We start from the raw sequence: 275,079 nt of genomic DNA, 5'->3' as shown, positions 1-275,079 counted from the left end.
CTCTCTGACAACAACTTCCTCCTCACATCCAGCCCAGACCTCTCCTGCCACAACTTGAGACTCTGTCCCCTTGTTCTGTTGCTGCTTGCCTGGCAGCAGAGCCCAACCCCACCTGGCTACAGCCTCCCTTCAGGCAGCTGCAGGCAGCAATGAGCTCTGCCCTGAGCCTCCTCTGCTGCAGGCTGCACCCCCCCAGCTCCCTCAGCCTCTCCTCACAGGGCTCTGCTCCAGGCCCCTCCCCAGCCTTGCTGCCCTTCTCCAAACACCTTCCAGCACCTCAACATCTCTCTTGAATTGAGGAGCCCACAACTGGAAACAGCACTGCAGGGGTGGCCTGAGCAGTGCTGAGCACAGGGGCAGAAGAACCTCCTTTGCCCTGCTGCCCACACTGCTCCTGAGCCAGCCCAGGATGCCACTGGCTCTCAGATACCTGGGCACACTGGCTGCAAAAGAGATCAGAAGCATCCAGCACATCTGAGGTTCAACATCTCCAGAAAGGTTTGGAGCTACATGTCAAGACTGCAGGTTGTTTACCCTTAGATCAGGTTTTGTGGCAACATGACTTCCAACACAGCACTTGATGGCTTTGCTGTGAATATTTAAGAGCAAAGTGCTCACTAAAGTTGTTTGGCGATACAAGAACACACATCTCACATGGCAGTTATTTTGCTCTCAGCCTGTACAACACTAAAGAGAAAGAGCAGTCCCATGGAAATGGCCATTCTCTGGGTACAAAGAGATAACAGCCAAAGACTGGCAGCTTTTAATCTCAAGCTTTGTGTTTTCATATTCTGGGATGTGTCTTCCTGCTGATGCTGGCAGACTGGTGATGAGAACTGCAGAAGCTGCTGCTGCTCCTGGAGCACCCAGCCACATCCTGCTGCTCATGCCAAGCACAAACCAAACCTTACACCCCCAAACCTCTTACAATCCCTGCAGATGGAACAGGAGAACTTTTGACAGATGGAGGAGCTAATTCCACTGTAATGGTATCAGGGCAGCTGATGTTAAACACTCTTCCACTTTCAGAGTGTGAGGGGTTGGAAGGCACCTACAGAGACTGACTCCAACCCTACCATCACCCATGTGGACTCACACAGAATTAACCAAGTTGGAAGAGACCTGCCAGAGCACCAGGAAGAGACCTGCCAGAGCACCAGGAAGAGACCTACTACCCAGCACCATCTAATCAAATAGACCATGGCACTGAGCACCACATCCAGCCTTTTATTAAACACACCCCCCCAGAGCAGCATCACCTAGGGCAGGCCACACAGGAGCAGATCCAGGCAGGCTTTGAATGTCTCCAGAGAAGGTATAATTCAGCATTTGAATGCAACAAGCACTCAAACGTGCTGCTGGAGTCAGAGCTGCACTAACAAGGACCCAACCACATCAAACAACACCCCATTAAATCAGGGATGAATGTTAAAAGATTCCTGTACAGCACCAGGTCAGGGCAGCACTGGACCAGAATGCAAACAGCTCTCAGCTCTCCTGTGCTGGATCTTTCCATTAACATCCCCTTTTCAACTGTGCAAACAAGATAGTAACAACACTCCACTACACAGCAAATGCTACATTCAGATCCCAGCTCCATGCCTCATAAATTTTCATCCTGGCATCACTTCTTGTTCCTTTTACAGCGTTTTAAAAATGTAGGTTATGCTTTGCATTTTAAGCAGCAGGGCTGGTATCAAATGCCTGAGTTTTACAGCAGCCAAGATACTCCCAAGTTTGATGAACTGATCTCAAGTGAGATAAATTGTGTCAGTTGTCTGCTTTGTCAGTAAATCAAGAGTTGACATTTCCCTCATTTGTAAAGGTATAATGTTAGGGTGAAGAGAAGTATGTTCTTGAAGCTCTGTGTGGCAAGGTGAGATTAATAAGCAATTTAAAGGAAAGTGTCCCAATGTAATGGGCTTGGAACATCCAAACTCAATTCCAGTTCATTTGCTGCTTCTCAGGGCTTCTTTTTCAGGAATTCAAAACCTGCTGTAGGAAAAAAAAAAACCCAGCTGATGGAATATTCCAGCTATCTGCTCTTTTGCTTTACAATAATTGACAACATTTACATATATTTCCATGGCATATTATGCCATAAATTTGCATAGATCCAGGTAAAATGGTTCAGATTTAAACATGCTGCTTCAATGAATTCCAGGAGCTGAAGCACCTCTCACATCTGAATTGCATTGCTCCCTGAAACCCATCTCCTGGGACACCCTGCAGAACACAGCTCAACTTCATAGCCCTGATGGGGCTTCTGCCCTGCACAACACAGCCTCAGCCAACAGCCCTGATGGGGCTTCTGCCCTGCACAACACAGCCCCAGCCAACAGCCCTGGCGGGGCTTCTGCCCTGCACAACACAGCCCCAGCCAACAGCCCTGGTGGGGCTTCTGCCCTGCCCAACACAGCCCCAGCCAACAGCCCTGGTGGGGCTTCTGCCCTGCCCAACACAGCCCCAGCCAACAGCCCTGGTGGGGCTTCTGCCCTGCCCAACACAGCCCCAGCCAACAGCCCTGGCGGGGCTTCTGCCCTGCCCAACACAGCCCCAGCCAACAGCCCTGGCGGGGCTTCTGCCCTGCCCAACACAGCCCCAGCCAACAGCCCTGATGGGGCTTCTGCCCTGCACAACACAGCCCCAGCCAACAGCCCTGATGGGGCTTCTGCCCTGCTCAACACAGCCCCAGCCAACAGCCCCCATGGGGCTTCTGCCCTGCACAACACAGCCCCAGCCAACAGCCCCCATGGGGCTTCTGCCCTGCCCAACACAGCCCCAGCCAACAGCCCTGGTGGGGCTTCTGCCCTGCCCAACACAGCCCCAGCCAACAGCCCTGGCAGGGCTTCTGCCCTGCACAACACAGCCTCAGCCAACAGCCCTGGCAGGGCTTCTGCCCTGCCCTGCACAACACAGCCCCAGCCAACAGCCCTGATGGGGATTCTGCCCTGCACAACACAGCCCCAGCCAACAGCCCTGGTGGGGCTTCTGCCCTGCACAACACAGCCCCAGCCAACAGCCCTGGTGGGGCTTCTGCCCTGCACAACACAGCCCCAGCCAACAGCCCTGAGGGGGCTTCTGCCCTGCACAACACAGCCCCAGCCAACAGCCCTCATGGGGCTTCTGCCCTGCACAACACAGCCCCAGCCAACAGCCCTCATGGGGCTTCTGCCCTGCACAACACAGCCCCAGCCAACAGCCCTGGTGGGGCTTCTGCCCTGCACAACACAGCCCCAGCCAACAGCCCTGGCAGGGCTTCTGCCCTGCAACACAGCCCCAGCCAACAGCCCTGGTGGGGCTTCTGCCCTGCACAACACAGCCCCAGCCAACAGCCCTGGTGGGGCTTCTGCCCTGCACAACACAGCCCCAGCCAACAGCCCTGGTGGGGCTTCTGCCCTGCACAACACAGCCCCAGCCAACAGCCCTGGCGGGGTTTCTGCCCTGCACAACACAGCCCCAGCCAACAGCCCTGGTGGGGCTTCTGCCCTGCCCTCTGAGCTGCACCAGTCGAACCACACCATGTGGCAACAGCCCCACAAAAGGTCTCTTCGGTCCCCTCTCCATGCTCAGAGGGTTTGGGTGGTGACCCAGCTTTGTTCAGGATGGCAACACATTTCCCTGGAAGGCACAATTGAAGAGAGGGATTCAATCTTGTCGCACTGCGAAGCTATTTGAACCCAGGTTAACCCATTCAGCTCCTTCACACAGCTCTCAGGAGCTATTCCTATTGCTCTGCTTAAAGCAGCACAGATGGTTCCTGATATGGACAAAACCAAGCCCCACTTGAGCCCAGACTGGGACCAGTTAAGGTGTCACAGGGGGTGGGGTTTCAAGTCATTTGGGGCTGGGGTTTGTGTTTTAATTTACACTCAAGTGTCCCAGTTAACATCAGAAATGCCATCAGGTTGTATGTGACATTTGGCACATGGGCCAACCATCTGGCCCCTGGAAAGAGTGTGTAGGGCATCACAGCCTCGGGGGGCATTCACTGAGCTACATTTTGATCATTATCAGGAGGTTTTTTTAGGACCAGCCCATGACAAAATTCATTGATTAGAGGCTTTGCATTGGATAGTAAAGCACAGACAGTGAAACACAAGGAGGTGGCACATGCTGTTTCTGATGTTCTTTTGGGAACAACCAAAAGCCTGATGAATCCTCACTTGGGCAATGAGCTCCTTATGCTTTGAATCATAGAATCAAGCAGGTTGGAAGAGAGCTCCAAGCTCAGCCAGCCCAACCTAGCAGCCAGGCCTGCCCAACCAACCAGACCATGGCACTAAGTGCCCCAGCCAGGCTTGGCTTCAACACCTCCAGCCACAGCCACTCCACCACCTCCCTGGGCAGCCCATTCCAATGCCAATCACTCTCTCTGCCAACAACTTCCTCCTAACATCCAGCCTAGACCTGCCCTGGCACAGCTCAAAACACTGTCCCCTTGTTCTGTTGCTGCTTGCCTGGCAGAAGAGCCCAACCCCACCTGGCTACAGCCTCCCTGCAGGCAGCTGCAGACAGCAATGAGCTCTGCCCTCAGCCTCCTCTGCTGCAGGCTGCACACCCCCAGCTCCCTCAGCCTCTCCTCACAGGGCTGTGCTCCAGGCCCCTCCCCAGCCTTGCTGCCCTTCTCTCAACACCTTCCAGCACCTCAACATCTCTCTTCAATTCAGGAGCCCAGAACTGGACACAGCACTCCAGGTGTGGCCTGAGCAGTGCTGAGCACAGGGGCACAAGAACCTCCCTTGTCCTGCTGCCCACACTGCTCCTGAGCCAGCCCAGGATGCCATTGGCTCTCCTGCCCACCTGGGCACTGCTGCCTCCTCTTCAGCTCCTCTCTCCCAGAACCCCCAGGTCCCTTTCTTCCTGCCTGCTCTCAACCACTCTGTCCCCAGCCTGTAGCACTGCTTGGGGCTGTTGTGACCAAAGGGCAGAACCCTGCCTTCTAGAGATAAAGGCAAACTCTGGCTACAACACCCAGACCCCACTACAGATGGGCACAGTAAAGCAACCCTTACACCAAACTAAGTGAAATCATCCCCTCTGAGAAGCTTCCTGATACCTTGGAGCAGGTCACTAAGAAGTAGCAGACAGTCCCCAGCACCTACTTCTTCCCATTCAACAGATCAGTCTCCAAAGGTCTCAAATTCTCAGTGACCTGAAGGCAAGAGAAGCACAGAGGCAGCACTTGGGACAGCAGAGGCTTTGCCCAATGTGGGGCTGCCCAGGTTCATTCTAGGAGCTCTGCTCTGAGCAGGTTATCTTCAGCTGAAGGCAATAAACCAGGAGGATAAAATGAGCTGAAAGGATCGACTGAAGAGCCTGCACCCCTTAGCTAACTCCAGCACCCTGAACTAACACCATAAAGCCATGAAACCTTCACATTGAAAACCAAATTGTGTCTCCCCCACACTCAGGAACAACCCAAACCCTCCATCAGACGGTGCAAACCATTTCACCTCTGCAACTACCCACCCGAAATTGGGAAGTGATAAACTCACAGCACAGCCTTGCAAGATTGTCTTGTGGGAACAAACCGCACCTAAGCTGCTGGATGGTGCCAACAGCTCCTTACCTGAGCTGCCTTTGTCAGCAGCATTTGCATCACAATAGCAGCGAGAGGATGCCACAAAAGGCAGCACAGCATTGTGCATCCTACAAGCACCAGAAATAGACGATTCCTGTCCTGAGAGCCTCCAAGTTCACACTCACAATAAAGGGGAAGATAATTAACTTCTTTTTTTAACCAGAGAAACATTTCAGCTGCGTTTGGAGACTGGGCTCAAATCGATGCCCACCTCAGTGCTGGCATCGGACCTCCTCTCCAGCCTGCAAAGCTGTGTGTCCTCTCCTGTCCTCCTAAAGGTAAAGCCTCAGGCTGCAAGGAAGCAAAGAAGGCAGGCAGGGGGGGCCACACAACGAGTCTCACTGTCGGTACTGTTGCTGCAAGGTTTTGCTTTCGTTTCAGCGACTGCAAAGCAAGAACCCAAACTGCATTTCACCTTGCAGCCTGGCTGGGTCACACGGAGCAAGACGAGTCCAGTGGCAAGAGGCAGGAAGAATCTTGCCCCACTTGCACCTCAGGGCTTGAGCACAGGGGCTGCCACGAACCTCAGATGATGCTTGGCCTCTCCTCACCTGGGAATGAGGCAGCACTGAGACCCCAGTCACAGCTGCTACCAGTGCCCTTAGCTCAACAATGCTTAAGAGGGACAGGAATCTGCTGGAGAGAGTCCAGCTGAGGGTTATGAGGATGATGAGGGGACTGGAGCACTGCCTGAGGAGGAGAGGCTGAGGTACCTGGGGCTGCTTAGTCTGCAGAAGAGAAGACTCAGAGGGGATTTGATAAATGGCTATAACTATCTGAGGGTCAGGCTCTGCTCCCTGGGATAGGACAAGGAGCAATGGATGGAAGCTGCAGGAGGTTGCAGCTCAACACAAGGGGCAACCTCTTGCCTGGAAGGGTCTCAGAGCACTGGCACAGGCTGCCCAGAGAGGTTGTGGAGTCTCCTTCTCTGGAGCCTTTCCAGGTCTGTCTGGATGTGTTCCTGTGTGCCCTGATATAGACTGTGCGGTCCTGCTGTGGCAAGGGGGGTGGACTCCATCTCTTTGGGTCCCTTCCAACCCCTAACACCCTGTGATCCAGCCAAATAAGTATTTAGCACCAGCTAGATCAGTAAGAGGAGTGGATGACAGCAGGGAGTCCCAGAGCCCAGGGCAGTGGCTATGACAGTAGGACAGGCAGCTCCATTTATTTGCTGTTTAGTTTCTGTGCAGCCCAGCTGCCAGCCAGGGGCTCTGGGTACACTGGAGGCCCAGCTGGATGGCCAACACATGGCATCAACATGCCCAGAGAAGAAGTGAGGACCCTTTGTGCATTAGCTGCTTTCAAAGTAACAGAGAACATCACTGCTCTTCTCTTGGACTAGATTTGAGACCGAGCTGAACTCTGCTGGCTTAATTAGCTAACCATAAATAAACATCATTTACAAGACCTAAACATTTAAAACACCCTGTTAAGCATCTGAAACATAAATGCTTTAATTATAGACTAGCTCAAGATTTAAGTAACACTGGGAAAAATGCTCTGGAGCAGCTGCCTGTGAATATTTTACAATGAGAATGTTCTCTCTGTTCTCCATGTCCAAAGATACCACCCTGGTGGGAAGGGCACACCCATCCTTTCCAGGCCTGCTGTCCTCTCCATGCGAGATGCAGCAGCTCAGCTGTCACCACCAGCTCTGCAGGTTTGCCTGAAAGCTTTGTTCTCAGTGAGGTGCCCACAGGGAGCTCAGATATTTGAGGCTTCTCTGCTGCTGTGCTGGATTCTGTTCTGTTGCTCTGCAGACTGCTCCAGGTAATAGAATCAAGCAGGTTGGAAGAGACTTCCAAGCTCAGCCAACCCAACATAGCAGCCAGCCCTACCCAACCAACCAGACCATGGCACTAAGTGCCCCAGCCAGGCTTGGTTTCAACACCTCCAGCCACAGCCACTCCACCACCTCCCTGGGCAGCCCATTCCAATGCCAATCACTCTCTCTGCCAACAACTTCCTCCTAACAGCCAGCCTCAACCTGCCCTGGTACAACTTGAGGCTGTGTCCCCTCGTTCTGTTGCTGCTTGCCTGGCAGTAGAGTCCAACCCCACCTGGATACAGCCTCCCTTCAGGTAGACAGCAGTGAGATCATCTCTGAGCCTCCTCTTCTGCAGGCTGCACAGCCCCAGCTCCCTCAGCTTCATAGAATCATTATAGAATGTTCTAGGTTGGAAGGGACCTCAAGGATCATCCATTTCCAACCTCCCACCACAGGCAGGGACACCTCCCACTAGAGCAGGTTGCTCAAGGCCTCATCCATCATGCCTTGAACACCTCCAGGGAGGGAGCAGCCACAACCTCCCTGGGCAACCTGTGCCAGTGTCTCACCACCCTCACTGTAAAGAGCTTCCTCCTAACATCCAGTCTAAATCTCCCCTCTGCCAGTTCAAACCCATTACCCTTTGTTCTGTCATTCCCAGACCTTGTCAGTAGTCCCTCCCCAGCCCTTCCTGCAGCCCCCTTCAGATACTGGAAGGCCACTCCAAGGTCTCCTCAAATCCTTTTCTTCTTCAGACTGAAAACCCCAACTATCTCAGCCTGTCCTCACAGCAGAGCTGCTGCAGCCCTCTGAGCACCTTCGTGGACCTATGATGATACAAGTGCCTGAGGGGTGGGGGTCAAGTGGAGGGGGACAATCTCTTTTGGGGGGTCAGCAGCAATAAAGACAGGAGTAGTGAAGACAAACTGGAACATAGAAGGTTTCATCTCAACATGACCATCAAGCCTCTTCCTACCTAGCTGGGGGGCCACCAGGCCCCCCAGCCTTTAGGTCCCCTCCACCATTCACCCAGTGCACACCATGGGGACTCACCAGTGATGCCAGGAGGAGGATCCCTCTGCCCATTTGGGCACAGCTTAGGGCTCCTGCCTTACTTGGGGCTGATTAAAAAGGGGAGTGGGCAGGGAAGGCAAAGTGGTCACACCTGGGGTGGGAGGAGACTCCAACAGCACCCAGGTGTTCTGAGTTTGGTGGGGTGGAGAAAACGTGGGGTGAGGTGGGAAAGGGACAGAGTGGGAAAGGGGAGGTGGTGCTGAAAGTACAGAGATGGAGAGGGAAAAAAAGGAGGACGGCTGGGGGAAAATAGGCGATGGAGAGGAAAGGAAAGGAGGAGGATGGAGAGGAAAGAAGGGAAATGGAAAGAGAAGGAGGGGGGAAATAGGAGATGGAGAGGAAGGGAAAGGAGGAAGATGGGCAAAGAGGAAGATGGAGAGGAAAGAGAGGAAATGGAAAGAAAAGGAGGAAGATGGGGGGAAATTGGAGATAGAGAGGAAAGGAGGGAGCTGAAGGGGAAGGGGGATTAAAAAGTAATAAAAATCAAAACTGGACTCTTAAAAAACAAGTGACCCTGCTCTGGCTGGGGTGGGGGAATAAATGATCTTTGGAGGACCCACCCAGCCCCTAACATTCTGTGATTCTTTACAGTGAGGGTGGCAGAGCCCTGGAGCAGGCTGCCCAGAGAGGCTGTGGAGTTTCCCTTCTCCAGAGACTTTCAATACCCACCTGGATGCATTCCTGTGTGAACTACCCTAGGGGATCCTGCCTGGGCAGGGAGAATGGACTCGATGATCCCTGGAGGTCCCTTCCAACCTCTGAAGTTCTGTGATTGTAGAATCATAGAATCAAGCAGGTTGGAAGAGATCTCCAAGATCATCCAGTCCAACCTAGCACCCAGTCCTGTCCAATCAACCAGACTAAGGCACTAAGTGTCTTTTCTTGAACACCTCCAGGGACAGTGACTCCACCACCTCCCTGGGCAGCCCATTCCAATGTGTGTGATGCTGCACCAACACGATACAAAAAGTAGCTCCAAACAGATGCCACAGAACAGCTTTTGGTGCTTGGTCCACGATCGAGTACCTCCTGAGTTTCAGCCTGATGCTGGATCTCAGACTCTGGTAGCTGGCAAACGGCAGAAGGGACCTGCAGTGCTGGCGTTGCTTTTTCATCAGGACTCTCAGCACTTCTCCAGTTCGAGTCAGTTTAATCGCTCTAAAGATAAAAGCCCCTCAAGGGCTTTTGTCCTGAGCATTAACATGATGCTCACAGGTCTTTCATTTCATGTAAAATAGGAACAAACAGCCAAACGCAACCAGCCTTCAAAGAGCAGAAGCAAAAGGGCCAACTTCACCTTCAAGCCAAGGCAGCTCCATCCCTGGATCTGTGAACACCTGCAGCCTATCGACTGCTCTTCACCAGCTACCTTTGGCATGCTAATTCCAGCCCTGCCTCCAGGACCCAGCACTCACTCGGAAGCTTTTCTGCTCTAAGAAATAAACGGAGCAAGTGATTTTATTTTTCAACTACAGGCTGGTAACTTCATTGGTATTACACTGACAGTAATCTATTAGTTAAGGAAATCAAGTTTTTACTCGCTACAGGAGGGGAAAGAGATACTTAAGCTTTTATGTCAGTTCATTCTCTATTAATGATAAACACTGGAAGCCTGGCAGGGATAGATCATCTTGCATTTATTGCCATGAGGACATTAAAATTAAACATCAGGCTGAGCAGTAATTAAACACCAAATGCCTTTACACTCTCTGTTGCCAGAGCGTCTCACTGTGCAACTGGGCTGAGCAGAACCACAGCGTCATAGAATGGGTTGGGTTGGGAGGGAGCTCAAAGCTCAGCCAGTTCCAACCCCCTGCTACAAACAGGGACACCTCCCACTAGAACAGGTTGCTCAAAGTCTCATCTAACCTGGTCTTGAACACCTCCAGGGAGGTTGTGGAGCACAGAAGCACCCAATGTGATCTTTGATCCCATTGGGTGCTTCTGTGCTCCACAACCTCCCTGGGCAACCTGTGCCAGTGTCTCACCACCCTCAACCTGTGCCAGTCTCTCACCACCCTCACTACAAACAACTTCTTCCTAACATCCACTTTCAATCTCCCCTCTGCCACTTCAATCCCATTCTCCTCCTCCTGTCATTCCCAGACCTTGTCAATAGTCCCTCCCCAGCCTTCCTGCAGCCCCCTTCAGATCCTGGAAGGCTACTCCAAGTCTCCTCCAAGCCTTCCCTTCTGCAGGCTGCAGAGCCCCAACTCCTATAGCCTGTCCTCATAGCAGAGCTGCTGTAGCCCTTTGAGCATCTTGATGGCCTCCTCTGGACTGGCTCCAACACTTCCATGTCCTTTACAGAAGGTCTTTCCAGTGAGGGTGGTGAGACACTGACACAGGTTGCCCAGGGATGTTGTGGATGCTCCTTCCCTCGAGGTGTTCAAGGCCAGGTTGGATGAAGCCTTGAGTGACCTGTTCTAGTGAGAGGTGTCCCTGCCTATGGCATTGAGTTGGAACTGGATGATCCTTGAGGTCCCTTCCAACCTAAACCATTCTTTGATTCTATGATTCTTGTGGGGGCTGCAGAACTGCACAGAGGACTCCAGGTGGGGTCTGAGGAGAGCAGAGCCAAGGGCAGAATCCCCTCTCTTGCCCTGCTGCCCACACTGCTCTTGCTGCAGCCCAGCACAGGGTTGCTGTCTGGGCTGCCCATTCTCTTGCAGTGGCCATTGCTGGAGCACTTGGAGGCACTCCTGGTGCTCACTGCTCCAGGTCATAGAGGGGGAAGTGAAGAAGGATTGAAGGGCTGTGAGTCCTCACACTGCAGGCTCATGTTGAGCTTTTCATCAAGTCAGCCCCCCCTCAGGTCCTTTTCCTCAGGGCTGCTCTCCAGCCTGGAGTTGTGGTTGGGATTGCACCCACCCAGGTGCAGGACCTTACACTTGTCCTTGTTGCTTTTCATGCAGCTTGGCCTGGGCACACCTCTCCAACCTGTCCAGCTCCCTCTGGGTGGCATCTTGGAGAGCAAAAAGGAGCAGAGGAATTTTCCTCTGGCTCCCACTCTCCAATATGAATCCTTGAAAATCCCAGCCTAATCTTCACATTATTTGCTTTATAAACCAACCTGAAAGCAAGCAGAACTTTGGAAGGACTTCTATCAAATCCCATATATTAGCAATATTTTTTTTTTGCCTCTCTTCTTTCTTTCTATGTTTTTTTCCTTTCTTTGCTATGACCTATTTCTCAGCCATTCTCATGGAAAAAGTATTTATAGCAGTTCGGCAGAAAAGGCCTGAAATTAGAAAGGAGAGGGAAAAAAAAACCCACCCATGAATAGAGCAGCACACACAGTGTGGCTCATTTTATTATTTAAATGTGTCCCTTTCATTCTAAACAGCAAAATTAAATCAAAGGGGAAGAGGAGAGGAGGGGGGGAAGGAGGGAGGGGAAAGAAATATTGCAGCCTTCAGAGCCTATTGCCAGTGACTTGCATTCATATCTCTGTCTACATCTCTATATGCATGCACAGAGGGGATGGGAATGCATCAATTCTATCTAGCAAATGGAGTTAAACTCTGGTACAGTAAATGTGCCATTTAAATTCCAGATGGGATAATGAACAGCACAGGAGAAAAGACTACAAGGGGGGGGGGGGGGGGGGGGGGGAAAGAGGGGGAGGGAAAAACCCACCCCAGATGATAAGCAATTGAAATTTGCTTTCAATGACTACAATGTCTCTTTTTTATATATTGTTATTATATTTTTCTTCTTCTTCTTCTTCCTAAATCTGCTGCGTGGGAGCTCAGCTCTGGCCACTTGCCCAGTTTGCTGGGGTAGGTAAGTCAGTGGAACCTAGCAGCCATCTGCTCCAGTTGGCCACCCAGCCCCAAAGAAGCATCATCAACGTGCAATGAACTGCAGTAAGAAGCCTGATGAAAGAAATTGGCTAACAATAGCTTTAATTTTTCATTTGTTTATTTGATTGGCTGGAATGGATGAGCTGCTGGAGCAGCTGAAGGAAGTGGAACCAGACAAATGGAACTTGAAGCATAGAATGGTTTAGGTTGGAAGGGAGCTCAAAGCTCAGCCAGTTCCAATCCCCTGCTACAAACAGGGACACCTCCCACTAGAACAGGTCACTCAAAGCCTCATCTAACCTGGCCTTGAACACCTCCAGGGAGGTTGTGGAGCACAGAAGCACCCAATGTGATCTTTGATCACATTGGGTGCTTCTGTGCTCCACAACCTCCCTGGGCAACCTGTGTGTGACCACTCTTGACCTGTGCCAGTGTCTCAGCACCCTCAACCTATGCCAGTCTCTCACCACCCTCACTGCAAACAACTTCTTCCTAACATCCACTTTCAATCTCCCCTCTGCCACTTCAAACCCATTCTCCTCCTCCTGTCTTTACCAGACCTTGTCAATAGTCCCTCTCCAGCCTTCCTGCAGCCCCCTTCAGATCCTGGAAGGCCACTCCAAGGTCTCCTGGAAGCCTTCTCTTCTCCAGGCTGCAGAGCCCCAACTCTCTCAGCCTGTCCTCATAGCAGAGCTGCTGCAGCCCTCTGAGCATCCTCATGGCCTCCTCTGGACTCATTCTAACTGTTTGATGTCCTTCTTGTGTTGGGGGCTCCAGAACTGTACACAAGACTCCAGGTGGGGGCAAAAGGAAATCTGTTAGGAGCAAATCTGCACACTTCTGGTTCTGCTGCTGGTTTGGGTTGGTGCTCTGTGCTCAGTCATCTGCACCACTTAGTGGTGAAGAGGTGGAGGTGGATCCTGGGTCTGTTTATGTTTTAACTGCTGGCTCTGAGGGACTCTGGTTAATCTGGCAAACAAGATGTTTTCATGGCTCTGTCACTCACAATCAAAACATCTGATTTAATGCTTGGAGCAAGCCAGAGGAGTCACAGCCCCAAACACACTGAGTGATCTATCACAGTTTGCTACCAAAGATGTTGAGAGCATTTTCCCTGGATCTTTCAGGGAACAGCACCAACAGCATCAAAAGACATAATTGCAACTGCAGGGCAGGGGTGGGTGGACTAATGCAAAATCACCTGAACTAAACCCCTCATAATGATAACTGACAGGAAGCTCGAGGTAGCCTGCAAACCTACCCTGCTGCTTTGTCACAGAGAGGGGAACCAACAGCTGAACAAGGGCTCCAGAATGACTGCACAGACTTAAATGGCATGACAGAAACCTGGGGCAGCAAAGAGCCACCAGCACCTGACACCTAGGTGATAGGTTGGACTGGGTAGGTTTGATAGGTTGGACTGGATAGGCTGATAGGCTGATAGGTTGGCTGGGTGATAGGTTGGTCTGGATGGGTTAATAGGTTGGACTGGTTAGGCTGATAGGTTGGACTGGATAGATTGATGGGCTGATAGGTTGGCTGGGTGATAGGTTGGATTGGATAGGTTGATAGGCTGACATGTTGGCTGGGTGATAGGTTGGATTGGATAGGTTGGCTGGGTGATAGGTTGGTCTGAATAGGTTGATAGATTGGGCTGGATAGGTTGAGAAGTTGATAGGTTGGCTGGGTGATAGGTTGGATTGGATAGGTTGATAGGTTGGCTGGGTGCTAGGTTGGAATGGATAGGCTGATAGGTTGGCTAGGTGATAGGTTGGAATGCATAGGCTGATAGGTTGGCTGGGTGATAGGTTGGTCTGGATGGGTTGATAAGCTGATAGGTTGTCTGGGTGATAGGTTGGAATGGATAGGCTGATAGGTTGGCTAGGTGATAGGTTGGTCTGGATAGGTTGATAGGTTGGCTGGGTGCTAGGTTGGTCTGAATAGGTTGATAGATTGGACTGGATAGGTTGATAGGTTGGCTAGGTGATAGGTTGGTCTGGATAGGTTGATAGGCTGGCTGGGTGATAGGTTGGTCTGGATGGGTTGATAGGCTGGCTGGGTGCTAGGTTGGAATGGATGATCTTGGAGATCTCTTCCAACCTGGTTGGTTCTATGATTCTATGAACTGCAGACAAGCCACAAGCACTAAGTGCAGGCATTTGCCCCAAATCTTTCTTTTCCTACACATGCAGCAGGCCACAGCAGTCTCCTGGCAAGGCCAAACCCAGCAAGATACAAGGCAAAGAAAGCAAAGGACACCCAGGACCAATGTCCTTGGGCCTTGCAGTGCTTGACCCCAGGGGCTGGGTGATCCTTCTAGATCCTGGCTGCCACACACCACAGCTGGATGTGACTTATGTTTTAATTGTGCCTGGATTTTGGCTTTTGGAAGCTGCCTTTGAAGAACAGAGCAGTGAGAGGAGCTTCATGCTGGAAGGAGATGCAAGCTAGTGAGATAGAAAGCACCCCAGAACAACACCCACTCCCAGCACCAGCAATTCAGAAAGAGCTTTCATGCATCTGACTTCAAGCAGCAATTCTGCAGAGGAAATAGCAATCTTCATTAAGGATTAGGTAAACAATTAACTTATTATGTTCAATCTTTTTAATGGGTGTCTGGGTACACAGAAGCGAAAACAAACAGCTTAAGCACGTTGCAACTTACTGTGGTTTGCTCACTTCACATTAACTCCTCCTGAGTTTTGCCTTTGATGTCTCAAACTTGGGACCCCCAAAATCCACTCCTCTGAAAGAGTCTGGTTGTAGGAGACACAAGCCTTGAATCCTGTGCAAGTTGGAAGGGGTCAGAACTCAGTCCTGCATCACTGTTCCTCTGCTCTACACCACCCTCACCATGGAGCCACAGTGGGGGCTGGCACAGCCTTGAACAGATGTCTTCAGTGCTGAGGTTGTTAAGACTTTTGTATTCCACCATAAAACCTCTGGGAGGTTGATCTCCAAAGAGTTGGTACCAGGTTGCAATCATAGAATGGCTGGGAGTGTGCAGCCTGCAGCAGAGGAGGCTCAGGGCAGAGCTCATTGCTGTCTGCAGCTACCTGCAGGGAGGCTGTAGCCAGGTGGGGTTGGGTTCTTCTGCCAGGCAAGCAGCAACAGAACAAGGGGACACAGTTTCAAGTTGTGCCAGGGGAGGTCTAGGATGGATGTTAGGAGGAAGTTGTTGTCAGAGAGAGTGATTGGCATTGGAATGGGCTGCCCAGGGAGGTGGTGGAGTCTCTTTGCCTGGAGGTGTTGCAGCCAAGCCTGGCTGGGGCACTTAGTGCCATGGTCTGGTTGGTTGGGCAGGGCTGGGTGCTAGGTTGGACTGGCTGAGCTTGGAGCTCTCTTCCAACCTGCTTGATTCTATGATGAGACACTGGCACAGGTTGCCCAGGGAGGTGGTGGATGCCTCATCCCTGGAAGTTTTTAAGGCCAGACTGGATGTGACTCTGAGCAACCTGACCTAGTGTGAGGTGTCCCTACCCAATGCAAAGAGTTGTTTCCTAATCTCCAGTCTAAATCTGCCATCCCCAAGGGGTGACACTGAAGCTGCTGGTAGAGCTATAGAATGGAGTGGGTTGGAAGGGATCTTAAAGATCATCTAGTTCCAACCTCATGCCTTGGACATGGGCACCTCCCACCAGCCCAGGTTGCTCAGAGTCACATCCAACCTGATCTTGAACATCTCCAAGGAGGGAGCATCCACAGTATCCCTGGGCCACCTGTTCCAGGGGGGTTGGAACTGGATGATCCTTGAGATCCTTCTCAATTCTGTGAGCTTCATCAGCAAACACAGGAGCCACCCCCCAAGGAACTCATTTCTCCTCATTCATCCCTTCTCCACTGTAAGAAAGGGCCATAGATCAGCAGCACCATGCCTGATGTTTTCAGGGAAACCTTTGTCACATTCTTGCTCTCAGCTGTTTTATTATCACTACTATTATTTCTTTGTCTGATTTACTTTATGGGACTTTAAATGGGAGGTTTCCACAAGCCCATCATTTAAAGAAAAGGAAAGAGAAAAAGGATGAGGAGGGGGGAAGAAAAAGAATAATTAAATTTGTTAAGGTCCTTTCTACAGGAAAATGGTTTTGTATCATTTGAAATGGTTCAAATCTAGCTGACTGCAGCACTTCTGCTGATGACTTCAGCAACTTACAGAGCAATTTAAAGAAATGAAGAGAGCTGGGAAATACAGTCTGGAGTAAAACTACATGGATTATGCCATTTGGGGGGGAAAAAGAGAGCAGAGCAGATGCAGAAACTGCTGCAGATGCTGGGAGCTGGCCCAGGCTCATTCTGCTGCCTTAGAAAAGAGCAACAAAGCATTTTCTGCTCTCAGTCTGAGCTTTGTTATTTGCAGATAGTGCTAATCCTGGGTTTGAACTCGCCACAGAAGGCACAAACAAGCTCAGAAACCCAAATTACAAGCAGGCTCAGTTGGGGAGAGAGGAGATTGGATCTGCTTGGGCTTTTCCCTCCTGATTTTGTTTCAGGTTGCCCTGTTTGCTTTGATGCTGCCTTCACTAGGAGTCCTTTTCTCCTCATGTTCCCAACCTGGTACTGTGCTGCTGACATTTATTTCCCCCAACCCTGCAGAACTGTTGGAGAATGTTCTGGCAAATTTTAACACAACAAAGCAGTTTTCCTTCTTTTTTTTTTTCCTTTTTTGTCCCCTTAATTTCTTTTTCTTTCCTTTTCTTTTTCTTTTCTTAATCTTTTTTCTTTTTATTTATTTTTCTTTGGTTTTTTCCTTTTTCTTTTTCTTTTATTTTTCTTTTTCTTTCTCCTTTTTCTTTTTATTTCTTTTACTTTTCCTTTTCTTTTTCTTTCTTTTTTCTTTATTTTTATTTTCCTTTATTTTCCTTTTTCTTCCTTTTTCCTTTTTCCTTTCTTTTTCTTTTCCTTTTTCTTTCCTTTTCTCTTATTTTTTCTTAATTTTTATTTTTTCTCCTTCTTTTCCTTTTCTTTTTCTTTCATTTTGCTTTTTCTTATTTTTATTTTTCTTTTCTCTTTCTTTCTTGTTATTTTTTCTCTTTCTTTATATTTTCTCTCTTTCTTTTCCTTTTCTTTTTCTTTCATTTTGCTTTTTCTTATTTTTCTTTTTCTTTTCTTTTTCTTTCTTCTTATTTTTTCTCTTTCTTTATATTTTCTCTCTTTCTTTTCCTTTTCTTTTTCTTTCATTTTCCTTTTTCTTATTTTTCTTTCTTTTTATTTTTTATTTCTTTTCCTTTTCTTTTTCTTTCATTTTTCTTTTCCTTTCTTTTTTTTTCCTTTTTCTCTCTTTTTCTTTTTTCTTCTTTCCCTTTTCTTTCATTTTCCTTTTTCTTATTTTTCTTTTTCTTTTTCTTTTTCTTTATTTTTTCTTTCTTTTCCTTTTCTTTTTCTTTCATTTTTCTTTTTCTTTCTTTTTCTTTTCTTTTTCTTTCATTTTCCTTTTCTTTTTCTTTCATTTTCTTTTTTCTTGCCTTTTTTTTCCCTTTCTTTTATATTTCTCTTTCTTTCTTTTCCTTTTTCTTTTTTTTCCTTTTTTTTTTCTTTCTTTTATATTTCTTTTTCTTTCTTCCCCCCTCCCCTCCTTTCTGAGCTTTTAGGCCACTCAACCACACTTCATTGAAGATTCTAAAGGCCAGCAAACGAAAACACTGCCAGTTGCTAGGGATGCAAATGGAGAGCCCCACCTAGGCACAGGACTTCCAGGTGCTCCTAGTAAATACCTAAACAAAGTCAAGAGTCAGGCGCTAAAGCTGAGTGTTGCCACCTGGGCAGCTCTCATTGCCCCTGCCAGAAGAGGAGAGGAAGCAGAGAGGCAGCTCGCTTGGAGCAGAAGAACTGGAAAAGAGAACAGCAATTAGGTTGCACTCGCTTGAAACCCTTGGGTAAGAGCTGAAGCCAAGTGTTGAGGCTGTTTTTTGGGCTCTGATGTTTTTAAACGAACAAAGAAAGCCGAGCCTGGGGGGGGAGAGGAGGGAGGGAGGAGGGAAAAGAAATGTGGAAGCTAATCCCAAGCGCTGTGAAAAGGTCATGTGCTTCGATATGAGTAATTAATTTTCTTAGAGCTATGTTGAAAAGGTTAACCTGATTTATGGGATGCAATTTAATTTAGACTGTGTTGTGTACCTTGTTAAAAGGGTCCAATTATAGCTGCTAATTCTGTGGACTGACACCCGTGCCGTGGTCTGATAACAAGGCAGCGCGAGGGGAACGTGTGCCAGTCAATAATTAGACATGGCCTATTGAAATTGGGAGAGGGGGGGGAAGGAAAAGGGGTAGAAATGCTTCAGGAACAACTGTTCTTTTTGTTATCCCATCATGTCCTCTTTTCAATTACCTGCTCTGCGAGATGCTCAGCGATTCGTTTCCAGTCGGGTCTGCGTGCAGAGTGGTTTGTGGTGATGCTCTGAGACAGGATTCCAAATGCCAGATATTTACAGCTCAGCCCATCTGGCTCCTTGACCTTCATTCTGTTAATTCTTGGAGTAGAAAGTAGAGATCTTCTCCCCCCCACACCCTCTCTCCCTGATTTGATAAGCAGTGGGCAATGGGATGACAAAACCCAATTAGTGCTGCTTGTCTGTACATAGAATCAAGCAGGTTGGAAGAGAGCTCCAAGCTCAGTCAGTCCAACCTAGCACCCAGCCCTGGCCAATCAACCAGACCATGGCACTAAGGGCCTCATCCAGTCCAACCTATCAACCCAGTCCCAGCCAATCAACAAAACCATGGCACTAAGTGTCTCATCCAGTCCAACCTATCACCCAGTCCCAGCCAATCAACCAAACCATGGCACTAAGTGCCTCAGCCAGTCCAACCTATCACCCAGTCCCAGCCAATCAACCAAACCATGGCACTAAGTACCTCATCCAGTCCGACCTAGTACCCAGCCCCAGCCAATCAACCAGACCATGGCACTAAGTGCCTCATCCAGGCTTTTCTTGAACACCTCTTACTAATAATCCAAGTACCCCAAGCTGTGTGGAGTGAGGATCCTCAGCTAGCAGGGCTTGTAGGTTGAGTTTCCAGTCTGGAAGGTTTTGTCCTTATTAACTCCTCACTCATCCTCCTGTCCTCTGCTGTGTCCCCCATCAATTCCCCATCCCTGGGGAGCCTGTGCCTGCTGTCCCCAGGCTCTCTGTTGCTGTGCCTGCTGGAGCTGTTCTGCTCCTCAGCAGTGGGTAGTGCGAACACATCCCGTGATGATGCAGCCCTCCAGCCACTTAACCACCCGAGCTGCAGAGAAATACATTCAGTTGCCTCAAATTGCTTCTCTAAATTCCTCCTTTCTGTCAGCAGCAGCCAGCGCTGCTCCAGCTGCACTTAGTCGCCCCTCCTTTAGCGAGCAATTAATGCAAAGTGACTAATAGCTGTGGGGGCACTGCTGCGTGTGGCACAGAGTGTTCCCCGCAGCGTGTCCCCCTCCTTGCTCTCTCCAACTGTGAGCCTGTGCTTGCTTTGATACGCTGCAGATTGATGGGGGAACAATTGTAACCCAAAGAACTGCTTGACAGGACACAGATTCCTACAAGGAGCAGAATAAATGGATTAATGCAGCTCCAAGCTGCCTCTTGTTCCTGAAGTGTGTTGATAAATTGTGTTGATAAATGGCTGTCAAAACGCTGTGGCTACAAATAATGACTCTGGAGGGAGTAGTCCCAGCTGCAGAGAGCAAGGAGCCCTGTGGCCTTAGCTGGGAGGTTTTGTGTCTCTCCCAAGTGCAGCCCTGTCCTTGCAAGCAGATCTGCAGCTTAAATGTGCTCCTGGTGGCAGTTTATCATGAAAGCAAGAGGGGGAAACAACCCCCAAACAACCCACCCTGTGTTGAAAAAGGAGTTTGCCAGCCAAAGCCACAGGTGTCTGCAGTGTCAAACTCAGTTAGTGAGATGTGAGCAAATGGATCTCCAAATTGCTGCAGACTGTAAGGGCTGAGCAGCCCTTACATGACAGGCTCTGTGTCTGCCTCTTTCCTGGTGCCCTCTCATGCATCATTTGTCGACAGCATTTGAGGCAAATAAGCAGAGATGGACTCAGGAAGGTTGATTTGATGATGAGCACAGCACTCTTATTCCTTTGGTATTACTTCTGCTGAGGAGGAGGAGGAGATGTGTGCATCAGGCTATCCTTGGAAAGCTACTGAAGTGCAGTGCTGGAGAAGTGGAGCATCTTTTCTGTCCCACAGAACTGAGAGGTCAGAGCCAAGAGCAGCCTGTGTTTGTATTAACCTTGCAGATCCATGCTGCTGTGGCACTGAGCGTTGGAACTTTGACATTTGGAGCTATCAAAAGATTAAAAAACAAAAGCTGGCCTGAAAGGGGCAAAAGTGGTGGAGGGAGCTTGGCCACAACAACTCAGGCAATGCCACAGGTTAGGGACAGAGTGGTTGAGAGCAGACAGGCAGAAAAGGAGCTGGGGGTGGTAGAAGAGAGGAGCTGCAGAGGAGGCAGCAGTGCCCAGGTGGGCAGCAGAGCCAATGGCATCCTGGGCTGGCTCAGGAGCAGTGTGGGCAGCAGGACAAGGGAAGTTCTTCTGCCCCTGTGCTCAGCACTGCTCAGGCCACATCTTGAGTGCTGTGTCCAGTTCTGGGCTCCTCAATTCAAGAGAGATGTTGAGGTGCTGGAAGGTGTTGAGAGAAGGGCAGCAAGGCTGGGGAGGGACCTGGAGTACAGCCCTGTGAGGAGAGGCTGAGGGAGCTGGGGGTGTGCAGCCTGCAGCAGAGGAGGCTCAGGGCAGAGCTCATTGCTGCCTGCAGCTGCCTGCAGGGAGGCTGTAGCCAGGTGGGGTTGGGCTCTTCTGCCAGGCAGCCAGGGACAGAACAAGGGGACACAGCCTGAAGCTGTGCTAGGGAAGGTCTAGGCTGGATGTTAGGAGGAAGTTGTTGTCAGAGAGAGTGATTGGCATTGGAATGGGCTGCCCAGGGAGGTGGTGGAGTGGCTGTGGCTGGAGGTGTTGAAGCCAAGCCTGGCTGGGGCACTTAGTGCCATGGTCTGGTTGGTTGGGCAGGGCTGGGTGCTAGGTTGTGCTGGCTGAGCTTGGAGCTCTCTTCCAACCTGCTTGATTCTATGACTGATTCTAATCTGCTGCCTGACCTGAGCTATGCCAGCTGCCCTCATATTCACTGCTGCAAACAGAGCTTCCCAACCTTTCCCCACATTGCCATCACCAAATTAGCTCAGCAAGCTTCAGCTTGTGATAATTTCATTATGTTTTATTGACTTCTCAGGGAGCTGAAAGGAGTATAATGGACACAGTGAATAACTGGATGGGGAAGCCAATGAATGAGCCACTGCTTCCTTCTTGTGGCCTTTCAGTATCTGAAGTGGGCTACAAAAAAGCTGGGGAGGAACTTTTTAGGCTGTCGGGGAGTGGCAGGAGTGGGGGGAATGGAGCAAAGCTGGAGGTGGGGAGGTTCAGACTGGATTTGAGGAGGAAGTTGTTGAGCAGGAGAGTGGTGAGAGGCTGGAATGGGTTGCCCAGGGAGGTGCTTGAGGCCCCATGGCTGGAGGTGTTTGAGGCCAGGCTGGCTGAGGCTGTGTGCAGCCTGCTCTAGGGTAGGGTGTCCCTAGGCATGGCAGGGGGATTGGATCTGTCTGATCCTTGTGGTCCCTTCCAACTGTAACTGATTCTATGATTCCTCTGCCTTCTCCCAGGCAAACCACTACCACACATTTCATTTTCTGGTGTGCATCTTAGTCTCTTATCAAGCTTTTGTTTCCTCCCCCACCCAAAGAGGTTTTCCTCCTCAGAGAAGCACACAGTGATTAGCATCAGATGGAAAAACAAACTGCTGTTGGTATTAGCAGAATATTAAAGGGAGCAATTGTAATTTCTCTGCTTCAAGGAACACTTAAAAGCAAATTACCTCAATTAAGAGAGTAAGAATCAGGGAACTGCTTTAAATTTGTGTCGAAACAAACACCCAGACAGGATGCCTGATAGCTGCTTGTCGTTGGGGGCTTCATATTTACTCCTGCTGCTGAGACTTGGTCATGCTCTATTGCAATTCATAGGCTCTTGTTCCCAAATTTTATGCACCCAAATGCTCTGATTTATGGGATAGAACTTCTGGTTCCCTGTGAATTCCTTTGCTATTGTCATAAATGTGGTCAGTGATGCTAATCTCATGATATTAACGTGCCTCATTTAATTATATTGTCTTGCTCAAGCAGTGCACTGAATTTGAAGGCAACTGCAAACTGTTAACTTTGGGTAAATTAATGTTTCTTGCTGGAGAACCTTCTGTAGACACCTGGGAAGGAGCCTGTGCTGCTGTTGGGTCAGTAACACCTTGGGTCCTCTCAATCTTTGCTTCATGTTGCAGTCCTAGCATCAGACCATAGAATGGTTCAGGTTGGAAGAGAGCTCAAAGCTCAGCCAGTTCCAACCCCTTGCCATAGGCAGGGACACCTCCCACTAGAACAGGTTGCTCAAGGACTCATCCACCCTGGCCTTGAACCCCTCCAGGGAGATTGTGGAGCACAGAAGCAGCCAATGTGATCTTTGACTGGCAACCTGTGTCAGTCTCTCACCACCCTCACTGCAAACAACTTCTTCCTAACATCCACTTTCAATCTCCCCTCTGCCACTTCAAACCCACTCCTCCTCCTCTTGTCATTCCCAGACCTTGTCAATAGTCCCTCCTCAGCCTTTCTGCAGCCCCCTTTCAGATCCTGGAAGGCCACTTCAAGGTCTCCTTCAAGTCTTCTCCAGGCTGCAGAGCCCAAACTCTCATAGCCTGTCCTCATAGAGGAGCCCTCCAGATCTCCTGCCCATCAGTTTCAGTGCTCTTTCCCTGTTCTCTGCTTTCTCCTTCCTATCACAAACAGTCCCTGAAAATCCATCCCAACACCTTGCTCCCAGCACACCTAAGCCAGCAGGTGTCTGCTGTGCACACTGCTGGTGCTGCTCTCCTGCCTGGGGCCCAAGGAACCAAAGGTGTGCTCAGAGGGAAGTTTACTTCTCTTTATTGGAGTTGGGGTGCTGAGATTCCCTATTGATTACTTGATCTGGGCAGTCACAGTCAGAACTGCAGGGATTTCAAGGCTGAATGACTGCAAATTAGAAATCTATTGGCTTGGCTGAGCTCCTAATGAGGAGGATTAGGAGAGAACATGGCTTGGGTCTGCTTTTTCTCTGTAGGCTTCATTTTTGGTAACTGATGCCAGAAGAGGTCTGGAAGGCAGGGACCCATCCACTCCTCAGAGAATCATAAAATCAATCAGGTTGGAAGAGACCTCCAAGATCATCCAGTCCAACCTAGCACCCAGCCCTAGCCAGTCAACCAGATCATGGCACTAAGTGCCTCATCCAGGCTTTTCTTGAACACCTCCAGGGATGGCAACTCCACCACCTCCCTGGGCAGCCCATTCCAATGCCAATCACTCTTTCTGCCAACAACTTCCTCCTAACATCCAGCCTAGACCTCCTCTGGCACAACTTGAGACTGTGTCCCCTTGTTCTGTTGCTGGTTGCCTGAGAGAAGAGGCCAACCCCCACCTGGCTACAATGTCCCTTCAGGTAGGTGATGGAGGTTCTGTTCCTTCATCCCTGCCCACGGTGGCACAGCTGGCATCCTGGTGTGGTGACCTCTCTCTAATGTCTACAGGAGTTAGAGGAACAGGGGCTGGGAGTAACTGCAGAAAGAGCTAAGGACTTAGCTGCCTGAAAGACCTTCTCCCAGCTCCTGTCTCCATTAGAGGGGATTTTGGCATCCATCTTTCTCACTGGACGTGCCCTTACCTAGGGCATGAACTCCTGTGGTCCATGAGCAAGTGAGTGGTTGCTCCAAACCAAAAAGAGTTGAGGGCCTGAAGTTTGTCTGCCTCTCCCCTCAGAAGCTGAGCAAAGAAGCATCAGCAGGCAGGAAAAGGACCTTTTCCATTTTGGTCTGAAATAGGTTTCCATTTAAAAGATGCCAGAGCCAGCAGATTAGTGTCTTGACTATATAGGTTTCCTAAAGATAAGGCAGAGAAATTGATTTCAATTACCAAAGTGGATAGACAGGCTGCTGTGCACTCTCCAGAGGACTGTTAACCCTCGAGAGGCAAGAAGAAGAAACCAGGAGGGGCTTTGCAAACCTCAGGCCAGTTCCTTGGGAGCAGCTGTGCCTCTTGCCCACTGTAAATCCTCACAAAGGGAGAGAGGTAAAGAAAGGAGGTTTATTTGAGGATGTACAATGATCCTTGTGATACTTTGGGATTTCAGTGAGCTTTCAGATCCTTCAGTGAGGCTCAGGAGGCCAAGGGTTAAAGTGGCTGCAGGGATTAAAGGATTTGGTGCCTTTCAAGCACCGGGTTCACCTTTTCCAAGAGCAGCCTGGTTGCTGGGAAGTTTTCCTCAGAGACTCTGGGGTTGGAGTAGCACAAGGATGAGCAGGGCTGGACCCCAGCTGGGCTGGGAGCAGGTTGCCAAGGTGATGATCAGCTCTGCTGGGGTAGCCCTCAGCATGTCCTGCTGCTGGACTTTTCCATCACTTGGGGCACAGCCCCAGCCTGCAGATTGGAATTCTGGACCCAGCTGATCCAGGCACCACATGCAGGGTGTGAGAGTTCAGTTTTTGGTGAGGCTCAGCCTGGAATGAGCTAACCCAGGTGACAGGACCGAGCCTGCTGCCTGCAGGGAGAAACGAGACCCATTTGAGAGTCACACCCAGGACATGATGCTGAGAGGGCTGCAGCAGCTCTGCTCTGAGAACAGGCTGCAAGAGTTGGGGCTGTGCAGCCTGGAGAAGAGAAGGCTCCAAGGAGACCTTGGAGTGGCCTTCCAGGATCTGAAGGGGGCTGCAGGAAGGCTGGAGAGGGACTACTGACAAGGTCTGGGAATGACAGGAGGAGGAGGAGGAGAAATGGGGTTGAAGTGGCAAAGGGGAGATTGAAAGTGGATGTTAGGAAGAAGTTGTTTGCAGTGAGGGTGGTGAGACACTGGCACAGGTTGAGGGTGGGGAGACACTGGCACAGGTTGCCCAGGGAGGTCGTGGAGCACAGAAGCACCCAATGTGATCTTCTGTGCTCCACGACCTCCCTGGAGGTGTTCAAGACCAGCTTGGCTGAGGCCTTGAGCAACCTGTTCTAGTGGGAGGTGTCCCTGCCTATGGCAGGTGGTTGGAACTGGCTGAGCTTTGAGCTCCCTCCCAACCTAACCCATTCTGTGATGCTGTCAGGGGCACAGGGCTGTGCTGCAGGTGTCTCCATCCCTCACTTTCATCTGCAGAGCTTTTCTGGCACACCATGAGGGATGTGGGCTGTGGGAACAAAGGAGCAATTCCACCTGTATGACTGAGAACCAGAGGTGACCCAAGGGGTGAAGGAGGGGTTCAGAGGTTCTCCTTCACCAAGGGTTGAAGGAGAGGTTCAGTAGGGAGAGGAAGAACAGCCACGGGACCCAGAACAGGAGAAAAGGAAGCAGAAAGGAGATGCTTGTGCCAGGTGTTGGGGAGCAGGCACAGCAGCCAGGGTGTGGAGCATGGCAAGTGCAGCAGGGACTGAGCATCTGCTGTCTAGGGGCTGGACAGAAACAGAAGCAGGCAGCTGAGGGGTTTCTTGGCACATGTGGAGAGACCACTCCTACCCTTTCATCCTCAGACCTTTCCCATCAGCTGCTCCTGCACTTACCCAGGCAGCGATTTCAGACCTGTCTCTGTAATTGTGTCCACAGGGTGCCTGCTTCCCTTCCCTCCTCAGATTCAATTCTCTCCTTTTTTTTTTGCAGCTTCACTGCTGCTTGATAATAGGCACCTTGCAATAGATTGTTCCACTCTTCACTGGCTGGCTCTCTTTTGTCCTACCAGAGGGAAATTTGCCCCCGTAGGTCTCCCAGCAGGTTTCTCAGCAGGGTTTCACACAGGCTTTTATTGCCAGCAGCATCTGCTCTCCTCTCCGATTACTCCAAGCACATCTCTTTGCTGTCCTGCCCTGCTGGCTTCACCAGCAGCTCCTGCCTCTTGCTGAACTCCCATGCAGGCTCCCTGCCACTGCCTCCGGGGGGGGGGGGTTGGCTGTGGTAGGGAATCTGCACGTCGGCATTTCTGCACAGGAGGAATTTCGGGGGCTCTGCGCTGTGAAAAGACCAATCCGATAAGCCTGTGTGAGCAATCACAGGGAAACACAGCCTGGAAATGAGCCTTCAGGCTATGGAATACATTTTGTTCCTGGAAGCAGCTCAGCCACTGCAGCTTTTGTGTCCTTTCAAATAGCCTATTTCAGAGAAGCATCCTGTGATCTGTACTTTGCCTAAGCAGCGGTGAGGTCCGGGCTTGTCCTGCCTGCACAGCATCCTTTTTGCCTCTCTTTTGTGTCTCTCCAAGCTGGGCAGGCTCCCAGGACAGAGGTTGCTCCTTCCGTGCCTGTGTGGCTGTTAAGGAAGGATTTGAATCTGGGTTAAGGAGTGAATTGTAATGAGCCCAATGGGAAAAAAAAAACCCAAACAACATTAAATAGTTTATTAATTGTACAAAGGAAACTTCCCCAAAGTTATTTACAATCAATGCAGACAGAGTCTATGATGCAGTTGGTAAAACTGTTTTGCAGAAGGTGTATATACATAAAGTCACATTAAATGATTTAGGACAAGTCTCCAGTTCTGGGCCACTCAATTCAAGAGAGATGTTGAGGTGCTGGAAGGTGTCCAGAGAAGGGTAGCAAGGCTGGGGAGGGGCCTGGAACACAAACCCTGTGAGGAGAGGCTGAGGGAGCTGGGGGGGTGCAGCCTGCAGCAGAGGAGGCTCAGGGCAGAGCTCATTGCTGCCTGCAGCTGCCTGCAGGGAGGCTGTAGCCAGGTGGGGTTGGGCTCTGCTGCCAGACAAGCAGCAACAGAACAAGGGGACACAGTCTCAAGTTGTGCCAGGGGAGGTCTAGGCTGGATGCTAGGAGGAAGTTGTTGGCAGAGAGAGTGATTGGCATTGGAATGGGCTGCCCAGGGAGGTGGTGGAGTCACCATCCATGGAGGTGTTGAAGAAAAACCTGGGTGATGCATTTAGTGCCATGGTCTGGTTGACTGGATAGGGCTGGGTGCTAGATTGGACTGGCTGAGCTTGGAGCTGTCTTCCAACCTGCTTGATTCTGTGATTCAAGGTTTATAACTAGAGAAGCTGGCAGCACAACCTGCCACTGAAAGGTTAAGAATAAACCTTTACAAACTTGAGTGAAGAGAGTTAAGGTACTCTCTGGTCAGAACTCTCAATATTTGTGCTCCAAAAGCATAGGCAGGAAAAAAAAATATATATAGTGGAAGCCAGGTGGTGGACTTCACCTGGTGATGATGCAGTGGGGCTGTGCTGCTTGTTCTGACCTGCAAAATGAACCTCGACACTCAAACAGAGTTCTGCAGTAGGTCTGTTTTATTACAGTGCTGGGTGCAGGCAGGATGGCTCCATCACAGTATCACCAAGGTTGGAAGAGACCTCACAGATCATCAAGTCCAACCCTTTACCACAGAGCTCAAGGCCAGACCATGGCACCAAGTGCCACGTCCAACCCTGCCTTCAACAGCTCCAGGGACGGCGACTCCACCACCTCCCCAGGCAGCCCATTCCAGTGTCCAATGACTCTCTCAGGGAAGAACTTTCTCCTCACCTCCAGCCTAAATCTCCCCTGGCACAGCCTGAGGCTGTGTCCTCTCGTTCTGGTGCTGGCCACCTGAGAGAAGAGAGCAACCTCCTCCTGGCCACAACCTCCCCTCAGGTAGTTGTAGACAGCAATAAGGTCTGCCCTGAGCCTCCTCTTCTCCAGGCTAACCAATCCCAGCTCCCTCAGCCTCTCCTCGTAGGGCTGTGCTCAAGGCCTCTCCCCAGCCTCGTTGCCCTTCTCTGGACACGCTCAAGCATCTCAATGTCCCTCCTAAACTGGGGGGCCCAGAACTGAACACAGTACTCAAGGTGTGGTCTAAGCAGTGCAGAGTACAGGGGCAGAATGACCTCCCTGCTCCTGCTGGCCACACCATTCCTGATGCAGGCCAGGATGCCACTGGCTCTCTTGGCCACCTGGGCACACTGCTGGCTGTCCCAGGAGCAGGCACATTCATAACAGGAGGTAGAGTTATTACAATCATTTTTAGCAGTTCATTAACAGAAGTGTTTTCCCATTCTCCACCCCAGTTCCAACCCTGGTGGTCTGGGATGGTTATCTGTGATGAACATCCCACACAGTCTTCCTTCCAGGGTCTGTCTCACCTCTGGTCAAGCAGACCCTTCTCTGTTGCTGATGTCAGGACATCCCTGCTTCTCCTTTATCTCCTTCCTGCTTTCCTTAGCCACTGCAGGCCTGGGTCTTTACAAGATTGCTTATCAGAGATCTCCAAGGAGTAGCTGCAGACACTCCCACAGTAGCCCTCGTTTAGGTTTGCAGATTATCAACTGATTGCTGTAAACAAACATCTCTACAGACTTCGGTATTTTACAGGCACTTCCCAGCCTGGCCTCTGGCACAGGGACGGTGCAGGTACCAGGGGATGCTGCAAAGCATCAAGGAGTGTGTCTGGGGCTGATTGTTCTCTTCTCTCCCCAGTGAAAGATGTTTTCTGACATCCTGGCAATGCTAGGAGAAGTACATCCAGCTAGAGAAACGGTTGGGGTTTATTGTCTCAAACTCCAGACAATGTTTTCCATTTCCAGCAGTGTTTTCTGCAAGGAAAATCCAATCTTTTCCTCCCCCGCGGCTCAGTTATTTTCCATCTTAACTCTGCGGGCAGTTCCCAGCTTCTCAGCCTAAAGAGCTGCTGGAACGTTGAGGGAGGAGTGGCAAAGGAAGCATGGGTGGCACATGGCACTGCTGGAGAGCAGCCCCGAGGAGAGGGACCTGGGAGTGCTGGTGGATCACATCCGTGGCACAACAATGTGCCCTGGTGGCCAAGAGGGCCAGTGGGATCCTGGGGGGCATTAAGAAGAGTGTGTCCAGCAGATCCAGGGAGGTTCTTCTCCCCCTCTACTCTGCCCTGGGGAGACCTCATCTTGAGCACTGCTTTCAGTTTTGGGCTCCTGTGCTAGTTTGAAGCTAGCTGGAATGTTTTGGTGAGAAGAATTAGGTGCTAGGCTGTGGAAAGGAAACAAAGGTGATGTCTGCTGCACTCATAGGCTTGCTGAGCTGGATTAAAACAAGAACACAAATACAGATCACAGAGTTGTTGCTCTCTGGCTCTGGCTGCCTCCCTTCTCTCCCTAACCTGCTGTCTGTGTAACTAATCCTTCTGCTTCCTAACCCCCCTGGCTGGTTCTCTAAACTGGCCTTGAATGTAAGGCAAAGTCTGGGGTAAGGTAGAGGGGTGGGGGGAAGATGGAAGGGAGGTTGGGAGCCCCCCCTGGTGACTCTGGTTTCTGGGAGGGCTGCTGTGTTTCTGTACTACCTTTTTAACCTGTCTATTTCTGTCTCTAGCTGTATATACTCTAACTGCTTGTCTATTGTGCTGTGCTGTAAACAAAAAGCTTTGTTCTGACTTCCAGCTCAGCTGAGTCTAGTCTGGGTGATTTCATAAGAGTGGGAGGGGCAGAGAACACCCAAACCCTCACAGCTTCCCAGTTGAAGAGGGACAGGGATCTGCTGCAGAGAGTCCAGCTGAGGGCTATGAGGATGATGAGGAGCACTGCCTGATGAGGAGAGGCTGAGGCACCTGGGGCTGCTTAGTCTGCAGAAGAGAAGACTCAGAGGGGATTTAATCAATGTTGATAACTATCTGAGGACTGGGGGTCAGAAAAGGGGGGACAGGCTCTGCTCACTGCTCCCTGGGATAGGACAAGCAGCAGTGGATGGAAGCTGCAGCACAGGAGGCTCCAGCTCAACACAAGGGGGAATTTCTTTCCTGGAAGGGTCCCAGAGCACTGGCACAGGCTGCCCAGAGAGGTTGTGGAGTCTCCTTCTCTGGAGCCTTTCCAGGCCTGTCTGGATGTGTTCCTGTGTGCCCTGAGCTAGTCTGTGTGGTCCTGCTCTGGCAGGGGGTTGGACTGGATGATCTCTTTGAGTCCCTTCCCACCCCTAACATCTGTAAGCCTGTAAACCAGTTTCACCCCCCCTGTCCTGAGCAGGGACACTTCCCACTGGCCTTGAACACCTCCAGGGAGGGGACATCCAAGACCACCATAGACAACCTGTGCCAGTATTGGTGATGTCACCGAGATCATTGCCAGGACCGTGGTGATGTCACCAAGCCAGTGATGCTTTGAGAGGGCTAACTGGGTAAAACTGCCTTTCATTCATAACCCAGGATGTCCAATGGGCTGGGAAATCGACTTTTTCCTTCCCCCCCCTCCCCATCTCCTTTCCTCTTAGCTGCCAGCATCATTAGCGCCTGGCTTGAAGACCACAGAGCTTTAATTGCACAGGACAAAGGTGCCTGGTTCCCTGCTTCCCTCATCAATTCCAGTTCATAAATTGGAGCAGAAACAAAACTCTTTTAGCTTTGCTGACAATTAAGTAACATCCCTGATAAACCTCCCCTTTTGTTTCATTTAAATGGAAGTGCCTTTATTTCCACAGTTGTATCTTGTAACACTAAGATTCACTGTCCCTGAAGCTTGCTTAATTAAACACAGTGTTTGCAATCTACCAAAACCAGGCTGTTTTATGCAAGCTGATAACAGGGTTTCCATTTCATAATGGGAACAATTGGGTTATGCAAATGCCAGGATTTTAAGCCCCTGTGATCTGGGTTTTTTTGTTGCCTTATTATCTGTTTCTGTCTGCGGGCTCCAAATATAGACATCCCAATTAAAGCAGCTAAATGCCATTAAGTCCAACTAAAGAGGGGTTTATCAGTTAAGAAACTTCCCCAGCTTAATTAAAAATATGGTTTGAAACTGGCTTTTGTTGGTCCAAACTCTACTCCCACACTTCCATCTGCTTGGTTTCATTTTCCACATGCTTTCCCCTCCCCACACCAGTCTTGCTCCTTGATGCAGCTCTTGAGGCCTTTGCAGAGATTTGTTACTTGCTGAGTGCAGCCTCAGCAAGTTTGCTGACCACACCAGTGGCTGTCAATGGGTCCACAGCCAAGTGGAGGCCAGTGACAAACAGAGTCCCTCAGGGATCAGTCCTGGGACCAGTCTTGTTCAACATCTTTGTTGGTGCCATACACAACGACATTGAGTGCACCCTTAGCAAGTTTGCTGCCCATACCAAGCTGTGTGGTGTAGCAGCCAGGCTGGAGGGCAGGGATCCATCCAGAGGCACCTGCACAGGCTGCAGAGGTGGGCACAAGCCAACCTCAGGAGGTTCAACAAGACCAAGGGCAAGGTCCTGCATCTCACTTGAGGCAATGCCAAGCACAAATGCAGGGCTGGGCAGTGAGTGGCTGGAGAGCAGCCCTGACGAGAGGGACTTGGGGGTGCTGCTGGACCAGAAGCTCAACAGGAGCCAGCAGTGTGCACTTGCAGCCCAGAAAGCCAAGCAGAGCCTGGGCTGCAGCAGCAGAAGTGTGGCCAGCAGGGCCGGGAGGTGATTCTCCCCCTCTGCTCTGCTCTGCTCTGCTCTGCTCTGCTGAGACCCCACCTGGAGTCCTGCATCCAGTTCTGGAGCCCCTGGGACAAGAGGGCTGTGGAGATGCTGGAGAGTGTCCAGAGCAGGGCCAGGAGGATGCTCAGAGGCTGCAGCAGCTCTGCTGTGAGCACAGACTGAAAGAGTTTGGGCTGTGCAGGCTGGGGAAGAGGAGGCTCCCAAGTGACCTTCTTGTGGCCTCCCAGGATCTGGAGGGGACCTACGGAAAAGCTGGGAAGGAACTTTTGAGGCTGTCAGGGAGTGGCAGGAGTGGGGGGAATGGAGCAAAGGTGGAGGTGGGGAGAGTGAGGCTGGAGGTGAGGAGGAAGTTGTTGAGCAGGAGAGTGGTGAGAGGCTGGAATGGGTTGCCCAGGGAGGTGGTTGAGGCCCCATGGCTGGAGGTGTTTGAGGCCAGGCTGCCTGAGGCTGTGTGCAGCCTGCTCTAGGGTAGGGTGTCCCTGGGCATGGCAGGGGTTTGGAACTGAGTGATCCTTGTGGTCCTTTCCAACTGTAACTGACTCTGTTCTATAAGGTGAGAGACAGTGGCTCTGCCAGGGTTGTGGTCACCTGTTGGCATGGGCACCTACACAGATCTTTCTCCTCCAGCTGATTCAGAGAGCATCACTGGGTGATGTGGTAAAGAATCACAGAATGATCTGGGTTGAAGGCAAGTCCAAAGGTCATCCAGTCCAACCTCCCCCCTGCAGTCAGCAAGGACATCCTCCACTGGGTCAGATTGCCCAGAGCCTTGTTGAGCCTCATCTTGACTATCTCCAGGGATAGAGCCTCAGCTACCTCCCTGGGCAACCTATTCCCATGTTCCACTACCCTCATGGTGCAGAACTTATTCCAAACACCCAATCTAAATCTGCTTTTCTCTAGTTTCAAACCATTGCACCTGATCCTATCACTACAGGGCTGGAATGTGACAGATCAAATAACGTGCCCAGTCTCCTGGAAAGTGATGATCCTCATGGGAATTCATCCTGCAAAGCTGGGCTGGTGTCCACCACAGTGCATGGCAACTTTGCTGTCCCACACCATGTGTTGAGCCCAAATCATAGCTGCAGGCTAGAAACAAGAAGAAAATGTTACAGGGGAATAGAAGGGAATGAACACAGGAGCCACAAAGGTGCTGAAGGGAATGGAACAGCACTGTTAGGAGGAGAGCCTGAGGGAGCTGGGGCTGTGCTGCTGGGAGAGGAGGAGACTGAGAGGTGACCTCAGCAATGGTAAAGGTGAGTGCCAGGAGGCTGGAGCCAGGCTCTGCTGGGTGATGCCAGTGCCAGCACAAGGGACAATGGTGGAAGCTGAGGCAGAGGAAGCTTCATTTAACTTCATTAGCAGAGGAGGATTTTTTGCCTGTGAGGGTGCCAGAGCCCTGGAACAGGCTGCCCAGGGGGGTTGTGGAGTCTCCCTCTCTGGAGATATTCAAGAGCTGCCTGGATGTGTTGCTGTGTGACCTGCTCTGGGTGCTCCTGCTCTGGCAAGGGGGTTGGACTGGCTGAGCTTTGGAGGTCCCTTCCAGCCTCTGACCATCTGTGATTCTGTCTCTTCTCCAGAGGTGTCCTGAGACAGCTCTTGGCTGCTTCTGTGTCCTCAGATACCTCAGGGTATGCACTCTCTGAAGACCCCACAGCTCAGCTTGGTCTGCAGGAGGGAGGTGATGTGTTAGGCTGCCTGGGCACTGCTGTGAGCTCACTGGAGCTGCACTGTGGACACCAAGGCAGAACGTGGGAGTCTTTTTGTTCCTCCATGGACCAACTGTTGCTGAGAAAGGCATCTTCCCCTCTTCAGTCTCTGTCTGCCATGCAATCCCGGGGGGTGGGGGGGAGGCTCCATCTTCTCTGCCTTGTGCCTTTGAGATTCCCAGCTCAGGAGATGAGAAGCCAACGTTTGGTACCAGCCTCACCGGTGCAGGGCTGAGCAGAAAGCTCTCTGAGCACTCTCCTGACGGAACTGGTGGATGCCTCTCAACTCCCAGCCTTTCCCAGGAGGATGCAAGAGATCACTTCAGTCAAAGCTTCCCTCTGCTTCCAAAGTGCAGCAATTTAACTTGCCATCAGCCGTGTTTGCAGCAGCTGTCAGTCACCACGACAACAGCATTCACGCTCCTGGTGCTTCTGTTGTGAGCGGCAGAGGATGTAATAGATCCGTGAGGGAAGGAGCAGCAATTGCTGCCGCAGTTGCTTACAACCCAGGCGACTCTGTTGGGCTGGGAGAGGTTCAAAGTATCTTAAACACCCAAGAAAAGATTTGCTTTTCGAGCATAAAACGACTTGAATTAACTTTAGGCTGACAAGAGGAAGCAAAGGAATAAATGTGAGGCAGGCAGAGACGTTTCGAAACCTCATACAATGCAAATTCACTCTTCAAGGCACTGCCTCTCTCTAAGGGCAGATTTGCACCTCCTTAGGCTTGGGAGGGGAAGGAGGCTGATTGCAAAGGGCTTTGCTGGCCTCCTGGTTCTTGTTTTAGTTAAATATAAACCAGTTCCTGGGAGAACACTAAGGGGAGTTCCTGGTGTGTGTTTGCTCTAAGAAGTAAACCAGAGGGATGAAGTCTCCTGGGTTTCAAACACCAAAGTTTGTCTCTTCTCATCTGGTTCTTTGGGAGGGGAAAAGCAAACAAACATTCTCCCTGTCAATAGTTCCTTTGTTGTTCCCAGCCTCCCTCCTTCCCCTCTAGATAGACCCCTGCATTAAGATAAGGTATTGATTGCCTGCACTGAGAGAATGCATCCCAGTTAATTAGTTCATTATTCCTTCTTTTGCACAAGACTGATGACTTATTAAGCTATGGTTAAGTACAGAGTTTATTACCTTGAAGGTAAAAGTAAAGGAAACTTCTGCACCTGCAGCTGGTGCTGCCCTTGGCTAATCTGGCACTGCCTTGTACCAGAGGGCTGGAGGCTTTTCTTTTGCACCTTGTTCTTCATTGCAACCTGGATTTGGTCTCTGCAGCTTTACATCCCTGTGGTCCCACTGAGAAGACACAGCAGTGAGCTTGGGGTTTTTGCAGGTCCAGAGCTGGAGATCCCCCAAATTTGAGCAGTCTGCCTTAGATGCTGTTTAGTTACAGGGCCTGGGTGAGTACCAAAGCTGGCCAGAGGCACAGGGGAGGCTCCACAGGGAGCTCCAGTCTGATCTGTTAGATGAAGGGGAAGAGATGGAGAGCATCAAGTGCTAACTAAGCTAGCAAAGGCATCTCAGGGTACACATATGGCTCCTTGGTCCCCAAAACACAAACAGCCAGCAGAGGGGCTTGAGCTCTGTGCTCTTCCACAGCACACAGCAGGAGTGAAAAACCAGGCAGGGATTAGCTTGTGGATAGCAGTGGGAAAAACGTCCAACCAGACCAGCACTGAGTGCAGGGGGGTGGTGCTGACCACCACTTCTACAGCACCCACCAGATCTCAGGGCAGAAGCTGTGAGACTGGAACCTGGAAGTGCAGCCGAACACAACACACTTTGGAGGATGTCGATGCCTCATTGCCAGCCCAGCTCACAGCAACAGTTGTCAGCCACATTATCAGCTGTGTTTTCAGCTCTAACACAGGAGGTTCAGATGCTAAAAGTAACACCAGGCAGGCAGAAGTGAAGTGTGAGGTGGATCTTCCAGCTCCAAAATGTGAGAGAACAGAAAGCAGGCTGCTTGGCTGCTGCTGTTTTGCTCTCTGCTCACGCAGCTCCGGTGCTGTGACTTTTGCTCCAGAGCAGTGACAGTTTGGTGGGGAATGTAAAAGTAATTCAACATTGGTACCCCCCCTAGTTTGGATGGAAGAGTTTGCAAAGCACCAGGGCAGCCACAGAAGGAGAGAGGCAGAGAGAAAGGGCAAGATTTGTGATGGCTTCCTCTTCTGATGCAGCATTTCTGGAGCAGTGAGGTCCTCTCCAGGGCTGAGAAAGGATGGGCTGCAAAGTCATCAGTTTAGAATCACAGAATGGTCAGAGCTGGAAGGAATTTCAAGGATCATCCAGCTACAACCTCCCTGCCATGGGCAGGGACACCTCACACTAGATCAGCTTGCTCAGAGCCACATCCACCTTGGCCATAAAACCCTCCAGGGATGAGGCTTCCACCACCTCCCTGGACAACCTGTTCCAGTGTCTCACTGCCCTCATGGTAGAATCATAGAATGGTTTAGGTTGGAAGCGACCTCAAAGCTCATCCAGTTCCAGCCCCCTGCCACAGTCAGAGACATCTGCAACAGGACAAGGGGACACAGTCTCAAGCTGTGCCAGGGCAGGTTCAGGCTGGATGTTAGGAGGAAGTTGTTGGCAGAGAGAGTGATTGGCATTGGAATGGGCTGCCCAGGGAGGTGGTGCAGTGGTCATGGCTGGAGGTGTTGAAGCCAAGCCTGGCTGGGGCACTTAGTGCCATGGTCTGGTTGCTTGGGCAGGGCTGGGTGCTAGGTTGGACTGGTCGAGCTTAGAACTCTCTTCCAACCTGTTTGATTCTATGATTCTCTTGGCCCTTCTCTGGACACTTTCCAACACAGGATCCCAGGCTCACAGAATGTTAGAGGTTGGAAGGGACCCAAGGAGCTCACCAAGTCCAACCCCCCTGCCAGAGCAGGACAATACTATCTAACACAGATCCCAGAAGAACACATCCAGACAGGCCTTGGAAGTCTCCATCACCTCCACATCCTTTCTGTAATGGGATCTCCAAGCAAAGTGTGAAAGGAGCCAAAGAGCCAAAGCTGTAGTGGGTCCACATTGCTCTCAGTGCAAGCATCCCAGGCAGTGAAGAAGCTGGGAAGGAGCTGCCGCAGCCTCCAAAGCTTTCCTTTGGGTCCCCTGCTTTGTCTCACCATCAGGTCCACAATTAGCCCTGACTCCCACTCCTCCTGCCTTGTGAAAATGTCAGCTTCCCTGACACTCCTGAGGCCCCATTGTCAAGAAAAACACAGATGTTAAATCAATTCTTCCTTCTTTCCTCCCTTCCCATTCCTTCAAGCTCCTAACATTGTCCTTTTGGGAGTGTACTTATGAACCACAAACATCTGTCAGCTTGCTGCAAACAATTCCCAGCCTTCAGCTGAATGGCCTCCTCTCTAGTCCTTTATCTTCTCCCAGCAGCCTTTCTGCTTGCACTGGGTGTAGTTCAAGATGCCTGGCACCAGTGCAGGTGCCCACAGGCAGAAGCTGACTGACTTTTTGCCTTGATGCTCCAAGGTTGTTTCCCAACTCCAGAGGCAGCAATTTAAAGAGGGGAGGGGGAGAGAAATGAAGAAAGAAATTAAAAGGCATTGGGAGAGGAGCAGAAATAGCTCCAGCAGCAGCCCATGAGGGCAAAGGAGATGAGACAGAAGGTAGAAATGTCAGGAAGTTTAGCCTGGAAGCCAAAGCTTTAGGGGCTGTTCACTCCCTCTGTTCAAGGCCTCAGCCAATCTGGCACTGAACACCTCCAGGGAAGAGGCATCCACAGCTTCCCCAGGTAGCCTATTCCAAAGTTTCACCACCTTCATATTGAAGAACTTTCTAAGATCCAGTCTTAGTTTGTTCCCCCTCAGCTCCAAACCATTCCCCCTTGTCCCCCCTCTAGACACCTTCATGCAAAGTCCCTCTGCAGCCTTCCTGTAGGATCCCTTCAGCTATTGGAAGGCAGCTCTAAGGTTCCCCTGAAACCCTTTTCTCTCCAGGCTGAACAACTCCATCCCCTCTGGTTTGGAACCACATCAGGCAAAGGAGATCAGGTCCTGGCTCCTAGCTATGAATCCCCTGGGTTGTTTGAGGAGGTTTTTTTTTGGATGCTTTCCAGCTGCCACTGACATAGAATCATAGAATCAGTCAGGGTTGGAAAGGACCACAAGGAGCAGCCAGTTCCAACCCCCCTGCCATGGTCAGCAAACTTGCTGAGGCTGCACTCAATGCATGGGACCAACAAAGATGTTGAACAAGACTGGTCCCAGGTCTGATCCCTGAGGGGCTCTGCTTTTCACTGGCCTCCACTTGGCCATGGACTCATTGACAGCCACTCTTTGGCTGTGGCCACCAAGCCAATTCTTTATCCATCTCATGGTCCACCCATCAAACCCATGTGTCACCAGCTTGGGGACCAGGATGTGGTGTGAGACAGTGCCAAAAGCCTTGCTCAGGGCCAGGTAAGTGACATCAATTTCCCTTCATTGCACATCCTTGGTCCCTGCTGCAAAAAAGAAATCCCTCAGCTGCCCAGCTTTTATTCTTGGTTTTCTGAGGAGTGTTGTTGCTGGTTTGTTTTATTCACATTGAGAGATAAAGTCCCATTCACCCAGGAAGATTTAGCCCCTCTTCATAAAGTCATATATTGCAAGTGAAAGGGGAGCAAGCATGGGCTGGCAGCAGCAAATTGAATTAGCTCCACAGCACACAGCACAAAATAAGATAAATACTGGACAAGAATATAATTGAAGCTGCATTATTTCTCCTCCCTTTTCTTCTTCTTTTGGTGGGGAGAGGGAGGAGGAGGAGGATGTCTGTTTGTCAGAGTGAATTGCAATTTGCAAATTAAACCAGCTATTGATTCTGAAGTTGTTTTAAAGCATTTTTGCTCCCTTCAGAGCCTTTGAAACAATTATCTCCAAGTGGCATCAAGCAGCCAAATCCTTCTGTGTAGCAGGTTTGGGCAGATAATGCATTTCCAGCCTCTCTTCATGCTTTGTGGATGTTCAAATGACACTTTTTTAATAGAGATTTGTTCCTCTGGGAAGCAGCAGGAAGAAAGGAAGGATCAGAAGGGCGGTAGGATGGTGCTGGTGGGTGGCTGATGTGAGCAGCTCAGCGCAGGGAGCACTGGAAGGGGTTGCCTGTGGTGCCTGGTGGTACAGCCCAGCTGGGCTGAGGGCACTGGGGCATGGGCATGGTGCTAGGGTGAGGAGGTAAATGGGAGCTACTGTGCCAGGGTGAGGAAGTAAAGGGGAACTGCTGTGCCAGGGTGAAGGGAGAGAAGGGAGATGCTGAGCCAGGGTGAGGCAGTAAAAGGGAGCTGCTGAGCCAGGGTGAGGCAGTAAAAGGGAGCTGCTGAGCCAAGGTGAAGAGGTAAATGGGAGCTACTGTGCCATGGTGAAGAGATTGAGAGGAACTGCTTTGCCAGGGTGAAGAGGTAGAAGGCAGCTGCTGAGCCAGGGTGAGGCAGTAAAAGGGAGCTGCTGAGCCAGGATGAGGAGGGAGAGGGGAACTGCTTTGCCAGGGTGAAGAGATAGAAGGGAGCTGCTGAGCCAGGGTGAGGAGGTAAATGGGAGCTGCTGAGCCAGGGTGAGGAGGTAAATGGGAGCTGCTGAGCCACAGTGAGAAGGTAGAGGGAAACTGTTGTGCCAGAGTGAAGAGATAGAAGGGAGCTGCTGAGCCAGGGTGAGGAGGTAGAAAGGAGCTGCAGTGCCAAAGTAAGGAGGTGGCCCAGAGCCCCAGGCAGCAGCACTGTGCTTTGTACCCTCCCTGCCTGGGCAAGAGTTGGGCTCCCCACTAAAGTATCTGTGCTGAAGCAGAAGGGAAAAGGCTCCTTCTAGTTCACACTCAGAGGATGTTACAGATCAGAACTCGCTCACATCCCCTTGATTGGCACCCCTCAGCCGGCCTGGGGCTCTCAGTGAGCACAGAGGGCAGGGCAGCAGGGCACGAAGCCACCATTAAGCTTTCACCACCCTGACTCTACCTGCAATTTGCTTGCTGCTGCTCCCCAGTGCTCATGTCCAGCTTCTTATCCTTCAGCACCCCCAAGTCTTTGTCCACAGGGCTGCTTTCTATCACCTCCTCCCTCCAGCCTGCATTGATAGCATTGATTGGCATTGGAATGGGCTGCCCAGGGAGGTGGTGGAGTCGTCGTCCCTGGAGGTGTTCAAGAGAAGCCTGGATGAGGCACTTGGTGCCATGGTCTGGTTGACTGGCTAGGGCTGGGTGCTAGGTTGGACTGGCTGAGCTTGGAGGTCTCTTCCAACCTGCTTGATTCCATGATTCTAAGGACTGCAGAACCCTGCCTTTGCTCTTGTGGATCCTCATGAGGCTCACCTGGGCTGCAGCGTGATGGGACAAGGTTCCTGCCTCACCTGTGCTGGTGGCAGTGGAGGCTGAGGGCCAGTTCGGGTTGAGGGGCACTGCTTTTGTTCTGCAAAAACAAAGAGAAAACAGCCCTTGTGACTGGAGAGGGGAAAGCAAAATGCATTAAAAGCTCCCTGCACTGCAGCAGGCAGGCTGCTCTCCATGGGCCCTGCGAGCCTCTTACTGTTTGAGTTAAGGCTCCTTACATAAAGTTTATGGGTCCCACCGGGGTGTTTTTAGGAGATTACATCCAAAGCAGCTCATGCAAGGAGGCTGTGAAGCAGTCTGTAAATCAGCCAGCTTAGCTCCTAAGCTTGTACATGCCTCTCACAATGGCTCTCAGGGCTGGTGTAATGCCTCTGATTATTAGCTGGCATCTGGTAAACAAGGATCCGGCTCCAGACAGGCATCGTTGGTGCCTTTACAGCCTCTGCCTACGCAGAGGGCTTGGGAAACTGCAGCTGTCACAAGGAGCTGAAGATCAGAGCTGCCCTGTGAGGATGAAGCTGATGAGGGGCCTGGAGCACAGCCCTGTGAGGAGAGGCTGAGGGAGCTGGGGGTGTGCAGCCTGCAGCAGAGGAGGCTCAGGGCAGAGCTTATTGATGTCTACCCCTTCCTAGGGGGGGAGGCTGTAGCCAGGTTTGGTTGGGCACTTCTTTCAGGCACCCAGCAGCAGTGTCAAGTTTGCCAGGGCAGGTCTAGGCTGGATGTGAGGAGGAAGTTGTTGGCAGAGAGAGTGATTGGCATTGGAATGGACTGCCCAGGGAGGTGGTGGAGTCTGTGTGGCTGGAGGTGTTGGAGCCAAGCCTGGCTGGGGCACTTAGTGCCATGGTCTGGTTGGTTGGGCAGGGCTGGGTGCTAGGTTGGGCTGGCTGAGCTTGGAGCTCTCTTCCAACCTGCTTGATCCTACGATTGTATATTTTTGTAATATATAAGTGTGGGATTCAAATTATGGATGCTGCTTCCTCTTGCTGCAAAATAACACAGCCTGGGCAGGACCAAAAAACAATCCCTGTGAGTTGCTCCTCCTTTATTACCCTCAGTTTGACAGGAACTTGACAGACTTGTTGGTAGCAAATTTGTCGAGCAGAGCATTTTAATTAAACATCTTCCTTCTTAGCAGTGTTGAACATCACCTTGGATAAAATTACTTGCCTCAGATTCAGGCTTGGAAAGGTATTATCAGAGGGGAATAGGTCCTTAATTGTGTGGAGTCACTTTGGTGTGAAGGCTGCTCCTGCTCCCCTATCGGAACACTATTGATTTGCAGCCAGAGAGGGCTGCTCTGAGCCCATGATTAGTCTTGCTGCTTTCTACTCAGCACATTACACATCACATCTGCTAGAAAACACCTACATGGAGAAAACTCCTCACCTGTCCTGGAGCTGAACACCCAGAAAACCAACTAAGAGCTGTTTGACTGCAGAGCACTCATGGCCTCCACTCACCCAGTCCTCTGGTCAGTAGAGCTGGGGACACACCAGGGGTAGCACAGCAGAGTGCAAGTGGCCACACCAGGTTAAAGTGTGCATCCAGCACCTTGTCTTGTCCCTCACAGGGGCTATGGTCAGTGCTTTGGGGGTGCAGAGGAGCTTGGTGCCCATCCAGCACCTTGTCTTGTCCCTCAGAGGGGCTATGGTCAGTGTTTTGGGGATGCAGAGGAGCTTGGTGCCCATCCAGCACCTTGTGGCTGTGGTCAGTGCTTTGGGGGTGCAGAGGAGCTTGGTGCCCATCCAGCACCTTGTCTTGTCCCTCACAGGGGCTATGGTCAGTGCTTTGGGGGTGCAGAGGAGCTTGGTGCCCATCCAGCACCTTGTCTTGTCCCTCACAGGGGCTATGGTCAGTGCTTTGGAGGTGCAGAGGATCTTGGTGCCTATCCAGCACCTTGTCTTGTCCCTCAGAGGGGCTATGCTCAGTGCTTTGGGGATGCAGAGGAGCTTGATGTGCTGTAGTGCAGCGCTGGGAGCAGGGCTGGAGCTGGGGTTAGAGCTAGGCATAGAATCACAGAATTAGAGAGTCACAGAATCACAGAATCATAGAGTCACAGAAGTCTAAAATCGGAGGATCATAGAGCTACAGAATCACAGCATCTTAAAATCACAGAATCATAGAGTTACAGCATCACAGGATCAAGGAATTGCAGAATTACACAATCACAGAATTCTAGACTCATAGAATCCTAAAATCACAGAACCAGAGAGTCACAGAATCAGAGTCACAGAATCAGAGAGGCACAGAACCAGAGTCACAGAACCACAGAATCAGAGAGGCACAGAACCAGAGAGTCACAGAACCAGAGAGTCACAGAATCAGTCACAGAGTCACAGAACCAGAGTCACAGAATCAGAGGCACAGAACCACAGTCACAGAACCACAGAATCAGAGAGGCTCAGAACCACAGTCACAGAATCACAGAATTAGAGAGTCACAGAACCTCAGAGTGTCACAGAACCACAGAGTGTCACAGAACCACAGAGTCACAGAGCCTTAGAGAGTCACAGCATCATACAACTGTTTGGATTGGGAAAGACCTCTACAACCATCAGCCCAACCATCAGTTCAGCTCAGCAGGGCTGCAGAGCAAGGCAGGAACTGGTGGGGCCGGCAGGACATCTGCCTTTGGGAGTTCATCAGTGCATTCCTCACTGCCTTTGGAGGGTTAATGAACGAAGGGACCTGCTGCCTGAGCTTTGCATTAGCCTATAAACCACGGCTGAGCTGCTCAGCGCATGCTACCCGAGAAGCCTCCGTGCCCCATTAGAGAGCCCTGGCATTTCATTATTGCACCAGATAAATGTTTTCATGTTCAGCTGTTGTAGACATTTATCCTAGCAACATTAGTCCTTGAAACCCAACTAATCTTTCCTTAGACAACAACCCCCCAATTACCAGCATTACTTAGTGGCTTGGTTGCTCGCTCTATTAAACGGGACACGGTGCCAATCAAATCAGATAATTCAGCCACAACAAAATCAATGGCACCACATTTACTCAATCAAAGCCATTGCTTAGTAAATTATATCCATATGGAATTAAGGAGATGAATGTACTGGCTGCACGCTGCAACTGGGCTCCGTGGCTTTGGCACATGCAGGCTTCCAAAGGAGGCAATCGATGAGCCAGAGGGAATGGATTTGACATCAGTCACTGCTTTTAATACATTAATTTCTTGGCTAGGTTAATCACCTATTGATCACCCTTCTGCTTTTCCCAGAAGCCAGGCACATGTGTGCTCAGCTCTCCCTGTCAAAAATCTCTGGGCACAGAGATTAAATCTCCTGGAGGGTTGAGAGCTGCGAGGACCAAGGATGTGCTTCTGAAGCAGCGCAGGCTAATCTCAGCTGCTCTGTGTCCTGGAGCTGAGCCTGGCTTAAGCCTGGTTTATTTGACCAGGGGTGTGTTTAATCACAGGCTCACAGGATGTTAGGGGTTGGAAAGGAGCCAAAGAGATCATCCAGTCCAACCCCCCTGCCAGAGCAGGACCACACAGTCTAGCTCAGGGCACACAGGAACACATCCAGACAGGCTCCAGAGGAGGAGACTCCACAGCCTCTCTGGGCAGCCTGTGCCAGGGCTCTGGGACCCTTCCAGGCAAGAAGTTGCCCCTTGTGCTGAGCTGAACCTCCTGTGCTGCAGCTTCCATCCATTGCTCCTGGTCCTATCCCAGGGAGCAGTGAGCAGAGCCTGCCCCCCCCCTCCTGACCCCCAGCTCTCAGATATCGATGAACATTGATTAAATCCCCTCTAGGTCTTCTCCAGACTAAGCAGCCCCAGGTCCCTGAGCCTCTCCTCATCGGGCAGTGCTCCAGTCCCCTCCTCATCCTCATAGTCCTCTGCTGGACTCTCTCCAACAGATCCCTGTCCCTCCTCAACTGGGGAGCCCAAAACTGAAGACAGTACTCCAGATGAGGTCTCACCAGGGCAGAGTAGAAGCAGAGGAGAACCTCCCTTGATCTGCTGGACACACTCTGCTTAATACACCCCAGGATCCCATTGGCCTTCTTGGCCACAAGGGCACATTGCTGTGCCATGGATGCTCTCCCCCAGCACTCTCAGGTCCCCCTCCACAGGGCTGCTCTCCAGCAGTCACCTCCCAGCCTGCACTGCTGCAGTTTATTATTCCTTCCCAGATGCAGGACTCTGCACCTATCTTTCTTGAACCTCATTTGGTTCCTCTGTGCCCAGCTCTCAGTCTGTGCCCAGGTCTCACTGCATGGCTGGATGGTGATGAGAGCAGTTGCCTTGCCCTGCCCTGCTGGGTTTCCCATCCCTAGGCTCAGCTCAGCACCCACCTGGAGACTTTTGGTAGCCAACACAGGGCCAAGAGGTAGATTTGCTGCTTGGATCTGCTCCTTGCTTTTGTGATAGCATCACAGGGGGAAGTTCTGCATGATCTGCACATACTGAGAACAGAATCAGATTCAGCCCTTCCACAACACGAGTGGAGACTTGACCCTTGCCTTTTCCACTCCAAAGTGAAGTGCTCAGAAACCATCTGAACAGAAAATTAAAGTGCCTTGAACATATGGGGAGGGCAAGAAATCATCATTTATTTGTAGACAAGTGACAATTTCTAATCTCAGCTTTGTGAAGGATCTTATTTACACCAGAACTGCTTATCTTGGTGCCACAGCTAACCTCTAGCTTCCCTTTCTCAGCACTGTGCCGACAACACAGCTGTTGTTTGTCTCCCATAAAAGCAAAAGGAGGGAGAGGGGGAAAAAAAAACCCACTACAAAAATACACTGCAAGGTACCAAAATAGAACTCGTGCAAGTGCTGTGTCCTACTTTAGAACAGGCTGATGCAAGTAAGCAGAGAGCAAATGCCTCAGCTTTGTAGCTGGAGTAGTCTTCCAGGCAGCACACATCCCTCCTTTGCCCTGAAATCAATTCTGCAAGGCTTAGGATTGCCTGGGTTGGAGGAGAAGATGACAAGGGTGATAAAATTAATTAGCAAAGCAGCAGAGAATCCTCAAGCTGGTCTGGCTGGCCCAGTGTATCACACATCAGCAATGGCTTTATCTGCCCAACAAAGAGGCACAAGCTTCCTGCTGCAGGTTATCGCGGCTGAGGTGACAGCCACAATTGTTTCCACTTCCAGGTCCTGCCTGCCAGAGCCAGACAGGTATGGAACCTGTGGTGTTCCTGCTCACACCAGCCTGCCAGACCAGGAGACCAGTGCACACAGGGTTCTGCTCCCTGCCTGGCTTTGTGTGAAGGTATCACAGAATGTCAGGGGCTGGAAGGGACCTCCAGAGCTCATCCAGTCCAAGCCCTGCCAGAGCAGGAGCACCCAGAGCAGATCACACAGGAACACATGCAGGCAGCTCTTGAATATCTGCAGAGAGGGAGACTCCACAGCCCCCCTGGGCAGCCTGTGCCAGGGCTCTGGCACCCTCACAGGGGAAAAAATCCTCCTCATGTTTAAATGAAACTTCCTCTGCCTCAGCTTCCACCACTGCCCCTTGTGCTGGCACTGGCATCCCCCAGCAGAGCCTGGCTCAGCCTCCTGGCACTCACCTGCACACATTGATAACCATTGCTGAGGTCACCTCCTCCTCTTCCAGCAGCACAGCCCCAGCTCCCTCAGGCTTTCCTCCTAACAGAGCTGTTCCATTCCCTTCAGCATCTCTGTGGCTCTGTGTTGGACTCTCTCAAGCAGTTCTGTGTCCCTCTGGAACTGGGGGCACCAAAACTGGACACAGTACTCCAGATGTGTCCTCAGCAGGGCAGAGCAAAGGGGAAGGAGAACTTCTCTCCACCTACTAACCACAGCACAGTTGTAGCTGATGCTCAGGACCATGCCCTGCTCCTCAGATCTCCATACCTGCCCCCACTTTGCTGTCTCACCATTCCCCACAGTGCCATTTTGTTATTCCAAAGAGGAATGAAGAAAGGCTCCTGCAGATCCACACAGCAGAGAGCAGTGGGACACAGCAGCATGAGCCTGCAGCAGGCTGTGTGTGTGCAGGGGGATTAGCAGGTACATCCTGGCCCAGCCAGGCTCATTGGTAAATCTGAGCAGGGCTTAAGGAGCAAAACTGTGCAGAGAGAACTCCTCAGCTAATTGCCACAGTCTTGTTCAACTGACTCCTTGGCAAAATGCCCTCTGCTTATCAAAACAATTAAAAGCCCAAATACCCTCTGTTGCTATCTTGATTTATTACATGGATTGGAATAAAGTCTGACATGGGAGCAGAAGTCAGCCTCTCTAGATAGTTTTAGTGCCTAGCTAGGCCAAATTTCAGTGTCACTGTTGGAAATCCCAAAGCCTCACCATGCTGATAACCCAAAGCTCCTCCAGGGCCAAAGGAAAGAGGGTGGAACCCCCACAAGGTTTGGTGGAAGCACTCCTGGTGCCACAAGCAATAGGTTGGCATAGGCATAGGTTGTTTTAATGCTTAGCTAGTTTTAGGTATAGGCATAGGTTATTTTAGTGCTTAGCTAGGCCAAATTTTAGTGTCACTGTTGGAAAGCCCAAAGTTTCACCATGCTAATAACCCAAAGTTCCTCCAAAGGGAAGGAGGTGGAATCACCACAAGGTTTGGTGGAATCATTCCTGGTGCCACAGGCAATAGGTTGGCATAGGCATAGGTTGTTTAAATGCTTAGCTAGTTTTAGGTATAGGCATAGGTTGTTTTAGTGCTTAGCTAGGCCAAATTTTAGTGTCACTGTTGGAAATCCCAAAGCTTCACCATGCTAATAACCCAAAGTTCCTCCAAAGCCAAAGACAAAGGGGTGGAAGCACCACAAGGTTTGGTGGAAGCACCACAAGGTTTGGTGGAAGCACTCCTGAGGCCACAGGCAATGCAGAGGTTGTGCTCTGGTTAATACTGAACCATTTACTCAGTGACTGCAAAGGAAGCTTCCCTCTGCAAGTGTGACTAAAGGAAAGTGTCTCAGGTTTCCAGAGTGCAGGGGCACATCAGCTCCAATGAGAGCTGCTCTGCTCATCTTCCATCAGGCAGCTTCACCAGGAGCCTGTTTCTGGATTTAAACCATGTCCTCAGGGGCTGCACAAGATGTGAGTCACTGTCCTCTGGTCTGACTTTACCACTTGCTGTCAACTGAGCACTAGGGAATGAGGAGGAGTGGCAGAACAGAGCCAGGATTGCTGGAAGGGAGAAGAGCTTCTTACATGGAGAACAAAGACTGTTCCCTTAGAGTGCAGCCACTGTCTCATGTGGATATTAGGCTTAGATTACAAAGAGTTTGGTAAAATGCAACTTTCTTGCCTTTATCAGTGCTGGGGGGGGATGCCCTGCTTGGTTCTGCTGCTCTGCTCATCAAGTGTCACACTGCTAAACAAAAGCCAGCCAAGGAGCCATCTGCATTCTGTCCTTTGGGCTGAACACCCCAGGACTGCAGGAGGATTTTAGAGCCACTGCTTGCCCATAGCTTGCAGAAGGTGCAGTCCTGGTCCCAGCTTGCCTTGGGGAGTGTCCTGGTTTTGCTGGGACAGAATCCAGCAGCAGCTCTGAGTCAGCCAGCACAGCTGACACGAGTTGGCTCCAGATGTGTTCAGCCCATGAGCATCACACTTGGTAAAAAGGTTGGAGGAGAGAGGAGCCTCCTGCCTGGGCTGCTCATCTCCCTGCTCCTCTCCCTGCTCCTCTCCCTGCTCCTCTCCCTGCTCCTCTCCCTGCTTCTCGGTGCTGCCTGCCTGGATATTGTGAGCACTGCACCTTAGCTCAGCTTAGTATGACTTTATAGACGTCGTCTTGGTGTTGGTACTGATTTGACTGTATCACAGAGCCTTGGAGTGGAGGGGATTGGAAGAGGCTTCTGGAGAACATCTCTTTCATTAAATCCATTTGCATCTCGACCTTATCTCAACACTCTTTCTCTGCTGGAAAGAGGTCACTGGGTGATGGAGAAGCTGCTGGGGTTTGGCCCCAGATGTGGGCTAAGCACAGGCAGTCACAGAATCAAGCAGGTTGGAAGAGAGCTCCAAGCTCAGCCAGCCCAACCTAGCACCCAGCCCGGGCCAAGCAACCAGACCATGGCACTAAGTGCCCCAGCCAGGCTTGGCTTCAACACCTCCAGCCACGACAACTCCACCACCTCCCTGGGCAGCCCATTCCAATGCCAATCACTCTCTCTGACAACAACTTCCTCCTAACAGCCAGCCTAGACCTGCCCTGGCACAGCTTCAGGCTGTGTCCCCTTCTTCTGTTGCTGCTTGCCTGGCAGCAGAGCCCAACCCCACCTGGCTACAGCCTCCCCTCAGGCAGCTGCAGACAGCAATGAGCTCTGCCCTGAGCCTCCTCTGCTGCAGGCTGCACCCCCCCAGCTCCCTTAGCCTCTCTTCACAGGGCTGTGCTCCAGGCCCCTCCCCAGCTTCATCACCCTTCTCTGGACACCTTCCAGCACCTCAACATCTCTCTTGTTGCTCACAAATGGGGACCTTGGTGCTTATGGTGTGCAGAGCTCCACAGCATCAGTGCTGAGCCTCCCTGGTCCCTGGGGATCCTCCTGCTCTGCCAGTGAAGCAATCCAGCAGCAGGAGGCAATAAGGGGTGATGGATAACCTCCAAGGTGCTTCCCTGGCAGCTTTTACAATGCTTAATGAGGTAAACTAATTGTAAATTGCAGCAAAATGAGAAACTTAATGACACTTCAGCTCTTGAAAGGCATTTAAATACTGAGGAATTCACTAATATTTCTGGGTAGTGGGAAGTAGCAGGCAAGTCCTGGAATTCCCACAGATTGGGCTTCCTGGTCTCTGGGAGCCTTGCCATGCTCCTGCCTCATGTCTGATTGTCTCCCACATCATCTGGAGGCCAGTTGCCAAAAAAAAAACAACCCACCAAACAACATTTGCTCTTTCTTTTGGTGATCCCCCAAAGCTCTGGGGCTGTAGAACAGGAGCCAGCACAGAGGGGAGCAGTTCAGAGGGTAGGGAGCCCTGCCCAGCCCCATTTAGAATCACAGAATGGGTTAGGTTGGAAGGGAGCTCAAAGCTCAGCCAGTTCCACCCCTCTGCCATAGGCAGAGACACCTCCCACTAGAACAGGTCACTCAAGGCCTCATCCAAGCTGGCCTTGAACACCTCCAGAGAGGTTGTGGAGCACAGAAGTACCCAATGTGATCTTTGATCTTTCATCACATTGGATGCTTCTGTGCTCCACAACCTCCTTGGGCAACCTGTGCCAGTGTCTCAGCACCCTCAACCTGTGCCAGTCTCTCACCACCCTCACTGCATACAACTTCTCCCTAACATCCACTTTCAATCTCCCCTCTGCCACTTCAAACCCATTCCTCCTCCTCCTCTCATTACCAGACCTTGTCAGTAGTCCCTCTCCAGCCTTCCTGCAGCCCCCTTCAGATCCTGGAAGGCCACTCCAAGGTCTCCTTGAAGTCTTTTCTTCTCCAGGCTGCAAAGCCTCACCTGTCCTCAGAGCAGAGCTGCTGCAGCCCTCTGAGCATCTTGGTGGCCTCTTTGGTGTCCTTTCTTACATTGGGGGCTGCAGAACTGTACACAGTGCTCCAGGTGGGGTCCTTTGTACCTCTCTGTCTGCTCCTCCTGGCCCAGGGTTCTGCTATGAGACTACTCAAGACGTGTCTTGGCACCTGGCTGACTCCAAGAAGCACTTCCTCTCTTTTATCTCTTCTGTTGAACTGGCTGCCTGTCAAGCTGCTGAGTGAGGATAAAATTACAGCTAAACCCCCCCAAATCCTGGAACAAATTCCTGTGGTGTGCTCCTGCTGAAGCTGCTACCCCTCCGTTACCCATCACCACCCCTCCAACTCGCCGTGGCACAGGCAAACTCCTCGCCTGGTGCTCTATGAAATATTCATGCTGGCTTTGCAGCAGATGTCAGTGCCTGCACCAGCTCCCCTGCTCCAGGTTCGTTTTCCTGCTCCAGGGAAATTTCTTTCTCTTTCCACACAAATCCATGCAAGCTGCAGATGCTCTGATCCTGCAAACAAGCAGTGACATTCCCTGGCTCAGTGCTCCCTTTGCTTTGCTAGCTCCACGTTGCAGGTCTGCAGCTTTGCTAGAAGCAGCTCTGAGGTGTCACCTGGGCAGCACTGGGAAAGGGCTTCCCAGCCTGGTCAGACTGGGAATGTCTCTGTCCTGGTAGGGCATAAATCCTGCCAGGCCTGTTTAACCCTTGCTCTCCTCCTCCTGTTGCAGGTCCAGGAGTGAAGTTAGATGAGCAAACAATTCTCTGTCCTGGTAGGGCATAAGTCCCTTGCTCTCCTCCTATTGTTGTGGGTCCAGCAGCAGATTTACATGAGCAAACAATTCTCTGTCCTGGTAGGGCATAAGTCCCTTGCTCTCCTCCTATTGTTGTGGGTCCAGCAGCAGATTTACATGAGCAAACAATTCTCTGTCCTGGTAGGTCATAAACCCTGCCAGGCCTGTTTAACCCTTGCTCTCCTCCTGTTGTGGGTTCAGGAGCAGAGTTAGATGAGCAAACAATCCTTTGTCCTGGTAAGGTATAAATCCTACCAGGCCTGTTTAACCCTTGCTCTCCTCCTGTTGCAAGTCTAGGAGTGCAGTTAGATGAGCAAACAATAAGGGTTCACCCACAGCAAAGCCTTGAGGGCCCTTAGCACCATGTGTCAGGGGTCTTGTGCTGCCCCTCAAGGTGCCTCCATGCTCAGGGGAGGCATGAAGCTTTGAATCCATTGGCCAGAGAACAATGGTGCCAGTGCCTACTGGCCAGTTTCACTTTCAAAAGGGATGTATTTCATGGGGGGTGATTTAGAAACCTCCTTTCTGCCTTTCTGCACTGAGCTTTTCTGCCTTTCTGCACTGAGCCTCCACCAGGAGCAGCACCCCACTCGTGGCTGGTTAGCTGGGAATCGTGGCAGCCACGTGTATGCAGCTGGCACTAGCTCAGGAGCAGCAGCAGCAGCATCTCAGTTCTTGTCTCTTTCCTTCTGCCTGGAATATTTTGTATTGTGCCTCGGGATCATTATTGCAAGTTTTGGAAGCCTCTTTGTACAGGAAACTTGCTCAGGGACCAAAGCATCATGAATACATCTGCTGGAGTTAATGCTAAGGCTCCAGAAGCACAGTCAGAATCTGTCCTGTTTTCACCTTCCTGTTTTCCAAGTTCTGATTGCTGAAACTGTTCATCCTGTGCTTATGAGCAGCTTCTGTGCAACCTGCTTCCTGTCGACCAAAAAGTCCAAAGAACCTCAGGGAATTTTCCCAAATTGGTGAATATTGATAATAAAAATTAATATTCCTACAGAAAAACAATAATCCATACCCAATGTTTAATGTCCACAACCCTCTTCCTTTCCACTGGGAATGTCCTGGCTCTTCAGAAGGCTGCAGCAGCTCACAGCAGCCCCCAGTAGGAACTTGTCCTCTTGAGCTCTGCACCCTTAGAGAGGGAAGGGGAACTGCAGGGATCACAGGGACACTGAGGGCAGGGCTCTACTTTTGCTCCTTCCTTTCCACACTCAGTCTGACAGTTGGGGATGGACCTTCATGGAGCTGCCTGTGCACAGCTGACCAGAGCCAGTGGAGCCAGGTAGAGTTCTTTCAGCTGCTGTCCTACTTGACTGGGAGTTTGGGCTGACTTTTCAGTGAGCTGATGCAGAATCTCTCCCCAGCCTCTGCCAGACTTAGTAAGTTTTGCACATTCAAATATTGACCTTTCATAAATCCTTCTTAGCCTCCCACTGAGGCTGCTGCTGCTGGGAGTGAAAGCAAGAGTTGGCAGGACATGTGCAAGCTGAATATCATTCTCCTTAAACAGCTCTGAGATGTTCAGGGGCATAAAACCTTTAAGAGCTCCAAATGGCATTTTTCAACATGCAGCCTCCCTCTTGAAAGGTCAGATGGGAGTTAAACTGGAGGCTGCTTCTTCTTCTTCTTCTTCTCTCCATCTTAATCAGCCATTGCGAGAGCTTATCAAATTTCACTCCTGTCTCCCTGCTCTGATGAAATTGATAACCTGAGCTGAATTCTCCCAGAGCTTTGCTGATGGAAGATCAACGGGAGACAGAGCAGGGCGATGCTCATGCAGCTTCCCTGCTGCTGCAGGCAGGGTGAGCCAGAGGCTGCTTCTCCTCCAGCTCGCCCGGAGGTGTCCTTGGGGAGTTCCAGAGGCTCCTACTATGGCAAAGTAGCTGTGAGGAAGAAAGGAGGCAGGAGCAAGCCTTTCCCAGTGAAAGCATGACTTGGGCCTTCCTCTGCTGGCTGGAAGAAGCTGGTTTCAGGGCAAGATCATAGATCATAGATCATAGAATCAACCAGGTTGGAAGAGACCTCCAAGATCATCCAGTCCAACCTAGCACCCAGCCCTATCCAGTCAACTAGACCATGGCAAGGCTGAGGTTGTTCCCAAGGGAAGAATCGTTGCCTTCCTCCTCCCCTGAGTTCTCCCTGCCTCATTTTCATTCACCTCCCCCAGATATTTTGCAGGCATGAAGCTGAACTTGTGTGTTGCATGAGGACATATCACCAGCTCTGCAAGCCTTGCCACCACAGTGCCCACCAACCTGCCCTTTCTCCTCTCCCTACCACCCAGGATGATCCTGGCCCTGTTGGTGCTGCTGGCAGAGCCTGCAAACACCCTGAACCCAGGTCACCTACCCACGTCCCCACCCTCCAGCTGTGGGTGCTGAGGTCCAGCAAGCTTTGGGCAAACCTGGGGCAGGATTCTGAGCAAGGTTGCCCTGGGTTTGGTTTTTTTTTCCTAAAGGCATGTTTAAAACTCTCACATCTGGGGGTCAAAAATCCTGCAAAGCCATGTCCCTAACTGGATCAGCAGCCGTGAACACCCAGAACTCTGGAGCCTGCCTTAGAGCAGCAAAGCATTGCTGAAAAGCTCTGCCTGAACAAAAGCCTCCTTCTCCAGCAAAGCCAGTTTGAGCCAGCCCAGCCCTGAGCCTCTGAGGAAGAGCAGGGGGAAAGTCAGCAGGAGCCAGGCTGGGGTGACCCTTCCCAACCATATGTGCACAGTCATGAAGGATGTGCAGGGAAAGGACAGATCTGTCTGGTTAGCTGCATGCTCCTGCCCTTGCCAGGTGGGGAAAGCATTTGTTCTGCCTCCTGAAGCTGCCACCTTCACAGGAAAGTCCTTCCAACCCACCAGCCTGTTGGGCAGAGGGTGAAAGTCCTGCCTCTATTTCTGGGGCAGGATCTGTCGTGCTGCTACCCCTGGTCGGTGGCAATCTGCTCAGCTCCTCGGGTGCAGCTCCTCTTGCCGAAAGCAGATGCCATGCCCAGATTTCTTCTGCTGTTGAATCTCAGCTGTGGTTTGGCAGCTCCACATTGATGTAGTGTTTTTCTCTCTCTCTCTGTCATTCCATCTCTCCTCTGAGGTGAGCTGGCCACATTTCCCATCAGCTGTTCCTTCACCCTGATGTTTGCATTCCTATCTCCTTCCAAAGCACCACAAATTCTGCTGCTTCTCTCTGGTGCAGTTATCAGCCTCCGGGGGTGGGGGAGAGGAGAGGAGAGGAGAGGAGAGGAGAGGAGAGGAGAGGAGAGGAGAGGAGAGGAGAGGAGAGGAGAGGAGAGGAGAGGAGAGGAGAGGAGAGGAGAGGAGAGGAGAGGAGAGGAGAGGAGAGGAGAGGAGAGGAGAGGAGAGGAGAGGAGAGGAGAGGAGAGGAGAGGAGAGGAGAGGAGAGGAGAGGAGAGGAGAGGAGAGGAGAGGAGAGGAGAGGAGAGGAGAGGAGAGGAGAGGAGAGGAGAGGAGAGGAGAGGAGAGGAGAGGAGAGGAGAGGAGAGAGGAGAGGAGAGGAGAGGAGAGGAGAGGAGAGGAGAGGAGAGGAGAGGAGAGGAGAGGAGAGGAGAGGAGAGGAGAGGAGAGGAGAGGAGAGGAGAGGAGAGGAGAGGAGAGGAGAGGAGAGGAGAGGAGAGGAGAGGAGAGGAGAGGAGAGACTGCAGGGAAGCATCCTGGGAGAGGAGTTTTAGTTCTCTGCCTGCTTCAAGAAGAAATCACTTGAAAATGGGAAAAACCTCTGGTGATGTTAATGAGTTCCTTCAATGTTTGCTGTACCTGAAGCATTCATTTGCCTTGCAGAGTCCAGAGGGCAGGAAATGCCACAAGGATTTTGTCTGAGGGAAGTACAGAAATAGACCCCCACAGATACACACACAGCACACAGCTCCCAACAGGTCCCTGCACTGGTGCTGGCAGTGCTCTGAGCACCCTGTGTGCCTGGGCCTGCAGCCTTCAAAGGGAATTCCTTCCTTTACCCTGTTCCCCTTTTTCCTTTTTTCCCCTTGTTTTCTTTTTCCCCCTTTTTTCCCTCTTGTCTATTTCCTTTCCCCCCTTTCCCTTCCCCCTTTCCATTTCCTCCTTTCCCCCCCTCATTTTAATTTCCATTCCTTTTTCTCTTTTCACTTCCCCTTTTCCCTTTTCCTCTTCCCCTCTCCCTCTCCCTTTCCTCTTTCCCTTTCCCCTTTCCTCTTTTATAGAATCATAGAATCAATCAGGTTGGAAGATATTTCCCCTTTCCCGTCTCCCCTCTCCCCTTTCCCCTTTCCCCTTTCCCCTTTCCCTCTCCCTCTTCCTTTTCCCTCTCCCCTTTCCTTTTCCCTTTCCTTTCCTTTCCACTTGCCCCATTCCCCTCTCCCTCTCCTTTTCTTTCCCTTTTTCTTTCCCCTTTCCCCTTTCCCCTTTCTCTCTTCCCTTTTCCTTTTCCCTGTCCCCTTTCCCTCTTCCCCCTTTCCCCTTTCCCTCTCCCTCTCCATCTCCTTTGTTTTCCATCTCACCTTTCCCTTTCCTTTTCCCTTCCCTTTCCATTTGCAATTCCCCCTTTCCACTCTCCCTCTCCTTTTCTTTCCCTTTTTCTTTCCCTCTCCCCTTTTTCTTTTCCCTTTCCCCTTTCCCCTTCCCCTTTTCTTCTTCCCCCTTTCCCCTCTCCCTCTCCCTCTCCTTTGTTTTCCCTCTTGCCTTTCCCTTTCCTTTTCCCCTCCCTTTGCCTTTCCACTTCCCCCTTTCCACTCTCCCTCCCCTTTTCTTTCCCTTTTTCTTTCCCTTTTCCCTTTTTCTTTTCCCTTTCCCCTTCCCCTTCCCCCTTTCTCCTCTCCCTTTCCCCTTTCCCCTCTCCCTTTCCCCTTTTTCTTTCCCTTTCCCCTTTTTCCTTTCCCTTTCCCCTTTTTCCTTTCCCTTTCATTTTCCCTTTGTTTTCCTTCCCTCCCTGCAATGTTCTAACAGTCAGCAAGCTCCAGTGTGTGGCAGGAGTGGCCAAATCAGGCTAATTTGACCTCTCAACTCCATTTGCTTTCTAATCCCTGGCTTTGGCATCCAGCATGATTTGCATTCCCCTATACTGCCACCCAGCCTAACAAATTACTTTCTTTCCAAACTGCCTTTGAAGTATCTGAACTTAATGGACTATAACATTTATGAACATCTGAGTTCTTCTCTCAGCAGCTGCAGCAGGTTATTGATGATCTAATTGAAATGCTGGCAAATCTACCCCAGCAGCACATGGGGAGCAAGAGACGACTCAGCAAGGCCCAGGAGTCTCAGAAGCCCATCTTTGTCATGCTCTTCATTAGAAGCAGGCACTACATCCTCAGCTGTGGGGAAACAGCAACAAAGAGAAAAGACACCAGAAGGGGAGGGAAAAAAAAACACCAAACAAAAGGCTAAGGTTTGCTGATCTTCTCTGGATCCCTTGGCTCAGAGGATGCCAAGGGATCCAGAGAGGGAACCAGGGGCCAGCTCCATGAGTTGGATGCCTCTGGAATCCTGTGATTTATTTACAATGAGTAGCTCAAGGCAGTTCCTAGAATCATGGAATCAGGCAGGGTTGGAAGGGACCACAAGGAGCAGACAGTTTCAGCATCCTGCCATGGGCAGGGACACCTCACACTAGATCAGGCTGGCCACAGCCTCATCCAGCCTGGCCTTAAACACCTCCAGGGATGAGACTTCCAACACCTCCCTGGGCAACACATTCCAGGCTCTCACCACCCTCATGCTGAACAACTTCTTTCTAATATCCACTCTGAATCTCCCCATTTCCAGCTTTGTTCCATCCTCCCCAGTCCTATCACTACCTGACAACCTAAAAAGCCCCTCCTCAGCTTTCTTGTAGCTCCCTCAAGATACTGGAAGGCCACAATAAGGTCACCTGGGAGTCTTCTCCTCTCCAGACTGCACAGCCCTCAGTCTCTCCTCATAGCAGGGCATCTCCAGCCCTCTGCTCATCTTTGTGGCCCTCCTCTGGACACCTTCCAGCACCTCCATTTCCCTCTTGCAATAGTGGCTCCAAAACTGGACACAGTACTCCAGGTGAGGTCTCATTAGTGAGGAGTAGAGTTCAGGTTACTCAGGGTACATCCAGCTGCCTGCACTGGGTAAAAGCACATGGACAAGCTGAAAACAAGGCAATCAGGTTCCAAAAAGTGGAGTTTCTTATGTCCAAGAATCATCTCCCTTTCTTCTGAGCCCCACAAGAATCATAGAGTCATAGAACCAAGCAGGTTAGAAGAGAGCTCCAAGCTCAGCCAGCACAACCTAGCACCCAGCCCTGGCCAACCAACCAGACCATGGCACTAAGTGCCCCAGCCAGGCTTGGCTAAAACACCTCCAGCCACAGAGACTCCACCACCTCCCTGGGCAGCCCATTCCAATGCCAATCACTCTCTCTGACAACAACTTCCTCCTAATATCCAGCCTGAACCTGCCCTGGCACAACTTGAGAGAGGCTGGAAATGTCCTAATTGGACATGGAAGGCCATAAGCTGCCTCCACTGCTCCACACATTGCCCCCAAGAGCTGAGCAAGGTACATTTAGAGTGGATATCAGGAAGAAATTCTTGCCAGTGAGGGCAGTGAGACACTGGAATAGGTTGCCCAGGGAGGTTGTGGATGTCTCCTCCCTGGAGGTATTGCAGGCCAGGTTGGATGATGCCTTGGGCAAGCTGGCAAAGATTTGAGACAAGATGATCCCTTCCAACCCAAACCATCCTGTGCCTCTATGAACTCAGAGGCTGGAAATGCCCATTCCTTGAGTAACCTCTGCAGTGTCCTTGCACTCAATATTCATCCTGCAACCAGCTGATAGCCTGCTTTGCTCTCCACTGATTGGCACCTCGTTAAGCAGAGGAAAGAAAGTCATAACGTTCAGCAGCAGCACCACTTGAGTGTTCAACAACAACAAAGATGGGAATGATCTGCTGCTAAAAATAAAGAGGGAATGTCCTATTAGGAGGTGGATTTAGTTCCCATGCAGTGAACAGCTCCAGGCAGTCCATTCCCTTCCATCTCATTTCATTTGTTAGTATCCGGTTTACAGCAAGGATAAAAGAGGAAAGGGGAGGGGGGGAAGGGGAAAGGAGGAACATTTTCAATGTGGATATAAAGATGAAGGGAAATCAAATTGGTATCTTAGAGCAGATGGAAGCTGAGCTGCTCCTGGCATCATCTACACAGCTGCATTCACTCCTCTGGTCCAGGCTGGCTAAAACAGGAATGGGGAAAAAATGCAAATGAATTCTCCACACCTTGCTGGACATAGAGAAATGGAAGGTGCCACTCAAAAGGCAATCTCTCCAAAACATTTAAAAAACATGGTGCAATTTATATCTTGTGCTTGACAGAGCATCCAAAAGTAATTTCAGTGCTGTGTAGCTGTGCCACAGCTCTCTGCCGAGGGTGCCAGTCACTGTGCTGAGCCTGCTGCATGATTTCCCTTCCCCTCTTCCAAGCTGCACTGCTTTAAAATGTAATAGGAGTTGGCTGCTGGCCTCTTGTTGCTGCTGGAAAAATCTGGCTGTGCCAGCATGTGTAAGGTCAACAGCACAAAAGCCTGCTTATTAACTGGAAATTTGGGGGATCTGGTGCCAGAAAATAGCTTTCAGCCTTTGTGAAAGTGAATAAAGAGGTTTCGGGGCAGTGGTTTGCAACAGAAGAAAATCAGGTTGGAGCACATTTCACTGCCTGCCCATGGCAGCTATCTGCTGCTCTTCCAGAGAGGCAGGAGCTGTGTCTGATCCCACCAGGGCACTCAATTAGGCCTTTCTCGTCAGAGCATAAAGCTCTTCCCAATCACATTATGCTCCTCATGACGTCGCTGTCACACAGAGCACACAGGGACAGTGCTCCACAACCCCCCCCCAGGCATCCAGAGAGTTGCAGCATTCCCCTTGCTGGGATCTCACTGCTGCTGCCTCCCCTTGCTGGGGTCTCACTGCTGCTGCCTCCCCTTGCTGGGGTCTGACTGCTGCTGCCTCCCCTTGCTGGGGTCTCACTGCTGCTGATTCCCCTTGCTGGGATCTCACTGCTGCTGCCTCCCCTTGCTGGGGTCTCACTGCTGCTGATTCCCCTTGCTGGGGTCTGACTGCTGCTGCCTCCCCTTGCTGGGGTCTCACTGCTGCTGATTTCCCTTGCTGGGGTCTCCCTGCTGCTGCCTCCCCTTGCTGGGGTCTCACTGCTGCTGCCTCCCCTTGCTGGGGTCTCACTGCTGCTGATTCCCCTTGCTGGGGTCTTACTGCTGCTGATTCCCCTTGCTGGGGTCTCACTGCTGCTGATTCCCCTTGCTGGGGTCTCACTGCTGCTGCCTCCCCTTGCTGGGGTCTCACTGCTGCTGATTTCCCTTGCTGGGGTCTCACTGCTGCTGCCTCCCCTTGCTGGGGTCTGACTGCTGCTGATTCCCCTTGCTGGGGTCTCACTGCTGCTGATTCCCCTTGCTGGGGTCTCACTGCTGCTGATTCCCCTTGCTGGGGTCTCACTGCTGCTGCCTCCCCTTGCTGGGGTCTCACTGCTGCTGATTCCCCTTGCTGGGGTCTTACTGCTGCTGATTCCCCTTGCTGGGGTCTCACTGCTGCTGATTCCCCTTGCTGGGGTCTCACTGCTGCTGCCTCCCCTTGCTGGGGTCTCACTGCTGCTGCCTCCCCTTGCTGGGGTCTCACTGCTGCTGATTCCCCTTGCTGGGGTCTTACTGCTGCTGATTCCCCTTGCTGGGGTCTCACTGCTGCTGATTCCCCTTGCTGGGGTCTCACTGCTGCTGCCTCCCCTTGCTGGGGTCTCACTGCTGCTGATTCCCCTTGCTGGGGTCTCACTGCTGCTGCCTCCCCTTGCTGGGGTCTCACTGCTGCTGATTCCCCTTGCTGGGGTCTCCCTGCTACTGCCTCCCCTTGCTGGGGTCTTACTGCTGCTGCTGTAGCTCCAGGGGTTTCTGGGTTTAGGATCAATGTCATCTGGGGCTGAGGAACACAGGACACATCCCTGGCTTCCTTCAGAGAATCAGAGAATGGGTTAGGCTGGAAGGGAGCTCAAAGCTCAGCCAGTTCCAACCCACTGCCATAGGCAGAGACACCTCCCACTAGAACAGGTTGCTCAAGGCCTCATCCAAGCTGGCCTTGAACACCTCCAGGGAGGTTGTGGAGCACAGAAGCACCCAATGTGACCTTTGATCACATTCTGTGCTTCTGTGCTCCACAACCATCCTGGGCAACCTGTGCCAGTGTCTCACCACCCTCACTCTAAAGAACCCTATTCTAACACCTAGTTTGAATCTCCCCTCTGCCACTTTAAACCCATTCCCCCTTGCCCTGTCATCACAAGACCTGGTCAATAGTTCCTCCCCAGCCCTCCTGTAGCCCCCTTCAGATCCTGGAAGGCCACTCCAAGGTCTCCTCCAAGCCTTCTCTTCTCCAGGCTGCAGAGCCCCAACTCTCTCAGTCTGTCCTCAGAGCAGAGCTGCTGCAGCCCTCTCAGCATCTTGGTGGCCTCCTCTGGACTGGCTCCAACACTTCCATGTCACTCTTGTGTTGGGGGCTCCAGAACTGCACACAAGACTCCAGGTGGGGTGTGAGGAGAGCAGAGCCAAGGGGCAGAATCCCCTCCCTTGCCCTGTGCCCACACTGCTCTTGCTGCAGCCCAGCACAGGGTTGTGTCTGGGCTGCACTCACACTGCAGGCTCCTGTTGAGCTTTGCATCACCCCAGACCCCCAGGTCCTGTTCCTCAGGGCTGCTCTCAGCCATTCCCCACCCAGCCTGCATTAGTATTTGGGACTGTGCCCAGGTGCAGGACTTTACACTTGGCCTTACTGAATGCCATGAGGTTGGCTTGAGCACACCTCTGCAGCCTGTGCAGGTCCCTCTGGATGGATCCCTGCCCTCTAGCAAGTTGGCTGTGCCACACAGCTTGGTGCCATCTGCAGACTTGCTGAGAGTGCACTGATTCCTCTGTGCACATCACTGACAAAGATGTCAAACAGCACTGGTGCCAGCACTGACCCCTAAGGGATGTCACTTGGCACTGGTCTCCAGGCTGACATTGTGCCCTCCATCACAGGTCTCCAGGTGGACACTGTGCTGAAATCCTGGTTTGTGCTGAGCTGGCAGGGCCATCCAGCCTGGCTGCCTGAGCAGAGCTTTCCTGCTCCAGAAGGGAACAGTCCAAGCAGGCATGAAGCAGAGGTTTGTTTCCCTTTTTTTTTCTCCCCACTCAGTGGTGATTTACAGCCTGAGTTTTGAGTATGAGAAACCTCAGCAACTGGGCTACAATCCAGGAAGGTATTTAAGTGCATCCTAAACAGGGGAACAGATTTAGCTCTGCTGAGTGATGCTTATGTGCTGCAGCTCACACGTGGGTCCTGGTTGGTCACTCTGGGGCCAGAGCAGTTAGAAGCAACAGGGATTTCAGTGTGAAAGATGGGAGGAAATGCTGCCACTTAATCCACCATTTCAGCTTGAAACTCAGAATCACAGAGTCACAGCAACATGCAGGGTGGCAAAGCCCCTCAGGATCACCAACTCCAACCTAGAACCCTACAGGGTTGCCCTTAAACCATATCCCTAAGCACCACATCATAGAATCATAGAATCAACCAGGTTGGGAGAGACCTCAAACATCATCCAGTTCAACCTAGCACCCAGCCCTGGCCAATCAACTAGACCATGGCAGGCTGGATGACTCCACCACCTCCTTGGGTAGCTCATTCCAGTCCCTGACCACTCTCTCCATGAAAAAACTTTTTCCTGATGTCCAATCTAAACCTCCCCAGCCTCAGCTTGAGGTCATTCCCCCTCGTTCTGTCTCCAATTAGCTGTGAGCAGAGCCCAGCAGCAGCCTCTCCACAATGTCCCTTCAGGTAGTCATAGATAGCAATGAGGTCTCCCCTCAGCCTCCTCTTCCTCAATCTAAACAGCCCCCTCAGTCTGGGTGCTGACAGTTGTTCTGTGCTGTACCAGAACAATCTTTGCTTGTCTCCCCTCAGCCTCCTCTTCCTCAATCTAAACAGCCCCCTCAGTCTGGGTGCTGACAGTTGTTCTGTGCTGTACCAGAACAATCTTTGCTTGCCCACTCCCAGACCTGACACTGCATCCAGGCAGCAGTGGATTCAGGTCAGACCTCACATCCCTGCTCATGTAGCAGATCCAGATGGAGCAGGCAGCAGGATAAATCTCTCCCACCTCCACACCCCACATCCTCCCCCACCACCACCCCGAGGTTGTTTATCTGCCACATGCTGGACGAGCAGCTCTTTCAGCCTAAAGATGCCTCCTTTGAGCCTGTCTGCCCCTGAAGCCTCTCCCTGCCCTCGCAGCAGTGGCGTTCGGGGGGAACGGTCAATAGTTCACAACATTCATTCCTCCAGTCCCCAGCAGAGGTGAAAGGATTTACACTTTTGATGCTAAGAAAAGGCCATGAAAGCAACAGCATTGCACTGATTTTACAAACAGATTTGGGATAGGAAGATTAACATTTCCACTCCTGGCTAATGCATCATGTGAATTCCACCGACGGCGCAGCTCCCTGTCTCTTGAGCTGTTAAATGATTTCCTGAGGCTCCTCGCTGAAGCCATGCTTCATTTCTATCCCCTCTCTTCTCCCTTACCAATAATGAATATCAGATCCCTTCCGTGGATTTGTCACTTCAAATTTTCTATTAAGGAAGGGAGTTTTGTGCTGAAAGGTAAAGAGGTTTTTGGGGCAGGCAGTGGAAGCTCTGAGAGCGCTGCAGCAGTTCTCTTGCTCCACTCACAGTCCTGGGGACTTCCACTGGAATTAGCTCTCCTTTGTGAGTACAGACAGAGGCTGGAGACAACAACACCTCTGATGTGGGATTTGAATCATGGAGTCATAGAATCAAGCAGGTTGGAAGAGAGCTCCAAGCTCAGCCAGCCCAACCTAGCACCCAGCCCTGGCCAACCAACCAGACCATGGCACTAAGTGCCCCAGCCAGGCTTGGCTGCAACACCTCCAGGCACAGAGACTCCACCACCTCCCTGGGCAGCCCATTCCAATGCCAATCACTCTCTCTGACAACAACTTCCTCCTAACATCCAGCCTAGACCTGCCCTGGCACAGCTTCGGCCTGGGGCCCCTTCTTCTCTCCCTGGCTGCCTGGGAGCAGAGCCCAACCCCACCTGGCTACAGCCTCCCTGCAGGCAGCTGCAGGCAGCAATGAGCTCTGCCCTCAGCCTCCTCTTCTGCAGGCTGCACACCCCCAGCTCCCTCAGCCTCTCCTCACAGGGCTGTGCTCCAGGCTCCTCCCCAGCCTTGCTGCCCTTCTCTGGGCACCTTCCAGCACCTCAACATCTCTCTTGAATTGAGGTGCCCAGAACTGGACACAGCACTCAGGGTGTGGCAGTGTTGAGTTTGGATGCATCTGGGCTGGAGAACAAAGGCACAGAAGAGATAAAGCAGATTAATAATGCAGGAGGGATTTCTTCAGCCCACTCTGCCAGTCTCACTCTGCCTGCTCTTTGTGGGCTGAAATTCGACTCAGATTTGAGGTTATGCAAAACTTGCAAGGTATAAATCAAGCACAAATCAAGCAACAGAGCTCTGTCTCTAGGTCAAAACCAGAGGGAGCCTGGGAGCCTGGTTTCTTTCCAAACATATAAATCATCCTAAAGTGATTCCAAACTCACTGGAATGCTTCATGAAACTTGGGAATCTTTCCAGCAGCCTTGGACCTGCTCCTGGTGTAGAATACAAAGGCTCCTAAAATTCCATAAATTTCACCTGAAGTTTTACCTGGTTTCAAGGTTTTTGCTGCAAAGTCGTTGGCCACTTGGGGCTGGCAGACAGCAAGTTTGCTGAGCACACCAAGCTGTGTGGTGCAGCACACAGGCTGGAGGGCAGGGATCCATCCAGAGGCAACTGGACAGGCTGCAGAGGTGGGCACAAGCCAACCTCAGGAGGTTCAACAAGACCAAGGGCAAGGTCCTGCAACTGGAGTGAGGCAATGCCAAGCACAAATCCAGGGCTGGGCAGTGAGTGGCTGGAGAGCAACCCTGAGGAGAGGGACTTGGGGGTGCTGCTGCACCAGAAGCTCAGCAGGAGCCAGCAGTGTGCACTTGCAGCCCAGAAAGCCAAGCAGAGCCTGGGCTGCAGCAGCAGAAGTGTGGCCAGCAAGGCCAGGGAGGGGATTCTCCCCCTCTGCTGTGCTCTGCTGAGACCCCACCTGGAGTACTGTATCCAGTTCTGGAGTCCCTGGGACAAGAGGGCTGTGGAGATGCTGGAGAGTGTCCAGAGCAGGGCCAGGAGGTTGCTCAGAGGGCTGCAGCAGCTCTGCTGTGAGCACAGACTGAAAGAGTTGAGGCTGTGCAGGCTGGAGCAGAGGAGGCTCCCAGGGGACCTTCTTGTGGCCTTCCAGCATCTGGAGTGGGCTACAAAAAAGCTGGGGAGGGACTTTTGAGTCTCTCAGGGAGTGACAGGACAGGGGGGAATGGAGCAAAGCTGGAGGTGGGGAGAGTCAGGTTGGAGGTGAGGAGGAAGTTGTTGAGCAGGAGAGTGGTGAGAGGCTGGAATGGGTTGCCCAGGGAGGTGGTTGAGGCCAGGCTGGATGAGGCTGTGTGCAGCCTGCTCTAGGGTAGGGTGTCCCTGGGCATGGCAGGGGGGTTGGAACTGGCTGCTCCTTGTGGTCCCTTCCAACCCTGCCTGATTCTATGATCCTATGAATTCAGGGTGGGAAAGGTAGAAACCTCTGTAGGGTTCACAGGTTTTTGTTCAGAATGAGAGGCAGCAGAGCTGGAATTCAGCTCAGGATGCTGATAGACCTTCGTTCCAGAAGGACCTCAGGGGAATGCTAAACAGCAATTATTGAACCTAAAAAATATGTTAAATCCTCCAGATTTGGCCAAAGTGGTCCCTAGATCCTTGATGTTGATATTTCTTTTCATGAAGGTTAAAGTGCTGACTGAAGTTCAGAGGCTGGGGATGTGGTGAGTGCTGGGCTTGTGCTGGAGAGGGGCAGTCAAGGTGCATCTAAGGCAGCATTCAACCCACACAGAGGATGGAGAGGGTTTGGTGAGTGACAAGCTGAGATGGTTTTGTGGACCCTAGGGGTGGCTGAAGCTATCATCTCCTGCACTGAGCATGGCAGCAGCCTCATGGGGTAGGTGGTGACTTTGGGGATGGGTCCCACAGGGAGAGGTGCCTGAGGTCACCCATTCTGGAGGCAGAGTTGCACACAGGATGCTGAGCTGCTGCTGGCCAGGGAAGAGTGTCCCCAGCAGGTCAAGAGAGGTTCTTTTCCCTCTCTACTCAGGCCTACTTAGACCACACCTGGAATATGATGCACAGTTCTGGGCTCCCCAGTTCACGAGGGACAGAGAACTACTGGAAGGAGTCCAACAGAAGCCATGAGGATGGTCAAGGGACTGGAGCATCTGATGAGGACAGGCTGAGAGACCTGGGGCTGTTTGGTCTGGAGCAGGCTGAGAGAGGACCTTAGCAATGCCTACAAATGTCTGAAGGCTGTCAGGAGGATGGAGCCAGGCTCTGATCAGTGATACCCAGCGACAGGACAAGGGGCAGCAGACACAAACTCAACCACAGGAAATTCCACCTCAACATGAGGAAAAACATTTTACTGTGAGGGTGCTGGAGCCCTGGAGCAGGCTGCCCAGAGAGGTTGTGCAGTCTCCTTCTCTGGAGACCTCCAAAACCCATCTGGATGCATTCCTTTGTGACCTGCCCTAGGTGACCCTGCTCTGGCAAGGGAGAGGCTTGGACTGGAGGATCTCAGGAAGCCTCTTTCAAGCCCTACCATTATAGAATCATAGAATCATAGAGTCATAGAATCAACCAGGTTGGAAGAGACCTCCAAGATCATCCAGTCCAACCTAGCACCCAGCCCTAACCAATCAACCAGACCATGGCACTAAGTGCCTCATCCAGGCTTTGCTTGAAGACCCCCAGGGACAGTGCCTCCACCACCTCCCTGGGCAGCCCATTCCAATGCCAATCACTCTCTCTGGGAAGAACTTCTTCCTAATATCCAGCCTAGACCTACCCTGGCACAACTTGAGACTGTGTCCCCTTGTTCTGTTGCTGCTTGCCTGGGAGAAGAGGCCACCCCCCACCTGGCTACAATGCCCCTTCAGGTAGTTGTAGACAGTAATAACATCACCCCTGAGCCTCCTCTTCTAGGTGTCCATGAAGAGCAAAGTGTTTCAGCTGTCCCCACACCTTCCCTGTGCCCAGAGAAGCTGAGCAAGGACCATGAGAACCTTTGGCAGTGCCTCCAAACCAAGTGTCACTGCCTCTGGGGCTCCCTGGTGCTGCAGCAGGGTTTCCATTCAGGTTTCATGTCAGGGAACATCAGACAATTACAGCTTGCTTTCTTTACAAGGGTTTTTTTCCCCCTTCCTAAGTGAACACAGCATGTTTTCTGATCTGCATTTCCCTGCTTTGATCATCTCTTCTGCAGATCAGTTTTCATGTTTAGAGGTGCAGCAGGAGATGTAATGAATGCAAATGCAGTGTGTTCAGAGATAAATGTCTCGACTTCAGAGCCTAATCCTGGCAAATCTTGCACCACCACCACCCCCCCCCCCCCATACAATGTTTTTGTGTTTAATACATTCCAAGGGATTTTGCTGTTCTAAATAATGAACTGATCACATCTTCGAGGCATCACTTGGCAGTTTAGGTGGGAAAAAAGGCAATGCTCTGTGCTCAAACACCAACTCCCTCTCTTAACCAATATTAACTGATGCCTCCCCTCAGATAAAGGTTCCTGCATGTTTAGCAGGTGACTGCTTTTGGAGTGAAAATGTCCTGGGAAATTACAGTGCAGAGTTCAGGGGAAGGACTGGGATAAGGAGACACTGAGCAAGAGGGGAATATGTGATCTCTGCAGAGAGAGATCAGAGCTTTCAGCCCTGGACTTGGGGCAAATCCTGTGGCTGAGGGTCTTCTGCTCTGCCCTTCCTGCACAGGCAGCCCCAGGATCAGCAAACTGGTCTGAAGGCAAGGAACAAGGAACTGGGAACCCTTGTTCACCACCCACTGAGGGTGCTGAAATACTGCAGCAGGTTACTCAGAGAGGTGGTGGAGGACTCATCCCTGGAAACACTGAAGGTTAAACTTGATGGGATCCTGGACAGCCTGATTTGGCTGGAGATGTCCCTTCTCACTGCAAGAGGCTTTGACAAGATTGCCTTTGAGGGTCCTTTCCAGCCTGATGCAACCTGTGAATCTGTGACCCCAGGTAGGCAGGAGCTGTGACTTGGTTATTTGTCCAAGGCACTGAGTGCCCAGACAGGATTAGAGTCTTCATTAAAGTGAACATTCCTCCCCTGCACCTGAGGAGGCATAATAAACTGCACCAGTACAGGCTGGGAGGTGACTGCTGGAGAGGGATCTGGGGTTCCTGGTGGCTAAAAAGTTCCCCATGGCACAGCAATGTGTCCTTGTGGCCAAGAAGGCCAATGGGATCCTGGGGGGCATTAAGAAGAGTGTGTCCAGCAGATCAAGGGAGATTCTCCTCCTCCTCTACTCTGCCCTGCTGAGACCTCATCTTGAGCACTGTCTTCAGTTTTGGGATCCCCACTTGAAGAGGAACAGGGATCTGATGGAGAGAGTCCAGCAGAGGGCTATGAGGATGATGAGGGGACTGGAGCACTGCCTGATGAGGAGAGGCTGAGGCACCTGGGGCTGCTTAGTCTGCAGAAGAGAAGACTCAGAGGGGATTTAATCAATGTTTAGAACTATCTGAGGGCTGGGGGTCAGGAGTGGGGGGACAGGCTCTGCTCACTGCTGCCTGGGATAGGACAAGGAGCAATGGATGGAAGCTGCAGCACAGGAGGTTGCAGCTCAACACAAGAGGGAACTTCTTTCCTGCAAGGGTCCCAGAGCACTGGCACAGGCTGCCCAGGGAGGTTGTGGAGTCTCCTTCTGTGGAGCCTTTCCAGGCCTGTCTGGATGTGTTCCTGTGTGATCTGTGTTAGATAGCATTGTCCTGCTGGGGCAGGGGGTTGGACTCGATGGGTCCCTTCCAACCCCTAACTTCCTGTGATCCTGTGAACTGGACACAGCACTGCAGGGGTGGCCTCAGCAGTGCAGAGCACAGAGGCAGAAGAACCTCCCTTGTCCTGATGCCCACACTGCTCCTGAGCCAGCCCAGGATGCCATTGGCTCTCCTGCCCACCTGGGCACTGCTGCCTCCTCTGCAGCTCCTCTCTGCCAGCACCCCCAGCTCCCTCTCTGCCTGGCTGCTCTCAGCCACTCTGGCCCCAGCCTCTAGTGATGCTTGGGGTTGTTGTTGCCAAAGTGCAGAACCCTGCACTTGGCCTTATTCAGTCTCATCCCATTGGCCTCTGCTCACCCATCCAGCCTGGCCAGGTCCCTCTGCAGGGCTCTGCTACCCTCCAACAGCTCCACAGCTGCTCCTAGCTTGGTGTCACCTGCAAACTTACTGCTGCTGGACTCAATCCCCTGGCCCAGATCATCAAGAAAGATATTGAACAGGCCTGTGCCCAGCACTGGTCCTTGGGGCACACCACCAGTGCCTGACTGGTCACAGTTGGGAGTTTCACCACTTCTGCTCCCGTTACAAACCTCATCTCCCTCCAGTTTCCTCATCCCCGAATCCTCCCAGCCTGCTGCTTTCTATCAGGACAACTGCTGAGATACCCAAAGAGTTAAAAATTAACTCATTTAAATACTTTGTGTTCAGCCAGGAGGGAACAACTCTAATTGTTGAGAAGAATTCCTTGCAGAAGGAATAGTTTAAATTTATGAATATCTTGTAATTAGTTTTGCCAGGGAAGACGAATCCCAGGGCTGGAGGTTTTGTTCCTGGTGAAGGCAGGTAGAGGAGATAATTTGTTCTCAATACCCTATTAGTGTAATTCTGTTTCCTTGAATGTCAGCAGAGGGTTCTACATTTCCTCCCAGCTTAATGGCATTTCAGTGGATTCAAAAAAAAAACCACTGGGAGGCACAGAGCCTGCATTGCAATGAGCAGAACTCCCCAAAGTGAGGGTGTCACTGGGCACAGGCACATCAAAACCTAGCTGTGATTCACGGGGCACAGAGTGACCCAACCAGGACACAGGAGGCTGCCCTGCAGCTGCCAGCCTAAAGCCACCACTGAGCACAAAGAGGAGGGGAAGAAGGGGGGAAAAAAGCATCTTTTGGAACAAGAATGTCTCATTTAGTATTTGTCACCTACCTGGCAGGAACACAAGCCTGCCTTCAATCCAGCCAGCCCCAAAATCTATCTACAAGGGTGAAGAGGAGTGTCACAGTGTGAGAGTCCGCGGGAAAAGCTGCTGACAGCAGGTTTAGTGCATTTGCAGCCCTGCACGGAGATCCCACCTAATGGCATCCCCAGAGAGGAGCAGCAGCAGCAGCAGCAGCCTGGCGCTCCCGGGTCCCCTGCGCAGGCACCGCCACGGCTCTGCTCCTGCCAGCTCCTTCAGCACAGCACCGCCCGCGGAGAGGCTTGAAAATAATTGACCGTGGCAAGAGAATGCTTTTAAATTGGGAGCAGCAGCAAATCTGGATTGTTTCCAGGTCAGAGAGAAAAACAACTTTCTCCCAAGCATGGATCTGACTTCCCTGCAAGATTTTCTCCCACTGCCTCTTGAAGGGACCAGCTCCACCAACCCCACCCTTGCCCACATGGGGTGATTGGAACAGGGCTTGCATCTCCTTCCTGCCCGTGAGAGTGCCCCCTGGGAAGCAGAGGCCGGTTTTGAACAGCCTGTTCCAGTATTTCACCACCCTCTTTACAAAGAATTCCTTCCTCATGTCCAAATGTTCTTCAACAGCATCCAACAAATCAAGTTCAAAGGGACAGAGGCTGCTGCTGAAGTGCTTTCCTGGGTGGAAATGTGCTAACTCACACTTTACTCAGGCAAGTACCCCCTGTTCTCTGCCAGGCTGCTCTCACTTTACACAATTTAGCCATCATTACTTTCTCCTCTTCCTGCCCTCAGCCTCCAAGCTTTTCTTTGCAGGGGGAATTGCTGTTCCCTTGTCAGGATCTGGGATGCTGCTGTAATTGAGAGGGAAGCAGTAACCCAGCTCCTGACCCAGGCTCTTTCCTCCTTGCCTCCCTCCCTCCCACTCGCTATTGTATGGAAGCAGAAGCCCTCAAGATATGCTGGACTGACTCTTGGAAATAACCTTTTTCATCTCAAAGATCCTGCTGAATTTTAGATTAAAAAGGAAGCTTTTCTTTCAATAATGTATTTCCCCCTTGGCTCCCTGGCTATCAAGTAACTTTCCCTGAACAGAAAGCTCAAAAGATGAAGCTTCCCCAAATTCAGATTCATGAACTGAATCTCTTACCTCCCAGAAGCCTGGCTGGAGAGAGCAAAGGCAATCAGGGCATGAATTTCATATTAAGAAGAATAAATAAAGCAGAACCTCTTTTATTTTATTCCTTCTGCCCATGCAGGTGAGATGGGGTTATTAAGCATCATTTTAAATTAGCACATCTGGAAGGAGAGGGTGACCCAACCCTGCCTCATCAGACACCCTGAGCTGCTGCAGCCTCCAGCACAGAGGAAAGCTGAGCCCCCTGAATCGAGCGTGTTTGGCCTTGGAGGGGAGCTTAAAATAGGGCATTGCATTGTGGGTGCAGAGAAGAGCAAATCATTTGTATAATCCTTCCCTTTGGCAGTGCCCTCTCCAGATCTTTACATCTTTGAAGAGCACTGGTGTGAGCCCAGCCTGTGCCAAGGCTTCGGAGCCAGGCGTCTCCCTCGCAGCCACTGCCTGTGGCACCGCCACCAAGGGCACCCAACACAGCATCAAACAGAGCCTGAGCACAAACCCAAGACAGATCTTCAGGAACTACAAAACCCTGTAGAAGGTTTCCAAAAGCTGCTCTTCACACTCATCGCTCCAGAGAAGTGATTGGAGGCTTTTTAGGGGAATCCCAGGCAATGATCCCATGGGCATGAGCTGAGCTGAGATCTCAGCAAGGCAGGAGTGAAATGGTCCTTTGGGTCACCTTGGAAATGGCACAAATGCTGCCCAAAACCCCACTCCAGACTTTTTCTGAGACACTGTGATATTGCTCAGGCTGAGTACCACACACAACCCACCCCCTGCAAATGCTCTTGTGCTGAAGCTGCAGCTGAAAGGCTGTAGCCAAAGAGCACATGGAGGGGTGGGTGTGGGTGTGTGTGCACATGGGAGCTGGGCACACGTGTCCTGTGGTCCAACTGAAGTGTGTGAAACGTCTGATAAAAGAGAAAATAAACCTCCTTGTGCTAAGTGAATTGATGGAGGTTGCCTCTCACTGCATGTTTTAATGCCAAACCCAGCCCTGGTTTTCACTCAGCCCCTCAGGAGCAGGCATGTTCACTATGGGCTGAACTAAACAAGAGTTGAAGGCTTTAACAAGCAGAACTCTGCACTGGTTGTGACTGAGACTTTTTCTGTGCAGATTTAGCCCAGCTGCAGCATGCAGCTTCATAACAGGTGCTAAAAGTTGAGGTTGTTTTATCAGGGCATCTTAATCATTTTATTAGGGGAAACCCAGCTCCAGCCTGGGATGCCTCTAGATGCTGTCTTCCTCCCAGCCAGCAGAAATCAGAGTCAGTCCCTGGGCTTTATTAACTACTAAATGGAAGCACAGTAACACCCTGCAGCTGCCTGTCACAGCCCCCAAGCTATGACAGCCTCCCCCTTTTCCTTGACACCACAATGAGACCTTACTCTGCTGACATCGACGGCTTTGGGGATCACCCCCAGCATCACCATCCCAGAGGAGGTCCCCAATTTCTGCTCGGCTTTGTGCATCAAAGGAGAGGACTGCGGATTCCTGGCGAAGGTCTTGCTGCAGGCACAGAGGCTGGGCTTTGCCTGGGATCTGCTGCTGATCTTGGTGAGCTCGGGAATCCCACCCAGGCTAAAGGCTCGGCTTAGGCTGGAGGGAGGCAAAGTCGAATTCGGGGCTAATGATGTCAGTACTCAGCTGGGCTGATTCCTGCTGCAACTCCCCCAAGCCCTATTGTTTTTCTATCATTAGAGCTGGATAATGATTACCTATGAACCACAAGTACCACCACAGCCTTTTATTTCCCCGTTAATAGCAGACAGGCAGCAGTGGCAGCGGCAAGCCGCCGCGGCAGCACTCGCTCTTCTCTGGCTGGGAAATAATAGAAAGCTCCTCGGGTGGTGATCCAACCTGCAATAAAGCCTCTCCGGCAGCCAGGTAGACCCAGGGAGAATATTGATGGCTTGATCTCATCTCAGGGGCTGTATTCTTGCACCCGGGGCACAGACAACTAAAAGCCTCTAACCGAGAGATGCTCCAGGGGTCGGCGTTGAGGGCACCGATGGAGCATTCCCCGCATGCCTTCAGCCGGCGTTAACATGCAAGGACGCAGATTGCTTTGTTTGCACGAGGAGAGAGAGAAAGAGCTCGAATTCCTTTCGGCTTTTCACGCTGCCTATCCTTAAACTGTCTGGATTTGATCTGCTGGGGTAGGGGGAGGGCAGACAATGCCCACACTAATGGTGTTTCACTCTTGGCACCGGCTGGGTTTTGACAGAACGGCAGCAGCCGCCGATTTGCGACTCCATAAACTGAAAGCAGGGCTCTAATTTATGTGCGGAGCTAATGGATCATTGCTCCTGTAATAAACTGCTCGGAGTGGGCAGGATTTATCAGCAAGCAGGTTGCCCTTTGCACGTTTCTGTTTAATTTTGCTTTATTTCGTGAGGTGCCAAATCAACAAATGATTAAATAGGAGCAAACATTTTCTCCACTGGAGTTTTATCGAGTTACCTAATCCCGTTTAAAGAGAGGGAATGGAATTGCTTCTGGAAGCAAAGCTTGTTTCCCACCAGGGTTCTTGATTAAAACAAACTAACTAACTAAATAAACGAAGGGTTGGGTTGGGTTTTGTTTTTTTCTCTTCTCCCTCTGGAGTAAACCAGGAAGCTCTGAACTTTATTGTGTCTGGAAAACAAACAGGAAATTTGTGGAGATAGCAGAGCCTCCGGAGGGACCTTACAAACCTTTATTCTCCCCCATCAGCGTCCTAAGCAGGCAACTCTCTTCCCTTACCCTTGAGGGAAGCTGTTGTTGTTCCACAGTCCTCCCCCGTGGGACAGGCATTAGAGACCTTGGCCCCCAGATGCCATCCTCTCTGCCCTCTTTTCCTGCCCTAGAAGCACAGGGAGCTGCAAAGTCTCTCCTCCCCTGCCTGGGGCATGTCCTTGCTCCACATCAGGCTGCCATAACCGCAGAAAAGTAGCACTTAACAAGTCCATTGCCTGCCCAGCTGCTCCTCTCTGTAGTTCTCCTCAGCAGAAGGGCAGCAATTACAAGAAAACATTGCAGAAAGCACGGGAAAGGGGCAAGGAGGGACACAAAACATTAGAAAGTCTGCTGGCAGCAGCAGGCAGTTCATTAAACTGCTCCCGGGAGCCTGGAGACGTCCTCTGCTTACGGCAGCGAGGGCAGAGGCTAAAGCACTTCACTTGGCAGCCTTGTGTGATTTAGGGCTTCAGGTTCATCAGGTGGAATCACAAAGTGTGCTTGAGTTACCATCAGTCATCACATGCACTGGAGATGGGAGGGCTTGGAAAAACCCATCCATGAGAGCTCTCCACCAGTGGCTCAACCTGGCCTCCACGCAGCATCCCCAAACTACCTCATCCAGTGCTGCCTCCCGGCAGGAGCTTGCTCAAGGAAACCTCTCTGAGGAGCAGAGCCCACACGGGAAGCTGGCAGTGACCCAGTGCTCAGGGTGGAGGAGATGGACCATCCCAGGAGCCTGGCCTGGTGCAATGGCCCTTAGCTGCCCTCACTGTTGGAAAGCTCAGCCTTGGAGGGCAGCTCTGCCGCTGGAGCTCCCAGACAAAGCTACAGCGAGGGAGGAGGTTGTGCCAGAGGTGACCTGGGCAATGTTTGTTACTGTATTTTGTGTATTAATCATGTCAACGAGCCCAGGTGAGGAGCTGGAGCCTCTGGCTCGTCAATGCTGCCATCTATAGCAGGCTCTGCCACAATGCAAAGCGCTCAGGGGTGCCCACACACACGGGGAAGGTAGAGCCAAGAGCATCCAGGAGCAGAGGCAGAAGAAGAGCCTCTGGAGAGCATCTCCCAGAGAGCACAAAGGAAGGACCCTGATGCTCTGCTCCTTCTTCTCCCTAGCCTTTCTTCTAGCATTCAATGCCAAGCTCACCCTTCCTCACCTCCCATGGGCACTGGGATACAGATAAGAGCCCCTGTAAGAAGCCTTAGCAGTAACAGCTGAATCCCCTAAAGGACACAGCAGGAAAACTCATCCTGAGGAGGGAGGGGACAGCTCTGAGGTCAGCAGATTTAAATGAGAGCAAGAGGAGGAGCAGGAGCAGTTGAGGGTGAGAAGGGTGACTGCTGGGGCAGAAAAAGGCCAGCACCAGCTGCTTCCCCTGAGCTTCAGGTTAGCTCAGTGCTGGGGGAAGGCTGGTGAGGACTGGTGCTGCTGCTCCCTCGCTGCACAACATGCTGGGTGGGCCAAGGCAGGGATCAGCACCTGCCCCAGTCTCCAGGAAGTGAGGGCACCCATGAGCTGGCCTTTTTCTGCTGGGCTTGAGGACTAAGCCTCAGATGAGCTGACACCAGCCTGGAGTTGGGGTGTGGTACCAGGCACAAGACGCCAGGAGCCAGGGTTGGGCAGAGCTTTGCAGGACCAGGGCTGGGAAAACAGTCGTGCTGGCAGCATGCTGGGGGCTGGCTGGCTGTAGGGGTGCAGTCAGGGGCACAGTCAGCCCTCTCTATGACCTGCCCTGCCAGTGAGGCAGCCAAGGACCAGCATCTGAAAACAGAAGAGCAGGCAGAGACCCCACAAACCTCTTCGTGCTGATCAAAGCTGCCTGAGAAGCCCCCACACTCTGCCTCCCAGCCCTGCGTGTACACTGAGGGCTGCTTGTCAGCATCCCAACCTCGCTGAAATGATTGTGAATAGCTGAGATGTGCCAACGCAGCTCTCCTTGCACCCTTTGAAGTCCAACCCCACGTTTGCAGGTACGTTTCTGGCTGTCACTTTGGCTACCAGACATCACATGTCCCTCTCAGACTTCCAGCACACGCAGAGCAGCCCATAAATATTGTAGCTTTATTTGTGTGTGTGCGGGGGGGGGGGGGGGGGGGGGGGGGAGGGTTGGTTTTGTTGTTTTACTTCATTGCAATTTGAAGCTGCCTTGCAAAGTGAGCTATCTAATCCTTGCAACATCTGCTCCGAGCAGGCAGCAATCTCTTAAATGCCACTGTGCACTTAAGAAGTTCGCCTCTTCTCCGTGGGAGCCTCTGGAAGAACTGAGCTGATAGAAGGCACCTCCCACAGCTCCAGCTAATGATCACAATACAAATGACATCTGCATGCTATGATATTCCTTTTGTGCAGAAGGCTCCAGCACACCAACATCCATTCATCCCTGACGGGGTCGTTTGCCCTCTCTCTGAAAACGATTGCCCAGCCCGGGTGACCTCCAGCCGCTGTGCAGATGGCCCCTGGCGAACCCAGCGGGTCCCTGACCCCCTGCTCCCCCTCAGCCCCTTCCTCTGGTGAAGGGCATGAGAACTGCAGCCCTTCCTGTGCCTGAGGGAGACCACGGGAGTCTGGGGACACTTTAAAGGGGAACTCTGCAGAATGGCTCCATGCTACAGCAGCCGAGGCAGGGAGCAGGTGTTCTGTGCCAGGGCTCGCACTTCGGTACGGCAGCAGCAGCAGCTGGCTGCATCCCCTGCGGTGATGCCCAGCACAGAGACCGGAACCATCCTGACCCAAACCGCTGGGGGTGAGTCATCAGCATCGAAATCAAGGGAAACAGAAGCCCCAGCCCTACTCTGGAATTCCCTGCTGTGCTCCTCGGTGCCACTAGCAAATGCCTTTGGTTTGTGTCGTTCTGATCTTTTTTCCACTTCGAATTTAATTGATTGGACTCTCCTGTGGTGTAGGAGGCTATTGGGAAGGAAAACAGTGCAGACAAAAAAAACAAACCCAGCAAATTCATTCATTTGCCTTGCAGATTTTCACAGCTCCCCTGCCCCAGCCCATAATGACACAAACCGGCAATGTTTAAGCTGTTGAAGTCCGAGGGACTCACAATCGATTGGGATTCCAGAAGACTTTGTTAACTATTTTGTTTCTTACTGTTTGCTCACTGCAAAGCCAAACAGTCCCAGCAGGGCAAAGCTCTAGAGACAGCTGCTGTGTGGAGGGGGAGAGGAGCTGCATTTCCAGTGGGTTTTGCATTTGGTGGGCATAAACACAGGGCAGTGCCAGCCCAGGGGTTCTGCAGGCTCTGACTGAGGGTGGGGATGGCTGCTGGGTGCACTCAGCAGAGCTTTGAGCTGTCCTCAAAGCTGTATAAAGCCTGCTCAGAGCTGGTTGGTCACTCTGCAAGGTGCACTCAGCAGAGCTTTGAGATGTCCTCAAGGCTGTACCAAGCCTGCTCAGAGCTGGTTGGTTTCTCTGCAAGGTGCACTCAGCAGAGCTTTGAGATGTCCTCAAGGCTGTACCAAGCCTGCTCAGAGCTGGTTGGTCACTCTGCAAGGTGCACTCAGCAGAGCTTTGAGATGTCCTCAAGGCTGTATCAAGCCTGCTCAGAGCTGGTTGGTCACTCTGCAAGGTGCACTCAGCAGAGCTTTGAGATGTCCTCAAGGCTGTATCAAGCCTGCTCAGAGCTGGTTGGCCACTCTGCAAGGTGCACTCAGCAGAGCTTTGAGATGTCCTCAAGGCTGTACCAAGCCTGCTCAGAGCTGGTTGATCTCTCTGCAATGCCCAGAGTCTTATTTCTGGTAGTCTCAACTACTTCAGCTGTCAATAGGTAGATACCCTTCAGCTTCTTTGCTGCAAAAGTGATTTTGGTTTGGGGATTTTTTGGTTGGTTGGGGGTTTGTGGGAGGTTATTTTTGGGGTTTGGTGTTGGGTTTTGGTGGGGGTGTTTTTGGTGGGGGGAGGGTTGTTCATTTGTTCTGGTTTTTGTCTCCCCTGAAAGAGCAACTTCTGCTATTTCCTTTTGGACAGTTCTTGGCTCCTACAAAGATAAAACCCAGGAGACTCCCAGTTTGGGTTTGTAGTCCTCTGAGCAGGGGCTGGGGCAGCTGTGACAGGCCCTGAACCCTTTACCTGAGTCCTTTCTATTCCTGGGCTGTGCTCTGCCTGGATTTCAGAACACACACACAGTTTGGGGATGTTAATGCATGTAATGAGTGATTGTTTGTGACAGGTGAGTTGGGAATGGTTGTGTCAAATGAGGCTGGCTGAGCTCAGGGTGAACCTCCCTGTGCATTCATGTGAGGAGCAAGCACAGGAGACCTGCCTCTGTCCCTGTGTCTGTCCTTCAGTCCTGGGGTCATGGGGAGCATCACTCCTCCCAGCAGCTTCAGGGAGGACTGGCAGGGGAATCTGGGCACAGCATGGTAGGAGGAAGATGGATCCAACATCACACCTGCATTCCCAGCACTCCTTTTGACTTCTTCCTGCAAATTCATATCTCATGGGGCATGAAGACTAAAGTGACAGCCTCTGAAGTCTGCAAACCTCTCTTACCTCAAAGCAGTGCTGAGGACAGGAATCTTCCTTCTCCTTTGCTTGAAAGAAAATACAAAGGACGTAGCCTAGGAGTAACAAGGAGTTAACCTGCTCTGACTCAGGCCAGACCTTCCAAAGAGAAACACCTGAAATGCCTCTCCCCTGCCTGCCATCCCTGCCTCTTCCAAAGGAGCCAACAAGACAGATTTTGGTGGGGCTTACAGCTAAGGAGACAAAAAGAGGGGGGGGGGAATGGAGAAACTGAGCTAAAACTGCTTCCAGAGCTGAGATTCCAGACAAGATAAATAGGGATCATCATTTCTCCTCTGAGGGAGGGTGCTGCTGCAGTGCTGCTCACCTGATGAAAGCAGAGGTAAAATTAATGCTGGTTGTGGGCACATTAATGTCATTCATTCCCTGTCCCATTTGTCTCCTGCTGCCCAGGTTCCAGGCTAAGCCCTGACACCTTTCCTGAGCCTCAGGCAGCCTCACCAGGGGAAATTTTGTTCTTCACTCCTCAGTCCGTGCTGCTGAACCTGACAGGGGGGACGCTGGGAGAGCTGCAGCAAGGGCTGAGCATCCCAAGATGTGCGGCTGGAGCTGGAGGAAAGCCTTGGCAGCAGATGTCCAAAGGCAGCACAGAAATGAGGGTAGCAGGAACGCAGAGGAAGTGTCCACCCAGGCAGGAACATCTCCCAGGCCACAAAGAGGGAGAGCTGTGCCCTGAGGCTTGGTGATGTTGCTGGGACCATGGGCTGGCTGGTGATAGAACAGAGCTGAGCACCTTGTGTGAGCCCCATGCTGAGCTTTGGCTCCAAGACCACATTTATCCCCTCTAGTGCTAGAGCTCAGGACCATCCCTGCTGTCAGAGCTCAGCAGAGGCTGTGGGGGCTCATTTCTATCCCCGTGTCCCTTTGCACAAAGGCCTCGAGGTGACATTCAGGAGAGCTGGAAGCTGTGAAATGGAAGCATCAGGGGCTCAATCCATTAGCATCCTGACAAGCTTTTTGGAGATTTACAATGGGTTTTACCACCTGCTGGAGGTGCAGCAACAAATTTCCATCCCTAACTCGTTCTTGGACCAAGATTTACAGCTGCCATCAGGCTCATGCTGTCATTCAGCCCCTTATGACCAAGTGGGAAAAGGTCACAGTTTAGGGCCATAAATAATAAGTCTGTGACCAAACCACCTGTTCATATCCCTGCCAAGCTCTTGGCCATCAGTCCTGCATTTGGTCTCTGTCCCCACAGGAGCAGCCATCACCAAAGGCTTCATCAGAGGGAGAGCTGATTTCCCTGCAGCCTGGAAGAGACCCTCAGAAGCTCCTCAGGTCACTGCTCACATCTTCCAGGGGCTCTCTCACACCACAGAGGTTTGCAGCTAAGAGATGCAGCAGATTTAAGGCTCACCTCCCAGGGAGGAACCAGCCCATGTGCTACTGCTGGTGACACAAAGGTCCCCTCTGATGGATACTTCCTCTCCTGTGGGGCTGCCTGTTGTCACCAGAGCAGGGTGTCTCAACTCTCCTGCACGCAGCCACCCTGGCATCACAGAACACCCAGGAGCACGGCAGCAGGGCTGGTGACCTCTGCGTGTCCCCAGCCTGTCTTGGGTTGGGGGGGGGGTGGTTTGTGGCAAAACAAACCCTCCTGTGACTCAAGGTCCAGAGCCACTGCCAGTTTCCCACGGGCTACAATTCATCCCTTTTCCTCTAATCCCACGGCAGAACAGCCCTTGTCTGCAGGAAGAGTCCTGTCCCTGATGGCTCCCCCTGTTAGCACATCTCCCTGCTCTTCAGTGCAAACCCCAGCTCCTCGCTTCTCTCCCTTCCTCCTTCAGACAAATCTCTTCCCCTCCTTCTTGCCCACTCCTTTCCAGGCTCTGCCAGGAGGCTTTGTGTCCTCCCTCTACACGCTGCTCTTTTCTTGGGTGCCAAAGCAGAACATGCTTACTGAGGGGAAAAAAAAACACCCAAGAAACCTTTTCATAGCTCACAGGAACAGCAGTTGAACATGAGTAGGAGTTTATAAAAAGGAAAGAAAGAAAAGATGAATTTCCTCCTCCTATTTTACACTGCAGCATTGAATATATGGCAGCAGTTATTCCTCCTGCCTCCAGAGTCTCTAAGCAGTAGTAAACAACCCTTCCACGTACACCCTGTTCCCAGCCTTCCCTCCAAGGGAGCTGGAGTGCTTTGTAAACTCAGGGGCCAGGGAAATTATCTCTGAGCAAACAGAAAATCACAGCCCTTGGGAACAGCAGGAGAGAGGCCAGGCAAGCACAACCACCAAAGTTGGGTTTTTTTTTCCCTCTGCTTGGAACCAAAGAGGTTTGTTGCAGGTGAATGGTCCTGAATGTGGAGCTGCCTGAATGTCCCTGCCCAGCAGAAAGGCCCAGTCAGGCTGAGTCACTCCATTCACATCCTTCTGGAAAGGTCCTGCAGGTACAGTGGCAGTGATGACATCAGTGAGGCTGGGCAGGGACATGAAAGCCTGCACTGACTTCTGTGAACTGCCAGATCCCGGAGAGGATTCCCTCTGTGGGGTAGGAGGAGTTGTCACCCAGCTGAATCCTCAGCATTGCCTTTCTCTCCCCAGCTCCATCAGACAGAGGGAAAGGGAGGTTTGTTCCCACTCAGCCTCCAGCTCCAGGGCTCACCTCTGAGGTAAGCTCTGAATTTACAGCCCAGATGGAAACTTCTGCCCACTGTTCCCAGGGAGTGCTGGGAGGATCCTTGATGGAGCAGCACAGGGATGCAGGAGCATCCTTCTTACTCTCTATTACTCCATGCCTGGGGCAAGCCCTGAGGCTGCCGCAGTACCTTGGGGGCACAGGCAGGATTTAAAAGCCTCTAAAGCCCTTCCCAGGCTGAGCTCCAGATGCAGCTTTCCCAGTTCTGGCTGCAGCTTAATGCCAGCGTGGTGGCTGCATCCCCTTGATCTCCAAATCGATCCCTTCACAGCAGGGCAGCCACTTCACTGCATCTTCCTCCCTGCCCTCCTCTCCCTCCATTCCCACACTGCTCCTGAGTTTTCCTGCTGCTCTTTTCTACCTGTTTTGCCCCTGAATTGCTACAGCAGCTTCCCTCCCTTCCCAGAGCTCCCCATCCCCGGGCACAGCCATCCCAGCATTTTGGCAAGCGGGCAGTGCTGCCAGCCTTGAGGAGAGGGAATGCAGTGGGTAGGGATGGCACCACAGTGAGACTGGGGACACCACTGGGGTTTATGCTGCCTTGTGGGTACCAAATTGTCCATGGCACAGCAACGTGCCCTTGTGGCCAAGACAGCCAATGGGATCCTGGGGGGCATTAAGAAGAGTGTGTCCAGCAGATCAAGGGAGATTCTCCTCCTTCTCTACTCTGCCCTGCTGAGACCTCATCTTGAGCACTGTCTTCAGTTTTGGGCTCCCCAGTTGAAGAGGGACAGGGATCTGCTGGAGAGAGTCCAGCAGAGGGCTATGAGGATGATGAGGGGACTGGAGCACTGCCTGATGAGGAGAGGCTGAGGGACCTGGGGCTGCTTAGTCTGGAGAAGAGAAGACTCAGAGGGGATTTAATCAATGTTTATAACTATCTGAGGGCTGGGGGTCAGGAGTGGGGGTACAGGCTCTGCTCACTGATGCCTGGGATAGGACCAGGAGAAATGGATGGAAGCTGCAGCACAGGAGGTTGCAGCTCAACACAAGGGGGAACTTCTTGCCTGGAAGGGTCCCAGAGCACTGGCACAGGCTGCCCAGAGAGGTTGTGGAGTCTCCTTCTGTGGAGCCTTTGCAGGCCTGTCTGGATGTGTTCCTGTGTGATCTGTGTTAGATAGTAGTGTCCTGCTCTGGCAGGGGGGTTGGACTGGATGAGCTCCTTGGGTCCCTTCCAACCCCTAACACTGTGATCCTGTGATCATCTTCCTGGGAGATTTCTGAGCCCATTTCTCCTCTTTCTCTCTCATCTCTGTGGCTTCAGTGTTACCTGCAGCAGCAACAGGTAGGGAGCAAGATTTGTTCCTCACCGTCCTTCCAATGCACAAGGGGAAATTAACTTAGAGTCTGGGTTATAAAGAGAGCTAATTAGTTAATCCATGTAAAGTGCTTTAAGACTCTCAGCTGAGGGGAGAGAATAGCTAATGGGGAGCTCAGGCAGGGATCTCTTGATGCAAAGTGAATTTCAGACAAGAAATCCTTACTGTACAGAATGGAATTAAATTCAAGGGCTTGTCTAGAAGAGAGAGGGAAAAAAAACTACCCTCAGAATTGATCACATCCCAGTGAATAAAAGCAGTCCATCAGTTCAAGGGCATCTTACACATATATCCATGGCCACTAATTATTCTGCTTTGAAACCAGCCTTGCTGGCAGATTCCCAGAGTCGATGCATCGAGGACCTCTGTGTCAACATTAGCTTTATAGCAGACGGATAATTGGTGGTAAGTACCCAGAGCTGGACTGTGCTGGACAACATAATGGCAAAAAATTAAATCCTTCCAACAAAACAGCCCTCTGGAAGCCTGTTCAGGCAAAAAGGGGCTCGAGAGGGAGCTCCACTGTGAGGCAGAACAATGACAGAGCAATTAGAGGGGTGAACTTTACCAACTCACCTGCACAACACCTGTTTTCTCCTCTGCCATCATCTCCATCAAAGCTTCAAACATTCCCTTTGTTTCCAACAAAAGCAGCTGGATAAATTACCGTGGTGAGAACACTGCAGCCAGCAGGGATCTGGGGAATGGTGTCCCACAGGCTTTGCCCATGGAAGCCTCCTGCTTGCACATTTCTGGCTGGATCCTGTGTCCTTTCCTCCTTGCACCCTCCCAGGGGTGCTGGAAGATGAGGCACATCCAGACCCTAAGCTTGGGGTTCGATCACCAGCAGGCAGCCCTGAAGGCCAACGCTACCCTGGGCTGCATCAAAAGCAGTGTGAGCAACAAGACAAAGGTGATTCTGCCCCTCTGCTCTGCTCTGCTCTGCTCTGCTCTGCTCAGACCTCACCTAATGCACTAAAATGAGTCCTGGGGCCCCCAGACAGGAAGGACAAGTTGTGCTGGGGGAAGTATAGGCTGGATGTTAGGAGGAAGTTGTTGGCAGAGAGAGTGATTGGCATTGGAATGGGCTGCCCAGGGAGGTGGTGGAGGCACTGTCCCTGGAGGTCTTCAAGAACAGCCTGGATGAGGCACTTGGTGCCATGGTCTGGTTGACTGGATAGGGCTGGGGGTTGGGTTGGACTGGATGATCCTGGAGGTCTCTGGTTGATTCTATGATTGTATGATTCTACGACATGGAACTGCTGGAGAGGGTCCAGAGGAGGACATGAAGATGATCAGAGGGCTGGAGAATATCCCCTGTGTGGACAGGCTGGGAGAATTGGGGGTTCTTCAGCCTAGAGAAGGTTTTGGGTAGACCTTAGGGCAGCTTCCCAGCACCTGAAGTGGGCCACAGGAGAGCTGAGGAGAGACTTTTGACAAGAGCTTGGAGTGATAGCAATGGCTTTGAGCTGGAAGAGGGGAGACTAAGACTGGAGACTAGGAAGAAATTCTTTAGAGTGAGCATGGTGAGACACTGGCACAGGGTGCCCGGGGAGGCTGTGGATGTCCTCTCCTTGGAGGTGTTCAAGGCCAGGCTGGATGAGACCAGCCTGGGCTGGTGGGAGGTGTCCCTGGTTCACAGAATCACAGAATCAAGCAGGTTGGAAGGGATCTCCAAGCTCACCCAGCCCAACCTATCGCCCAGCCCTGTCCAATCACCCAGACCATGGCACTAAGTGCCCCAGACAGGCATTTTATGACCACCCCCACGAACGGCGACTCCAGGCAGTGGGGTCGGAACTTCGCGGCCCCTTCCAACCCAAGCCGTTCGGCCGCCGCAGGGGACGGCTGTGCCGTGCCACGGCGCGGCAGGCACCGAGCGGCAGGCGCGGGGAGCGGAGGTGACGGCGCTCAGACACCTCCGACGGCTGCGGCGGCCGCGGCTGGCGGGCGGCACACATTGGATTACGTCGGAGGGGCTGTGCGGGGGCAGCGCCGCCCTTCGAGCGGCATCTCCACGCTCCGCCGAGCGGCACACGTGCCCGTAAAACCTGATCAGCTTCCTCGGCCATCACTCCCTGTATTTTTATGAGTCTATTAAAATGGGATTTACATTTTTTCAATTTCCCACCCCCTCCCTTCCCCCCAACCCCCCCACCCCCACCCCCTCCCCTTTTCCCCTTCAGTATGCCCAAGGGATGGGGGGAATTAGATTGGAGGCAGCCCAGGACCATATGGCCAATTGGATTAGGCTCTCCTAAGTGTTTGGCAGAAAGTAATAGGGCTTTTAAAGCCCTGTCCCAAATTCTGGATGCCTGTCTCGTCTGAATTGCCAGACAGCTCCATGTTCGAGCCTCTCACAGAGTGCTGAAGCCGTTGAGGTGGTGACAAGGATGCCCAAGGATGTCCTGATCCTCAGGGCATCAACCCAGTGCTGAGGACTCGGTGCAGCTTCAAGCATCGGGCGCCAGCCGAAGCGCAGCTCCTTCCACCCTTCTTCCCCCAGCCCTGAAATTTATCACCGCTTAATCGTTGCTCGGGCTGCATATTTTTAGCCACGAGCGATGCTTCTTCCCGAGGCAGCAGCAGCAGCAGCAGAAGTTGTGCTTGCTTCTGTTCCTGCTTGCTTCTGTTCCTGCTCGCTTCTGTTCCTGCTTGCTCAGGGCAAACGCCGCAGCAGCGTCCCTGAGACGGGGGCACACGGGAGCCGCAGGCGCTGCCAGGTGAATGTTTGCCTTCGAATCGGAGAGGATATTTGTAGAAGTTCCCCTCTCTGCTATTTGCTCAGCTCTGCTAACAATGGGTTGCCAGCCAGGTTCAAGGACAGATGAGCAAGGGGGCCTCCCAGCAGCCGCCGTAATTCTCTTTTCTCCGGAGAGACAGAGGGAGATTAATAGAAGAAGCAGCGGCAGGAGGATTGGTCAAGAAAAATCATCATTTTCTGCTCAAGGAGGCAGTGCTGGCCCCAGAGTGAGCACGGGGCAGAACAAAGGACTGCTGAGCCTGCCCCTCCTTACTGAAAGAAGCAAATCAAGGCAATTGAACTTGAACACAAAGCTAATATTTGGCTTTCTTCTTTCCTTCTTTCTCCCCGAGACCCCCTCAGCTCACCCTGCCCAGTTCCAGGAGCCATTTTGCAGCCCACGTTTTGCATCCGCAGGGCAAGCAGCAGCAGCGTTTGCACGGAGCTGGATGGAGCAGCACCGAGCCACCGAGCACACCACGGGCTGCTGCTGCCATCTACGGAGAGCCAGGCTGGTGGCCGTGGGGATGGTTAGGGGCCAGGTAGGGATGGTGGTAAGACGGCAGGGACAGCGAGGACAAGGCAGAGCTGGTGGTTAGAGGGCAGGGAGAGAGAGGACAAGGCAGGGATGGTGGTAAGAGGGCAGGGAGAGTGAGGACAAGGCAGAGATGGTGGTTAGAGGGCAGGGAGAGTGAGGACAAGGCAGGGATGGTGGTAAGAGGGCAGGGAGAGTCAGGACAAGGCAGGGATGGTGGTAAGAGGGCAGGGAGAGTCAGGACAAGGCAGGGATGGTGGTAAGAGGGCAGGGAGAGTCAGGATATGGCAGGGATGGTGGTAAGAGGGCAGGGAGAGTCAGGACAAGGCAGGGATGGTGGGAATGAGGCAGGGCTGGAGGGGACATCCACCTGTGTGTGACTCAACACGCTGCAGGAACACACCAGAATTAATTGCACACCATAGCTGGGGGCAGTGGATGGTGATGCGACCCTAAGCTAACACCTTTCAACCCCAAATCTTGGCTTGAGCATGCCAGAGCCTCCAGTACCACCCACCCGGGGCTGCAGGCATGACGTGGCACGGCAGGCATGGAAGGATGTGCCACTGTCCACGTGGGACCACCAGTGCCACAGTCACAACAGCAGAGCCAGGCAGCTCTGGGGCTCCCTGGCAGCAGGTGCCTCTGTGCCTCCTCCAGGAGCTGGTGGCAGATTTCACAGGTGCCTGAAAAGCCACAACCACAGCTGGCAATGGCTGTCAGGAGATGACGGCTGGCACCAGGTGTGATCAGCACCGTGTCCCTCACAAGAGGTGTTAAGCATGCGACTTAAAAAGCCACTTTGAGCTCTGCTGGTGAGAGCTGCTGTAACTCAGGGCATACCTAAGGCTGTAGCATTAAGAAACGCGATGGGCAACAAGCAATTGCTCTTCGAGCTGCCACTGGGGCACCGCAGCGAGGTGCGGGCACGGCAGCGAGGTGCAAACACAGCAGCGAGGTGCAAACACAGCAGCGAGGTGCAAACACGGCAGGATGGGGCACGACTCCAACCTCTTGCAAAGGGGAAAGCTTTGCTGCTCTCTGGGGCTGGAGCTTTGCGAGCTACGTTCCCTTCTCCCCATGGACAAGGGACCAACTGACGGTGAGTAACAGGCAGAAACAAAGCAGGTTCGCTTCCCACCTCTGTTTGCATAACACGAGGCTGCAGTGTGTTTATTTTCACTCCCCAACAGCCTCTGTATGCCCCCCCCCAACCAGTTGCCTGCTTGTAAACAGTCGAGTATCACATTCCCACTGCGAAAACCAGGGTCGACAAAAACCTGAAATCCTCATTTATTTATTTCTTTCTTCCCCCCCCCCCCCCCCCCCCTTTCTTTCCCTCCTTTCTTTTGCAGCTGCGCTGCAATTTCAATTAACATCACCGAGCGCTCTGCCCCCCGGGGGAACGCCGGCGAGAAGACGAGGAACAGGGGAAGTGTGGCAGGTAATGAAAGACACCTACTCACTTCTGCTCCAGCAGATAGTGCAAGTGCCCATTAAACGCTAAAATTAATTGTCTAAATTGTTCTGAGCAGCGTTTAGGAAAATCTCCTTGTCGGTGCAGCTGGGCATCGGCTTCCCAAAGCGTTGCCGGCGTTATCTGCATCGCAGCCTTTCGGCGGCGGAGCTTCTTCACCACAAACTAATTTGCTCTACACACATTTGTTTTCCTCCCCGCACAACGCTCGCAAAAAGAGAAAAAAAAGAAGACACAAAAAAAAAAAAAAAAAAAAAACGTGGCAAAAATGCAGATAATTTTTTTTTTCCCCCTCTCTCTCCCTTCTTGTTTTCATGTTGTTCTGGAGACAAATTGCTTCAGCGCTCGGCGGCAACCCCCCACCGAGGAGCGGGGTTGTTTTCAGCCCTGCCTGCTTTCACCCCTGCCTGCTCTTGCCCCTGCCTGCTTTGCCCCTGCCTGCTTTCACCCCTGCCTGCTTTTGCCCCTGCCTGCTTTGCCCCTGCCTGCTTTCGCCCCTGCCTGCTTTGCCCCTGCCTGATTTTGCCCCTGCCTGTTTTAAGCCCTGCCTGCTTTTGCCCCTGTCTCCTTTCAGCCCTGCCTGTTTTTGGACCAGCTGGGGCTGAAAATGCTCCCTGCCCCCAAAGTGCCCCACAGTGCAGCCCCCCACCCCAAGGGGAGAGCCAGCATCTTAAGGGCAAGGTATAGAATCATAAAATCATCCAGGCTGGAAGGGATCTCCAAGCTCAGCCAGTCCAACCTAGCAGCCACCCCTGGCCAACCAACCAGACCATGGCACTAAGTGCCCCATCCAGGCTCTCTTTGAACACCTCCAGGCATGGCGACTCCACCACCTCCCTGGGCAGCCCATTCCAATGCCAATCACTCTCTCTGTGAAGCAAACGGTACACGGAGCAGTGCCCCAACCCGAGAGAGGATGAGGGGGAAATGCTCCCAATGCTCCCCTGCCTGTCCAGTGCTGCCCAGCCAAGCTTCTGTCCCTTCCTGCTCAGGCTGTAGCAGAAAATATCTGTGCTGGAGGTAAGACAAAAGTGGAGCCCAAAATCCATCCCTTTCCAGAGGGTGACTGCTGCAGCAAGGGGAGAACATTTTGCCCATGTGATGGAAGACAAAAAAACAGTCCCTGGGGGGGGAGTGCTGCTCCAACAGCTGCTCCCTGGGGACCTCATTCTTTGGGTTCTGGGGCCCTGGCAGCATGGGCCAGAGCCAGGCAGGACCATTCCTGCTCAGGTCGAGCACTGTAAATCCCAAGGGAGGGAACAGCTGCGGACACCAAACTCCAGCATGCTGACAATTTCTTCTGCTTTCCCAGGGACACCATTCCAGGTGCCAGCGGTGGGGCTGGGCTGTTGTGAGCACCAGCCTGGGGCAGGATCCATGGCTGCAGGCAGGGCTGATCCTCCGGCTTGGATTTTCCTCCACTCTTTAATTAACTGCTGCCATCAGCGAGCCCTCCCCAGACCTTCCCAGCAGCTTTATTAGCGTTCTTAGTGCCGCATTGGCTGGAAGAGTCCTGGCTCCTCATTCCTGGTCCCAAGGCTTTGTTCAGCCTATTCCAAGGCTCCTTGGCTTGACTAACATTCCTCCCTCCTCCCAGCTCATCCAGCTCAGGCAGGAACCCTGGGTTGGACCCCCCAGCTTGGACAGGCTTAGGGACCCTCCAGCACCATACACTGAACCCGTGCAGCTTTTCCTCCTTAACCTGGTCTGAAACAGGCTGGCTTTGGGAATCAGCCTCTGCAGGGATGATTTATCCCATCGGGGGAAGGTTTTGGATCCAGAGGAGGCTGCAGGGCTCCGCTCTGCTCTGCTCCAGGTGTCTCAGGCTGGAGCTATTTACCTTCGGCGGTGGTGCAGCCACCTCGGGGGTGAGACATGAAATCACTTCTGTGACTATGAATATTGCATGGCTGCTTAGAAATTAAAATGAATTTTGAGTCGTGTAGCATTTATGTGCACTTCTAATTTATATTTGAGCAGGAGAGGAACTATTTTCTGTCTCAAAACCCGAGCTTAATTTTTATCTTTATTATCTTTAGAGCTTAGTGAATAATTAATTCCTTTTCTTGCTGTTTTTTTTGTTGGGTTCAAAGCAAAATTAATTCAACCATGGCCCTGGCTTTGTTGTCTGTTGACTTTGCAGGAGGCTGTGGATGTCCCGGAGCAGCTGAAGGTCCCACTGGGGCTAAAAAAGGAGGTGGGTTCAGGGATCAAGAGCTTCAAGCTCTGAGCAGAGGATGAGGACTGAGCAGGGCTTGGCAGGGTGGAGGTCCCCTGCCTCTCTGCCCACAGAGGGTCCATCTCCTCCCACTGCCAGCTTATTTCAGTCAGTCAGGGTTGGAAGGGACCACAAGGATCAGACAGTTCCAGCCCCCCTACCATGGCCAGGGACACCCTACCCTACATCAGGCTGGCCAGAGCCTCACCCAGCCTGGCCTTAAACACCTCCAGGCATGGGGCCTCAATGGGCAACCCATTCCAGGCTCTAACCACTCTCATGGTGAAGAACTTCCTCCTCATGTCCAGCCTGAACCTACCCATCTCCAGCTTCATTCCAGTCCCCCTAGTCCTGTCACTCCCTGAATATCCTGAAAAGTCCTTCCCCAGCTTTTTTGTAGGCCCCTTTCAGATACTGAAGGATTTTCCCACCCAGCCCAAGTGCCTGGGCAGCACCTCTCAGTCTCATTACATCCTAGGGATGAAGCAGATGTTAATTCACTCCTATTTTTCATGCTGATACATGCACCCCCCAAAAAAATATTCCTAGGCAGAAAGACTTTGAGGCCCTTAATTGAAAACCTATCAGGAAAGTAAGTGTGTGATCTCCAGGCAGGCCAAGAGGAGAGGGCTCCATCACAGAGGGAAAATGGGCTCCTCTTCTTTCAGAGCGTGAAGCTCAGCCAGCAGCAGCGTGGAATCCCTGGCAGCCAGGAGGTTTTGCTGTGGCTGGTGATGCTGTGGCTCCTGCATCACAGCCCAGCCCCACAGCAGCACTCCACAGCTGCTCCCAGAGGCCCCCAGTTCCATGGGACAGGGACTGGGATGAGGACCATGATGAACAGGGATGGAAAAGATTATGGGGACTGTGATGAACGGGGATGGGGACCATGATGGGAACCAGGATGGAGACTGTGGTGGGAACCAGGGATAGGGACCATGATGGAGACTGTGATGAACAGGGTTGGGGACTGTGGTGGGAACCAGGGATAGGGACCATGATGGAGACTGTGATGAACAGGGATAGGGATGGGGATGAAGACTGTGGGAGGAATCAGAGATTAGGACCATGATGGAGATTCTGATGAACAGGGATGGGGACTGTGGTGAGAACCACGGATAGGGATCGTGATGGAGACTGATGAACAGGGAGAGGAAGGGAATGAGGAAGGGAGAGCAAGTAATCTGTGCCCATGGTTACTTTACCCAAAGCCTCTTCCCTCCTGCACACCCAAACCTGGATGCTGAGACCTCATGCAGCATTCTTCAGAGATGGGAGTGGGTTTGGAAGGAATTGCCCCTGGAGCAAGCTGATGTCCCAGAACTCTTCTGACCTGGAGCAGCTGTGGGAAGCCCTGCCAGAAGTGTCCATCTGGAAACTCACTGAAGGAGGAGCAAGACCATTGCATGTGAGTGACCCTTTGCAGGTGTGTCTGGGGATGCTCCGTGTGGGACCAGCTGGGCACTGAGCAGCAGCTCCAGCACCGTGCAGGGCTGGGCCAAGCCACGGTCCCACATTCCCTGGCTGTGCTCTGATGCTCCTGCTGCAGCTGAGGCAGGGACCTCAGGGAGATTTGGTTCATCTCCTGCTGCTGCCCAGCCTTTGTTCCATGATGGAATCAGATGTTTGAAAACAAGCTTTGATCCCCGGGAGAGGGAGATCCTCCTGGCTGCTCCCAGCACCACAGAGCCTGTAAACAATTGGCAATCTGCCTACCTCCTAATTTTTGTAACTAATTACCTCTTGTTATCTTGCATCAGGCCAGTAGCCAGCGTGTCACTGGATGATTAATCCAAGGTGCACAGCAGCAGCATCCTTCACTCCCCACCAGAATCACCCTGCTTGCCCTCTTGTTATTTAGCTTAATGAAACAGTGAGGAAAGCAGGGGAGGGAAGGGATGAGTCTCTGATGCTGGGTGAGCAGCTGGGAAGGCAGAGAAGGGAGAAGGTTGGGGCAGAATAACTCTCTGTGGGGATTATATAATAAAGATTTAATAGACAAGAGCCTCTAATTAGCTTCTAAAATCCTCTGTCCCTCTTTCTGCATGACCAGCACAGCCCATGGCCTGCTGACAGCCTGCAGCAGAGCTTTCTACACCTGAAAAGTCTTGAACCAAGGCAATTTCCAGGAGATGGAGACATTCCTCTTTACTTGCTCTCTATGGCTTTTTTTTTTCCCCATAGCTTATCCAATGCAGCTGGGAAGACCCTGGCTGTAGAGGCTCAAGCTGTACCATGTGCCACCAGGATGTGAGCAGAGATGGAGTAGCTGTGCCAACCCTTTGCAAGGGTGTCCTGCAGTGTTCAGGCCAAGAGGAGAAGGCTTCTTCTTGGGGTAGGTCTCCATCCTCTCCAAAATCCAGATCAGATGGAGCTGGGGCTGCTGAGCCTGGCTGCAGCTGTGACCAGTCACTTGTGTGGCTCAGTGCAGTGGTGCCATCCTCACTGGTGGCACTGTGGGACATGGGCAGGTCTCACTAGTGACAGCAGCTGCTTGCTGAGCAGTGACAGGTAGTCTACAACTACCTGAAGGGAAGTTGTGGAGAGGCTGCTGCTGGGCTCTGCTCACAGATGGCTGGAGACAGAACAAGGGGGAATGGCCTCAAGCTGAGGCTGAGAAGGTTCAAATTGGACATTGGGACAAAGTTTTTCACAGAGAGAGTGGTCAGGGACTGGAATGAGCTGCCCAGGGAGGTGGTGGAGTTGCCCACCCTGCATGTGTTTAAGGGTGGTTTGGATGTGGTGCTTGGGGCTATGGTTTCAGGTGAATCCTGTAGAGCAGGGTTCTAGGTTGGACTTGGTGATCCTGAGAGGCTTTGCCAAGCTGCATGGTGCTGTGATTCTGTGACTGGGCACTGAGCAGCCTGATCTAGTAGGAGATGTCCCTGCCCATGGCAGGGGGGTTGGACCTAGATGATCTTTAAGGTCCCTTCCAACCCAGCCCATGCTATGATTCTGACCCCATTAGTGCCCTGCTGGTGCTGCATTAAGGGTGCTATGACACAGGGGCAGTGGCCCTGTAGTGGCTTCATCAGAGTCAAGTTAGGTGTTACTCAAGAGAGCCTGAGCAGAGGCATTGAGCTTGCTCTCTGTTTTGATACCCCTGAATGTGTCCTGTTCCACCTCCTCAGCCCTTGGCAGAGGGTGGCTCTGTCACCTCGGGAAGGCTGCAGCAGCCACAGTGGTGTCAGTCGTGGGGAGCAGCTGGGCTTGCTCGGTGGGAGGAAACTCTGGGTCTGGCTGCTTTGGGACATTTATGGCTCAGACCTTCTACGAGCTCAGCCCTCACCTCTGCCTCATCTGGCTGCAAGCTCAGCTCCCAGGAGAGCCCCAGCTCCTCCTGCCAGCAAGGGCAGCCAAGCACTCCCGAGGATGAGGTGTTCAGCTCTGACACCTTTTAATTCCCCAACTGATTAACTTCCAGCAGATTAGAGCAGGGATGGCTATTTAATTAACAGACATGTCAGGCTTGCTTATGAGCCATTAAAAAACCCACCCTAGTGATTGACTCATTCACACAGAAGTAATCAGTTGGATTTGGGTGTTTTTTTTTCCTTCCCTCCTCCTCTGAAGATTTTGGCTCACAGCTAAGAGGACGAGGAAAGGATGCTGGGATTCAGCTGAGCTTCCTTCCTTGCAGAGGAGGTTGTGGGAACAGCTTCATGCAGGCACTGGCAGTGTCCTGGGAGGCAGATAACTGGCCCAGAGTGCAGGGGTGGATGGGAGCAGCCCCTCGACACTGGGGTGGCTCTGGGTTGGAAAGCTGCCCTGGCTCCCCTGCACCTCCCAGTGTGCTCCTCCAGGGCCAAATTCCAGGCATCCCAGTGCTCCCAATGCCCCTTCCCAAAACCAATGCCTCTGAAGTGCCTGGCTCTAATTGCAGCTTTCCCAGTGAGTCTGGAACTGAGGATGAGAAGGGCTGGAGTGGGGTGGGAGGACAAGGAGAGGGCAGCAAGAGCACAGGGCCCGCCCAGGGCAGCAGGGAAGGGAATGGCTGGAGTGGAGGTGGAGTGGGAGGGCAAGGAGAAGGCAGCAGGGATGGGAAGGGCTGGAGTGGGGTGAGAGGACAAGGAGAGGGCAGCAAGAGCACAGGGGCTGCCCAGGGCAGCAGGGAAGGGAATGGCTGGAGTGGAGGTGGAGTGGGTGGGCAAGGAGAAGGCAGCAGGTATAGGAAGGGCTGGAGTGGGGTGAGAGGACAAGGAGAGGGCAGCAAGAGCACAGGGGCTGCCCAGGGCAGCAGGGGTGTGATCCTGGTGCTGCTGAGGGAGGCAGGATGAATCCCACAGCTGGGAGCTGGTGGCAGCCTCGTTAGAAAGGGACCCTGCAAGTTGCTGAGTCAATGATTACCTCAGGGAACAAGGCGCAGGGTGTCCCCCGGGCAGCAAAGGCCAGACCTGAGCAGCAGTTCTCTGCACAAGGAGCAGCTGCTGAAGCTCACAAAGGAACAAGCAGGGATGTGGGAGCTGAAGGTGGTGTCCTGCTGTGAAAGCCCCGGGGAGGGACGAGGGTTTTCTGTACCCCACAGCAGTGTCGGAGGGTGGCAGGGCTGGGGTGTCCCCCCGACACCTTTCCCTGGGGAACACCCACAAGGGGTTAAATGCTGATCTCATAGCCGGGGTTGCATTTGCTGTCTGCTGAGCCTGACTCTGCGCCGCAGCTCTGATTGCTCAGGCTGTAGATTGCCTCTTGACATTAATTATCATGTAAATCCGGCAGATTAACATCGTCAGCTGATGAGGGGCAAGTTCCACTCGCAGGCTCCCGGGAGCTCTGCTCTTGCTTAAGTTGCCATAGCATTTTTTTTTTTCCTTCCCTTTTGGAAAATATTCATCGTTAAAAAAACCAAACCAGAGCAGCATGGCCCTGAGCTCCCAGCCAAGGGCTGCTGCTCTCCCTTTTGTCCCCTAATCCCTCATTCAGACCCTGGTAGGGCAGAGGGTGAAGTTGCATTTGAGTTTAAATCCCTCCAAGTACTCGTCTAGCTCCTCCTGGTGCTTGAAGACTGAGTGGCATCATCCCTGGTGGGGAAAATCCTGTTCAGGGCACAGGCCAGCTCCTGCTGCATGGTGTCATGGAGCCTGGTGGGTGATAGAGCTGCCTTTGGAGAGAAGAGCTACCCCTCTGTGTCCACTTGAGGAGGAGACCTGGGAGTTGTTATCTCTGTCTCTGAAACCAAACAGTGGTGGAAGAACACAAAAAAATCCAACTCATTTTTCACTTGAGGTAAAAGATGCATGAGCAGAACTGAGCAGGGCTGCTCACCACGGGGTGGAGAGGCTCTGAATGGAACCAAATTGGAATGAGCTGCCCAGGGAGGTGGTGGAGTCATCATCCCTGGAGGTGTTGAAGCCAAGCCAAGCCTGGCTGGGGCACTTAGTGCCATGATCTGGTTGCTTGGCCAGGGCTGGGTGCTAGGTTGGGCTGGCTGAGCTTGGAGGTCTCTTCCAACCTGCTTGATTCTATGAGTCTATGAAAGGGAGTGAGCTGCAGAGCTCACTGAAGAAAACGAAGTGCCTCAGATCTCAGGTCAGCAGCAGAACAGGCAGACAGCTTCAGAACACACAGCATCTGGGGGTGCTTTGAGCTGCCCCACCCCCAAGCCCAGTGCCCCTGGTACATGCTAGCCTCTGGGACTGGCATGTAGATCCTGGTAGCCCAAGATATTGCCAGGAGCTGGGTGTGGTACAAAATGTCCCTGACAGGGCTTCCATTGTGCCCTCCTGCAGGTTACTCAGCTCCTTGGGAGGTCCTGGGCACAGAGACCTCCAGAGCCTTGCTCCTATGTCCTGGTTGTTTGGGCTGTCCTGGGTGGCTGAGTGTCCCCTGAGAGCTTCCCCAGTGTCACCTTTGCTTGCTGGAGTAGCTGTGGCAGCTCAGGCTGTCTCACAGCCACGTTTATCTGCTGAGTGTCACCCAGCAGCACTGAGCCAGGAGCTGTTTGTCCCTGCACTCTCCCTGGTTCCATGCCCCAGTGCCAGCATCATGTCCTTCCCAGGAGATGAGCCCAGAACTTGCTGTTGGCACAGGATGGGACTGAAATGTGGCATCTTGTCCTTTTATTCATGTGTTGTCCTTTGGGTTCCTCAAGCATAGCCTCCTCCTGAGCTGCTCATCCTCCTCATCCCACCTGGACAGGGACCCATCTGCGAGCTGGCTCTCACCAGGCTGTTTGGATGTCTTAATCCTATTAATACAAACCAATCCATCAGCTCTAATCACTGCACTTGTTGCTGAGGGACGCTGGAATTAACGCTGGCCACCCAGGCTGGGGTTCTCCTGCATCCCTTGGCTCAGCAGTGCCAGGGGCTAGCAGAGCTCTGACCCTCCACGCATCAGCTCCGGGGCTGTGGGCAACCCCAGGCCAGCGATGCTTCTGCTCACACCCCCCTAGAGACTCCTCCTCTCCCGGCACTGAGCTGTTAGCCCAGGGCTCAGCTCCTGCTCACCCAGGGAAGCACTGGGGACAGCTGGGCGGGCTCCTTCAACCTCATGCCCCGGGGGTGCTGTGTGACAGGGGCTGTTTATTGCCTCGGAAAGGCAGGAATCTGCTTCTCCTCCTTGTCATCCGCCTGCAAACATCAGTCGTGTTGCCCCAGCTCTCCTCCCGTGTGCTAATGATGCTGAGGAGCAACATCTGTACCATAACAGAGGAGACACCAATTCCTCCCCCCAGCCAGAGCAGGCTGCTTGATGTCCCTGGCAAGCTGAGTTAGGAAAATGCCTGGTGACACAAAGCAGAATTAATGTCAGGCCGTGGCAGCACTGAGCCTCCAGGGAGCCCTGCTCCTGTCACCCTGATTAAATTAGCTCCTGTCCTTCCCAGCCCCCATCAATATTAATGCTGGAGCTGCTCCTGGGGGGTGCTGCCAGGCCAAGGCTCTCACTGCCTGGTTGTGGTGACAAAACTGGACAGAGATGGAGCAGCCTTGGCTGTGGGACACAGAAGCAGATCCAGGAGCAGATCCAGGAGCAGACCCTGCCCTTCAGCCAGCACTGGATCACAGAATGCCAGAAATGCCAGGTTGGAAGAGCCTCCAAGGATCATCTGCTCCAACCTTTCTAGGTAACAGGAGTTGAAATGAGATGAGTTTCTCTCTCTGGAGACTTTCAAGGCCTGTCTGGCTGCATTCCTCTGTGACCTGAGCTGTGTGGTCCTGCTCTGGCAAGGGGGTTGGACTCAATGATCTCTTTGGGTCCCTTCCAACCCCTAACAACCTGTGAGCCTGTGACCCAGCGTCCTGTCAAGCTGGATCTTAAAACTGAACAATGTAGGGGTCTCCACTGCTTCTCCTGGGTCTGGTTGCTTGGCCAGGGCTGGGTGCTAGGTTGGACTGGCTGAGCTTGGAGCTCTCTTCCAACCTGCTTGATTCTATGATTCTATTATTCTACTGTTGCCAAAGTTCTTCCACCCAAACAATGAGCTGCACTTTCAATTTTCCAAAAGATTATGTTTTCACCTTAAAAAAAAAGATGTTGTCTCCTGCTTTTTGACCTGAATGAAGTGAAAGATAATAGAATCCAGATGAAACATATCTCGAGATTAATCTTACACAGAGAGAGCCCTCTCTGAGCTTGCAGGTGCTGCAGTAGCAGCAGATCTGCTGTGCACCCAGCTGCTCACCTCACTCCCAGCAATTTCCATCCCACTTTAACTGGATGAAGAGCTGGGAGCAAGTGAGGAGCACACCTGCCTGGCTGGGTGTGACAGGGAAAGGGCTCGAGAGTGCCTTTTTCCTCACCTGTGGGTGTCTGTGTGTGACACTGCTGCCTCTGGGCACCCCAAGGTGAAACTGGGGGTGTGATGGCAGCTCTGGCCCAGGTTGGGGTGCCATGGCTGCTGTTGTGCTGACAGGACGGGGCTGTGGCGAGCATGGGGATGCTGTGCTGGGCAGGGTGATGCTGTGCTGAGCAGGGGGATGATGTACTGGGCAGGATAGGGCTGTGCTGAGCAGGATGATACCTTACTGAGCAAGACAATGCTGTGCTGAGCAGGACAATGCTGTACTGGGCAGGATAGGGCTGTGCTGAGCAGGACAATGCTGTACTGGGCAGGATAGGGCTGTGCTGAGCAGGACAGGGCTGTGCTGATCAGGGTGATACCGTATTGAGGAGGACAATGCTGTGCTGGGCAGGATAGGGCTGTGCTGAGCAGGATAGGGCTGTGCTGAGCAGGATGATACTGTACTGGGCAGGACAATGCTGTGCTGAGCAAGATAGGGATGTGCTGAGCAGGATGCTGCTGTGCTTAGTAGCAGAGGGCTGTGCTGAGCAGGATAAGGCTATGCTGAACAGGACAGCACTGTGATGAGCAGGACAGTGCTGCACTTGGCAGGATGATGCTGTGCTGAGCAGGATGATGCTATGCTGAGGAGGATGGGGCTATGCTGAACAGGACAGAGCTGTTTCAGCACTTGGGTAAGGACTTTTGCAGCGGGTTTTGGCAGCAGACAAAGCTGACAAGAACTCCTGGGGGCAACCTCAGCCCCATCCTCACCTAGGTTAGATGTCAGCTGCCTTCTCAGCACAGCAGAGAGGATTCACTTTCCTTGGTGTCTTTTCAGCTTCCTCCTGCTGTTTGTATCTCAAACCTTCTCCTTCCTGTCCTACCTGTGCAGAGTGTGTCCTACCAGAGAGGCCATGGTCCCATCCCTGCTGGGGCAAGGGGCACCTCATGGTTCCCTGCCTAGGACAGCATTGGCACCCCTGGCCCCTGAGCAGAGCGTGGCACAGGCACAGCTCTGGCTGGCAGCGGGCTGCTGCCACCTCCTTCACTGGCTGGGAGAGGGAGAAATTGGATTCAGAGGCAGCAAAGGCAGCTGCCCAGAATGGATGTACATTTTCATTATACTTATACGCTGAGTAATTGGTGGTAATACAAGAGATATGGGCAGTATCATTACAGACCAGGCTGTGCTGGAGATGTATTATCATCATCTGTCATTATCTGGGCTTCCTTGTGGCTGCTAAAATTGTAGAACATGATTTTAATAACCCTGGAAGGCAAGAATCATTTTTCTTTTGTCACTTAACTACTTGGCCTCATTCACTGATACCTTTAAATAAGAAGGGGGGGATTAATTTCTAGTGGAATAAATGCAGAGCTGGTTGTTTTCTTCTCTCTTCATTTCCAAAGGTGCCTCAGCAAAGCCTGACAGCTTTCAAGGAAATTGCAGATAATGGGGGCAGGATTATCAGCAGGTGCAGGGGGTTACAGGAGCACCTGGAGGCAGATGGTGCTGGTGCTGGCCCTGAGGCCCCCACCCCCAGGGTCTCTTCTGATGAGCAACGAACCTGTCCCAGCAGCACAGTCCCAGCTGCGGCATCATGCCCCTGGGCAGAGTGCTGGAAGCTGCTGGGAAGCCTTGGGGATCTTTTCCAGGCTAAGCAGCCTCCAGTTTCCAGCAGGACCACCGCAGGTGCCTGTGGCATTCCCAGAGCTGTGCTCAGGGTGGCACCACAACCCATGAGACCCCCCACGGCACTACAGAGGAGTCCATGGAGTTCTGCCCTTCCCAAGCCTGGGGATGTGGCTCCATCCAGCAGCTTGGAAAGGGGTCAGTGGCAGAGCCCCCAGTTCGCCCAACTCCTAGGGGCCAAGACCCTCAGCAGTGTCCCTGTGAGGGAGCAGGCAGAAGGAGAACCAACGAGGGAGAAAACAGAGGTCTGCAGGGAGCCCTACCCGGCGTCGCCTCCGGCTCCCTCCGCTGCAGACACAGGCGGGTGCGTTGGAAGGGAAAGCCCTTCATCCATCCTGGCAGGAGAGCCTGCTGCACTTCACTGGAACCTGCAGGACACAACCAGCCCGGGCGGGTGACAGCAGCAGCAGAGGTGATGCCCCCGCAACGCTGCTCCTGGGGTCAGGCCAGCGCTGGGGCTGCCCCCGGCTGGCTTTGGAGCCCACGCCCAAAGAGCTTGGCGGTGCAGGGCTCTGCCAACGCCGCACGGGATGTCGCAGTGTCAGGGGCTTACGGCAGGGATGATCCAGGCAGCTCGACCCTGCAGTCCATCCCGGCAGGGCACAGCCACGGCTGCGGCTCGGGAGCCGGAGCAGCACCGGAGCTGCGTCACCGCCGCCCCGCGGGGACACCGCCGGGGGCCGTGCGTCTGAGGGGGGGGTGTGTGTGTTCATTTGTTGCTCTTCTTGGCCGTGCAAAAAGCCAGCAGCAGGAGAGGGACAAATCAAATTACAAGGCAGCTAATGAAAATAATGGGGAATGAAGCACTTTTGGAGGCTGCTTGGTTGGGTTCCTATTTCCCTGTGTCACTGGATTTCAATCGGGGATGTTTATAGCCCTCCAGAAGCAGCTATTTAATTGCCCTCTGTGATTAGCTGCGACTCAATTGACCATGAATTTCTTGCTCCTGCAGACCCGAGCCTCTGGCAGATGAGTGGTGGCTGGTGCTGAGCTGAGCTCCAGCCCTGTGGCTGCTCCCACCCCTCCTTCTCCAGTCTCCAAACCCCTCCTGGGTCTCTCAGGAGCCTGGTCCATGCAGCTGCCCCAGGGTAACACGCGGGTGAGGATGCTGTGGGTCAGGCAGAGCACAGCCTAAGATGCCCCATTTGTATGGTGGGAGCTCACTGGACTGTGCTGGGAGAGGCTTGTTCCATTTCCATGCCATGCTGTAGCCATTCCAACATCAAGTGGGGCTGTTCAGTCTGGAGGAGAGCAGGCTCAAAGGAGACCTTATTGTGGCCTTCCAGTATCTGAAGGGGGCTACAGGAAAGCTGGGGAGGGACTTTTCAGGCTGTCAGGTAGTGGTAGGACTGGGAGGAATGGAGCAAAACTAGAAGTGGGTAGATTCAGATTGGATGTCAGGAAGTTCTTCACCATGAGGGTGGTGAGACACTGGAACAGGTTGCCCAGGGAGGTGGCAGAAGCCTCATCCCTGCAGGTCTTTAAGGCCAGGCTGGGTGTGGCTCTGAACAACCTGATCTAGTGTCAAGTGTCCCTGCCCATGGCATGGAGGTTGGAACTGGATGCTCCTTGAGGTCCCTTCCAGCCCTGACAATGCTATGATTTTCCATGATTTTCCCTAAAGTGGCTGGCACCTGCCTGGGCTAACAGCCCCTGTTTGCAGCTATTGACTCACAGCAAATCATCTCCAGATATAGTTTTCTCCCAGTAGAAGCTGATCTTTTTTGCTATTAATGGCAGAGTTGTTTACCAGAGCAGAAGCCCAACAGTGCTGTGCTCACAGCCCTGCTGCCGGGAAGTGTCGGACATCAGTCCTGCCAGCTGGGATCAAAGTGCTGCTTGGCACCATGCACACTGGGGGGGTGAGGGTGGGGAGGGGGCACAAAAATCACCCAGCACAGCTGGTTTGATGAGAAGGCAGCATCAAAAGGAAATGTCTTGTCAACAAGGGCAGAAGGAGGAGATGCTCCACAGGTCTGATCTCTAGAGTGGGAGTTGTCAGGAGCACCAGAGAATGAGAAGCTGGCATGGGGCACAGCCAGCAGGCATTGGGAAGTTTCTCTGCTGCAGACACCTGGGCAACAGAGCTAGATATTTAGGAGTGTGCAAGTTCTATGTGGTCTTAGGGAAGATCTTTCACTCACTCACCCACCCAAAGACCTCTCTCCTGTGCTGGAGTTATAGCCCCTCAGCATCCATTTGGTGTCTTGCAGATTAGACATGAGCAATGGCAGGCAGCACAGGCAGCTCTGCCCCTCTCACCCTGTCCTCCCCCTCCCCATGCCCACCAGGGACTCCCCAGATCTCCTCAACACTGAAAATTAATCCTCCTGCCTCATTAATTACAGTAATATGTTGGGAGCCTTGTTCAAGGTCAGCCCTGCAGACCCAGGCAATCAATCCTCTCCAATCTACAGCTGCTTCACCAAGGAGGAGCTGGCAGCAGTGGCACACAGTGGGGACCAGCACCATGAGCATCCCCAGAGCTCAGGGATCGAGGTCTAGACGCTGCAGACACAGCAGGGCCTTGGCTGGGCTCCCCTGCCCATGGCAGCTCCATGCTGGCAGCCTGGGCTCCCATGTCCCTCCATGTCCTGGTGTGCCCCCCTGTGCTGCCATCCTGAGCCAAGTATCTCTTCCCCACCGCCTCTGCCTGCCTCCCTGCCCAGCCCTCTTCTCCCTCCCCATCACTGATGACTGAAGAAGATGGTTTGTTTGAATTAATGATGTTGGGTGGCAATTAGGCAGCTCTCCTCATCCATTAGAGACTGCAGCAGACTCTGCACTTAGATCTTGCATCTCCATGACTGGCAATGTTTTGTTTTTCCAGGGAATGAGCAGAAGAAGGGGGAAAAATCTCTTCTGGGAGGCTGCTGCTTGCTGCCAGCTGAGCTGAAAGGAGCCAGTAACGTGCTTTATTCTGCTCAACAACCACCATCCACCCAGGAGGGACAAAAATCAGAGACTGGTAACACCCCCCAGGAGCGATGGAGGCAGCTGAGAGCCCCCCAGCACCTCAGAGGGGGGCGGTGGGAGGGTGGGGCTGTCCAGTGCCATCGGTCCCCATCCTATGCGCTGACACCCGGGGAAACCCCCACAGATGCTTCCCCTTTCCACCTTCCCCCTCGCTGGTGGCCCTGGACAAGGGGAGGCTCTTGCACCCTACTCTGGGTGCCAGCTGCTCTGAGCTCACCCCAAGATGTGCCATGGCCACAGGCACCCACCCTGCCTCCAGACTGCTCCCCAGTCTGTCCCACACCACAGCCCTGTGTCACTACCTGCCTTCTGTGCTTCCATGGCCTCATCCCATGGGAGGCTTCATCACCCAACAGCTCTTGCACTCAATCAGCCTCCTGCCTGGAGGAGCTGGACAGGACCCATGGGTCCAGCTGTGGGTGCCCTGCAAGGATGGCATCCTGCCTTTTGTCCCTGTCCCATCTCACAGATGGGATCTGAAGGCTTGTGAAAGTGACTCAGAACTGAAGGGGAACTGAGAGCACAGTCACAGGGGCACGTCTGCACCATTCCTGACCTCAGGAAGGAGCTGCTGCCCAGGGTACAGCACAATGAGCCATGTCCCGACAGACTGGCACCCTCGGAGCCTCCCTGGGGACAAACCTTTTCCCTGTGGAGCACGGGCAAGGCAAGCCTGGGGGCAGACGTGTGCTGGGGTGGGATGCACGGTCCCTTGGCACACCCACGGCAGGGCCCCATCGGTGGCGGCGGGCAGGGATGGGCAGGGTTGTTTGTGTCCAGCCGGGCGTTCACAGCGGTTCCCACGGAGATGCCCACGTCGCCATGGCTACACCATGAGCTCCCTGCTCTGGCTGGTAAACAGCCTGCGAGCCCCAGGCTGCCACCTCAAAGTGCTGGGGGTTGCTACACTCCAGGGAAGTGGTGCAAGAGCAGATCCCCCGCCCTGGTGGGAATCAGCCCCACACCCCAGCCTGGGGAGCTGTGCCTCACACAGCCCCACTCTGGGCAGGGGATTGGGACCCTGAGTGAGGCAGATTTGTAGCAATGGCTTCAAACTGGAGCACAGGTTTCACTTCAACATGAGGAGAAGCTTCTTTACAGTGAGGGTGACAGAGCCCTGGAGCAGGCTACCCAGAGAGGCTGTGGAGTCTCCTTCTCTGGTGACTTTCCAAACCCTCCTGGACGTGTTCCTGTGCAAACTACCCTGAGTTGGCAGGGGGGTTGGACTCAGTGATCTCTGGAGGTCTCTCCCAACCTCTAAAGCTCTGTGATGCTGTGATTTGGGTGAAAAGCCTTCTCTGGGACTGCGGGGGCTGAGAAGCAGCTGTCATAGTCCCACAGCATCTCCTTCCAGCCAGCAGCCCTGCTCCGTGCAAGGTGAAGCTGAGAGCGCTTGTCCCTCAGACTGCTCTCCTGTGGTCTCAGGGCCACCCTGGCTCCTGGGGGCACCGGGCTGGAGGCTGTGCTGGCCCCTGCGGTGGTTGGAAGTACGTGGTTGCATGAGCACTGAGTCAGGCGTGGTGGAGGTGAGGCACGGACCCCTCGGTAAACAGCGGTTTGCACAAGAGCTGTCTCTGTTGCGAAGGCTCTGAGCGCATCGCCGGTTGGGCAACTCCTTGTTTACACCCACGCTCCAGGCCCATCCCATGGGGCTGTGACACCAGATTGGATGTGGGGGCCTGTGGCTGTTGATGCCAGGCTGGCGTGGCTGGGCAGGAGCTGCTCAGCATCCCAGCAATGAGCCCCCATGGGCGCTAGGCAAAGAGGTAAAAACATGATTAATGGCCACTACTGGCAGGTGCTGGTGGGAAGGTGAAGTCCTGGGTTGCCTATGGGCATTTCACTGGCATGGCCTCTTGCTTTGGGGTGAGCTGGTTGCCATGATGTGAACGTGGACAACTTTGGTCAGATGGGGCTTCACAGGGCAGCTCTGCCCAGGGTCAGCCTTTAGGAGACAGCTTCAGCTCAGCTTCAAGGGACAATGGTGCTGTGCTCAGGAACTGGGGTGGTGAGGCTGGCAGGTGCCTCCCAGGAGAGGGATGAAGCTCAGAGGGATGAGGGTATGGGGATGAACCTAGTGCCCCATGGTGAGTGCCTGGCTATGACACTGGAGTGGGCTGGGGGATGTGACCTGCACCCAGTGGCACCACATTGTGTTAGCATTGCCTCTTGACCTGAGTCCCATATCCCCCTGGCCTGTCCCCAGCCTGTGCCCCAGCCTATCCCCACAGCCCCAGGTTAGTTGCAGCAAGGATCCAGCTGTTACCATGTCCTGGCTGTGCCACATCCTGGCTGTGCCATGTCCCAGCTGCCAGAGCAGTCAGGGTGGGCTGGCTGCTGGCTGTGTGCATGTCACTGGGCTTTCCTTCCTGCGGCGAGTGAGGCGGTCACAGCCTTCAGGGAAGTGTTTTGCAATCACCTTCTTCAGAGAGTCACAGCAATTAACGGCACTGGGCTGGAGGAACTAACGGGGAGAGCAGCATGGTGGCAACCGGGCTGAGCACGGCCAGCAGCCGGGGGCTGGAGGGCAGCAGTCGGAGCAGGCGGTGAGCAGCAGCTGGGCACGCCGGGCACGGAGGAGAGGTAGGGATGGAGATAAGGTAGGGGTGGGTTGTGCAGTGCTTGGGCTGTGCAGCCTGTGGCTGTGCGGCTGCTCTGCCCTGTCCCCTGCTTGGGACAGCCACATGTGCCAGGTGCACAGCCTGAGGCAGAGGATGAGTGGGTGGCTGGGCAGGGGCAGAGGCATCCCCCATTCCCAGGGTCATTCCCAGCAGCAGGCAGTGGGATGAAGCCAGAGGGGCAGCACAAAGGAACCTCGGCTCTGCCTGTCCCTGCCACACTGTCCTTGCTCCCTGTTGAGCTTTCTGCAGCCACAGCATCCCCCTCCCCAGCCCCCAGATCTCTGGCAGTGGCTGAAGACACCCAAGATAAACCAGCCCGGGGCACTGGGTGCAGGGACCAGGGGCCAGTGGAATGCAGTGCCAAGGGCCCTCCCCACAGCTGCTCAGTGCCAGACGCGGGGGTGGACGTGTCAGCACTGCCAGGAGCTGTGGGCAGGAGGCTGCCTCTGATGGCAAAAGGACATGAGATGCACTGGTGACCGTGGCAGTTTGGCACATACAGCCTGCCTCGTCCCCAGGCTCTTCCCAGCCTGCCAGGATCAGTTTCTTTCTCCATCCAAGGTGATGCCAAAGCCACGGAGGAGACCATGGCCAGGTGTGGTACCAGGACATCCTTCCTGTTGTGGCTCTCTCTGCTCCTGCTCCTCTACTCAGAGGGTGAGTGGGGCCCATCCCATCCCGAAGCCGTGTGCCCTGGGCATCCAGTGCCCATCCTGACTGGCACAGGAGCTACACAGCAGGCACTGGCAGGATGGGGCCTGGCACGTGCCAGCAGGCTTGCCCAACGCCTGGCTCTTCCTCTCCCGTGGCTGGGGGGCCCATCTAAGGGAAGAACCACTTATGCCTGTGTCCTGCCTGGGCACTGACAAGCTGAGATGGCTTTGTCACGGCCATGCCTTGGCTGTGACACATTTTTTCCTGCCTGCAGGGACCCTGGGCTGTGCCTCGGTGGTTGTGGGCTCACCCATCGTGCCCCTGGGCTCAGCTGTCACGGCAGCATGCACCATCCAGAGTGAGCTCTGCCACGTCTTGCAGCGGGCGAAGGTCCAGATCACCTGGATGCTGGACAACGAGCCCGTGGTTGGGAGCCAGCACCAAGGCCTGGGCGGCATGGAGGTGTCCAACCTCACCCTGCCCCAGTTCAACCAGACACAGGCCAAACTGTGGTGCTGTGTGGAGTGGAATGGGACCAAGCAGCGCGTTGGCATGGCTGAGATCAGGGCGGGCTGTAAGTTGCTGCCTGCACGGATCACCCGCGTGGGCACAGGTGCACTTTGCTGAGGTGCAGCCTGGCACTAGGGTGTGCACTCTGCTCCCCACGATATGTGTCTGCTCTGGGTGAGCTGGGCAAAGCTACTGGGGCAAGAGCAGCAGCCAAGGCTCTTTTGGGGATGTGCCCAACAACATCCCAGCATGCCAGTGCTCAGTGGGCAGGCTGCAGAGCAGGGGAGGTTTGCAGACCAGGGCACAGAGGGAGCAGCGACTCCACTACAGCTGGGATGGGCACCTCCCTAAAGCTCTTCCCTGACCACTCTTTCCCAGACCCACCAGCAAAGCCCTTCAACCTCAGCTGCGTCCTGAACCTCACCGACTATGGGCTGACGTGCCAGTGGGAGCAGGGAGCCACCAGCCACCTCCCCACCAGCGTCGAGCTGAGGTGTGCCAGGTAAGCCTCAGGGGTGGCACGGTCCCTAATGCCCGGCCCGCAGGCCACCTCGCCTGGCCCTCACTCCCTGCTAAACTACACAACAAACCTCAGCCTCTGCCAGAAGCACCCTGAGCCCACTCCTCTTGCTGCCACAGGAGCAGAGGGCCGGCGGTGACAGGCTGCACCCCGGAAGGTGGCCGCAGCCGCTGCACGGTGCCACGCCGGCTGCTGCAGCTCTACCGGCAGATGGAGATCTGGGTGGCTGCCACCAACGCCCTGGGCACGGCTGAGTCTGAGCATCTCTACATCGACCCCATGGATGTCGGTGAGTGATGGGCAGAGCCACCAGCCTCGTGTGAAGGTCAGCGGCTGGGGAAGCTCCTCAGTGCTGGGAGAGGGACATTAGAGAGCTGATGGAGCTCATCAGGCTCCTGGGTCATATTTTATGGGCAGGTTCCATGATAAATGTCTTGCTGGGATGAATGGATGCCAGAGCTGCATCGCAGGCTGAGCAGCGTGTGCCAGCAGGTTATGAGCCGTCAGTTGACCTGCTGCACTCTACAGTTCTCTCCAGCAATTGATTACCCATTTATTCAGGAGGTCTATTAATAAAACATCCAGCTCCTATAAACTATTTATAAAAGGAACCTTCCCAGCCAGTGGCACTCATCCTGCCTGCTGTGGGCCTGGGCAAGGGCTGCCTGGGAAGCAGCTGAGCTACACCATGGCCATGCTGGGCTCTCACCCGGCAGCAGACTCAGAGCTGTGGCTGTCCTGCTCCTTTGCCAGACCTTGAGTCCTGCAGGATCTGGTTTTGCTGTATAGGCATTAATGCCTCCTGGAGCCAGGCTGCAGAGCAAGGCTGGCTCTGTGCTCCTCAGCACTGCCTTGTGCCCCCGGCAGGGGCACACACCTATTGCTGTCCCCTGCCACAAGCCGTTCTCCTAAACCTCTCAGAGCAGTTTCTCCCCATCTCTCACCCCTCACACTAACAGTGGCTACACACGAGCCCATGGCACATCTCCAGCTCCCTCTCTGCTCTTCCTCCAGCCAAGCTGGACCCCCCAGCCCTGCACACCATCCAGTCCATCCCCTTCCAGACCGACTGTGTGGCACTGGCCTGGGAGGTGACCCGGAGCAACGCACACATGGAGCTGCAGTGCGAGCTGCGCTACCGGGCACCTGAGGACCCGGCCTGGGCTCTGGTGAGTGCTGCTGGGACAGTGGCACTGGGGAGCGAGCAGGAGCTGGGGCCCCAAGCTCTGAGCTGTGCCAGGTTTCCTGTAATAGGAGCAGCAGGGGCCTGCATGGGAGGGGGACATCAAGGTGCCCCCTCATGTGCCCTGCATAGCACCCACACCAGGCTGGATCCTGCACTGGATGCTTGAGGCAGGATCCAGCACAGCTCTTGCTCTGACTGCCACCAGGTCACTGGCATCGTCGGCCAGGCTGGCACCACACAGTGCTGCGGCTTCCTCTTTGGCACACAGTACCACTTCCAGATGCGGTGCCGGCGGAGCTCAGCACAGGGCTACTGGAGTGAGTGGAGCCCGGGCAGGAATTACACCACCCACGAGAAAGGTGGGTGTGAACTCAGCTGAGGTCCCTTCTGCCTGGCCAGGTGGCACAGCCACAGCATTATGGCTACACCAGCACCTTATAGCTCGCTGCTCACCCCTCTGAAGCCCCCAGCACAGGAGACATGGACCTACTGGAGCAGGGCCAGAAGAGGCCACAATAATGATGGGAGGGTTGGAAGAAATGTTTATGTTGGGGGTGGTGAGACCCTAACCCAGGCTGCCCAGAGAGGTGGGAAATGCCTCATGCCTGGAACCATTCCAGGTCAGGCTGTTTGGAGCTCTGAGCAACCTGCTCTGGGTGCAGATGTCCCTGCTGAGTGCAGGGGGCTGGATTGGATGCCTTTTAAAGGTTCCTTCACCCAGCTAAACCAAGATGATTCTCTGACTCCCTGTTGCAGCCCCCACAGGGAAGCTGGACGCATGGTGGAGCACTCAGCTGGCCGGGGCCGGTGGGTGGCTGGAGGTGCAGCTGTGCTGGAAGGTGAGCATGGGCAGGTGATGGGCATGCAGGGGCTGCCAAGGCAACATCCTGGGAACTGAGCATCCCTGTGGTGACTGATCCTGCACACCCTACCTGTGCCCAGGCTCCACAGCGGCGCCAGGCAAATGGGAAAGTGCTGGGGTACCGTGTCACCCTTAGCCCCAGGAAGAGGGGCAGGGACCCCCCAAGTGTCTGCAACACCACCCACACCCACTGCAACTTCTCCATGCCTGTGGGCACCAGGAGAGTCTATCTCTCAGCCTACAATACCGCCGGCGAGTCAGCAGCAACTGAGGTCACCCTCATGGAGAGAAAAGGTAAGGGCAGGGCATACCTCCTGGAGCTCTGCTCCCAGCAGCTCAAGCTGTCAAATCGGGTGCTGCACCCTCACCCCACTGCCAGGGAGACCCTTCCTTGGATGTATAACCGAGGGGTTCCTGAGCAGGCTGCTGACAGAATGCCCAGCCAGGGCAAGGAGCAGGGCAGGCTCCAGGCTGGAGGGCACAGGGAGGGGATGCTGCCAGTGTGCTCCACTCTCCCATCACTCTGGCTGGCTGCCCACACGCAGGTCAGCCCCTGGCCAGGATGTGGGCTGTACCCGGGGGTGAGTTCAGCCTCCAGGTGCACTGGGCAGCACCACCAGCCCCTGTCACTGCCTACATCCTGGAGTGGCAGCGGGTGTCCTCGGAGCCCAGCCACTGCAGTGCCTGCTGGCAGATGGAGCAAGACGGAGCCGCCACCGCAGCTCTTATCCAGGGTAAGCCCAGGGGGCCCTGCTCTCCCAGCTGGCTGCTTTGAGTCCACTACACACCCTCCTACCTTCCTCTGGATCTACTCTTGGGGTACAGCATAGGGCAGAGCCCCAAACCCCTGCCCCCTCTGCCCTCTATTGCAGATGGCATCGAGCCTTTCCAGCAGTACAACATCTCACTGTACCCTCTCTACAAGGACACTGTGGGAGTGCCCATCTACACCACAGCCTACTCCAAGCAGAAGGGTACGTGTGCTCCCAGCAGCCATCCTTGGGGTGCAGAGAGGCTCACCACTCAATGCATCCCCCCCTCCAGTTCCCCACCCTGAAGCACCAGCTCTGCACAGCACTCAGTCCCTTTTCCTGCTCCATTCTAGCCCCATCCAACGCCCCAAAGCTCCACCTGAGGAGCATCAGCAAGTCCAGCGCTGAGCTGTGCTGGGACCCAGTGCCAGTTGAGATGCAGAATGGCTTTATCACCAGCTACACCATCTTCTGGGCCAACAGCACCACAGAAGTGTCCAGTGAGTCCTGACTGCCTCGCCTTGATGTGCTAGGTTGGGATATCTGCAAGCTCCATGCCCTCATCAGAGTATGAGGGGCACATGCAGGTTTGGTACAGGACCCCCCACCAGCACAGACCGGAGGGGTCATGCAGGTGAGAGGCATCCACCAAGCAGTCCCCACCTTTCCTCAGGTGCCTCTGTGAATCCCTCTCTCAGCTCCTTTGTCATCCGGGAGCTGAAGCCATCAACCCTCTACAAAGTGCACATCATGGCATCCACAGCTGGCGGCAGCACCAATGGCACCAGCCTGACCCTTGTGACCACAGTACTAGGTGAGGGGGTGCAGCAATTCAAGGTGGTTTAAGAGTTGGCCGAGGACCCACCAGACCCTGGGTCCTTCCCAGCCAGAGGTGCCCCAGCCTATGACCCCCTGCCCACCTTGCAGATGACATCGAAGTCCAGTTCCTCTTCCTGACCCTGGGGCTGATCTTTGCTCTGCTCATGCTTCTGCTCATCTGCTTCCACAAGAACGGGCAGTGAGTACCAAAAGCTGCACCAAGCTGGGCTGTCCTGGTACCTGTCCCTAGCAGCTGCAGGGGCTGTGGCCGGAGTCTGGCTGCTGGAGGGACAGGGTGGACATGGAGTGCCAGCCCCAAGGCTACCGGTTTCAGGCCCCTTCGCTGAGTCTCTGTTCTATGGCCACCAGGGTGAAGCGGCAGTTCTGGCCCAGCGTCCCCGACCCCGCCAACAGCAGCCTGGGCAAGTGGATGCCAGCAGAGCTCCAGGAGGTGAGCCCCCGGTGGCTGCTCCCACTGCTGCCCCACTCCCCACCGCTGGGTACCACAAAATCCAGGGCATGAGACCATGCTGGGATGGAGAGCAGCGATTGAGAGTGGGGATGCCAGGAGCTGCCCCGGTGTGGTGTTGGGAAGAGAGGCAGAGCAGGGGCTGCACCTTACAACCTGTGCCCACATCCCCTTCCCCAGGAGCCGCTGCAGGTGCCCGGTGTGCGGGAGCCCGGCCTGGCCACCATTTCCACTGTCACCGTGCTCGAAAGGGCAGTGGGAAAGCAGCCGCCTGCCTGGAGCAAAGAGCCCACCATCGAGAGCACCGGCACCTTCCCCGCCCTGCCACAGCCCTACGTGCGGCAGGAGGGTCCCGGCGCGCTGGGTCGCGGCCGGGCGGCCGTGCAGCCGTGCCGGGGTCCCGGTGGGAGCGAGGACACCGTCCAGTACGCGCGGGTGGTGGGCGATGGGTACAAGGGCCAGCAGCACGCTCCGCCGCGCCTCTACCTGCGCTCCAGCTCCACCCAGCCCCTGCTCCTCGATGCCAGCCCCAGCCCCAAGCCCTACGAGAACCTGGGATTCCACCGGTTCCACGGGACCGCCCTGCACGGCTGCCCCGGGGACGATGGCTGCCCCGACGATCTCCCCGCCACCTTCCCGCTGCTGCAGGGCCTCCGCATCGGCGGGGACGAAGAGCTGCACGACTGCCGAACGTTTTAGTGCTAGAGGACCGGGAAGCTCAAACGGAGCCAGCCGGGAACCTCCGCCGGGGTTGCCGGGGTCCGGCTCCTTCCGCCGGTGCTATGCGCGTCCCTTCAGCCCCTGCCCTCCTACAATAAACAGAGACGCGCTGAGAACGGCTCAGAACGGCTGTGTTGGGGGATAAGCCCGGAGCGGCCGCCGGGCACGAAACGCACCTTCCGGCGGGACCGGGCTGGCGGCGGGAGGGGACCAACCCCCGCCCCGCCTATCGAGGCGCTCGGCGCTCCGCTGGCTCGCTGTGGCTCGGCGCTCTCCTGTTGCGCCTGGGCGGGATGGCGGCGCGCAGGCGGTGAGGGCCAGGCCATGCTGGCGCTGCGGACGGCGCTGGGCCGCTGCCTGGCGGGGCCGGCCCGCGGTGGGGCTGCTGTCCTGGGCGGCGGCGGGACCGGTGAGGCCTGCGGGGAGCTCGGGCCGCGCTCCAGAGGTCGCCGGGAGAGAGAGCGGAAGGAGAGGCTGGGCTCGTAGGGGGAAAGGAGACCGAGCGGGGGCCCGGGGACACGGCGGGAGCTGCCGTGTCGGAGGTGGCCCGGGGCGGAGTGGATGGAACCGGAGTTGGCTCTGAGAGGGCCCAGGGAGCAGGCTGACCCGGAGGGGACACGCCGGGGCTGCGGGCGCGGGCAGGACCTTGAGGTGTCCACAGGCCGAGGGAGGGCAGGGGGGAGTCAGGCCCACACCCCCCCCGTGCTGCCGCTGGGGCCGGGGCCAGGGCCGGGGTCGGGGCCGGGGCCAGCCGTTCCCAAGCAGAGCCGAGGGCATCTCACCCGTCCTGGCCTGTGCGCAGCTGGGGCCGGGGCCAGGGCCAGCCGTTCCCAAGCAGAGCCGAGGGCAGCTCACCCGTCCTGGCCTGTGCGCAGCTGGGGCCGGGGCCGGGGCCAGCCGTTCCCAAGCAGAGCCGAGGGCAGCTCACCCGTCCTGGCCTGTGCGCAGCTGGGGCCGGCTGGAGCAGCTCCGAAGCCAGAGGTCCTGGGCGGAGCTGGCGTGAGCTGGGCCAGGACACAGGCTGGAGCTCCGGGCCGGCTTCTGTGTGTGCACTGTAACCGAGGGACAGTTGCAGAGCTCCGTGCTCACTGCCCGTGCCTTAGCTGCTTCCATCTGCAGGCAGGCCAGTGGCCCAGCAAAGCCTGCATTTGAAAACGTGTCTGAAGCAAGTACTGACTCTAGTAGCAGGGGCCTTGAAAGAGAAGACTGTTCTGGAAGGTCAAAGAGCAGCTCAGTGGTGATTTAGCACCCGTGTAAGAGCCACACTGAACTGTCACACCCTCCTGGGGGACAAAAATCCTGGCTGCCCACCTTAGAGTCTGAGTACTCTGCCCAGTTTTCTAGTACTGAGCAGTGTTTAATATCTGCACAGCTAAAAGTGCACCCAAGTGATGAATCTGTGTTCTTTTCCATCAAGCCTGCAGTCCCTTTATTCAGACAGCAAGATGCTACGCCAGGCCTGTGAGAAGAAAGGTAAAAGGTATGTCAGGATTCATGGGGACAGCTGGCAAAATGTTTTGCTCTTGGTGTTATGAGAGTTGTTCCCAAATGCTGCAGGAAGAGAGAGTATTCAGAGAAGTGAGTGGTGTTCTCTTTAAAGATGTGGAGTTCATCCTGAGAAGAATCATAGAATGATAGAATCAACCAGGCTGGAAGAGACCTCCAAGATCATCCAGTCCAACCTAGCACCCAGCCCTATCCAGTCAACCAGACCATGGCACTAAGTGCCTCATCCAGTCTTTTCTTGAACACCTCCAGGGACGGTGCCTCCACCACCTCCCTGGGCAGCCCATTCCAATGCCAATCACTCTCTCTGCCAACAACTTCCTCCTAACAGCCAGCCTAGACCTACCCCGGCACAACTTGAAACTGTGTCCCCTTGTTCTGTTGCTGGGTGCCTGGGAGAAGAGGCCACCCCCCACCTGGCTACAACCTCCCTGCAGGTAGTTGTAGACAGCAATGAGCTCTGCCCTGAGCCTCCTCTTCTGCAGGCTGCACCCCCGCAGCTCCCTCAGCCTCTCGTCACAGGGCTGTGCTCCAGGCCCCTCCCCAGCCTTGCTGCCCTTCTCTGGACACCTTCCAGCACCTCAACATCTCTCTTGAATTGAGGTGCCCAGAACTGGACACTGTACTCAAGGTGTGGCCTGACCAGTGCTGAGTACAGGGCAAGAATAACCTCCCTTGTCCTGCTGGCCACACTGTTCCTGGTGCAGGCCAGGATGCCATTGGCTCTCTTGGTCACCTGGGCACACTGCTGGCTCATCTTCAGCCTACTATGTACCAGTACCCCCAGGTCCCTTTCCTCCTGGCTGCTTTCCAGCCACTCAGTCCCCAGCCTGCAGTGCTGCTTGGGGTTGTTGTGACCAAAGTGCAGAACCCTGCACTTGGCCTTGTTTAATGTCATCCCGTTGGCCTCTGCCCACCTATCCAGCCTGTCCAGGTCCCTCTGCAGGGCTCTCCTACCCCTCCTCCAAGAGAGGAAATACAATCCCTGTGACAGGGTTCTGCAGTCCTGCAGCTTATTGATGGGTAACTACAGAGGTGAGGAAGCCAGACTCCTCCTGGCAGTGCCAAATGATGTAATGAGGAGATCCCAGAAGGCAGCTTGGAGGTGTTCTAGCTGGATGCAGAGGGAAAAAGGATCACTCCAGGAAGTAGTGAAGGGAACACTTCCCTTCAAAGTGAGGGAAATTGAACTAGAAACTTGGTGAGCCTTTTTGTGGTTCTGTGCATCTAGAAACAATCCCTTGTAAACTCAGAAGTTACTCAGATAATTCAGAAGCTCATGAGTGGGAGGGAAATTAGCTGTTGTCATTGGTAAGAGATCACTGATCTCAGGCTACATCATGTTGTGAATCCAGAGTGCTTTTGAAGGCAAGAGACTGCACACAATTCTGTTCACTCAGTTCCTGCTGTCTCAGCTTGGTCTCTTTAAGTTCTCCCTCCTCATCTGAGTGCAGTCTATTTTCTTTGCAATTTGTTTCCTCTGATCTAGTCTGCAAGTGTGTTCAGAGCTCTGACTTTAGCCTACTCTTCCTCAAATGCAAACCTTCTCTTTCTAGACATCCCCAGTCATTTGGATGATCTTCCTCCCACCATGCTGAAGAAGGATTATGCCAATGTCCCAATAATAAACAGGTATGATCCAGGGAAATGGAACAAAACTCTCCAGAGGTTTGTGTGTCTCAGACAACCACCATATCACAGTATCACTAAGGTTGGAAGAGACCTCACAGATCATCAAGTCCAACTCTTTACTGCAGAGCTCAAAGCTAGACCATGGCACCAAGTGCCACGTCCAATCCCACCTTGAACAGCTCCAGAGAAGCTGCTCAGTCACTGGTGGCTGCTCTGTGATCACTGGTATGGAATTTGGCACCAAACACTGGCAACATCCTTGAAAGTGCAATTAGTAGTCACTAGTTAGGGCTATGTGAAGTTTTGGTTTACTGAAGGTAGAATGAAGTGGAGACAGAGAGTTTGGGCTGTTCAGTCTGGAGATGAGGAGGCTCTGAAGAGACCTTATTGTGGTCTTCCATTATCTAAAGGGGGCTACAGGAAAGCTGGGGAGGGACTTTTCAGGCTGTCAGGTAGTGATAGGAGTGGGGAGAATGGAGCAAAACTAGAAGGGGGTGGATTCAGATTGGATGTCAGGAAGTTCTTCACCATGAGAGTGGTGAGACACTGGAACAGGTTGCCCAGGAAGGTGGTGGAAGCCTCATCCCTGCAGGTCTTTAAGGCCAGGCTGGATGTGGCTCTGAGCAACCTGATTTAGTGTGAGGTGTCCCTGCCCATGGCACAGAGTTGGAGCTAAGTGTTCCTTGAGATCCAGCCTTGACAGTTCTGTGATTCTAAGTGCTTCTGTCTTCTGTGGGCTTTGTAGTCCATAGGAAGAGGAAATAAACTTCTTAGAAGTAGGCTGTGCCTGTCTGGAGCTCAGGTGCTAGCAAGTGTGTGATTAAACACCTGGGAATGAGTGACTGCTGCTGAGATGTGCTCCTGGAGCTTGGCGTTTTCATGCCTTGATCCCAGAGCTGCTCCTGTGCGGTGCAGGGAGAGCCCCCAGTGGTGTAATGGAGAGTTTCACCCGAGGTTAAAGTTGCTGCTCTTAACGTGATTCAATACTTGTGAACTTAACCTGGGGGTTCATCTTCAGCACCCAGTTTGCACGTAGTGCTTTTGGAATTGATAAGGCTTCATCATCATTTGAAATAATCGATAACAGCGAAAAGGATCAGGGGTTTGGTGCACCTCTGCTACAAGGACAGGCTGAGGGAGCTGGGGCTGTGCAACCTGAAGAAGAGAAGGCTCCAAGGAGACCTAATAATAACCTTACAGTACCTTGAAGGGTCCTGAAAGAAGGATAGAGAGAGACTGTTTCCAGAGGCCTGCAGTGATAGGATGAGAGGCAGTGGTTTCAAACTAGAGAAGAGCAGATTTAGATTGGATGTTAGGAACAAGTTCTATACCATGAGGGTGGTGGAACACTGGAACAGGTTGCCTAGGGAGGTAGTTGAGACCCCATCCCTGAAGGTATTCAAGGTGAGGCTTGGCAGGGCTCTGGGCAACTTAGAATCATAGGATCACAAAATGTCAGGGGCTGGAAGGGACCTCAAAAGATCATCTGGCCCAGCACCCCTGCCAGAGCAGGATCACCCAGAGCAGATCGCACTGGAACGCATCCAGAGGGTTCTGGAATATCTCCAGAGAGGAAGACTCCACAACCTCCCTGGGCAGCTGGTTCCAGTGCTCTGATGTAGTTGAGGATGCCCTTGCTGACTGCAGAGGGGGTTGGACTGGATGACCTTTGGATGTCTCTTCCAACCCAGACCATTCTGTGATTGCCACAGCAGCAACACTGCTCTGTGCTTCCACGATCTCTGCTGTGACTTTCCATAGGAAGGCAAGGAATGGTTTATGCTGATGGGTCTGGGAGGGAGGAAAGCTGATGTGAATTAAAGCTGTGATCAATTAAAGTGGAGAAGAGTTAATATCTTCTGAAAACCTAGCCTCTGTTCTGGTGTTGAGTACACTTGTCTTTGCCTTAAACTAACCTGCAGTCTCCTTGCAGCGTTGATGATGTGGTAAGAAGACTGCTGTCACTGGAGATGGCAAACCAGGTTGGTTTCCTTCTCCCTGCATAAAAACCCTGCAATATTGAGTGAAGCCTTTTGTGTAAGATTTGTCTGCACTGGGAAGTGCCCTTTGCTTGCTTTAAGTTGAAGTGTTGTTCAGTGGCTGCAAAGCCCAAAGCCAGGGCTGTTAAATATATAAGTAATAAGTTCTACAGGCCCTTAAAATGGATCCTGCAGTCTCTTCTATAACAATAGTGGCATGCTAAAATGAAAGAAGGAAATGCCATTTCTTGCTGCATGCATCTTGAGCTTAAAAAGATGTGACATGTAAAGACTTACTACCATGGGAGGTCAGCTTCAGTTCTCTCATTCAGAAGAGCAGCAGGGACTCCTCAACACTCTTCTTCTGTAACCTGGGGGTGAAAGGTGTGTCTGGGCTCTTGCTGTGGACAATGCTGATGCTGTTTTCTGCCCAGCTCCTTCTGTGCTGCTTCACTGCTGTGGTCTGGGCACTGTCTTCCAAGCAGCAGGTCCCTTTCTGCAGCATTTGTGCTGAACACTGACTAAAGCTATGAATTACAAAGCCTTTACATGGGTGTTTGGGAAGAGGGCTGGGGTGCCTCAGAGCTTTAGTGTTCCTGTGAAAGTGAAAAGCTCTCTGCTCTCCACAGAAGGAGAAGGTGAAAATAAAGACACAGCAGCTGGTGGAGAAGGTCAGGAGGTCTCCCAGCGACAATGGCTCCCATGAGGTGCAAGGTAAGATGAAAAAGTAGAAGGATATTGTTGGCAGATGATACATCTCTGCTTTTATTCAGCTCTTCCCACCCCAGCACTTCAAATCTCTTGTATCAATTTGGAGCATCTCCTTCAGGAGAGCCCCTGGGAGGCAGGTAGCCTGCAGCATATGCTGGAAGGACCTGGCTGGGAATGTTGAATGTTAAAGCCACCAGGAATGAAGTGAGGGCAAGAGGCATTTTCCAGATAAATTCCTATGCTCTGTTGTTAAAGTTTTAGCCTCCAATGAAGCAGCTCCACAGCACTAACAGTTGTGACTCACTCGTGTGGTTTGCTTTGAGGGCTGTGTGGTATAAAGTGCTGTGGGGCAGTGGGTACCTGTAAGAACCCAGCACTCAGCTGGCAGTGTGGAGGGAATGCAGGTGGCATTGACTGCTCTGGAAAGCTGCTGCTCTCTTATGGCTTCTTTTGTCTGCTCTACAGTTGCTATATTGACCGCCAAGATACGCACTTTAGATGAGCATCTTCAGAGGCATCCCAAGGTAATGGCTCACCTGCTCAGGCTGTTCCCTTAGATTAAAACAAAAGGATTTCAGTTCTGGGGATTAGAGCTTTCCTGGGCAGGTTTGTAAATTGGCTGTAACTGTCCTGTGGTGCCACTCTGGGAAACTGCTGGCTCAGTCACAGCTTCGTTCTCATTGACTGGAGTTTGGACTTTTTGTTACTGGCTGAGCACCTTTGATCAGAGTTTGCCTTAGTTTATCCTGCTGCAGTTGTGGCTTCACCACTCAGTTTCCAGTGTAATTAATACTACCACTTCAGCTCTACCCTCGCTCTGTTCTGTCTGTGGAAACATTCAGCAGGCAAGGCTGTAGTCATGTTTTAATAGCAGCTTGCTACACAAAGCTACTTGGGATCAGAGCCTAGATTGGAACATCATAGAATCAAGCAGGTTGGAAGACACCTCCAAGCTCAGCCAGCCCAACCTAGCAACCAGTCCTAGACAATCAACCAGACCATGGCACTAAGTGCCTCAGCCAGGCTTGGCTTCAACACCTGCGGGGACGGCGACTCCACCACCTCCCTGGGCAGCCCATTCCAATGCCAATCACTCTTTCTGCCAACAACTTCCTCCTAACATCCAGCCTAGACCTGCCCTGGCACAACTTAAGACTGTGTCCCCTTCTGCTTCCCTGGCAGAAGAAACCAACTCCACCTGGCTAGAGCCTCCCTTCAGGCTCTGCCCTGAGCCTCCTCTTCTGCAGGCTGCACACCCCCAGCTCCCTCAGCCCCTCCTCACAGGGCTGTGCTCCAGGCCCCTCCCCAGCCTTGCTGCCCTTCTCTCAACACCTTCCAGCACCTCAACATCTCTCTTGAATTGAGGAGCCCAGAACTGGACACAGCACTCAAGGTGTGGCCTGAGCAGTGCTGAGCACATGGGCAGAATAACCTCCCTTGTCCTGCTGGCCACACTCTTCCTGATCCTGGCCAGGATGAAATTTGCTCTCTAGATCCAAGAACAAGATAGAAGGAAGATTCTTTGTGCAGTGCAAAAGGGAGAAAACAAATTCATCCAACTGCATTTGCAAAAGGTGCATCATTATTTGTTGATCATAAAGGCTTGAAGGGTAAACCAGAGCAGAATTCAAATTTTGTAAGATCCCTTGTACTGAATGTTTCAGCAGAGGAGGCCTTTTGAAAAGCCATTTTATGCACCATGAATAGGAAAGGGACATTTCTCCTATGGGAGATGCCCTGAATGGCACAACTCAAGCTACACATCTCTTCCAAAAAACAAACCAAACAGTCAGTCAGAGCCAGGTCCCATTTTATTTGCTGGAAGACCAAAGGTTTGTGCTAATTCTGGATGAATGTTTCCAGGGAAGCAAGGAGCCAGCAGACTTCCCCCCCGAGCCTTTGCTCCAAGCCATTGCTACTCTTGCCACTGCCTGAAGCTGCATACAACCTGAAATCCATCTTGAGGATTAGGGGGAGGAAGGAGCAGACCCTGAATGAAGAAAGTGATGGCAAGGAGAAGTAAATTAAGTCTCGGATCTCCTTTGAGTGACCTCATGCGCTAGTGGTGTCTGCCAAGAAAAATTGGTCTAAGATGCTGTCCTTAACCTTATTGTTTCCTTTCAGCCATAATCTGGTCTAGTCTAAGTAATTTATTAGGATGGCAGCGTGCTCTGGCTGCAGTCTGCTGAAGATTGAGTCCTTTGCAGGATAAGAACAACCGCCGGCGCATGCTGATGGCCATGGACCAGCGCAAGAAGCTCCTCTCCTACCTTCGCCGCGTCCGCTACAGCACCTTTGAGAACACCTGCAAGGTGCTGGGCATCCAGTACAGCCTCCCACCTGCCTACAACAGGAGGCCCACCAAACGCTGGCTGGTGAAGAAGGCTTTCTGTATCAAGGTATGGTGGAGCCATCTGGGTGACAGCCACAGAGCTGTAGGAGGAGAGAATCCCTTCAGAGAAGGGCATGATTAAGGCGGTTGGAAAGGGCTGATAGAGGAGACTGAAGTTGAGACAGTGATAATGGCTGTAGGGAGATGCACAAGCTCAGCAAGGAACTCACTGAATCACAGACTGATTTGGATTGGGGCCTTTAAAGGACATCCAGTCCAGTTCCATTGCAGGCAGCATGGACATGTGGAGCAGGTTGCTCAGAGCCCCAGATGACCTGGTCTGGAGTGGTTCCAGGGTGGGGCTTCAACCACCTCTCTGAGCAACCTGAGGCAGTGTCTCACCACCCTCACCATAAACTTTTCACCCTTCTTTCCAGTCTGAATCTCCCTTTTCTAGTTTAAAACCATATAAGACAGTATATGGTAAACATGGTGGAGTCTGAGTCATCCTCTTCTCTCCAAACTCCACCTGAGCACCACAGTTCTTAGAATCACAGAATCATTTTGGTTGGAAAAGGCTTCCAGCTGAAGTCCAACCCAGCATTCCACAACGAGTAGTGGCAGTGATGTGTGTGCTGTGCTTGAGAGCTTAATGTTGTGCTGCTGCTTGTTCAAAGCAGGACTTCTTTTCCAAGTCCTTGTATGGGAGCCAGTGTGTGAGATGGTTCATTCTGATGCCATCTATGTGTGTGGTGTGGGTGCACCACTGTCTGCTCTCCTTGGCTCTGAAGCTGCTGAGTGCACCATGCCTTGGTATAACTGAGAGGATCCAAGAGCTGCACATGCCTTCAGTCTGGAAATGGTAAACCAGTCCAGTGAAGTTATAACCAAAGGACTGGGTGGCTCTGACAGAATCTCTCTGGGTGGTTCCCTGCACCAAGGCTGTCTCCAGGCCCAGAGGAAGCTCAGGTATGGAGCTGACTGTACTGCACAGCATTTCCCAGCTTCAGCTCCCAGAGTTGGGCTTCATACTGTATGCAGGAACAGCAGTGGTGGAGTGGCTCTGCTCAGCTGCTTCCTGTGTCCCCTTTCTCACCCCTTTGTGCTTGTCCTGCAGGTTTTCCAGGAGGCACAAAAGATGAAAGCGGAGAAGCTGAAGCAGGAAAGAGCGTTGCAGGCAAAGGCAAGGGAGAAGGTAGCTCGGAGGGAGGAGACTCCGCAGAGCAAGGAGACACTGCAGAGCAAAGAGGCTCCACAGAGCAACTGGACACCGCAGAGCAAGGAGACACTGCAGAGCAAAGAGGCTCCACAGAGCAAGTAGACACTGCAGAGCAAGGAGACTCCTGTGTAGTGGCCAGGGGAGGCCAAGCCCACCAGGCTCTTTAATAAACACCTTAAGACCTAGAGCCTCTTTGCATGGTCTGCCTCATGGTGAGCACCCTGAAGAGGGCAGTGAGTGGTTTACAAGCATAATTTAAAGCTGAAGTGCTGTGAATTGTTCAGTCAGAACCTTGGGTAGCTTCTCTGCCTCAGGCTGGGATATCTTCAAGATCAGGGTCTGTCCTACCGTTCCTCATCGAGCTGTCAGACAGCACTGACCATGCTGCTCAGGAGGGCTTTGGGCAGTGGGGTGACAAATGAGGGAGAATGAGGTGAAATGCTGCACATTTGGAAAGCAGGCAGCCCAGACAGCAGCTCAGAGTGCCAGTCCTGCCAAGAAAATGGGTTGGTTCAGAGTTGTGTGAAACTCTTTATCAATCACATCTGTAATTTCCCTGTGGGCTCAGACATCTCCATCTTTTCTCTGGCAGTCATCCCTCTGTCACTCCCAGGCTTGGTAATTTTGTACCAAAATCAGAAAGCTAAGGGAGAATTCCCAGTGTGATTATAGTGCTGCCTGCCTACAGCTTTGACCAAAAGTTCTCCAAGTTCCCAGATGTGTTGTACCTGCTTACCCTGTCAGGCAATGGGTACTACTGAGCTCTGGTTTATTCCATTAAAATAACTTTGCTTTATCATGTCTTTTAAATAATTTATCTTCTCTTGTGCACCATAAATGATGAATCCCAGCATGGCAGGGGCTGGAAGGGATCTCTGGAAATCCAGTCCAGTCTTGCTAAAGCAGGGGCTCCCACAGCAGGATCACAATGTCCCAGGTGGGTTTGGAATCTCTCCAGAGAAAAGAGAGACTCCACAACATCTCTGGGCAGCCTTCTCCAGGGCTCCAGCATGCTAACAGCAACGATGATTTTCCTCATGTTCAGGTGGAACTTCCTTTGTCCTCTGTCCTGCCACTGGGCACCGCTCAAAATCCATTTGCCCCCCTTTAGCTCTTGCTGAGCACTGCAAAGATCCCCTTTGAGCCTGCCCTTCTCCAGGCTTAACCGCCCCAGGTCTCTCATCCCTCCCTCCCTCCCGACAGAGATGCTCCAAGCCCCTCAGCATCTCTGTAGCCTCCACTGGACTGTAGCCTCCAGTAGTTCTCTGTCCCTCTTGAACTGGGGAACCCAGAACTGGACCCAGCCCTCCAGTTGTGACCTCCTTGGAGCGGAGCAGAGCAGAGGGACAGGAGTCGCCTCCCCCCGGCCCCACCGATCCCCCTCCGTGCTCCCGGGACGGGACCGAGCGCAGGGCTCCGCCCCCGCCGCTGCTGCCCCTCCCCTTGCGCACGCGCCCCGACCGGCCTAGACAGCGCCTCCTGATTGGCCCTTTCGGTTGCCAGGCAGCGGCGGCGGCGCTGCGGGGCTGTCGCCATGTCGGTGCGGACGCTGCCGCTGCTGTTCCTCAACCTGGGCGGGGAGATGCTCTACATCCTGGACCAGCGGCTCCGCGCCCAGAGCATCCCCGGCGAGAAGGCCCGCAAAGGTGAGCGGTGAGCGGCCGGGGCCTCTCACGGAGCTCCGGCCGTGCCGTGCGGGGCCTGGCCCTGAGGCCCGCGGCCGAGCAGAGCGCTAGGGAGCCGCTGGCCGTGTCGGGGTGGGACACGAGGAGCGGCCCCGCCACAGCTGCCGGTGCCCAGCTGCCGGACAGAGCCTGCTACTCCTTGAGCACCGCACTGCCTGGTGCTGGTTCTCTCTGTGAAATGCAGGAATGAGCAGCAGCAGCCTGGTTGTGCTGTTACTGAGAGGGTGCTTGAGAACTGACAGAGCATTCTGGTGTCTGTCCTCGAAAGGAGTCTGGCCGGGCAGGTCCTTTCCTCACCGCGGTTTGACAGCTCTAATCGCAGTGATAGATGCTGTGTGGGTTTTTTCTTCTCTGAAATTTGAAGTAAAGCCTGTCAAGTTTAACCAGCTCTCATGAAGTCTCTTGGAGGTTTTCTGGGAGCTGGTTTGTGAAACTCCTACAGCTAAAGGAGACGCTGGGATATATGTCAGGGTTTCTATAGTCGCTTCAGAAGTGACAACTTCAGGCAGAGATCTCAGGCTGCGAGTGTCTCAGTCGGGGTCCTGAGCCCTTTCAGGAAGACCAGGTCACTTTGCATTCAGAAGTAGTTCCCAGGAACAACTTGGTAAAGCCCAAGCAGAAGAAGTGTGAACAATTAAGGAAAAAAAAAAAACTCCAAATAACACAAATTTGGCCTCTGAAACCCTTATCCAGGTGGTACAAAACTCTGTCAATCTAGCATTTGGTCAGAATTGCTTTAAAAGCAGAGCCCTGGGTGGCCACTGGACACAGAAACCCCCAGCTCTCAGCCCAGCACTCTCTGCTCACCACTTTCAAGCTCAATCAGCTTTGCTCAGTATTAAGCCAATATTGAAGAGGTTGTTATGTTTTTTACCTTCTCCAGCTTGTCTAACATGGAGAAGTGCTGAACAGCAGCAAAAGTGTCACTACAGCAGTGTGATTTTTAATTATTCATGTGTGTCTTCAGGGAATGAGCTGCCAAAAGGTTGCTGCTGTTCGTATAGGTCTGGGTTTTGAGCTGAAACTGAATCAGCTGTACTCAGTTGGCTGTCTCAGCTATACAGATTTATCCAGACATGTGTTTTATATTCCCCCCCAAAAAAAGGTGTTAATTTTAATCAGATATGTTTTCATCCATGCTGAAGTGTTTGTTAATGCTTTAAAATGTTCCAGTATTGTTCACTTGTAAGTGCCTAAAAAAGAGCTGAAGATTTTCTAAGCTCAATGCAAAATGGGCTAAGATTCAATTGCAGGTAAAAGTTGATCTCCATTGAGACAAAACCCAAAAGCTGATCTCCATTAAAGCAAAACCCAAAAGCTGATCTCCATTGAGGCAAAACCCAAAAGCTGATCTCCATTAAAGCAAAACCCAAAAGTTGATTTCCATTGAGGCAAAACCCAAAAGCTGATTTCCATTGAGGCAAACCCCAAAAGCTGATCTCCATTGAGGCAAAACCCAAAAGCTGATCTCCATTGAGGCAAAACCCAAAAGCTGATCTCCACTGAGGCAAACCCCAAGTTTTTCTCCAATGGAAGGACATAGTTTCATCTTCTGAGGGTCAAAGAGCACCAGAGCAGGCTGCCCAGAGAGGTTGTGGAGTCTCATTCCCTGGAGACATTCTAAACCCACCTGAATGTGTTCCTATGTGACCTGCCCTAGGTGATCCTGCTCTGGCTCAGTGGTTGGACTGGATGAGCTTTCAGGGTCCCTTCCAACCCCCTAACATTCTGTGATTTTGTGTGCTCATTGAAAGTGGAAGGTGTGGAGTGCCAGCAGAGTTGGTTCCTGTTAAGAGAATGAGAAAAACCAAAGTCCATTAGTTAGAGCTTTTTAATTCTACCTTTTTTTTTTTAGTTTCTCTCTTTCTCCTTGAATCTATTGTTCTTACTTCTTGAACTGATGTTTTTGTTTTATATGCTTCGTGTAGATGAATGGACAGATGTGGACAGGAAACGAGGTACTGTAATCTTCTAGCTGCATGCAGTAGACAAGCACCACTACATGCACACCTGAGGCTCATCATATGTGAACACACCTTGTGCTGTTCCTGCAGCCTTCTAGCCATAGTGCCAAAGATGACTGCCAATACTCCTCTGATCATTAAAATGCACTTTAATGATAGATCTTGGGGAAAAAAAAACCACCAGACAATATCTCCAAATCCTATGGCTTCAAAAATGATTTGCTTATTTAGGCAAGACAAGAAACAGATCCAAACTTGTTACCCCAGCACTCTTCCCAGACACAATGGTGTTTGTGTTTTTCCTGTTCATGCCAGCACTGCTTAAATGCAGGAATATTTGGAACACCACATTTTTCCTAAGATTTTTTTTCCTTTCTCCTGATTTGTTGCTTAGGATCTGGGCAGGTGAACTCCAGCAGAGATTGAAAGCATTTCCATCCTAGCTGCTCACTTATCTCTGCTCGAGGTCACCACGCTTGCAGCACAGTGGCGCTCACACCTCAGCCAGGCTCCTCTCGACTGAAACGACCCCATGAGGGTGGATTTTGCTGTGACATCCAAGTTCTGCCGTGAGCAGCTGAGGTGGGAGTGTACTTTTTCCCTCTGGGCTCAGCCTCGATACCTCCAGCAGAGGGGGGTGGTGAGGAGCTGGGTGTAGAAATGCTTTTCTTAGACTCTCAGGATTTTTGCTAGGGGAACACAAGCAGAGCTTCCAGGGTCTTTTTGTGCAGCCCTTTTTAAAGAGGGGTCAAGGTTCTGATTTGTGGCTTTCAAAATAAGCATTATTTGTAGGCTCTGAATATTTACTGAGGGTAAATCCTGATATCCTGGAGGTTGCCTCAGCTGTTTTTTTGTGGCTGCCATTATGTGCTGTTTCAAATAATACATTCCCCCCAGTATTTAGTATCTTGGAAGTCTGAAAGATCTCATATTCCTCATTTCTCACACCCAAAATGATGGCCAGCTCTCTAAAAGCCTGCTGGATTGTCTTTAGATGGCAGCAGCACTGATGCAGATCCCATTGTGACCCATCAGTTTCTCTTGTGAGAGCAAAACCTATGAACACTCTTCTTGGGGTGTCCTCTGAAGGGTTACATAGCTGAGCCCCTTGCTGATGAAGCCATGATGCAGTGTTTCCCCCTGCCTTTGGCCTTGTTATGAGCTCTAAACCTATCCCAAGTAGAACTGTTTTGAGCTCATAACATTCCTTCTGCTGCCTTGAACGTCCTCTGAGAAGCAGAAACATAACCTAGGTGTAAAGGCTCCAGTCTCAGGTCATGCATCCAGGCCGTGTTAGGTGACAGTGCACAAGCTGCTGGTGCCTGTCACTGGTGACATGGCACACGTAGGTGAAAGCCACTGTAAATCCTTAGCTTCTTTTCTGTCCATCTCATTGTCTACACTTGGTTTCCCTCTCCCCATCCCAGTTGATGAAACCCTTCTCTGCTAAATTGCTTTTATGCTGTGCTGCTTGGCCTGCCCTTTCCCCTGAGCCAACTCTCCTTTCTTTGTTATTGTCCATTGTTAGACTGGTGTCAGTATCTCCCCAGGGACTCCCCGTGCTCAGAGGTCTCTTTGCTGTCTCATTATCAAACATACCATGACAGGTCTGCCCTTTATCCTGCTTTTGTTTGTTTTTTTTTTTAATGTCTTTTTCAGTTCTTTCTTATAGCCCATACCAGAGGTTTTCATTTCAGAAGCTAACCGATGTAAGGTCTGTGTGTGGTTAACACAGATCTTCCCATCCCACACAGATCTTCCCATCCCACTGCAAGTGTCTACCAGCCACAGTCAGCACACTGGGATGTTGTCTGTCTCAGGACAGTTCTGCTTATTGGTGACTCTCCAAAGATGGATGAGGAACCTTTGTGCAGCCAACACACACAGAGAACTTAAATATTTTTCTTGATAGGAGTATAAGGAAATGGTTGTCAGCACTGATGACTTGCAAAATGAAATGTATACTGCTACATACTAATGGAGTTGGTTTTCCCCACTGGAAAAAATGAGGATTTTTACCTCAGGCTGCAAGTACAAAAGGTTCTCTGGGCAGTTGATTGGAAAAGAAAGGAAGAGGAGATGTTTTACCTGTTTGTGATTAGGTGTTTCTGTAACCCCTGCTGCTCAGCAGCTGAGCTGAGCCCTAGCTGTGCTGCTGGGCAGTTAAAGCAGGAGCTGGTGAGCCCAGTTCTGTACAGTGCCATGCAAATGGCACCAGAGTGTAACAACAGCATGGAAGGGAAACTGTGACCTTCAGATTCAAGCAGGGAGAGCAAATCTCATCCAGAGGCTCAGAAAGCAGCTCTTGGCCCCAGTGGGTTCATCAGCTGAGAGAGGATGAAGAGACTGGGACATTCCCTTTCCTCTGGCTGTTTGTGTAGCTGCAGTCCCCCAGCTGTGAAAAGCCAGTGCATAACCCACCAGTGAGTGAATGGAGCAGTACTTCACCCATCTGATCACTGCCACTACCTCTATTTTCACTTCTTCTCTATTTTTTATGTCTTCCTCTCAGACTTTTCTAATCCACAAGAACCAGCTGGCATTCTGAACTCCACTTAACAGTCACCTGCTTGGCACAGTTCATGCTTGTACAGTAATCTGTCTGAACTGACATCTTTATTGGACCTTTTTTTGGGTAGAAAAATAAAGGTACAGAATACATCAGGTACAGAATAAAAGCAGCAGGTCCAGCTAAAAGCTGAGCTGCTGCATCTGCTTGAATCACTGCAAAATGTTTTCTGTCTCCTATGCATTAAAAGCTTGATAACCTGCACAGCCCTTCTGCTCAGCATTTGGGATCTCTACAGACTCTAAATTCACATAACAATTCTGTGTCTAAATTTACACATTAAAAAATGAGACATCTGCAAGGAAATTTGGAGTTCTGAGCTTTTGAACTGCTCCAGTATCCACAGATGCTGCTGCATGACACCCCTGGGTGGCCTAAATGTAGACCTCAGTGTTATAAATGTTTCCTTAAATCCTCAGCAGCATTAATCTGCTTGAAACTAATACCTGAAGGAGTCTCAAACCATTCAGGAGCTTCTGTTTAGGAGGAAAAATGGAGTAGAAATGTCAAAGGCTAAAGAGAGAACAGGAAGAGTCAGCCAAATGGTCTGCAAAAATCTAGAGCGATGCCAAGCAGTCTCCTTGGGCAGCAGAACTGCAGCTCTCACAGATCATCCCTGCCAGAGCAGCCCATAAGCAGCATTCTATACGAGGTGAGAAGTGCCAGCCAGAGCAGTGAAAACATGGCAACAAATCCAGTGCATTCCCACTGGAAACCAGGCTTTGTTGTCTGCAGCTCCAGCAGCATTTCAGCCCCTGAGGAGTGTCACAGAACTGCTCCCTTAGAGCAGGGTGGCATTAAATGAGATGTTTGAGGCCAGGTTGCAAAGGGACTTAACCTGGTCTAGTGGAAGATGTCTCTGTCCATGGCACTGGGTTGGAACTAGATGATCTTTAAGATCCCTTCCAACCCAAACCATTTCATGGTTCTGTGTTTCTCCTCCTGTTCTCTATGTGGCTCTGTGCCTCCCCCGCACAGGTAAGTGGTCACCTCACAGCTGTCAGTGTCCAAGCTCTCAGTGTGGAATGAATTAGATGAAGGTCCTGTTTCTACAAGCAAAAAACAGAGCCTCTTTGTCTTTGCAGTTATGAATGACATCATCACAACCATGTTCAATAAAAAATTTATGGAAGAGCTGTTTAAACCACAGGAACTCTACTCCAAGAAAGCTCTGCGCACTGTGTACGACCGCCTGGCTCACGCATCCATCATGAGGCTGAACCAGGCCAGCATGGACAAGGTAAAGCAGCTCACCTGCCCAGTCCTGACCACCCCCAGCTTCCATCCTATCAACCACGAGGTTCTGGTGGCCATCATGACTATGTGGCTTTACTTATTTCATTCTGGAACATCTTTCCATGTGTTTTCCTAGTAAAATAGAATCATAGAATCAAGCAGGTTGGAAGAGAGCTCCAAGCTCAGCCAGCCCAACCTAGCACCCAGCCCTGCCCAACCAACCAGACCATGGCACCAAGTGCCCCAGCCAGGCTTGGCTTCAACACCTCCAGGGATGGTGACTCCACCTCCCTGAGCAGCCCATTCCAATACCAATCACTCTCTTTCTCCTAACATCCAGCCTAGACCTCCCCTGGCACAACTGCAGACTGTGTCCCCTTGTTCTGTCCCTGGCTGCCTGGCAGAAGAGCCCAACGCCACCTGGCTACAGCCTCCCTGCAGACAGCTGCAGACATCAATGAGCTCTGCCCTGAGCCTCCTCTTCTGCAGGCTGCACCCCCCCAGCTCCCTCAGCCTCTCCTCACAGGGCTGTGCTCCAGGCCCCTCCCCAGCCTTGCTGCCCTTCTCCAAACACCTTCCAGCACCTCAACATCTCTCTTGAATTGAGTAGCCCAGAATTGGACACAGTACTCAAGGCGTGGTTCCCAGCCAAGCAAGCTTCGAGGAATGAGCAGCTACTTCAGGAGTATTTCAGCTTTAACAGCTGTTTGATGTGAAGAGGTTCATTAAGCATTCTTTAGTACATGATAAGAATCCATCTGTGGGTGTGTAAATGCACACAGTCCTGTGTCACCTCTCACTGCTCTGCAGTTGCAGGTGTTAGAACTTTTGCCTGCAAGCAGTACATCCAGCAGGCAATGCTGGAGAAGGTGGCAGCCACTGGATCACCTGTGCCTGCTGTCAAAGCTCTTAGAGAGACCAGCAGGAGGGCTGGAGATGTGGTTCCCACATTTTCTTAGGCAGCAAAGCTGAAGTTCTTACCATAGGCAGGTGCAAGTATAACAGTTGAAACCTCCTTCTATATCAACACAAGATTACCTAAATGGTGCCATGCTCCCTGCTGTGTCAGACTCAACCTGTCCCCGTGTTCCTTTGCAGCTGTATGACCTCATGACTATGGCTTTCAAGTACCAAGTGCTGCTGTGTCCTCGACCCAAAGACATTCTGCTGGTCACATTCAATCACCTGGATACAATCAAGGATTTCATACGCGATGCCCCTGGCATTCTGAACCAGGTGGATGAGACCTTCCGACAGCTGATTGATGTAAGAATCCCTCAAAAAAGGGGGGTTGGGGATTTGTAATTCTTTTTTGTCTTCCAAGCTGATCTTGGAGACTAAATACCACATCAGCAAGTGCCATATCAGGTATGGAGGTCAAGGCCTCAGAGAACCATCCAAATCGTACAATCATAGAATCAGTCAGGGTTGGAAGGGACCACAGGGATCAGCCAGTTCCAACCCCCCATGTCATACCCAGGGACACCCTACCCTAGAGTAGGCTGCCCACAGCCTCATCCAGCCTGGCCTTAAATACCTCCAGGGATAGGGCCTCAACCACCATTCCTGGCTCCTATCACTCTCATGCTGAACAACTTCCTCCTAACATCCAATCTGAATCTCCCCACCTCCAGCTTTGCTCCATTCCCCCCAGTCCTGTCACTCCCTGGTAGCCTAAAAAGTCCCTCCTCAGCTTTTTTGTAGGCCCCCTTCAGATCCTGGAAGTCCACAAGAAGGTCACCTGGGAGCCTCCTCTTCTCTAGACTGAACAGCTCCAACTCTTTCAGTCTGTCCTCATAGGAGAGGTGCACTAACCTTCTTTATTTGTTTTTAACCTGAGGGAAACAAATTTGCCTCCCCATTCACAACTTAGAAGAGCTGAGAAGTCATAAAATGTTTCCAGAGGGCTTCTGGAGAGAGCAGTATCTATGAATCAAGAGTTATTTTTCTGCTGGCCCAGTTAAAATCAACATACTGCTTATTCAGCCTGATCAAAGTCTCCTCTGACTTCAGCAGAAATTAAATCAGACTCTTAGTCACAGATAATAATTACTGACCAGCAACCCCTCTTAGAGCATTTCTGCTTCCCCTGCTATGCAGTTTGGGCAGCAGCATTCTGAAGTGCTTCTTTCCACCCTTACCTGGGCTGCATGTGGTGCACTTGCAAAGCCTTTGTGATGGTTTTTCTCTTCCAGACTTACTGCGGTCTCTCTGCTGGGGAATTTCAGCTCATCAGACAAACACTCCTTGTGTTTTTTCAGGACATGCACATAAGGGTAAGAGCAGGATACAACCACTCAGTAAGAAGGGAGTTTACAGTTAGAGCAGGAGGGGATCTTGCTAGGATGATGCTGCAGGTTTGGTTGTGTTACTTGTGCCTTTCAGTCATCTCGATCTGCTTGTGATTTAAACCTTCAAAATGTCACAAATGAAGCAAATCTACAACACTGCTCCTCAATAATTCTAACAGGCCATGAAAAAAGAAACCTTTACTAGTATAGATTTGCTAGTGTAAACTTGATACAAAGCTCAGGTGGTGAGCTGGAAGTCATGGGGCTTGATATCCTCTAAGGCACTGATCATATTCAAGTGCATAAACAGTTATGTTAGATCAGTGTGCCCCTCCTCTGGGCCACAGTTCTTCATCACTGCCTTTGTGCCCTGTGTCACAGACTCTCTATCAGAATCTCTAGGAAACCTCTCCCAGGGTAGGCAGGAAAGCTGCAAGCTCAGGCTGCAAGAAAAATCAGGTCAGAAGGAAGGTAACTGCTTGTCTCAAGGGTGGAATATTTGGAATGTTCTTTTGCAGGTCTCAATCTTCCTGAAAGACAAAGTGCAGAACTCTAATGGTCGCTTTGTGCTGCCTATATCAGGCCCTGTTCCTTGGGGTACAGAAGTTCCAGGACTCATCAGGTGAGTGTTTGCAGAGTGTGAGGTCTACCAGGAACCGAGCTCAGACTGTAATCCACCTTGTGTGGATTGTTGAGCCTCCAGGAAGTGCTATTTACAGAACAGGATTTGGGACTAACGAAGTACTAAGCTGTGTCTGATGTTCCCTATTCCAGTAGATTAGCTCTTAGTAATTTATCCTCTAAAATGGGTGTTTACCCACGAACAGAACAGAGGTTTATTCCCCTTTTTTCTCATGCAGTAAGTAGAGGAAGTCAGTCCTGAAAATCAGTACTAAAATCACTAAACATGCTTCAATAACGCCTTGTTTTTTAAGGATGTTTAATCACAGTGGAGATGAAGTTAAAAGAACTGAGTTCACCACCCCTGGAAATTATGTCACTCCACAAAGGGAAGGATCTTTTGAGCTCTATGGAGACAGAGTGCTCAAACTTGGAACAAATATGTAAGTGATTTTTGCCCTATTGGGCAACATGAACTTGATGAAATGTTGATGGCTGTGGATTTGGTCAGCAGCACATCTACAGCCATGGGTATTTTTGCCTCTTCCACTATTAGCAGCCTGACTTTTGTGTGATGTCCTGAAACAGAACACGTAGACAGAGAGCTGTGGAAAAGAGCAAAAGTTTGATTTATGTCTGCAGTAAAGCTGAGTAAAAAGTGTTCTCATCTGCTGTTGCAGATTATGGGCAATGTAATTCAATTTTAAATGCATTCAAGAAATTCTTTCTTTTCCTCTGTGTTTGGCTTAACATAATTCTTCCATTCAAAGAAGGCAGCAGTGCTCTTTTGCACAGCTCCGTCACTCACACGTTTTAATGCCTCCATACTCCATAAATCTGAACTGTAACTTCTCAGTTATTTCATGTCTTCAGAAAAACAGCCAAAATCAAAGCTCCTTTGTTGCTCCCTGCAGTTCCTGTAGCACATACACCTAACAGGTCGCTCTTCCCTGTGTGTTCTTCCCTCTAGGTACAGTGTTAGTCGCCCAGTGGAGACCCACATGTCAGGATCATCCAAAAACCTGGCATCCCATGCAAAGGTCAGTGCTGCTCTGCTCCTGTCACTGGGTACTTGGCTGACCACTCCCTGTCAGTGAGTCCTGCAGCTACTCAGACATGATGGGAGCATACAACTACCTGAAGGGAGGCTCTAGCCAGGCGGGGGTTGGTCTCTTCTGCCAGGCAACCAGCAACAGAACAAGGGGACAATCTCAAGTTGTACCAGGAGAGGTCTAGGCTGGATGTTAGGAGGAAGTTGTTGGCAGAGAGAGTGATTGGCATTGGAATGGGCTGCCCAGGGAGGTGGAATCACTTTCCCTGGAGGTGTTCAGAAAGTGACTGGATGAGGCACTTAGTGCCATGGTCTGGTTGACTGGACAGGGCTGGATGATAGATTGGAATGGATGAGCTTGGAGCTCTCTTCCAACCTATTGATTCTATGATTCTATTCTATGATTTCCTTTGAGCTGTTTCACCACATCCACCAGATTTTACATTCTCTTAGTAGATGAGGTCACAGAGTGAAATGCCCACGGGCATCACCTTCAGGTCAACACTGTCTTCCTCTTTGTTCTTCTCCTTTCTCAGGCAAACAAGGACCATCTCTTTGGTCTACAATTACAGGATAACTTCAGAGCAACTCGTTCTGTTGTTCTTGGAGCTCCATCCAATTCCTCTGTCCCTTCTGAGCTGGGGAAGGGCACACGTTCCTGAGGAACCTCACACACAGGCTTATGCAATGCTGGACTCGCTTCCTATTTTAATCTCCTCAGAAAACAGAAAGCTGGGTTTACAGATTTCTCAGCTGTTCAATTTAGCTGGAAAATTATCTTGTCCTGGCTCTATAAATTCAAGCAACCATTTTAAGTACACAGCTGATAATGACTAGTTATCTGCAGAGTCTGTGCCATTAGCAGTACAGAAACGTATTTATATCGCTCCAACTAACGTTTATGTAAGCTGAGACTACACAAAAATGATTACAGCCCTCATCTCCCTGGTAACCTGACCAAGGAACCCATCTCTGCTTTCTGCAGGAGAATATAGTCCCTAACCCTCTTGCTAAAGAGGAACTGAACTTTCTGGCCAGGCTGCTGGGAGGTCTGGAGGTCAAGAAACCAGCTGGCAGCGAGATGGGATTCCGCCTGAACCTGTTCACGACTGATGAGGAAGAAGAGTAGGTGGCAACCTTCATGTCTGGGGTTTGTGCTGCAGGGCCATGTGGGCAGCCCTGGAGACTAAAGCTGTCTCTTTACATGTAGTTCTGGGAACACAACAGCAGGGTTTAGGATTTTGTTACTTCAGCCCAGAGCAGTTTCCCTTCCCTGGCTGGACTTCATCGTGGCTGTCAGCCAGGAGAAGCTGTTTCACTTAGGGGGCCTCCTGGTGTGCCCTCAGTGACACTGCTGCCAGCAGCAGGTGACACTTGTCCTATGCTCTATCCCATGAAGTACAGGTGTCTCTTCAACACCTGTAGCTCTCCTCTCCCCAGATAATGTCTTGCATCTTTTAATGAGATTAAGTGCTCTTTTCATGTTTCTAATCAAGACATGCTGCGCTGACTAGACCAGAGGAGTTATCTTACAAGGTTATCAACATAGAGGCCACACAGGTAAGTAGAGCACCTCTCAAGAGCTTCATTCCCACCCTTCCTGCCTTGCCCCCACCCACAGCAGTTGCATTCGAAGCTCATCCAGAAGCACTGGCAGCATCTTCTGCCCAGCCCGGGAACTGGTGGCTGTTTGCTTAGGGAACTTGAAATCTGGCAAACACCAGAGCAAGTTCTCAGCCGCAGGGGATGGAGAAGTGCTGCTGGGTCCGTGGCCACAGCCCAACGCCTGCAGCTCTTTCTAAAGGGGCTCATGGGGATCAGCAGGCAGTTGGGCTGTGCCAGTACAGCCTAGCAAAGGTCCTCGTTGGCAGGTAGCCTCCCTCAGTCCATCCTAGTAAAAGCATACACCAGCAGGCAGCGGGACACATCCCAGTACTGCCCACTGCGTCCCAGTAAAGGCTTCTATTAGCAGGTGGTGGAGCACGTCCTGGTTACTCTCAGCCCCCGAGTAAAGGCTCCCATTAGCAGGGGGTGGGTCTCGTCCCTGTGCCCCAGTTTCCCGCTGGCCGGCGGGCTGAGGCCGCGCTCTCTCCGCAGGAGCCAGGCCGACGGGCGGAGCTCTCCCGCATTCTCGGGGAGATGGAGGTGGCGGAGCCGCGGCCGGCAAGCGGCGAGAAGGGTGAAGACCTGCTAGCGTTAATGGATGCACTCTGAGGCGCGTAGAGGGCGGCAGTAGCGGCGGCGGCAGCGGCGGGCGGGGCCGGGGCGGGCGGGGCCGGGGCGGGCGGGCGGAGCCAGCGGGGCGCAGTGCGCAGGCGGGGCCGACCCTTCCTGCTGCTGCGGAGCGGGAACGGGTGAGTGCGCAAGGCAGGAGCGGCGGCGGGGCACGGCTGTCGAAAGGAAGGGGGCGGCGAGGGAGTGTGCGAGAGGAGGAAGCAGCGAGCATGGCGTGTGCAGGGGCCACGGACTGGCGAGGGAGAAGCAGGAGCGTGGGTGAGGGTGCCAGGGAAGGAGCAGGGTTTGGCTGTGCGTTCACGGTGGGCGAGAGTGTGACTGGGGGAGCGGGGATGGCGTGAGTGAGTGCGCAAGGGTAGCAGGCAGTGGGGGCCCCAGTGTGCGAGGATGGACACATGAAGAGAGTGGTTTGAGGGAGGGATAGATGCACAGCGGCAGTGCGTGTGCACACGGGCGTGCAAGGTGAGGCAGGTGGGTTTCCTGGTGGGCACCAACGCGGGGGAGCACATTGCAGCGTCTCATCTTCCCTGCCCGCCACAGCCACGCGATGGAGGTCAGCCACTCGGTGAAGGAGCGCACCATCGCCGAGAACAGCCTGGTCATCCTGCTGCAGGGCCTGCACGGCCACGTCACCACCGTGGACATGCGTGACGAGAGCACGGCCACAGGGCGCATCACCAACGTGGACGCCTTCATGAACGTGCGGCTGGCTGAGGTGACCTTCACGGACCGGCAGGGCATGGTGTCCCACCTGGATGAGTTCTTCGTGACCGGCAGGAACGTTCGCTACGTCCACATCCCCGACGAGGTGGACATCAGGGCCACCATCGAGCGGCAGCTGCAGGCCATCCACAGGATCCGCTACTTCGGGGGCCGCGACAAGGGCAGGAAGGAGTTTCCTCGTGCCAAGCACAAGTGAGCCCTTGGCACTGCCCACAGCAGGGCCGAGATAGACCTGCCCGTTTGACTGGACTGCCAGCTGCCTTCACACCTCGCCCTGGACATCCTGGCACAGGATTCAGGACTCTGCTGCTCCTCTGGCCGGTATCTGCTGGGGAGCAGGGTTAGTTTTTCTAATGAATTACCCCAGTGAAAAGAGTCTGACCTTGGCTTGTTTCCTTTTCTGTGGGTAGCTACTCGTGTCCCTCCTCTGATGGCCAAACCACAGCCTAGGCCTCTGGCTCATACAGGCAAGGTCTTGCTGCTGGCATCACTGCCCACAGGAGCGAGGCTAGAGACTCCCTGCCGGCTCCAGACACAGGCCTGGGGCTGGTGTGCTGGCAGGGGACCCGCAAGACCTGGCCCCCATGGGCTCCTTCAGCAGGGGTGGCTGGGAAGCAGAGGGCCTGGCCCCGGTGGGTTCCGTTGTGAGACTCCCGGAGAGAACCTCGTGGGCTCGATGGGGCGGGGCCTGTGGGGGCGGGGCACCTGCCTCTCCTCCAATCACGGTGCGTTCGAATCTCCCGCCTGCCCACCAACCCGTTCAGGCTTGGCGCAGGCCGCTACGCCAGCCAATCGGCGGAGCGAATCTTCCCACCGCAGCCAATCGCCCTTCGTTTTCTGCGGCCCATTCATCTCCGCCTCTGAGCCAATCAAAATCTACCGCAAGTATTGCCCCGCCCCGGTCCCAGGCTCTTGCCCAATCACAGGCGGTGCTGTCTCAGACGGCCAATCAACACCTCCCCTTCCCCGCGGGCTGGCGGCGGCGGGGGGTGGTGGCGGCGCGTGCGTCACTTCCGTTGTCAGGTGGCCGCCGCCGCGCAGCGGAGCGGAGGCCGCGGCCGGGCGTGGGGCTGCGGGACGCGCCGGCGGCCGCGCCGGCCCCGGGGCCATGGGTGAGCGGGGACGGGCGAACCGGGGCCTGGGGCCGTGGGTGAGTGAGGATGGGTGAGCCGAGGACCGGTCCTCGGTGTCGTTGTGTGTAAAGGGTGGGTGGCCCGGACACCGTGGCCGGGAAGCGCTGCCGACAGCCCCGGCCGTGTGGGGCCGGCTGCTGTGGGAGCCATTTCCTTCTTACTCACGCTGCTGGGATCCCCGGTAGAGGCTTCGCCGCCTGGTCCTGGGCTGGCAGCCCGCAGGTGCCCTCCGGGACTGCGTCCTCCCGGTGGTTGGAGCCGGCTGGCAGGGCAGCGGCCGGACCGACAGAACTCGCCCGCTGCCGGTAGTTCAGCATGGGCCCGGTTGAGGCCCCGAGGAAGGCCGAGCTCTCAGTGCTGCCGGTGGCCACGGCCACGCCGCTCCTCGCACCTGTGCGATGACAAGGGATTGGCGTGGGGACCTCCGGGCGTTCCGGAAAGCCATTCAGTGCGTGCTGCCGGTGCGCTGGCCGCTCCTCGGCGGGCGGTGGGATCTGGAGTACCGGGGCCGGGTTTAAAGCTATCGCTCGGTAAATTCCTGTGTCATTCTGTGCCCCGTGACAGCGCCGGTGCGGTTCAGGCTTTGTTGGCAGCGAAGCCTCTTCTGCAGCGCTCTGGCAGCGCTCGGCTGGGTTTGGTGCTGATTTTGCTTTCAGCCTGGGCAGGAGTTTCTTATTTTAGTAGTTTCGGAGTTCAGTGCTGAGGAGGAGCCTCGTGTGTGCCTCAGCAGTGAGTAGTCACAGGCTGCACCTCCAAGAGTGAGTAAGAGCAGAAAGTATTACAGCCAGAGCCAGCTCCAGAGGACCTGCCCCAGCCTCTCCGTGCCGGCTCCCCAGAGGAAGCTAAGGAGCTACCCTCTGGGATCTTCTCTCGTCAGAACCTGGCTTTGGTACCTGTTGGCTCCAGCTGTAGCCTTTGGGAGCTTCACTTCCACAAAACGTGAGCAACGAAGGTCTTGCATGCTGCTGTTGGAGGGAGCTGGTGGCAGGGTGGCTTTGCCCTGTCGCTTCTCCCTCTGTCAGGGAGCATTTGGGGCTTGCCTTGTTTCTGGCCAGCTGCTTCCCCCTGCCATGGCCGAAGGGGACAGTGTGCTGCTCTGCTGCTGATGGTTCGTTCTTTGCTGGTTTAGAGACTTAACGTGTAGGCTTCTCACATGGTGCTGTCTCTGGGTGTGCTGGACACCCCAGGCTCTGCTCCCTGGATGGAATCCTGCATCCAGAGGGAGGTAGAGAAGCCAGAGTAGAGCTCAGTGCCCGGTGTGGTGGTGCTGAACTGCTGCACCTCCACTGCCTGCCCGCCGTGGGACAGATGGCTCCCGTTGGGGCAGAAGGGGTACAAGTCAGGTGAGAGTGGAGGGTGGTGGGGTTTGCAGGGTGCCTGCACCCCACATGGGGAGGGATGAGGCAGAGGAAGGCTCAATCTGCAGGCCAGCAGCGATGGTTGGGCTGCAGGATGTGCGTCCCCACTGCTGGAGTGTTTGTGCTTCATCCTTTGATTGCTTCTGTCTGATATCCACGCCGGTGGTTTGCCCACATAATCACTTTGCTTAAAAGCACCCTGGTGTTCAGCTGCTTTTTATGCTCAGGATATTACAGAATCATCTCAGAATCAGAGGGAAGCCCTGAAGGGCACTTAACTGCTCTTTGATTAAGGGCAACCCTATTGATTCTGCCTGCACTGCCATTGTACTTAGTCCAAGTCAGGGCTGTGTTATATGTCTGCGGAGACTCAGGGTGCTCCAGCATGTGCCTCGCTGCTCCTGGGAGCTCTCCAGCGTGGAGACCCAAGGAGGCTTCATGCTCGTTGTGATTTTTTTATGTGAAATGGTCTTTTTTTGTGAGTTAGGACACGTGTGTGGACTTAGGGTGTCTGCCAGTCTGCTTTTGTGTGCCAGGCAAGAGTGACGTTGGCGCGGCAGCGTGCGTAGGTAACTCAGATGTGTGTGTTTCTATCTGTGAGGGTAGGTGAGCAGATTAAAAACAGCAACCACACCTCACTGTGAGGAAAGTGTCAGCACGTGGGTGAGTCATGCACTGGTCTTTGTGTGCATGAGGAAAGTCCTGCTGCAGTGGGGTTGTGGAATATGAAGTGTACATAGCAACACGAGCCGTAAACCAGGAGTAAAACCCACAGCTCACCCGTGCTGGCTTTCAAGGCAGTGGCTGCTTGCTTCTCGGGAGCAGCCTGGGGTCAGGAGCTCTCTGCTGGTCAAGCGATGCAGTTTCTGGGGCTGCAGTTGGGTTTCCAGGCTGCTTTTCTCCCGCTGGTGTCCCCAGCATGAGGCTGTTGAGCCAGAGAAGGGATTTTTCCTGGTGGATGTGGCTGGTGTGTGAAAGGGTTAAGCTGAAGTTGGTGTTTATGTAACCAAAGAGGGAACTCCCAGAGATGAGTCCTTGGCTATCTCATGTGTTGATGCATCAGAAAGGCTTGAAGAAAGCCCGGCTTGTTGCCTGCTTGCACTGTAATTACATTGCTGGAATCCTGTGCCTCAGAGTTTCCCCAGCTGCGGGGGGCAGGAGGGAAGGGAGGAATTTGCTTTCCCTGGTGTCTGACTTGGCCTCTGGGAGCTTTTTTTGTCTCTGAGAAGTTGGAGGTTGGTCGTAGTTAGATGTGGGTGGTAAACAAGGTGTCCTGAGGTCCCTTTCAGACCCGTGGCCCCTCGGGAGCTGGCTGTGCCATGCCTACATGCCCAGGATGCCACTAGCTGGCAGGCTGGGCTGAGCAGAGAGCTCTTCTAGCTGGTGAGTCCAGCAGGGGGTGCTGGGCACGATGTGCCTGTGGCACACAGCGAGGTCCTGTGCCTGCCAACGGTGTGAGAGTGTTCAGCCCCTGGGGATTCTTCCTTCTCCTTTGGTCAGAGAAACTCTGACTCTGGTTTTGAGCAAACTTCTCACTTAGGGAAGGAGCTCGAATGAGCCTCTGCATGTTTCCAAGAAATCTCTGACTCAGGGCTCCTGTTTCTGGAGAAGACTTCCCCGCCCGGAAGGAGCAGCGCAGGGGCTGCGCTGGTAGCTCTGAGTCATCAATGGGCTTTGGGGTTTAGTGTCAGTCTCTTACAGAGTGGTTAAACGTCCAAAGCCTGCCTGGAATTAATGTTCCTGGACAGTGACCCTATCGTGGTGCTTGGCCACCCCTCCTGCCCCCGCTGCGGCACCTCCTCCTTCCCACACTCCTGCCTCGCCTGCGATCTGCCCAGCAAACCTTCCCTGCAATCCCCCAGCAGCGATTCCTCCACGCACCTGCCTAATCCCAGCTCCGCCTTCTCCCAGGGAAGCTTTTCCAATGGGAATGGAGGCTCTGGGAGCGCCGATGACTCGGATCTGAGCTGTCCAGGTTTGCCCAGCGTGTGGCAGCGCTCCAGGGCTGCTGCTCCTTGTGCTCCACCGACCTGCTTGTTCCCAAGCTGGGAAGCTGGACCAATGCTCCAGGTTTTGCTCCATATTCATGGAGGTTTCTAGGTCGTGTCCAACATTGCTTCTTCTGAGCTAGAACTTGCCATGAGCCAGGCCTAAATGTGAACCTTGCTTAATCATCACTGATAAATCCTGTTAATTAGGTGGTCGAAGGAGCTGGCTGATGCTGTTCATTTGAATCGACATTTTTAGCTCCATTTTCACACAGGCTGAGCTTCTGCCAGCTGGGAGCAGAGTGGGCAGGGGGAGTGGGACACAAACCTGTGGACTGGAGCAGCTTTATCCCAAAGGCTCCAGAAGAGAAGAAAGCTGGGCAGAGATGCTGCTGCTGCATGGGGTGGTCAACCTCCTCCTGCCTGGGGAGGGAGATGGATAATGCACAAGTAGGAATCGACACCACTTCCCTGAGCTATGGGTGGGTTTTGGGTGCTGGCAGCAGAGAAAAGCCCCAACACAGCTTCTTCAGGATCCTGAGAGCTGCTCCTGCACCAGAGGGGCTCCCATAGGCAGGTTTCCTTTAACAACATCAGCTCCTTAACAGCCTTGAACTCCTAACGGATTCTGGTGGGCTTCATTATCTCCTGCTGCTTCTCAGCTGCCAGCTCATCCCATCACCTTACTTGTGCAGGGATCACCCCCAGGGTAGGGCACCTTTAGGGGTGCCAGACAGCAGCCTAGGTAAATGTTACCCAACTCATTTTGTCCCCTTGTTGCAAGATAAAGCAACTGAAACTGTCATGGAGGTTCTATCAGCTGCTGCAGTGACTTAACCAGTTCCTGTGCTGCTGAGTAATCCTCTTCACACCCCAAAGGTACTTTTCTTTTTCTTTCCCTTCCCTCCTTCAACTATTTGCTGTGGCTGCTGGACTGCAGGACCTGGCAGTTCTTTAATCTTGAGAAGAAAAGGTCCATTTCCTCCTCTCTTGTTTTCCTTTGTTGTTAGGCTGGGCACTGGGAACACTGTGCAGTAATTGAGGGCATTAGACCGTCTCCTTAAGCTACATAATTCCAAGATGTTACATTGAGGGCTCCTAATTATTTGATTAATAATTCTATTAAAGTCCCAGCTAGCACAGTAAGAAGCTTTAGATGCTTCCCCTGGAAGATGTTTGATGTATTCCACATATCACATTAAAGCTCTTTAAAAATGGATTTGGGGGATTTCATCGTCCCTGTGAGGTTGTTGCTGTCACAGCTGCTGCAGTGGGGATGGTTTGACTCAGTTTGGGGTTTGGAGGAGGGGACAGTGAACCCCACCACAGCAATATCTAAGGGTCCTGTCCCTAGGCTAGGATTGTTTAAGGGGTGGGTAGGTTTGCTGTAGGTCATCTGCAGGGATGCCAGATGCTCTCTTGAGGCTGTTGCCGCTGTCATGTTGGTTCAGCACACATGGCCCATGAGACAGGGCACCCACAGGACTGGGTCCTGCTCCAGGTCTGAACACCAAGGGCTGCTGTAGCCTCCTGTTTCTGCTTACAGCCATGGAATCATCTGAAGCCACCCTGTTCACTATGGCTTTTGTCTAAAACATTTCAAGCTGCTTCTTCCAGGATGTAGCTCAGCTGCTGGTGCCTGAGCTCAGCTGCTGGTGTCTGAGCTCTGAGTGAAGCTCAAAGCTTTGTCTCAGAACAGCTCAAGCCAAGATTAAATAAGCTTGCAGGTAGAAAACACCTGCTGGCTCCTCAGGAAGAGAGAGCCCTCCTGCACTGCTGCTCTTGGCTTATTTTCCTTAAGCACTGTCTCAAGGTCCTGTTCTTATCCCTGTGCCTAGTGGATGGCACTCGTTCTGCAGGAGGCTTGCACAAGGAGATCTGTGCCCTTTTGACCAGTTCCTTTGCTCTATTTGGAGTTGCACAACATGCAGAAAAGACAACAGCCTTCCTGCTCTTTCACAGCAGCTGCTGCCAGTGCTCTTCCCTTTGCTCTTGGACCTTCCTTCCACCCGACTTTCCTTTGTTCCACAGGAGCCTGAGGTGCTCATGTGTAACCCTCTGGGTGCTGCTGAGATTTCTGAGGAGCTCTGCTGCCCTTACTGCCTTGCTATGCAGCAGGAGCTGAGTGAGGAGGCTGAGTAGAGTACCTAAGTGGCACAGGATTGTTTTCAACAGCTGAGTGCTTTTTGCTCTTGCAAGTATTCTGTGATGGAGCTGTGATGTTAAGTCTGTGGATGTCCTTTCAGCACTGGTAGAGCTCTGGGACATCTCTGCTCTGGAGCAGTGACTCTGGACCTTCTTCATCAAACTCTAAACAACTTCAATACTTTAAGGAAGACTTTCAACAGACTTTGCAGCTGCCCTGGGGCCAGGTGATAGCCCTGGATGATATTAGAGGTGTTGGGAGTTTGGTTCCCATCTTCCTTGTGCATTTCTCAGCTAATCTGACTGGGTACTGATGAAGTTAAACCAGCCTGGATTAATGGGGGTGTAACACTGAAGATTAAAGGAACTGGAAGTGTTCAAGGACAGGGCTTTGGGCAAGCTGATCTAGTTGAAGATGTCCCTGCTCATTGCAGAGAGTTTGAACTAGATGACCCTCTAGGGTCCCTTGCAGACAATTTGTGTCCTAGGTGGTACAGATTCAATTCTAGAGTGTTTGATTTAAAGCCTGAATTTGTCCCTTTTAATAGAACCAGATGAGCTGGTTCTGAATACAAGTTGAATTTGATTCTTTCTTGTTCTGAAGGCCAAATACAGACTGTACAGAGGAGCTCATTGCAGTGGGGTTTTGCTAAGAATAAAATTCACTGTGCTTTGCCTGTTGCAGAAATTGTCCTGTCCAAGTCCTTCTCCCTGGGAGTGTTTAAGGCCAGGTTGGAGTAAATGATCTCTACTCTCCCTTCCAACCTAAGCCTCTCTATGATGATGGAGTCCAAACTTCAAGTGTTAACTCTTACCATGATTAAAAACTGCTCCCATGATTACCATGATTAAAAACTGGTGAAGATTCTGTTGTTGGTCTGTTACTAACTTCAGTTTATTTAAGGTTATTACAAGAGGGGTATGGATGTGTTGGAAGGTGTCCAGAGAAGGGCCACAAGGATGAGCAGAGGGCTGGAGATGCTCTGCTATGAGGAGAGGCTGAGGGAGTTGAGGCTGTTCAGTCTGTAGAGGAGAAGGCTCCCAGGTGACCTTATTGTGGCCTTCCAGCATCTGAAGGGGGCTACAAGAAAGCTGGGGAGGGACTTTTTAGGCTGTCAGAGAGTGATAGGACTGGGGGGAATGGAACAAAGCTGGATATGGGGAGATTCAGACTGGATGTTAGGATGAAGTTGTTGAGCATGAGAGTGGTGAGAGCCTGGAATGGTTGCCCAGGTAGGTGATGGAAGCCTCATCCCTGGAGGTGTTTGAGGCCAGGCTGGATGAGGCTGTGGACAGCCTGATCTAGTGTGAGGTGTCCTTGCCCATGGCAGGGGGTTTGGAACTGAATGATCCTTGTGTTCCTTTCTAACTCTGAGTGATTCTGTGGTTCTAAGATCCTGTTAAAAAGGGACATGGCAGGACCATGTGCTGGAGGTTCCAGTGCAAGAATGTGGTGGAGGTTCCAGCGCAGAAGATGTTTGTTTCGGCTCTGAGAATTTGTCTCGTGTCACAAAACGCCTTTGGCTGTTGATGCTTGTGTTTGTCTTGCTGTGCAGGCCCATGTGTCTGTGACTCTTTGGGGAGTGAACTTCAAGAGCTCTTTAATTCCCTCACATGATGCCAGGAGCTTCAAGCCTTCCCTGAGCCAAGCTAAACACAGATGTCTCAGGCTGCAGGAGCTTGGTGCATTCCACGTTATCGTAATCAAGAATAATCCAGAACCACAGCATCAAGTGTATCTCATTTCACATTACAGAGTCCTCGACCTTTCGACCATCCAGCCTTCTCCAGGGTGATGACTCCTGTCTCCTGAGACGTTGGAAAACCTAGTTTGGAAGAAGAGTAAAGCTAGAGTTGATGCTGAACTACGTGAGTCCTCCGGTTATTTTGTTTACGATAACGCCGTTTGCACCAGCAGCTCCTCCGGCTCACATTGCACAACAGCCATGAGCTCAGAGTTTCTGTGCAATGGGGTTTCTCCAGTGGAAATGTTACTCATCCTTTTCCAGCAGGGATGATGATGATGATGATGGTGATGATGGTGTTGCAAGGAGTGGTGGATTTTCTAAGGCGCAGTCAAATATTAGGTCAGGGATACAGAGTGAGCAGATGGAGGCACACATGTGGCTCAGGACTTTGTTCTGCTCAGCCAGCTGGGCCTGCCAGGGCTGCTCTGAAGGGTGGTGGAAGTCAGCAGTGCAGGGCTGCAAATCTGCTGCAAGGTTTCTGCCCTTATCTCTTGCTATCTCTGATCTCAGTGACAGGTAGTGCTGGATGGATTAATGCAGTGAGATCACCTTTGTGTCCACAGGGAGGGTGGGACTGCCAGAGGGTGAACTTCATTCACTGCCTGGTGATTTATCAACCTCTTACCTGGTGAGACACTGAGACTCTTTACAAACAAATAACTACAATGCCAAAATATCTTCCCACTCTGCTGCTGCCTAACCTCTTAGGGAAGAGCACCAGGACTTGGTTTGGACTTGCTCAAAGTAAGGGGATGGATCTGTGCTCGGTTCCTCCTCTCCCCCACACACCCCTTCAAAATAACAGTCTTTGAGATGTTAAAGTGCAAGCATTTCATGTCTGGAGACTTGTGAAAGCCTTCCAAACTATTTGCCACGAGATCAAGGTATGCTGGGAGCAGGACTTGGGATTGCTGGAGCTGATGTAGGCTTGCAGTGAGCATGCAGCACGTGAAGCCTGGTAGCAAGCCCCAGAGTTTTTTTTGCCTGCTGAATTGAAACCAGACTTCCCTTTGGGGAAGAAGTTTTAGTCACAAAGGCTTGAATTATAAGTAGGAGTTAGTCAAGCTTCTGGTTGGTTGTGCTGAATTGCAGTGATGTGTGGACCTTGAGTAACTAATGTGGATGCAAAGTGACAGATTCACACTTAGGAGGTGAAATTGTTCTTCCTTTGGAGTGGTGGTGTGAGGGACCACACTTCCTGGCACCACAGTGCCTCCTGCCACTGGAGCATCCCTTAAAGGCAGGTAAAATAGAGTGGTACTTCCAAATAGATCACCAGCTCCTGCATGTGCAGACTGCAGTGATAGAGCTTTGCCTGCTGGGCTTCAAATGTCACCTGCTTTGGATGTAGACAGAGGTAGGAGAAGAAGGTTAGAGCTCAAGAGGTACAAAGAGAGAGAGGGGCTTAGTTTGAGACTAAATATACCATTTTGGAGTACTCATTACCTGAATCTCACCATAACTGGCATGTCTGTCTTCTGAGCTCTTGCTGGAAGAGGTGAAAGGTGTTGCTCATTGTGGTCAGTGAGCTTTGTGTGTTCCTGGCTGAGCCTTCCCAGTTAACTGAGTGAGCTGGCTCTGTGATGGAGCCCACCAGAGTCCTTGGCCTGGATCAGGAGGAGAGAGGCAACCACCCAGAGGGATAAGTTGGGCATTTGCTTTCTGTGGTGGGTTAGGAACTTACACACACTATTGAAGTTCACCAGACCAGCTCAGATGGCTTGGCAGTAAGATGAAGCTCTGTGTACAGCAAAGCAGAAGGTGCAAGCATATCTATGCAATCTATTTACTACTATTACATACAATTTAGAGATGATACAGAAATCCATACCCCCTCCTGGCCCAAGAAACTGCCCAGAAGGGGCTCAAAGCCTCTTTTTCTTCCCTTTCTTTCCCAGACAGACAGACAAAACAACCAGCAAAGCTTATATTGTTTTCTGTTAGCCAAGGTTAGTGGAAGATAGAATGATAGAATCAAGCTCCAAGCTCAGCCAGCCCAACCTTAGCCCTGGCCAATCAACCAGACCATGGCACTAAGTGCCTCATCCAGGCTTTTCTTGAACACCTCCAGGGATGGTGACTTCAGCACCTCCCTGGGCAGCCCATTCCAATGCCAATCACACTCTCTGTCAAGAACTTCCTCCTAACATCCAGCGTAGACCTCCCCTGCCACAACTTGAGACTGTGTCCCCTTGTTCTGTTGCTGCTTGCCTGGCGGAAGAGACCAACCCCCAGATATTAGAGCAGACTGAAGGAGAAGCAAAAGGAAGCAGTGGCCCAGAGCAAAGTGGGACAAATTTGGGCTATTTATCCCTTTCAGCAAACCAATGACTGATACAAACTTCACACTTATTTTCTTTTCACAACCACTGATCTGATTTCTCTCATTAACATATCCCAATTAGCCTCCAAGTTTCAAAATCTTTTTGGAATATGTTAATTTGCAAACTTTGGGGTTTATTTTTTGCTGTAGACCAAGCTTGGATTGTTTTGCCTCGTTCCCACTATGTCTCTCAAACAACTGCTGCAGGAAATGGTGCTGTGAGTGATGAGACTGATTTATCCCTTCAGAACCACGTCGAGGCTCCAGCCCACAGCTGGGCTGTCAGCAGTCAGCCGTGGCTTGCTGCAGACACACAAGTAGGCAGAGACACCAGTGAGGCAGTGGGCGAAAGCCTCCCAGCACAAAATAAGGGCTAGAAGGAGAAATTAATTCAGCTGCTCATCACCTGTGGTCTTCTTTCTCTTTCAAGAGCCGAGGATGAAGCGGCGAGCATCAGACAGAGGAGCTGGGGAAACATCCACTAAGGCAAAAGCTCTCTGTGCAGGGATTTCTGGAAACAATGCCAAGAGAGCTGGCCCTTTCATACTAGGTAAGCAGGGAGGGTTTTCCTCAGGTTTCAAGGGAGCTGCTGGTTGCAAAACTGAGAAGAAAAGGTGCTGCCAAACGAGGCAATGCAGATGTGTCGTTTAGTGGCGTAGCTCAGAGGGCAATCTCCTGCAGGCAGCAGAGCAGCAGCCCTTGGAGCTGTGGAAGAAAGGGTCTGGCTCTGCTCACTTGTGCCCTGTGACTGGACAAGGGGCAATGGGTGCAAACTGCAGCACGAGAAGTTCCACCTCAACAAGAGGAAGAACTTCTTTAAGGGTCACAGAGCACTGGAACAGGCTGCCCAGAGAGGTTGTGGAGGCTTTCAAGCCCTGTCTGGTTGTGTTCCTGTGCAGCCTGCACTAGGTCCTGCTCTGGCAGGGAGGTTGGACTGGAAGATCTCCAGAGGTCACTTCCAACCCCTGTGATCCTGGGAACAGTGGCACAGCAAGGCAGGCTGAGCTCTGGAAGGAAAGAGAAGCCTTTGCTTTTGTCCTTTTATTTTCTAAACTAGATTCTTCAACTTTGTTAAAGAACAAATTCATTCAGGGGGCTTTTGCTTAGAGCTCCAGGGAGATGCTAACCCTGCTTGCCCAGAATGTAGAATGGAATCATGGAATGGTTTGGGTAGAAAGAGGCTTTTAAAATTCATCCAGTCCAACCCCCCTGCAGTCAGCAGAAAAATCATCTGCCACTAGAGCAGGTTGCTCAGAGCTCCAAACAACCTGACCTGGAATGGTTCTAGGTATGGGCATCTCCCACCTGTGCCAGGTTCTCAGCACCCTCTGTGTAAAACATTTCTTTCTCTTTTCCAGCCTGAATCTCCCTCTTACAGTTTAAAACCATCAACCCTTCTCCTGTCTCAACAGGCCCTGCTCAAAGGTCTGTCTCCAGCATTTTTAGAGACTCCTTTAAGTAGTGGAAGGCCACAATAAATTAATTGTTCTCCAGTGGATCCCAATGGGAAGAAGATCATAGAATCCCAGAGGAGTTTAGTTTGGAAAGGGACCTTAAAGATCATCTAGTTCCATGCTGTCAGATCAGTCTGTAGGCAGCTTAACAGCACAGTAATGGTCTCTTTAAGCAGTGTGTGCCAAGGCAAGACCACTCTGCCAGTCTGCTGGGGTGGTGTAGTTGAGAACTAATTACATAAGCTGTCAGGCCATGATGGACTTCAGAGTGGAAACCAAATGGATCACCAGTTGGAAGCTGATGGCTTTAAACTGAAGAGTGGAGGCTGTGTGGAGATTTGGACTGCTCTTGTGTACCTGAGGTGCAGCTGGCTTCAGAGGTGTGGTAGCTGCAGTTGCCATGGGTGTTGCCAGTAAAAGCTTGGATGGTTCAGGCATGCACCAGTGTGAGTCTTTCAAACAGCTGTGCCATGTGTGGGTTTGGGTTAAGATTTCTTTGGTGAGCAAACTTTGTCCAATAAAGAAAAAAAGGTTTCAGAGCTTAGTAAATCTTTTTTTCTTTCAGCTGGTAACTTATGGAAATGTTCTTAAGTCTACTGGAAAGGGGAGGGGAAAAAAGGAACTTGGTTTTAACTGATGTAAAGTGTGTGACACTTGGTACTGATGTAACCCTGAATTAGTCACTGCTGCTTACAGGAAAACAAGTCTGGTTTTGCTTTCTGCTCTTAGGTCCACGTTTAGGTAACTCCCCTGTGCCAAGCATTGTTCAGTGCTTGGCAAGAAAAGATGGGACTGATGACTTCTACCAGCTAAAGGTAAGCAAAACTGCAGAGCTTCCAAACCCTCAGGGCTTCTCTGACTGCTTGTGACAGAAGCACTGAGCAGTGCCCGGTGTGGGCTAAACCAGTGTGCAGTGCTGCCAGATGTGGATCTGCTGGTGAGGTTAGCCCTGAGATGAGGTCTCTGTGCCAGCTGTGCTGCTGCCCTGGCGTCCTCTCATCTGTCCCACCGTGACCAAAATGGGAGTGGATCCAGTGGGGGAAACCACCTGGGATATTTACAGGAAGGCACCTGAGCAGCTTTTGTGTGCTGCTGGAGCTCCTGCTGTGCACTCTGCACAGATGGGAGTTCAGGCAGGTTGGTGGCAAGACATCAGAGCAGCTGCATCAGCTGTTAAACACTTGTGAATAGCTAAAATGAGAGAGGTTTGCAGGCACTTGGTTTTTTTTCTGGGAGCTATAGAGGTGTTTTCCCTTTTCCTGAAGATTCTCACCTTAGAAGAGAGGGGTGACAAAGGAATAGAAACCCAGGAGGAGCGACAGGGTAAGATGCTGCTGCACACGGAGTATTCCCTGCTTTCCCTGCTCCACAACCAGGAAGGAGTGGTGCATCATCACGGGCTCTTCCAGGTAGGACTGCTCAATGCCCAGCCTGGGAGAGTGCCACTCACTGCTCTGGGCTCCAGCTGCTTCTGTTCTATGTCCACTTCGTGTTGACCTTGTTCTGGTGTGTGAAGAATTAGCAGCACACCCCTGGGCTTAACCAGTGCTGCTTGAGACAAGCACGTTTGTGGTAGAGGCTTTTGAGAGTGGCAGGGTTTGGGGTTTGGGAAATGAGAGAGCATACAGAGATGGGACAGACACTCAGCAGTGTCCCTTTCCCATAGGAATTTGCCCTGGCAAATACAGCAGCCTTGAGAGCTGAATTGGTGCTCTGCAGCCTGTACTGCTTGGTGATGACTCCTAAGAGGGGACTGAATGCCAAGAAGCTATGAGCAGGTTAAAATAGTCCCTGTGCCCACCAGGGCTGTGCTACTGTTAGCAGTTTCAGGGCTGATTCTGGCTGTGATGAGCTGATAGGAGTCACTGGTTTGGGTGCTGGTGTTGGCTGTGCTTGCTGCTTACTTTTTGTCAACACTTTTCACCTGAGGCCGTCTGGATTACATCTTAAACAAGTCAAATGTCCAACTCAGCTGTGTGCTGGTTAATGCTTATGGAAGAACTGTTAATTGTGTCTTAAGATTTCTGCTCTGCTGCTCAATAACCTGCTGGATCCCCAGTACTCAGAGTCTGTACCTCTGTGGAGCTCCTCTGGCTTTTAGCTGAAGGTGTCTGGATGTGTATAAAGGTTGTCAGTGCTGCCATGCACAGCTGGCAAACCAGCACAGACTTCAAGGGCTACTTCAAACAAGGATCTTGTATCATAGGATTGATTTGGTTGAAAAAGACCTCTGAGAATCACTGAATGAAACCACTGACACCACTGTGGCCATTAAACTATGTCCCAGAGCACCATGTCCACACATTTCTTGAACACCTCCAAGGATGGTGACTCCACCAAGCTTCTTTCTGAAATTCCAGCTGGATGCAAAGCTCTGGCACTGGGATTGCATTTGCACACAGTCACTCATGATGCTCAGAGAGTTGCAGCAGATCTGCTATGAGGATAGGCTGTGAGAGTTGGGGCTCTGCAGCCTGGAGAAGAGAAGGCTTTGAGGAGACCTTGGAGTGGCCTTCCAGGATCTGAAGGGGACTACAGGAGGGCTGGGGAGGGACTATTGACAGGCTCTTGTGATGACAGGTCGAGGAGGAATGGTTTAAAGTGGCAGAAGGGAGATTTAAACTGGATGTTAGGAAGAAGTTGTTTGCAGTGAGAGTGGTGAGACACTGGCACAGGTTGCTCAGGGAGGTTGTGGAGCACAGAAGCACCCAATGGGATCGAAATCACATTCTGTGCTTCTGTGCTCCACAACCTCCCTGGAGGTGTTCAGCACCAGCTTGGATGAGACCTTGAGCAACCTGTTCTAGTGGGAGGTGTCCCTGCCTATGTCAGGGAATTGAAACTGGATGATCTTCGAGGTCCCTTCCAACCTAAACCACTCCATAATTCTGTGATCTGCTCTCCAGTGCTCTGTGTGTCAGGACATTTGCCCAGGTAGCTCCTCTGAACCGCTGCTCCTTTGTTCTCCTCCCTGCGCGCAGGACCGAGCTTGTGAAATTATAGAAGACTTAGAAGCCAACAGAATGGTCAGGAAGATGAAGAAGAGGATTTGTCTCGTGTTGGACTGTCTCTGTGCTCATGATTTCAGTGACAAAACAGCAGACCTGATCAATCTGCAGCATTATGTCATTAAGGAGAAGAGGCTGAGCGAGCGGGAGACCGTGGTGATATTTTATGATGTGGTACGAGTGGTAGAAGCATTACATAAGGTAAGACCTTTGTGGTGCTCCTTGCAGGGCTGGGAGCTTCCCCTTTTCCCACACTGGGATAATAGGGTCTTGTAAAACTTCCTTGTGCAGGCAGTAGTGGCAAGGTGACAGAGGATGGAAGTTTCAGCTGTTTCCCCAGAGCAGTGTTGTGTGTAAGACCTCATGGCCCAAGCCAGAAAAGAGCCTTCCCCTCCCTGCAGGGCTCTCAGTGATAACCTGGGGTTTGTTGATTGTGGAGAGGGGCCAGCTGGACTCAGGTGAAGCACAGTGTTCCTGACCTCAGAAAGGGCAGTCCAAGAGGAGAGCAAAGGCTAATCAAATGCAGGAAACACTTCAAGCTTATTTCCTTTTGAAGCAAAACAAATCACAATGTAAGAATTGATTTCTGAGGTCAGAACCTCAAGCTGCAAGTTGGAGATCAATGAGCTAGAAACTACTGTAACAAAAGTAGATTCTGATAGTGTTTGGCTGCTTAGCCTGTGGGAAGAGACACTCCTCCTTCCTTGGCAGAGCAGTGAAGCACACTGCTTTTAAGGGAATGTCCTCCAGAAAGCTGGGGAGGGACTTTTTAGGCTGTCAGGTAGTGATAGGACTGTGGGAAATGGAGCAAAGCTGGAAATGGGGAGATTCAGACTGGGTGTGAGGAAGAAGTTCTTCAGCATGAGGGTGGTGAGAGCCTGGAATGGGTTGCCCAGGGAGGTGATGGAAGCCTCATCCCTGGAGGTGTTTGAGGCCAGGCTGGATGAGGCTGTGGCCAGCCTGATCTAGTGTGAGGTGTCCCTGTCCAAGGCAGGAGGGTTGGAACTGAATGATCCTTGTGGTCCCTTCCGATCCTGACTGGTTCTGTGATTCCTTCATGCTGGTCCTCTGGGCATGGACACTTACACTTCACATCTTAGTTTCAATCAATCTTTCTGTTCAAAGCAGTAAATTTGCTTGTTCTGTCCTGGCCAGAACCAGAAAATGAAGTGTACAAAGTACCTTGATCAACCCTGAAACCATGAGCTGGGTTGTCTGAGAATGCAGATGATGGGATGTCAGGGTACTTGGTGCTTCTGCCCAAGTACCAGATCTGTACTGCTGTAACAAAGGTGCTTTTGCTTATGGGACACTGTTCTGTATCTTACAGAAAAATATTGTGCACAGAGACTTGAAACTAGGAAACATGGTGCTAAACAAAAGGTAAGTGCTGGGGAGCTGCTGGTCTGGCAGCTGCCTGATGTTCCTTCCCTCAAGCAGGTTTCTGTTGGAAACACAACCACAGGCAGCACTTGTTGGGAGAAGGGTGAGGGAGCTGGCAGCAGGCTGTGCAAAAACACAGACCCAAAAACACAGAGTTAGGAGTTCAACTACAAACCGAGCCCAACCTAGAGAGTTCACTCCTCCACCAAGCTTAGTGACCCCATGGCAGCACTTCTTTTGGATTCTACCTTCTGAAAAGGATTTTTTTCAGTCATTCAGAAACCTACAAGAGAAATTTATGTGTCTAAAAGGATGGTTCTGTTCCCATCGTTGCCTTTCCATCCTGCCTGAAAGGCTCCCCAGTGCTGCAGCCTGGGCTATAATCAGAGCAGTGTTAAATCTCTGACTGTGGCACTGCTGTGTTTTTGCTAGCTGTAAAATATTTACTTATCTAAACAAAAGTCCCTCTGTCTGGCCTGTGTTTGTGCCTGAAACAGCTTCCTTGTTCCCATCCACTGCTTTGCTGCAGGCCTCGGTTCATGATGCCTTCACGTCCTCCTGGAGCAGCCCTCAGGGAGGCATCGGTGGGGCACCAAGATCACCCCCAGCAGAGGCAGCTGCTGGCAGTGGGCCCTTTGCTTGGTGCCTCCTTGGAGTTTCTTCATTGGTTTGGGTTCTGTAGTTAGGTAGTTAGCAAGTTGGGATGCTCTGCTGTGTCACTCATGATATTACTGCCTAAATATTTAGCCCTAGCTCTAGGAAGGAGTGGAATTCATTCTGTTCACACTGTCTGGGTTCCTGTGGACTGAACCAAGTTGGAAGGCTTTAGGTTTGCAGGCTTCCAGAGCCTGTGAAGAGCACACAGATTCACGCTGCTCACTGCTGTTTGCTTTCTCCTGATGCTGTTTGAAAGCACAGATTTTACCTCTGGAGGTTGCCCTGGGAGGTGGTGGAAGCCTCATCCCCAGAAGTGTTTTAAGGCCGGGCTGGATGAGGCTCTAGACAACCTGATCTAGTGTGAGGTGTCCCTGCCCATGGCAGGGGGGTTGGAACCAGATGATCCTTGTGGTCCCTTCCAACCCTGACTGATTCTATGATTCTGACTCAGTTCACACACACAGCAGCTGGTGGCTTTCAGGACCACCTGCAGAATTGGTGGCCCTGAAAAAACGTTTCTGAATGTTGTAAATCCTTCCTAAAGAGCTGCTGTAAGATAAACCTCTCCTGCTGCTTTGTCTGCAAGGAGAATCAAAGGTTGCTGCTTTAAAGGATCCACCCAGAGCTTCCCTTCTTTTCTGGGCAAGGTGGAGCATCCTGCTGATGCAGGAGGCCCCCCCCTGCAGCAGGAAGGGAGAGGTGTTTGGAGCTCTGAGCATGCCTGCCCGAGTCACTTTTGCTATGACGTGCTCTGTTTTGGCTTTTTACTAGCAAGACCATCAGCTTTGGTGAGGAAAATCTGTAGCCTCTACAGCAGTGAGTCATGTGGAAGGGTGGGTGAGGCACAAGAATAGATCACCATGGAGAGGACCTGGCATTTGGGCTGAGCAGAATTGTTTGTTCTCTTCCAGCAGCTGAGCCAGGTCTGCTCCGTTGGCATGGGGCAAAGGTAGCTATGTGGCCCTGCAGAGTCCTGACCAGGCCCTTGCCCACCCCAGGCTAATGAGGATCCCTCAGACGTTGTCCCCTGTGAGATGCAGACTTTAAAGCCTCCCAAGGTTTCCAATTAGCCAAAGCAGCAGTTGGGTGATTGCAGCTTAGATCAGATTTCAGTGACTAAATAAAACCAAGCATCCCTGAACGTTTTGGTGTCCTTTAGAGCACTCAGCCTTTGAGGTCTCCAACAAAGCCTGCAGATTGATGTTCAGCCAGGGAAACCTCCTGACAGTTGAAGCTAACACTTCTTAAACACAAGTCTGTCTTCCTTAATAATCAGCTCTCCCTTGCCAGCCCACACTGGGTTTTATTTCACTTGTCTGTTAGATTTGCTGGCAATACATTTTGGTTATTTTGACTGATCTAATTCCTGCTCTCAGGCTCCAGTTGTGTCATGCTGTGCAAGAATATAGACATCTTCTAGACAGTGCTTTCCTCTTCAGTCCTTTATGTTGTGTGTTAGAACCCAAATTGTCTGAAAGAATGGAAGATCAGCAAGAAATTCTTTCCAGTGAGGGTGGTGAGATACTGGAACAGGTTGCATAGGGAGGCTGTGGATGTCTCCTCCTTGGAGGTGTTAAAGGCCAGGTTGGATGAGGGCTTGAGCAGCCTGGGCTAGTGGGAGGTGTCTAGGCAGGGGTTTGGAAATGGATCAGAGAATGATTCAGATTGGAAGTGACCTCAAAGATCATCCAGTTCCAACCCTCTGCCACAGTCAGGGACATCTCCCACTAGAACAGGTCACTCAAGGCCTCATCCAATCTGGCCTTGGACACCTCCAGGGAGGGAACATCCACAGCCTCCCTGGGCAGCCTGTTCCAGTTGATGATCTTTAAGGTCCTTTTCAACCCAGACCATTCTGTGACTCTCTCAGTTCAGTGTGGTTGTCACTTTGTAGTGAGCTCATTTCCCTGGATAAATGCATTAACTGGAGCTGGCAGTGCCATAGGGAAGTTGAGTGGGCACCTGCAGCTCTCACCTCATTTGAGGGGGGAATCTGTGAATGCTGCTTAGACTTTCTCTGTTCCATGCACTTGTGTGTGAAGCACAGTCCTGCAGATCAGGTAAAACTGCCACCAGAGCCCTGCTGTGGGCCTGGTGGGCAACACAAAAGCAGTTCACTGACCACAGGTCCCTGCAGCTCATGTGCTGATGGTGCGCAGCAGGCAGGGATGGGGCTGACCTCCTCCTCAGCCTCCAGAAAGTGTTGTGTGGAGAAGATGCCATTAGAGGTGGTAGATGGGAAGTGCAGGGGAGAGTGAGCAGTTCAAATAAGCTTAATTTTGTTAACACTGACACCCAGCAATGGTCAGCAGGCACAGAGGTACAGGTCCTGGTGCTGTGCTGCTGGCTGGGATGCTTCTGGAGCCTGGCCAGAGGGTAGCTGCATGGCTGAAGCAGGTTACTGAGCACCCTGTGCTGACAGCCACACGGTGCAGTGCTGCTCAGGCTGAGCATAGACGTTTTCCATGACTGAGACAGAGATTCCTCATCCCCCTGGTAAGAGCCTTGCCAGCCCTGCTGGCAGCTGTGGAACCCCTGCAGCTGATCTTACACCTCCACTTGTCCTTCCCAGCAAGCCCCATGGACACGCAGCTGTGTTTTGGGTGCTGAGTGCCTCAGCTGGTGCTGCTTGGCTCATGCAGATGGCTCTTGCTGACTGCTGCCTTCTGATTCTCCCCAGGACTCATCGAATAACCATAACCAACTTCTGTCTGGGGAAGCACCTGGTGAGTGAGGATGACCTGCTGAAGGACCAGCGCGGGAGCCCTGCCTACATCAGCCCGGACGTGCTCAGCGGTAGGCAGCCCCTCGGTGGGAGCTCCCAGCCTCACACTGCCTGCATTTCTTTCTGCCCCTTGACAATAAATGGAAGCCAACTTAGTCCTGTTCCACTCTGTAAACTGCCTTCTGTGACAGCCTCTTAATTAAGAGTCCAACTGTGAGACTTGGTCTGTTTTTCCCATCTGGGAGAGTATGGAGGGAAGGACCAAGTGGAACTTCAGGCTGGGCTGAGCTTCAAAGCCAGTTCAAACCTCCTGCCTCTTCCTAGATCTGTTTGAGTGCAGACAAGATTTTGCTGCCCACGTCTGAATCTTCTTCCTGAGGCGTCTCTTAAGCTGCAGGTAGATTCCTCAGCTGGGTCCAAATCCCATCACAATGTCAGTTTGTTCCAGGCTGGATGCAGAGGAGCAGCTGTTTGCTTCCATAGGGGAACTATTGACCTTCTGGGCTGACTGAGAGGAGTTACTTGAAGGAATGATCAGAGCAGCAGTCTGCTGGGGCTGTGTCCTGTCTCCAGCAGTCTGGCCTGTGCCTTGTCTCCAGCAGAGGCCTCAAGCAGAAGTCTGGCCAAGAACAGCTCTGTCTGATGTCCTCCTGCCTTTTAACTGTTTGCAGTGCACAGGGCTGGCAGAAGCATGCAGCTTTGGGAGGGTTCTCTTCAGTGAAGTGTCTGTCATTCTGCTAAGTTTTGTGCTGGCAAGAGCTGAGCAGGCTGGGGGTGTCCTGAGGGTGTTGCCAGGGCAGTGACCAAGGCCTTGTCTGGGGGATTTGGGGAGCTTTTTTGGAGTTTTCCTTGCTCTTATCCAGTTGAGCTTGACCAGAGTGGTGAAAGGTGCATTTACACTTTGGACTGTGTGTCTTGAAGCATCTCTCCATAAGTCTGTACAGATTCCAGTTACTGTACCTTAGCTCACGTTGTGGAACACAGATGAAATTCCCTCTGCAGTCCAAGGTCAGCCCTAATGTATCCCACCTGCTAAAGGTCATCTATCTGCAGGGCCAGGCTGGGTTTTGCAGCTCTGGAAACTGCTTAAACCTGTGGTCAGCAGATCAGCTCAAGCTGTTCTCTGGACAAGTTGACAGCACCATTCTGCTGTGCACCAGAATCCCTGCCTGCCAGCTGTTGTGTTTGTGCTAGGATAACATCTGGAATACTGAAAACACCCCTGAAGCTTTCACTTACTCGTTCATGGTATCCTGAGCTATTGCAGATCAGAAATGGCCTCAGAGGGAGCTGTTGTGGACATATCCAGACCTGGTGAACTCCCCTCAGTGTCTGTTGTCAGGTTCACGTAGCTGAGCTCTTCCCTTGGGATCTGTTGAGTAGATTTGAGGCTGCTTCCCTCCCGGGCAGGACTGAGCCAGGAAGGGAGCTGAGGCAGGCAGGGAGGTGAGGTTTTTTGCAGGCCTTTCCTGTTCTGCAGGATATCCTGAGGCCCCTGTGAGCAGATGGATGATAAGAGCCAACTGCTCTGCAAGAGCTCAGAGCAGTTGCAGCTCAAGTGGCTGGTGTCTGGTAAAGGCTGCATGGAGCTGCTCCTTCCTGCTGCTCCAGGGTGCTGCTCTGTCCTGGGCTCCAGCCCTGCCACCCTTCCTGCCAGCATAGCTCTTCTGCCAGCACTGTGGTTCTTCCAAGGGCTCATCTGGTGGTGGTGTGGCTGGTTGCAGGTCACACAGGCACAGAGCAGGCCACCTTTGGCTGCTCCCACAGCTGAGGCTGTTCAAGACCCTGCAAAGCTCAGCCCCAGTCACAGGTTCCTGCTGCAGCACCACCTGGCCAGACCCTTGGGATGCCATCACCCCATGCTCCAGCGCTGTGCAAAGCCCTTTGCAGCCCCATCCTGTGCTCTTAAAAACACTGTTCCAAACCAGTTCAGTCTGCAGCTTCCCTCTGAGCAATGAGGACATTCCAGGCTTTGACACCACCTTCAGACTCTCGGCATCCCTCTGTCTGTGCTGCCGATGCAGTAGGAGAGGGAGCAAAGATGCCTGAAGGCTTAATCACTGGTTTGGGTCTCCAGAAGAAGCTGTCTTCTGCTGAGAGATGGCTGCTGAAATGTCACTGCAGGAAAGGCTGGAGGAGGAGGAGGAGGAGGGAGAGCTGCCTTTTCTTGAGCACATAAAGCAAAGAATAATTAGTACAAATAACAAATGCTGCAGCAGTGACTCACTGTGTGAGTCAGAGGAAGTCATTCCCTCAGCCCCGTGCTGTGGTGCAGCAGTGGAGATTGCCTTTGTGACCCTCACTCGTGCTGCTTGTGGCTTTACCTTGTGAACAAAGGGGCTTCAAACCACCACTGCCATCGACCAGCTTCCAGGGTGTGTTGGGCTGCAGCAGCTCTTGGGAATGCCTCCACGCAGGGGAGGAACCATCCTGCCCCTTCCACGGCTCCCCAGTAGGCTCCAGTGCCACAGGCTGGATTTGTCCTGGAGGCAGAGTCCTATCATGATGGCCTCAGGCTGAGCTGGATGTGGAGAGTCTCAGTTTGTGCTTCCACACAGACCTTCCCGTGGAGCAGAGGCTGGCTTCAGACTTGGGCCACTCTCCACCAGAAGAACACTTAATCTTCCTGGGCTTGCTTTCCTGCCTCCCCCTGTCTTGTGCTCACTGCCCCTTCGATTCTTGTTTCCTTTGGCTTGGACTTGCAGCAGGACCCATCCGTGGAGCCTGCAAGGCTCAGGGGCTGCCAGCAGTCTGCAGGGAAGGAGAAGAGGAGGGATGTGGGAGCTCCAGCACAGCTCACAGCAGCTCAGCTTACCTGATGCTCTTGGGTCACGCTGAGGTCATTGTCTGTAGCAAAGGGCAGAGCCCTGTGGCTGCCTGCAGTGTGGCTGCCTGCAGCAGGTGCACCGTGGAAAGGGCACCCCCCAGGATCAGCACAGGGTGAAGGGTTGGAGAGCAGCCCTGTGGAAAAGGATTTGGGAGTGTTGGGGGATGACCAGCTGGCCATAAGCTGGCACTGAGCACTGCCAGCCCAGCTCCAGCCTGTCTGGGGCTGATCCCCAGCAACAGGGGCAGGGAGGGGATTCTGCCTCCCTGCTGTGCTCTGCTGAGACCTGCCCCTGCAGTCCTGGGGCCAGCTCAGGAGTCCTCAGCACAGACAGGGACCTGTTGGAGCAGGGCCAGTGGAGGACACACCAATGCTGGGATGGCTGCAAGCCCTCTGCTGTGAGGCCAGGCTCAGAGTTGGAATTGCTCAGCCTGGAGAAGAGAAGGCTCCAGGGAGACCTTCTGGTGGCCTGTCAGTATTTGAAGGGGCTGACTATAAAGCTGGGGACAGACTTTTGGGCAGGGCTTGTTGTGACAGGACAAGGGGTGATGGATTAAACTGAAAGAGGGAGATTCAGAGTGGAGAGAAGGAGGAAATGTTTATGTTGAGGGCTGAGAGAGCCTGTCCCAGGTTGCCCAGAGAGGTGAGAGATGTCCCATAACTGGAACCATTGCAGGTCAGGCTGTCTGGGGTTCTCAGCAACCTGCTCTAGTTGCAGATGTCTCTGCTGCCTGCAGGAGGGTTGGACTGGATGCCCTTGAAAGCTCCTTTCCCACCCAAACCATTCTGTGGCTCTATGAAGGAGGCTCTGAGTGTTCTGCAGTCAGAAGTTTTGAGGGTTTCCATTAATGCTTAGAAAAAAGATTCCCAGGTAGAGTCACAGGAGCATACAGCTTGGAGAAGCCCCTCAGGATCACCAAGTCCAACCTAGAACCCTGCTCTACAGGATTCACCTTGAACTATAGCCCCAAGCACCACATCCAAACCACCCTTAAACACATGCAGGGTGGGCAACTCCACCACCTCCCTGGGCAGCTCATTCCAGTCCCTGACCACTCTCTCCATGAAAAACTTTTTCCTAATGTCCAATCTAAACCTCCCCAGCCTCAGCTTGAGGCCAGTCCCCCTTGTTCTGTCTCCAGTCACCTGTGAGCAGAGCCCAGCAGCAGCCTCTCCACAACTTCCCCTCACGTAGTTGTAGACTACCTGTCACTGCTCAGCAAGCAGCTGCTGTCACTAGTGAGACCTGCCCATGTCCCACAGTGCCACCAGTGAGGATGGCACCACTGCACTGAGCCACACAAGTGACTGGTCACAGCTGCAGCCAGGCTCAGCAGCCCCAGCTCCATCTGATCTGGATTTTGGAGAGGATGGAGACCTACCCCAAGAAGAAGCCTTCTCCTCTTGGCCTGAACACTGCCCAGCCTCAGCTTGAGGCCATTCCTCCTTGTTCTGTCTCCAGTCACCTGTTAGCAGAGGCCAGCAGCAGCCCCTCCAGTGTCCCTTCAGGTAGCTGTAGACAGCAGTGAGGTCTCCCCTCAGCCTCCTCTGTTTCACATTACCCATCCCCAGCTCCTTCAGTCGCTCCTCTTCACATTCACTCTCCAGGCCCTTCCCCAGCTTTGCTGCCCTCCTGGACCCGCTCCAGCACCTCCCCATCTCTCTTGTGTCGCCTTTGGTGGCGGTGCCGCTGTGCTGCAGTGTCTGAAGCCTGTCCCCTTTGTGTCTCCTCGCCGCAGGGCGGCCGTACCGCGGGAAGCCCAGCGACATGTGGGCGCTGGGCGTGGTGCTCTTCACCATGCTCTACGGCCAGTTCCCCTTCTACGACAGCATACCTCAGGAGCTCTTCCGCAAGATCAAGGCTGCCGAGTACACCATCCCCGAGTGAGTATGGCCTGGGGAGCCTCTGGGGGGGCTGCTCGGGGCTTTCCTGGGCAGAGCTGGGGCTGGAGGGGCTTCTCTTCAACTCCCGAGGGTTGCAGAATCACAGAGTTACCCAGGTTGGAAGAGAACCTCTGAGTTCATCAGGTCTAACCTATCACCTCACCCTTCTAATTAACTAACCCATGGCACCAAGTGGCTCATCCAGCCTCCTCTTAAACACCTCCAGGGATGGGGACTCCACCACCTCCCCAGGCAGCTCATTGCAATGAGCAATCACTCTTTCTGTGAAGAACTTCTTCCTAACATCCAGCCTGATCCTGCCCTGGTGCAGCTTGAGGCTGTGGCAGAGGTAGCAAGAACAAAGGTTGCATGCACTGGACACCAAAGATTTATAGAATGGTTTGAATTGGAAGGGACCTTGAAGATCATCCAATTCCAACCCCCTGCCATAGGCAGGGACACCTCCCACTAGCCCAGGCTGCTCAAGACCTCACCCAACCTGGCCTTGAACACCTCCAGGGAGAAGACATCTACAGTCTCCCTGGGCACCCTGCTCCAGTGTTTCACCACCCTCACTGTAAAGAATTTCTTCTTAATCTCCAGTCTAAATCTTCCCTGCTCAAGCTTCAACCCATTTCTTCTCATCCTAAGATCATCCCAGGCTGGGATTGAAGGGCTGGGGAGCAGCTCTGTGGAGAAGGACTTGGGGGTCCCTGGGGGGTGAAAAGCTCAATGTGAACCAGCATAGGAAGCAGTAGCAGAGCTGGGACATCTTGTGCAGAGGTGGGAAAGGCCTGACACTGCGGGGCCAGGGAATCAACCTCCTGGGTCCTTCTGAAGTCCCTTGGTCAGAGCAGTTGGCTCCTCTCGTGCCTGAGCATCCTGCTGCTGCCTCTAGCTGCTGCTCTCTCCCGCAGGGACGGTCGGGTCTCAGAGAACACTGTGTGCTTGATCCGGAAACTGCTGGTCCTGGACCCGCAGCAGCGCCTGACGGCTTCTGAAGTGCTGGACTCTCTCAGCTCCATCATAGCTTCCTGGTAGGTTGGAGAGGAGAGGAGAGGAGAGGGAAATGGCTTCTCTGGCCTCAGGCTGTGTTGTTCCAGCTGTGGCCAGCAGACTGCTGCCAGCAGGACACAAGGGGAGGCTCTGAGATGACAGAAAGATCTTTGAACGCTGTCTCTCAACCGCTGGTGTCTGCTGATGGACACAGCCCAAGTGGCCTGGGCCATGTCTGGCCTTGTGACCAAGGCTGAGATCTGTAAAGCAGTGACATGAGAGCAGTCCTGGGGTACAGGAGGCTGTGCCCTTGTGCTCCCCAGATTGAATTTTCTAAGTAAAGCCCAAGGGTCAGGAGTAGCTGATGTGGACAAAGAGCTGCAGCCAAACAGCCACTTCCTACCAGCTTGGAATTGGCTCTGCTTTATCACCTATGTGGAAGCAGGATGAGCTCTCTGGAGGGGAAGAGCAGGAGATGCTGGTACTGGTACAGGTGGGAAGATGCAGTGTGTGGGATGCCTTTTGAGGGTATTTTTCACTCCAGGTCTGGCATGAACCAACTGGGATGAGATTCTAGTAACCCACTCCAATGGGAATGGATGCTGGTGGTGTTTGGTCTGTGCAGGCTTCTCTGGCCAGCTCTGTGACCTTCTGTCTGTGCAGCACAGCATGCCCAGGCCAAGTTCTGTTGAGTCAGCAGGGAGCTCTGTGAGTTTTGGAGCTGTGGCTGTTTTCTCTCCTACCTATGCAGGAGCTAAAGCTCCACATCCTGTTTTAAAACAGAAATAAAGTCGCTCTGGGGTTCTGATATGATTTCACAGCAGGGCAGTTGTCCTTGGAGAGGTTTCTTTCAGCAGCAGTAGCTGGATTGGTACCCAGACAGTGCTGTGCCACACTTGGGTGCCCAGCTGTGGCTAGCCAGGTGAGATTGCCCTGGCCAGGGTGTGGGGTGAGGGTCCCTGACACTGTGCTGTCCCCCCAGGCAGTCCATGTCCTCGCTGAGTGGCCCTTTGCAAGTGGTGCCAGACATTGATGACCAAGTGGCTAACCCTGAAAACCCTCAGGAGGTAGGTTCTGCTTTCCGTGGAGCTGCTTTTCCATGCTGCTGTGCCAAGTCTGCCATGAAATGAGCTTATAGGCCCAAGTTGGGGAGGATGGTGAGGACCCAGCTGTGGCTGCTGCTCCGAGGCAGCTGAGTCCATCCCCACCTTGTGCAGCAGAAGGAAAGGCTGATTGATGCTGCTGGGACCTGGAGTCCCATCCAGCTGGAAGGGAGCTCACTGGCCCCGGGGCTGGCTAGGGGCAGCACTTGGCCCTCAAAGGCAGCCAAGAGTTGCCTGTGCTGGGAGAGCTGGGAGGAGGCCACAGGGCTGGCCTGGGCTCCCCGGTGAGTTCTCTGGTGGGAACAAACATCCTGTGTCCCTGCCAGCACATTTGGTGCTGGAAGCGAGGGCTGGTGACCTCACTGCCTGGGAGCAGCCTTGGTGGAGCTCGTGGCTATGATGCAGTTGATATTGCCATCAGAGGTCCCCCCCTGCACCGTGAGGCTTGTGAGGATGTGAGAGCTGGAGCCAGGAAGCTCACAGAGTGTCTGGTGAGGTTGGGGTGAGCTGCATCAGGGTAGGGCCACTGAGGTTTCCAGACCTCTGCTTCTGGAGGCAATGAGGAGCCCTGCTTGCACATCTGGCAGCAGATCCATCTCCTGCACCAAAGCCCCCTTATCCCGTGGTAGCTCAGGGCGGTGAGAGGGCAGCGGTGGAACTGGCAGCTCAAGGCAGTCAGAGGGCAGCGGTGGGACTGGCAGCTCAGGGCGGTCAGAGGGCAGCGGTGGCACCGGCAGCTCAGGGCGGTGAGAGGGCAGCGGTGGGACCGGCAGCTCAGGGCGGTGAGAGGGCAGCGGTGGGACCGGCAGCTCAGGGCGGTCAGAGGGCAGCGGTGGGACCGGCAGCTCAGGGCGGTCAGAGGGCAGCGGTGGGACCGGCAGCTCAAGGCAGTCAGAGGGCAGCGGTGGGACCTGCGGCTCAGGGCGGTGAGAGGGCAGCGGTGGGACCGGCAGCTCAGGGCGGTCAGAGGGCAGCGGTGGGACCGGCAGCTCAGGGCGGTGAGAGGGCAGCGGTGGGACCGGCAGCTCAGGGCGGTGAGAGGGCAGCGGTGGGGCCGGCAGAGGCGAGCGTTGGGACCTGCGGCTCTTACGGGGCGGTTGTCCGGCAGGTGAAGGTGACGGAGGAGTGCTCGCAGTACGAGTTTGAGAACTACATGAGGCAGCAGCTGCTCCTGGCCGAGGAGAAGAACACTTTGCATGAGGCCAAGAGCTTCCTCCAGAAGCGGCAGTTCGGGAACATCCCTCCCGTGCGGCGCCTGGGCCACGACGCGCAGCCCATGAACCCTTTGGACGCGGCCATCCTGGCCCAGAGGTACCTTCGGAAGTAGCTGCCCCACAGGAGCACAAAGCACCACTCTGCAGTCTGCCTTTCACGTCGCCTACTACTACTACAGCTCAACAGCAATACCAGTGTCCCGCGGTGGAGAGCCACGTAGCAGTCCTGAGCTCTGCCCCCGGCGGGGAGGGACACACTCATCACTCGCTCTGGAGAGAGAAGACTTTTTAATTCAAGAGCTACTTTTGGAAGCAGCAAACCTCTTGGCATCTTCTGGAATCTTTTTGGTTTTGTTTTGTTTTTTAAATCGAAGCCTAGATGATGACTAATCTGCTTTTAATCATGACTGTAATCTACCTCTCTTGTCTTTTTAACCATGCTGTTCTCTGGATCGAGCAAAAGCCTGTGGGAAAGGAGAAGACTACCAAGGGTGAAGCTGGCTCCCTGGCCGGGGTGAAGCTGGCTCCCTGGCCGGGGTGAAGCTGGCTCCCTGGCCGGGGTGAAGCTGGCTCCCTGGCAGGCACGGTGGCTGCGGAGAGTCGTTTCGCTCCGTGTGGTTTGAATAAGCTGAGATTTACCGGGGGTGGGGAGGGGGAGGTTGTTCTGGAAAGGAAGAAGTCCTTCAAACCTCCCCACTTCCCTTCGTCTGCACCCACTCTGTGTCTGCCCTTCCCGTGCCACCTGGCTTGGCTGTCACCAACCCCGCGGCCGCCACGTGTGGGCTGCAGCACGGCGGCCTCCCAGCGGCACAAACGGCTCCCAGTGACCTGATGTGACCTGGGGCTGCCCGAGGAGCTCAGCTGCTGCCGCAGGCAAGGTTCCTCCTCGCAGCCATCGCTGCAAGGGTGGCATCCTGCCTGCGAGCCAGAGCTTTGGCAGCACTGGGGCCCCTCTCCGACCACTTTTCCCACCTCTCACCGATTCTTTTAGGTCGTAAGGATTTATGATTTAATCGTTTTGTTCTGTTTTGTTTTTCAGTAGCTTATCTAAGGTGCAGTTAAAGTTGCATTAATTCTGAGTTAGCCTTTTCACCCTTCAGTTGTGGTACAGATAGAAGATAGGAGTTATAATGTGAAAAAGCTTCCCAAGATAATCTGCCTAGAGTTTAGGAAGGGGCTGGCTGAAGTCTCTGCTGTATTTGTTTTCCCCAGCTTATCTTGCCATCCCAGCCTTGCCACGAACTGGGGCCTGCCTATGCCAGCCCCACGTGGTGCTGAGGCAGGAGAAGGATGTCCCCTTTGTCACCTGAGGCCACTGGAAGAGCTTCTGCCTGTGCTGAGAACAGGAACGATTGTTTCTGAGCCTCATTTTGTGAACTGGATGCCTGTCTTGCCAGATGAACTGTTCTCACACACATGCCAGGGCTCCCAGTGCCCCAGCCAGGGCTCCTGCTCGAGGCAGCAGCTTTCCAGCTGCCTCCCTCCCCTGCTCCTAGTCCTGTGGCAGCTCTGGCCTCCTCCTCTCCTGCCAGCCTCAAGCTGCTGTGGCCTCAGCTGCGGGGGCTGCCCTGCATTTCAGTGCCAGCTCTGACCCACAGCGAGTGCCAGCAGGGAGTGAGGGGCAGATCTTTGTAGCATGTTGTTGCCTTCTCTTGCCCCAGGCTGGGGTAGTGGCCTGTGTCTGGCCTGGTGCCACCCTACAGGTGTCTTTGTGGGGACAGGGACTGACCCAAACCCCTCAGCAGCATCGGGCATTACCTTGCCTGCCCACTTGTTCCTAGCAGCAGGCAGGGCCTTGTGAACACTAACACAGACCAGAACAGTTGCCCCCACCCCAGCCAGCTGAGCCAGTAGCCTCAAGTCTTAGCCTTATTTATTTTGAAGAGGGTAGGTCTGTCCTGGCACCCCCTCAGCATGCCCTCATTGCCCCTTCTCTGCCACCAGCAGTAGAACAGCCCCACACACACCTTCCCCAGCCCTGAGCATCCTTGGAGCTGGGGGGGGATGTCTCTGCTCTCTCCATTGGGTTTCCTCCTCTTTCCCTCCCACCTCTTTTGTTTTATTTTCCCAAAGTCAAAGCAATATTCTGGAGCCTCTGCAAGGCTCTTTCACCCCCAGCATCCCTGCGCCAATCATCGCCAGTAACTCACACTTGTATTAAAGCAAACTGGAACTGGGGAGGGGTGCGGGGAGGGCTGGAGCAGCTGTGGAGAGGGGTGTGGGGGGGGGGCGGGAGATGTGCGTGGGCAGAGGGGGCCGTGCTGTGGGAAGGAGCCTGTTGTAAGGAGCCTGTTGTAAAGAAAATGGAGGAAGAAAAAAAAAGAAAAAGAGAAAAAAAAAGAAACAAGGAAACCAAAATTGTATAAAGACATTATTTTTGTACTGCCTGGGAGCTGCTCCTGCATGTTGGCAATAAACCTTCAGACCCAGAGCCCGGCGAGCCCGTGGGGATTGGGGGGGAGTGGGACCTGTGAAAAATCACCGTGGGGACAAGCCCACAGCCCCATCTTGCCCCCTTGGCACCCAGATTCCCTTTGCCAGCCCCAGGCTGCACCCAGCCCTCCTTGACTGGCTCAGAGCAAGCCGGTGGGGCAAATGTTGGGCACAGCCCTCATGTCCTGAAGGTCCAATCCAGCAGTAGAACAAGGGGACACAGTCTCAAGTTGTGCCGGGGTAGGTCTAGGCTGGATGTTAGGAGGAAGTTCTGCACAGAGAGAGTGATTGGCATTGGAATGGGCTGCCCAGGGAGGTGGTGGTGGCACCGTCCCTGCAGGTCTTCAAGACAAGACTGGATGAGGCACTTGGTGCCATGGTTTGGTTGACTGGATAAGGCTGGGTGCTAGGTTGGGCTGGATGATATTGAAGGTCTCTTCCAACTTGGTTGATTCTATGTCCAGTGCTGGCATAGGTGGGGCAGATCCTCTTGTCCATGCCAGCAGCTCTTCCCCACGTCACTGCATGTGCCAGGCTGCTAAGTGAGCTGTGATGGGGCCAGGGCACTGTACATGGCCTGGGCTGCTCCATCCCTGTACAGCCAGGAGTGGGGCAGGACCCTCCCCATCCCCACACCTCCTTTGGGCTGGGGGCTGCCCCGGGACCCCCTGCACACCCGGCTGGCTGTGGTGCAATGCAGGAGCTTTGCCCTGCCGGCACGGGGAGCTCCCGCATGGGGACTTGGTCCCTCTGAAGCCAGCCCAGGGTACTCGGCTGGGGTCCAGCACCACCAGCCCAGCCTGGGTCAGGGCACGGCCAGGCCTGCAGCTGCCAGGCATGCACAAGCCAAGGCCAGGATGGGGCCTGCAGCTGCCCGCCCAGCGGCTGCGCTCCCAGCCCCGGGGCGGCTCCGCAGCTGGGCCGAGCGCAGCGTCCCGGGGGAGCAGGACGAACCCCAGCCCCTGGGCCCGCTCGGCGCTGGGCCGGGGCCGCCATTGGCTCGGGCGGGGAGCGCTGACCGCCAGCCGCCTCCGAACTATTTCCTGTTGCTGCGGCGCTAATGCTGAACAGACCTCGCTGGCGCTTCCCTGCTCCAGCCAAAGTGCAGCGGGCTCCGGCTGCCGCTCGCCGTCCCAGCGCCGCCCCGGTGAGTACCGCTCCCAGCCGCCCCTTGGCACTTGCAGGGGGCTCGGGGCCGCAGCGGGCAGCGGGGCGGAGGGGGCACCGCGAAGGACCCCCAAAGCCCCACAGCCACTCAGCGCTGTGGCAGTGGTGGCGTGTCCCGGACCTGCTCTGTCCCCTCGCTTGCTTTGTGTGCAGGGACGCGGGGCTTGGGGATGAGGGTACCAGTGCCTGGCAGGGTTTGAGGGCACAGCGCTCGGTGCCTGTGGCTGGATGCAGAGCTCAGGGCTCCGGGATGCAACAGTTGAGGATGTGGGGATGGGGACCTGGGGTTTGGCGCTTGAGGACGAAGGGCTGAGCGCTCTGGGACCGTGCCCGCAGGCACACCCATAGCTGAGAGTGATCCCAGGTGATGCCCTTGGGGTGCAGGGCAGCCCCAGCTCTGGCTGGGGATAGACACTGGCACTTGCCTGCCCAGCACACGACACCCACTTTTGCCACCTTTCCCCGCCACTCCCAGACTCACACACCCTCTGTACCCACTACAGGGTGGCCCGAATCCCTGCCCTGCCAAGGCCCAGGGTGCCCATCTGAGGCTGGGTCCAGCCCTGTGGTGCCCTCGCCCAGCAGCCCAGCCAGCGGCGGTGCTCCAGGGACCCCATGGCAGGGCTCTGCCCCTTCAGCCCCACAGCAGAGCCATGCAGCTCCCAGCTGCCACTTGTAGGGGCAGGGGGTGCCAGTGGGGCTGCACTCTGGGGAGGGCATCAGGACCTTCCTGGGACCGCCACTGGGCTTGCGTTGGGGGTGGCAGCGTGGCCCGCGCAGCAGCTCGGCGGCTCTGGGCTGCCCGGGGATGGTTCTGCTGATGTGTCACATTTTCTGCATTTCTTTCCTCATTCCTCCCTCCCTGGAGCCGTTTCTGGGAAATGAGCTCGTCCCCTGCCAGGGCTGGGCTCTGTCACCTCCTGCTCTGCCCGCTGCTGTACCCCCTGTCCTGCCCACTGCCCTGTCCACTGCTCTACCAGCTGTCCTGCCTGCTGCTCTGCCCGCTGTTGTACCAGCTGTCCTGCCCACGGCTCTGCCAGCTGCTGTACCCCACGTTCCTGCCTGCTGCTCTGCCTGCTCTTACACCAGCTGTCCTGCTTACTGCCTTGCCAGTTGCTGCACCCCACGTCCTGCCTCTTGCTCTGCCCACTGCTGTGCCACATGCACAGTCCCATAACCTGGGGACTGTGGGACCCCACAGCTGAGGGGGACTTGGCTCCACACCAGCATTGTGGGGGCAGTGAGGAGCTACCAGGGCTGTCTCTCAGTTGCTTGGTGCCAGGCGGGTGGCTGGGCAGGAGGAGGTGGGTGCTCACCCCAAACCCCAGTGCCAGGTGAGAGCCAGGTGTCATGGAGGAGGCAGCCTGAGGTACCCACGGCTCCTCCCCAGCTCCCAGGGCAGATTCCTGTGGGAGCCATGCCAACTCCTCTGTGAGTGGTTAGCATGGAGGCACTTTTCCTCTTGCTGAGGGGCTGTAGCAGGAGCTGGTGGGGTCAGGGTCAGTTCTGCTGCATCTCCCTGCTGCTCAGTGCCCTTTGCACCATGGCTAGGTCCTTGCCCTGTGACACAAGGTCCCATGGCAAACAGATGAGGCTGGAGCTGGCTGGCACAACAGTGGCCTGGTGGGGCACAAGCAGCAACAGCTCCTGCATGCCCTATGGCCCTGCTGGAATGGACAGCCTTGCAGGGGTATGCTGGCACCAACCTTAGCCCTATGGCATGGGTTCTGGCTGGCCCTGTGCCACAGATCTGCTTGGCATGGTGTCCTGGAGGAGCCACATCCATCCCGGTCCTACAGGAAGGATGGAGGTGGGAGCAGGGTGGCTTTGGTTCCACCTGTGAGAGTCAGACCTGCCCAAGCAGCCCAAAGCCTCTGCCTTGGCTGCTGCTCGCTCAGCCCTTGGGGCACGGTAGCACCTAGGTGCAGCCTTGAAAGGGATGGGGGACTGCAGAGGGTCCCAGCCCCCAGTGCCGCCTCTCTCAGCCCCCGTGTCCCGCAGATGCCAGGCATGTGCCATCCGCAGAGCCACTGAGCGCCGGGCACAGGATGGAGAGCCGCAGGCGGGACATGGAGCTGCTGAGCAACAGCATGGCCGCGTACGCCCACATCCGAGGTGAGCTCCGGCAGGGACGCATCCCGCGGGGATCCGAGGGCCACCACGGGCCCTGCAGCAGGCACAGGCCGCTCCTCATGCCCTCTGCTCTCCCCGCAGCCAACCCCGAGAGCTTCGGGCTCTACTTCGTGCTGGGCGTCTGCTTCGGGCTGGTGCTGACGCTGTGCCTGCTGGTGCTGCGCCTCTCCTGCCGCTCCCCCGCGCCGCCCCCGCACCACCCGAGGGACCTCAGCGAGGACGAGGAAGACGACGAGGACGAGGAAGAGGAGGACACTGTTGACCGCGCAGCGTCCGAGTCGCTGCTGCCAGTGACCGAGATCCCGCTGGACAGCCACGGCCCCGGGGACGGGGCTCTGGCCATCAACGTCTTCGCCTCGGCGGAGGAGCTGGAGCGGGCGCAGCGGCTGGAGGAGCGGGAGCGCATCATCCGCGAGATCTGGCGCAACGGGCAGCCCGACATCCTGGGCACCGGCACCGGCACCCTGGGCCGCGTCCACTACTACTGAGCCCCGGCATGGGGGCAGCTGCCCTGGCACCGTGCCTGGCTCCCGCCGTGCCGCCTCTGCGAGATGCTGAGGACCCGGTCTGGGGCCAGGAGATGCGAGGACAGGATGCTGCTCGCTGCCCTGAGCTGGGAGGAGCTGCCATGGACCACCCCTGCGCTGCTGGCATCCAGCCCTCAGTGCCATGGGCATCCCCAGGGCCAGACTTGGCCCCGGTGCTGTGGGGCGCGATGCACTTTGAGCCATTGGTACGACTGCTGGCACCAACCAAGCAGCCCCAGAATGCCATGGGGACGAGGACAAGCACAGGGCAGACTTTGCCAGCCTTGGCTGTGGGCATTTGGAGGGTGGGCACGGCGTGGGTCACGGCCGGGCTGTTCTCCATGTAAGCTGTGGGGCTCTGCCCCTAAACATGGTGCTGTCACACGTGATGGAGCCCAGCGTGGCAGGGTCCTGCATGCCAGGGCACAAGTGGTGCTGAGAGCTGCCTTGCCATTGCCACCTTCCTGGCCAGTGCCTTCCCATCAGCACCACTAAAATTAGCCAGGCCCTTTCCGGCACTGCCTGGCCGGGGTCGGGCCGGATGTGTCCCTGCAGGGCTCTGGGGCCGTGGGTGCTCTCCAGGGAGCTGGGCTGCTCCCCGCAGGGCTGGGCCACATCCTGCCCATGCTCCCGGCCCCTCTGCCCCCCTCCCCAACCCCCACCCAGCAGCTTTATAAAAATAGCTCCTTCCCAGGCCAGCCCCCATGCAGCCTGTGCCAGCAGCATCCAGATGTTTTCCAGATGTGCTCCCGGCTCCTTGCCAGTGGCTGGAGGCCAGGATGTGCTGGGACTGGGACTGGGCTGGGAAACTGTGCATGAGCTGGAAGACAAGGAGGAGGTGGAGGAGGCCCTGGTTCTGCATCCCAGCCCGGGACATGGTGCAGGGAGCGATGGGGACATCTGGCTGCTCCCAGGGCTGGCTGGCAAAGCCTGCAGCCCTGCCCATGGCTGCTGGCAAGTCCACCAGCACCTGGGCCTTTGCAGTGAGCCAGCCCTGGTGGGACCTCCTTGTGCCATGACAGGACCCTCTGTGCCATAATGAGACTGCCCTGTGCCCATCCAACCATGCAGGGACGTGGCAGAGCCCCTGGCACTGCCCTCTGCAGCACCCAGCTCAGAACCATTCTGTACCCAAAATAGTTTATTTTAAACCATATCAATACACCTAGGGGCTGTTGCGTGGCAGAAAGCAGTGCCTGGGCACGGGGTGGGTCTGATCAGTGCAGAGCCAGGCTGGGGGCAGCGGGGCCGGGGGGCACATGGCACAGCACTGGTACAGTGCCTGCAGCACCCTGGGCCACCTGCCGGCCCCGTGCCTGTGAGATTGCAGAGGGTTGGGCACCACCGCCCCCGGCCACACTTAGCAGGGCAGAACCTTCCTCACCCGCTCGATCTCTGCCTGTGGGGAGAAGCTGTGAGGTTTGGGGGGGTGATGGGGACCCCAGCATGGGCACAGCCCTTTGCCAGGGACTTACCTGCAGTGCCTGGCGCTTGGCCCGCTCCTGGCACAGCTCCAGCCGCATGTCCTCCAGGTCCCGCCTGCACCGCAACCACAACGGCTCAGCCGGCGGCCGCTGGGGACCCCTCAGCAGCACCCCAGCACCCCCAGCCCCACTCACAGGTGCTGGACTCGCATCAGGTCCACGAGGATGTGCAGGGTCCGGACCTCAGCCTTCAGGTCCTCCAGGGCCAACATCTCCTCTGGCCGTGGTGCTGCTGGCACCTCCGTGCTCCACGGCAGGACGGGTACTTGTCTTGTGCCAGGGAGAGGGGCACAGAGCCCAGTGTGGGAGGGCCCCCAGGGCTTCTCCTCCCTGCAGGGACCCCCCGCACTCCCCAGGACAAGGCTAGGTGGCCGCTGGCCTGGTACCCGGGGCCGCGTGGCAGTGGGGTGGTTCAGCTTGGCTGTGGTGACTGGAACCGCGTTGAAGCCATCAGCATCTGCCAAAGAGAGAGTGTCAGAGCCTGCTGCTGGCACAGACATGGCACCATGGTGGCTGTGGTGTCCAGTGCCAGCACCCAGTGCTTACCTGGGTCAGGAACTCTGCCCCGCTCGGTGTCAGCTGAGGCACAGGGCTGGAGGGCGCCAAGCCTGGAGATAGCAGAGGAGGTTAAGCGGCACAGCCGGGCTGTGCTCAGCCCTCCCGTGCGGCATCTGCCAGCCCCCATGCCGGGGACCGCACGTGGACATCACCAGCCCCAGCGCTGGGGACATCGCAGTGGCCCCAGACGCCCTGGCACAGCCACATGTGTCTTACTTGCTGGGCACCGTGGGGGCCGCTTTGGCCTTGGCAGGAACTGGGGGAGCAGGAGCCATCCTCTTGCTGGGGGGCAGCTTGGCTGGCTCCATCCTCGCCAGTGCCGGGAGCTCTGGGCGAGAGGCAGGAGCAGGGCTGGTACGAGCACCGCGGCACAGGAAACGCTTCCTGCCCTGAGCCACGACCGTGTCCTGGCACCAGGGACCTGCCCCACACATGGGGAACTCGTCCTGGGCATGTCCTCCTCTCCATCCCCATCCCAGTCCTTCCCTCCTGTCTCTGTCCGGGACTCACCCAGCTGCTCCCCGTCCTGGCCCTTCGCCGTTCTCTCTCTCACCGGCTGCAGGGAGCGAAGCGACTGCCCAGGGGCTGGGAGGGGACCCTCCTTATGCCGCTTCGCCAGGGACCCTTCGGCCGGGTGGGACACCCCCTCCTGCCTTGCTTGCTTGGACTCGGTGTCCTGAGACCACCTCACCCCGACCGCCCTCATGCCCACATTCAGCTCCTGCCTCAGGGCCGTGTTGTGGGATCGGGGACGGGGACAAGAGTCACCCACAGGCGGGAGGGGTGGGATATGTCCCCCCCAGCGGCACTCCACCAGCACCAACTGCCACGGCCGGCAGCGATGCTCGGCAGGACCTAACCAGCCCCATGGCAGCTCTGTGCCACCAACAATCCTGTCCTTGTGCCCAGGGCCTTGTTAGCTGTTCTAGGGGCAGCTGCCCCTCTTGCCAGCCCCGCACCTATCCCTGCCCCCGAACCCTGTGCTCGGTCCTGTACCCAGCCCAGCACCCAGTCCTGCTGTGGTCGGCGCTTCCTCTGCGTGCGGCAGAGCAGGCAGCTGCAACCCTCCCCAGAGCGGCGGCACCGGGCAGGATGCTGCCCCACCACCACCTAGGGTGCAGCAGCAGCCCTCTGCCATCGAGCCCCGGGGTCCCATCAGGACAGACCCCATGGCACAATAGGGTACAGGGTATCAGGTCACAAGCATGTGCCCATGGACCTCCCTGTCCCCATGCTGGGTCACCTGGTCTCTTTGGAGAGCCACCCTGTCCCTGTGGCAGTGCCCTTGTCCCCCTGACGAGCCAGCAGCCCTGATGCTGCCTGGACCCTGTCACCACCAGCAGGCTCCTCACCGTGCTGGCCTCACAAGCACCAAAAATGCCTGCAGGTTTTAGGCACCAGAAGAGCTGGGCACAGCCGCGAGGGCTGCAGGGACTAGGACAGGGATGAGGATGCCCAGGCCCAGGGGCATGGGGAGCAGCTCTGCAAGCCTGGGGCTCCATTGCTCTCATGGGGTCAGTGATGCCCAGAGCTGCTGCCCGGTGTCCCACCAGCCCCTGCTCTTTCTTGGCAGCTCCACCAGCTCCAGGGGCATCAGCAGACCCCAGGAGCAGCACGGCCACCAGGATAGTCCCCATGTGCAGGACCCCAGCGCTGTGGCCACTCCATCCTACCTGCTGGCGTGGAGCTGCCCACGAGGCCGTGCCAAGCGGTGCTGTGCCAGGCTCCCACGTCTGCCACGGCCCCACACCGCGCATGTGACGCCAGAGGAAATGGGCTCCGTGCTGGGAAGGAAGTCGAAGCAGAGAGCACCTCGGTGCTGGTCTATGTCGTGTGCCCATGCCCCATGGTGCTGCCACAGCTGCCCGGCCCCACGGCTGTTCCAACCCACCTCGCAGCTGGCCGTGGGGCCACCCGGTGGTTCTGGCGGGGCACTGGGATCCCAAGGGCTGGATGGGCACCACTGCCAGACTCACCAGACTCTGCATCCCAAGACCATGTTGACTGCCTCAGTTGCAAGAGAGGGAGGCTGGGTGAGGATACTGGCACCACAGGCAGGACTCATTGGCATGACACAGCTCCTTGGATGCCAGGCTTTGGCCTCGTGGAGGCCTCTGGCTCACCAGGGTGCAGAGTCCCAGCTGCTCACCATGGGCACTGGTGCTGGCAGCTCCATGAAGTTACTGGTTAAGAGGCCTCTTCGATGCCAGCTCTGCCCATCTCACCAGCCCTCGACCTCTGTCTGCTGCAGCAGGACAGACGACAGCTTGGGGGTGGGCAGCCCTGAGGGTCACCCCCATCCCGGTGTCCCCTCACCGTGCTGAGGAGCTGGACGACCTCTCCCTGCCGCAGCGGCAGCTGCTCCGTCAGCACCGAGGTGTAGACAGAGCCCGGCAGGGCTGCAGCTCGTGGGCTGCGCAGAAAGGGTAGCTAGAATGGGGCTGGCAGGGTCCCCCCAAGCGAGTCCTCCCGTGGCACAGGGACAGGGTGACTCACCTGGTTCTGGTGGCAGGCTAGGTGCTGGGCACTGTGGCACCAACCATGGCTCTGCCTGCAGGGGAGGAGTTCCACTGGGGCACAAAGATGCCAGCTCTGAGCCAAGGTCCAGCCCTTCAGCACCAGCCCCATGTCCCCTGAGCTCCAAACTGCCCCTAGCATGAGCACCTCTCACCTTCTCCATTGGCACTGGGAGGGTCTTGGGCATCTGCTCCTCTGCAGCATCTCAGTGGCCACCTGCAAGAGCAGAGAGGGAGCTCTGTGCCACAGTGAGGACCCAAACACTGGTGGAGAGCACAGTCCTGAGGCCCAGCTGTGCCAGGCTGCAGATCTGAGAGCCCACGGGGAGCTGTGCCTGCAGCAGCTGGCCCCAAAGCATAACACAGCACATCCCCACCATGGCACCAGCATTCAGCAGCTGCCATCTGAGCCCGTGGCAGCTCGGCAGTGCCAGCGCGGGGCTGTGGCACCACAACTACACAGTGGATAGAGCAGGAGCAACCAGGTACAGCTGCCCCTGCAGAGCACGGAGAGGATCCATGACCCCACCCCTGCTCCCACCCTGTGTCTCACCCCGAGGCAGAAGAGAGCAGATTCCCCCTGACTTTATGCAGAGCCAGCTGCAGCCCCAGGGCCCCCTGCCCCCCCACCCCTGAGCTCTGGGCACTGCTCCTGGCATGTCCCTACCTGAGCTGCACATGCAGGCAGCAGCCAAAACCCACAGGGGTAGGGCCGTGGGGCTGGCACTGGCTGTCAGTCCAGGAGTCACACCCGTCCCTGGACAGCAGCACAAAACCACTCAGGTCTTGCTGTCACCATCAATGTGGAGGGGGAAGTGAAACCCAAACCACAGAGGGGCTGAAACCCACAAACCACAAGCACTCAGGGCTGGCACAGTGCCACTGGAGTCCCTCTACAGAGCAGGGCAGACAGAAGGGTCATGGCTGGTCCCAGGGCTCCTTGGCTGGTCCTGGCCAGCATCAGGTCTAGGCTGGCAGCAGGAACATCCTGATGGACATGGCACTGAGCCAGGAACTGGGAGGCAGCCTGGGGATCAATACTGTGCAGAGGGGCAGTAGAGAGATTCCTGCTGGGGGGCCTCAAGTGTGCTCCTCTCCGTGTTTGAACCTTCAGGCTGAGGAGCTGGATAAAGGAAATGGCTTCAAGTTGCAGCAGGGAAAGTTTAAGTCGGACATGAGGAACAATTTCTTCCCTTACAGGGTTGCAGAGCCCTGAACAGGCTGCCCAGGCCAGCGGTGCAGTTCCCATCCTTGGAGGGGTTTCAAAGCTGTGGAGATGTGGTGCTGAGGGACATGGTTCAGTGGTGACCTGTCAGTGCTGGGTTCACAGCTGAAGGTCTTTCCCAGCCTGAACGATTCCAGTTCCATGATCCTAACACTGGGCATCCTCTCATCCCAAGGGCTTACATTCAAGTGTGAAGGGACCCACCGACCGTTAGCCCACATCCACCTCAACCTGTTAGCCAACACCATTGACCAACCCCAGGCAGGGAGGCTTCTCTGCAGCACAAGAGGACACCTCAGTTCACACAGGCAACCAAAATTCACCCCAAAGGCTGCACCTCCTGTCCCTGGCAGGGGGCCTGGATTGGGTATCTCTTGATCCTGCTCTGGCAGGGGGGTTGGATTAGGTGATCTTTCGAGGTCCCTTCCAGCCCCTGACATTCTGTGGTCTTTAAGCTCCTTTCCAAACCGTTTCATGGCTTTCTGATGGCTCTCACACCTCCCGGTGTTGTGATGGCAATTCTTTGCTTCCAAGGGCAGCATTCCCAGCTGGAGAGCCACATACCCCAGGAACCTCCTGTGCACCACACCCAGAGTCATCACTTCCCAACTTGAGCTTCCTCTCCTGACTGCTGTCTGGTCCAGCCTCTCTCCTCCAGGACAACCATGCTGTAACCATTCCCTTCCCAGCAACTCATCACAGAATGTCAGGGGTTGGAAAGGTCCTTGAAGGATCATCCAAATCCAGCCCTTCTACTGCCAGCTCTTGAGGGTGGCCAGGGGTGTTTGGTTCTTCTGGTGCCCCCCGCAGTGACACCCCTCAGGCAAGCAGCTGGCGAGAGGAGCTCCCCCCCTGGACTCAGCACACGAAACAAAGCAGAGTTACACCTACGACCGATTTTATTGTACTTTATTTTGCATAAACAAACTTCAGGGCTTTGCTAAACAGGAACTGTTCAAGTCAAAACAAACCAAACTCTAGTTGGTGTGTGCGGGGACAGAGCACAGCAATCCTGGGCAGGGTAGGGGTGGCACAGGACAGGGCACACCGGGCATGGCCTCTCCTGCTGGGGGCTCCTGGCTTGGCCAAGGAACCACCTGCCAGCTCCTTCTGAAGGCTTCCAAGTAGAAGATAAAAAGAAACACCACCACGAAGGCCATCCTCAAGCGGCACAGGAGGGGACCTGACTTCTGTGGTTTGGTTTTTGTTTGGTTTTTTGTTTTATATATAAAAAGATTAATAAAAAATACTGAAAAAAATTTCCTCATCTCTTTTTTTTTTTTTCTCCTCTTTAAGCCTAGTAGAATCCTGAAGTGTCTTAGAAAAACTACTGTGATGGTGGAAAGAGCATCGGGTTCACAACCAGCTGCCAGGAGATACACAAAATGCCAATGAGCAAGTTGGGAAGGGAAGGAGTTGGGGGGCACACACCAGGCCTAACAGTGTACACAAACAGTAGGGGCAAAGGGGGAGGCGAGAGGGGGAAAGGCTCTTCTGTTTTTATTGGTTTAAACCATGCTAATTCTGTCAGCTCCCAACAGAAAACAAAGAGGTTTTGTGTTTTTTAAAAGGCCCTAAAAACTCAACTTTAACATGACAAAAAAAAAAAAAGGGGGGAGGGGGGAAGGTGTTAAGAAAAAAAGAAACCCACCAAAAAATCAAATGATAGCAGTTTGGTCCCACCGAGTTAACATTGAGTTGTTTATTCACATGCTTCATTCTTTGCTTCTTTCTAAGAACCAAAATAAAAAGAGTCTCCAAAATGATCCTTTAATTGATGTTACTACAGGAGGACAATAAAAAAAAAAGCCTAAAATAAGTAAAGGATGAATTAAAAAGAAAAAAAAATGAATACACAACAGGGTTGAGGGGAAGGAAGGGGAAAGTTGAACAGGTGAGTTAATTCCTCACCTTTTTTTTCTAGCTTCCAATTATAAAAGAGGAAACGAAATGAAACAAAAATCAGTCAAGACCTACTGGGTTAAGATGGGCACAAACCAAAATCCACATTGGCTTCCAAAAAACAAAACAACCAACCCAAAGGAAAATGTAACCGACCACTCGCTAGGGTCACAGAGGAGAGGAAGTCCAGGACCTCGCCCCGGAACCTGACCCTACTCAGTCCGGAAGGAAAAGTCTTTGGGAAGAGAAAATTCCACGAGTGGATCCAAGCATCGATGATTGATCACAGTTCCAGTCCACGCTGGGGGAGGCTGAGCTCTGGAAATGCAGTTGATTTCAGGGATGGTTTCGGAGCTCCTGGCCGGGGCTCTGGCTCAGCGCTTCGGGCGCGCCCCTGATGCTCTCCAGCGGCAGCAGCAGCCTGCTGAAGCCCTTCCCTGCTGCCAGGGCGCCCTGCAAAGACGCTGGCACCACAGCTACTCGGCCGTCGTCTGCAAGGTGTCCTTCTCCTCCCTGTTTTCTGTGCCGCTCTCGTCATCCTCGATCTCTCCTTCTTCTCCGCTGAATTTGTCGTGAGCCCACTTGGGGCTGGTGCTGGACTTGCGGAACATGAAGCGGCCTCTGCCCCGGGGGAAGGTGCCCCGGCCGCGGCCTCTGCTCACCCACTTGTCCGCGCCTTCGCCCTCTCGGTCGTCGTGCTGTGCAGGAGGAAGCCAACCACGTCAGCTGCAGTACTCACCAGAGCAGTTTTGGGTACCAGGGGAAATGTTGGGATATTAGAAGCAGTTTCTTTGCTGCAAGAGTGGTCAGGGGTTGGAACAGGGGAGATGGTGGAGTACCCACCCCTGGAGGGTGTTCAAGAAACTTGTGGTCATGGCACTCTGGGACATGGTTTAAGGGCCATGGTGGTGTTGGGTTGATGGTTGGACTCACAGAATTAACCAGGTTGAAAAAGACCTCTAAGATCACTGAGTCCAACCTATCAACCCTTCTAATGAACCAACTAAGTGCCTCATTGACTCCTCTTAAGGGAGAAGTCCTCTCTCCCCTCCAGGGATGGGGACTCCATCTCCTTCCTAGGCAGCCCATTCCAATGCCAATTGCTCTTGCTGTGAAGAGCTTCTTCCTAACATCCAGCCTGAACCCGCCCTGGCACAGCTTGAGACTGTCTTGTTCTGTCTCTGGGTGCTTGGAAGGAGAGAACAACCCCACCTGGCTACAACTTTCTTTCAGGTAGTTGTAGAGAGCAATGAGGTCTCCCCAGAGCCTCCTCCAGGCTGAACAACCCCAGCTTCTTCAGCTGCTCCTCAAGGACGTTAGAGAGCTTTGGCAGCCCAAACAATTATAACACAGAATGGCTTGGGTTGGAAAGGATCTCAGAGGTCATCTACTCCTACCTCCCCACCATTAGGGTTTCCTTACAGCAGACCACAAGGAGCAGAAAGAAGCCCTCTTTAGCCATAAGCTCCTCATGAAGAAGTGTCAGATGAAGCCTTACCCTGGTGGATCAGATGGTTTAATGCCAGCTGGTGCCTCCACCTCTAATAAGAGCAGCTCTACCTGCAGCACACAGGGACGTTTCAGGACTTCAAACACATACCAAGTAGTACTTCTTGCTCTTGGGTGTGTACTCTGGATCCCACTCCTCGTCTCTGTTTCGCTTCTGGAAGTCGTTGTTGCCACCACTATTGCTGTTGTTGTTGCCTGAAAAGTTGCCTCTGCCCCATCCTCTCCCTCTGGCTCTGAACTGCTGCAACAGCAAAACACAGAAAAGAAATGAAGCAGCTGTGGTGGCAGCTTCCTCCCACCCCCAGACAGCTTTCAGAACGTCCAAGAGGTGTATCACTTCTCTGATCACCCATCATTAAAACATGAGGTCAGAGCACTTTAGGGTTTTCTAGCTCATCTGATTTCTACCAAGCTGTTTAAGACCCTGCAGAAGCATTTCCAGAGCAGCCAAGAGAAAGCATCTGACCAACAGAACACCCACATGAGACATCTGCATAACCAAGGCACTGGGCTGTGTGGCTGTGACCTGGAGTCTCATGGGTGTCTGTGACCTGGAGTCTCATCAACAGCCTCACCCAAAAACCAGCTAAGCACATCAGCGATTAGTAATGTACAAAAGGCTTCCTGCCTTGATTCTGCTTCACACATCCCGAGTTCAGCTGCCTAGACTATGTCCTCAGCACCCTGCTTTGTGCTCCACACCTGGAGCCATCGTGTTGTGGCTCCTCAGCCATGCCCAGACAATGACTGTGGGGTTTCTCCTTTGCTGTGGGCTTCAGCTGTGGAGAAGCAGCACACAGCAGCTGCTTTTATGCCCACTCTTGGAACGGACACTCAGGGCAAGGGGTGGAGAACACTTACAAAGGTCCCTCTAGCTCTTCCTCTCTCATTTGGACCAGGGAATTCTTTTGTCCCAAGCCGGGACTTGTCAAAGCCTGTGGTGCTTTCCTCCCTCTCCTCAGTCTCCTCAGGATACTCCTCTGCTTTGGCTGAGTGAGAGGAACGTGACGATGAGGAGCTGGATCTGGATCTCTCCCGTACCCGTCGGTGCTTCCTGTTTCAGGGACAGGAAACAGAGGTGAGAGAGACACCAACAGGGCTGGTACCTCCCTTGTGCCTTGTCTGCCACAGAGCCATTTCTTTACACCCCATCAACACAACACTCTCCTTTCCCTACTGTGATCTAAGCCTTAGTAAGGGCTTAGACCAGCTGTAAGACACAGATAAAACAGATCCCAAGCCTTCTCTGCACAGAACTTGTTGCCTCTGAGGTGTTTACACCACTGCCCGAGACAAACCACACACCCACAGAGCTTTAGTCAGAAACGAAGCCAAGAGAAAAGGCTGAAATCGACATTAGAGCAGAGTGATTGAAACCTGCCTGTTCTCTGTAACACAACAGGAAGAAGGAAAGGTGACTCACCCATTCTGACACATGGAGCCTTCTCATTTACCTTTAACAGTTACTTAGTGTTTCAGACAGCTACAATGATATCAAGACGACTCCCAGAGGACCAACTCATGCCACTGGAGCAGTTAGGTACAACGGCATGTACAACGGTGTCGTCTCCAGCCTTAACAGCAGAAACCCCAAAGGCAGAAGGGAGTGCCTAGAGGCTTTCCTACATACTTTTTCTTTGAGCCTTTGTGACTTTTCTCCGTTTTCTCAGTTGATCTTTCCCTTGAGTGACTTGAGTCCCTCGAGTCCACCGACTCCCTGGATTTATCCCGTTTAAGATCTCTTTCCTTATGTTTTTTACGGCGTTCAATATCAAGGCGCAGGTCAACAGGGTCGTCTTTATATTTGCCCTCAGCCTACAAATGCAGGGAAGAGAGGAGAGTTTAACACCAAGGCTTCCAGGGCCTCAGCTCAGCACCATTACTTTGCTATCGACTGCACAGACTTCTGGAGAACAGCTTTATCTGAGTACTAATCAATAATCCATCTTAAGATGAGGAACACTGCACTAGCAAAGTTTGCATCTGTCAGAATCTAACTTCCTTACTGCTTTTTAGCTTCTACTGTCCTCTTTTAAGCAGCATTATAATTAAATGTCCTACTAGGGGAGGGAGAGATGCTGAAGCTGATACTTTTGTACACCACAGCCAGTGAGAGGTGAGAACGACTTGGGAATCCAACTGATTTTGAATCCCAACTGATTACACAGAACTACAGCTGGCCAAAAGTGTCCAAGAGCCTGTGGAGGTCTGTCACTGAATGGCAGCACCTCTGCTGTCCTTCTGACAGACATCACCTAGCAAAGGGGAAGGAATGTGAACCACCAGGTCTGGAAGCAGCACTTTTAAGGAGAAGCGAAATCTGGTTGCTGCTTGGAGATACTTAAGATGGTGATCAGTGATCAAAGTGTAAGGGATGGAGGCCACTGAAGTGCAGCAACCAAGTGCATCTGGGAGAAGGCCAACATCGCTCCCACGCAGCCTCTGACATCTCTCAAGGGGATTTACTCTGTGGTAAAGCACCCACAGCACTCCTTCCCCCTCAGCTGGAAGGCAGACTGTGAGAGGTACCAAAGACAGAAGTGTGGGCTACTCCACACAATGTCAGCTGCCCCTGGTGTTTCACAAAGCAAACACCAACAGCTGTATGAAAAGCACTCAGCAAACAGCCTCTCTGGGGTGTGTTCCACTGATCATTTCAACGTGCTAATGCTTGCTTTGAGTTCTATTTCAATTGCTGCTTAACAGTGGATTGAGAGAGATTCTTAGGAGAAGGAGAAGCTCTAAGGCCAGCGGTACCTGGAGGAGCCACTGGAGCAGCAAACTGGCAGCGGCTGCAGCTCTGACCAACGCTGAGCTGGGGGGGGGGGGCAGCCTGCTCACCACGTTGCTGGCATCAAAGGCTGTGCTCAACCAGTGCTACTTCACTTACACAACCCTGACCTCGGGAACTGCACCACTCAGATATGCAACACAACATCACATTCATTGTCTTGAATTAAGCACAGAAGGATTAGTAAGTCTCTAGCTAGTTAACTTGTTACTTACATGAGTTTCTAACCACTCTTTTTGTTTGTTTGCTTAAATAAAGAGGTCAAATAACGCAGCAGTGAGAGCAGTTGGCTTTGGGTTGGTTTGTTTTTTTGTTTGTTTGTTTGCTTTGGCTTTTTTTTTTGGTTTTGATATTTTTTGCTCTTCTACTTTCCCCAGGCAATGAGCTTTTTAATTTCTACTCTGAGAATAAAACTGCTCCCGACCAACGTTGGATGCCAGATAAGTGACCAAAATCAGCAGCAGCTCCCTTATGTGGTACAGCAAACAGCTATTTGGGTTTGGGAGGGCACGTCTGTTTCACACGGAAGGCTGGCCGAGCTGTTTGGAAACCAGGTTTATAATAGACTCTGCCAAGCTGATGCTCAAGAGTTCAGGCCCATCAAATCCATCTCACCATCGTCCATCTCAAGCCACCAAGTGTGTTTGGGAAAAAATTGAAAACAAATATGAAACAAGTAAGGTTTGCAGCAGGACTGTTAAAGATCTCTTCAACTTTCAACGTAAATATGTTACGAAGGTGAATAAACAAAGGTTCAAATCCCCAAAACTAGGTTTTTATGTTGAGGTTAAGCCATTTCTTTTAATGGTTTAGTCAGTGACAGTGGCTTAACCCCCCCCAAACTAACTCTACCAAAGCTAAAACAATTCCAAACGCTCTGGATCTACTCCAAAGTTTTTTAAAGTGTTGAATGTTAAAGCAACAGCAAAAAAAAATCATCAACAGAAACAGAAGTCGTTAGAACAAAGTTTATCATCTGCTTAACTAAGTGTACTTGGTTTAGCTTAAGTATTTAACTTTACTTCCCTCTCTTTTTGACATGCATGTCTTTCTTTTTTTTTTTGCAAACATGGTTGGCAATAATCACGTGTAGACAATGGAGTTAATCATACTTACAAGCAGAAAAATATCACAAAAAGTCTCTTCTCTCATCAAGGGCACTTGTTCCAAAAATCCTCTCTTTTTTCTCAAGCTCACCTCAATTGACTTTGGGATCATTTACCATAGTCTAAACCACTTCACAAAGGTTGTTGATACATTTTTAATAAAAATTAACCCTTTTGTAGTTCATTTTTAGAATTATGCCCATCCTTAAAAGAAAAACACAAACTTAAGTAGAGAGTAATTTAAACAAAAACATCACTGTTAAGATCATGCCCAATGCACTCATTTTGTTGAATTAAAACTAAGCAGAGTTAACAGTTCACCTTGAAGCCAGGATCTCTGGGGCTTTTTGACTCCTCTTGAGAGAATCCATGTTTTCTAAAAGTACTGGGAGATATATCTATCCTCCTAGAAGTGAAGAAAGCACACAGATACAGTCTTGCTCTTCAGAAGAATCTGAAGGTTTTAGATCAAGTGGCATTGGAGAAGCCTGAGGGCTGCTCTCATTCATGTGGGCAGTATCAGGAGGATGGAGCCAGGCTCTGCTCAGCAATGTCCAACAGGACAAGGAGCAACAGGGGCAAGCTGGAGCAAAGGAGGTTCCATGTGAACACAAAACTTTTTCCACTCTGAGGGTTCCATGTGAACACAAAACTGTTTCTCTCTGTGGCTGGCACAGGCTGCCCAGAAAGACTGGGGAGTCTCCTACACTGGAGACTTTCAAGACCCATCTGGATGTGATCTTGTGTGACCTGTACTGGATTCTATGCTCCTGCTCTGACAGAAGGGTTGGCCCAGAAGATCTCCAGAGGTCCCTTCCAACCCCTAAACATCTTGGGATCCCCTGGTGCAACTTGAGGCCATTTCCTCTCATCCTATCATTTGGGAGAAGAGAACAAACCCCAGGTGGATCCATTCAAAACCTGCCTGGATGCGTTCCTGTGTGACCTGCTGGGGCAGCAGGGGTTGGTCCCTTCCAACCCTAACATTCTGTGTGTCTTAAGCAGGTCAGTTTTAACAAAGGTACTTAAAACTCCCCATATTATTCCATCTTTTTGTTTTTTTGTCTGAAGCTATTTATATACTTCTAATTACTCCAGAATGACTCCAGACTTTAAGAGAAGGAAATCTGAACCACCCCTGAAACGCTGAGACACTCATGACACCAACCTGTGGATTTCAGGGCTCTTTTTGTTTTTAGCTGCATCCTGTTCCATTCCTTTCTTTAGATATTTGGTAAAGCGTTCATTCAGTGTCATTCCTGAAGAGCCAAAGTGGTGCTCTGTGGGAAAGGAGGGTGAGTAAACAACACCAAAACATTAACATTGTTTCTGTACAATGATGAAGCACAGTAGCCCTACAGCCTGCTCAAGCAATCAGATGCCTGCACGTGGAGCACACTGCTGCTGAGCATCTGGAGTACTGTACCCAGTTCTGGGCCCCCTCAGTTCAAGAAGGACCTCAGGGAACTGCTTGAAAGAGTCCAGCACAGAGCAACAAAGATGCTGAAGGCAGTGAAACATCTCCCCGCTGAGGACAGGCTGAGGCAGCTGGGGCCTGGAGCAGAGGAGCCCAAGGGCTGCCCTCATTGCTGCTGCTAAAGATGTGTAGGGCAGTGTCAGGACGGAGCCAGGCTCTGCTTAGGGATGCCCAATGACAGGACATGGGGCACTGGGTGCAAGCTGGAGCAGAGGAAATTCTATAGGAACATAAGGAAAAGGTTTTTTTCACTGTGAGGATGACAAAACACTGGAACAGGCTGCCCAGAGAGGTTGTGGAGTCTCCTTCTCTGGAGACACTCCAAACCCATCCAGATGTGTTCCTGTGTGACCTGCCCTAGCTGATCTTGCTCTAGCAGGGGGGTTGGAATGGATGATCCAATTTGAGGTCACTTCCAACCCCTAACACTCTGATTGTGTGAGCTGTAACTAATACTGCTGACAAATTCCAGTTTCACTCCTGAATTGAACCACTGATTCAAGGAGTCACAAGTTCTCCAGAACACACAAAGTCTAAAGTCACAGCCTCTCTGAATATTGCCCAGGCAAATCCAAGGACAGCTTCTCTGCTGGAAAGGCAGAAGAGACATCTGTGCAAATGAAGACTCACAGCTGAGCTGCTATTCTCATCTCCGCTCTATCTGCTGGCAATCAGCTCTCTGAGCATTAACCAGAGTGATGAAACCTGGTTATTGGGCAAGGGAGAAGTGACCTTCATCTGAGGATACCTGAACATCTGACCTACCTCTTACATGGTGGACTATAGTCACTATATGTTGAGCAAACAGTTCAGAAGGGCTCCGCTGGGACTGAGCAGATTGAATGTGGTGGAAAATGGAGCGGAATTCTTGCTCTTTTTTGTTGCTGTGCACCAGGTCCCGGCACAGTTTGCGCTCCTGAGCCAAAATGCCACTGGGACTGGAAAAAGAACAGACCACATCAAATGGAAGAAGGGGGTAAAGAGAAGCACTTGAAGATAATCGATCTCAGAAGGTGGAAGCTGACTGCATCTTTCTTATGCAGGACTGTGGAAGCACCTAAGGACATCCAACAGCATCAGCAGGGCACTCGTGCCAGTGCCTCTGCCCCACTGCAGTGGTTTGGGTCACTGCTTAGGCTGTGTTTGGAGGTCTGTTACTGAACCCCCACATCCTGTGCAGGTACTGACAGGTACAACCTGTGACACAAAAGCCCCTTCTCATTCCATTCCCTGCAGCGATCCTTCACTACTGTTGTTAAATTCCACCTCTAACATCCCCCAGAGTAGTTCATACTCACTGCCTACTGCTGTGCAAATCTCTTTTCCAGAAGGATTTTTTTACTGTCTTAAGATCTCTTGAAGCACAGCTGAAGTGGTTCCCAGAGCTTCAGTAATGCTGTGCTGAGACAATCAGAGCAGTTAAACACGCTCCAGACAATCAGATGGCATTCACGAGGCACTGGAACTTCACTGTGCCACTAAGATTCTAGCAGCAAGAAGCCATCAAGTACCTGACTATTCCCAGAGCTCAGTGTAGGTGGAACCTGAGGTAGAAGCATCTACATTTTGAACTCATCTTACCTCTGGTGGTATAAAAGTTGCTTAAGCTTCATGCTTATACCTTCAGCAGCTGCAAAGTGGTGACCCTCTAACCTCCCACCACAGAAGAAAGGTCACACAAGTATTACAACACCAGAAAAAAATTAACTCCTGTTGCCAAAGAATGCAAACCATGATGCAACATTATGTAGCCTTGCTAAGACTTGGCCAGAAAGTGAGGATCTTGGGAAGAGACCCAGGAAAAATACCTACTTAGAGTGCTCTAACAACGGCAAATGCTCACCGGGCAAGGTCTTCATCAAAGGAATCCATTCGAATATTGACTTGGGCCTCTCGAGTAATGGAGAAGGAAGATTTGCCAGGAGTGAGCCCCTCTACTTTGGTGCCTGGTTTCTCTTTAACCTCTGAAGTCTTCCTTGGTGGAGGGGAAGAACTTTTTTCCTGGCTTGATTTGTAAGTGGTCACTCTAAAATTCTTTTCAGGAACAAAGCCCCTGTGACCTGGTTCAGCTCTCTTGGATGCTGGCCTCTCTTCCTTTTTGCATCTTTCAGAATAACTTTCCTCCTCCATTTCATCAGATTTCCTTTGTTTCTCTTTCCCAGGTGGCAAGAAGACCACACCTTCCCATTTTCCCGACCGATCCTCTTCCTGGCTTTTACTTGAAGTCGCCACCACTTTAGACATAAATTTGGGCTCGTCATCGAACTCAGAATCTTTTCGGCCCTTTGCTTTGTCTTTCTTTTCCTGCTCTTCCGTTTCCTCTTTGCCATAATGACTTTCCTTGTGGAATTCTGGGACCTTGAGCTTGTCAAAGTCATCCCTGAACTTGTAACGCTTGGGCGACTGGCTGCCACGGTATCCCTTGTCCGAGTCGGCTTTGGACGCATAGGAGTCGGATTTTGCCTTTCCATCTGTTGATCCCAACTCAGAGAAATTCCCTTTTTCCTTACTTTTTTCTTTTTCAACATTTGTCACTTTCTGTTCTTTGTCTTTCCCATTCTCAGCCTTCTGCTCTTCCAGATACCTGTTCATAAAATGAGACATTGCAGAAGTTCTCTTAGTAAAGCTCCAAACCGGTTAGCGCTTCAGCTGCGAGCAGGCACATTTCAGAGCTAGGCATGGGCAGAAAGCTGCCTTACAACAGGTAACACAAAGCAGATCACTCAGCCTGGATTTAAGACTTTTAAGTTCTCACTAAATTCAGCAAATGTAGAAGAAAATGGATGTGCAGAACTGATGAAATGAGGCTTAAGAGCAAACAAAAACCAGCTTACCCACAGATTCAATTTAAGGAGAGTAGTAACATCTTACCCAATCCGTTTATTTCCTCACAAACCTGGTTCAGGAGAACAACAGACCAAAACTTTCAAACTTGGGCTGTCCTGCTTTAAACAACACACTGGAAAGAAAAGCCTCAAAAGCTACTTCAAATTTGGGATGCAAGTTTCATAGGTAAGCTAAATATTTCATGACAGACTGCAAATACAAATAAAAGCAAAAAGGTTAAACAGAGGAGAAATGTTTCTTTGGCTGGGAGAAGACAAAACACTTGCAACGAGAACAACAATTTATCTACATTGGAGCATGGGATTTAAAGCATTCCCTAAGCAAAACCCCAGCTTCCAGGAACCAGCTGTAGAGCCCAAGGACATTAGTTTAGTGCCTTGGGAAGCCCAAACAGGAGTTAAAGGTTTGGGTCAGTTTATTTGATTAAGTTGCAGATATCCCTGATACAGAATCAGTAATAAATGCTTAAAAAAAAAAATAATCAAGAGAAGTCTTTAAAAAGCATTTGTGAATGCTGCTGTAGTTAACAAAACACCCTCAGGCACCAACCTGCTGCCCAAAGAGAGATATGAGAGCTTGATGCCCTCTCTGTAGAAGGATGTCTCCACCTTGTTGATGAACTCTACAGCTACCCAAGTCAGAAACTAACTCCACCTTCCCACAGCACAGGGCTAGGTCTGGGTTTTGTTGTTGTTTGGACAGCAAGCAGGACCAGCAGCTGGCTGCCACAGCACCCTGCACACCCCAGGAACCCCTGCTCTGCTCATGGAGAGCATCTACATGTGCCCACTCGTTTTAGGAAACATCCCAGAACCCAACCAGTCACTTGCCTCTTGGAGAAGGCTCCTCCTCCAGGAGCTGTGCTTTCCTCCTTCTGGGACGCTCCATACATGGAACTGATGGGCGTTGGACTTTTGCACACAGGGCTCTTCCTCGTCGGGCTCAAACCTGCCGAGCCGTGGTCAAAGGGACTCTGAGCCTGGAAGGAGGAGCTGCTGCTTTGCAGAGCAGAGCTCATCTGGGAGGGGTTGGACAGCGGAGGGCTCGACTTCTGCAGTGGACTCGGCCGAGGGGAGCGGCGCCTCACCACGACCGACTGCAGAGGGCTTTTCAAGGCCGGACTGCGCTCCCTGGGGCTGAGCTCAGACACCGAAGCTCTGGACGCCGAGCTGGCGCCGTAGGTGGTCACCTCCTGCCACGGTTTTGATCCCTCAGACGCCTTCGTGTCCTGCGCCGCCGCCCCCGAGAAGGGCTGCTCCTTAGCCTCATCCCCTTGGTTATCTCCCGCAGCCTGCGACGCTCGGGTGTCCTTGGAGGATGACTTCTTCTCCTTCCCAGATTTACGCTTGGAAGACTCAACTCTGCTATGATTTGAGGAAGACCGGGAAGAGGAAGACCTCCTTGACCGGTCAGAAGATGACTTATCAGAATTTCTAGAATGGCTTCTAGACCTGGGTGAAGGAGACCTCCTCTTGGGCGAGCGGGAGCGGGACCTCCCTCTGCGAGGGCTGTAGGCCTGGCGGTAGTTTTGCCAGTTGGAGCGGTAATTGCCATAGCCTCCTCGGTTGTACTGGCCCCAGGGGTAGAACCCACGGTTGCGGCCACGGAAGTAATAGGGTCTCCTGTACCCTCTGTTATGGCCTCGGAAATCCCGGTTCTGATAGACCCTTGGGTGGTTCCTTTCTCTGTTATGAGATGGAGAATACGATCTTGAACGAGATCTGGAACTGGGAAGAGAGGGAAGAAAACAATGACACACAAAGTTTATTCTGGGATCAAAGCTTTTCAGTGGAGCTCTGAAAACTCACACCCGAGGCCCCCTCAAAACTCAGGCACAGACACCCAAAATTTGGATCTTTGGTACAGCCTCATCCAGATGAGGTATTTATTGGACGTTACCCTCAGAAAGCCTGCAGTGGCAGTAACTTCTGTCTGCCAAACAGATGTTTGATTTCAGGATCCCTGCAGAGACCACGAGAAGAACATGGTGCTCTTCATTCTTCTAGGGTGAATGTGGCTGCCAGCCAGCTTCAGAAAGATCCCAAACCATCCCTTTGCATCCCAGGCATGCTTTTGAAATTCTGATAATCCAGGTGAAACTTTACTTCTCTGCCGCAAGAGCTAAGTAAAAGGCTGCACCTCCACGTGAGAAGAGAAGAGAGCAAACAGCAGTTTCAAAGGCCACAGTTTCAATGCTGGAGCCTGAGAGAAGCAGGAGAGCAGAGGGGTGCCACAAGATGGCATTGCTCAGTGTCCCTCTGCTCACAGCCACAGCGCCTGAAAAACAGAACTGAACCCACAAGTGCAAAGCCTGCAAGAACAGATGCTGAAATGGCAAAACATTCTGTTCCAACAGTCTCCTCTCCTGAATTTTTGGAGTTGCAGCTGTGTAACTGTTTAGAAGCCTCAGTGCAGCTCAGCAGCAAATGCCAGCTTTACAGGAGGTGTTTCACAGCTGTTGGAAGAACAAACTTCTGCTGAAAGCCTGAGATTTTAGCTAAGTTGCATTAGTGAAGCAGCAAAGGAGTCCACAGGAGTAAGTTAAAGAGATTTTTTTCAGTGAACAATATTAATGAAAACCATTTCCAGAAGCCCTTTTTCCATTAAGAGCATGCAGCTCCAGAACACTCACTGCTGCACTCCCAACAGCTACTTTTACAGCCCAGCAACACACGACTCCCTGCTGCTGCTCTATCGTTTTAGAGAGGCTTGCAGCAGGCAGCTTTCACTCCAAGGGCTGCAGAGACCTACAAGAAATCTTTTCTGTGAGATTTTTCTGTATTTACCTAAGAAAAAAGAATTCTCCTTCCTCTGCCAAGCCCTGTAACCAGCCAGCTAACACCCACTGCTCTACAACAGGGCAAAATAAAGCCCTAAAGAAAGTAAGAAGTATTAGGCAGACCCCAACATGATGCAATACAGCTTAGACCAACCAGTAAACCTACCAAACAAAAAGCAAAACCCTTGCTGTGGAGCATGCTGGAGCACACAATAATGGACTTCCACGCCAAGATACCACCAGACCTACCTCAGAGAACATCCTAGTGCCACACAAGATGACTTGGCCGTACTAACCCACTCCATCCCAACTCTTTGTTATTTACAAAGCCAAGCAGACTCAGCAGCAGCACAGAGGAAATGACCATGTTTGCACAGGGTGCCTTTTGTTTTCAACTGTCAAAGTTCCTTCAGAGCTAGGCAGCTATTCCCAAATGACCACAGATCTTCCAGCATTCCAGCCTCCTCCTGAAAAGAACTGGAGTCTCCGCCTCTAATTTACTTTTGTCATGTCCTTCTCTCTCCAACTGTACATTTGTTAGAGCCTCTGCGTTCTGAAGCTGTCTTTTAATTGTTAACAGTTGCATGTGTTTACAGCCTAAAGATCTCCAGAATATATGTTATGAATTTAAGATCAGTGAAAAAGCAGCTGACGCTACAGCCTGTCCAACTCCAAGGTCTTTGCCAGATACAGAATGCTTAGCCAAAAGCAAAGCATAAAGATACACTGAAATCCAGAGAAGGCTGAGCCTTTAACTGGCCTGATCAGAAATAATTCAGGGAGCTAAGGACAACTATCATGGACATGAATCATTTCTCAAAATGAACTGCAGTGAAATTACCTTTGTGGTCTTTATCCTCACAGAACTAAGATTTTGCTTAACAGACTCCTGAGGGCAGGCAGAGGGAACCAAGAATTGCTCCCGAGTGCTGGGGGAAGGCACAGAGAACCAAGAAGTGCCCCTGAGTACTGGGGGCAGGCAGAGAGAACCAAGAAGTGCCCCTGAGTGCTGGGGGCAGGCATGGAGAAACAAGAAGTGCCCCCAGGTGCTGGGGGCAGGCACAGAGAAGCAATAATTTTCCCTGTTTTTTGTAGTAGTACCTTAAATTAAGAAGAAAATTTGCTTGGAATCATTTTACCAAATAGGGGTAAAGCACAAAAGATCTACAAAGGTCCCCTCAGAGTTAAGACCAGTTACATTAAAAGCTTTAAAAAAGACAAAGATGTGTTCCTGGGTGACCTGCCACAGGTAACCTTGTTCTGACAGAGGGGTTGGACTGGATCTCCAGAGGTCACTTCCAACCCCTACCATTCTGTGATTCTATGTTTAACTGAACAAAGAAGCATGATTTGGTGTGGATGTTCCCAACTCTCTCTCCCCACTCTGGGACACAAACCTAACATCTTCCAGTGAAGCAAAGGTCTGGTCAAAAGCAAAGTCCTCAAAATAATCTCAGATCAGGAAAACCAGATGTGATTTTTCACACTTTGTCCTGTGTTGCCACTTTCAAAGGCCAGCATTAACCATGAGTACTTTCAGTGCAGGAGAATGGATCTAGGAGAAGGGGTGTTAGGAACAGCACAGCAGGTTTGCCCGCTGCAGACAGCAGCCACTAGGGACTGCAGAAGAACCTGGAGAGAAAACTCATGTGCACTTTGCCATGGGTTTCTGCTTCCTCTGAGGAAAATCAAAGGACATTAGTCCAACAGTAGCAACAGCTCTGCTGTGGACTGTCTCACAGTAACAAAACCAGCTCCTTGTCTGACTGTGCTTTACGGTATCACAGAATCACGTAACTGTTTTGGCTGGAAAAGACCTCTAAGATCATGGATTGTGGGTGCCCCTTCCCCAGAGGTGTTCAAAGCCAGGCTGGATGAGGCCTTGAGCACCCTGGGCTGGTGGAAGGTGTCCCTGCCCAGGGTAGAGCAGTCAAAACTGGATGGTCTTTAAGGTCCTTTCCACCCAAACCATTCTATGAATCATAACTTTGATCTCCAACCAAAGACCATCATGACCATAACTGGTTTTGTCCTTATTAAGGGAAAGAGACCTGTAGAGAGAAAAGTAAAATTATTGTTCACAGGGCTCAGATTCAGGGCTGAAAAGCAGGACCTCCACAGTGCTGACAAACAGTCACCAGTGACTCCCTTGGCTGCTGAAACACTTCACAACAGCACAGGCTGACAGGAAACAGGACGCAGGACACTGGCAGCTCTGGAATCTAATCAAAGTCTTTCCTTGCAAAGTGACAAACCATCTGGGCAGGACAGAGAGGAAAACCAGGTACACCCTTGGGCTTCTGTGCTGCAGGCACTTACCTGAGCCTGCGTTTTCTGGAGCGTGAGACAGAGCGGGAACGGGAGCGGGACTTGGAGAAGGAGCGGGAACGAGACCTCGACCCAGACCTCGACCGGGACGAACGGGACCCGGACTTGGACTTGTTAGTTTTAGACATCTTGGCAAACACCTGCCAGTGGTACCTGAAGGAAACAGGGAGGGAAGAGCATTTTAAAACAGTGAAGTCACACAGCAGATTTGAGAACAGGGAACATCTGGCAGCCTGACAAAGAACAGAGTGACACAGAGCTTGATAAGACTGGAAACAGGAACGTTTGAAGCTGCTGCCTAATAACAGATGAATGGTGCTGGGCACGAGAACAGAAAGGTTTTTTCAGTCCAAGGAGGAAATCTGCAGAGAGGTTGAAAGCAATTACAAATAACAGTGCTACAGCTGAAAGCAGCACAGCAAAGGCCAGGAGAAGGCAGAGGCCACACTGCTAGCTTCAACAAGGACATCTTGAAAGAGATGAACCAGCTCCGTTCAGTCACACCACTACCAACACTGCCAGCTAAAGATCAACAAAGAAATAAAAGGGCCTACACCCCACACCTCCCCTCAAAAAACCCCACCACCCCATCCCCAAAATTTTCTCTCCCTTTTCAGGTGAAATTCTGAACAGAAATGCTAATCCAAGATCCATCAAACACAACCCCAAGGGCATGGCTCTGAGCACTCAGGTTAAGTCCTGAATGCACTTGTCCTGCTCATGCAGTTCAGGCAGTTGCTGTGAGCAGACACCTATCAGCAGCCAGTTCTGTGGCAGCCAGAAGAATTCAGACATCCTTCCAAATAGCCACAGTGAAAAAACAACGGCTGATAATGGTACAACTTCCTCCTTTTGTCACCCAGTGATTAAAACTGGAGACATTTAGGGCTAAAGACACAACCCAGTAAGTACTTCTGCTGCTGGATCCATTTTAAGCAAATTCCAGTGGCCTGACTTGCAATGTCTGCACTTGCAGTCACTGCCCAAAAGCCAAATTACATATATGGTTACCAAATCCTCCAGCTGCTGCCAGGGCCCTTTCAGGAACAGCACAACACCCCAGGAGCAGCCAGAGGGAAAGGAGGTGGTGGTTCATCACAAGAGCTGGTACTTCCCCAAAATGAGAAGTTGGCTTTTACTTGAAAAGTCATGTTCCATCTGCCTGTCCTCCCCTTTCACTACACTCCACATGCAGCAGCAACTGAAGTAGTTTAATATATTCCACACTGCAAAGTATGCAAGGGAAAAAAGAAAAAGACTTAACACTCAGGGAGGTTGTGGATGATCACAGGATGTTAGGGGCTGGAAGGGACCCAAAGAGATCAAGTTCAACCCTTCTGCCGGAGCAGGACAATACTGACACAGATCACAGAGGCACACATCCAGACAGGCCTTGAAAGGCTCCAGAGAAGGAGACTCCATAAACTCCCTGAGGAGCCTGTGCCAGTGCTCTGTGACCCTTACAGTAAAGAAGTTCCCCCTTGTGTTGAGGTAGAATCATCTCTTTTGCTGCAACTTATACCTGTTGCTCCTTGTCCTATCCCAGGCAGCAGTGAGCAGAGCCTGTGCCCCCACTCCTGGCAGCCTTCAGATACTCTGCACTTGTCCTTGCTGAACTTCATCTGGTTCCTCTGTGCCCAGCTCTCCAGTCTGTCCAGGTTTCACTGAATGGCAGCACAGCCTTCAGCTGTATCACCTCCCTGGAGGTGTTCAAGGCCAGGCTGGATGAGGCCTTGAGCAACCTGTTCTAGTGAGAGGTGTCCCTGTCTATGGCAGGGGGTTGGAACTAGATGATCTTTGAGGTCCCTTCCAACCTAAACTATAATGAATCCATAAACTATATATAACTCTTGGAGGTCTCTTTCAATGTGGTTGATTCTATGATTCTATAAATCATTCTATGTTTCTATGAGCACTATCAGAAAAAACTAAATTGCACCAGGGGTGAAGTTCTAACAGGGGTGAAGTTCCTCCTACCAGTGAGGAAGTGGAGTTCATTCCTATGCATTGTCAGTTTTCAGGGAAGGAAAGTGTAAAAGGACCACTTCTAAATATTTCCATTTTATTTACCAACTACACCCACTCAAACAGCAAAACTTCCAGTCTGTTGGTCAAAACAATCAGAGGTTTAGCACAGAAAACCAAACTCTGGAGGAGAAGCAGAAAGAAATAGCAATAGGAACTACTAGAAGATACAAAAAGCTGATCTGAATTAGCTCCTGGGATCAGGGAGCTGTTCCCAGCTGAATCCTGAAGGGCTTTGATCCAGGAAAAGCAGAAGAAGAGGCTACTTTGTCAGATTACAAATACACTCCACAAACTGTGTAATTTCAAGACAGCTCTCTACTAAATGACAACCCTGGAGTTCAAGGACAAGCCACACTCAGCATACATCATCAGTTACCTCTATTTACACTGAACTCTGAACTGCCTGAAGTACTTTCAGTAGATTAATATCATTAAACCAGCCTTCACCACAGCTCCTCCGTTGTGCCCCTTCCAGAAGCACTCATTTCCCAAGAAAAAGCACCTGGGCAGAGCTGAGTGACCAAGCAGCAGTTAACTCTCAGCCCTGAGAAGGCCCCAAAATAGGGTCTTAAAAATGTCCCTTGCCTTGAGCTGTTTCAGAGGCTTTGTATTTCACTTTGATCTGCAGCACTCGCCAGCCAAGCACCACTCTGGTATGTCAGCTGTGTGCCAAAAGCTCTCTTGCCTTAGAAGTGTTTTGGGGTTGGGTTTGAGTTGGGTTTTTTAATCTTTGTCAATATTTTTAAAGTTGATTTATTCCTAATGTGTGAGGTAACTGTGACTAGAATAGAAACTGAGTTGTTGCTGTGCTGAATCAGCACTCAAAAGGTTAAACAAATGAAATCTTGGGAGTCATTTCAGCTCCCCTGTGCTGACTCTGCAGTTGTAAACTCACTGTGATATACTTTTCGTTGGTCTAGGAACTACTGAGTGACCCAGATAAAGTCTGTGAAGACACCAGAGAAGACAAAGGCCAAAGCTAACACTCTTTGATGTTTAGCAGGAACTTCTGAGGATGGTTTTCTGCAGAGATCCACTGCTACTCCTTAAAGAAGTAGAACAAAACCAGACAGATGTCTCTGAGGATATTTCTGCTGAGGAGTGCTTCAATTAATCACTACCTTAGCAACAAGGCCCATGGAGAATGTCCTCATCATGACAATGCAGTGCATTATTTCATCTACATTCAAAACTTAATCCATGGCAACACTTAATCATGGCAGAGGTTACAAATAGTCTTTTACAAGAGTATTTTTAATCCAGACTGATTTTGTGACCTTGTTCATGAGTCCTGCTGACAAGTAAGGAGAGGTTAAGCTGGAGAATCAAGACCCTGGAAGTCTCTCACCCTCACAGATTCATACAATGGTTTGGGTTGGAAGGAACCTTGAAGACCATCCAGTTCCAACTCTCTGTTGTGGACAGGGACACATCCAACTAGATCAGGCTGCTGAAGGCCCCCTCCAACCTAGCCTTGAACAGCTCCAGGAAGGAGACATCCACAACCTCCCTGGGCAACCTGTTCCAGTGTCTCACACCACCCTCACTGTCAAGAATTTTTTGCTAATAATCAGTTTGTATTTGCCCTCCTCAAGCTTCTCAAAGTGCTTCTCAAAGTTTGAAGGCTATTTCAAGAAGTAAACTTTGCCTTCTCTGTTTCTGAATCCTCACAAGCAATCCATCAAACCACATAAAGAGGAGGAACAAATGTTCCTTCTAAGCCATCACAAAGGACTTTGCATGGAAAACAAACTTCCATCAGGAAGCAATGTCAGGGAAATTAAAGTTTTACCTGTTTTGAGTCTCCTGGCAGAACTCAAAAGAAGAGCTCAACTCTGCTGCATGACAATGAAAACAGTCAGTGTCAGGAGGCTCTTACTGCTGAACACTCCATCAGCTCCCACAGCCTCAGAATGTGATTATGCAGAACAGGTAAAGAGAATTTATGGGCACTGAATAACACCACTGCAAGGCTTAAGCAAGAGGACAAATGTTTGAGAGGGGGCACATAAAAGGAAGTTTAACACTTGAGAGTGAATAATGCAGCCAATCTAGGTAAAGAGGGAGAAGCAGAGCCCTCTACTCCCAAAAGCCACCAGGGTGTAAATCCAAAAAGCACTCTAACCAGAGCATTAAAAAAGGGAAGCACTTGTCCTACCAGAACATCCAAGATTCTTTGTCTCAGAGCTGGTATATTTTACCCTATTTACCAGTTATTTGGTAAACCACAACATTCCAAGACATAAGGCAGAGGTTTTCCTTCACAATCTGTTTGAGTAATACATGACACTCCTTTAGGCACAGCAATACTAACAATTAAACAAGAACTGAACAGTGCCCAGGACAGAAGGAATACAAGAAGATATCTTCCAGGCTCCAGGGCAGGCAGTTCTACCACCTTTGAAGGTTTTCTTTTCCATCATGTACCCACCTGCTTGTGCAGGTTCACACCTTGCAGCCTTCAACAGTCAGTTTTCACTGTCTCAGCTTGGTCAATTATGGAATCAGGAAGTATACCTGAAATGAGAAGAAAATACATTGAAGCACCTTTGTAAGTACACTGCTGTCCCTATTACCACCAGAGACTACCAAGAGCTTCCCTAAGTGCCCTTTTCTCCTATCTCATATGAGCCAGGACCACACTCAGGAAGCAGGCCCAGCTAACCTTTCTTCCAGACATGGAGAGTAGGAAACGTGCTCAGCACTCTCTGCTGAAGCAGAACTCCTAGTCCAGCACTCTGCTATTCCAGAACACTGTAAAGAACATTTCTATGTGCCAAGACCTGGGTCAAATGAAGAACATCTCTACTTTCACAATGCCTTCTTCCAGGGTTTTGTTTCCCACTTCCAGCTGGCCTGTAGTACTTCAATGACTATCTCTTTCCACCCTACACTCCTTTTCTGAAGTCTTTCAGGCAGTTCCTTCAGACCTTTCACAGATGTTGCAGCAGAACAGAGCCACCACTGCACAAGAAAAGCCTCCAAGAGAACGTTACAGTTGAAATTGCTCCAGCTCCAGAGTGTCATCGAGGACTGCTACAGCAGGGAGCATTTGCCAGCAGAGAGAAAAAGCCACAGCAGACTTGGCCCTACCCAAAGCAGTTTCTCTTCGTGTCTGTCCCTAATACACCGAGTATAAACACTCAGAACATTTGGGAACGACTCAAACGACTTCTGAACACACCTTGGAAGCATGCACAGGGCTGCAGAACTCCTCAGAGCAGTTTCAGTTTGTGTTTACCAAACATTAACTTGCAAGTTTTTAAATATTTTGTGAAAGCAGCTGCAGAAAGCTCTGTGCAACTGTGGCAGGAAAACAGAAATTGACTTGTTCCTTTCTGGCCAGGGCTTAATGAAATTGTTAGGGTTTATTTTGCTCCAAGACCTAAAGCAAACAAGACAGCACCTCATTAGAGAAAGCATTTCTGCCTGAGTGTCTTGTCATTCATTTAGTGTCCTCTAGTACAAACATTCAGCTGGGGAGAAGCAGCTGAACGCCTGCTTTCCTTGCTCAGAACACCCTTCATTACCAGGGAATTTAATTCTCCTTTAGCCAGCTTCACAATTCATAATCCTGAGCTCCACAACCCAAATGAGATTAGTTAATGCTAAAAAAAATATAATCCTACAGCATGTCTTGCCCAGTGCATGCTGTATGATAAGGAAGCAGCAGTCCCTGCTCACAGACACTCAGAACAGTCACAGAACTACACAGTTAAAAAAACCTCCAAGTTTCATTTCCCCCAAAACAAGCTTTTTAACATTTGGATAAGACACCCAAAAGGCTTACAGCAACTTAAACTGTAGCAGCCTTTGTGTTAGCCAAAAACCTTCTATCTCTCTCTCTCTCTCCAACTTAAATCCCCAGAAGGTAAAAATTATTTATTGCAGATAATTTAAAACCCAACTGAACTGCAGCTTCTTTGGATATCTTCTGAAATACACAGAACAGCTACAGCCACGACTTGAGTCTTGTCCTGAAGGAGTCACACATTTACTCTTCATACATTTAGTCAGGAAAATCTCAGCTCCAGCAACTCTCCTTTACAAGCTGCAGAAAGCAAAACCATTTACCCATTTATTCTTAAGCCAGTGCTTGATTTCTCTCTACCTTAATCTGAATCTTGTTACCTCAGAGGAGAACAAGGAGAAGGATTTCCATGACTTGGGATTACACTGAACGTTGTTTAACAAAAATAAACCCCCATGGCAGGGACAGTCATCAGGACAGGCTGTCCCTGCACCCTGCCAGGCTACAAAATAGGTAAATGCCTGTCCACAGAAATCTGGTACACATGGAATCAGCTTATTTCACCAGACAGCTCCCAGTGGTGCATGTACATACCTTGCAGAGGTCTCCCATCAATGGTGTTTCTCAACAGAGCTTTAGCAGAAGCAACAGAAGACTGACCTAAGTAAAAAAAGGAAAAAATTCAATTTAAACCCATCAAGACCTTAGAAAAAGCTCACAGGAAAGGATTCTGATTTTGCCATTCATCCCAGAATCAATTCCCAATCAAAAAACAGCTGCCAAAATGACTTAATCTAATCAGACAGTGCATAGACAGATCCTTAACTGTGGAAATCTGACCTCATCCACAGCCCTACGGCAGCAATTAGCTGCAATAACTTACACAGATACACAGGGCTTGAAATAATCAGGTGCCCTCCTAAATGCCAGGTGTACAGCCCTGTTATGGCACAAATTAACATCATTAATGACATGCCTAGTTCCCCTGAGAACAGAAATCTCAGCCTAGCATCCCCCACACCATCACCTTTGTGCTCTGGAGCAGACACCCTCTGGGTTACTGCCAAGCTTCCCCTTCAGAAGCCTTCACCCAGAAGCACAGCGAGTGTGGGCAGCAGGGCAGCCACGGGCAAGCTGGGCAGGCTGCAGCTCCTGGCACTGCAGCGGGGGCTGCTCTGGGCTCTGTGCAGCAACTTGGACTCTGTACATCATGACAGGCTAAAAATGGCCAGATGACAAATGTGGAGATGAAATGATGAGCAGGCCACTCGTTCTCCTGCCCAAGGAGAGGCAGCTCTAAGCAGTGCTCTGCAGGGAGGCCTCCTTCTTGAACAAATGCAACAGAGGAGAATCCCACCAAGTACTTCCATATGGGACAGGAAAAAGGGCACTGATGGAAAACTTCCTTGGGTGGGAAATGCCACCCCTCCATTGCAGGACCCCCTGCAGCAAGGCTGGGTGCCCTCTCCCCGTGTGTCACCATTATTTTCTCTTTATGGACGTGACAGCTTCCGGTTGCCATGGAGTGGAGCAGTGCAAACACAGCTCGCAGCTGGCGTGAAATGTAATCCATGATGTGACTATTCATAGCTCTGACACAAGAAAGCTAAATTAAGCAGGAGCCCTTCACTTTCTCAAAGCTACCACTTGGCCTCTCCAGTGCCCTGGATCACTCTGACCAGGGGAAGGATATTTTGCTTCATGGCAAGAGAGGCTCCCGACCTACAAACCCAGCCCTGTCACCCAGAAACAAAATGGCACTGACTTGTTTCCAGGCACCACTCTGGCCTGACTCCAGAAGCAACAGAAGAGATGAGATTAAATCTTTTGCTGCACCCAATACCTTCTTCTCGTCCTAGGAGCTACTACAGACACACAACAAGCAGTTTTAAGCCACACTTCCAGGCCTGCCCAGCAGTGAGGGCTCGCTGAACGCCAGGACACAGCACTGAGCTCAGAGCTGTGCCATGCAGGAGGGGAGCAGCACACCCTCCATGCCTCCCTTTCACTGTCACTCAGCCTTAGAATCACAGAATCATAGAACCAGTCAGGGTTGGAAGGGACCACAAGGATCAGCCAGTTCCAACTCTACTGCCATGGGCAGGGACACCTCATACTAGATCAGGCTGTCCACAGCCTCATTCAGCCTGGCCTTAAACACCTCCAGGGATGAGGCTTCTACCACCACCCTGGACAACACGTTCCAGGCTCTCACCACCCTCATGCTGAAGAGCTTCTTCCTAACATCCACTCTGAATCTCCCCATTTCCAGCTTTGTTCCATTTGCCACAGTCCTATCACTACCTGACAGCCTAAAATGTTCCTCCCCAGCTTTTTTGTACACCCCCCTAAGATACTGAAAGGCCACAATAAGGTCACCTTGGAGTCTTCTCTCCCGACTGAACAGCCCCCAACTCTCCTCAGAGGAGAGATGCCCCAGACCTCTGATCATCCTCTGCACAAGCTCCCCAGGAAGCCAGAAGAGCTTTTGCAACCGCCACCACCACCACCATTCCTTTTTCTCTCAGTGCCCGTAGCCTAAACTCTATGGCTCAGGACAGAACAAGAAACCTGCCACAGAGCAACAATCTGTACAATGGTAAGGCAGAGGAAACTTCACCAGCCAAAGCCCACATTACTCTGCTTGCACAGGCAGCCACTAAACACAGCTCAGAACACTGTCAACTTTTCCAGATATGGAAAAAAGTTCAAGGGCTAGAAAGCTGCTGAAACAATTACCAAGTTCTGACATGGCAAAGGGTCATTTTGCAAAGACAAAGCCAAGTGAGTTTAAAAAGAAGAATAAATAATGATAATCAAGCTTCTGGCAGAATGGCACAATTCTTCCAAGGAGCACTTTGTGACACAGCTACAAAGGGAACACCACAGGGCTGCAATGAAAAGCATCCTCAGGCTTAACCAGCTCAGCAAAGCACTTCCAAAGCCTCTCAAAGCAAGGTTTTTTTTACAGTAGAGAAAGTAGGAGCAGGTAAAATATAACTAACTCAGCTGACTTTCATGGACTGTCACCTACTTTGTATCAGAATGTTTTATACATGTGATGGGTTTGTGTTGCACCTTAGAAGGTGTTCACCTGCTGTTCTGCAGCATGCCAGTCCCAAATGCCAGGAAGCCACTGGCAGAGCCCTGGCCTGACCCCACCGACTATTTTGTTGAATAGTTTACAAAGCTCCCTAGCTTCAGGAAGCTGAAAGAAAGCAGCAGCCAGCTAAATGACTTTTTAATAGCTCTAACAGCAGAACACTTCATGCATGATACACAGGACATAACTTTCATTGAGACAGAAGTTAAGAAGGGGACCCAGGGCTGCTAAGAAATCCGAACACACAGGGAACCTCTTTCCAGACAGCACTGAGAGCAGAAATGTTTTCCAGAGACATGGAGTTAGCAAGGAAGAGGAAAAGCAGGAAGACACCCGAGTGTAACTCAGCAGGAACACAGGCATGACTTCTGCAGACAAAGCACTACAGGCACAGATCCATCTCCACACACCTGCCAGTGCCCTCAGCTGGTCTGTATGGACACCTGGCAGAGCAGTGAGACCTGCCACTGCTCCTGCACCCACAATGCCCACAGCTGGTCCACATGGATACCCAGCAGGGCACACCTGCCACTGCTCCTGTGTTTTTACAGCCAGCAGCTTGAAAAGGTATCAGCACTGTAGCTGCCTCCTTGCCATGGGCAGGTTGTTTCTTTACAGGAAATTGGCAGGCAGAAGGTTTCACCTTTCGATCCCTAGATAAAATAAGATGCTGAGTGAGCAGGCAGCAGGGTTCTGGCACCCTTGCCAGCGACAGCACACTGCCGTGTGCCTGCCTCCATCCCCCAGGCAGCAATCGCAGCTGAACGGGAGCTCACTGTGCATGATGCAGCCAGTCAGACCCCAGAGCTCTGCAACCCCCCCGTGCTAGGGTTGTGGCTTTTACAGACCACACAGCCTCACCTGCAACCAAAAGACAGGTGAAGGCTATCTGCTGAAGGACAACCGCAGGAGCAGCGTTTCTGCAACGTCAGCTTCCTAGGGACTTCAGAAACAACTCCTGAAACTGACTTCTCATAGCGCCCCTTCTTGCTCCTGCTAAAGCAGGAACAACAACTCACAGCGGGGAGGACACGAAACTGAAATATATGGCAGGATCCAAAGAAAATATGGACACAAAGGCCTGGAGGATCCCATGTCACAACCCCATACATTTTAAGACACCTCTCTGCCCTGTTTCATTCCTGCTGCCAGATTGCGCAACAAACGATGCAGTTCACAAATCAGCCATTTCCCTACCCTGTGCTGGGCAAGCGCCACAGAAAGTGCACAGATGAACAACTCCAAACTCCAGAAGAAGGCACTGCTGTGCCTAAACACTCTTTCTGCCTCTACTATATACTGCCTTAAAGGCAATCAGAGAGGGTGAACTTCAAAACATGTACTTTTAAAGGAATGGAAGCGAAGTTATGCAACGCAAACCTAAAGAACAGATCTCCTCCTCGGCCACAGCACTGGAGGGCAGCAGTCACACAAAAGGCACACTAAAAACAGACACTGACCTCATCAGAAACACTGACAGAGCCACCTGGCCACGCTGCTGGCAAGGAGGAGCTCCGCAGGAGGCCTTCCCAGAGATAAATTGGCTGATTTAATTGTCTGTGCTCTGAAGAAAGAGCACCCTGAAAACGTCCATCTGCTGATGCGGTCCTGCAGCATCACACACATGTGCTCTGTGCAGACACTGCCGCACAAACAGCAGATCCATGCCCTGGTCCGTCCAGCCATCAGCTCTGAGAAAAGCCATAAAGCTCTCCACACAGCTCTACATCGAATTTACTTCGATGAGTAAATCTGTTCTTAGACCATAGCATCACACATTATCTCACACTTAAAACAGGAACGTGCATCCCACCTCAGAGGAGTCCAGAACTGCTGCTGCACACACACCACCCATCTACCCCACACCTCCACACTCCCCACCCAGGAGCACACAGCGGCGAATTCGCACCTCCCAGGGCTGCTACACTGAGTACTGCTTACACCAAAATCACTGCATCACCTTCTGGCACACCACTGCGCTCAGAAAGCCACTTCAAAGGCAGTGACAGTGACAATTATCTCATGGAGGCTTTGAAATGTACCTCCAACACACTAATCTCCCCAAAACAAGAGTTAAGGAAATGAACTCTTGTGAATCCGGTGAAGATTCACGGCCCATGCGTGTCTCTGTGTCCCTCCGAAGCTCACTCGATCCCATCCTCTGAGGGTCCACCAAACTACACTTCCAGCCGAGATGAAGAGGGCGGTATAAGAGTTACCAAATCCATCACGCTGCACCGAAAAGCAGGCGGTGCTGAGAGCCGTCCGGTGCGTGAGCACCGATAAAGCTACATACCATCAGAGGAGATACCAACCACAGCTCAGGAGGTCATGGCTCGGGCAGGACAACTTGCCACCTCTGCAAGCTGCCGCTCGACCCCTGGGGAATACAGGCAGTGCCTCCTGCGCCGCAGCGGGCACGCAGCAAACCCGGACACAGCCTGGGAACCGGAGAAAGGAGGAGACCTCCGGGAACAGGCCGGAGGCTCGATGCGGGGGAGGAGTCTATGGGGATGAGGCCCTAAGGCCTAGGTGATGTTCGGGAATCGCCGGGAAGGGCTGAGTCAGTACAAGGGGACGAGTTTCAGGAGACAGGTTAGGCTGGAGCGGGACAAGAGGAGCCTCTGGAGACAGGCCTCAGGAGTAGGAAATTAGGCCCAGAGATGCGAGGAGGTGGAGCAAAGCCCGGCCACGAGGCCTCGCCTGGCCCGGGCGCTGGGAGAGCTCCGTCGCCGCGTTCCAGCCTCGCCCGGGGGACCGCGGGACCGCGCCCGGCACGTGGCGAGGGCGCAGCGCCGCGATGAGGCCTTGGGCGGGGATGGGGACAAGGGTGGGCAGCATGGCCGCGGAAGGGCCTCGCTGCGAGGCGGGAGAAAGGAAAGGGGCAAGAAAAGCTCAATGGCGGAGGCCGAGGCCTGGCCCCGTCGCGCCAGGCTCGGCCAGGCCTACCCGCACTCACCGGACGCGCTCCGCCCGCGGCCTCCTCAGCAGCCAGGCGCCTCCGCCTCCTCCGCACGCACTTCCGCTTCGCGCGCGCCCGCCGCCGGCCGCGGGGGCTGCCGGGAGCCGCAGTCCAGCCCCGCGGCGCTCATTGGCTCTCGGCACTGCCTGCACTACACCTCCCAGCGGGCAGCGCGGCCACGCAAACGTCACTTCCGCCTCCTCCCCAGGTGCCACGGGGAGGGCGAAGGCTTCCGGCGGGGACGGGCGGGACCGCACGGGGCCTGGCCGGGAAATGGCGGCGGGGAGGTGGTGATGGCGGAGATGCTGGAGATGCTTTCCGCCCTTCCTGGCGTGGGCCGAGCTTTCTCCCGCACCGCCCGGCGCTCCAGAGCTGCCCTCGCCTTGAAGGGGAGCGAAAGAAGTCCATCGCTGGGGGGACCCTGTGGCTACCCCTTCCTTCCCACCGAAGCGGTGCGGGCAGCCACCCTCAGCCGTCGGAGGCCTCTCCGGGTTCCCCTGGAAGCCGCTGTCTGGCTTTTCTTACCTGCCCCAGGCCGCTTGCGGACGCTTGCAGGCTGGGATGGGGAGGGTTCATCTCTTTGGCAGTGCTCTGCTAATGGTTGAGCGCTGCCAGGATGAGCCTGCTGCATCCCTGGGAGGGAGCAAGCTGCTGAGAGCAAACGGTGCTCCAGGGACGAGCGCTGACACGAGGGTAAACCTGCCCCACTGGGACCGTGGGTCACCAGAGATGAGCCCTGCTACGGGGGTAAATACACCACGCTGGCAAGGCGAGATCACCTCGGGGTAAATCTGCCCAGCTGCTGCTGGAGATGCCAGGAGCGTGACCAGCCCCACAGCGCCAAGGCACTACCACCGACCCGCAGGTTCCCATCCCCTGGGCACGCAGCAAGACAAGGCAAGGGCAGTTGTCCACTTTTATTATTGGCAAAGGTTGTCCGGATGCATAACACTGTCACAACGGCACGGAGAGCAGCGTGGCACCTGCCAGGCCCGGGGTGCTCCGGCAGCACCGGGACACCCAGCACAGACATGCGCAGGGAGGTGGGGACAGGGAGCAACCTTCCCTTGCAGCTGAGCTGCAGCCCTTCTCCCTGCACGCCCCCGCCAAGTCCTCCCACCAACCCCGGAGTCCTCCCAGCCTACGCGGGGCTAGGCCAGGCCGGCGTCCCCGGTGCCTGGCCGAGCTCTATTTACAGTATTCACAGACATTGTACCCAGCAAGTTAAATAACTACATCGTTACACCACACGTCTGGGGCGGCTCTGGCAGGCTGCTAGGGTGGGGGTGTCAGTCTGATAAGGTGCATCTTGAAAAAATAAAATTAAAAACAACAGAAAAATCCAACGAAAACGAGATAACAAAGAGAGAACTCAGGTGCCCCTGCGGCGGGCAGGGAGCTGGCAGCCACCTCGCCGGGGTCCCACGCTGCCCGAGCCCCCCGCGGCAGGGCTGGGGGCGCAAGGCAAGTGGAGGGGAGCAGCAAGGTTCTTCTTCTGACGACAGCTACGGTTCTGCGTGGGTGTCCGGAGACAGGAGGTGTGCGGTGGCCCCGTGGGGACGTCTGCTAGGGCACCGTTCTGGCCCTCACAGCACCTCTGCAGAGGAGGCAGGGTGGAATTAGTGAGAGCCAGCAGCCGTGGCTCGGCCATCCCCACTGTGCAGCCCATCCTGTACCTCACCTGTCACCTGAGGGGGCTTCACCACAGCCTGCTTGAGGAAAGGCTCCTTGTCACCAAAGGGGATGATGCTTGCTGGGCTGCTGCCGTGGTGGGAGAGCTCCAGCAGCTCCTGGGAGCCCTCTGTGCCTGAGAAGCCGTTCTCATGCTTGCTGGGCTGCACACCGTTCACCAGCGATGCTGGGGATGCCACCTCCTTGTTTGGGCAGCTGTGGGACAGGAAAGCTGGGGTCAGCCAGGACCCCACCTCACCCCAGTCCCCTTGGCCACCCCCATGCTCACCTTGGCTGCAGCCCCTCACCCGCCAGACCCTTTGGCCCTCCTGGGGTCCCCATGCTTGGCGTCTGTGTCTCAGGAAGTTCCTCCTCCTTTGGCATGGGCCCCGCACGCTTCTCGCAGCCTGGGGACGTTGGCAGAACCTCACTCAGGCAGAGCCCCAGGGAGGAGCTTGGCGGGGGAGGAGCAGAATGGGGTCACATACCTGGGACATCCTCCGGTTCAGCTGTTTTCCCGTTCACCACCTTTTTGTCCTCCTTCTTCTGTGGGGAGAGGAGAGCAGTGAGTGGCACTGGCAGCTGTGGGTAGGGATGGAAGGGCTCTGCAGAGTCCCCCGTGTCCCCAGGCACCCTGGATCAGGGGAGAGGCACCCACCTTGGCATCTGCTGCATCTGACTTGCGTGTCCTCTTCATGATCTCCTCCAGGCGCTGCGGGGCAGAGAGGGGCTTGTGCATGGTGCTCACCAGCAAGAACTGCCCTGGGTGCTGAGCAGGGCCCCTGGCAGGAGGAGCCCCTGCTGTGTCACGCATCCAGGAGTGTTCCCAGCCCTCACCTTCTTCCTCTCCAGCCGCTCCTGCTCCTCACGCTGAAAGTGCTTCTCCCGCTCCAGGCGCTGCCGCTCAGCCTCTTCACGCGCCCTTGCCTCAGCCTCTTCCCTCTGCAGCACAGCAAGGATGGATAGGATGGGGCAGGGATAGATGGGATGGGGCAGGGACAGCATGGACAGACTGCCCAGGTGGCTCAGCACAGTCTGGCCCCACCTCCTCTCCTGCCACCCTGGGCACTGAGAGAATGGTCTTATCCTTTTCCCTTCATCCCACTGGGCTGGAAACCACAGAAGAGCATTCCTGCCTTTCCCCTCCATCCCTGCCTTTGTTCTCAATCCTTGCATTTTCCTTCCAACCTGCCTTTCCCTTCCATCCTACCTTTCCTCTCCATCCTGCCTTTTCCCTCCATCCCTGCCTTCCCCCCTTCAACCTTGCTTTCCCTCTCCATCCCACCTCTTCCTCGCCATTCCCTCCAGCCCAGACCTGTCTCTGCAGCCGCTCTGTCTCCTCCCGCTCAGCCTGTGCCCTCTCCTGGGCCTCGCGTTCCTCCTGCAGCCGTCGCTCCTCATCCCGCCGTCGTGCCAGGGCCTCCCTGCGGCTTTGCTCCTCTGCCGCCTCCTGTGCCCGCTCCTCTTGCAGCCGCCTGCAGGGAGGGGACCCTCAGCAAAGTTGGGGGTCAGGGCTGGGGGCCAGGGGGAGCAGCACTCACCTCTCCCGCTCCTCCTGCTCCCGGCGCTCCCGCTCCTCGCGCTCCCGCTGCTCGCGGGCCTGGCGACGCTTCTCTGCCAGCAGCCGGGCAGCCTCCTCCCGGTCTGTGGTGCCAGCTGATGTTCGGGCTGGGGGGGTGGCTGGCACAGGGCTGGGGGCTGCAGGAGCCAGAGGGGCTGCAGGATGCATGCAGGTCAGTGCTGTTCCTACTCCCCCCAGTCCTTCCACCACTCCCACCACCCTGTACCCACCTGCTGCTGGCTCTGTAGGCACCTTGGGGGGCTCTGTGGACACCTTGGGAAGCTCAGGAAGGGCTGGGGGTGCTGGGCTCCGCGTCTCCTCTTTCTTCTCACGTGCCTTCACCTGGCCCTCCTGCTCTCCTCGCTCCTCCCGGGCCCTGGCCCTCACCTTGGGAGAAGAGTGGGCACTGCGGGGCAGGGGCGGCTTGTGGGGAGAGCCCAGGGCTGGGCTGGGGGATGCCGGGCGGGCTTTGGGAGTGGCAGGGGATGAGGGACGGTTCTTGGGCCCAGGGCTGCAAACAGAATGGGAGAGACAATGTTAGCAGGGCTGGGACAGCCTCCGGGGCAATGGGACAGGAGACAGAGGGCTGGGCAGCCCTTGGGCAGCAGGGCAGAGGACAGAGGGCTGGGCAGCCCCAGGCAGCAGAGAAGGGGACAGAGGGCTGGGCAGCCCCGGGCAGCAGGGCAGGGGACAGAGGGCTGGGCAGCCCTTGGGCAGCAGGGCAGAGGACAGAGGGCTGGGCATCCCCAGGCAGCGGGGCAGGGGACAGAGGGCTGGGCAGCCCTGGGCAGCAGAGCAGGGGACAGAGGGCTGGGCAGCCCTTGGGCAGCAGAGAAGGGGACAGAGGGCTGGGCAGCCCCGGGCAGCAGGGCAGGGGACAGAGGGCTGGGCAGCCCTTGGGCAGCAGGGCAGAGGACAGAGGGCTGGGCATCCCCAGGCAGCGGGGCAGGGGACAGAGGGCTGGGCAGCCCTGGGCAGCAGAGCAGGGGACAGAGGGCTGGGCAGCCCTTGGGCAGCAGAGCAGGGGACAGAGGGCTGGGCAGCCCCGGGCAGCGGGGCAGGGGACAGAGGGCTGGGCAGCCCCGGGCAGCAGGGCAGGGGACAGAGGGCTGGGCAGCCCCGGGCAGTGGGTCTCCACCTGCTGTCTGCTGCGGGCAGCAGCCGGGGCTGTGCTGCTGGCTGTGACTGCCGCTTCTTGAGGCTGCGCTCGCGGGACAGGGCGCTGCGCTCCTTGGCGTTCTCCCTCTCCTTCTCCTTCTTCTCCTTCTTCTTCTGCCCCACGGAAAAGAGATGGTTTCAATGCTGGGAGCCTGGCCAGGAGCCATGCTGTGCCCCACCACAGCCACCCTGGCACTGAGAGGTCCCCTCGGGAGGTGGCACTCACGGGTGAGGACTCGGTCCTGCGGCGCGGGGTGACGTCGGGGCTGGCAGTGGTCCCCTTCCGCCTCTCCCAGCAGCGGTGCGGCAGGCGGTGGTTGTGGCAGGGGCTGAGGGGGCTGGCGGAGGCTGAGCGAGGGCACACAGGCACTGGGGGCAGGAGTGACCACACGTTAGGGCAGAGCTGGCACAGCACCGGTACCGGCTCTCTGCTGGCTTCAGGCATCCCTGTCCCAGTTCCCTGCCCATGCCAGGACATGTGTGGCCCTGTGCCCCTCACCCACTGCTCACCCTGCTCTTTGCCGTTACCGGCGAGCGTCACGGCGCTCCGGCTGCGTGCCAGGAAGGACAGGGTGGGTGTCATCAGCCGGTCCACGATGCTGCTCTCCCATGGACTCAGCTGCAAGCTCCGGTCTGGGGAGAGAGAGGGACCCTTAGCATGTCCCTGAGGCCACAGCCCCCAGCCCTGCAGCTGCTCACAGGGAGGGAGCAGCCATGCAGTTGTGGCAAGGCCATGGCATGTGTGTGGCACCAGGAGAGCCTGCAGCTCAGCCATGCCAAGGAGGTGTACCCTGCTGCCCTGCTCAGCTGGCTGAGCAGGATGAGGGCCATGCAGGCACAAATGTGGGTGGGCAGCTGAGTGCCCACAGGATGGTGCAATGGCACAATGGTGTCTCTGTGCCCTGCAGACACCTTGGCCACCATACACCTACAGCGAATGGCACCTGCCATGCCAAGATGCAACCCTGCTGACCACAGTCCCTTCCATTCTGTCTCTCTCCTTGCACCTGGCACTGGTGTGCACTCTCCATGTGTCCTTGTCGTGATGTGATTGAGCCCCCAGCACGCTGCAGCTGCTGCAGGAACACCACCACATGCCCTTGCCCCAAGGGAGCTGCGCCGAAATTACTGAGCATGCCACTGGAGCCACACCAGACTCATGGCACCCAAGGACAACGGTCCTTGGCCACACTACTGGCTCAGCTTGGCACAGGGCTGCCACTGGCAGCCCTCCAGTGCACATCACTGGCACCAAACAACCCATGGGCACAAGGGAAGCACCCATAGAGACAGGGCCCCTTGGCCCCTGTCCACCAGGGCCCATGGTCAAGCCGGGAGCAGCACCCACTGCCAGCAGAGTAGAAAAACACAGCCATGAGTGCAGCACAGGGCACTGGGCCTGGCACCAGCCCAGGGAGATGCTGCTCCTGCCCAGGCAGTGCTGAGAGCCCCTGGATGCCTCTGCCTGGGCTGAGCCCCCAGCTCTGGAGCCACCTGCGTCACCAGTGCCCGCAGCCATCCTCGTCAGCTGCTCCGGCTATTTATACCCGGCTGGGACGGCGCACGCCCATTGCCAGGCAACCTCGAAACACAACAGCAGCCCCAGGGCTGGATGCAGCCCTCTGGCTCACCCAGCGGCCTCCAGCAGCTCGTCCAAGGCCAGGACGACCTCACAGCACCCGACATAGCACTGTGCCCAGAGCCTCCATGGCACCCAGCCCCCGGGTGCCTGTGGGGACAGGCGTCGTGGTGGCGGGCACTGTCAGCATGCCCAGCCCTAAGGAGGGTCTGGTGACAGGCAGCCCCACTCTGTGGCTGCATCTGCACCCACCAGAGCTGTCCCGGGGCAGGGAGCCTTGGCTCCTGGTCCCCATGCTGGCACCTCACAGGGCTGCCAGCACCCAGCTCCTCCTCCTCGTCTTCCTCCCAGCCTGCACCAAGCATCAAGGAGCCACCAGCCAGCTCCAGCCTCCTCCCACAAACAGCAAACGGCTTCTCCTCTCTCCGTGGGCACCATGCTGCAAGGCAGGGCCGGGGGATGGGGGACCCTGGTCTCAGGGGGCTCCCCAGCGCTGACATGGGGGCCAGGCTGTGCCCCCTGCGCTGGGGCAAACGCAAAGGGCTCTTACTTCTACTGGGAGAGTTCCAGAGGGTGGCGGAGGATTTGGAGAGCCGCTTGTTGATTATAGAGTCGACGTGTTTGGGGAGGTTTACAGCGGACACTGAGCAGCGGCTCGCACCTGGAGGAGGGAAAAGACACAAGGGCATTAAGGTCCCGGGGCTGGGGCTGCGCCCCCCACATGCAGCATGCACGGCCGCGCTGGGGCACTGAGGGCAGGAGGCGGCACAGAGACTGGGGCCAGGAGATGCTGGCGTCTGGGAACATGACACACGGCGCTGGTATCTGGCACGGCACGGCGCCTGAGCCCCAGGAGGAGTCATGCTGGGATCATGCAGGGATCTCGTAGTCAGGGAGCCAGGGCAGCTACCAGGCCACACCAGTATCCTCAAAAGCAGTCTTGGGAACTGGGAGCCAGGTGGCCAGGGACCTTGGCAGCACAGGCCAGCAGCCAGCCCTGGGGGAGCAGGTCTGAGGGTAGCAAGTCCAGACAGACATGGGACAACACTGACACTGGTGCCAGGGTCACTAGGGCAATGCTAGGAGGGTGCTGGTGGCCAGCAGCACCTCTACAGGACACCAGGACCCCTCCACCCATCTGAACATCCCAGAATGTCTCCACTGGAGGTAGCAGAGGAAGATGTCCCCTTGCCAGACCCTGCCACATGTCACACCATAGACTCAGGGTCTGTCCCCAAGTGTGCCACAAGTCACAGCTGGACAAACAGTCCAGACAGGCATAACCAGAATGTGGTGCTGGTACACATGGCCCAGCAGGCACAGCCAGGCACACAACACCTGTATCCATCTGGTGCCACAGACATGGTGCTGGTGCACACACCCTGGCACACAACACCTGTACTCATGAGGTGCCACAGACATGGTGCTGGTGCACACACCCTGGCACACAACACCTGTACCCATGAGGTACCACAGACACAATGCTGGTGCACACAACCTGGCACACAACACCTGCACCCACGTGGTGCCAGGAACATGGTGCACAGCACACCCCTCAATGCTGTCAGCCTACATCAGATGCCTCAGGCAAAGCCAGAGCCACCAGCACAGCCTTGTCTCCTCAACAGTCACAGCACAGGGCAGACCTCCACATTTTCAATCTTGGTGCCAAACCCTGTGGGGTGTCCCTCAAGATCCCCAAAGAGAGGGGCCAGCACGCATCAGTGCTCCAGCTGTGTGGCAATGGGCACAGCTGAGCCTCTGGTGAGGCACAGCGCAGCCATGCACACCCATGAGCAAACACAGCCACTGTCACCCTGCCATTGGAGCTCGAGGGGCCAAGTGCTGCCCCCACCCAGCTGGCAGAAAAGGGGACACGGCACAGAACAGACTCGCATGAGAGACAGCAGCAGCCTCACACAGCTGCACAACCCACACCTGGCTCCTCCTGGCTGCTGCAGACCCAGGCAGCGTGGCCACGGCATCCCTGCAGCCAGCCAGGGCTGTCCCCAAGCACATTCCTGCACAGAACGGTGACCATGACGCACAGCCCCCAATTCACCCAGCCCCAAACAGAGCAGGGAAGTGCCAGCAGACCTCCTCGGGCCCTGGCACTGCCTAAGGTGATGGCACCACGACCACAGCAGAGTGAGACTGAGCTCCTTGCACAACACACCGCAGAGCTGTGCCCAGCCACTCCTGTCACCGGCAGAGCCATGGGGCTCCAGGTGCCCATCATCCAGCCCAGCACTCACCATCCTTGTGTGCAGGGGAGCCATGGTGCAGGGCCCCAGCCCAGGACCACCTCTGCTGCCGGATCTCTGCCCATGTCTTCTTGGCTGACCGCTGGATCGCTGCCTCATAGCGCTCCTGCCCAAGGGAGAGGGACGTGATCAGGCTGGGAGAACGGGGGCTGGGTAGAGCCTCCTGGCATGAGGCTGTCACAGCCAGGGAGGTTCTTGGATGGAGCAGTAATGCCCACCCTGGACAGGGCATGTGTGCCTATAGAGCCAGGCACCATGGAAGCCCTGCACCACGAAGGCTGGGTACTGCAGCGGGTCTACACCCACCCCTTAACACCACAAAGGTCTTTTCCAGCCTAACCGAGTCTGATTCTGACCCCACCTTGTTCTTCTCCAGCTTCTGCCTCTGCCGCTCCTCCAGCACCGCTCGGCGCTTCTCCGCCTTCAGCCGCTGCTCCTCCAGGCGCTTGCGCCGTTCCTCCAGCTGCTTCTCTCGCAGCAGCCGAGCCTTCTCCTCCTTCTCCAGCCACAGCACCCGCTTGGCAGCTGCAGGGGGCACCCGGGGCGGTGGGGTCACACCTGAAGCACGACCCCGGCGAGCCCCGCAGCTGGGACGGGCGCCCGTGTCGGCAGCGTGGGTCCAAGGGCTGGCTCCGGCCAGGGCACGCTGCTGGGCACCCTGGGCGCGCCGGGCAGGCGGCATCGCGGCCGGCCGGTGAGGGAGGGGTTTTGGCGAGGACAAAAGGGAGGCCGGGAGCCCGCCGAGCCCAGCCGAGCCGCGCCGGCGAACAATGGGGGAATGAGGGTGGAAAGAGCGCGGGGAGCAGGAGGCCCCAAGCGCGGCACAGGGGCCCCACTCGCCGCCGCCACCAGCGGCCGCTGGGCTGCCTGCAGCTGCCTGCACAGGGCAGAGGGATGGGCACGGGGCTGGATGCACCTGGGGGGCACTAGGACTGCGGGGAGCAGCCAGGGAAGCGCAGCAGCAAGGGCAGTGGACTGCTAGGGTGACAGTGACGTGCCAGGGAGCCAGAGCAGCTCCTGCCTGGGCTCAGCTCATCACAGCTAATGGGATTGCCCATGACCCGGCAAAGCTCCTTAGCTTCTTCCTCCTCTCCGTCCACTTTCCCTCCCAGCGCATGCCCCGGGGGTTGCCACCGCCCCAGTCCCCTACCTAGGTACTTGGCCCTCTCCTCGCGTCGCTCCTTTGCCTGCTTGTGCCTTGCTTGGGCTTTCTGGGCATCTGCAGCAAGAAGACACAGTCAGAGCAGCACCCAGCACCCCCAGCCGCAGTGCCACACAGGCACCACCCAGGCGTGGGGGTATCAGGGAGTGCCCATGGGGCGCCAGCATCACTGGAGCACCCCTGGTCCCCCTGGCACCCACCTTGCTTGGGCTTGGAGCAGGTAGCAGGAGCTGGTGAGGCTGCAGCTGGGGAGGGACGGTCACTCCGGGGAGTCACATCCTTTGAGGGCCCAGCTGTGCCACCCGGGGGGCTCTTGGCATCGGAAGGGGCCCCTTCACTGGCAGCTGGGGCCAGGGGTTTGCTTCCATGGGGCAGTGTCTCTGCTGGGCAAGGGGCAGCAGCTGCAGTGTGTACGGGGCCAGGCTGGCTGCCGGCGTGGGGCAATGCCTCTTCTTTGGGGTGCTTTGACACAGGGGGCTGGGGGAGCCCAGGAGGGGACTTGTCCCAAGGCGGGACACTCTCTGCTGAAGGGGCTGTAGCCGCAGGGATGGGGGATACAGGTTGTCCTGAGGGTGCTGTGGCTGGAGGGAGGGGTTGCTCATGCTGTGGGGTGCTGCTCTCGGGAGGGGCTGTCACGGCTGGGGAGCAGATGGGCTGCCTGGAGGGGGTCACAGCAACAGGGACAGGTGAGATGGTCTTTGGGGAGGGTTTGATGGCTGGAGGGACGGGCAAGATGGGCTGTCCAGAAGGGACCACGGCTGGAGGGACAGCTTGGTCAAGCTGTGGGGGGACACACCCTCCCTGCAGGGCATCCCCAGGAGTGCGGGGTGATAAGGTCGGGGTGGGCATGCTGTCTCCCATCAGGGATGGTGGCTTCCCTGCAACACAAGCAGAGCAGAATGGATGGTCACGCAGTGGGCAAGCTTGGGGCAGCCCTGTTCCCCCCAAACACAATGCTCGGGGGTGCAGCCTTGTTCCCCCCAAACACAGCACTCGGGAGCCAGTCCATCACTGACTGCAGGGGCTGGGGACAGCCCTAGGTCCCCTCAGAAAAAGGCAGTAGGACCCCAACTCAAGTCCTGCTGCTGCCCCATCTCGGGGGGCATCCATGCTGCCCCATGCCAGGTGCCAGGGTGCACAATACACAGAGGGCCTTGCCAGGGCTCTGCCAGGCACCAGCACCACAAAGCCACCCTTCTTCCCTCGGCAGCTGCCACCCTGGTCTCACCATGGTGGGGACGCGGAGGCAAAAACCTCCACGGGCACGGGCACCCAGGCATGCCCCAGCTGCTGCCCCTGGAGGATGCGGGGCTGCTCTGCCGGTGCTGGCGGCAGGATGGGCGCGGGCCCCACGGCCTGACGTCACCGCTGTGGCCGCACCACGCCGCGGCCAGGCCCGCACACAGCCATGAACTCATGGCACAGGAATGCACGGGACGAGGCCAGCGCCAGCAAACAGCCCCCTCCTCGCGTGGGGCTGGCCACTCGCTGCCTGCTGTAGGGCAGGTGGGGGGCACCGTGCCCGCTCTGTGCACTCATCCCAGCCAGCCCTGGTGGAGCCCGGGAAAGCCTGCTGCATGACCTGGCGCTGGGAACAGGGGCACGATGGCAGCTGCCCTGCGAAGCAGCAGCATGTGCCCTCTGCACAGGGTGGCTGTGCTAGGACTGCCCACAGTGACCAGCAGTGGTAATGTCCCCGCCCTGGTTAACCAGCACCTTGTAAAGGCACCTTCGGGGTGCTGAGACTACAGCCCTGACCCCCACGCAGCAGGCAGCGCCACCACTCCTGCCCAGGAGTGGTGCCCAACCTGCCCTGATGCCACGGGCACAAGGGTCTAGTCCCCGCGGTCACCGCTGCAGCGTCTGACCTCAGCCGCGGCAGCAAGGCGTGTCGGGGACACCAGTGACCGGCACCCGCTGGCTCTGGCCGTGGGGTGATGTCATGGCTCAGCCGTGTTTGCAGAGCTCTCCACAATCTCCGTCGAGGGGCAAAGTGTGGGCTCGGCAAACACGAGGCGGCGCCGAGCCGCCACCCTCTGCCCGCACCCGCTGAGCCGGGGTCAGCCCCACCAGCCTGCCCTGCCCCGCGGGCACGGCTGTGCCCCGGCTCCCATGGATCCCAGCCCTCACAGCAGCACCCAGGAAGGGGCTGAGGGTCCTGCTGCTGTATCCTCCCTGCATGCCGGAGCTGGTGCCAGCAGGGCTGACCCACCCTGGGCTCCACCGAGGACACGGCCAGCCCCGGCCCCCCCGCAGACCCCGGCAGCCTTCCGGGTATTTTGTGCCGCAGGAAGCCAGCCCATCCCCTGGCCTCCGTCCTGCACATCCCACAGCCCCATCGCCGCGCTCCTGAGGTGGCCCTGAGCCTGCTGCGTGGCCGGGAAGGTGCTAGGGCTTCATCCAGGGGATCACCCACCCCAATTCCCAGGGCTGCCCCAGATTAGCACCTGCAGGCAGGGAAGCTCGGCAGCCCCACAGATGCCAGCTCAGAGGACAGCATCCATAGTGGCATCGCATGTGTCCCAGCTTGGAGAGGTGCTCTGAACGCACTGCCGGGCACTGCCAGCCGAGGAAAGCTTCAAGGGCAGGCTGACATCCCGGAGCAGATGGGAATGTCTCCTGTGGGCACAAACGTGCAGGGAGTGGGGCAGGGGGATGGCAGGTGCCTCCTGCCACCTTGCACCACTGGGCATAGAGCCCTGGGCACAGCCCTGGGCAGGATCTGTCCCACTCCACCAGTTTTCTGGCCAGGGCAGGGCCATTGGGCACCGCCAAAATCCCAACGCACGGCCAGCCCTGCCACCATCTGTCCCTGTCGTTGCTTCAGCACAGCAGCTGCCCTGAAACCCAACGCTGCCTGCGCCCAGGCGTGCGGGCGTTCCCTCTCCCCCAGCCCGGGCATTCCACAGGGGATTAGCTCCCTGGCCCCCCAGACATACAGGCATGGTTCCCTTGCAGCCCCCCAGCCCCACTGCTGCCGGCACAGGACAGTGCCGTGCCCCGCCACCGGCCGTGGCTGAAGGGTGAGGTGCTGGCCCTCGACACCATCGTGCCACCCAGCCCATCTCAGCTCCTCCCAGACGGTCCATGAGGCACCAGCACCCACAGCAGCAAGCAGCGCTGGCACCTCCGGCCTGGCACTGCCCGGCGCAGCGCTGCTCCATGGGCAGCACAGGGAACACGGGGATGCTCAGCCAGGCAGAGGCAAATTCCCCGGTGCCGTGAAGCGAGAGCACATCGAGGCCCCGCGGGGCGCTCCGGTCGGAAGGCGAGCAGCCCTTGTTAACCGGCCGCCGCGCAGCCCCGCCGGGCACTTCCCACGAGGGCGGGGGCCCCCACCACGCTTTAACCTCAGCTCCCCCCGTCCGCCGTATCCTCATGTACCCGCTCTGTGGCATGGCAGGGCCTGCCATGGGCTGCTCCACGTGCTGAGCCCACCTGGGGCTGGGGCATCAGATGGGGCCCACCTGTAGTCTGGGACTAGAGGATAGCAGGGCTGGTGGGCACAGCAGGGACCTGTCACTGGCTGCTGCAAAGACACCGAGATGGGCTGCAGTTCCCAGACAGCGACCTTGCCACTCTGGCCATTGCACGAGTGCCAGAGATGAGGATCCTGGGGGGAACGCAGCCTAGAATGCCACTGGGGACATCCGTGTGTCCAGTGTAACCTGGTGCCATGGCTGTGCCACAGGAGGGGGCAGGATGGGTCCCTGGGGCCTCCCCTCACCACCAACAGGTCCTGGTGCTGAGCAGGGTGGCATCTGTGGCCCTAAGTGCAGCATGCTCTGTGAGTGTTAGTGTCTAGTGGGGAGAGTAGATGCCTAAGGTCACTGGCATGCCACGGCTGTCGGGTATACAGAGGGTGCTCAGAGCCCTCCCATCCCACCTCACTACCTCTCAGATGTGCTTCAGAGCTGAGCTCAGCCCCATCCCACCCAGCTCCTGGGAATTCCCAGCGCTGCAGCTCTCCTGGCACCTGGAGGATGAGGACAGTGAGTGAGTATTCCTGGCACAGCCCTGGCACAGCCCCGGCATGTCCTTGGCACATCCCAGCCACAGGCACAGTGCTGACGCACACACTCTGCCCCAGCTCACATGCCATGGGCAGAGAGAGAGGTGGAATATGCCAGTAGCCCCACACCACAGGGATGGCCAGTGCCACCCTGGCAGCTGCTAACAGCAACAACACCCGTATGTGTGTGGGGGTGTCTCATGATGCTGCTTCCCACAGCCACCACTCCCTGGCTCTGGGCAGCATGGGTGCTGTATCTGAGGCTGGCTCCTTTCCCTACCAGCTGAGAGCCAGCAAAACGCAGCCAGCAGTGCCAGGGCAGGTCAGGCACAGTCCCACGGTTCTCCACGTGCTGACCACAGCTCTGCTCTGGGGACAGGACTCCAGGGCCAGAAACAGGGCAGGAGGAGCAGCAGTGCAGCCAGGAGGGCACAGCCAGATGCCCATGGTGGGTACTGGGCAGGAGAAAGGGATGTGGCAGTGGATTGCCCACTCAGCTGTGGTGGCCATGCTGCCTTTGCTTCAGGCAGGGCTGGTTTGGGAGAGGGCTGCACCCATTGCCCAGCACTCCCCAGCATGGAGGACCAGCCCCCACCTTCCTGGGATCCATACCCCACCAGGATGAGGGGTATGGGGATGGGGCAGCCATTAGGAATCTGCACCAGCCCCTGGTTGTGGCAGAGACTGCCGAGGTCCTGTGGCTCAGCACCCAGACAGCCGAGGCAGCGACATGCCAAGGCAGAGAGCAACAAGAGGAACTTGGGAGCTGGAATCTCGTGGCCAGAGCTGGGGGGTTTCCAGAGTTTAAAATATAGACAGAGGAAAGAGTCAGACCTGCTGCACTGCCTCGGCACCCCCACAGCAAACTTGCTCTTTGGCTGTGATCACAGCACAGCCCCAAACAGATCTAGGGCAGGGGCAGGCAGCACCTGCCTGACATCCATCTGGGCAGTGCCGACAGGACATGCCCTCGTCCTTGGGGTGACCCACGCAGAGCTGGCAGCACCGAGGGCAGCCAGCGCTGAGGGCGGCTGACCCAGCCATGCTCCTGAGAACCTGTCTGCTAGCATCATGCTGGGAAAACAGAAACCTGGCTCCAAGGTAGGGCAAAGGGCTCCACACCTGCTGGGACCCAGCCTCATGGGGAGCAAGTGCCCAGCACCTCCGAAAAACGGGTCCTGAGCCTTGCAGTGCAGACGCAGACACCTATCAGGGCTGGGGCTGTGCAGGATCCTGCTGCACTCCCAGCAGGCTGCCTGTGCCGTCCCTGCTCCCAGCCCTCTGACCAGCGAGAGCTCTGCTAACTATTTTGGACATGGCACCACGGGACTGTCACATCCCTGCTCCGCACGTCGCATCACGTTGCTCTGACGGCTTCGCAGCAGCAGCTCTGCTGGTGTCCCCGCACCGGGAGAGCTCCTGAGCTGCTTGCTCCCAAAGATGGGGGCTGGCTGGCAAGCAGATCACCCTGCACCCTGCCTCTGCACCGAGCTGGATGGAGAACGGCCGGAGAAGCTGGGGGAAACCTGGTTAAGAATAAACCCCTGTCTGCTCCCTACTCGCTCCCTACTCTGGTCCTCTGCCCACTTGTGGGGCCGCATCCCACCCGGTCAGTTTCATGGGGCCACCACTAGCTCCTGCATTCCTAGCACCACCAACTGCCCGTGCCACAGAGGGTCCCGGTGAAATCCCATCCCTATTGGCAGCCAGGACGTGGCACACCGCGGGGCCTCTAACCCACGGCAGGCAGTGAGACAGGCAGCAGCCTGGGCCACGCACATTACCCAAATGAGGAGGACTGGGATGGTGCCCAGAGCAGGACACGCTGCAAAGTCACCCCAGTACCATCCTCTGCTCACAGAAGCAAGAACGCCTCCCTGCACCGGAGAACCGAACCCCGGGGGCACCGGCCGCAGGAGAGGCTGGCATGGCCGGGAGCTGCCCACCCTCTTGCCCAGGCAGCGACGGGCTGGGGAGGGGAGGCAAGGCCGAGGCAGACTGCACGCCGGGCAAGCTGGAAGGCTGCGGAGGCGGCGAGCGGGACGCAGACAATATGTCTGCAGCGCAGGACGCGCCTGAGGCCGGGGATCTGCCAGCGCCTTCGAGAGCCGCCGATAAAGGGACGTTCTGACTTTGCCGGGAGCCGGCAGCCATCGCTCTGCACCAGCCAAGGCCCGGGCGGCTGCGGGAGATGAATCACGGTGTGGCCGTGGGCACCGGGGTCGAGGGGGAGGGGAGCTGCCTCTCCTCTTCCTCCATCGGTGGGAAGCTGCCTCGCCACAGAGAGCCCTGCTTAGTCACAGCCCCGCGCCGAGGGCGGCCGGCGGAGCCAAGGAGCCCTTGGCCAGAGCCCTGCGAGGAAGAGCCAAAGCAAACCCGAGCCTCCACCGCACCGGCCGCCGCCCTCCCGCCTGCCCAGCCCCGAGCCGGTGGCAGAGTTCATCCTGGGGCAGCATCGGCAACGGACCTGCCAGGACGTGCCCACGGCGGGGGCAGGCAGAGCTGGTCCTGTGCATGTTAGGGGGGTAACGCCTGCACCCCTCGACCCCAGCGCTGGGCAGTGCCTGCCGCCGCTGCTCAGCAGGGCCTTGCCCGCCGGGACCCCGGCGGCAGCACGCGGAGGGGAATCAGCGCCAGGTTCCGGGCGGGGAGGGGGGGGATGGTAAGAGCGAAGGCAGGGACAGGCGCCGCCGCCCCGGTCTCACCCCCCCGCAACCACGGCGGGGCCGACTCCGAGAGGGCTCCCCAAGGGCAGTTCTCCCCGTCCCAGGGCCGGGGGCTGCGCGGCTCCGTCCCACCCCAAGATGGAGGGACCATGCCCGGGCTTTGTCCCTCCTGGGAAGAACTCCCCGGCCTGGCCCCCGGCCCCGCGTCCTCTCGGGCTCCTCCACCGCCGCCCCGGGCCCCCGCCCCGGCTCTGCCGCCCGAGCAGCTTCGCGGGCGGCCCCGCCGCATTCTCCGGGCCCGGCCGCCGCCGCATCCATGCCAGCATCCGCACTGCCGGGTCCGGTCCAGCACGCCCCATGGCCGAATCCAATCTCCCCACGACGGATTTGGTACCCCCATGGTCAGATTCATTCCCCCCACGGCCGGATCCGGTACCCCCCGCGGCGAATCCCGTTTTTCCCGCTTTTCCACGGTCGGGTTCCGCACCCTGTCGCCAAAACTGGGTCCCGCATCCCCACTGCCGAATTCTGCACCCCCACGCCCGGCTCTTGCTCCCCACGGCGGCCCGGCTCCCGCCCCCCATCACAGTCGCATCCTACACCCCGATTCCGGCGCGGCCCCACGGTGCAGGAAGGCCACCAAACCCCCACCGGTACCGGTACCGGTCCCCGCCACGGAGCCTTACCCTGGGGCTCCCGCCCGGCGCGGCTCCTCTCCATGGCGTGGCGGGGAGGCGCAGGGGGCTGGCCGAGCCGAGCCGAGCCGTGCTGAGCCGCCCCGCTCCCCCCGGCCCGGCGGGGGAGGACGCTCCTAGCTCCCCGCCCCGGCCGCGCATCCCGCCCGGCCCCGCCGCCCCGGGCCACTGGGGGTGGGGGCGAACGGGAGGGCGGGGGATGCTTTGCCCAGACTCGCCTCTCCCCAGGCCCGCACCGCGGCTCTCCGCGTGGGTCCCACCCCGGGGGTCTCAGTCACCCTCCTGCAGCCACAGCGGGAACCCATGCCCGTCACTCCGGCTCAGGCTGCAGCATTCCCCAGCCCTGCCCGGGCACTCGCCCATCTCCAGCTCTTCCTATACCAGATTCTGGGGCTTGCAACCACCCTTGCCCACTCCCCACATCTCTGGCCACCAGTGAAGCTCTGGCCCTGCAGCAAAGCCTCCCCCACACACTCCTCCTGCCCCTCGCTAGCGCCATCCAGATCAGCTGCTCGATTCTGGGCACCCCCAAACAAAATGGACTTTCCATCCTGGAGCCCCACCTTGGCTGCTCATGAGGCCTCGCAGCTGCTTCCCCACCACCCACCCGACACACATGAGCCTTAGTCACTGCCAGCAGCCACCCCCCCTGCTCCCAGGGGCTTCATCCCCTCCACATCCCACCCTGCTTCGATAACAAGAGGCCTCCTCCAGACTGGAGCAGAGCCCTCGGCTCAGCCCTGCTCGGAGCGGGGGAAACGCCTCTTGCCTTTGCAAGACGTAGGGTTGGGCCGGGAGTGTAGCCCCCAGCCCTGCCCCACGCAGCATTCTGGGCACGGGCATCTGTCTGCTGCAGAAGCACGGCCAAGGGCAGCGGACGTATGGCAGCAGCAGCTGGGGGAGAAACACTGCTTGGGGACTTTGGGGGGGGGCAGCAGGATCCAGGGGACATGTCCCCATTCACCACACAGCTGGCCCAGCTCACAGCACCACACAGATCACTCCTCTACTCCGCTCTGGTGAGACCCCACCTGGAGCACTGCATCCAGTTCTGAAGTGCATATGACAAGAGGGATGTGGAGATGCTGGAGCATGTCCAGAGCAGGGCCAGGAGGATGCTCAGAGGGCTGCAGCAGCTCTGCTGTGAGGACAGACTGGAAGAGTTGGGGCTGTGCAGGCTGGAGAAGAGAGGCTCCCCGGAGACCATCTTGTGGCTTCCCAATATCTGAAGGGGACCTACAAAAAAGCTGGGGAGGGACTTTTTAGGTTCTCAGGGAGTGCCAGGACTGGGGGGAATGGAGCAAAGCTGGAGGTGGGGCGACTCAGACTAGACATGCCGAGGAAGTTCTTCACCATGAGAGTGGTGAGAGGCTGGAATGGGTTGCCCAGGGAGGTGGTTGAGGCCCCATGGCTGGAGGTGTTTAAGGCCAGGCTGGCTGAGGCTGTGTGCAGCCTGCTCTAGGGTAGGGTGTCCCAGGCCATGGCAGGGGGGTTGAAACTAGATGATCCTTGTGGCCCCTTCCAACCCTGACTGATTCTATGATTCTATGATCTCCAGGTTCACACTGATGAATTGACTTAGTTTTCTGTGGGCAGCGCCCATCAGGGATGCCTCATTTTGGGATGATGTCAGCACAGGGCCAGGAGATCCCCTGCCACCCCATCCTCCCTCAACTACCAGGCAAACAGGTTTCCCCAAACTCCAGCCTTCTCCTCCGGAAGCTCATTCCTCTGACTCAGGGGACAGGCAGCGGGCAGGAGGGTTCCCTGGCAGACAGGGTGGCCCTGCTCTGCACTGCTGGGGGCGTGGCTCTGTGCCCCAAACTACCCCAAAGCCCTGAGCTGTGGCTGAGCCTTCACCTCCCCGTGCCCCCCAGACTCTGCTCTCCTGGCTCAGCCAGGGCAGAGCCTTCCCTGAAACTCACAGCAGCCTTCCTCTCTTGTCTGCCTCCCCACCAGGGAATGCTGTGTGGCTGAGCCATGGCTTCAGGAGCTGCACAGGGGTGGCAGGGCACATGTGGCATAGGAGCATGTCCCACTGCTCCCACAAACACAGGGGAGAGCCCAAGACAAGGACAGGGAACAGCCTACATTTCCATGGCACATGAAAGATTGTAGAGAGCAAAGCCAGGGCCATCCTGTGACCTCCTCCAAGTGTACTTATAAAACCCCTGTGCCTCGTGTGGCCACAACCCTGTGGGTCCCAGCAGAGTGGGCAGGGGACCAGCACAGCATCATCTGGGAGCAAGATGAACATCCCAAGGCTTTGAGACAGCCTGGGCCTGGGTCTGGCCATGCCCAGTGTCCTCCTTTCCACTACAAGGCCAGGCTGGAGCAGGGGGAACAGTGAGGAATGAACACCCACGAGTGTGCAGGGCCTGTGCCTGTGCTCAGCCAGTGCTCCCCGTGTGGGCAGAGGTGCAGAGGGCTCCTGGTAAAGGGCTTCTGGCTGCCCTGGCAGCCCATCGACAGGGCTTATACAACATGCAGAGCACTGATCGATCGCCCTGCTGCAGGCAGAGTCCCACTGCAGCAGCGTCCCTGGGAACTGCTGCCCTCCCCAAGCCCATGGAAAATCCGATGTGCTCCTGATGAATGCACTGCCCAGCCCCAGCAGCTGCAGGCCCCAGAGCCCCCCGTGCTCCTCAGCCCCTCGGCACGGGGTGCCATGCTGCCATGGTGCAAGCTGGCGCTGTGGGAGTCTGGGTACAAACAGGGATGAGGATGGCAACAAAGTGCTGTGTGGGACACCCCAATTCACCTGCTCCACACACCCTCCTCCTTCAGCCCCAGATTGTTCCAAACCTGCTGCTTTGTGGTTTGGAGTCCACACTGGGCAGTGGTACCAGGACCATGAGGGCTGAACCCCTGCCCCTAGAATGCTTCAGCTGACCCCCACTAGCCATGGGGCACAGACCCAGCAGGAACCTGAGGGCGAAGATCTGTCTCTGCATCTCACCTGCAGCAGATGGGTGCTGTGCCAGCCCATTGCCAGCAGTGTGCCAAGGCAGGCACCAGCCCCCAGCATCTTGCCTTGGGCATGCATTGTGGTGGGCAAAAAACCTTGGTGCTGCAGGACAATCCTCTGTGGGTGCAGGTGATAAATGAGCCAGTGATGGGCTGAGTCCTGCCCTGCCCCACCCCAGCCTTCGCCTGCTCTGTCATTATCCCAGGCCCCATGTGTAATTAGTGCCCTGATGTCATAGTGTCAGGCCTGGGCAGCCCCATGAGCTCCCTGCCAGACCCACCTTGGCCTCCAGCCTCAGGGCCAAAGGAGATCCCAGCCTTCCAACTGCTCCTGCTCAGCTCCAGACCCTCACACTCCTTGCATCACTGCTGGACCCTTGTCCCACCCCTGTCCCGCAGCACCCGAGCTGTCCTCTGCTCAGTGCAGGGCTTGGCCATTGCCACTGCTGCATCTCTGCCCCCCACATCCCGTCTGCTCCTTGCCACGCTGGTCTTGCTGCCTGGCTGCCACTCTCCTGAGGACAGATCCTGCCTGGGCCAGACTGGGGCCAGCCTCAGCCCTCCTGAGCCTCCCAGGCTGAGGATGAAGGCAGCACTGCCAGTCCCCCACACCCTCGGCATAGGAATGCGCTGGATTGGCCCTGGCAGCTATAAATAGAGCAGAAGGCACAAGCTTGTGCCAAGCAGGGCACACGTGGGTCTGGGCAGCCACTGCCCCTCAGCTGGCATGGGGCATGGGCAGGGTGTGGGGCTACAGCAGCACCCTGGGGTGGAACAGGGATGAGGAGGGCAAAAGCCCCAGGCAGGGCACAGAGCTGCTGTAGAGCAGCACTCAGTGCTTTATTGTGAGGCAAACTGCACTTGCCAGGGCACATGGTACCTTCCCCCCACCAGCACCCCGTGATGCCCAGCCCTGTGGCCATCCCTAGTTCTAGCACCCGTGCAGGGGCTGAGCTGTGCCAGTGACTGTGAACTGTGTGCTCAGCACCTCTGAGGGTACCCGTGTCTGCTGGGCTGGCTGCTGCCCACCAGCAAAGAGGGTGAAGGTGCCAGGCTCGAGGTGCCAGTCCTGTGCCCAGACAGCACGCTGCTCGGCCACCACCTGGAAGGACAGCTTGGTCTCCTGGCCAGCTGGCACAGCCACACGATGGAAAGCCACCAGCTGCCAGCGGGGCACTGGCACAGATGACTGCTCCCATCGCAGGTACAGCTGCACCACCTGTCCAGAGGGACAGGAGTCAGTGCCAACGGGACCCACCAGCTGCTCCCCCTGGCAGTGGGGGCCCTGGCTGTATCCACGTCTCCTGTGGCTGCATCATTTAGGGGCAGCCATGCTCACCTCCTCTCCATCCCGCTGCCCTGTGTTCTCCAGCACCACAGACACGGAGAGGTTGGCACAGATGGGCAGCAGCAGAGGGCTCAGCACCAGGTCCCGGTAGCGGAAGGTGGTGTAGGACAGCCCATAGCCAAAGGGGTAGAGTGGAGCCTCCTGCCCGTAGTACCGGTACGTCCGCCCCTCCATGGTGTAGTTCTCCATTGGTGGCACCTGTGGGATGTGGGGCCGCTGGAGCAGGGCAAGGCTGGCATGGCTATGGTCAAGCATCATCCCTGCATGCTGCAGCTCCCCTAGCCACCATGGCAGGAAAAGGCTACCAGTGCCACCAGTTGTCCAAGCTTTACCTGGTGCATGCCTGCGGGCCACGTGGCTGGCAGCCTGCCAGCTGGGTTAGCCCCTGCCTCACCTAGCAGGACCTTGGCAATGGCAAGGCCGGTGGCCTGGGCGGGGAAGAAGCACGCCAGGATGGCCCCCACGCCTTCATGTGCCTGTGCCCAGCTCACGTCCAAGGGCCCCGCGTTGAAGAGCAGCAGGATGACAGGACGTCCAGCAGCTGCAGGGAGATGGCTGTCAACAAGAGCCCAGTGCCAGTGCTGCTCAGGCAGCTCTGGGGTGCCCCATGGATGGAGAACACCTTGAGGCATTGTGGTTCCCCTTCCTGTGCCCCAGCCCATCACCACCCTCTCTTGGCTGGCCTCGACCCAGAGGACTCCAAGGAGTGCCAGGAGCTGAGCTCCACAGAGCCCCTACCTGCCTGCACCGCATCCTGCAGCAGGTCCAGCTGGTGGCCAGGCAGGGACAGGTCCCTCCGGTCCTTTGCCTCTGTCTCCACATCTATCCCTGCATGGGGACAGCCAAGAGACAGCCTCTTACCTACCCAGGGCATCACAGATGGTTAGGGCAGAGGAGCACCAACTGCCTCAGGGGGCTTATGAGGACCTGTTCCTCTCCTGGAGCCGGGTGCTGCCCAACCCCAGGCTGAGCCCACCCAACACCCTCCCCACTCTCACCTACCTGTCCCCAGGCAGACCACCACCACATCGGCTGCCCCTGCTGCACTCACCACCTCTGCCCGTGAGTACCAGTGGCACCGTGGCTCACGGCAGCCCGCCGCAAAGGTGACATTGGCTGGCAGAGTCTCCAGCCCCCTCCTGCACCAGAAAAGAGCAGATCTGTGCCCCACGGTTGGGGCACCTTGAGGACATCCCCCCCTGCCTCAGCCCCCAGAGAAGGGTCAAGTAGCTCCAGCAGCAGCCTCGGGCAATGCCCAGGACTGGGGGACATAGGTGGCACGATGCTGTCTCACCGGGGAGTGTAGATGTAGTGCGGCTCAGGCACTGGTGCATAGTCCCCAAACAGCACCCATGGGTTGTCACCGAAGGGACCCACCACCTGTGGAGGGTATAGGACTGAGGGTGGGCACCAGCAGCCCTGTGCCACACAGCCTGTGGCTCTCCAAACAAGGGGACACCTGTGTTGCCTGGGGTATGGAGCCAGCAGCTGTGGTCACCACATCTCCTTGGCTGCCTCTGTGCGCGGTGCTCACCGCAAGGCTCTTGCCAAGCAGGTCCTGAGCCCGGAGGGGCAGCGTCCCCCGTGTGTTCTTCAGCAGCACGAAGCTCTTGACAGCAGCTTCCAGTGAGAGGTTGCGGTGCTCAGGGCTCTGCACGGTGCTTAGGTCCAGGCTGCTGTAGGGGTTCATGGCTGGGGGGTCGAACTCCCCCAGCCGCATCCGTGTGTAGAAGAGAGGCCGGACGCGGTCACGCAGCATCTGTGAAGACCCCAACACCAGGACCTCGGCTGTGCTTGGCAGAGGCAGCCCTGGCTCCCTTCCTGTGCCCCCAGCCCCACTCCTCCTAAGCTCACCTGCAGCGTGATGTTGCCCATGGCCAGAGCCTTCGGGATGTGTGTGAAGACATTGCTCCTCATGCCATAGGAGAGCTCCAGGTTGCAGCCAGCGTTCAGTGAGGCTGCAGTGTGGGTGAGAAGGGAAACCACCCATCATGGCTGCAGAGTGCCCAGGGACCCTGCACCCGTCCTGTGAGCTCACCGACTGCCGTCTCCAAAAAGCTGTGGGTGTAGTGGTGCCCCAGCATGATGAGCTCCAGGGCTCCCTCGTCGCTCACCACATAGCCCTCAAAGCCCCACTCCCCACGCAGGATGTCTGTCAGCAGCTTCTTGTTGGCACAGGCAGGAATGCCATTGATCCTGTCAGAGGGGGGATGGGACAGCCCAGTGCCAGCTGAGCACTGACCACCCCACAGGCATCTGAGCCCATGCAGCCCCTCTCATACCTGTTGTAGCTGCACATGAAGCTGTAGGAGCCAGCACGCACACAGGCCTGGAACTGGGGCAGGAATGTGGTGCGCAGATCCCGCTCCAGCACCTGCAAGGGCCGCATGCAGCATAGGGGAGCTGTCAGCTCTTGGGAGGAGGGGCTGCTTGCCACCCTGAAGGCCCCCCCATCGTGTTCACCTTGGCATCAAAGCTGAGCCTGGAGACGGGGATGTTCTCAGGGCCCCCGTGCACACTGAAGTGTTTGCAGCCAGCACTGGCCTTGATGTAGCGAGGGTGCTGGCCCTGCAGCCCCTGCACGAAGCTTCGGGCCAGCTCCCCACTCAGGAACGGGTCCTCCCCGTAGGTCTCCTGGCCAAGAGGCAGGCAGGTCACCACTGGGGACCCCAGCCCCACAGCCCCGCAGCCATCGCCAGCCAGTCAGCCGTGGTGCTGCGTGGGCAGAGCCTGGCTCAGGGTCACTCCCTGCCCCACGGTGGCACCTGGTTCCTGCCCCACAGGGGGTGCCTCATGATGTTGAGGACTGGGCTGAAGCAGCTCAGCCCCGTGTGGTCACCGTAGCGGCCTGTGGCGTCGAAGTTGTTGTGTTTGGCTCTCACCTCGGTGGCAGTGGCGTTGGCCACCCGGTAGATGAGCTCGGGGCTGCGGAGAAGAGTGTGGGAATGTTGGGGGCTGCAGGGGAGGGGGAACCCATCCCGTGGGGAAGTGCATCCCTCGGTCTCCCATCCTGCAGGGCCATGTTCCAGGTGGATCCCAGATGTCCCATCCCTCGGGTGCCACTCCTTGGGGACCCATCCCGTGGGGTCCGTGCTGTGGGCTCCCACTCCCGGTGCCGGTACCTGAAGGTGGCAGCGAGCCCCAGAGCCTGGGGGAAAGCCGTGGCCCATCCCGGTGCCTCCGCGTCGCCCCGCAGACACTCCGTGTTCCAGTTGTAGGGCCCGATGCCCAGCCGCGGGATAGGGGGTGCGGGACCGTTCCCCATCGCTCCCCCCCTCGCTACCTGCGGGCCAGCGATGCTGAGCGGGAGAGTTCCGGAGAGGTCCCGGGAGGGTCCGGGAGAATTCCCCCCCCCCCCCCCCTTACCTGCAGCACCATCTCGGCGGGGCTCAGCCGCCCCAGCAGGTCGTCGAGGCGGCGGTGCCAGGGCAGCGCCGGGTCCTGGAACGGGAAGGGACCGGGCTTAGACCAGACGGGGCCGGTGCCCAGCAGCACGCACAGCAGCACGGCCGCGGCCCGGAGCTCGGCCACATCGGCCGGGGGCGCGACGAGGCGCGGCATGGCAAGGCTCCGTTCTCGGGATCTGCCCGTCCCGTTCCGGCGCTCCGAGGCTACGGTGATGAGCGCATTGGGGCGGAGCGCTGCCTCTCGGGCCTGCGCCCGCCGGACGAGGCGGAGCGGAGCGGGACCCGGCACCCCGAGCTCGGAGGAGGTCCCGGGGCATGGGGTCTCAGTGCCGGGGGATGCCGCTACCGGAGGTCCTGGGGTAGAAAATGCTGGAGTGGTGTATGTCGGCAGGAAGGATGCTGGTAGCAGAGGTCCCGGGGGCGGGGGATGCTGGTGCCGGGGGTCCCAGGGCACTACCAGGTCCGGGGACTGAAGCTCTTGGTCCTCCCCAGCCGTGCTGCCCAAAACCTGTACGTGCAGCCAGGGGACAGGGCGTGAAGCTGGGCGGTGGCTCCAGCCTGAACTGGCGTTGGGCGCAGCCAGGTGACTTCCTGACCACTACAACTGGCACAGTATGACCCAGAGCAGCATGTGTGGCCCTGGCAACCCCTGGGCTTATAGCAATATTTGCTCTGCGGCTTTCCCACACAGCCACTGGCACAGAACAAACAGCATGGCAAGAGCACAGGTTTGGCCTGGCACCAGCCAAAGGGCTTACAGACATCTGTGACTTCACATAGAATCAGTCAGGGTTGGAAGGGACCACAAAGAGCAGCCAGTTCCACAACCCCCTGCCATGCCCAGGGACACCCTACCCTAGAGCAGGCTGCACACAGCCTCAGCCAGCCTGGCCTCAAACACCTCCAGCCATGGGGCCTCAACCACCTCCCTGGGCAACCCATTCCAGCCTCTCACCACTCTCATGCTCAACAACTTCCTCCCCACCTCCAGCTTTGCTCCATTCTCCCCAGTCCTGTCACTCCCTGAGAACCTAAAAAGTCCCTCCCCAGCTTTTTTGTAGCCCACTTCAGATCCTGGGAGGCCACAAGAAGGTCACTTGGGAGCCTCCTCTTCTCCAGCCTGCACAGCCCCAACTCTTTCAGTCTGTCCTCACAGCAGAGCTGCTGCAGCCCTCTGAGCATCCTCCTGGCCCTGCTCTGGACACTCTCCAGCATCTCCACAGCCCTCTTGTCCCAAGGGGATCCAGAACTGGATGCAGTACTGCAGGCGGGGTCTCAGCAGAGCAGGAAAATCACCTCCCTGGCCCTGCTGGCCACACTTCTGCTGCTGCAGCCCAGCCTCTGCTTGGCTTTCTGGGCTGCAAGTGCACACTGCTGGCTCCTGTTGAGCTTCTCATCCACCAGCACCCCCAAGTCCCTCTCCTCTAGGCTGCTCTCCAGCCACTCACTGCCCAGCCTGGATTTGTGCTTTGCATTGCCTCAAGCCAGATGCAGGACCTTGCACTTGGTCTTGTTGAACCTCCTGAGGTTGGCTTGTGCCCACCTCTGCGGCCTGTCCAGGTCCCTCTGGATGGCATCCCTGCCCTCCAGCCTGGCTGCTGCACCACACAGCTTGGTGTCATCAGCAGACTTGCTGAGGCTGCACTCAATGCCTCTGTCCACGTTGTCAACAAAGCTGTTAAACAAGACTGGTCTCAGGACTGATCCTTGAGGGACTCCACTTGTCACTGCCCTCCACTTGGACACGGACCCATTGCCATGGGTCAGCTTGGTAGCTGCCTGGCTCTGGTAGGCTCATTCTCACTTTGACATGGTGGCCATGGGGTCTCCATTGCTCTCAGCTTCACTCTCCCCTAGATGCAGCTCTGCAGCTGGGAGATGCATGGGTGAGGGAGAGCAGAGAAGAGTATGAAATGATCATTTGACTCCTAGTCCTGGGATGAGGCTGGCAGCAGAAGCAAGGCCAGTGACCCTGGGCTGCTCCCCTGTGCTTCCAGGCCGGGAGTCAGGGGAGCAGAGATGCATCTGCCTCTCTGGCAGTGTGTCCTGCTCCTGCCAGGGCTGGAGGTGATGCTGGCCGCTCCCCAGCCCGGATCAGAGCTGGTATCAGGTCGTGGGGCTTGCAGCCCACAGGCTGCACGTCCGTAGCCATGTAAGGCAATGCCAGCAGGTCGGCCACAGCCTGGAGAGACTGGCTGGCCCCCACACTCCCAGCACTGCTGCTGGCGGGGACAGCGAGCAGCCACCCAGCTGCTGGATTCCTGAGCAGGCGGCAGGGTGGGTCCTGTTGACAGCTCCCTCTGCACCCAGAGCAGATCTCACCCAGTGCTGCCTCTCTAGCAGCCTTGAGCAGGGAGCAGTGGTCAGGCCCCTGCTCAGTGAGACGTCTAGTCCAGAGACACGCCACAACAACCAAACACCCAGGCAGCGCCGGGCTGCTAGCAGAGGCTGGGGCTTCGTGGCCAGGCTGGCTGGAGGGGCCCGGTGAAGCTCAGTGATTTCAGTAAATATTTACTGCAGTCGCACAGAGCCCCAAACTGGCCTGATTTCTGCAGCGTCATCATCCCCACTGCCGTGCGCGTTTCTCAATCCGAGGTGTGTGGAAATCCAGTGCCGTGCAGCTCCCGTTCTTGCCCCGAGGCTCAGAGCTGGCTCGACCCTGCCAGCCCAAGCCTCGCTCCAGCTGTCCTAGAGAACGTCGGCTGCCTGTGTCCCAGCTGCTTCCGAGATACCGGGGCCAGCGGCTGGGCAGGGAAGGGGCCAGCACCGGGGCACAGCAACAGCAGGATCCACCAACGCCGGTGCCCCGGGGAAGTGGACTGTTTCCCCGAACAGACCCGTGCTTGGTCTCCGTGCGGAGCTGTTCCCCCGGCGATACCCCTCGCTGCTACCAGCACGGCCCCGGGGGCAGGAGCGGACCCCGCCCGAGGCCGGGCAGCGACTGTCAGCCGTCTCGTTTTCACCGGAGATCGGTCGTGGAGAGCACCGTCACAGTCCCCGCCGCCGTCCCAGGCAGGAGTTCCCCGCTGCTAACAGACACCGGGGCCGAGGGAGCTCCTGGCCGCGGCCGCGGAGACTACGGGTCCAGGTCCGGCTCCAGCGGAGGCAGCGCAGAGCGGGCACAGTCGCCCCCTGGCGGCACAATCCCCACACACAGGCATCGACCTCCTCTGCACGCCGGGATTTGTAGGCACCGCAGTCACGTGAAAGAAATCGCACACCCACCCCCCCCCCAGCCCCAGTGCGCATGCGCACGGCGCTGCCGCGTTGCCTTCTGGGAGTTGTAGTGCAGCGGTGAGTGAGCGGCGGTGCCGAAAGCGCCGCGCGAACTACACGTCCCGGCGTGCCCCACGGCGTGCGGCGCAGCGGCGAAGGCGGGAGGCGGCGGGGCGCGGCGGGGCGGACGCAGCGGGCCGGGCAGGATGTCGCGCCAGGCCGGCCGCGGCACCGAGAGCAAGAAAATGGTAACGGCGGCGCTGCAGCGCCTGAGGGGCCGGGCGGGCCCCGGCGGGACCAGTTCTAGCGGACCCGGGGCGGGGGGTGCTGGAGGAGGTGAAGGCCCAGCCCGGGTGTCAAACCAAGGCCCGCGGCTTTGCCTGCCCGCCGCTGGGCCGCGCTGCCCGCCTCCGTTCGCTGGGTGGGCTCGGCGGGACCGGCCTCTCCGCCGGCAACCGCCCGCCCCTCTCTGGGCCGTCAGCTGCGGGGCGGGAACCGTTCGGCTGCCTATTTACTACCCCTTTGGCGCCTGACACGGGAGGCAGGTCAGCGGTGCGGAGCGCAGGGCGCGGTGCCACGGGAGTTGAGGAGCTCGCACCGCTTCTAAACGGGCTCGGTCTGCAGCGTTCGGTACCCGCAGCTTCTCCCGGCGGGACCTCCCGCCACCTCCGCGCTGCGAAGCCGAGCAGCCGGCTGCGTGTGCCGGAGCGATCAGGCGGGGCGGACCGCTTCTGTGCCTGCGGAGCTGTCAGTCAGAACGCAGCCGCTTCTCTGGCGTCTCTCCCTTTTCTCCTAGCGCGATTCCATGTTACCAGTCTGAGAACTGAGAGAAGGAGAAAGAATTTACAGAGCTGAGGTCCAACTCCGAGCCAAACCAGATCGAATTAATGCGTTTTGGATGCACCGTCAATGTTTGAGAGCAAGTAGTAAAAACAAGATCTGGGGGGGTTGCCTCCCTCTGTAGCCCTCTTGGTTCAGGCTCAGCAGAGGCCAGGCAGCTGCCTGCTCCTGCCACCTCTGCAGCGGGAGGGATCCAACTCCTTAAATACCATGATTTTTATTTAAGGCATTGCTGTTACTGATTCTGACACCTTGTAGCCACAAAACTCAGTGTTGAGACTCTGCACCGGTCTGCAGCACGAAAAAAAACCTGAAGGAATAACGGAGAAATTATCAGGCAGTTGAATTCCGTTAGAAAGCCTGAAAATGGCTTACAAAGAAGACTGTAGAAATTTGCCACCTTATAACACTTTAAACTTCACCGAGCAGCAGCATCGCAGGAGGGAACTGCGACCTGCACTGGGTTTGCACTCTGGGGCTGATAACAGTGACAGCTTCGTGGCTTTACCCAGTAACTGACACGATCTTGGACTGGTAACAGCTGGGTTTCCTCCATCCATTCACCCCCTACTCTCTCCAGCTGCCAAGCCCTGTCTCTACTAAAATTACTGCAATCCTTACACACAGCCTAACCTTTTCTGCATGTTTGTGAAATTCTCTGCCAAATGTCTGACTCTTGCCAGTTGAGCTGAAGGAGGTTTCCGCCTTGTCGGGTTGTGAACTTGCTCAACCTTCGTCTTTCCAAGGTGAAAGCATGATTGTGACTCAAAAACAAAACAAGCCCTCAAAGAATGTCCCCATTCTTTAAAGCTGAAATTAGGTGAGAAGCACCAAGGAGCCTGACTGCTCCTTTTCACCTGCTGAGAGCCTTTTGCGAGCTATTTGTTGTGAAGTACCGAGGACAAGGTGGAATTCCCTTTGTGTCTTCTAACTAACCTGGTTTGTATGGGTGGAATGTTTGGGAGTGGTTTCTCCTCGCTTTTGTTTGGTTGGGAATGACGTCTGGTCAGCATTGTTAACTCTGATGTTGTCTCTTTTCCCTTCCTTTCTGCCCTCTGCTGCTTTCATTCTGTAGTATTGGTATTTGCCATTCATTTCACCTTCTGCATCTATGCATCTCATGGTAGGTGATAGGCTTTTAATCCCAGATTAGACTCTCTGAATGCTAAAACTGAAGGCAGAAATTAATTCTGACCGTTTATTTGTGCCTGAAAGCACTCCAGGGTCTGTGAAAAGCTAAAGCCTGTTATAGCTTTTTGGTGTGTAGCCTTTAATGACCATGTTAGGCACTGGTCTGGCTTCATGGCTCCCAAGAAAACATTCTTGGACACAGTTGCTTCAGGTTGGGAAAGGTGCTGGGGGAGGAGATGCCTTCCCTTGTTTTCTACAAGTCAGGACACTGCTCAAAGAAATCCCAAGGAGCTCTGATCCTAGCCAGGCCTAGAGAGCCTCTGTGCACACATCTGAGCTGAGCTGGCATTGTCCTTGATGCTCCCCTTCTGGTCTGAGGAGCTGGCTTTAATGCATGAAGCAACTTACATGCCTAGAAAAGTTTTTAGGGCCCAGGCAGGTCCTGCTTCCTCTTAGTAGGAGAATATATAAATGTCTGAATAAATGAGGATTTTCTGTCCCCTTGAGAGGACCAGAAATGGAGCCTACCAAGCTTTGCCTGTTTGCAGCATGGTGACAAAACACAGAGAACAGTTTGAGATCCTTTTTGCCTCCAGGACTGGCTGGAATACATCTCTGGCAACTTGGAGATGGTCAGCAGCACAGAAAATGATCTTGAGGTGTCACTGCAGTTACCCAGGCATCATTAAAGCAGAGGGACATTAATTGGCAGCTAAGAATAGCTGCAGAGCATGAGCAGCAGCTTCCTGGCTTCAGATCAGGATCCTTAATGGGAAGTGCTGTGTGGAGAGGGAGAGAAAGGAAGTGCTCAGTCGTTCAAAGGCAAAGAGGATTTCTCTTTCCAAGGAGGCTGAAGTGACCTTGCCAAAACAGGAGCTGGGATCTCTCCTTGTTAAGCAGCAAATTCCTTTGGGACAGCAGGTTTCTGTGCTCCCTCTCCGGGCCAGCGGAAGCAGCGCTGCAAGCAGTCAGTGCTTGGTCACTTTTCTCTGTGCCTTGTGTTGAATCTCTTCTGCTCTGCCTAGAACTCAGAGCTCTTCACGCTGACCTATGGTGCTCTGGTCACCCAGCTCTGCAAGGACTACGAGAACGACGAGGATGTCAACAAGCAGCTGGACAAAATGTGAGTGGCCCTGCTGCAGCAGGGAGCTCAGGGTGGCAGTGGGCACCTCTGTGCTTTGCTGGGGCTTTTTCTGAAGCCACATTTGCTCTGCCCACTCGGCAGCTGCTGCTTTTCTGTGTGTTTGCAGGGGTTACAACATTGGAGTTCGGCTCATAGAGGACTTCCTGGCCCGCTCCAACGTTGGGAGGTGCCATGATTTCCGTGAGACTGCGGATGTCATCTCAAAGGTAATCACCAGGGTGCAGCTCTGCAGGTCAGGGTGGAGTGTTTGCTGCTCACAGCACTGCTTTGAGGGTTTGACTGAGGGTTTTGGGGAGGAAAAAGGGACAGTTAGATCTCTAACTGCTGCAGACTAGTGGGAGCTGGGTGGAAGATGTGTTGTTCTCAAGTACAAGGATCAAAGCTGTGCTGCTGCTCTGTGGGCTGTGTTGTTCATGCTCTGTTTGACATAACAGATAGCATTTAAAATGTACCTGGGCATCACTCCAAGCATCACCAACTGGAGTCCTGGAGGCGATGAGTTCTCCCTGATCTTGGAAAATAACCCCTTGGTGGACTTCGTGGAGCTCCCTGACAACCACTCTTCTCTCATCTACTCCAACTTGTTGTGTGGAGTGCTGCGAGGTGCCCTGGAAATGGTGAGCCAGCCTCTCTCCCCTCAGGAGATCTAAGAATAACCAAAGCTTCAGCAGATACTTTGCTGTTTAGTCTGTGTCTGTGACTTCTGTGTTTGCTTTGGGCTGGAAACTCATTCCCAGGAGGAGAGCAGAGACACAGGAGTGCTCAGCTGCCTTGCATATGGCAGCTGTGAGTCCTGGAGGTGCTGCCCAGGCCCCTTCATCTTCTGACCCAAGCACTAGCAGCACCTCTTTGAATTTTAATGAAGCTGCAGAGTCCTCACTTTGTAGCTGCTGAGAGCTCCAGGTGGGAAGTGGCTGGAACAAGAGCCCAGCTCTATCTCAGGTTTTGGGATCTGTTCTGATTATCTTGCTTAGCTGAAATGTTTGAGGAACACATGGGGCAGGATATGTAGCCTGGAGCAGTAGGGTTAGCTGGGCCCTGAACTTTGCTCTCCCATCACCAGCAGTCTCACTCTTGCTGTAGGAGGTACTTCTGCTGAGGCAAGGTACCTGCTCTCCACCCTGTAGATCGCAGCATACAAGGAGGGTGTGATCTGCACAATGCCTGTTCTCCAGAGCTCATCATGTCACATCCTGCCCTCAGAGTGCCCAAGTTGGTGCCTCATGATCAGAAGGCTCCTAGAGGATGGAGGTAACCACTCTTCTCTCCAATCACCCAGGTTCAGATGGCTGTGGATGTGAAGTTTGTCCAGGACACGCTGAAGGGTGACAGCGTCACCGAGATCCGGATGAAGTTCATCAGGCGGATCGAAGACAATCTCCCAGCTGGTGAAGAGTGACCCTCGGCCCAGTCTTCCTTTGGGACTGGAGGGGACCAGCTGGGTTTGGCCATTAGCTTTTGTCACAGATCTGTAGGGATCTAGTGCCCCTCTATGTGCAGATGGACTCACCACTGACTGTTTAAGATGTTACTATATTCTATTCTTCTACTCTTCCTTCCATCTTCTGCAGAGGACGATTGTCTGGTCGCCGTTTATTCCACAGGGTCATCCTGAAGCATTTTCGTGGGTTGATGTCTTTTCATACTCCCCTGGGGACTCTTTCTATGCTTAAGTTTCTAATTGTGGTGTTTGCTTGTGCAACAGCTACTGCTCAAATCTGCATCCAAGTTCTACTACCAGAGTTGGAGACTGAGCTGTAAGAGCCCACTCATTCACTGTTAAACGCTGTCCTTAAAAGAAGGGTTAGAATTCATTCCAAGATCAGCACGTGGTACTTCTGTAGCCCAAGCTGGCTTCCTGCATTTTGTTCTGGAGTTACTGGTAAAACACATGCCTGGTACAAAGGGGTGCTGTGGGAGAGCTGGCAGTGTGTGGGAAGCTCCTTTTTTCTCTGGGAGCAGCAGCATCACACAGCACTGGCGGGTTCTAGAGGTTCATGGCGCCTCAGCCTTTGTGGTGTCTCTTCCCCATCCATCTCTTAACTCCTTTCCTGGAAGAGCAGCACCATCACAGTGGAGAAAAGGAGAAAGGGGCTGAAACGCCACTGGTATTTGCAGTCTCTGCACAGCCCAGTCGCTGCCTGGCAAGTCCAGGAATGAAAGAAAGAAAGCCCAAACTGAAGCTCTCAACTGCTTTCAGCAGGGCGAGTCTGTTCTCCTGTTACCCTGTGTAAACACTGCTGGGTGAGGAGGTGGTGCTGGGGCTGGATCCTCACAGATGTTTAGGCTACCACAGAATTTCCCCTGTTAGTTGAGTTGGCAGAGCCTGGGCGGGCTGGAGCACCTGCTGCTCTGTAAAACAAACACGAGGGTAGTGTGGGAGCTCAGAGAGTGAGAGATTGGAAAATCAACTTCCTCTGCCACCCTGCTCAGCCAGAAGGGCAGCTCTCCACTCACTTTACATACCATGAAGGCAGATCCACCGGGAACAAAGAGCTTACAGCTGATGCTGGCTCTTTCAAGGAGCTGGTGGCTCAAACAGCCTTTGTGGGTTTGTGCCTGAGTGTAAGGTGAGAGGGAGGAAACTACCACCTCTGCTGCCATTCACTCGGCTCCTCCAGCTCAACACTGGGTCACTTGGGTGCTGCACAGCTCACTCCATCCCATTTTGTGGCCAAATGAGTCCCTTTGGTGGGAGGTCTGCCCTGCAAAAGAGCAGTAAGTTGCTGTACAAGCAGTTGGAGAGTAATACTGGGGCAGGGAGTGGCTGATGGCTTGAGAGGCAAAGCTGCCAGCGTTGCGTTGCAGAGATCAAAAAAATCCTTTCCCCCCATCATTGTTGACCATTCTAAGTCATTTTAAGGCTGCATTTTGAAAGCAACTGCATTAAAAGAATCTCGGTGTCAGCTCTGGTGCCCTCTTGCCTTTGTGTTGGGTGACGCAGATGCCAGCGTGGAGCGGGGCTGGCAGGGCGACCGCAGCTCCGCAGCAAGAATGCGGCTGCTGGCGCGGTGAAAGCTGCTCCTGAGGGAAACCTGCCCCATATTCAGTGCACGGAGGGGCTGGGGGTGGGACTCTGGGGGGCTGATGGGCAGCACTGGGAAACCAGACAGTCAATGTTTGCTTTGAGGAGGGGCCTTTTTCTGCCCTGTCAATACTCACGTATGTGTGTGGGCACTGGCAGGGACCCACCAGTGCCAGTCCGAGGCAGAGAGCTGAGACCTGCTGGTTGTGGGTATTCGTGGTGCTGAAAAACCACCTTGAAGGCATCCGAGTGCCCCCAGGAAGAGGCAGTGGCAGCTTGTGCAGTAAAGTATCTTTTTGGATGGAGCTGCTAAGCATCATGTGTCACCCACCCAGCTGGAGGCCAGAGCCAAGCCTCGACAGCCAGAACGACCCCAAACATCCCCAAAGCTCACCTGGGTCCTGGCTCCAATTGCCTGGGAGGCTCCATGTCCTCACTGATGTCACAGCTAAAAGGGAGTTATTTTGCAGTGAGTCCTTTTCCTTCCTTCCAACAAGCAAGTGAAGGCTTTTGCCCCTTTGGGGACTGGGATCCCAGCTCCCTCTGAGAATTAGAGCCGCGTAGTAATTCGGGATGAGTGGATCAAAACCAGCCTAGACCCTCTGGAAGAAGAAAAAGCAAAAGCTACATTAGGTAAATTAAAGCTGTCTACTACCCAGCAGCTCGTTGTGGACAAGGGAGAATATGCAAAAAGCTCTGTTTGAAACCTACTAAATCTTACCATGTGCTGTTTATAGGAAACAAATGGGGAAAGGCATCCTGCACCAATAAAACCCCAAACATGCTTGGAGTTGGACTAAAGCCTTTCCACGGCTCTAGGTTATTGAATACCCTTTGCTTTCATGTGGTGCCAGCCCTGACCCCTGGACACATACCACAGAGGAGAAAAGTTGACTTGTGGGAATAATAGACATTCCTGGAGGAGGATTTAACCTGGCAGGAAAAGAGGCCACTTGCAGCCTCTTGTAGCCCTGCGTGGTATTAGAGATGACAACAGCAACAAGTCGAGGAGGGGACATGGGACACAGCACACAGGCTGGGGGAGGAGGGGGGGGCCGGGAGAGTGATGCTGCCAGAGCCCAGTGCATGGGGCAAGCCCCTTGCTGTGCCTCCTGCCATGCCTGGTCCCTGCCTGCTCATGCCAGGCTCTCCCCCACCCCATGATGGCAGCAGATGGACTCTGCATCACCCAGACCCCATGCCACGTCCTAGCCCCATCCTAGGCTCCCAGGGCGATGGGTTGGCAAGGCTCTAGTTATGATGTGGTGCCCACAGAGGGCAGAAGCAGCTTTAACAGCCTCTGCTCCAGCACCATTTGCTCCCGCGGGCAAGCAGGACTTTGGCTGGTGTTCTGATGACATGCACTGGCAGGAGCCCAAGTCCAATGCATGATTTAGCAGGGTCCAGCTTGAGGGCTTAAGCCAGTTCACCTGCCCAGCATGAGGGCAACCTGGCTGCCACTCCCAGCTTGCCCATGGCTTGTGCCCTGCTTTGATGCAGGCAGCTGGTGAGGGCTGTTTGTTGCTGCCCTTCTCTGACCACACAGCACAGAGTGGCAGAGCTGCCACTGAGCTCAGCCACGCTTTGCACCACCCCATGCCTACAGCACCCTCACCCCGTCCTCACATCACCCTGGAGGTGGGAGATGCCTTCCCTCACTGGTGGGAAGCAGAGCTCCAAGTCCTGCTCCTGCCACCTAAAGCAGTTCTGGACACCATCCCTTTGAGAGCTGAGCACCCGCAGATGGGGCAGGGATGGTGCTGGGAGGGAATCCTGGCCGGGGTGGGGAATCTCTCCGGGAGGGAAGCGTCTCTGGACTGGTGTCCTCAGCGCCGGGGCAGCTCCCACAGCTTTCAGCCAGATGTGCTTGGCTGGGGTGCTGGGAGCTTGCTGGGGCCGTGTGAAGGATGCTTCACCCACCAGAGCTTGTGCACCAGGGATGGCAGCTCCTCTGTATGGCTGGCATGCATCAGGCACGAGAATGCCCAGGGTGTGAGCTCAGGTAGGCATGGATCCATTCCTGCTCAATCTGTTCCTGTTTTGCTCAATCTGAGCACCTCCCTGCCCTTGGCACCACACAGGTATCAAATGAAGCAGCTGGGCAGATTTGGGTCCTTGGGTGCTGTAAGGAAGCTGCCCAGCCCCCAGGCCACTGCAAAGTGTGGGAAGCTCACAAAACCTTTTCCTGAGACACAGCCACGCTGCAAAAAACACTGCCCTGGCCCAAACGTGGCTTCCAAAGCTGGCAATGCCCGCTGGCAGCAGCAGCGGGTCAGGGCAGCCCTTTGGCAACACTCCTTGGCACCCACCCTTCTGCAGCATCCCTTGTCAGGGCTGAGGAAGAGGAGGAGGAAGCTGCAGTTCCTCTCCTCAGGCCAGGGGACACAGGAGCTGTGCCGCGTTTTGGTAGCGTTTGGTATTTGGGGTGAAAAGGGAAGGAGGCTCCATTGTTCCTCTTTCATTGTTTCGTGTTTCCTAAGCAGGACAGACACCCTCCTCCCGCCCTCTGCCCGGCTGCCGAGCCGATCCAGCCCGCGCAGAGCCGACGCTGCGGCGCAGGCAGCTGCTGATGTGCTGGAATGGAAACGCAGCCAGAAGCGTCCCCGCTCCTGGGCACAGCCTGGACCACCAACACGTTCAGGGGACTGGAGTTGTCTCGGTGTGCCACTGCACCCTCCAGAGTCACCATGCCACACAGCAGCTGGTCATGCCAGGCTGCGGTGGGAAGGGACAGCCCTGGGCAACAGCAAGGCAGTCACAGGAGGACAGACAGACTGACAGCAGCCAAGCCGTGCCGCCATTCCCAGTGCCGTGACCTGCGAGGACATCGGCGCTCTGCTGCCCAAGGGGTGGCCCAGCCATGCCCACCACACCTCCCACCGGGCAGCCAGCCAAAGCCCATCCCTTCTGCCTTTCTCCCTGCGGCTTCGCTGCTCAGTTTCCCCTCCTGCTCCACACAACTAAACCCCAATAATTAAACCCACAGCAGCTATTGTCCTGCCGGCAGCAGCATTGTGCCCCTCCGGAAGCTGCCCAGGCTGCAGGATGCAGCATGGAGACGCAGTCCTGTGGGACCAGGCTCCATCTGAGTGGGTGCAGGAGTGCTGGCAGGATGAAGCCAGCCCTTGCAGCTGCTTTGCACTGCAGACACCGAAGCTGTGAGCTCACCGACAGCCCAGGAACAACGACTCCCAGAGAGACCTGAGCAGCTCCCATCCAGCCTTTCCAAACAGGGACCCTGGAGAATTCCTGGGCAGCTCTCATCCAGTCTTCCTTACAAATCTCCTACAAACAGTGCCAAATTTCCAGGGGCTGGTTACTAAACACGGTCAGGGCTCCGAGTCCAGCTCGGGCAGATTTGCCCCAAGGCAGCTCAGAAAGCTGCTGGTGTTGAGCAGCCTCTGCCCGTGCCAAGAGCTTCAGCTGCAGGCTAGGAGCAGACAGGCATTTTGATGAGAAATGTTTGTTTTCTTTTAAAATAGTTTTAATTGTGGCTTCCAAGGAATGGAGCTGCTGAAATGGTTTGTGCTTCCCTGGCCACAGCAAGCCGAGTTTTGAAGGACATCCAACTCATCCCAGGAGCTGCTCCCAGCCCATCCCCGGGCTGACCCAGGCTTCTGAACACAGTGATGGAGCTTCTCTCCTTGCCCCAGGAAACTCAGTCCCTCCTCAGCTGCCCCCCAGAGCTGCCAATTTCTAGATGAAATCTTTCCTCTAGCAGTTTAAGCCTGCAGTGTCCTGTCCTGCAGCAGGGCCTGGGGTGAGTGGGTTACTTTTCAAACACTTTGTGCCAGCCACTGATGGCACCAACCAAGGGTCACACAGGAGCCCCCAGCCCATCCCCATCACGATGAACAGCTTGCCACAAACAGGACCCTGCCAGATGACTGGATGGAGGGAATGGGCTGTGGTCAAGGCTTCCCAACTGTTAACAGTCAGAGAAGCAAAAGATCTGAACATTTCAACCCATTCCCCTCTGCAAGAGCAGCAAAGCCTCAGAATTTCATCTCAGCTCAGGATCCCATTGGCTGTCACATGTGGGCAGCCAAGACAGGGCAGCTTGCTTGGGGAAAGTGCTCACCAGAACAATGTCTCTTTCTCCAGGCAGAAAATGTTGATTTAGTTTTAATTGGCACTAGCACTGATGTCCAAGGGCTTGGGGAGAAGTTGCTGGGCACGAGGCTGACTCTGCTCTGGGCTGTGGCTCCCTGCCTGGGCATCATTGCTCCCCCAGGTCCTGCAGTGGTGAGCTTTTGCTGGGAAGATGCTTGAGCAAGATGCCACCGAGGAGCTGGAGGGGCACCCCCTGCAGAGGGGAAAAACCCAGCAGCTTTCTTGACAGCAGAGCACTAAGTCTTGATGGAACTTCTGCCTACCTGGTGTGGAGGAGCACAAAAGAGCCTGGAGGGAACAAAGTGGCAACAGAGGCTGTCCTGGGCTCTTGCATGTCCCCCCAGCCTCCAGCATCCTCCTACCCTTATTATCCTGCATCCCAAGCTCCTTCATCTCCTTACCCCAAGTTCTGACATCCCCCTGCCTACTTACACCTCCTTCCCCTGGGCTCTGACATCCCCCTAGCCTCCTACATCCCATTACCCCAGGCTCCAGCATCCCCCTTCTACTCTGAGCTTCCACATCCCCTGAGCTCCCTCCCCTGGGCTCCTGCATCCTCCAGGCTCCAGCATCTCCATCAGGCTGGGCACAGGGGGCCATGCCATGGGTGCTGGCTGGCAGCCAGGGAGCAGAGCATTACCAGGGACAGTTGGACCAGGGAGCAGAGCCTAAGGAATGAGGAAGCCAAGGAGTGGGCATCGTGGTGGAAAGGGCTTGGCAGGGGCTGTGGAAAATGGAGGCCTAGAGAAATGTGACAGCAGGCTGGACCGGCTGGGAGCACCACACAGGCGTAGTTAAGCCTTCAAGCCTGCCATTGTTCTCCCCTAATTATTCCCACTCCCTGAGTATTACACCCCATAATTCAGGAAAGCTGAGTAATGGAAGAAACAACAGCAATTTTAATCTCTCAGTACCGGTGGTCTCTACCCAAAAATGCTTTCAAGAGCTCTGCGGTTGCAACTTCCTCGGTCTGGTGGGCAGCAGAGGGGAGGAAGAGCATGGCCACGGCTCACGGCCCCGACAGGAGGGGAGCAGGGGAGCAGGGATGGGACTGGGACCTGCCTTCAGGTGATGGGGAGGAGCAGGAGGAACAGGCTGGGTGCTGGGAGCATCCCTGCCAGGTACCACAGGAGCCTTGTGCCAGCAGCCAGGCTGGCTTTGGGGTGATGCCAGGTGGGAGTGGCCCTTTGCACCATCACGGGGGGACCATGGCTGGCACAGATGCCACTGGGGAGGACCAAAGCTGGGCAAGGCACTTGCCTCACAGCACCAGTGCTTTATCTTCTGCTCTTGGCTAGAGCACAGAGAGCTGGGTGTCAGCTTTTGGTCCAAACATGTTTTCCTTCCTGGGAACTGGCTTTCAGGAAAGGAAATTCTGATCTCCTTAGAAATGCTCTTGCTTTTCAACAAAAGCCACCATGGGTTTGCTCCCTGAGGAGCAAGCTTTGGCTAAACACATTCTCACTCCTGCAAGGAACGAGACCAGGAGTCAGAGCTGGCAGCACTGGGGTGCCCCAGCCAAGTCCATGCAGGCAGAAGGACCCCCCCAGCCATGCCCTTGCCCCTCCACCCAGCTGGATCTAGGTGCCTGCACCTCCTCGCAGCACTGCTCCCATTACAGCTCTGAGCACAAGTAAAGCAACTGGGGGTGGTGGTGTTAAAATGAGCTCTCCAGCCAATGTAGCATCACTTCCCTGACTTCTTGGGGAGCCAGGGGAAGAGGGTTGGCACCAGCACCTACAGTGGGGCCAGAACACCTGCACTGGGCACAGCTCTGCTGTACCACACTGCTGCCCTTGGAGGCAAGCAAAGCACCCATGTGTAGGTACTGGGCACCCTTTGGGAGCACCCTGAGGGGTATCCACCAGTGTCCTGGGCACATACTGCTGGGAGCAGCCATTGCCTCCATCCATCCATCCATGCATCCATCCATCCTCAGCTCCAAGACACAACAAAAGCACCAGAACAAGCCCAGCTCTGCCCTGCCCAGGTTTCTGCAGGCACAGCAGCTACCAGTGATGCATCTCACCCCTCATTTCCCTTCCCTTTGGAAGTTTCAACACTAGCAACACTGAACCCAAATGAAGAGCAAATGAGCTCCCCAGGCCACCAGTGGGTCGACAGCCTGAGGAACCATCACAACCCATGGCAGAGATCATGCCAGGAGCCAAGAGGACAGAGCCAGTGGTTTCAAGACACAGTTTGACATCACTTCTCAGCAGCTGATCTGTAATTATGGCTTCACAATGCTCAGCTCCCTGCTGCATCCAGCAAAGCTGTGCCAGAGATCACATCCCTGCTCCAGGTACAAGCCAGGGGGATGCCTCTGCTCAGCACCTCTTAGAGCCACCCATGCACCTTGGGGCACAGCTCACCCTGCAGACATCTCTTAGTGGCAACCCCTAATGACACTCAGCTCAAGCTGCTGCATCCTCGAGCTCTGCCCTCTGGCATCTCCCAGCGGTGCCCCCAGCGCGGGCCGCGGTGGCCCAAAGGTGGCCGTGGTGGCGGCAGCAGGGCGAGCTGCCTCTGTGTGGTCTGCAGCCATCTGGATGTACTTACAGCAGCACTGCAGCAATTGTGAAAAGATCAAAACTCTTCAGGCCAACCTTGATTCCCAGAGCATTTTTTGCATTTTTGAGGACTCAAGTCTAAAACCTGTCAGTGGGGAGGGGGTGCTGCCTGCACAGCCCGGGAGAGCTCAGCTCAGCACTGCCAGACCCTGCCAGACCCCCACGAGATCCTGGGGGATGACCCCAAGGGGACTGCTCTGCTGTCTGTGACCCCATCTGTGACCCGCTGCTGGAGTGAGGTCAGGATCCCTAAGCAGGACTCTGGGGCTCCTATTTGCAGCAGGAGGAGGGAGCATTTCAGGTCTCCCCATCCCCGAGGCCAGGAGCAGCTCTCCTATGAGGACAGACTGAAAGAGTTGGGGCTGTGCAGGCTGGAGCAGAGGAGGCTCCCAGGGGACCTTCTTGTGGCTTTTCAGTATCTGAAGGAGGCTACAGAAAAGTTGGGGAGGGACTTTTGAGGCTCTCAGGGAGTGCCAGGACTGGGGGGAATGGAGGTGAGGAGAGTGAGGCTGGAGGTGAGGAGGAAGTTGTTGAGCAGGAGAGTGGTGAGAGGCTGCAATGGGTTGCCCAGGGAGGTGTTTGAGGCCCCATGGCTGGAGGTGTTTGAGGCCAGGCTGGCTGAGGCTGTGTGCAGCCTGCTCTAGGGTAGGGTGTCCCTGGGCATGGCAGGGGGGTTGGAACTGGCTGCTCCTTGTGGTCCCTTCCAACTCTGCCTGATTCTATGAAAGATACCAAGAAGTGACCAACACCACATCTGCCCCCAGCAATGCCCCCCACTCCTGGACAGCCACCTTCACCCCACAGGGCTGCTGCCCACCATGGTAGCTCAGTTGGGGAAATCTCTCCTTGCCTGGCCAAGAGATTATCCTGGCATGGAGTTGATTTACCAGCACCATGCCACCTCCATCTCTGCTGGACAGTGCCAAGGTTTGCACATCTGTGCTTTAGGTGTCCCATGGCACAACTGGACCCTGCACAGGCTGTGCCTGGCCCCACTCCCATAGCCAACCCCAGCCCCACCAGCCACTTGTTTGCTCCTCCATGAATCCTGGGTGCTTCTGCCTCACCCCAGTAGAAAGGTTTCAGCTGTTCCAGTCCCCTCCAGCCCCTGCAAGCAAAGGGAGGATGACATGAACATGCCCAGGAGCCACCATCAGCACTCACCTGACTCCACGGAGTACATTCAGCCCTGGGTCCAAGGCTGCAGCAGCCATGTCCTGTATTTATGCTGGGAAGAGGGAAGGACATGGATCAGGGTGCTGGTTTCCAAAGCTCATTACACCCATCCCAGCACAAAGTCATCACCAGGTCACACTGGCTGGGCAGGGCTCAGGCAGGGTCACTATCAGCTAGCACAGGGCAAAGGCAGCAAGGCACAGCCAAGCCTCAACCATGCTGCTAGGGCAGCTCCCACCCAAACAGGGCTCTCAGCAGTGTTGTTGTTAAGAGCAGATCAAGGAAAAGGTCCCAGGTGAGACCATTCTGCTGCCTGATGGGGCTGGCCCTGCCCACACCCTGCCCTGCCTGAGCCCCACTGCACTGCAGGAGCCATCCCAGTTCACCCTGCTGCCCACTCTGCACTGATTCCAGTCTGCATGCACCAAGCGTGAGGGAGATCTATCCCTGTGCATGGAAAAGGTAAAACCTCCTCCTCTTCCTCCCCAGTGGGGTGCTGAGTGCTCACCCCAGGTCTGCATTCCCAGTATAACCTCCCATCAGCAACCAGTCCAACACCACAGCACTGGGGCACCACAGCACTGCAGCAGCCTGGCACTGCATCACCATGGCACCAGGCTTGGGTCTGGCTGCTCTCACCCTGGGCAGACTGGACATGGTGTGGGCAGCTGGAGTGGCACCACACTGGGGTGTACTGAGCCACAGGGGACACCTCAGCATGCCAAGCGTGGCAAAGGTGCCAGGACCTGCTGGCACTGCCCTCCACAAGTGTGCACAGCCTTGGCACATTTGCTCTGCAGAAAAGCTGCTCAGGGAGATGGCAGCCTCAGTAATGAGCCTAATTAATTAATCATTGCCTCAGTCCTCATGGCTGGGGTGGCAGCGTGGGTGAGGGGAGCTGGGTTCCCACTGCTCTGCCAGTCCCTGCCCATGCTGGCTGAGTGGGGCAGTCACTGAGAGGCACGGGGCTGATTTGGCTTCTGCCATGTGCCACCTGGAGAGGAGCCACTCGCTGTTCCATAACCAAGTAACAGAGTATTTCACAGAGGGCTGGAGCTGCTGGGAGCTCTGTGCTGCCAGGGCAGGCAGCATCCTGCACCCCAATGCCAGCGCTGGCACAAGCCTTGGCACGGGGATGCCTCAGTCATGCCCATGTGGCTCCCATCAGCACAAAGGGGTCAAGTGGTGGGGAAGGAGGAAGGGAGACATCAAGTACAAGAGCTGACCTGTCCCCATGATTGCCTGTCCCTGTCAGTGCTCACTTTGCCACAGGGACCCCATCCCCCAGTGATGCCCAGGGACTCCAAACCCCACAGTGACCCTTCATGTGGCAGTGCTGGGGGCTGCAGCAGTCCTGGCACACCTGGCTGGCACCCACATGCTGCAGCCCTGCCCTGTGGCTCTGGGCACTGGTGATGCCATGGTCAAGCACTGGACTTCCTCTGGGAACAGCAGCTGTGTCCTGGTTTCCTTTCCTGGCAAGGTGATGGGAACCAGCCCAGATCCCTGCTCCCTTCCCTGCCCTCCACAGCTCCTCACACACCACCTGACCTCGCTGCCAGCTCTGGGGGTGCCACAGGACGCAGCCCCTCCCCAGCAGCCATTGAGCAGAGCCTCCACCTGCTGCCAGCCCCAGCAGTGGATAAAAATCATACAGCAACAAGTGCACTTCTCCGGGTGGTGCCCACTGCTGCCACCCATCTCTGCTGCTGTGGGCTGGATGGGGACCGCGGGATGCTTAGCTGGGGGCGGGGCACGAGTCTGGAGCCCACCAGGACCTGAGCTTTGTGCCTCTGCTCCTCCAGCTGGACCTCCTCAGAGAATGACCCCCATAAAACGAAGCAGCAGCTGTTTGCTGGATAATAAAACGTTATTTCTTTTGCTCTTTTACAAGTAGTTTACTGCATAAACGTTTCAGCAGCACAGCAGAGCACCGGGAGCAGCAAACCTCCTCTTGTGCTGCTGTGCACTTCAGGAAGGTCAGCAGAACCCCAGGGTAGCTCCCAAACGGGCTGCAGGACTCTGCCTTCATCCCATGGGATGGATCTCCAGCTCCTCTGGGATCAGCGTGCAGATGGCAGCAGCCACTCAGTCGCTGGTGCAGGAAACGATTGGCATTGGAATGGGCTGCCCAGGGAGGTGGTGGAGTCGCTGTGCCTGGAGGTGTTCAAGAACAGACTGGATGAGGCACTTAGTGCCATGGTCTGGTTGGTTGGGCTGGATGAGCTTGGAGGTCTCTTCCAGCATGGCTGATTCTATGATTCTAAGGAGGAGGGATGCAAACTGGGACGGTGACAGCAGCCTGAGGAGTCTGCTCTCCTGAGACACATCCTGTCAGGGATGGGTGCTGGGGTGGCCTTGGCCCAGGCACGGAGCAGCCCCTGGCACTCAGTGCCTCTGCTCCCCCGCTGGCAGATTTACTAGCTCATAGCCAGGGGTGTTTATGGTGGGCTGGAATGTGCCTCCCCAGCACGTGATGAGTTTACAACGTGCCAATGAGTGGATTTATTCCTGTCCTGCTGGTGCTGAATTCATCGCAGCAGCCACGCAAAGGCTGCAGGGCAGGGTGGGGAGAGGTGCCAGGAGGGGGCTGGGGGCACCTGGGGCACATCCGGCTGGGGCATCGTGAGGATGGTGCCTGGTTCTGGCTACTAACCATTACCTTGACCTGTGGTGAGCACTGAGGCTGCCACATCTCCTCCTGGGCTCTTGGGCAGCTGGGTTGGGTGAAGCTGGAGAGGCTGACAGATGCTCTGCCAATAGATTTCATGCTCACAAACGCTGCTGTTCCCCAGGGGAGCTGCATTTTACCATCTCCCCTCCTGCCCCAACAGGTCGTTGAGGCTGATGTGTGAGGACAACCATCACTACACCTCCTGGCTGCCCTTGGGGGACCACAGCCATGGGTAAGGTGTGCAGCACTGCAGCCTCCTGCAGAAGGCAGCTGGGAATTAAAGTGTCCAGGAAAAACACCACCCAAGAGGGAGTATTCACTGGGAACGTCCCCAGTTTGCTGCCCCAGCATGACTGGCAGGGCTGTGGGCTGGTTTCTTGCTGCCCCAGCATGACTGGCAGGGCTGTGGGCTGGTTTCTTGCTGCCCCAGCATGACTGGCAGGGCTGTGGGCTGGTTTCTTGCTGCCCCAGCACGGCTGGCAGGGCTGTGGGCTGGTTTCCATCAGCTGCCATCGTGGTTCTGGGCAGGACACAAGAGCTCCAAGCTCAGCCAGCACAGGAGCAGCTGCTGCTGCTGTTCACATCCCTGGGCCCGTGCTGAGTTGTTTCAAGCCAGACCCTGAGGCAGTGTTTCTGTGTCTGCTTTGCATTTGCTGTGTTTAACAGCAGTGGGGGTCACTTCACCCCTCACCCCTGTCCCAACACCTTGTCGAGCCAAGGGGCTGCCTTGTGCTGGCTGTCTTCCTGGTCAGGGCATGGCCAAGACCTCTGGGACACTCCACCACTGGCCCTGGGGCCATGTCCTTCCTATCCACGCAACCCACCAGTGGCGTGGGGCCAGAGACATCCTGCTCCTGCTTCTGCTCCTACTCTTCCTCCAATTCCTGCTCCCTCTCACCAGTACTGCCCAGCAGCCCTTCTCCTTCACCTCCTCTTCACTCCCTGAACTGCAGCAGTTGAGCTTCACTTCTCACTGGCTCTAAGCAAACATTTGCCTAAGGAGGTCCAGCAGCCTCTGCAGCTGCCATGGGCAGAGGTTTTAGCTCCAGCTCCTCTACAGTTCTCGGTCCAACATGCCCTTGCCAAGCAGTGGTCTTGGGCTCACCAGCTCCCACCTGGGCTGGCTCTCTGCAGAAGAGGGAGCTGTGGAAACCTTAGGTGAGTGCAGTTTTTCCATGCACATGTGTATGGGAGCGGAGTCAGCTGCCAAAGTAAACACAACCCTTCCCTTCCCAAAAATGTCCTCCAGGAATTGTAAAGGATCCTGGAGCAAGAATTCTGTCTCAGATCCTTTATGCTTTCTATCAGGGGAAGTGTATAAACCCACTGCTTTTCAGCTCTAGCAAAGTCAACGTGCTGAGAGTGTTGTTTTTATGAGATGCACCAAAGGCACAGGGAGCTGTGGCCATGTGTACCCCGGGCAGGGCTTGCACAGAAAAACAATCCCAGTAAAGAGCTTTATAGCCACCAAGGAATGTGGAACCTCCACCAGCCTGGCCGAAGCTTGCAAAGCTAATTGCTTTGGGATTTACTCTTTGGGGGGGGGTCAAGTCTCCATGGTTGCTGCCTCAGAGGGTCCCAGCTGCCCTCGTGGTTCATTAGGATGCTGAACAGGGAACCAGAGATGATTTTAGGAGGCTGCAGTGGTTGTGAGGTAAAGGGAAGGAGCCCTGCGGTTCCCAGCTTCAGCCCTGCCTTCTCCCGTTACAGGCGGGGACCCTTTCTGCCCTGGAGTGGTTCATGCCTGGAGCTGGTGGTGGCTGTGGTGGTCCCTCGGCTGCTGCGGGTGCAGAGCCTGGCTGCTGCTAGCTGATGCATGGCACCCAGCCCCAGCCCAGGCAGAACCCCTGGGTCAGAGACATAGCAGATGCATCTCGGGGCGGGGAGGGAGGGGGCTGATGCATCCTTGAATCTTGCAAGATGAAGGCTGTGGTGGCCCCAGTGATGCTCTGGCGTCATAGCTGGTGATGCTCTGGCAGAGCAGCTGCTCTGGGATGCTGTGACCGCAGCCACCGCAGCCTCTGCCCCAGGCCCCGGCTGCCTGCCCTGTGTTCTTTGCTGATCTTTTCTTGCTCATTTAAGTGACTTTGGAAAATGGGATTTTGGCTCTTAAATCGTTCAGGGGCTTTTGAAAATTTGACTCTAAATACTTTCCGAAGTGCATTTGTATGAAGTAATTCTCTCCAACCTCCCACAGTGGTAGTCAGATTGCATTTAATCCATCACTGAATGTTCCCGAAGGCTGGGATCTGGCACCGCGCTCCACACGGAGCCGCGGCTCGCCCAGCGCTGCGCCGGCACCGCCGCTCACTGCCCGGCCTCCTCCCGCCTGGGCCGCCTCTCACCTGCTTCTCACTGCCTGCACGCCAGAGTGGTGCACCCCAGACTCCATCCCTGCCCCCGGCACAGCCTGGTACAGCTCTGCCAGTCAGCTGAGCGAGCACCCTGGCACACGTAGCTGGTGGGGCTCAGCCTCTCCCGCCGTGGGGATGCTGTGGCACGTGGATGCCAGCACAATGGGGCTCTGCTCCCAGCTGCCAGCCCAGCCCCTGGCCCCCTCCCAGCCCCGCGGCAGATTTTCCTGATGAGCACCACGGGCTGGTTTTCAGAGCACAATTATCCATCCTGTGGAAACATGGGCAGGAGGTTCCAGCGTGCGAGGCTGATTCGATTACGTCCGTGAGCCGCCGAAATTAAGTTAAGGCATTTCTCAGCCCTAGATTGAATTATTTCTCCTCCTTCTCTTTCCTTCCTCTGGTGTGGAGCAGCAAAGTGACTGGGTTGGGGCTTTTTGTGGAGGGAGCAAACCTTGGACCCTGTGAGCAGCTCCTGGGTGCAGCAGTGCCCATGCACCTAAGCCTTGGTGCTGCTGCAGTGCTGGGGTCCTTGCCGGCTCACGCACAGCCACTGGCAAGGTGAGCTCAATGCCAGTCTGTGAGGCAGCATCTCTCACACCACTGGGCGGCCGGGGCCACCACGGAGCCCTGGCACAGCAGGCGGGTACAGAGCTGCCAGAGGTTAGAAGCAACAGAGCTGCTAAATCCCACACTAAGCCCAGCTTCCCTCTCCCACTGGGAAGCAGAGCCCTCAGCAGTGGATCAGCACAGCTGGTGTCTGGCTGTGTGCTGCTGTGCCCAGGCCAAGCCATGGCACAGGACAAGTGTTTCCAGGGATGTACTGTGTCCCAGGACAAGCCATGCCCAGGGATGAGCTGTGTGCTGGGTGCCAGTGCCACCAGCAACTGTGGCTGCATGTGCCTGCACAGCCATGCTCATCCCCAGTGGGACATGGCCAAGCATGAAGCAAGCACCCACAGAGGGATGGAGTTGGAGCCTGGCCAGGTGAGGCAAGGTGTCCAGGGCAGCATGGCCAGGCTGCCTTCCAGGCTAAATCCTGGCAGAGGGACAAAGCATGGAGGAGAGAGGTGGTGTGGGGGTGATGGCAGGTGGGGAGGCCATCATGGAGAGAGGCTGCAAGCGTTGGTTTGTGGTGTGGGACAGAGGAATGTCTGTGCTGGCTGAGGAGGCTGCGAGCAGAGGAAATGCTTCGCCCATGAGTGCTCCAGTTAAACGAGGCTGGTTTGCTTCTGCTGGCACCATCATGCTGATGGAGGCCCCTCCATGCTGTGCTTGTGCCTGGGCTCCTCAGCACCGGGGGCTGTAGATGGGAGGAGGATGAGGGCATGGCTGGTGGCAGAGTGGTTTGTGCCAGCAGCCGGTCCCCACGCAGCAGGTGATGGTTCAGCCAGGCTCAGCTACGACCAGGAGCAGGAATTGCTTTGCCTGCAACAGGCACCAGACAAGGGTGGAACCCCCAGCTCTGCCTGCTTGGAGCAGGGAGGGGATCCCAGCCCCAGAGCACATCAGCATTCCTGGGAGCAGGGTCTGGCCCGCGGCCGCTCGCCCAGGGAAGGCATTGAGGGGGGATTAGGCGTCTGATGCCCCCCCTGCTCCAGCGCTTAATACGGAAAACAAACACCCTTGTGCGCCCCGGCGGCTCGGTCCAGACGGGCTTTCTCCGTGCCCGTTGCCTCAGCAACCCTAATCTGCCTCCCGGGGCACACCAGGGCCCTGTACCTCCCCCGGGCTCGGCCACGATGCGCAGGACATGGCGAGGATCCCACGGCTGCGGCAATGCCAGCGGTGGCCTGGCTGTGCCAGGCACGCGGCTGCCAGCGGGACGCCGAATCCCTGTCACCTCACAAGCGGGCTGCAGGCAATGGATGGGCAAGGCAGGCAGTGAGGGCTGCGGGCATCCTGATGCCCCCGGGCTGGGGCATGGTTTGAACCTGCTGAGCCAAGAGGCAGCAAGACCTGGCTGCACCAGCACCACATTGCTCTCTTTTCCCACTCAGGGTAGTAGAAGACCCCCCCCTGCCATAGCAGAGTAGGGTAGCACCTCCTGCTCCCTGTGCCTGCATCCAGCCATCCCTCCAGCCATCCCTCCAGCCATCCATTTATCCACCTCCATCCATCCACCCATCCATCTTTCTTGCTTGTTTTTCTTTGTTTTCTTTCTTTTCTCTCTTTCTTTCCTTTCTTTACTTAGCAAGCTGTTTCAGCCCCGGGCTGTCAACTGGCCCGAGGAGAGGAAAGACAGTGCCAGATGTGGCCAGAACCCAGTGCTGGGCTCTCAGCAGGCGGGGGAGGGGCTCTTTCCCCACCACTTCTGGCACCAGCATCCCCCGGGCACTGGGCATCCTTGCCCCGCAGCAGCTCCAGGCTCTGTGCGGTGCCCATGGGCTCCACGCCGCCCTCATGAGGAAGGGGCCAAGTGCCCACAGCTCCCACCCAGGGGGGCGGAGGGCGGGAGGGAGGCGCACTTTGAAAGTGATTTATTCTGCACCGAGGGGGGACCGGAGGAGAAGCGCTGCCGGGCTGCGACCTGCGGGGGGCGGGGAGAGAGGGGAAAAAGTTTTTAAAAGAAGAAAAAAAATAAAACCCACACCGTCAGCCAGCCCGGCCCGGCCCGGCCCGACTCGACCCTGCCCCGCTCCGCTCCGCACCTCCCGGCCCCGCTCCCCTCCGCACCGCCCCGCCGGGCTCCGCTCCGCCCCGCACCGGCCCGCTCCGCCCCGCCGCGGGGGTGCCCGACCCGTCCGTCCCGTCCGTCCCGGCCCGTCCCGGCTGCTCCCCGCCAGCCCGTGCCCGCCTGAGCCGCGCTCCGCCGAGGTAAGAGCCCCGCCGGTCCCTGGTCCTCGGTTCTCGACGCTCGGTTCCCGGTGCTCACCTGAGCCTCCCGCGCCGGTCCCGCTGGGCTCGGACGGGAGCAAATCGCTTGGATTTCTCAGTCACGAGTCCCTGTAGCTCTGATTGCTTTTCCCCATGCAGAGAAGAATATTGGAATGGCTCTTCCAAGTGCGCTCCGAGCCTCCGCTGCTTCTCTTGGTTCTTTTTCCCTTCTTCTAATACCTTTTCCCCCTTCTCACCCCTTTTTTCCTCTTCTTCTCACCCCTTTTTTCCCCTTCTCACCCCTTTTCCCCCCTTCTTCTCATCCCATTTTCCCCTTCTTCTCATCCCTTACCCCCCTTCTTCTTACCTCTTTCCCCCTCTTCTTCTCATCCCTTCTTTTTCCCTCTTCTCATCTCTTCTTTTACCCTGATCCCCTTCCCTCCTGCACCTTTCCCAACGAGCCCTACTCCGAGGCTTTGCCGTACTCAGGGAGCAGACAGACCGAGCCATACTCCAGCGCTCAGCTCTTTCTTTCTGCTCTTACGAAAAACGATTGTGAGAACAAAAGTGTTTGGGGAAAGTTCTGTGACCTTTGGGGATTGCTGCTGCTCAGTGCCCTGGTCCCGCCAGGAGGTCAATCCCCCTCCCATGGCTCCCAGCATCTGCAGCCAGCGGTTGTTGGGTAGTGGCAGTGCCGGGTCACCGCAGCTCCTTCCACCGACACCTTGGGAAATGCAAGGTGCTGACTTTATTTGTCTGTTTTTAAGAGCGTTGCTCTTAATTGGCTCCTGACCTACCAGATCCCCTGGCTTTGAATGTCCCCAAGAAGCCAGGAGCCATCCCCTCCCCTGTGTGGTAGCCCCAGGCAAGGCAATAACCCACCGGAGATCTTTCCTGATCTAGGGGCAGCTTTGCTGTTGGGAACATGTTTAATAAATCATAAGGCCGGTGAATTCCTGGGATTTTTATTGCTTCTGTAAAAATGCAGTTCTGATCCGTCCGTGAGGGACACTGGGAAACAAAGCTGCTCCTTTCCCAGCCTGATCCCCTGAGTTTAGGGCACTGGGGTGATGGTTCTGACCCGCCTTGGCCAGGGGCAGTGGAAGATGAGGGCTCCCGGGGCCGTCTCCGGCCATGCTCAGCTCTTCTGCCTTTGCTCTTTGAGGTGCTCATAGCCCTGTCCTGGCTTCCCTCAAGCTGCCAGGGCTGGAGACACAATGCCAGGGGAAAGATCCCAGCTGGAAACCCAACGAGGTTGTTCCAGGCTTCCAGTTACATTTTTCCTCCTCACCCTATTGCCCAAGGGGAAAAGAAGCAGCAAAACTCAAACTGCTGAAAAATGGGAGAGATTCTTGCAGGGAGAATCTCTTTATTTCCATCAGCCAGGGTGACCTAATCACCCCTCAGCAGCCAGGCACTGAGTTGCCCTCTTTGGGCAGAGGAATTGAACTTAAATGATTTTCTTTATTGGCTTGTTCCAGCCTGAAGTTTGGGATGTAAGGGTGGGAGCTGAGCCGAAATGTGAGAGGCACACAGAGACGTGAACCTGGGAGCTGTCAGGAGCTTGTCGGCATCTGGGAAAACACAAATGTTGTGGTTAGAGGAGATGGTGATGGGTTGAAGTGGGTGGTGGAGGGTGCCCAGCTCTGCCCATGCAGAAGCAGAGGCCTGGGGATGGGGATTTGTCCCCTCTCCTGCCATCTCTTTGTTTTAGGCTGCACGGAGCCCAGGCGCAGCAGCAGGAGAGGGGAGGGAGCTTTGCTTTGTACAGGGAAGCATTTAAATTCTTTGCAGTGATTCATATATTCCATTCATATGAAACACAGCCCTGCCGAGTGTGAATGGGGGCTGCTGGGGGATTTTTTTTTAAGGCAATAAGCCCTAGAAGTGTCAAAAGTTATTCACACCTTGCTGAAATCAAGGATATTTCTGTCCGTGGCTCTTGGCAGGGGCTCAGCACAGTTTGCCTTGCGCTGGGTTTTCGGTTTCCCACTTGGATAGGCTGCTGGGGGGAGCGTAGGGGCAGCCCTCTCACTCCCACTGCTCAGCTCTCAAAGTCTTTCCCTGTGCTTTCTCAGGAGGGACCTGGCATGGGCTGTGCCCAGCAGTTGTGGGGCAGCCCCCAGTGTTTGGTCCTAAATGGGTTCGGACCCAGAAAACCCTCAGTGCTGGAAAACAGTTTGGTGATCTGTGGCTGGGTGAGATGCTGCTCATGGGACCACCATTTCTGGGACCATGACCAAGGCTGTGACCAAAGCCACAGGCAGGTCACCCCCTGCCCTGTCTGACCCCCATCCCCGGGGGTCAGCCCAGCAAAGGGAAGGGCTGTGAGAACATCTCAGCCTTGGTGCAGGAGACTTTACATGTCTGGCACAAGTGGGTGCCCTTCAACAGGTGCTCTATGGCAGCTTGCCCAATTCAGTGCCCTTTAGATCTTTGCCTTTTGAGATGCTGCCTGGGGTGGCCTGGATGGAACCTTGGCAAGAAGCTCTGGGGGTCAGATATGGCCTTGGGGACACTGACCTGGGCAGGATGGGGAACTGCAAAGTTTCTGTTGGGAAGCAGTAACTTGGAGAGGGAAATTGAGCGGCTGGAAGCTGAGAGATTCAGGGGCATTGCCTGACTGCCAGGATGCAGGGCCAGCACTCATGAGGGGCTCTGGCCCCCACCAGCCGCCCAGGGATGCTTTGAGCTGCTGTAAATCCTGTCAGAAGGAACCGGGAGGACAGTTTTATGGCTGCTGGGGAGGAAGATTAGCAGGGTGTTGTTTTCTGAGCTGATCCATCACGGGACGCGGGCGCTGCGTGGCGCATCCCAGCACTTGGCTGCTGGCGCAGGCTCTCCTCTGAAGGTTGAGATGAAACTGCCTGGTTTTAATGTCCTGTCTGCTCTTGGGCTCTGTGATGTGAGGGATCTGTGATGACAAAACTGCCTCTGCAGGCTCCATGGCCTTCCAGCAGCAGGGCTACTCATGAGCTGGGAATGGCAGATCGAAGGGATTTGGGCAATGGCACCTGCAAAAGGCATTAACCTCGGTGGGGAGGGTGCATGGGGCTGGTCCTTTCCCATCCTTACACCCTCCCTCTGTCATTTGCTCCCATTCCAGCTTGTCCACAGCCTGGGAAGGAGCAGAGTTTCCATTCCCTTGTGCTACAAAAAACTGTCTGTGACAATAAAACTGAGGAGGTCAGGAGGGGGAGGGATAAAAAGACACCAAATTGCATTTGTCTTCTGGTTTCTCTCAGCTCCTTCCCTGGGCATGCACTGGGCTGTGAGCTTCCAAACTGCCCCATGTCCTCAGACACTGGCTAGAGAGGTTAATTAACTGCCTTAGCAAAGGTGGAGAAGGGCACTGACTGGCACTTACTCCCTCCTTTGTACTCAGAGGCTCCCTGTCCTGGATATTTTGGGGTGAGAGGTTGGATGCTGCTGGAGACCTGGCTGTGTTCTGTGGCCATCCTGTGGGAGCAGAGCTCTCAGGAGCTTGTGAAGCTGGGGATGATGCCCTACAGTGCTGGCAAAGCCCTACACCACTGGCAATTCCCCACACCTCTGGCTCCCCTGGGCTCTCCCCTCCCGGTCAGGAGAGCTCAGCCACTTCCCCTGCGTTGGCGATTTGGACGCCAACACAGACACAATAAACCATTTTTCCTCTTCCCCTTGTCACTGGAGCCGTTCCTGAGTCACATCCCTGCCTGCCTGGCCTCTTCCCCAGGGCTGGATGCTTTTGGCTGCCTGACTCTGCCAACTTCAAAGCAATAGCATCCAATCCGGCCGGGAAGGGCTCTCCTGAGGCTGGCTGGATGGCAGTGCACCGGGAAACATCTGTACAGGGTCAGGAGGGCCATCAGGATGCTCTGCTTTGAAGAGTCCAACTCACCCACTGGCATCCCTCAGCTGCTCCCAAGATGCTGCAGGAGATGGACCCTTTGCCAGGGCTACCTTCTGCCCTGTACCCCCATGTCCTTCCAGGAGCATCCCAGCAGGGAGCCCACAGCTCCCACTGGCTGCTGCCTCCCTGCAGAGCTCCCAGGCTTGGCCAGGGTGCGGCAGGTGGGATGTGAGTGCTGTCAAAAATGAGTTTGGGAGGCAGAAAGAGCCAAAAGTGACTACATGAGGGTTGCTGCTGTATCCTCAGCCCCTTGATGCAGAGCTCTTCAATAGTCCCCGGCCTCAGTGCCAGCCGAGTTCACAGAGCAGAGCTGCACATCACAGGCAGAAACTGCAGCCACAATCTGCAGAGCAGCCAGATCTGGTCTCCACCACCTTCCCCGGGGCCGAGCCCGTCCCCTGGCCCATCTGGAGATGTTTGTCCTCAGAGGCTCTTCCAGGAGCCTCTGTGCAGGACGGGGCTTGGCAAGAGGCAGTCAGGGAGGATGACAACGATCTTGGCGTCCACCTGCTGTGGCTGTGGAGAGGTGAAGATGAGGGCTTTCCTTGGCTACTTTGCCCCATATAATTGAGTCCCCATTTCTTGCACTGAAGTGCAGAGCTCCCAGCACAAGTTTTACCTTCCCCGGGCACGATGTGGCCTCAGGAATCCCCCAAACCGGGAGACTTCTTGAAACGTGCTGTTCACCCGAGTGGCCCAGCACTGCCAGACCCCTGGGACCTCGCAGCGCTGCCCACGCTGCCCTGCAGATCTCCCTGGCCGTCGCCGAGAGCCTCTTTATTGTTCTTGCCGAGGGTTTTGTTTCACTGCTGCCTTCCAAGTTCCCAGGGATCTAAATTCTAAAGCAGGGTCTTGTAAAGAGCCCTGTCCAGATGGATGGGATGATATTGCTGGTATCAGATGAGATCTATCCCCTGTCTTTATCCTCAGACAATGCAGCAGTGGGAGCAAACAAGGATACAGCCTTTCTTCAGAGGCACATTAGCCAAGTAAGAGCCTTTGCTTTGTTTTGTACCGAAACCCAAGACCCTGCAGCCAGACCACCTTGTGCAGCTGCCCCCATCCCCACAACCCTAGGAGAACCTACCCCTTTTGCCATGCTGCAGGAAGGGCAGGGCAGAGGGGTCCTGCCCAGTGCATCATGCACCATGCACTCAGTGCCATGGTTTAGCTCATTAGAAGGTGTTGGGTGATAGGTTGGACTTGATGATCTCAGAGGTCTTTCCCAGCCTGGTTGATTCTGTGGTTCTGTGGTGAGAGGTGTTCCCTGGCTGCTGGGTTTGTGTCAGTGCCCCTGGGGCTGGGCAGCTCACAGTGCTGCTGCAGGGATGGAGCAGTGCTCAGGGCTCTTTTGCTCTTCAGCAAAATGATTGAATCATAGGAATTGTTTTGGATGGAAAAGTCCTCAAAGATCATCAGATCTAACCATCCATCCAATGCCACCATGGCCACTAAACCATGTCCTGAAGTGCCATGTCCACAGGTTCCTTGAAGTCATCCAGGGATGGTGACTCCAATGAACCTGACACCTGCAGAAGGGGGAAAGTGCTTTGCTTCTGCTCCCATCTTTAAGAAAGAGCTGAGACCCTGGGACCAAGGCTTTCTGGAGCATCTGCATCCCCCCTGCACACAGCTCCTGCAGTGATGCTCAAACCCTGTGGCCTATTCACCTGCTTTCAGCTTTCATTACAAGTCCTAAAATTCAGCCCAGGTTTGTTTTAAGAAGTTACTGGAGGCTGAGAGAGCCTGGGACTGATTTATGGCTTCCCATCAAAATCATGTGGTTTTACCACAAAACTTGGAAGCTCTGCCTGCATTTTTCCTTTGGAGATTTTGGCTTTGCTCCAGGCTTGGCTCCAAGGGGCGAGAGTGTCAATCCAGGGTGTGCATCAGGGCTGGAGCATTGGGTGAGAGGAGATAGGGATCACTGCAAAGGGGATATTCCAAGTCGGGACAACACAGCCATCTTTTCCAGGGAAGCACTGATAAGGAGCTGGGAATCTTGGCACAGTGGGGAGCTGCAGCAGCTCCTTTGCTTTCCCTGTAGCTTGAACTTCAACACTTGCCACTTATCGCCCTTGCATCCTGCTCTCTGCTCAGCGTGTTCTCCGTGTCAGCAGCTGAGAGGAATGTGCCCCCTTCCTCATGCCCGTGTGCCCCCCACGCCCACAGAGGCTGCTGCAGCCCCTGGTGCTCTGCTTCTGGACCCGCCGGGTGAGCTGCTGGTGCCCACCAGGGTTAAATGTGTGGGCTTGTGCCAGAGAAGCAGATTTCCAGCCTCAAACATGCATTGTCAATGGCTGCAGGAAGGTATTTCTCAGCTGCTCCGGTGCCAGGCAGCCAGAGGACAGAAACAAGCTGCTTTTTATTGCTATTTCTTCATATTTCCTGATATTGCCAGCCTGGCACTCACAACCCGCGGGCAGGTCCCCAAAGGTCCTGGGTTTGGATTACAGCAGCGATACTTTTGTCTTTTCTTTGCCTTTAATTTCAGATGCTTTGGGCCCCAAAGGGCTCAGGCTGCTGGGCAGAGATTGCAGCCCCCCCTGGGGCGAGCAGCCCAGGCATCCAGAGCAGACCACAAACTGGACCAGTGTGGGTAATGTGGCGCCATGCCCAGGCACCTTGGATACAGCTGGAGCTGGACCATCCCCTTGGCCATGGTGACATGAGGGTCCTGGAGCCCAGAAACCTCTGTGTGCCCACAGACCTCTGGGGATCACACTGGGGCAGTCTCAGCTGCCAGCACGTGGATCACACCTAAACACAAGGTCAGGGTACCCATGGATCCTGAGCAAGTGTCACATCCTGTGGGGCATCCTCTGGCACAGGGGTTGGTGGGACAGCAGAGACTCATTCTGAGGCTGGAGGAGTTTTGTGGGTTTCATTTAGTGGCTTTTTAAAAGGAAAGGTGAAAGGAAGAGCTCAGCAGTGACCTTGTCCGTGCCAAACATTATGCCATGCTATGCTGTGCCAGCTGGGAAGCACCAGCTCACATGGCACAGTCCTGCTGTAAGAAGCTCAAGGTTTCAGCACTGCTGCACTAGCCAGGGCATGTCTGATGTCTCTGGGCACATCCACCAATGCTTTTCCCCATTGCACATCCTCCTGTAGCTGTTTCTTAAAGACCAAGTGTGGTGTTATGGCCAAACACCAGCTCTGAGCTCAGACAGGACCCCAGAGCACCTGGAGGTGTTCAAGGCCAGGCTGGACAGGATCTTGAGCACTCTGCTCCTGTGCAAGGTGTCCCTAGCAATGATGTGTGTGTGGGGGGGGGGGGGGGGAGTTAAACTCAATGATCTCTCAGGTCTCTTCCAACCCAAACCACTCTAAGCAGAGCTACACAACAGGTCTGCAATTATTTTATACCCAGCCCAGTATTTTCCTCCCCTCAGGGGGAGGGCAAGCGAGCGAACAAGAGCAGGCCCATGCCAGCCTGTGCCCAGGCAGCACTTTGATGAAACCTTGGGTTGGTAAGAACTAATTTCATTTAAAGCATTCCTGTCGTGGCTCACAAAGCACAGCAAATCCACACCGCTCGGGGCAAGAATGCAGCCAGGCGGCCAATGACCCGCGGCACAGGAGCTGCCATGCTGGGGTCGACCCTGGTCACCCCTCGCTGGGAAGGAGATGCCAAAGTGCCCATCTTGGATGCAGCCAGGAATGGGGGCTCTGGCAGCCCCCTCCCATCCTTCCCTGCCAGGGGATGTGGCAGTTCAGGTGCGGTTATCTCTCAGGGCAGACATCATTGCTCTCTATAACCGCCTGAAAGGAGGTTGTAGCCAGGTGGGGTTGGTCTCTTCTCCCAGGAGAAAGGAGGTTGTAGCCAGGTGGGGTTGGTCTCTTCTCCCAGGAGAAAGGAGGTTGTAGCCAGGTGGGGTTGGTCTCTTCTCCCAGGAGAAAGGAGGTTGTAGCCAGGTGGGGTTGGTCTCTTCTCCCAGGAGAAAGGAGGTTGTAGCCAGGTGGGGTTGGTCTCTTCTCCCAGGTGAAAGGAGGTTGTAGCCAGGTGGGGTTGGTCTCTTCTCCCAGGAGAAAGGAGGTTGTAGCCAGGTGGGGTTGGTCTCTTCTCCCAGGAGAAAGGAGGTTGTAGCCAGGTGGGGCTGGTCTCTTCTCCCAGGAGAAAGGAGGTTGTAGCCAGGTGGGGTTGGTCTCTTCTCCCAGGAGAAAGGAGGTTGTAGCCAGGTGGGGTTGGTCTCTTCTCTCAGGCACCCAGGGACAGAACAAGAAGACACAGCCTCAAGCTGTGCCAGGGTAGGTTTAAGCTGGATGTTAGGAAGAAGTTTTCATTTGAATTCTTTGTCACCTGTCACCTGAACAAGGCTGTGCTTGGGTTCCAACCCAGGTTTCAACCCTGGACCTGTTGCCACCAGCCAGGGAACAGGCACTGAAATAAGTTATCCCCAGGGAGGTGGTGGAGTCACCAGGCCTGGAAGTGTTCAAGAACTGTGTGGCCATGGCACTTTGGGACACAGTCTCAAACTGCACCTGGCCAGGTTTAGGCTGGATGTTAGGAGGAAGTTCTTTCCAGAGAGAGTGACTGGCACTGGAATGAGCTGCCCAGGGTGGTGGTGGAGTCCCCATCCCTGGAGGTGTTTAATTGGAGACTGGATGGCAACAAGTCCAGGATTGAAACTTGGGTTGAAACCCAAGCAGCCTTGTTCAGGTGGCAAAGAATTCAAAGGAGTTTTGGGTTTGCAGAGGTGCTCCCACATCATGAGTGGCAGCTGGCACTGCTGCCCTGCATGTAGAAGTATGAAGGCTGTGAGAAAAGCAAACCTCTGCCCACCTCCTTGCAGGGCTACTGGAGACGTGACAGGAGGCACCTTTCCAATGGCAGGACCACTGCGGGGCCAGCTGCTGAGGGGCACTTGACATGGGATAGAGTTTGCTCCCAGGGGTCATGGAGCAACCCCAAACCCCACTGTTCTGGGGGGCAGCCTCATGGGGAAGGAGTTTGGCTCTCCTTCCATCAGCCACTTCTCCCTCTTGCAGCCTCCCAGGATAGAACCCAGATGGGCACCTCCCATAACGTGTCCTGGTAGGATGCAAATTGGAAGTCATGACCTTGGGCTCTTCCCTGGTGACCTCGAACGTCTGGCCACATGCACAGGCATGGGATGTGCCCACGGGATTTGGAAACCAGCTGATGGATCTGGCTGGCTGCTCAGGTTGCTGGGCTGGGATCGCTCCCTGCTGCTCTTGCTGGCGTTCCCAGAGGCTCGCTGGCTGTAAATCTGCCTCCTGCCTGGCTGGTGGGCTCCAAGCCTGCTGGAGAGCTGAGGGTGAAGGAGCAGGGGGAGGATTAGAGGCATTAGCAGGTGTCAAACCTCATCTTTCATCCCGCTGCTGGGAAGCCCGTGGCTTGCTCCTCCCTGCTCCTGTGTAAGCCGTGCTGGAGCTGGGCCTGCCCTGTTCCTCTGCATGTTTGCTGCTGACCTCAGGAGCTGGGGGCTGCACCAGCACAGGGGGGGCTGCACCAGCACAGGGGGTCCACACTGAGCCGAGAACCCCCCCCACACACCCCAGTCTCTTTGTGATTGGTGTCCAAATACAGGACAAGGGTAAGGAGCACAAACCTGACCAGAAGAGGTTCCATCTAAACGTGAGGATAAACTTCTTTCACTTAGGGGTGATGGAGACCTGGAGCAGGCTTCCCAGAGAGGTGGTGCAGTCTCCATCTCTGAAGGCATCCAAAACCCACCTGGGCATGTTCCTGTGTGACCTTCAGATGACCCTTTCAGCCCCTGCCATTCTGTGCTAGTATCTTCAAGATCATGGAATCAACCAGGTTGGAAGAAGCCTCCACTATCATCCAGCCCAACCTATCACCCAGCCCTACCCACTCGACTAGAGCACAGCACTAAGTGCCCCATGCAGTCTTTTAAGATGGCCAAGTCCAACCACTCCCTGACTCTACCACCTCTGGTGCTAAACCACATCCCTCAGCATCACTTAGCTTTGGTGGCTCCTGGGCAGGAGAAGTCAGCAGCTCTCTGGCAGGGCAGAGAGAGCCGGGGCTGGTGGGGATGCCCCGGGCAGGCAGCGAGGTGGGCGCTGGAGTTTGCCAGCTGCCGAGCCGAGCCGTGCCGAGCCGTGCCGGGGAGCGTGAGAGCGCCGGGCAGGGAGCGCTGTTTGCTCTGGTTACTTGGAGCTTGCTCTGGGACACTGGGGGGCGCGGGGGGCCTCCAGACAAGGGGCTTTTGTGAGGCGGGCTGCAAGCCGATCCCCTTTTGTGGTTTGGCTTTTTTGGATGATACAATTTGTTATTCCAACAACTACCCAGCAAACGGACCCCGTTCCCGAGCCCCCCGACGCCGCCGGAGCCAGCGCTCGCCCTGCCTTTGTCTGCGCCCACCTTGGGCACCGTGGCAGCTGCTGGGGCTGTGTTCGCCGGTGTCTGTGGCCCTGCCCAGGCGAGATGGGGGCCAAGGGGCTGGGAGCTGCCATCCCTCCTTGCCAGCTGCAGGGCCGGGGCTGTGCTGACTGGGCATCTTACGGGATTAGCCTGGGCTGGGAAAGCTGTTGGGACAGGCAGGCAGCGCCGGGCTGGTGGAATTCCCCGGCACACTCGTGTCCCTGGCAGCACGCTGACAATACCCTGATTGTTGCCACGCTGCTGGGCGCTGGAGCCAGTGCCAGGGGGGAGCCCATCTGTGGAGCAGACCCTTTGCCCCCCTGGATGGGGTTAGACCTTTATTCTCTCATCTCTAGCCACCCAAGCTCAGCAGCTCAGCAGGAGCTGTGGGTGTTTGTTCACTGTCTGCCCTGTACTTCCCCCCACAGCAGCTCTGACCACGAGTGGGGCCAACTGTTCCAGTAGAGTGCTTGTGAGCAGGGTGGGAAGTGGGCAGTAGTTGCAGCACTGGGGATCCCACAGCAGCTGCAGCTACCCAGAGTGGTTCTGCAGACCTCGAGCAGGATATGTCACACATGCAGGTTCCTGACAGATAGCAGCAGCCTCTGTGCTGGGGTCAGTAGAAGGAGTCCTATCGGCACCCCCCCACCTACTCCACAGCATCCCCAGCACATCGAGATCCACTCAGGTGGCCGCGCAGTCTTGTGCTGTGAAAGCCCAGCCCCCGGGGCCGTGGTACCAAGGCTTGTCCATCCCGACGGGCAGCCCGGGGCCGGGCGGGGCAGCAGAAGCATCCTTGGCCCGGTCGCCGTTGTCTCCTGCGGCGCGGGGATGCTGCTGGCTCCGTTTGTCTTGGCTCCGCCGGGCTTTTTCCTGCAGGCGAGCGGCTGGAGCTGGGCGGGAGCCAGGGGGGCTATAAATAAAAGCATCGGACACCTCTCGGGGTGGTGCTGAAAGCTCCCGAAATAGCCCCGCGCCCCGCCAAGGCGAGCCTGGATGGGATGGCCCCAGCAGCAGCCCCAGCTGGGGGTGGGAGCTGGGCTCCCCCCGCTCCCCAGCTCCCATCGCAGCCACCCTGGAACGTCCTGAGTCTCCCTCTCCAGCTCCTGCAGCAGTGGGATGTGTCCCTGCTCCTGCCTCCCGACGGGACGTGTCCCCTGGAGCTGGCTGTCCCCTGGGTGGAGGGATGCCCCAGGGGTGGGCAGTGGGCAGCAGCCATGTCTGAGTCTGCCAGCAGCACAGGCAAGTGGCATCATGAAAAACGGGGATCAGTGCTGGTGAGGAGCCTGTGCCACAGCCCTGCCAGGGGAGCAGAGCACCTCTGGGGCACGGTGCGTGCCGGGCACCACGCACAGAGGGCAAGACTCAGGCCAAATGGCCCCTTGGCCATCTCTGGTGGATGGAGAAGAGCTGGAAGGAGAGTGCCAGCTTCACAGCTTCACTTCCCGTGCCCGGCTGCCTGGCCACAGGCCATATTTTCACCGCAGCATTGGTCTGGCACCAGCTGGGATGGTCAGAGGCCGTGGGACACTGGCCCTGGGTGACATTTGCTTTCTCCTGGTGGAGAAAGCCCAGCTGACTGGGGTCATGGTCTGGCCTTGGCAGAGCTCAGTGGGGGTTGTGGGAGGGGGGCAGCTGTAACTTCTGGATAGAAGGACCTGGCAGTGGGTAGGAGCTGGCACCAGGAGGCAGGCACAAGGGGCAGAACCTATCTGGGGGGGGTCTCACTCTGGCTGCCCTAACTTTGGTGAGAGGATTTGGGGTGTCCCTGACCTTCCTACAGCCAGGTCTCTGACACCCCACACTGGGCAAGGATCAGGGGGCACTGCCTGCTACCACCCCCAACCCCACCAGTGCCTCCAAGATCCTTTCTTTGCTCTTTTCCTGCACAATAGCTCTGAGGTCAAAGGCTGAGGAGTTCCTTGGGTTTCTTTTCTCTTCTTGCTTGGTATTTCTGTTAGAATTGTCCTCCAGTAAACTGGAATGAATAGGTCATTTAATTTTCTCCCCATCTTTCACTGCCACATGTGAAGGCTCATAAATGGCAGATGAGTGTGGCAGAGCTGGCACCCGCAGCAGATGCCCAGTGCTCACCCGAGCTGGGGCTGCCACGTGCCGACCTCTTCCTAGAAGGCAGCAACCAACATGCCAGCACCTGCCCCATGTCAGATCTGCCCCCTGGCTCTGGTTCTGCTCCTCAGGTGTTGTTTTTCACCCCAGGTCATTTCTTCTCCCTAGGTCAGATCTGCTCCCTGCCTCTAGTTCTGCTCCCTAGGTCTCGTTTTTCACCCCAGGTCATTTCTTCTCCCTAGGTCAGATCTTCTCCATGGCTCTGGTTCTGCTCCCAAGGTCTTGTCTTTCACTCTAGGTCATTGATCAGATCTGCTCCATAGCTCTGGTTCTGCTCCCCAGGTCTTGTTTTTCACCTCAGGTCATTTCTGCTCCCTAGGTCAGATCTGCTTCCCAGGTCTGCCTCTTCTTGCCAGTTTGGTTCTGCTCCCCAGGTCAGTTCTCCTCTCTGATTCTGCTTCCCAGTGCAGAGGGACAAATGGGATTGGCACTGGGGGAGCAGGAATGGGTGCCAGTCCCACCCTGAGCATTATGGCAGCCTCCCAGTACCTGTGCCCCATGAAGAGGTGGGCTGTCCTCACTGGGCTCAGTGCTGTGTGGCCCTGGGCAGGATGAGTGCCTCTTTGGGCAGCAGGTCCTTAGTGGAGATAGAGGAAGGTTCCCACACAACACAGCCTAGAATAAAGCTCTGCCTGGAAAAGAGGATCTGGATGCTGCTCCAGCTTGGAGCCTAAACAAAAGGGTTTGTAACAAGTGTGTCCCCTGGCCCCTGCTCATCACCCAGCTTGGCTGGCCACAGTGGCCAGCACAGACCTCCCAGTCAACACTGAACTGGTCCCTGACTTTGCACCCTGGTGCTCACAGGACAGGGCATGACTCTGTGCCATCACCACTGCCAGTTCCATCCCATCCCCCAGCAAAACAAGCCCTAGGAGACTGCAGGGACACGGGGACACAGGCGTGACCCCGAGCACCGCTGGCTGCGTGTCTGAGGGCTGGCGCCTGGCAGAAAGAAGTCAGCAAACACTCGACGTGTCCCATGCTGGTTCCCACTGCTGCTTGGACTCCAGGCTCCCAGTTTTGCTTGGCAAAGGGTCAGTGGTAACAGCAATGCCCTGGGCAGATGCTCTGTGCCTTGTGGGGAGGCAGGGCCAGCTCTGGAACTGCAAGCCCTGGATCCTTCGAAGGTCACCAGCTCCTTGTTGCCATTCCCAACCAGCTTGCTCCTGGCACTGCCCTAGCTGCTCCTCGAGCTCTTTTTTGTTTTGCAGTCTGGGTCCAGATGTAGCTTTTCCCTTGGGATGGTCTGGGGCATGCAAAATCCATCCCATTTTCCTTTGGGCTGCCCTGGTGCAGTCCAGGTCTGGCTCTGCCAGGCAGCTCTGGTGGATGGTGCTGTGTCAGGAGAAGCAGCAGGAGATGAAGGAGATTTGTGTGTGCAGAGGTTCATCTAGGGGCAGGCCAGGGGGGTCTGGAACCCTTTAAAGCCAATTAAATGAGATACTCGATTGCACTGGCAATTAGGAGCCTGGTAGACTGTGGCTTTGACTAGTGGCACACTGGCATCACCTGGGGTCAAAAGCTCTTGGTTCATGACAAGCAGAGATGGGGCAGGTCGGAAGAGTGAAGCTGTGTGCCCCTCCTGGGGCATGGCATCCTGCTGGCTGAGACCCCTGAGGGGACAGGGGAGCAGAACTGCCCCAAGGACTCTCTGCTGCCCGTGCCCGCGGGCTGGGGGTGAACAGAGGCTTTGGCATAATCCCCAGGAAAGCAGGACCGCTGGAATTCCCTGTGAGGCTTTGGGCTGAGAGACAAAGGAAATGTGGAAGCTAAAAAAAAAAAAAAAAAAAAAAAAGCTAAAAAAAAGAAAAATTCCCAAATTGGAAAAGCCAAAGCAGCTGAATCAGCGATGTGGAAACATCCTGGGACAGTGCTGGGGACATTTGGGTTGGTTTCCCAAACAGAATTCTGGGAAGAGATCAGCTGGATTTTACACAACCGGCATCCATCCCAACAGAAAGGCACGTGCTGCCCCTGGGATCCGTACCCTGGGATCATCAGGAGGCTGGGATGGGCATCAGGAGCCCCGCAGTGCTCAGAGCCTGCGGCGCTGGCCCCAGCCGAAACAGGCAGCAGGGAGCGTAGGGGGAGAAGCTGAAACCCAAGCCGGCAGCGCGGGGCCAACGCGGTTTATGGTAGCGTCTTGTCAGAGTTTCCACTGAACACCTCGGGCTTGCTGGGCTCGGCTCGCACAAATTCAATTAAATTAACGAACAGAAACCAAAATGCTGCCTGAAAAAGCCTGCGCCGTCCCCTCGCCGCGCTGCGAACGCCTCCCAGCAGCTCCGGCGCTGCCCTGCCAGGAAAACTCCTGCGTGGTGCACGGCCCCCGGGGGCAGAAGGGGATGGGGAACGGTGTGGATGCGAACGGGATGGGGATGGGAAACGGATGGGGATGGGAACGATGGTGAAGGCAATGATAGGGTGCTCACAGCAGTGGGATGGGGAGGTTTGGGGCAGCAAAGGATGAGGATCCATCCTGCTGGAAGCCACTGCCAGCCAGAGAGGAGCTACCACTCATTTTCTTTACCCGGCTAACTGGAAGTGCAGGAAAACTGCATGCTTTAACCCCCTGGCAGGGAGCTTTAGCTCCCTGGCAGGGAGCTGCATGCCAAGGGCAGAGGGAGGTGAGGGTGCTCCAGGGGTGCAGCCCCTGTTTCTCCTCCCTGACATTCCACAGCTCACCTAGATGCTGCTACCCACCTCACTGCCCAGCAGTGGGATGCTCCTTGCTGGGAGGTGTGCCTGGGAGACCCTGGGAGGGGTCCTGGGCAGGAGTGGGAAACGTCAGAGAGGTAGCGACCACCTGGAGGTGATTTGCTGAGCAAAGTGGGGTGGAGTTCACTATACCTACCCTGCCCAGAGGGATGCCAGTGGGAAGAACTAGGAACCACCCTGCCCAGGAACCCTGTGCTACATCCCTGTGCCTGGAGAGCAGCACCTTGCCCTGGTGAGACCCCACAGCACAGGCAGGGAGCAGCCACCAAGGCGAGGGCAGGCAGGACAAGGCCACCACCCCGGCAGGTAACCCTATCCCCTCGCACCCCTGCGCCGGGGAGGGGCACAGCCCAGGCTGCCGCTCCTGAAATTTCTTTTAATGTAAACCTAGCTCTGAGGCAGCTTTTTCTCATTTTTAAACTATTTCATATCAATCCTTGGCCTGCCATTTGTTTTCTTTGAGTGCGGTGGGGAGCGTGGTCGGCATTGCTGAGGAGATCTCCTCAGGAATCTTGGCAGAGGCGGCTCCCTATCTTTGAAGAAAGGCAAATGCAAAACAGAAGGCAGATATTAGAGAAGCATAAACATGATTTCTTCCTTCCCCCCACCTCCCCCAACCCCAGAAGCAGCCCTGCAGCCAGCTCGGCGACACGGCGCCGGCAGGGACCCCGTGCCTGGAGCCCACCAGTGCCACAGCACCTGCCTGAGTTGACCCCCAGGGACCTCGGAGCACCTCCCCGGCACCTGCGGCCACATTGCTGTGCAGAAGCACAGGGCTAGTTCTGTTCCCCGGGGCTGTGACCACGATGGGAAGCGATGGCAGCCCCAGGAGACATCCCACCAGGAGGGGCTGCAGTGGATGGTGGAGGCTGGTGCAGCCATGGGTGCTCCCACTGGGGTTTTGTCTGTTGGGATCCAGGAACTGGGCTCTAGGCTCACCCCCTAGATGCTGAAACCCCAAGGAGATGCTGCTCTGAGGGTGAGGTTGGTTTGACCAGGCTGGTGTCACAAAGGGGTTATGTGAAGAGCATGCAGGAGCGAGGACAACTGCCAGAGTGTGGGCACCAGCCAGGGGCTGGCAGGGTCACCTGAAGGGGTTGCGAGAAGGGAATGAGATGAAAGGATCCAACAAAACGAGGGAGCTGGGATCTCAACCCCTGACATCAAATGACTGTTAGGATGACCTCTGCAAGACAGGTTCCCACCCGGGCAGCAGGGCTCACTGGTGGCAGTGGTTGCTGAGGTTGTGCTCTTTGGTGCTTCACACAGCAGAAGTTCTCTCACAAAGTTGCCACTTGTCTGGGCAGTTGGGAGGGCAGCAGAGAGTGGTGCCAGTGAGGAGCAGCGGTGCTCAGCCTGGGAAAACAACCGTGTGGGGCACACCAAGGTGGTAACACTGTGCCAGGGAATGAGCTGCCAATCAGTGCCCCCGGCTCTCCTGGTGGCATCAGGAGCTGGCACAGGAGATGCTGTCACCACGAGCTTCTGCTGCTCCAGATCCTGCTCCCACCGTGCTGCTAGGCCACCATGGCTGGAGCAAGTCCATCTGCAGGAGGGCAGGTGCTGCAGTGCTGCTGTTGAGGCTTCTCATTGCATTCAGAGTTGCTGTTTGGACTCTTAGAGGTGGCAGGAGGAAAGCTGGGCACTGGAGCTGATGAATGGAGGGACTGGGAGGGTGGCATTGAGGTCTGGAGTAGGAGAATCTCCTGGGCATGGTCACATGGACAGATCCTGCAGAGCAGCAGCTTGCTGCTTAAAACCTAATCCACCGAGGAATGAGGGTCCAGGGGGTCAAACCTGCCTTCTCCCCCTGTTTGATCTTGGCAGCTCGGGCATTTCTGGTGCCCCCCATCCCAAGTTTCATTCCTTAGGTGCTGAGGAAGTGGCTGAAAATGCTACTGGGCTTGCCCTGAGAGTCCTGATGAGACAGGAGGAGATGCCCAGCATAGGTCCTCCTAATTGAGCTCTGAAGCCACCACAGGTCTCCATGACACCATCACAGGCTCCCCATGGCTGTGACTGCCCTAGAGTTGCTATGGGCTCCCACTGCTTCCCTACTGCATCCCTCTTTGTGAGATTCCCTTCCCATGAGGCAGAGAGCAGGGGCTGGAGCAGACACAGTGTCCCTGTGTTCACTTAAGAGATGAAGCCACATCCCTGCTGTGATGTTGTGCAGGAGTAGTGGGCTCCAGCACCTCCAGGACCTCAGCTCTTAGCAGGGGTAGGGACACAGGAGGTCTCTGGGGCATCCCTGCCCCTCACATCCTATCAGCAGTCCCCCAGATGAGCTGCCTTGGCCACTCAGAGCACTCCTGGCCCAGACCACAGCTTGTTATAATTGAACTGGTGACTCCAACACAAGGCTGAGGGGTATTGATGCCTTCATCTGATGGCCACTTGCCCACAAGCTTCCCGGGATGGGACTTGCTCTTTGCCAGCCCCTCCAGGCTTAGCAGGTTTGTTTGCATCGCTGTTTCCAGGCAGGGCAAAGCAGTGTCTGACCCACAAACCCAGGCAAACAGCCTGTGCCCCCCCACCAGAGCTTGCATGTCCCTGCAGCCAGGCTGCTTTGGCTGACCAAGACCCTGAAGCTGCCTCAAAGCTCTTGCAGGTCTCTTGGGCTCACTGCCCATGGCCCTCCCCAGGGTTTCTGGGCTCCACATCCCACACCAGGATCTGGGTGAGAGACATTGTGCCCAGCTTGTGGCATGAGCCAGGGCTCATGTTGCAGTTCAGATCCCACCACTGCACCCACATAGACCCTGCCCAGACTCCAGAGAGGGGCTCCAGACCCTGCCCAGTGGCTGCCAGCACACCAAAAAGGGATATGACCCTCCAGCTCTGCCAGCCCCACTGCTGACCCCAGCCCCAGCTCTTGCTCTGCTTCGGCTTTTGTCTGTCAGGGTCAGCATCACTGCCGCCCCCCTGGGCAGGCCACCGTCCTGCTGGGAGAAGGAGGAGGAGGAGAGGGGAAGAAGAAGAAGGGAAGAAAAGAATGAATCCCCACAAAAATGTCTTCATAACAGGAAACGTCTCATAAAATACCTGTGGTTTGGCATGTGCGATCTGCCTGGTCAAACTATGCACCTGGCAGGCAACCCTGCTATTAATGCTCGGCACAGTCTGGTATTTCAGTGGAGATGAGGCTGGGGTGAGGGGGAAGGATGAGACCAGGGAGCTCGGGGTGCAGAAACCATTCACTGGGGCCAGGATGAGGGGGGAACAAGACCCTTGGGCCTCACTCGCTTCCGTGTGCGCCCAGGGGCACAGCCCAGCCGCGTGTCAGCGAGGGCATGCAGTGAGTGGGGCTGAGCCTCATGTGACAGACAGAAGCCCTCTGTTCCTGCAGCTTCTGGACAGGGTTTTCTACCCAGTCCCAGGTCCAAGCTGGTGCAGGCATGTCCAGAGATCAGGTCTTTGTCCAGGTCTCCACATGCCTGTATCAGGAACAGTGTGGTCAGTAGGAGAAATGAGGTTATTCTGCCCCTGTACTCAGCCACAGGCCACACCTTGAGTGCTGTGTCCAGTTCTGGGCCCCTCAGTTCAAGAGAGATGTTGAGGTACCAGAAGGTGTCCAAAGAAGGGCAACGAAGCTGGTCAGTGGCCTGGAGCACAGCCCTGTGAGGAGAGACTGAGGCAGATGGGGGTGTGCAGCCTGCAGCAGAGGAGGCTCAGGGCAGAGCTCATTGCTGTCTACAACTACCTGAAGGGAGGCTGTAGCCAGGTGGGGTTGGGCTCTGCTGCCAGGCAACCAGCAACAGAACAAGGGGACACAGCCTCAAGTTGTGTCAGGGCAGGTATAGGCTGATGTTAGGAGGAAGCTGTTGTCAGAGAGAGTGATTGGCATTGGAATGGGCTGCCCAGGGAGGTGGTGGAGTCGCCATCCTTGGAGGTGCTCCAGAAAAGCCTGGCTGGGGCACTTAGTGCCATGGTCTGTTTGATCAGCTAGGTTGGACTGGATGATCTTAATTGGAAAGGTTGGACTGGATGATCTTGGAGGTCTCTTCCAACCTGGTTGGTTCTGTGATTCTATGCCACAGTGCCACCATTCCCCAGGGATAGCTTCACCCCCTGGGCACGTCGGCAGTGATCAGCCAGGGCTCTGTGGTGCTCAGCACAGGAGTTTTGACAGCTGGAGGTGAGGGATTAAGCCCTGAGCTGTGACCTGCTGCAGGCTCCTGACACGCACGTGGAGGGTCATTAATCCCCTGAGCTGAGCCCTGACCTGGGGGCTGTGACATCAAGAGGTGGCACCAATCTTGTTGTCAGCACCACTACTGGGCCTGGGCAGTGAGCACCATGGCCAGCATGTGCCACAGCCATAGTGCACCACACGGGACTCTGTCGTGGCCCAAGTGCCAGCCTGACCCCAGTGCAGGATGCCACCTGGCCCATGCAATGGGGCAGTAAGGGGTGCCCACATGCTCCTCACGCTCAGCACACCACAGATGGCTCAGGAGTGCCAGGGGACAAGTCCAGCCAGGAGAACCACCCAAGCTGCTTTTGCAGCACCCGCAGAGCAGCTGTTTGACACCCAGCAGAGTGGCAGAGACCAGCATGGCACTGCCCCGTGTTGTGCACCCATCCCTGGGCTCCTTCCTCTGCAGGCCCCCCAAAGCCAGCTCCTCTCCTGCACCCAGCACTGCCATGGGTGCCATGAGCTTTGCATGTGCCAGCCGACCTGTGGCTACCAAGAGCTGCTTGCCCATGGCCTTTCCTTCAGCCCTTTACCCTCACCCGCCGCTGCAGTAGTTATTAACACAGCAGGAGCTAATTAACACGGAGCCCCCACCCCGGGCGTTCATTAGGGCTGTCACCCTGCCAGCAGCTGCGCAGAACAGCTGAGCACAGCCAGCACCTGCAGCCAGCCCGCGCTGAGGGCACCGCAAGGCGATGCACCGTGCCACGCCACGCAGTGCCACGCCACGCAGTGCCACGCCACGCAGCGCCGTGCCGTGCCCATCGCACCGGGTGCGGGGCGCGGGCGCTGCGGGGCTGGCCAGAGGCTGCCTGCAGATGGGCTGGGCTGTTTTCATTGCGTCAAGGAAAATGTTTTCTTGTTCTCTGGGCTGACGGACGGGCGGGCGAGGCTCGGGCCCGCGGCGCGTCCAGCAGCTCGGGGCTGGGATCGGGTGTCAAGGGCCAGCTTGTGCCAGAACTCTCCGGCGCTGCTCGGCCGAGCTGCTGCTGCTGCTGCTGCCTTTGCCTGCGGCAGCCCGGCCCAGGGTAACAACCGCGCTCGCTCTCCTTCTCAACAGCTCACTTTGCAGGGCTTTTGCTCGCTCTCCTTCTCAACAGATCACTTTGCAGGGCTTTTGCTCGCTCTCCTTCTCAACAGATCACTTCGCAGGGCTTTTGCTCGCTCTCCTTCTCAACAGATCACTTCGCAGGGTTTTTGCTCGCTCTCCTTCTCAACAGATCACTTTGCAGGGTTTTTGCTTGCTCTCCTTCTCAACAGATCACTTTGCAGGGCTTTTGCTCGCTCTCCTTCTCAACAGATCACTTTGCAGGGCTTTTGCTCGCTCTCCTTCTCAACAGATCACTTCGCAGGGTTTTTGCTCGCTCTCCTTCTCAACAGATCACTTTGCAGGGTTTTTGCTCGCTCTCCTTCTCAACAGATCACTTTGCAGGGTTTTTGCTCGCTCTCCTTCTCAACAGATCACTTTGCAGGGTTTTTGCTCGCTCTCCTCAACAGCTCACTTTGCAGGGCTTTTGCTCGCTCTCCTTCTCAACAGATCACTTTGCAGGGTTTTTGCTTGCTCTCCTTCTCAACAGCTCACTTTGCAGGGCTTTTGCTCGCTCTCCTTCTCAACAGATCACTTCGCAGGGTTTTTGCTCGCTCTCCTTCTCAACAGATCACTTTGCAGGGTTTTTGCTCGCTCTCCTTCTCAACAGATCACTTTGCAGGGTTTTTGCTTGCTCTCCTTCTCAACAGCTCACTTTGCAGGGCTTTTGCTCGCTCTCCTTCTCAACAGATCACTTTGCAGGGCTTTTGCTCGCTCTCCTTCTCAACAGCTCACTTTGCAGGGCTTTTGCTCGCTCTCCTTCTCAACAGATCACTTCGCAGGGCTTTTCGACTCACTTTATGATCACTATTATTATTTTTAAGGCATGTGTAGCACAAACCTCAATCATCTACCTCCCGCTGGAGCCAGTCCAGCCCCGTGTTGGGCTTGGAAAAGCTCCCTGCTTTATTTTTTTACTGCAAATGACCCGAGAGGATGGAGCAGCTCGATGGGACACGGCGGTGTCCAAACCCACCCTGCTCCGGCCCACCCACGTGTGCCGCCCGCTCTCTTGCTGCCTGCTTGCTCTCCCTTTGCGGTGTCCACCTGAGTCAGGCGAGCATGCGAGGAGCTCACCGCTGCTCACCACAGCCCAGGGGCAGCTTCTGCTGCGGCTTGCAGAGCTGGTCCCCAGTTCCCACCGCGGCACAGGGATGGGGATGGCTCCACAGCGGTGAGCTTGAGCTGAAATGCATCAGATGCCCCATCCCGCCTCATCCCTGTGCCCCAGCAAACACCGGGGGGGGGGGGAGGAGGTTGGCAAGGCGCCAGGTTTGGTGTGGGGGCAGAGCCGGGGCGGGGGCCGGCGAGCGGCACGCTGAGCCCCGCGCTGGCGGAGCTTTTACTGCCGGGTTTAAGCGAGTTCTCCGTTTTACTGACCTTCAGCCACCAGCGCAGATCCCCTACGGATCGCAGCTATTGACTCAGAAAAGCATTAGCTTTGAAGGGAGCAGGCGCGGGGCCTGCCTGCCAGCCCCATCATTAATACATACAGGACAGAGGCCAGAAATCAGCTGCAGCTGGGCGAACAAGCCGCCGGTGGTGCTCACGGAAAGGTCGCCCGGTCCGCGGGCAGGGCTGTGCCCAGAAGGGTTGCCATGGATGCCTTGGGACAGGAGGACGGTGTGGGGCAGCAGCAACCCCGTTCTGCTGGGAACGGTGGGGTGCTGCCTGCAGGGAGCTCGCTGGGAGCTCACCAGTCCAACCAGCACAAGCCATAGGCTGTTTCTGGAGCGGTGGAGGCAGCACAGGCTCTGGCTGCCCGAGAGCCCTCACACTCTTTGGAGAACAAGGTGACATTTCTTGTCTCCTTTCTCATGCTTTAAGTGTGAGATTTTTCCCCCCCTTCCCGGAGCTTTCATGGCGTGCCAGGGGTTTTTAACACGTCTGCTCACCGACTGCCAGGGGAGCAGACACTTGCTCAGCCTGCGTGCCGGCAGCCCGCTCTGAAGCTGTGCCAAGGGTCTCGGTGCCACGCCACTGCCGCACCGGCTGCAGCTGCACTGAGCTCCCACTCCCCCTCCAGAGCCGAGCAGTGCGGTGCTGCCAAGTCCTGTCCTGGCTCCAGCATCTCGGGGACCCCTCAAGTGCTCCCCTGTATGAACCCTCCTGGCCCAGCTGCTCCTGCTGGGCTTGGCTTTTCCAAAGGGAGCGGCTGTGGTCGAACTCCCCAACTGTGCCAGAGGGACTGGTGCTGCACCTCAAGGATGGCAGCCTGGCAGGCCATGGTGCCCAGCCTGGTGTTGCTCTTCAGTCAGCCATGGGCTACAGAGTGAGGTGAGCCTGGTCACGCAGCGCCAGGGCCAGGAGGGGCTATGCTTGGGAGCATCTTCCCTTCGTGCCCCTAAGCATCTCCTCTGCATCCCCCCCGACATCTTCCCTGCTCTAGATGGGAAAAAGGTGAGTCCTTGTTGGATTTCTGCTGGCCATGCTGGAGGAGTCCTGATCCCACGGGACAACGAGCCGGTGACACTGCTGCAGAGGCAGGAGCCCTGTGCCACAGCATGAACCAGCCAATGTCTGCAACCTGCCCTGGGAGAGGAGAACACTGCAGGGCTGCTCCTTGTGATTAATTATCATTTCATAATGCAGGAGATTTCAGGCATGAAAGAGCCTCTTCACAGACACGTCGTGCACACTTTATCCATCATATGAGGCTCCAGATGTTTCCATTTTATGCTCTTATTAAATCACCGCCTGGAGAGCCAGGGTAACATGAGGCCTCCTGCCCTGCTGCTGGGCACTGCTGCAGGGGACAGAGAAGCACCAGAGATCCCTTTTCCTTCAGAGACAGAGACATGTACTTGGGGGTGTCAGGGCAGACCCTGTTGCTGCCCCCCAGCATCTTGGGAGAGCGAGGGCAGGTGGAACAACCTGTCTGGACCAAGGGCCAGGAGCTGAGCCTGCATCTGGAGATGCCAAGTTACAACTGGTTACGTCAGCACAGAGCAAAGAGAGTCCATTCCTTATCCATGGCCAGAGCCAAAGCAGCTGGATCACCTCGTCCTGCCTCTCCTTTCCCTCTGGCTCCAGCCTCCCTCCAGTCCTGTCTCTCTCCAAGGGCTGGGGTCTCACAGGAGGACAGGAGCACATTTGTAAATGCCCCGCAGCACCCCACAAGGAGGGACTGAGCCACTCCAGGGTGCTGCTCTTGTGGTGTGGGCTTGGCAGAGCCATGAGCAGCTCCCCACAGAAACAGCCCAGCCAGGGAGGGGCAGGGGGTGACTAAAGCCCAGGTGGGAGAGGAGAGAGGTGGGAAGGGAGTGAGTTACAGACAGAGGCCCAGGGGTCATCCCAGGTAAGGAAAACAAATAAATAGCTGATTCAGGGGTTTGTTCTCCTCTTTTATTTAGCAGAATCTGTATTTTCACAGCTGCAATCCCTTAACATGGGATTCTTTTTCCCTTAAACAAATCCTTGTAAAATAATGCTTCATGAAAATAAGCCTTCCTCTGCTCGACCCTGCAGACAGAAAAACAATGAGGCCGCAGAGGCCCTCTCCTCACCGCCAGGGAGGCTGGTGGTGGCTGTCACGCGTGTCCCTGGCTGTCCCACCCCAGCTGGAGCCCAGCCCTGGCCTCCCTGGTGGGTGCCACGGTGAGTTTGGCACAGCACCAGTCCCACTGGCTCCAGTGGGATGTGGGTAGAGCTGAGCTCCTCTCCCACCAGCATCTGCTGTGGCCACCTGCATCCTCCCGCGCTGCTGGCCCTGTTGTACTACCGGTGGCAGAGCTGGCCCTGTCCCCTCCAGCCCTGAGCACAGCATGGGCAGCACAAGGGGCCCATCTCTGTGGGCATTTCCCGGGCACATCAGAGGTCCATGGAGGCATCCTACAACCTGCTGAGCACTTGCACCATCAAGAAGAATCGCAGGCCAAGCCTCCTCTCTCCCTTTATTTGATTTCCTTTAGTTTTGGTTTAATTTGTTGGGGTTTAGGGTGGGTTTGGTTTCTTTTGGGG

At 54.6% G+C, this 275,079-nt stretch overlaps 11 protein-coding genes and 2 long non-coding RNA genes across 19 annotated transcripts in view; 9 read left to right on the top strand and 4 right to left on the bottom strand.

Moving 5' to 3' along the window:
* Nucleotides 1-1,206: 1,206 nt before the first annotated feature.
* On the bottom strand, nt 1,207-6,136 carry LOC135190783 (uncharacterized). Of its 2 annotated transcripts, XR_010308624.1 has the most exons (3): nt 6,109-6,136; nt 5,796-5,968; nt 1,207-1,995 (listed from the first exon to the last, which is right to left on the bottom strand). It is a non-coding gene; the product is annotated as an uncharacterized LOC135190783 (long non-coding RNA). The 2 variants fall into 2 exon arrangements; XR_010308623.1 differs by having other exon boundaries at nt 5,796-6,130.
* Nucleotides 6,137-87,276: 81,140 nt separating this feature from the next.
* Nucleotides 87,277-99,714, top strand: LOC135190782 (uncharacterized). The gene is made up of 4 exons (XR_010308622.1): nt 87,277-87,334; nt 88,567-88,763; nt 89,540-89,690; nt 99,602-99,714. It is a non-coding gene; the product is annotated as an uncharacterized LOC135190782 (long non-coding RNA).
* A 1,871-nt stretch (nt 99,715-101,585) lies between these two features.
* On the top strand, nt 101,586-108,997 carry CSF3R (colony stimulating factor 3 receptor). Its single transcript, XM_064172508.1, has 16 exons — nt 101,586-102,330; nt 102,887-103,025; nt 103,297-103,596; nt 103,911-104,034; nt 104,172-104,341; nt 105,067-105,221; nt 105,444-105,597; nt 105,995-106,077; nt 106,181-106,394; nt 106,646-106,834; nt 106,973-107,074; nt 107,206-107,352; nt 107,526-107,666; nt 107,780-107,870; nt 108,041-108,122; nt 108,321-108,997. The coding sequence occupies exons 2-16, from the start codon at nt 102,956-102,958 to the stop codon at nt 108,837-108,839; spliced, it is 2,541 nt and encodes an 846-aa protein (XP_064028578.1). The 5' UTR covers nt 101,586-102,330; nt 102,887-102,955; the 3' UTR covers nt 108,840-108,997.
* Nucleotides 108,998-109,128: 131 nt separating this feature from the next.
* On the top strand, nt 109,129-119,035 carry MRPS15 (mitochondrial ribosomal protein S15). The gene is made up of 8 exons (XM_064172507.1): nt 109,129-109,269; nt 110,278-110,340; nt 111,923-111,998; nt 113,932-113,980; nt 114,607-114,691; nt 115,154-115,212; nt 116,896-117,087; nt 118,138-119,035. The coding sequence occupies exons 1-8, from the start codon at nt 109,185-109,187 to the stop codon at nt 118,339-118,341; spliced, it is 813 nt and encodes a 270-aa protein (XP_064028577.1). The 5' UTR covers nt 109,129-109,184; the 3' UTR covers nt 118,342-119,035.
* Nucleotides 119,036-119,747: 712 nt separating this feature from the next.
* Nucleotides 119,748-131,870, top strand: OSCP1 (organic solute carrier partner 1). Of its 2 annotated transcripts, XM_064172922.1 has the most exons (11): nt 119,748-119,885; nt 121,853-121,882; nt 125,543-125,697; nt 126,792-126,959; nt 127,889-127,969; nt 128,503-128,606; nt 128,920-129,048; nt 129,576-129,645; nt 130,642-130,781; nt 131,153-131,216; nt 131,754-131,870. In XM_064172922.1, the coding sequence occupies exons 1-11, from the start codon at nt 119,774-119,776 to the stop codon at nt 131,868-131,870; spliced, it is 1,170 nt and encodes a 389-aa protein (XP_064028992.1). In that variant the 5' UTR covers nt 119,748-119,773. The 2 variants fall into 2 exon arrangements, with proteins under 2 accessions (XP_064028992.1, XP_064028994.1); XM_064172924.1 differs by lacking the exon at nt 121,853-121,882.
* A 568-nt stretch (nt 131,871-132,438) lies between these two features.
* On the top strand, nt 132,439-132,989 carry LSM10 (LSM10, U7 small nuclear RNA associated). Its single transcript, XM_064172925.1, has one exon. It carries the CDS (start codon nt 132,439-132,441, stop codon nt 132,808-132,810), a length of 372 nt encoding a protein of 123 aa, XP_064028995.1. The 3' UTR covers nt 132,811-132,989.
* Nucleotides 132,990-133,044: 55 nt separating this feature from the next.
* STK40 (serine/threonine kinase 40) lies at nt 133,045-163,094 on the top strand. 2 transcript variants are annotated; one of them, XM_064172921.1, is made up of 12 exons: nt 133,651-133,726; nt 140,995-141,107; nt 143,740-143,859; nt 145,493-145,578; nt 146,029-146,172; nt 147,745-147,972; nt 149,102-149,154; nt 152,492-152,607; nt 157,103-157,247; nt 158,165-158,284; nt 159,226-159,310; nt 160,455-163,094. In XM_064172921.1, the coding sequence occupies exons 3-12, from the start codon at nt 143,748-143,750 to the stop codon at nt 160,671-160,673; spliced, it is 1,308 nt and encodes a 435-aa protein (XP_064028991.1). In that variant the 5' UTR covers nt 133,651-133,726; nt 140,995-141,107; nt 143,740-143,747; the 3' UTR covers nt 160,674-163,094. The 2 variants fall into 2 exon arrangements, with proteins under 2 accessions (XP_064028990.1, XP_064028991.1); XM_064172920.1 differs by lacking the exon at nt 140,995-141,107 and having other exon boundaries at nt 133,045-133,726.
* Nucleotides 163,095-163,935: 841 nt separating this feature from the next.
* On the top strand, nt 163,936-167,213 carry EVA1B (eva-1 homolog B). The gene is made up of 3 exons (XM_064172500.1): nt 163,936-164,140; nt 166,162-166,275; nt 166,375-167,213. Exons 2-3 carry the CDS (start codon nt 166,209-166,211, stop codon nt 166,779-166,781), a joined length of 474 nt encoding a protein of 157 aa, XP_064028570.1. The 5' UTR covers nt 163,936-164,140; nt 166,162-166,208; the 3' UTR covers nt 166,782-167,213.
* A 6,271-nt stretch (nt 167,214-173,484) lies between these two features.
* Nucleotides 173,485-201,250, bottom strand: THRAP3 (thyroid hormone receptor associated protein 3). 2 transcript variants are annotated; one of them, XM_064172671.1, is made up of 13 exons: nt 201,184-201,250; nt 195,716-195,781; nt 193,802-193,887; nt 189,334-189,495; nt 185,066-185,962; nt 183,232-183,972; nt 182,154-182,326; nt 181,080-181,191; nt 180,233-180,317; nt 177,645-177,829; nt 176,876-177,068; nt 176,106-176,255; nt 173,485-175,203 (listed from the first exon to the last, which is right to left on the bottom strand). In XM_064172671.1, the coding sequence occupies exons 4-13, from the start codon at nt 189,468-189,470 to the stop codon at nt 174,982-174,984; spliced, it is 2,895 nt and encodes a 964-aa protein (XP_064028741.1). In that variant the 5' UTR covers nt 189,471-189,495; nt 193,802-193,887; nt 195,716-195,781; nt 201,184-201,250; the 3' UTR covers nt 173,485-174,981. The 2 variants fall into 2 exon arrangements, with proteins under 2 accessions (XP_064028741.1, XP_064028742.1); XM_064172672.1 differs by having other exon boundaries at nt 176,106-176,252.
* Nucleotides 201,251-202,088: 838 nt separating this feature from the next.
* MAP7D1 (MAP7 domain containing 1) lies at nt 202,089-218,370 on the bottom strand. 2 transcript variants are annotated; one of them, XM_064172673.1, is made up of 18 exons: nt 217,946-218,369; nt 210,782-211,459; nt 210,570-210,638; nt 209,781-209,944; nt 209,411-209,525; nt 207,706-207,816; nt 206,087-206,209; nt 205,803-205,945; nt 205,557-205,690; nt 204,649-204,929; nt 204,399-204,573; nt 204,173-204,332; nt 203,695-203,799; nt 203,516-203,569; nt 203,346-203,403; nt 203,147-203,264; nt 202,868-203,073; nt 202,089-202,783 (listed from the first exon to the last, which is right to left on the bottom strand). In XM_064172673.1, exons 1-18 carry the CDS (start codon nt 217,977-217,979, stop codon nt 202,773-202,775), a joined length of 2,739 nt encoding a protein of 912 aa, XP_064028743.1. In that variant the 5' UTR covers nt 217,980-218,369; the 3' UTR covers nt 202,089-202,772. The 2 variants fall into 2 exon arrangements, with proteins under 2 accessions (XP_064028743.1, XP_064028744.1); XM_064172674.1 differs by lacking the exon at nt 207,706-207,816 and having other exon boundaries at nt 217,946-218,370.
* A 3,372-nt stretch (nt 218,371-221,742) lies between these two features.
* On the bottom strand, nt 221,743-226,489 carry LOC135190874 (uncharacterized). The gene is made up of 14 exons (XM_064172634.1): nt 225,636-226,489; nt 225,392-225,552; nt 225,035-225,194; nt 224,733-224,903; nt 224,552-224,643; nt 224,308-224,465; nt 224,124-224,227; nt 223,804-224,028; nt 223,564-223,649; nt 223,272-223,408; nt 223,008-223,097; nt 222,602-222,810; nt 222,261-222,467; nt 221,743-222,140 (listed from the first exon to the last, which is right to left on the bottom strand). Exons 1-14 carry the CDS (start codon nt 225,828-225,830, stop codon nt 221,853-221,855), a joined length of 2,283 nt encoding a protein of 760 aa, XP_064028704.1. The 5' UTR covers nt 225,831-226,489; the 3' UTR covers nt 221,743-221,852.
* A 2,557-nt stretch (nt 226,490-229,046) lies between these two features.
* On the top strand, nt 229,047-234,913 carry TRAPPC3 (trafficking protein particle complex subunit 3). 2 transcript variants are annotated; one of them, XM_064172491.1, is made up of 5 exons: nt 229,047-229,140; nt 231,889-231,986; nt 232,114-232,213; nt 232,442-232,624; nt 233,287-234,913. In XM_064172491.1, exons 1-5 carry the CDS (start codon nt 229,099-229,101, stop codon nt 233,404-233,406), a joined length of 543 nt encoding a protein of 180 aa, XP_064028561.1. In that variant the 5' UTR covers nt 229,047-229,098; the 3' UTR covers nt 233,407-234,913. The 2 variants fall into 2 exon arrangements, with proteins under 2 accessions (XP_064028561.1, XP_064028562.1); XM_064172492.1 differs by lacking the exon at nt 229,047-229,140 and adding an exon at nt 230,108-230,855.
* Nucleotides 234,914-250,690: 15,777 nt separating this feature from the next.
* COL8A2 (collagen type VIII alpha 2 chain) overlaps nt 250,691-275,079 on the top strand; it is a 36,534-nt gene continuing 12,145 nt past the window's right edge. Inside the window, exon 1 of the mRNA XM_064172805.1 lies at nt 250,691-250,739. The gene's annotated coding sequence lies outside the window, so the exon portion shown is untranslated. The remainder of the gene's footprint in view (nt 250,740-275,079) is intronic.

Source organism: Pogoniulus pusillus, chromosome 37 (genome assembly GCF_015220805.1).
Source record: "Pogoniulus pusillus isolate bPogPus1 chromosome 37, bPogPus1.pri, whole genome shotgun sequence".
NCBI lineage: Eukaryota > Metazoa > Chordata > Aves > Piciformes > Lybiidae > Pogoniulus > Pogoniulus pusillus.
This window is presented reverse-complemented; position numbering and strand designations above follow the sequence as displayed.

What these genes read in the sequence shown, in the direction of transcription:
- OSCP1 (XM_064172922.1), top strand. Translation starts at nt 119,774, where the DNA reads ATGTCGGTGCGGACGCTGCCGCTGCTGTTCCTCAACCTGGGCGGGGAG. An exon ending in CGGCGAGAAGGCCCGCAAAG is followed by an intron (nt 119,886 to 121,852) that starts GTGAGCGGTGAG and finishes TGCTTCGTGTAG; the next exon opens with ATGAATGGACAGATGTGGAC. An exon ending in TTCAGGACATGCACATAAGG is followed by an intron (nt 127,970 to 128,502) that starts GTAAGAGCAGGA and finishes GTTCTTTTGCAG; the next exon opens with GTCTCAATCTTCCTGAAAGA.
- THRAP3 (XM_064172671.1), bottom strand. Translation starts at nt 189,470, where the DNA reads ATGTCTAAAACTAACAAGTCCAAGTCCGGGTCCCGTTCGTCCCGGTCG. An exon ending in GGAGGAGCCTTCTCCAAGAG is followed by an intron (nt 183,973 to 185,065) that starts GCAAGTGACTGG and finishes TTTTATGAACAG; the next exon opens with GTATCTGGAAGAGCAGAAGG. An exon ending in CCAGAGATCCTGGCTTCAAG is followed by an intron (nt 177,830 to 180,232) that starts GTGAACTGTTAA and finishes CTGCATTTGTAG; the next exon opens with GCTGAGGGCAAATATAAAGA.
- CSF3R (XM_064172508.1), top strand. Translation starts at nt 102,956, where the DNA reads ATGGCCAGGTGTGGTACCAGGACATCCTTCCTGTTGTGGCTCTCTCTG. An exon ending in CCTGCTCCTCTACTCAGAGG is followed by an intron (nt 103,026 to 103,296) that starts GTGAGTGGGGCC and finishes TCCTGCCTGCAG; the next exon opens with GGACCCTGGGCTGTGCCTCG. An exon ending in CAGCACCACAGAAGTGTCCA is followed by an intron (nt 107,353 to 107,525) that starts GTGAGTCCTGAC and finishes ACCTTTCCTCAG; the next exon opens with GTGCCTCTGTGAATCCCTCT.
- LOC135190874 (XM_064172634.1), bottom strand. Translation starts at nt 225,830, where the DNA reads ATGCCGCGCCTCGTCGCGCCCCCGGCCGATGTGGCCGAGCTCCGGGCC. An exon ending in CCCTGTGGGGCAGGAACCAG is followed by an intron (nt 224,904 to 225,034) that starts GTGCCACCGTGG and finishes CCTCTTGGCCAG; the next exon opens with GAGACCTACGGGGAGGACCC. An exon ending in GGCAGCGGGATGGAGAGGAG is followed by an intron (nt 222,141 to 222,260) that starts GTGAGCATGGCT and finishes CCCTCTGGACAG; the next exon opens with GTGGTGCAGCTGTACCTGCG.
- LSM10 (XM_064172925.1), top strand. Translation starts at nt 132,439, where the DNA reads ATGGAGGTCAGCCACTCGGTGAAGGAGCGCACCATCGCCGAGAACAGC.
- MAP7D1 (XM_064172673.1), bottom strand. Translation starts at nt 217,979, where the DNA reads ATGGAGAGGAGCCGCGCCGGGCGGGAGCCCCAGG. An exon ending in GGAGAGGGCCAAGTACCTAG is followed by an intron (nt 209,945 to 210,569) that starts GTAGGGGACTGG and finishes TGCCCCCTGCAG; the next exon opens with CTGCCAAGCGGGTGCTGTGG. An exon ending in TGAACCGGAGGATGTCCCAG is followed by an intron (nt 203,265 to 203,345) that starts GTATGTGACCCC and finishes CAACGTCCCCAG; the next exon opens with GCTGCGAGAAGCGTGCGGGG.
- STK40 (XM_064172920.1), top strand. Translation starts at nt 133,045, where the DNA reads ATGGCCAAACCACAGCCTAGGCCTCTGGCTCATACAGGCAAGGTCTTG. An exon ending in CGCCGGCCCCGGGGCCATGG is followed by an intron (nt 133,727 to 143,739) that starts GTGAGCGGGGAC and finishes TTCTCTTTCAAG; the next exon opens with AGCCGAGGATGAAGCGGCGA. An exon ending in GCCGAGTACACCATCCCCGA is followed by an intron (nt 157,248 to 158,164) that starts GTGAGTATGGCC and finishes TCTCTCCCGCAG; the next exon opens with GGACGGTCGGGTCTCAGAGA.
- EVA1B (XM_064172500.1), top strand. Translation starts at nt 166,209, where the DNA reads ATGGAGAGCCGCAGGCGGGACATGGAGCTGCTGAGCAACAGCATGGCC. An exon ending in CGCGTACGCCCACATCCGAG is followed by an intron (nt 166,276 to 166,374) that starts GTGAGCTCCGGC and finishes CTCTCCCCGCAG; the next exon opens with CCAACCCCGAGAGCTTCGGG.
- TRAPPC3 (XM_064172491.1), top strand. Translation starts at nt 229,099, where the DNA reads ATGTCGCGCCAGGCCGGCCGCGGCACCGAGAGCAAGAAAATG. An exon ending in AACAAGCAGCTGGACAAAAT is followed by an intron (nt 231,987 to 232,113) that starts GTGAGTGGCCCT and finishes GTGTGTTTGCAG; the next exon opens with GGGTTACAACATTGGAGTTC. An exon ending in TGCGAGGTGCCCTGGAAATG is followed by an intron (nt 232,625 to 233,286) that starts GTGAGCCAGCCT and finishes CCAATCACCCAG; the next exon opens with GTTCAGATGGCTGTGGATGT.
- MRPS15 (XM_064172507.1), top strand. Translation starts at nt 109,185, where the DNA reads ATGCTGGCGCTGCGGACGGCGCTGGGCCGCTGCCTGGCGGGGCCGGCC. An exon ending in CCTGGGCGGCGGCGGGACCG is followed by an intron (nt 109,270 to 110,277) that starts GTGAGGCCTGCG and finishes TTTTCCATCAAG; the next exon opens with CCTGCAGTCCCTTTATTCAG. An exon ending in TGGCTCCCATGAGGTGCAAG is followed by an intron (nt 114,692 to 115,153) that starts GTAAGATGAAAA and finishes TCTGCTCTACAG; the next exon opens with TTGCTATATTGACCGCCAAG.